This window comes from Heterodontus francisci, chromosome 8 (assembly GCF_036365525.1).
Source record: "Heterodontus francisci isolate sHetFra1 chromosome 8, sHetFra1.hap1, whole genome shotgun sequence".
NCBI classification, from domain to species: Eukaryota; Metazoa; Chordata; class Chondrichthyes; order Heterodontiformes; family Heterodontidae; genus Heterodontus; species Heterodontus francisci.
This window is the reverse complement of record NC_090378.1, coordinates 6,053,777-6,305,573: the sequence shown is the minus strand read 5'-3', so window position 1 is coordinate 6,305,573 and position 251,797 is coordinate 6,053,777. Positions and strand designations below refer to the sequence as shown.

General features: G+C 45.5%; 3 protein-coding genes across 5 annotated transcripts; 1 reads left to right on the top strand and 2 right to left on the bottom strand.

The window, feature by feature from the left end:
* Positions 1–20,667: 20,667 nt before the first annotated feature.
* On the top strand, positions 20,668–41,359 carry LOC137372470 (ankyrin repeat and SOCS box protein 17-like). Its single transcript, XM_068036329.1, has 3 exons — positions 20,668–21,174; positions 37,565–37,844; positions 41,045–41,359. Exons 1-3 carry the CDS (start codon positions 20,786–20,788, stop codon positions 41,249–41,251), a joined length of 876 nt encoding a protein of 291 aa, XP_067892430.1. The 5' UTR covers positions 20,668–20,785; the 3' UTR covers positions 41,252–41,359.
* A 1,033-nt stretch (positions 41,360–42,392) lies between these two features.
* On the bottom strand, positions 42,393–125,938 carry msh4 (mutS homolog 4). The gene is made up of 19 exons (XM_068038017.1): positions 125,929–125,938; positions 123,922–124,082; positions 118,895–119,005; positions 115,785–115,900; positions 112,074–112,247; positions 102,781–102,953; positions 96,097–96,164; positions 95,720–95,794; positions 93,998–94,062; positions 90,988–91,157; positions 80,585–80,721; positions 73,433–73,536; positions 72,557–72,681; positions 60,293–60,493; positions 53,397–53,515; positions 52,357–52,485; positions 47,713–47,887; positions 44,253–44,341; positions 42,393–42,587 (listed from the first exon to the last, which is right to left on the bottom strand). Exons 1-19 carry the CDS (start codon positions 125,936–125,938, stop codon positions 42,393–42,395), a joined length of 2,397 nt encoding a protein of 798 aa, XP_067894118.1.
* A 49,773-nt stretch (positions 125,939–175,711) lies between these two features.
* On the bottom strand, positions 175,712–227,587 carry rabggtb (Rab geranylgeranyltransferase subunit beta). Of its 3 annotated transcripts, XR_010975464.1 has the most exons (10): positions 223,285–223,607; positions 211,318–211,425; positions 205,753–205,950; positions 202,160–202,265; positions 194,971–195,023; positions 193,632–193,742; positions 191,575–191,700; positions 187,360–187,509; positions 178,340–178,634; positions 175,712–176,324 (listed from the first exon to the last, which is right to left on the bottom strand). XR_010975464.1 is itself a non-coding variant. In XM_068036585.1 (9 exons), exons 1-9 carry the CDS (start codon positions 227,496–227,498, stop codon positions 178,494–178,496), a joined length of 996 nt encoding a protein of 331 aa, XP_067892686.1. In that variant the 5' UTR covers positions 227,499–227,587; the 3' UTR covers positions 175,712–178,493. The 3 variants fall into 3 exon arrangements, 2 of the variants coding, with proteins under 2 accessions (XP_067892686.1, XP_067892685.1); XM_068036585.1 differs by lacking the exon at positions 223,285–223,607 and adding an exon at positions 227,496–227,587 and having other exon boundaries at positions 175,712–178,634; XM_068036584.1 differs by having other exon boundaries at positions 175,712–178,634.
* Positions 227,588–251,797: the final 24,210 nt, after the last annotated feature.

Here is a 251,797-nt window from a genome sequence, read left to right as displayed (position 1 = left end):
TGTACAATGTGTCCTTGGGGATCCTGCCATCTTCCATGCGGCTCACATGGCCAAGCCATCTCAAGCGCCGCTGGCTCAGTAGTGTGTATAAGCTGGGGATGTTGGCCGCCTCGAGGACTTCTGTGTTGGAGATACGGTCCTGCCACCTGATGCCAAGGATTCTCCGGAGGCAGCAAAGATGGAATGAATTGAGACGTCACTCTTGGCTGACATATTTAAGTACATAATAAATGAACAATGGTTAAAACATCATGTGATGCAGATATCAAAAATGGTATCTTCATAACAAGATTGATATTTGTTGCCACATCATTCAAAATAATGTTGTAAAATAATACAATATCAAAGCATATTATTTCATAAATATTGACTACAGCAGTACTGTCTTCATTTTGCAATTTTGGTTCATAACCGCACAGGGAATGAAGGCAGAAAAATCTGTAAGGCTATAGGGAAGGAGCAGAGGGATGAGACTAATTGGACAGCTCTTTCAAAGAGCCAGCACAGGCATGATGGGCTGCATGGCCTCCTTCTGTGCCCTATGATTCCATAAAAACAAACTTTTTGCTCAAACAAGTCTCGTGATCTTCGGTGATCAAAAAAATCATAGAATCTTTCTCCCACAGCCCTGCAATTTTATTTCCTTTTCAAGTTCAGTTCTCTTTTGAAAGTTATTATTGAATCTGCTTCCACCGCCCTTTCAGGCAGAACATTCCAGATTCCAACAACTCACTGCGTAAAAAAAACTGTTCCTCATGTTGCCTCTGGTTCTTTTGCCAATTAGCTTCAATCTCTGCCCTCTGATTACAAACCCTTCAAAAATAAGTAAAATGTAAAATCTCAGCTTGTTCATATTTTTTTATAATTAACCATAAATATAAAATATATTAAATATTGCATGTGGAGCATCTGGAATGCTCCAGTAAATCCTGTGGAGGTTCTGTTAATGCCCAAACATAGTCGCAAAGGAAATTAGCAGAAACTGTGTTTAATTCTGATGCTCAGATTGTGACAGTTTGTTTCAGAGCTTCATCTTCCATAAATGCATCTTACAACTCATCTCAGTCTAACAGAGCAGAATTCACTGATATTATTCCTACATTATAACAGTAACTGCTGTAAAACGCATTGGGGTATCCTGACACCAGGCAAGAGACGACAGAAATGAAAATCTTTCTTTCTTTCTGTCACCTTCAAAGGAAATTCCTCATCAAAGTTAAGAAGTTGAGTGCCTTCATGTAACTCTTTCACCTTCCTACCAATTCCAGAGTTTGTTTTTTCAGCAACTCCGCTAATTTTCCTCAATGTTTGCTCCACCTGAACTAGATTGCCTTTTTTCTTCATACTGCCATTGTTCAATTAGGTTCCTTGCTGTTTAATTTTTTCCTTTCCACCCCAAACTCTTTTGCTCTTTTATTCAACTGAGATTCATTATTGTACGAATGCTACAGAAACTCTTCACTCTGATCTATTGCAAAGCAAACTTTGGGAGGCAGAAATTACACAAAATTGGAGGACATTTGTCATGTTTTCCTGGTATAAAAATATCAAGGTAAATGTAGTGAACAGTTCTGGTCTCCATTTATTAGATAGAGATAGAGGTCATGAGGAAGGCGCAAAAGGATTTACGTTTGATACCAGAACTGAGAGGTTATAACTATCAGGTGAGACTGAACAGGCTGGAGCTCTTTTCTTGTGAAAAGAGAAGACTGAGGGGTGACCTGATAGAGGTCTTTAAAATTATGAAGGGATTTGAACGGGTAAACATAAAGATGATGTTTCCAGTTGTAGGTGAGTCCAGATGGAAGATAGTGACTAATAATAGGGAATTCAGGAGAAACGTCTTTACCCGGAGAATGTGGAACTCGCTACCACAGGGAGTGGTTGAGGTGAATAGTATAGATATATTTAAAGGGAAGCTGCATAAACACATGATGGAAAAGGTTATGCTGATAGGATGCGATGAAGAGGAGTGGGAGGAGGCTCATATAAAGCATAAACACTGTCAAGAATCCTTTGGGCCGAATGGCCTGTTTCTGTGCTGTGGAGTCGCTTTAACTCAACAACAACTTATATTTATAAAGCACCTTTAATGTCATAAATGTCTCAAGGCACTTCACAGGAGCGCTATAAAACAAAATATGACACCAAGACACAAAAGGAGAAATTAGGTCAGATGACCAAAAGCTTGGACAAAGCGGTAGGTTTTAAGGAGTGTTTTAAAGGAGGAAAATGAGGTGGAGAGGCAGAGAAGTGTAGGGAGGGTATTCCAGAGCTTGGGGCCCAGGCAACTGAAGGTGCGGCCACCAGTTGTGGAGCGATTAAATCAGGGATGCACAAGCAGCCAGAATTAGAGGAGTGCAGATGTCTTGGAGAGCTGGAGGAGATTACAGAGATGGGGAGGGGTGAGGTCATGGACGGATTTGAAAAGAAGGATGAGAATTTTAAAGTCAAGACAAATCTTGGGCAGGAACCAAAGCTCAGCGAGCACAGGGGTGGTAGGGGAACTGGACTTGGTGCCAATGGCAACTTACTGGCCGTCATTTTGAATTTCAAGTTTTCACATTTTTGGAAAGGAAAGACAGAATTTGTTGGCATTAAATAGCGCAGCAAAAACAAGAATTATAAATAAATATAACAAAGGAAATTTAAAGGATTTTCTCAAACCGGCTTTCAAAATTTGCACAAAATCACTTAATCTTCCATCACCTAAATGTTAAAAAACTCTCAGCAAGCCATTACAATTCACTTACTGCTCACAGGACACAACAATCCAGTCTGAAACATATATAGACTGAAGACAATCTACCCAAATCAGTTCTTAAAGCAGGTTGCAAAGGGAAAATGGAAATCTGACAGACATATTTCATACAATGAACATACACTATAGATTTTCGTTAAGAAAGGGTGACAGAACCAAGGCAGGGAGCTGGAGTTAAGATACAGACCAGGCATGATGTCATGAATGACCGGACAGGTTTGTGGGGCTGAATGGCCTCCTCCTCGTGTTCCTTCTTTCCGAATGCTGTAAAGCTGACCCCACATGCAAAATGTGAAATTGTCCATTTTAACAGGAAGAATAAAAATGTAGCATATTATCGAAATAGTGAGAGATTGCATTTATGTTCAGCATATGACTTCGTACGAACATACCATTTAGGAGTAGGCCACTCGGCCCCATGGAATAAAAGAGACACCAGCAGCATGGATGCAAAATTGGCTGAGTGACAGGAAACGGAGAGTACTGGTGAACAGTAGTTTTTCAGACTGGAGGAGGGTATACAGTGGGGCTCCCCAGGGGTCAGTGTTAGAACCACTTCTTTTCTTGATATTTATTAATGACCCAGATTTGGGTGTGCAGGGCACAATTTGAAAATGTACTGATGATACAAAACTTGGAAGTATTGTGAACTGTGAGGAGGATAGTGATAAACTTCAAGAGGACAAAGGCAGGGTGGTGGAATGAGCGGACACGTGGCAGATGAACTTTAATGCATGAACTGCGAAGTGATTCATCTTGGTAGGAAGGAGAAGAGACAATATAAAATAAAGGATAAAATTCTAAAGTGGGTGCACGAGCAGAGGGACCTGGGGGTAAATGTCTATAAATCATTGAAGGTGGCAGGACAGGTTGAGATATTGGTTAAAAAGGCATATGGGATGCTGGATTTTATAAATAGAGGCATAGAGTACAAAAGCAAGGAAGTTACGATGGAACCTTTATAAAACACTGGTTCGGCCTCAACTGGAATATTGGGCTGGATCTTGTTCTCATCCCCAGGGTGGGTTTCATGGTGGTTGGGAGGGGTGGGGGGAGGTGATGGGGCTGGAGAATTGGGGCACAATCACCCACCACGGAACCCGACACTGGAATTCCCGGTTCCGATCCTCCCGGGGTTGAGTTAAAGGCCTCTTTCCACCGCCGCTGGGATCTTACCAGTGATGGGGAGGCCTCCGTCATGCGGGTAGGACGCCAATTTGTGGCCCATTGAGGGCCCCTACTGGGAACCATTTCAACCCCCGGGGCCCCTTCCCCTGGGACCGAATGCCCAGCTCCCCCACCAACCCCCCAACCCCCTTTGCCGGGGCCTTCCGGACAGGCCCTGGTGACCCCACCACACCTACCTTTGCTCCGGGGTTCCAGCGCTGGGTCTGCATCTGAGGCGTCTGCAGTACTGGCAGAGGCCATCACTCCCGATGGCGCTGCTGATACTGCTGAGCTGATGGCCCTGTGATTGGCTGGAAGCTCTTGGCGGCGGAATCTCCGTCTGAATAAATCTTTAAAGGGACAGGGATCCCGCTTCCTTTAACTTTGACCCCAAAAGACCATAGAATCGCTCCGGGGCTCTGAACAAATGCAGAGTAGATGTTCCCCCCGACTTTTGGCCCTCGCCGGGAGCCCTGCCTCCAGCACAAAATCCAGCCCATTGGGTCCAATTCTGGGCCCCACACTATAGGAAGCATGTGAAGGCACTAGAGAGGGTGCAGAAAAGATTTACAAGAATGGTTCCAGGGATGAGGAATTTCAGTTACATGGACAAATTGGCGAAGTTCAGGCTGTTCTCCTTAGAGGAGGGAAGGCTGAGAGGAGATTTGATAGAGGTGTTCAAAATCATCAGGGATTTGGACAGAGTAGAGCAGGAAAGGATCTAGACCCAGAGGACTCCAATTTAAGGTGATTAGCAAAAGAATCAACAGCGACATGAGGAAAAACCTTTTTACTTGGCGAGTGTTTAGGATGTGGAATGCACTGTCTGAGAGTGTGGTGGAGGCAGGTTCAGTGTGTGTTTAGTATCTGGAATCCACTGTCTGAGAGTGTGGTGGAGGCAGGTTCAGTGAGTGTTTAGGATCTGGAATGCACTGCCTGAGAGTGTGGTGGAGGCAGGTTCAGTGAGTGTTTAGGGTCTGGAATGCACTGCCTGAGAGTGTGGTGGAGGCAGGTTCAGTGAGTGTTTAGGATCTGGAATGCACTGTCTGAGAGTGTGGTGGAGGCAGGTTCAGTGAGTGTTTAGGATCTGGAATGCACTGCCTGAGGGTGTGGTGGAGGCAGGTTCAGTGAGTGTTTAGGATCTGGAATGCACTGTCTGAGAGTGTGGTGGAGGCAGGTTCAGTGAGTGTTTAGGATCTGGAATGCACTGCCTGAGGGTGTGGTGGAGGCAGGTTCAGTGAGTGTTTAGGATCTGGAATGCACTGCCTGAGGGTGTGGTGGAGGCAGGTTCAGTGAGTGTTTAGGATCTGGAATGCACTGTCTGAGAGTGTGGTGGAGGCAGGTTCAGTGAGTGTTTAGGATCTGGAATGCACTGCCTGAGGGTGTGGTGGAGGCAGGTTCAGTGAGTGTTTAGGATCTGGAATGCACTGCCTGAGGGTGTGGTGGAGGCAGGTTCAGTGAGTGTTTAGGATCTGGAATGCACTGCCTGAGAGTGCGGTGGAGGCAGGTTCAATCATGGCTTTCAAAAGGGAATTGGATGATTATCTAAAGAGGTACAATTTGCCAGACGAGAGGGAAAAGGCAGGGGAGTGGGACTAGCTGAGTTCCTCTTGCAGAGAGCCAGAATGGACACAATGGGCCAAAGGGCCTCCTTCTGTGCTGTCACCATTCTATGATTCTTTGTATAAAGAAGAGAAAATATTGTGATTTGGGAAGTTTGTCCGATGTGCTGCTTAGAACTCGAAGTCAACTTAGTCCGAAGGATCTCACTGGAGGTGACTTTAACACAAAATCAAAAATGAAACCATTCAACGCAAAAACCGAAGCCAGAACACGCCGTAAACAACTGCACAATATTTCATGAGCTTCTGGGGGTCAGAACATGTGCAATAATGTTATATGCCAAAAGGTAGTTCAGGCAGCAGTTACACTGTAATGTCCAACAGTGGGGCTGCAACCAGCTCGTGACTTGTCACAGGGAGCAGAAAAGGAGAATCTGTGGTTGTGGCAAAACAATTCTCAAAGGAACTGACATGTTTTGGATTCTTCTACTTGATTATAGTCCCTTACCTGTGGGATCTGAAGCAAATGTTAAGAAAAGCATGTGAGCTACTTTCTGTGCTCGATAGACTGGGGAGTGAATCCATTAGATCTGTCCCTTCAGATACATACTAATCATGTCACTGATTTGTTTATGTTGTGCTTATGGACTTTGGCTAGACAAGTCATTGAGTCATATGTCTGCTGAGCATTGGTGACAGTACTTCAAAAGTAATCCATTAGTTGTAAAACACTTTGAACATCCCAGCGATATGACAAGACAGAAATGTGTTCCATTTCTGACAAAAGCTCCTGTAACATTAACCCTGTTTCTCTCTGCACAGATGCTGCCAGACCCACTGAATATTTCCAGAATTCTGGTTCTTATTTCAGATTTCCAGCAGCTACAGTATTTTGATTCTGTATATTCTAAATATGTAGTGTTTCTTTATTCTTGAAATTCTGGAAATATTCAGTGGGTCTGGCAGCATCTGTGCAGAGAGAAACAGGGTTAATGTTACAGGAGCTTTTGTCAGAAATGGAACACATTTCTGTCTTGTCATATCGCTGGGATGTTCAAAGTGTTTTACAACTAATGGATTACTTTTGAAGTACTGTCACCAATGCTCAGCAGACATATGACTCAATGACTTGTCTAGCCAAAGTCCATAAGCACAACATAAACAAATCAGTGACATGATTAGTATGTATCTGAAGGGACAGATCTAATGGATTCACTCCCCAGTCTATCGAGCACAGAAAGTAGCTCACATGCTTTTCTTTTTTTTTTATTTCCAAAATATACTTTATTCATAAAAATCTGTAAAAATTACATTGCCAAACAGTTTCAAACAGCACCAAAAAATACAAACATTGCAAGGGAGATCAGTTTCCTTCAATACTATCATGAGTTTTTTCACAACCCTTCCATTTCACAATTGTCATGCCAATTACAGTTTTACATTTACAGCAATTGAGAATATTAACGATACAGTTCGAGGGGTTTCCCATTGATCCAGCCCCTCAGTTCAGCTTGGTGGGGGGACCTTACACTGTGGTCTTTCCCCATTGAGCCTTTGCTGCGGCTGCCCCAAGCTTTAGTGCGTCCCTCAGCACGTAGTCCTGGACCTTGGAATGTGCCAGTCTGCAACATTCGGTGGTGGACAACTCTTTGCGCTGGAAGACCAGCATGTTTCGGGCAGACCAAAGGGCGTCTTTCACCGAATTGATAGTCCTCCAGCAGCAGTTGATGTTTGTCTCGGTGTGCGTCCCTGGGAACAGCCCGTAGAGCACAGACTCCTGTGTTACAGAGCTGCTTGGGATGAACCTTGACAAAAACCGCTGCATCTCTTTCCACACCTGCTTTGCGAAGACACATTCCAGGAGGAGGTGGGCGACCATCTCTTCCCCACCACAGCCACCGCGGGGGCATTGTGCGGAGGGGGCGAGACTTCGGGTGTGCATGAAGGATCTGACGGGAGGGCCCTTCTCACCACCAGCCAAGCTACGTCTTGGTGCTTGTTTGAGAGTTCTGGTGATGAGGCATTCCGCCAAATGACTTTGACGGTCTGCTCGGGGAACCATCCGACAGGATCCACCGTCTCCTTTTCCCATAGGGCCTTGAGGACATTCCGTGCAGACCACTGCCTGATGGACCGGTGGTCAAAGGTGTTTTCCCGCAGAAACTGCTAAACGAAGGATAGGTAGTACGGCACGGCCCAACTGCATGGAGCGTTCCGCGGCAATGTGACCAGGCCCATCCTTCGCAACACCGGGGACAGATAGAACCTCAGCACGTAGTGACACTTGGAGTTTGCGTACTGGAGATCTACACACAGCTTGATGCAGCCGCACACGAAGGTGGTCATCAGGATGAGGGCCACGTTGGGTACATTTTTCCCGCCCTTGTCCAGAGATTTGAACATCATGTCCCTCTGGACCCGGTCCATTTTAGACCCCCAGATGAAGCGGAAAATGGCTCGGGTGACCGCCACAGCGCAGGAGTGGGGTATGGGCCAGACCTGCACCACGTACAGCAACAACGTGAGCACCCTGCACCTGATGACCAGGTTCTTACCCACAATGGAGAGAGATCGCTGCCCCCACATGCCCAACTTTTGTCATACCTTGGCTACTCGCTCCTCCCAGGTTTTGTTGCATGCCCCGGCCCTTCTGAACCATATCCCCAACACCTTCAGGTAGTCTGACCTGACGGTGAAGGGGACAAAGGATCGGTCAGCCCAGTTCCCAAAGAACATGGCCTCGCTCTTGCCGTGGTTAACTTTGGCTCCCGAGGCCAGTTCGAACTGGTCGCAGATGCTTTTCTTAACATTTGCTTTCAGACATGTGGCAATAATTTAAGGACCTAAAGAATGTGCATTACTACAAGGAATGAGCAGATGCAATACATTTTGTAGTCAATGTTGTTAAAACCGCAAATATGCATTAACTGCACAACAAAGTATATCGATGAATGATTTCTTTTAATGAAAAGAACCTTCCAGAATTTTCTTGTGTAACCTTAAATAATATATTTCCATTTAGTTTCTTATTTTGCAATTGAATCAACAACAACTATGACACAGTAAAACATCCCAAGGCACTTCACAGAGTGATTATCAAACAAAATTTGACACCAAGTCACATAAGGAGATATGAGGACAAGTGGCCAAAGGCTTGGCCAAAGACATGGGTTTAAAGGAGCATCTTAAAGGAGGAAAGCGAGGTAGGGAGGCGGAGAGGTTTAGGGAGGGAATTCCAGAGCTTAGGGCCCAGGCAGCTGAAGGCACAGCCGCCAATGTTGGAGCGATGAAAATCGTGGATACACAAGAGGCCGGAATTGGAAGGAAAAAGAATAACTCACTGTATGTCAAGGATATGGTAGCATAATGGTTATGTTACTGGACAAGCAATTCTGACCTGGACTCATGATCCAGAGATGTGAATTCAACTCCCACCACAGCAACTGCAGAATTTAAATTCAGTTGATTAAATAAATCTGGAATTAAAAAGCTAGTCTCGGTAATCATAAACATGAAACTACTGGAATGTTGTGTCAAATCCATCTGGTTCACTGATGTCCTTTAGAGAAGGAAATCTGCTGTCCTTCCCCGCTCTGACCTATATGTGACTCCAGACGCACAGCCATGTCGTTGTTTCTTAACTGTCTTCTGAAATGGCCTGACAAGCCTTTCAATTGTCTCAAGGACAATAAATGTTGGCAAAGTCACAACGCGACCGGGTGGTGACAATCCACCTCCATAACCCCCATGTTCCTGTCGTGGAAAGGCATCATCACCCTCATCTACAAGCGGAAGGGGGAAAGGGCAGAAATCAGAAATTGGCGGCCCATCTCACTGCTTAATGCTGACTACAAGATTCTGTCCAAAGTCATAGCCAGTCGAATCAAGTCTGCTCTGGAGTTGGTGATTCACCCTGATCAGACCTGTACTGTACCTGGCAGGAAGATCTCTGATAGTCTCGCGCTACTCAGGTGTACAATCGCCATTGTACGGGAAAGGAGGGTGGACATCTGCCTCATCAGCCTGGACCAGGAGAAGGCTTTTGATAGGATATCGCACAGGAAACATTTGTTCACCCAGAGGATGGTTGGAATCTGGAACACACTGCCTGAAGAGGTGGTAGAGGCAGGAACCCTCACAACATTTAAGAAGTATTTAGATGAGCACTTGAAATGCCATAGCATACAAGGTTACGGGCCAAGTGTTGGAAAATGGGATTCGAATATTTAGGTGCTTGATGGCCGGCACAGACATGATGGGCCGAAGGGCCTGTTTCTGTGCTGTATAACTGTATGACTCTATGACCTACATGATGCACATGCTTTCCAAAATGGGGTTTGGGGAGGAAATCTGCAATTGGATCAAACTGCTCGACACAAACATCAGTAGCTCAGTCTCAATCAATGGGTGGGAATCATAAAGTTTCCTGATCCAATCTAGAGTCAGACAGGGCTGTCCTCTGTCCCCGGTCTTGTTTGTTTGCTGTATTGAACCCTTTGCTGAGTCTATTAGGAAGGATGCGAGCATAAGAGGGGTGACAATCCCAGGCAGAGGAGACACTCAGGTTAAAACCTCCCTGTACATGGATGATGTCGCCGTCTTCTGCTCAGACCCGCTGTCCATTCGCAGACTGATGAGCATCTGCGACCAGTTCGAACTGGCCTCGGAGCCAAAGTTAACCACGGCAAGAGCGAGGCCATGTTCTTTGGGAACTTGGCTGACCGATCCTTTGTCCCCTTCACCGTCAGGTCAGACTACCTGAAGGTGTTGGGGATATGGTTCGGAAGGGCCGGGGCGTGCACCAAAACCTGGGAGGAGCGAGTAGCCAAGGTACAACACAAGCTGAGCATGTGGGAGCAGCGATCTCTCTCCATTGTGGGTAAGAACCTGGTCATCAGGTGCGAGGCACTCACGTTGTTGCTGTACGTGGCGCAGGTCTGGCCCATACCCCACTCCTGCGCTGTGGCAGTCACCGGAGCCATTTTCCGCTTCATCTGGGGATCCAAAATGGACCGGGTCTGGAGGGACACGATGTTCAAACCTCTGGATAAGGACAGAAGAAATATACCCAATGTCGCCCTCATCCTGATGACTACCTTCGTGTGCAGCTGCATCAAGCTGTGTGTAGACCTCCCGTACGCAAACTCCAAGTGTCACTACGTGCTGAGGTTCTATCTGGTCCGGTGTTGTGAAGGATGGGCCTGGTTACATTGCCATGGAACGCTCCATCCAGTTGGACTGTGCCGTACCACCTATCCTTCGTGGATAGGTTTCTGCGGGAAAACACCTTTGACCACCGATCCATCAGGCAGTGGTCTGCACGGAATGTCCTAAAGGCCCTACGGGAAAAGGAGACGGTGGATCCTGTCGGATGGTTCCCCGAGCAAACTGCCAAAGTCATTTGGCAGAATGCCTCATCACCAGAACTTTCAAACAAGCACCAAGATGTAGCTTGGCTGGTGGTGAGAAGGGCCCTCCCCTCCCCAAAAGATCCTTCCTGCATGCCCAGAGTCTCACCCCCTCTACACGCTGCCGTGGCAGTGGCTGTGGTGGGGAAGAGACGGTCGCCCACCTCCTCCTGGAATGTGTCTTTGCAAAGCAGGTGTGGAAAGAGATGCAGTGGTTTTTGTCAAGGTTCATCCCAAGTAGTTCCGTAACACAGGAGTCTGTGCTCTACGGGCTGTTCCCAAGGACGCACACCGAGACAAACATCAACTGCTGCTGGAGGACTGTCAATTCTGTGAAAGACGCTCTTTGGTCTGCCTGAAACTTGCTGGTTTTCCAGCGCAAAGAGTTGTCCACGACCGAGTGTTGCAGACTGGCACATTCCAAGGTCCAGGACTACGTGCTGAGGGACGCACTAAAGCTTGGGGCAGCTGCGGCAAAGGCTCAATGGGGAAAGACCACTGTGTAAGGTCCCCCCACCAAGCTGAATTGAGGGGCTGGATCCATGGGAAACCCCTCGGGCTGTATCCAGAAAATATGGGTTTGCCGCAAAATGTACATGGCATGTAAAATGAAATGGAAGGGTTGTGAGGCAACTCACTCCTGTATTGAAGGAAACTGATCTCCTTTGCACTCTTTGTATCATTAACTTTGTGCTGTTTTGAATCGTTTTGTAATGCATTTTTAATAGATTTTTATGAATAAAGTATATTTTGTAGGAAACAAAACATCCACAGTCGCCTCTGACGCTGCTGCTCAGACATCTGTAGGTATGTCATGTGGGACATATAGATGTTGGACGTTCTATAGTGGCGGGTCTGCCTTGGGAGCTGCTGTGGCTTACGGCTGGTGGGTTCCATGTGGGCTGCACCTTCCTGCTGGTTTTGCCTGAGGCACATATGGCTCCTCACAACAAGCGGATCAATGAATACAGGGTATACCATCCCCTTCTCCAAGTTGCAATTAAACTTGGTTCCTTCACTACTTCAAAGGCACCACACAGGGCAAAGAATTATGCTGATTGGCACATCAGATGCTTTCAGGCATCAACTATGTGGTGTGGCATTGCATTGCCCATCTTAGCTTCCACTAAGAGTGGCACAGTATGACCACATTCAGATTATAGTAGTTGCATTGATTGGCCCACCAGCCAGATTACCTTTAAATGCCGACTATTTATGGCACCCTCCCCACACAAAGGGTTCCCCCTCCCACCTCCCTTCATGGCTGCAGAGTTGTGTCCCCAGTCATACCAGCACCCTCCCACCTCCCTAGGCCACTGCAGAGTTGTTCCCCCGATAATACAATCCCCTTCCCACCTCTGTACACACATGCATTCAGAATTGCAACGCTAACTTTCACAGGCTCCAAGCACTACAACTTCTGTCCCGCTGGCTTTTGTCAGTCGGGAACGGGAAGGCACGTGAGAGACGCCCGATCACCTGAGTATTCAAAAGTGTTTCCAAAGTGACAGTGGGATACATAATGCAGCAAGATAAGTACCGCTTTGCATATTTAAATTTGGTTCCCATGACCGAACGGTGGAGTGTCCGCCATGAGGCCTCGCTGCCGCTGGCAATATGGGGCCAGGCCTTCCCGGCGTGGGGAGCATAGTGGGCCTCTGTTGGAGGCATTTTCTGCCCCTCCCCCCACCCCCGCCGTGACCACCGATGTCAGAGGTCTGTAAAAATCCAGCACAATTAGTTTAAATTGCTTTCTGGGACATCCTACATGAATTGCATTGCTATGGAGATAGAAGATACAGGGGGTGTCTGTCGGCCTATTGATCTGTGTGCTTGCTGACACAGTCAGTCAGATGGCTTTTGAGACAAGGAGTTGGCTTTTGGAAAAGCAAGTTGGCTTTTGGAAAGCTTTTGGCTTTGGGAGCAGCTAGACTCAGGGGAAAAGAAGCCATCAGGAAACAGGGGTTTTCGTTTTTTGAGGCAGGCCTGCGCTTAAGCTGGGAAGTCCAGATTTAGGAGGTGATCTCATGCCTCGGAAGATAGCTGAGAAATTAAAGAAAATCGAAGTGAATTCCTAACAGCTGTGGTACACTTTGGATTGGTCCCAAGAGAAGTGAACAAACCACCAAGATCCTGTAAAGTATAGGGGACTGTTGGGGTGGAAGTAAAAGTCAAACGGGAGTGTTCTGCAAGATTTTAAGTTTAAAATATAAATGTCTCATGTAGTAGTGTTAATTTAGTAGTGTGTGGCTTTGTTTAACTTCTGTAAAGTTTTTGTTTAAAACATGAAATCTTGTGGCGTAATTCTTTCAGTAATAACTGGGAATTTGACTTTCTCTTTTTTGAAGTTAACAGACAGTACCGGAATCGTAACAATGTAGATTGAAGCAGTTCAAGAAGAAGAGCCACCAACACCTTCTCAAGCAGCAGACAGGGATGGGCAATAAATGCCAGCCTTGTCAGCAATGTCCACATCCCGAGAATTAATAAATCAATAACTAGAGTTAGCAAGCCTCCTACATACACAGAGTGCCTTGTCTTGGCCCAGGTGCTAAATGCTTGCCTTTGGGTCAGAAGGCAGTTCCACTCCAGACTGGCCCTTTCAGTGCACTGCTGAAATGGGTCCTACATTGTCTACTTCCATCTGCATGATCAGGTGAAAGGTGACGCTACAGATTGCATTGCAGCATTCGAAGAAGAGCTTGGGACTGCTTTTTCCACTTAGGGCACAATTGGGAAATTGCACCCAGAATATGTTTGAAATTTGTGCTGGTTAGATGCAGGTTAGTGCAAAGACACATTTGCACACTCACAAACGCAAAATCTTCCATTAACTAGCACAATCAGGTAGCATTATCAAACTTAATTATTTTTTTTAAAAAGAATCTTCAGTTAAAAAGTATTTAAAAGTGTTAACCTGGTGCAGTTTTATTAATATAGCTGAAAATGGGTTTATTAGGTGTCCAGACCTCAATCTGTGAGTGGCCAGATTTAAAATCAGTGAAAATGAATTCAAACAAAACTGTACTGAAACATTTAAGTGTTTAATTGCCATACCTTAGTCAGTATCTTAGTAAATTAAATATTTTTGATAAAGGTGAGACGAGGACAGTGTGATAAGAGACACCAGCAGAGGGAGATTATATAGTGTCAGTGGGGAGGAACCCTGACTCTGAAGCTTCCTGCACCCCCTCTGTGTGACCCCTATTCCTGCCAATCCCCAAGGGACTCAGACAGCAGGTTTACGGAATCCAGGAGCTGGTTGAACAATGACGGCGATGGCGCCTTGCCTTCCCCAAATGCTGCACGGCATAGAAAAGGCCCCATCAATAGACAGGAGGGGCAGCTGCACAAAAACTCCTGCGGTCAGTCAGAGTGCAATTGCAACATCTTGTGAATTTCAAACGCCATGTCGGCATATGGAGCAATCCAAAGAACTTTTACAAACCAATATTTGCAATGCAACAATAACAAATAATTTAGATTGCTATCAACCGTGTCCGGTTAATAATATCTTTATTTTCCCGGAATCGCTTTCTTGTTGAAGAAATAGTCCTGAAAGAGTTAATCACTCTGACGGTAAGCAGCCTCTGGTGTCACCCTGCAGCTGCACTCTGCGCATGGCCAACTCGCTTCCCTGCAACTTTGAGCAGGTCTGGTGGCTCCGGGATTTATGCTTCAAAGGGAAATGAGTTGGGAGACGGATTGAATGCAAAATTGTAACGGATTGGTTGCAGCAAAGTCCTTTTACATCTGCAATATGATTATTGCACATGGGTAGGAGAGAGAGTGCGGGGGAGAAGCTCCTACAAGCACACAGGAGAAACAGCAAGGAGACGCGAAGATGCAGTCTGCAGGTAGAGATGATTGAAAGAGAGCGCGTCCGGTCTTTGCTGCTCATCGAGAGGGAGATGGAAATGGTGAAGCGGACGCTCCGGGTCACCAGATCTATCGGTGGATACAGTGTGTACCCTGCACCTCCAACAGTTCACAAAATGCAACCAGCAGGCAGAGCCACTCAGGAGGAACGGCAAGGAGAGCAGGACAAAGACCCAAGTCATTGGAGAGTGAAGGATGAGGAGTGCCGACAGTGTGAGGAAGGATTGGACAAGAACCTTTGCAGATCTACAAGAGCCGAGGAGATTGCAGAAAAGCTTCGTGTTCCAGAAACATCAGAAATGGTCACATTTACTAAGGTGCCAAGTGAAAGGGTCAACAGAATGGAAACTCGGGGAAACTGTCCCCTCCGACATAGTGTGTGTGAGACCTCAACAGATAGTTTGAAAACTGAGAGTGAATCGGAGAGGCATGCCAGTGTCAAGGAATGGAAGGAGGGCAGGAGGTTTTGGAAAGCCAGGGAAGGGTCGCTGAGTAGCAGCAACAAAGCACATCTCACTCTGAACCCGCGGGCCTGTGAGGAGGAAAGAGTAGGCATGGAAGCAAAGCGGCCAACATTCAGAAGGGGAAAGTTTGTAGGTTCTCTGGTGTCTGCACAGGACGGGGTTCTGGTGCTTCTTAACTCCAGGAGTCTCCAGAAAGTGAGCACTGACTGGTGTAAATGGAGCGAGTACAAGACAAACTCTGGGCTTAAAGCAACACTGCTAGTCAGCAGAACTGATCCTCGTAAATCAGTTAGTGATGAACCTGGGATAGTTTGTTCTGAAGATAGGGAGGCAGAGTCAGGCACTGAATTCCAACTCAAGCAGTCTTTAGACTTTACTGCTAGATCCCTGGAATCCTTTGCCAGTGAGGGCAGAACATTTAATGGTCTTTGTGTTCCAGTCAATGCCCACCTTTCAGCCAGAGAGAAAGGACACAAGTTATTTCACGATGTCAATGATGTATCTCCCACTTTAACCAGGCAGCCAGCGCTGAGGTGCCCATTGATCAGGAGCCTCTCAGCTCCTTCCCACTCGCCCCAATTCTTGTCCCCTGCTTCTCGGTTCTGCTCTGCTGGAGAGCCGGGGCTGAATGATCTGGCCGAGTGTCCTGGGGATGTGGACAGGATCTGGGCCAGCCCAAGTGCCCCGAGGAGGAGCTCACAGTGGCGGCGCCAGCTGGCTGTCGATGTGCCAGTGGCCGCGTTCGGCCCCAAGGACAGCGGCCGAGTCCGGGTGGTGATGTCCAAGCGAGAGAAGGCTCGCCTTCTCCACCAGATGGTCCTGAGCTACAACCGGCCGGCTGACCTCAGCCAGCACCACAGGGAGATCCAGAGGCTTTTACAGGCCCAGACTGACGCTTTCATAGCGGCCCTGGGACAACAGAACCAACCCAGCTCCAGGATCTGAAATCAACCCCCACGCACCCACACCCCACGCAGACAGAATTAACGGGAGGAGGTATTCGGGGCTGGACCTCACGGCTCCGGTCCGCGGGGATGCTCTGCGGAATCCAGGAGCCGCTCAATTGGGGGCGACAATGGAGGTCCTGCCTTCCCATAATGCCGTGAGGCAGAGAAAACGCCTCATTTGGTCACAGTCCGGGCTGCGCTGCACCCTGGGAAATCAGGTCACCTGACCCCCCCCTCCCCCCAAGAGGCCAAGCCAAACGATGAGGTCATTCCGCGTGCTAACAAGATGGCGGACGAGCAGTGACAATCCTGGCGGCGGCCATGTTGAGGTCACCAGGCCAGCTGCACTGAGCCCTCCTCAGACACACTCTTTTCATATACTTTATTGTGGCAAAGAAATGGCCTTAAGAAACCAAGAATACCCACAAAGCAAAATACTGTGTATGCCGGAAATGTGAAATAAAAACAGAAAAAGTTGGAATTACTCAGCAGATCTGACAGCATCCCTGAAGAGAAACAGTTTTGTTTTTCTCTCAACAGATGCTGCCTGGCCTGCTAATTATTCCCAGCATTATCCTGCTTTTATTTCAATAATACATTAATCTAGCAAGGCATTCGCCAAACTGCATGCCCAAAGGTGTGAGATTTGTTTTACCAGTAGGTATGTTCCCTTTCCCTATACTCTGGACACCAGGGTGAACTGCCTTCAAACTAGATGGGCTGAATAGCCCCATTTCTGCTATCATGAAATTTGAGTCGTAACGACACAGTTGGAGGCCATTTGACCTACCGAGTCCATACCGGCTCTCTGTACAGTAATCCAGTAAACATTACACTGATTTTTCCCTGCAGCCCTGCAAGTGCCCATCCAATTTCCTTTTGAAATCATTGATCGTCTCCAATTCCACCACCCTCGTAGGTCGTGAGTTCCAGGTCATTACTACTCGCTGCATTAAAAAAGTTGCTCCTCACATCCCTCCGGCATCTCTTTCAAAAAAAACTAAAATCTCTGTCCCCCTTAGTCCTTGTACCATCAGCTAATGAGAACAACTTTCCTTTGTCTACCTTATCTAGCCTTGTCATAATCTTGTACACCTCTGGAAAATCTCCCCTCAATCTTCTTTGCTCCAGGGAGAACAACTTTAGGCTCTCCAACCTAACCTTGTAACTAAAATCCCTCACTCCTGGAACCATTCTGGTAAGTTTCCTCTGTACACTCTCAAGGACCCTCACATCCTTCCTAAATGATTCAGCATAACTTCCCTGCTTTTGTACTCAATACCTCTATTTACGAAGCCCAAGATTCCATATGCTTTGCTAACTACTCTCCACCGTCAATGATCCGTGCACATGAACTGCCAGGTCCCTCTGTCCCGCACATACTTTAGAACTGTACCATTAAGTCTATATTGCCTCTCCTGCCAAAATGCATCACCTCACACTAGTCAGTATTAAATTCTATCTGCCACTTGTCTGCCCATTTTGCTAGCCTACTATCTATGTCCTGTTGCAGTCAATTTGTATCATCCTCATTGTTTGCCACACCTCCAAGTTTGGTATCATCGTCAAATTTTGTAATTCCACTTTGTAGGATGGGAATAGAGGGATACAGTCCCCGGAAGTGCAGAAGGTTTTAGTTTAGACAGGCATCAATATCGGCGCAGGCTTGGAGGGCTGACTGGCTTGTTCCTGTGCTGTACTGTTCTTTGTATCTCAAGATCCAAGTCATTTATATACATCCAAAAAAAGCAGTGGTCCTAGCACTGACCCTTGGGGAACACCACTGTCCACCATCCTCCTTTCTGAAGAACAACCATTTACTATAAATCACTGTTTGCTGTCCTTAAGCCAATTTTTTTTATCTAAGCTGACATTGACCCTCCTATTCCAACCATGAGCCTCAATTTTGCAATCAGCCTTTTATGTGGTTCATTGTCAAACGCTTTCTTAAAACCATATAGACAACATTGCCTTCATCAACCTTCTCTATTACTTAATCAGAAAATTCAATTAGATTGGTCAAGCATGATCTGCCTTTTACAAATCCATGCTGGTCTCCTTAATTAACTCAAATCTCTCCTGTTGATTCTTCCCCTGATTATTGTTTCTAAAACCTTACTCACCATTGATGTTAAACTGACCAGCCTGCAGTTACTAGGAATGTCAAACTCTTTCTTGAATAAGGGTGACACATGTGCCACTCTCCAATCCTCTGGCATCTCCCCCATATCCAGGTAAGATAGGAAGATTGTGGCAAGCGCTTCCACTATCTCCGCCCCCACTTCCTTTAGCAACCTAGGATGTAAGCTATCCAGACCAGGACATATCCACTCTAAGCATAGCCAGCCTTACCAGTACATCCTGCGTATCAATTTTCACCCTGTCCATTATCTCTGCCATCTCTGCTTCGACCAATATGTTAGCATCCTCTTCCTTAGAAAATGCCACGACAAAGTGCTCATTAAGTAATGTATCATTGCCCTGTGTCCCTAAGCATATATCACGCTCTTTGTCTCGAACAGGAGCTGAGTGGCCCTTGCGGATACCAAACTGAGCGTCACTGAGCAGGTTATTGCTAAGCAAGTGCTGCTTGATGGCACTGTTGATGACACCTTCCATCACTTTACTGATGATTGAGAGTAGGCTGATGGGGCAGTAATTGGCCGGGTTAGACTTGTCCTGCTTTTTGTGTACAGGACATACCAGGGCAATTTTCCACATTGCAGGGTAGATGCCAGTGTTGTAGCTGTACTGGAACAGCTTGGCTAGGGGTGCGGCAAGTTCTGGAGCACAGGTCTTCAGTACTATTGCCGGAATATTGTCAGGGCCCATAGCTTTTGCAGTATCCAGTGCCTTCAGTCGTTTCTTGATATCACGCGGAGTGAATCGAATTGGCTGAAGACTGGCATCTGTGATGCTGGGGACTTCAGGAGGAGGCCGATGGATCATCAACTCGGCACTTCTGGCTGAAGATTGTTGCAAATGCTTCAGCCTTATCTTTCGCACTGATGTGCTGGGCTCCCCCATCATTGAGGATGGGGATATTTGTGGAACTCCTCCAGTTAGTTGTTTAATTGTCCACCACCATTCATGGCTGGATGTGGCAGGACTGCAGAGCTTAGATCTGATCCGTTGGTTATGGGATCGCTTAGCTCTGTCTATCGCATGCTGCTTACGCAGTTTGGCATGCAAGTAGTCCTGGGTTGCACCTTCACTAGGCTGACACCTCCTTTTGAGGTATGCCTGGTGCTGCTCCTGGCATGCCCTCCTGTGCTCTTCATTGAACCAGGGTTGGTCTCCTGGCTTGATGGTAATAGTAGAATGGGGGATATGCCGGGCCATGAGGTTACAGATTGTGGTTGAGTACAATTCTGCTGCTGCTGATGGCCCACAGCGCCTCATGGATGCTCAGTTTTGCATTGCTAGATCTGTTCGAAATCTATCCCATTTAGCACGGTGATAGTGCCACACAACACGATGGACGGTTTCCTCAATGTGGAGACGGGACTTCGTCTCCACAAGGACTGTGCGGTGGTCACTCCTACCAATACTGTCATGGATAGAAGCATCTGCGGCAGGCAGATTGGTGAGGACGAGGTCAAGTATCTTTTTCCCTCGTGTTGGTTCACCCACCACCTGCCGCAGACCCAGTCGAGCAGCTATGTCCTTTAGGACTCGGCCAGCTTGGTCAGTAGTGGTGACACCGAGCCACTCTTGGTGATGGTCATTGAAGTCCCCCACCGTTCCTTCACTGTCGCTGGGCCAAAATCCTGGAACTCCCTTCCTAACAGCACTGTGGGTGTACCTTCCCCACATGGACTACAGCGGTTCAAGAGGGCAGCTCACCACCTGCTCAAGGGCAATTAGGGATGGGGAATAAATGCTGGCCTCGCCAGTGATGCCCACATCCCATGAACGAATATAAAAAAAGACATATCTGCCCTTTCCAATATGGGTAAAATGGCCAAAAAGATTTAAAATAATTGTTGCAGCTCTAAAGTGAGAGGAACACACTGAAAGTAAAGGTTGACATTGGAAACCCAATCCAAGAAATTGTCTCTGCACCATGAAAAGATTATATAGAATTCACAGCACAGAAACAGACTCTTGGGACATACAGGTCCAAGCTGGTGTTTATGTTCCACACAAGCCTCCTCCCACCCCTCTTCATCTCACCCCATCAGCATATCCTTCCATTCCTTTCTCCCTCAATGTACTTAACTAACTTACCCTTTATATGCATCTATACTATTCACCTCAACTACTCCCTGTGGTAGTGAGTTTCACTCTCTGGGTAAAGACGTTTCTCCTGACTTCACTATTAGATTAGTGGAAATCTTGTAGTTAAGGCCCCTAGTTTTGGTCTCTCCCACAAGTGGAAACATCTCCCTGCTATTGAACCCCTTCATATGTTTGAGGCGCTTTACATTTTTAGGACATTTCGTGATGTCACCTGTTGAACGGTCAAAACCAATTTATGTAACAGAAGATGTCACAATTGGTTTGAGGCTTTTATGAAACAATAGGGACTGTTGCCTGCAGTGAGAGGAGACTTGGGGCTGAAACCCTACTTTGTGTGTGTGTGTCTTGGAGGGGCATGTCTGATGATGCTGAAAGGGGCTGTAAAGGGCTGGAGGTGCGACAGACTGTGTTTGGGGAGCTGCTGGAGAAAATAGCTGTGAAGAGGTTGCTGGGTCCTGTGTACCGCAACTGGGAGCCAGTCATTTACCACACTCTGTCGCACGTCCTCCGCCACATCGACACGCCGGGTTTTGATTCCCTCCTCTCCGAATACATTGCTTTCGTCCACCAGCCCTGCAACAAAAGGAGCTTCAGCTTCTATTTGGAGTTCACCGAGATCTGCATCAACACTATCCTGTACTGGCTGTTTGCCCGAAAGCTCAGTCCCGCGTTGGTGCAAAAACTATTGGAGAGAACTGTCAACTACCTGGGAGATAGAGGCAACCAGCTGGGATTGATCTGGAGGTAATTTACTGGGAAGTGCTGACAATCTTTTTGTAAACTTCCATCCAACAATCCATATCTGACGGTGCTTTTGTGTGTAGATCGTACATTGCCCTTATTTTTAAAAACTTGCATTTATGTTGCACATTTCACAAAATCACAGAGTGCTTAACAGCCAATGAAGTACTTTATTAAAGTGCAGTCACTGTTATAATGTAGGAAATGCAGCAGACAATTTGTGCACAGCAAGATCCCACAAACAGCAATGAGGTAAACTGACCCGATAATCTGACTTCAGTGGTGCTGGTTAAAGGGATAAATATTGGCCAGGGGAAGAACTGCCCTGCTCTTTCTCAAAATAGCAGCCAAGGGATCTTTTACACTACCTGGGAGGGCAGACAGGGCGCAGTTTAACATCCCATCCAAAAGAATGCCCCTCAGACAGTGCAGCACTCCTTCAATGACTGCACTGGAGCATCACCATCGATTTTTATGTTCAAGCCTCTACAATAGGACTTCAACCCACAATCTTCCAGCTGTGAAGCGAGAGTGCTGCTCACTGAGCCACAGTTGACAATGTCATAAAACAATCCAAATCTGGCCATGTTTTTGATGTTGATTGTGTATTAAATATATTTTACTGCATAATACATTTACAGTTAATTATTACACTCCTGTGAAGCACTTTGTTTTCCTGTGTTGAAGGAACTATATAAATGCAAGTTGCTCTTTTTATATTGATTACCTGAGTCTTACACAAAAAATAATTATTGGCTCGCGGTTTTATTTGTGGCTTCTTGGGTTTAGAACAGTGCAACAAAAGAAAACCCACTGGGACTATTCCAAACACAATTAAACCCCACAATGTGAGATTCAGCCTGCTATTTATTCTGCAGCTGAGAACATAGCTGTTGTTTTCACTTCCAGCCAGCCTGGCTCCAGCTGGAATACTTCTGCCCAATGGAAAGCTCTGCAGACATGTTCTTACAGGCCTAGACAGAGCATCCCTGCCCACAGCTAATACATTGAGAGTTCGGAAAGGAAGTCATGTACTCTGCGAGGGATCCTCCCCCCTCGTCTCCCCAGCACTGTTTAAATCAGCAGCAAAATCATACTTTGAAACAGCACAGAGGAGACGATTCAACCCATCATGCCTGTACTGGCTCTTTGAAAGAGCTATTGAATTTGTTCCTTCCCTGCTTTTTCCCTGTAGCTATAGTCATTTATGGCATAGAAGGAGGCCATTTGGCCTATCAAGTCCATGCTGGCTCTCCGCGGAGCAATCCAGTCAGTCTCACTCCTCCACTCGATCCTCGTAGCCCTGTAAGTTTATTTCCTTCAAGTGCCCATCCAATTTCCTTTTGAAATCATTGATTGTCTCCACTTCCACCTCCCCCGTGGGCAGTGAGTTCCAGATTATTACCCTTCGCATCCCCCCTGCATCACTTGCCCAAAACCTTCAATCTGTGTCCCCTAGTCCTTGTACCATGAGTTAATGAGAACAGTATTTCCTTGTCTGACTTATCTAAGCTTGTCATAATCTTGTACACTTCTCTTGAATGTCCCTTGATTTCCTTTGTTCTAAGGAGAACATATCCAGCTTTTCCAACCTAACCTTGTAATTAAAATCCCCACCCCTGGAACCATTCTGGTAAATCTCCTCTGCACACTCTCTAGGACCTGCACATCCTTCCTAAGGTTTGGTGACCAGAACTGGACACAATATGCTAGTTGGCGCATAACCAGAGCTTTATAAAGGTTCAGCATAACTTCCCTGCTTTTATACTCTATGCTTCTATTTATAAAGCCCAAGATCCCATATGCTTTACTAATCACTTTTTAAATATGTCCAGCCACCTTCAAAGATCGATGCACATGCACCCCCAGGTCCCTCTGTTCCTGCACACTCTTTACAGCTGCACCATTAAGTCTATATTGCATCACTCTATCTCTTCTGCCAAAATGCATCACCTCATACTTGTCTGTATTAAATTCCATTTGCCACTTGTCTGCCCATTCCTCTCGACTATCTATGTTCTATTGCAGGCGGTTCGTATCATCCTCACTGTTTGCCATTCCTCCAAATTTGCTATCATCGGCAAATTTTGAAATTCTACTCTGTATTCCAAGATCCAAGTCATTTTTATCTAACAAAAAAAGCAGTGGTCCCAGCACTGACCCTTGGGAAACACCACGGTCTACCATCCTCCAGTCTGAAAAACAACCATTTACCACGACTCGCTATTTTCTGTGCTTGAGCTGATTTTTTTTATCCAATTGGACACTAACCCTCCTATTCCATGAGCTTCAATTTTGTTAACCAGACTTTTATGTGGTACTTTATCAAACACTTTCTTAAAATCCATGTTGACAACATCTACCGCATTTCTTTCCTCAACCTTTTCTGTTAGTTCATCAAAAAATTCTATTAGATTAGTCAAGCATGATCTGCCTTTTACAAATCCATGTTGGCTATCCCTAATTAACTCAAGCCTCTCCAATTGCTTGTTGATTCTTTCCCTGATTATTGTTTCTAAAACCTTACCCACCACTGATGTTAAACTAACTTGCTTGTAGTTGCTAGGACTGTCCTTATACCCTTTCTTGAATAAGGGTGACACATTTGCCACTCTCCAATCCTCTGGCACATCCCCCATATCCAGGGAAGATTGGAAGATTATGGAAAGCCCTTCCGCTATCTCCACCCCCACCTCCTTTAGCAACCTGGGATGCATCCAGACCAGATGATTTATCTACCCTAAGCATAGCCAGCCTTTCCAGTACCTCCTCTCTCAATTTTTACCCTATCCATTGCCTCTAATCTCTTTCCTTTACCAATATTTTGTCAGATTCCTCTTCCTTAGTAAACGCCGATACAAAGTACATTAAGCATTCTAGCCTTGCCCTGGGCCTGTAAGCATATATTACCTTCTTTGTCCCTAATAGGCCCCAACCCACCTTTTACTACCCGCTTACTATTTACATAGAAGATTTTTTTAGTTCTCTTTTTATGTTGGCTGCCAATTTACTTCCATATTCTTTTTGCCAGTCTTCTTTTCCTCTTCACCTCCGCTCTCAACTTATTGTCTTTGGTCTGGTTTTTACTTGAAGAATTCACCTGACATGCATCACCTGACATGCATCATACACCCTCTTTTTCTGTTTCATCATATTCTCTAGCTCCCTCGTCATCCAAGGAGCCCAGTTTTTGGTTTCCCTATCTTTCGCCTTTGTTGGAATGTACCTAGCCTGTACCTGAAGCATCTCTTCCTTAAAGATAACCAATTTTTTTATTACAGTTTTTCCTGTCAGTCTTTGGTTCCATTTTATCCTGGCTAGTTCCCTTCTCATTGCATTGAAATTAGCCCCCTTCCAATCTAGCCATTCTACCTTATAGTGTTCCTTGCTTTTCTGCATTACGAGTCTAAACCTTATGATACTCTTACCCACGTGCTCCCTTAGACACTAGGTCCACTTGGCCCACCTCATTTCCCAAAACCAGATCCAGCAATGCCTCCTTTCCAGTTGGGTTGAGAACATGCTGATCAAGGAAGTTCTCCTGAACACATTCCAGAAATTCCTCCCCCTCCTTTCCCTTTACTCTTACATTATCCCAATCGATATTTGGATAATTAAAGTCCTCCAATATCACCACTCTATAGTTCTTGCACATCTCTATAATTTCCCTGCAGATTTCCTCCTGTCATGCAGACCCCCACCTGCCAAGAATGAAGCATATCAATTTTGTCATATGAACATTGATTTTAAACTGTTGTTGGAGTGAAGAAATGATTTATTTGAAGAACACCAGACACTGGGCTGGAAGGACATTTGTACACTGAGACGCTGCTTGTGGAGACAAAGGATTATTCCTTGCTCCAATTAACCCAAATGTATTTTGATCACCAGACATTGAAGGTGTAAAGAAGCGCATTCCGGGCCCTGCGAAGATGATACAATCCACAGAGCCAGGACTGGTTAAACCAGCTGGTCACATGACTAACTGGCTGGTCCAGGTTTTTTGAACTAGCCATAGGACAGTTTGAATTCAGAAGGCGGTGTGCAGCAGAAGCTGGAACAAGGAAGCCTCTCTCCTTCTCTCTCACTTTCTCCCAAGCCACCGGACCCACGGAAGACACGTAAACCTCAAGAGAAAAAAGATTCCTACATGGGAACAAGTTGTAGCGTGAACTGGGCCCCAACGAATTGCAAGACTTACCGGCAACCAAAAACTCCACATTGAACTTCAAGGACTGTAACTAGCAGATATTGCCTCAAACCTTTCCCCTTTATTCCTCCTATTTTTTTTATTTCGATCTGCATGTGTGTTTATCACGTATGCATGCTAGCATGGTCATGTTGCATATTCGTAGTCGTTAACCGGATTAGAGTTTAAGATTAATAAACTTGTACCTTTCTTGTTTAAATCTAAGGAAACCTATTTGATTTCTTTGCCTTACAATTAGAGCAGTGAACAAGGATTCAGTAAGGGGGAGCTAAAAACACGGTGTTTTAAAATTAAACCCTGTTACAGTTATTCCAGGCAAAGGCTGAGAGGGAACCCCTAGACCCCTTCTCACCTGGTCGTAACAGAAATTTGGGGGCTAGTGTCTGAGAGTTTACCCAGAGACAAATGAGATATTGGAAGTGGGAAGCCAAATTGATCCCAAACAAAACAGAAAAGATTTCAATACAGGTTTTCTTGCAGTTATGTGTGCTAGAATACTAACATGTCTGCTACTGAAGCTAGGGTGAAGTAACTTGGGATAAGTTAAAAGCACTGTCTATGGAGGAGTTGAGGAAAATGACTGAGCAATATCTGATCACTGTATGTGGCAAGGCTAGAAAGTCTGAACTCTTAAGACTAGTGGCCAACCATTTTTCCCTTGAATCTGAAGAAGCAGAAGCAGGGTTAGAAGTAGACTCCGACAGGGTATTGCTAGCAAAGATACAGTTGGAACAGAGGAAACTTGAATTTGAGGAAAGAGAAAAAGAGAGACAGGAGAGAGAGAAAGAAAGAGCCTTCCAGAAGGAGCATGAAGGATAAGGGCGAAAGGAGAGAGAGGAGAAAGAGAGAGAAGGAGAGAGAAAAAGAACCTTCCAGAAGGAATGCGAAGAAAGAGCGCTGAGACGACTTGAGTTAACTAGGAGGCGACGAGGATGGGGATGTAAAAGGGGTGGGGGAGTTACATTACTGGTTAAGGAGAATATCACAGTTGTGAGAGATGGTGCAGGAGGGAGGGGTTCAGATTTTTGGGACATTGGGACCGGTTCTGGGGGAGGTGGGACTATTACAAATTGGATGGTCTACACCTGGGCGGGACTGGAACCAATGTCCTAGGGGGTGCTTTTGCTAACGCTGTTGGGGAGGGTTTAAACTAATGTGGCAGGGGGATGGGAACCAAATGAGGAGGTCAGTGGACAGTAAGGAGGTAGTAACTAAAGCCTGTAAGGAACTAGATAATGAAGTCAGCGTGACTAAGGAAAAGAGTAGACAGGGAGCAGATGATGAACGCAAAGGGACTGGTGGTCTGAGGTGCATTTGTTTTAATGCAAGAAGTGTAGTAGGTAAGGCAGATGAACTTAGGGCCTGGATTAGTAGTTGGGAGTATGTTGTTATTGCTATTACTGAGACTTGGTTGAGGGAAGGGCATGATTGGCAACTAAATATCCCAGGATATCGATGCTTCCGGCGGGATAGAGAAAGAGGTAAAAGGGGTGGAGGAGTTGCAGTACTGGTCAAAGAGGATATCACAGCTGTGCTGAAGGAGGGCACTATGGAGGACTCGAGCAGTGAGGCAATATGGGCAGAACTCAGAAATAGGAAGGGTGCGGTAACAATGTTGGGGCTGTACTACAGGCCTCCCAACAGCGAGCGTGAGATAGAGGTACAAATATGTAAACAGATTATGGAAAGATGTAGGAGCAACAGGGTGGTGGTGATAGGAGATTTTAATTTTCCCAACATTGACTGGGATTCACTTAGTGTTAGAGTCCAGATGGCGCAGAATTTGTAAGGAGCATCCAGGAGGGTTTTCTAGAGCAGTATGTAAATAGTCCAATTCGGGAAGGGGCCATACTGGACCTGGTGTTGGGGAATGAGCCCGGCCAGGTGGTTGAAGTTTCAGTAGGGGACTACTTTGGGAATAGTGATCACAATTCCGTAAGTTTTAGAATACTCATGGACAAAGATGAGAGTGGTCCCAAAGGAAGAGTGCTAAATTGGGGGAAGGCCAACTATACCAAAATTCGGCAGGAGCTGGGGAATGTAGATTGGGAGCAGCTGTTTGAAGGTAAATCCACATTTGATATGTGGGAGGCTTTTAAAGAGAGGTTGATTAGCGTGCAGGAGAGACATGTTCCTGTGAAAATGAGGGACAGAAATGGCAAGATTAGGGAACCATGGATGACAGGTGAAATTGTGAGACTAGCTAAGAGGAAAAAGGAAGCATACATAAGGTCTAGGAGGCTGAAGAATGACGAAGCTTTGAAAGAATATCGGGAATGTAGGACCAATCTGAAACGAGGAATTAAGAGGGCCAAAAGAGGTCATGAAATATCTTTAGCAAACAGGGTTAAGGAAAATCCCAAAGCCTTTTATTCATATGTAAGGAGCAAGAGGGTAACTAGAGAAAGGATTGGCCCACTCAAGGACAAAGGAGGAAAGTTATGTGTGGAGTCAGAGAAAATGGGTGAGATTCTAAACGAGTACTTTGCATCGGTATTCACCGAGGAGAGGGACATGACGGATGTTGAGGTTAGGGACAGATGTTTGATTACTCTAGGTCAAGTCAGCATAAGGAGGGAGGAAGTTTTGGGTATTCTAAAAGGCATTAAGGTGGACAAGTCCCCAGGTCCGGATGGGATCTATCCCAGGTTACTGAGGGAAGCGAGAGAGGAAATAGCTGGGGCCTTAACAGATATCTTTGCAGCATCCTTAAACACGGGTGAGCCTGACGTCAGTGGTAGGGAAGCTGCTGGAGAAGATACTGAGGGATAGGATCTATTCCCATTTGGAAGAAAATGGGCTTATCAGTGATAGGCAACATGGTTTTGTGCAGGGAAGGTCATGTCTTACCAACTTAATAGAATTCTTTGAGGAAGTGATAAAGTTGATTGATGGGGGAAGGGCTGTAGATGTCATATACATGGACTTCAGTAAGGTGTTTGATAAGGTTCCCCATGGTAGGCTGATGGAGAAAGTGAAGTCGCATGGGGTCCAGGGTGTACTAGCTAGATGGATAAAGAACTGGCTGGGCAACAGGAGACAGAGAGTAGCAGTGGAAGGGAGTTTCTCAAAATGGAGACGTGTGACCAGTGGTGTTCCACAGGGATCCGTGCTGGGACCACTGTTGTTTGTGATATACATAAATGATTTGGAGGAAAGTATAGGTGGTCTGATTAGCAAGTTTGCAGACGACACTAAGATTGGTGGAGTAGCAGATAGTGAAGGGGACTGTCAGAGAATACAGCAGAATATAAATAGATTGGAGAGTTAGGTAGAAAAATGGCAGATGGAGTTCAATCAGGGCAAATGCAAGGTGATGCATTTTGGAAGATCCAATTCAAGAGTGAATTATACAGTAAATGGAAAAGTCCTGGGGAAAATTGATGTACAGAGAGACTTGGGTGTTCAGGTCCATTGTTCCCTGAAGGTGGCAACGCAGGTCAATAGAGTGGTCAAGAAGGCATACGGCATGCTTTCCTTCATCGGACGGGGTATTGAGTACAAGGGTTGGCAGGTCATGTTACAGTTGTATAAGACTTTGGTTCGGCCACATTTGGAATACTGCGTGCAGTTTTGGTCGCCACATTACCAAAAGGATGTAGATGCTTTGGAGAGGGTGCAGAGGAGGTTCACCAGGATGTTGCCTGGTATGGAGGGCGCTAGCTATGAAGAGAGGTTGAGCAGATTAGGATTATTTTCATTAGAAAGACGGAGGTTGAGGGGGGACCTGATTGAGGTGTACAAAATCATGAGAGGTATAGACAGGGTGGATAGCAAGAAGCTTTTTCCCAGAGTGGGGGATTCAATTACTAGGGGTCACGAGTTCAAAGTGCGAGGGGAAAAGTTTAGGGGGGATATGCGTGGAAAGTTCTTTACGCAGAGGGTGGTGGGTGCCTGGAACGCGTTGCCAGCGGAGGTGGTAGACGCGGGCACGATAGTGTCTTTTAAGATGTATCTGGACAGATACATGAATGGGCAGGAAGCAAAGAGATACAGACCCTAAGAAAATAGGCGACATGTTTAGATAGAGGATCTGGATCGGCGCAGGCTTGGAGGGCCGAAGGGCCTGTTCCTGTGCTGTAATTTTCTTTGTTCTTTTTGTTTGTACTGCGGGAGGACACCTTGGAGGGGTCATGCAGCGAGGCAATATGGGTGGAGCTCAGGAATAGGACGGATGCAGTCACGATGTTGGGGGTTTACTACATGCCTCCCAACAGCCAGCGGGAGGTAGAGGAGCAGATATGTAGATTTTGGAAAGATGTAAAAGCAACAGGGTTGTAGTGGTGGATGATTTTAACTTCCCTATATTAACTGGGTCTCACAGTGCTAGGCTCTTGGATGGGGCAGAATTTGTAAGGAGCATCCAGGAGGGATTCTTGAAACAATATGTAGATAGTCCAACTAGGGAAGGGGCCGTACTGGACCTGGTATTGGGGAATGAGCCCGGCCAGGTGGTCGAAGTCTCAGTAGGGGAGCATTTCGGGAACAGTGACCATAATTCCGTAAGTTTTAAGGTACTTGTGGATAAGGATAAGAGTAGTCCTCGGGTGAAGGTGCTAAATTGAGGGAAGGCTAATTATAACAATATTAGGCAAGAAACGAAGAATTTAGATTGGGGGCGGCTGTTTGAGAGTAAATCAACATCTGACATGTGGGAGTCTTTCAAACGTCAATTGATTAGAATCCAGGACCAGCATGTTCTTGTGAGGAAGAAGGATAAATTTGGCAAGTTTCGGGAACCTTGGATAATGAGGGATATTGTGAGCCTAGTCAAAAAGAAAAAGGGAGCATTCGTAAGGGCTAGAAGGCTGGGAAAAGACATAGTCCTTGAGGAATATAAAGAAAGTAGGAAGGAACTTAAGCAAGGAGTCAGGAGGGCTAAAATGGGTCATGAAAAGTCATTGGCAAACAGGATGAAGGAGAATCCCAAGGCTTTTTATACGTATATAAAGAGCAAAAGGGTAACCAGGGAAAGGGTTGGCCCACTCAAGAACAGAGAAGGGAATCTATGTGTGGAGCCAGAGGAAATGGGTGAGGTGCTAAATGAGTATTTTGCATCAGTATTCACCAAAGAGAAGGACTTGGTGGATGATGAGTCTAGGGAAGGGAGTGTACATAGTCTGGGTCATGTCGTTATCAAAAAGGAGGAGGTGTTGGGCGTCTTGAAAAGCATTCAGGTAGATAAGTCCCCAGGGCCTGATGGGATCTACCCCCAGAATACTGAGGGAGGCAAGGGAAGAAATTGCTGGGGCCTTGACAGAAATCTTTGTTTCCTCATTGGCTACAGGTGAGATCCCAGAGGAATGGAGAATAGCCAATGTTGTTCCTTTGTTTAAGATGGGTAGCAAGGATAATCCAGGAAATTATAGGCCGGTGAGCCTTACGTCAGTGGTAGGAAAATTATTAGAGAGGATTCTTCGGGACAGAATTTACTCCCACTTGGAAACAAATGAACATATTAGCGAGAGACAGCATGGTTTTGTGAAGGGGAGGTCGTGTCTCACTAACTTGATTGAGTTTTTTGAGTAAGTGATGAAGATGATTGATGAAGGAAGGGCAGTGGATGTTGTCTATTCGGACTTCAGTAAAGCCATTGACAAGGTCCCTCATGGCAGACTGGTACAAAAGGTGAAGTCACACGGGATCAGAGGTGAACTAGCAAGATGGATACAGAACTGACTCGGTCATAGAAGACAGAGGGTAGCAGTGGAAGGGTGCTTTTCTGAATGGAGGGCTATGAATAATGGTGTTCCGCAGGGATCAGTGCTGGGACCTTTGCTATTTGTAGTATATATAAATGATTTGGAGGAAAATGTAGCTAGTCTGATTAGTAAGTTTGCGGATGAGACAAAGGTTGGTGGAGTTGCGGATAGTGATGAGGATTGTCAGAGGAGGCAGGATATAGACCGGTTGGAGACTTGGGCAGATGGAATTTAATCCGGACAAATGTGAGGTAATGTATTTTGGAAGGTCTAATACAGCTGGGAAGTATACAGTAGATGGCAGAACCCTTAGGAGTATTGACAGGCAGAGACATCTGGGCGTACAGGTCCACAGGTCACTGAAAGTGGCAACGCAGGTGGATAAGGTAGTCAAGAAGGCATATGGCATGCTTGCCTTCATCGTTCGGGGCACAGAGTATAAAAATTGGCAAGTCATGCTGCAGCTGTACAGAACCTTAGTTAGGCCACACTTAGAATATTGCGTGCAATTCTGGTCGCCACACTACCAGAAGGACGTGGAGGCTTTTGAGAGGGTACAGAGGAGGTTTACCAGGATGTTGCCTGGTCTGGAGGGCATTAGCTATGAGGAGAGATTGGATAAACTCGGATTGTTTTCACTGGAACGACAGAGGTGGAGGGGCGACATGATAGAGGTTTACAAAGTTATGAGTGGCATGGACAGAGTGGATAGTCAGAAGCTTTTTCCCAGGATGGAAGAGTCAGTTACTAGTGGACATAGGTTTAAGGTGCGAGGGGCAAAGTTTAGAGGGGATGTGCAAGGCAAGTTTTTTTACACAGTGGGTGGTGAGTGCCTGGAACTTGCTGCCAGGGGAGGTGGTGGAAGCAGATACGATAGCGACATTTAAGAGACATTTTGACAAATACATGAATAGGAAGGGAATAGGAAGGGAATCGAGGGATATGGGCCCCGGAAGTGCAGAAAGTTTTACTTTAGACAGGCATCAAGATCGGCGCAGGCTTGGAGGGCCGAATGGCCTGTTCTTGTGCTGTACTGTTCTTTGACAGAGTAACCCCAGTGAAAGCATGGCCAACATGGAGGAGCGTAATTCAGGGCTGGGTACAGGACTGTTAAAACTCTCCCAACTGATCCCAAAATTAAATGAGGGAGACATGGAAGCATTTTTTGTGTCTTTTGAAAAACTGGCAAGGCAGTTAAAGTGGCCAGCTGAGGCTTGGACTCTGTTGTCACAGACCAAATTAGTAGGAAAAGCCCATGAAGTTTATGCCATGTTGCCAGATGAGAGTTCATCAGATTATGAACTGAGAAAAATGCTATCCCTGGGGCATATGACTTAGTGCTGGAAGCCTATCGCCAAAAGTTTCGAACCCTCAAGAAGCAAGCTGATCAAACTTACCTGGAGTTTACGAGAAATAAGCAGCTGGCTTTTGACCAGTGGCTGAGGGCTCTTAAAGTACAGCTCAGCTATGAAAATCTGAGAAGTAATTTTGTTAGAGGAATTTAATAACTCTCTCCCGCTCTCCATGAAGACAATTGTAGAGGAACAAAAGGCTCATGAAGCCCAGCAGGCAGCAGTCCAGGCCAATGAATTTGCTCTCATTTATAAGTCGGCTTCCCAGGGGAAAACCTTTCCTAATCACCCCCACAAATCCGAAAAGGACAGAGGGTGGGAAGGTGATAGAAGCCTAAGCAGTCCTGGGAGAGAAGGAAAAGCAGGAGACAGAGGAGGCCCTCCTCCAGCCAAAAAGGAAGGTGCTTTAAGTAGGAGTGAGACCCGGAGACCTGTGTGCTAAAGGCTGGCTCGGATCTGCAAATGAATGACCTGAGCGCAACTCGGCCCGAGTCCTTTCATTTTTTCCCGTGCCCGACCTGACCTGACTTGACCCGACCATCAGTTAACCAACCTTCCATTTTTCACTTTGTTACTTATCTGCACAAGCTTAAAAAAACTAATTTAACAACCTTCCTAGTCCAAAACGTACGTTAACATTGGACCCACTTACCAGAGGCGGTGATAGACCATGTCCGACCCGGCCAAACCTGACCAGAGCCTGAATGCCGGACCCAGAAGAGCGACCTGAACCCAACACGTCATCGGGACCCGTCGGGATCGGGTCGGGTAGCCATGCTCGACTGTGTGCTTCCATTGTAATAAAGCAGGGCATTTACAAGTTGACTGCTGGAAACTAAAGGGAAAACCTGTAGAGTTAATCAGGGCACACCCGCTCAGTGTGGAAGTGACCCTGATGGAAAGCACAGCAGAACAAGCTGTGGCTTTAACTGCAGTAAGAGTGAGAACCAGGAAGTCTGCTGCTGTAAGTGCAGGAAAATTTAACAGAATTCCTGAAGGTTATCAGGGTTTTGTGTCTGAAGGGAGAATAACCCCATACCCCTCAAGTGGGGTAAGCAAGCCCATAGTAATCCTCAGGGACACAGGGACAACTAGATCCCATATACAGGGTCAAGGCCTGACCTTTTCCCCAGAGAGTGCAGTAAACTCCAGAATGGTGGTGAATGGTATTGGAGTGCAGCGTATGCCTGTACCTTTACAGTGGATGCACTTGGAGTGCGACCTATTTTCTGGACTGGTGACCAGAGGGATTGTCCCTAGTTTGCCTGTGGATGGGGTTGACCTGTCCTAAGTAATGATCGGGCAGGGACGAAGGTGGTAGATTCCCCAGTAGTGAAGGAGAGACCGCAGGAGGTCAGAGAGACAGGGCAGTGGCAGGAGACGGTCCCCTGCAGTTTCCCTGGATGTGTAATGAGTGAGGCCATGATCAAACCAGCTTCCCCAGAGGAGACTGAATTGGCACTGCAGGCAGATGACCATGAGGTCTGTCTGAGACTTTGGAAAGTTAGAAGACCCAAGGAATGAGTTAAATGGATCTTCCCTAGCTAAGGCTCAGCGAGCTGACCCAGTACTGAGAGAGTTAGCACAGACTGCCCAATCTGAAAGTGAAGCAGAGGGAGTCCCTGATTGCTACTATTTAAAGAATGAGGTACTGATGAGGAAATGGAGTTCTCCTCACAGATCTGAGAGCAAGGAGTGGACAGTGGTTCACCAGTTAGTGGTGCTGCAGAGGTACCGGAGAAAAATATTAAGAATGGCCCATGAGATTGCAGTGGCTATACACGTCAGTAAATGAAAAGCCAAAGCCCGCATATGACAGCAGTTTAACTGGCCAAAACACCACAAAGATGTGGTGGAGTACTGTAGGAGTTGCCATGTATGTCAGATTGAGGGGATAATCCAACTTCCAGTGAAAACTGCACCCCTAAATCCTGTATCAGTGTTCAGAGGACCCTCCAGCAGAGGGCTGGTAAACTGTAAGGGACCCCTGCTGAGAACAAGAGGGGGCAGGCAGGCATAAGGCTGGCAACAGGTTAGAAAGGAACGGGGAAAAAGGGATAAAGAGGGCAGGTTAAAGGAAGTCTGGGAGAAATCCCAAATGGAAACCCCTACTGTTCAGTCAGCCAACCCTGAAATATTTGAAAAGTTAGACCCCACTTCCTCCTGTGTAAATGCAGGCATTAGAAGCACCCCAACAGAGTGGCTAACAACATTTACAGGAACTTGCAGAGACAAAGAAAGTCCTCAAGAGGGCAGAGAAACCTTGAAGGTGATGCCTCATCAAGTCGAAGTGCCACAGGGGCGTGCAGCAGAATCTGGATAAATACCTGCCAGCAGGAGTATCCCAGAGGACAAAGGGAAGATTAACAAAGAATCTGTCCCCACAATCAGGAAAAAAGAGAACCCTGAGGTGAAAAGCCCTTGCATGGCTCATCAAAGCACTGAAAGAGAGTTCAGAGTGGAACCGCCCACTGCCACAACCCCAAGCAGAACTCCAACGTAGGGCTAATTAAATCTAACGCCCCCACCCCTGCAGACCTCAACAAGAACAAAGACACCTTAGGCAGCCATAGAAATGTGCAAACTGAAAAAAAGAACTTCCTCAAAAACCACATGTTTACTGGGATGCCTAAAGGGCAGTTTAATGCAGCACTGCTACACAGAAAGGACAGGCTATAGCAATTATTAGGGTTCTGAATGAATGAGAGAGATGCATGTGTGTTTTCCTGTTCTTTTCTCTGTAGTCCCTTTTAATGAAATGTTCTTTTTAAAAATTGCATTTCATTCCACTGGGTGTGGAGGTGTCATGCAGACGCCCACCTGCCAGGAATGAGGCATATTAATTTTGTCATATGAACATTGATTTTAAACTGTTGCTGGAGTGAAGAAATTACTTGTTTGAAAATCACCAGACACTGGCCTGGAAAGACATTTGCATACTAAGAGACGCTGCTTGTGGAGACAAAGGACTATTCCCTGCTCCAATTAACCCAAATGGATTTTGATCACCAGACATTGAAGGTGTAAGGAAGTGCATTCCAGACCCCGCTAAGATGATACAATCCACAGAGCCAGGGCTGGTTAACCAGCTGGTCACATGACTAACTGGTTGGTCCAGGTTTTTTGAACTAGCCACAGGACAGTTTGAATTCAGAAGGCAGTGTGCAACAGAAGCTTGAACAAGGAAGCACCTCTCTCTCTCTCTCACTCGCTTTCTCCCAAGCCACTGGACCCACGGAAGACACGTAAACCTCAAGAGAGAAAAGATTCCTACATCGGAACAAGTTGAAGCGTGAACTGGGCCCCAACGAATTGCAAGACTTACCGGCAACCAAAAACTCCACATTGAACTTAAAGGACTGTAACTAGCAGATATTGCCTCAAACTTTTCCCCTTTATTCCTTCTACTTTTTCTGATTCTATCTGCATGTGTGTTTATCGCGTATGCATGCTAGCATGGTCATGTTGCATATTCATAGTTGTTAACTGGATTAGAGTTTCAGATTAATAAACTTCTATCTTTCTTGTTTAAATCTAAAGAGACCTGTTTTCTTTTCCTTACAATTCGAGCAATGAACAAGGATTCAGTAAGGGGGAGCTAAAAACACTTTTAAAATTAAACCCTGTTACGGTTAAACCAGGCAAAGGCTGAGAGGGAACCCCTATACCCCTTCTCACCTGGTTGTAACACTCCTCTATCCCTCTCTCACGATTTGGAGGCCTATAGAATACCCCCAGTATCATGATCATACCCTTTTTGCTTCTCAACTCAACCAAATAGATTGTGTCCATGTCCCCTCAAGGACATCCTCTCTTTCCAACACTACAATGTCTTCCCTCATCAGTATTGCCGACCCACCTCTCTTTTCCCTTCTCTATCTTTTCTGAACACTTTATATCCGTGCAATTTGTTTCCTTTAGATGTTTTATCCAATTTTCTTTCGAAAGTTTCCTTTTGAAAAATCTGCTTCCACTGCCCTTTCAGTATTGCATACCAGAATGGAATAACTCACTGCATAAAAAAGTTTTCTTCATGACTCCTCTGATTCTTTTGCCAATCACCTTAAAACTGTGTCCTCTGGTTCCTGGCTATTCTGCCATGGGAAACAGTTTCTCCTTATTTACTCTATCTAGCTTCCTCTTAAATGCACCTATGCTATTTCCCTCAACCACCCCTTCTGGTCGTGAGTTCCATATTCTCACCAATATCTGGGTAAGAGTTTCTCCTGAATTCCCTATTAGATTTATTAGTGACGATTTTATTTTAATGATCCCTAGTTCTGGTCTCCCACACAAGTGGAAACATCTTTGATAGAACCCTTCCTATGAAGCAGCATGACTAACTGTTACTGCTGCCAGTCATATCAACAATGGAGTTCTGCCTCACACATCTTTGTTGCTACATCTGTAATAAGCTCCTGGTCAGAAATTCAGATGAAGACCATAAATCAAACGTCCACAAGAAACCTAAATTGACGATGTTCCCTTTTTACATGGTTTTCACAAAGACAATAAATGGTGTGACTTTAAAAGCAAATGCAAGAACCATCATCAATTGTATTCAATTGTGCCTTGATCCTAAGCTCTGGAATTCCCACGCTAAACCTCTAACTCTCTGCCCCTCTAAGATGCTCCTTAAAAACCTACCTCTTTAACCAAGCTTTTGGTCACCAATCCTAATAGCTCCTTATATGGCTTAGTGTCCAATTTTTGTATGATAATCACTCCTGTAAAGTGCCTTGGGACATTTTGCTTTGTTAAAGGCACTTTAGAATACAAGTTGTTGTTGCTGCTGTTTATTATAAGCTCCTGGTCATATCTAATGCCTGCAACTCCGTATGTCTAAGTAAGGCAAAGAAGAAAACATGCATGACAAAATCATGCTGAAGATAATTCCCCTTTTTACACGGTTTTCAAAATAATAATAAATGGCATGACTTTAAATACAAGAACCATCATAACATTTACATTTCTAAAAGAATGTTAATTTGTGTATTAACGTCCTGTTGGGTCCTTTGCTTCGAACAACATGCGTCATTTTAAAGTGATAAATCATATAGTAAATTGTAGAAGCCAGTTTTAAAATGTCATTATTAAGTGGGTTTCTGAATTTCCTGTTTGCGTTTCAGAACCTTCACACCAGTGTACAATCCAAGCCCACTGAGCGGTGTGACCCCCTTACACTTTGTAGCTCAAAACAGGCAGTCAGATATTCTGAAGATTTTACTCCAGTATGGGATACTAGAGAGGGAGGACAGTCCCATGTCCACAATCCTCATCATCCTCTTCTACCCAACACCAGTAGCCAGGGTGCATGACCTTGAGTCAACACAAATAATAGAGGAGGCAAAACTGTGTCTCGGTTTATGCGTTAGAGTGACGTGTCACATACATATCGCACAGATTAAGGTACGTTCTGTTGGTGGCTATGCAAGATATACAAGGACTCATTTTTTTGTTTGGAGCTAACATGTTTGTTTTCTCACAGTCCAAAGGCCATATTTAATACACGGATCCATTGTGCTTCAAACCCCCGCTTGTGACAGCTGTGGAAGCTATAAGATTACAGCAATTTTAAAATTCTCAACTTTGTGTTCAAATACCTCTATCCCTGCACACCCTCCCCTCCCTGTCTCAGTAACTTCCTCCAGCCCAACAACCTTCCAAGATTTTTGCGCCACTAAAATTCTGGCCTCTCGCACATGATTAAGGGAAGGGGCAGGAGGTTTAAAGGGGATTTAAGGAAAAAAATGTTCACCCAGAGGGTGGTTGGAATCTGTAACACACTGCCTGAAGGGGTGGTAGAGGCAGGAACTCTCTCAACAGTTAAGTAATTAGATGGGCACTTGAAATGCCATAGCATACAAGGCTACGGGCCAAGTGCTGGAAAATGGGATTAAAATAGATAGGTGCTTGATGGGTGGCACAGACAAGATGGGCCGAAGGGCCTGTTTCTGTGCTGTATATCTCTAACTCTAACACTGATTTCCATCGCTCCATCATTGGCGGTTGTGCCTTCAGCTGCTGGGAATTCCCTCCCTAAACCTCTCTGTCTCTGTCCCCTCCTTTAAGATGTTGAATTGGCAGATAGCCAATCACCAAAATAAGGAAGCAGGAGGCAGTCACTGATCCACAACTGTTTTATTCACACTCCACAGTTCCATACACATACCAGCTCTCACTCTTCCCTTCTGGACTGACTCCCTGTCCAAAAGTAATTCCCTAACTGGCGAAAACCCAGCCCTTAAATACAAAGTGCAATGAGCATCACCTGCTCGCTATTAACTCTGAACTAAGCCCTGGTTAATTAAAGGGACCAGCATGTTCAACATTGTCATAAGACACTCATTAAAGCCCAACTCTTTGACCAAACTTTTGGTTGCTTGTCATTTTAATATCTCCTTATGTGGCTTGGTATGAAATTTTGTTTTGTAACGCTCTGGTCAAACACTTTGAAATGTTTAACTACATTAGAGGTACTATATAAATGCAAGTTGTTGTTGTTATACGTCCAATCGTTCCCTCCTGTGCACTGGGGGAATGATTAGTTCCCAGATGTAAAGAAGAGGGAATTACATTGCCCGGGGAGTTCTGGAGCTTCTCTCAAAAGTCAGGACGGGTGGGGGTGGCAGGTATCATATTGTAATTGTACAGAAATAAGGGAAAACAGACCCAACAGAATGTCCCATCTCATCTTTCTCTGGGGACACCACATGATCTGAGTTGAGGGAAGCCTGGCACTAGCCCTTCTCGTGACTCAAATTCCCAATCCAGACTGGATTGTTTTTATTTATTTTATTTTTTTATTTAGAGATACAGCACTCAAACAGGCCCTTCAGCCCACCAAGTCTGTGACGACCAACAACCACCCATTTACACTAATCCTACATTAATCCCATATTCCCTACCACATCCCCACCATTCTCCTACCACCTACCTACACTATGGACAATTTACAATGGCCAATTTACCTATCAACCTGCAAGTCTTTGGCTGTGGGAGGAAACCGGAGCACCCGGCAGAAACCCACGCGGTCACAGGGAGAACTTGCAAACTCCGCACAGGCAGTACCCAGAACTGAACCCGGGTCGCTGGAGCTGTGAGGGTGCAGTGCTAACCACTGCGCCACTCATTGGAGTCTGCTCTCCAGCGAGGAGAGAGAGAGAGTGGAATATCGGGGCTGCATTCTCCAAGCTTCAAAATAGGTGATATAAATTCACTGTCCTACTGATGTGTTTAGAAATCATGGAATGATACAGTAGTTAAGATGATCATTAGTTTGTTGTGCCTGTGCCAGTTCTGTCCAATTTAGTCCCACACTCCGGCTTTTCCCCATAGCCCTGCAAATTATTCCTCTTCAAGTACATGTCCAAATTTTGAAAGCTCCTACAGAATTTGATTCCACCACCCTTTAGGTAATGTGTTCCAGATCTTAACAAACCTCTCGGTTAAGAAATTTCTCCTCATTTCCCCTCTAGTTCTTTTGTCCAAATCATTGGCCTTTGGTTAATAATCCACATGCCAGAAAAGCAGCTTCTTCCTGCTTGCTCAATCAGAATCCCTCAACATTTTGAACACATCTATTAAATCTCCTCTTAACTGTCTCTGTTCGAAGGAGAACACCACCAGCTTCTCCAGTCTCTCCCATAAGAGAAGTCCCTCATCCTTGATAGCATTATCTGGGAAGTAAGACAGGGAGAAACAGAGGTACCTCTGTGGAGATAGGGAGAGAGAGAGAGGGGGAGACATTTTATTTGTTCTTGGGCTATGGGCATTGTGAACAAGGCCAGCATTTATTGTCAATCGCTAACTGCCTTTGACAAGATGGTGGTGAGCTGCCTTCTTAAATCGCCACATTCCTTGTGGTGGAGTACACCAAAAATGCTGTTAAGTAGGGAAAAACATTGAGAGGGAAACACAGGTGGAGAAAGAGAATGACATGTGGGTGTCAGGTGAGGACTGGGTTGGGGCTTTGCTGTGTTGCCACTCATGAGTGAACTAACATATGTAAAGTCTCGCAGGTTAAAACTGTCCTCTAGGCTAGATACCAGAGAACATCCAGTGTCTGTAGAGCCATTCCCCAGCAAAGATCAACAGCTTGCACTTATGTAGCACCTCTAACATAGTAAAACATCCCAAGCCACTTCACAGGAGTGCAAATCAGACAAAATTTGACACCAAGCTATTTAAGGAGATATTAGAGCAGACAACCAAAAGCTTGGTCAAACCAAAAGTGGAAGGCTTTAAGAAGCATCCTAAAGGAGGAGAAACAGGCAGAGAGGTTTAGGGAGTGAATTTCAGAGCTCAGGGCTCAGGCAGCTGAAGGCACGGCTACCAATAGTTAAAATTGGGGATCCTCAAGAGGCCAGAATTGGAGGAGCACAGAAAACTTAGAGGGTTTGGGACTGAAAGAGATCACAGAGAGGGCAAGGGTGAGGACATGGAAGGATTTGAAAACTAGAAAGAGAATTTTAAAATCAAGGCATTGTCTGACACCTTCAGGAGAGGAGGAGGAGGATATACTGGTGGGAAAAGATACCAGAAGGATCTAGGTTGTATAAGATGCAGATGTCAGTATAACTCATACTTCTTGTTGCTTCTGTTTGCAGGCGTATATTAGTTTTAGACGGCAACCTCTCATTTCTAACTGGTTCGATTACATTCCTGTGACAAGATATCAAGAGCCGTGCGAGCTCATTCACCTCTGCAGAATGTCTATTAGAAAGTGCTTGCTAACCAACGGTGGGCTGCCTAGAGGAATATCCTTGCTGCCACTCCCCAAATCACTTCAGAATTACTTGAACTTGGAAAGATAAAGGTGGAAAAATTTCCCTCCTCCCCACCTACCTCTCTCTTGGCTGCAAGCCTGTTTTAACAGATTGGGGACGGGGACAACAAAGAGAAGAAAAAAAACCCACCCTTCAGGAGAGAAAAAAGAACCGATTCATTATTACAACATTTACATCGCGTTCTATCACTTCACAACATGCAATAAACTCAGAATTTGCAGCAATTTTTGCAATTTTATTGTTTCCTTACCAACCCTTTAGAAAAGGCTTTCAAACCTTTCACAGAAACTACATTTATAGTTAAAATTCAAAAAGCAAATCATTTACAAACTTTAGATTTGTACCTCAGTCAAACTTCTGATAAAACACTGGCCCAGAATTTTATGGAGTGCGGCAGCCAGTGGCATGCGTCCAGTTCATTAGGACATTTCCCCTTAGCCCTCAGCTCAAATATAATTTGTGCCATAACTTGCTGGAAGTGTGAGCTAATAACGGCGCAGCGAGGGCAACAAGGCACCTGGGACCTTTGTGAATGATGGGACCTCCTTAACCAATGAGATTTAAGGATTTAGAAATTAAAAGAGGAAGGACTAAGAAATAGAGAGTATTAGTGTGAAATCAAGGGCAGAAAGAGAAATGTGGGGGCGGTGGGGTGGGGGGTGCGGTTGGATTAAGAGAGAGAAGGCAGAAAGGAAAGTAATAAAATTTTAAAAAATTAAAATTTATTTAGTAGTTTAAAAATCTCCAATAAGTTACTACCTGCAAGAATGAAACCCCAGAGTTTCAATTGTTCCACTTCTGAGCCAGAGAAATTGAAAAGCATGTCTGAAATATAAATCTTCTCATTACTTAAGTAACTAACTTTCTTTAGCGAGTTTAATGGGTAATTAATGCGCAAATCCAGCAACTTTGTGAAACTCACAGGGAGGTTGAGGGTAAGTTACCATTTTCATGAGGCTAACAGTGGAGTGGTGCAAACTGGCCAGCGATTTGTGACGATTCCCAACTCACCAGGTATTTCTTCCTCGCCACAAATCGCTGGGCGATTTACCCATTAATAACACCTTTATTTTGGAAGTAAAACCTGGGTCTTTTTTTTCAAATAGCAACTGTGCTTTCAAACATCATGTCATTAACAGCTCCATTACTGTTTGGAGGTAAATTGTTCTCAGAGGGAAGTATCTGTCCGTGGAGATTGCTGGGCTGCAAGGCAGTCTGCTTCATACCTTTTACGGAGGCCCATTAAATACATCCGTAAGCGATCTGGATCCAGGCAGGAGTTTCGTGCTGCCTGCACCAGTCTGGTGGCCAGATGATGCATCGCTCTTTGCTGCAGAGACTCGGCAGTGTTTCTCTGTTTACGCTGCAATTTAGCAATTAAACGAGTGAGTGAGACTTCTACCACTGAATCAACAACAACACCTGTGAGGTCTAATATCAATTCAAGAACATACCACGTTTTATGTCAGCTGTGGCTCAGGGGTTAACATTTGGTGATGGTGGTGCAATGGTTATGCCACTAGACTAGTAATCCAGAGACACAGGCTAATGCACTGGTGACATAGGTTTAAATCCCACCATGCCAGCTGGTGGAATTTAAATTCAATTAATTAACAACAATCTGGAATTCTAAGCTAGTGTCAGGAATGGTGCCATGAAACTATCATCAATTGTTGTAAAAACCCATCTGGCTCACTAATGTCCTTTGGGGAAGGAAATCTGCTGTCGTTACCTGGTCTGGCCTACATGTGACTCCACAGCAATGTGGTTGTTTCTTATCTGCCTCTGAAATGGCCTAGCAAGTCACTCAGTATCAAGGGCAATTAGGGAAGGGCAACAAATGCTGGCTTTGCCAGTGACACCCATATCCCATGAAAGAATATAGAAAAAAATTCTTACTTCTGAGTCAAAGGGTTGTGGATTTGACTCCCACTCCAGAGATTTGAACCCACAATCTGGGCTGATACTCCCAATGCAGTACTGAGGGAGTATTCCACTGTTGGAGGGGCATGTGTTTCAGATGAGACATTAAACTGAGGCCTTGCTTGCCCTCCCAGGTGGGCATAAAAGATCCCATGGCACTATCTGAAGAGCAGGGGAATTACCCCCAATGTCCTGGCCAATGTTTATCTCTCAACCAACATCAAACAGATTATCTAATCATTATCACACTGCTGTTTTGTGGGAGATTGCTGTGTACAAATTGGCTGCGGTATTTCCTACAACAGTGACTACACTTCAAAAAATACTTCATTGGTTGTAAAGCGCTTTGGGATGACCTGAGGATGTGAAAGGTGCTATATAAATGCAAGACTTCCTTCTCCTTCAAACTTCTCTCTTCCTTCAAATGGTCTCTGATGTCAGCGGATGTGGGACTGAGGGGAGGAAATTCGGATGCCCAAGACATTTGGTCTCCAGAATACCTAGAGTTGTCAATTCTCCAGATTGGTTGGAGCCTCCAGGAAAAAAAGATTAATCTCCAGGATACTGCTGTGAGCAACACCCAGGAGAAAATCAGAGGGGCATTAAAATTTTCTTTGAGCACTTTCATTTATTAGTTGTAAAATGGGAAATTAGTTGGAGATGGGAAAATTGACAGTATCAAGAATCATCTAATCCAATTACAAAGAGCTTGTGTGCTTTGCACTTAGATGTGGGAAGGCGACGCATCACAAGGATGGACATGTTGGACAACCAATGGTGGGAGTGTGCAAATAGGGTGTCACAAGGATGGACTTGTTGGACAGCCAATGATGGGAGTGTGGGGAGGGGGGGGTGTCACGGTAATGGGACATGTTGGGCAGCCGATGGTGGGAGTGTGAGGGATTGAGACAGTTGGAGGTGAGAGATCAGGCAATGAATACATCCAACCAGTGTTAGCAACTTCAAATAACACCACAGTATGATTTCTACAATATTGATTGTAATGCAAGTACTTTTAGAAAAGAACATGTGTATAAGTTCCCAATCTGCCATACTGTCTATTAAACAAACCTTACTCTGTAAGCCTGGTTTTAATCATGCTTACCCATATTTGACTGGTGATATGAGACGTGATTTCTTTCGCGTCGAGAACGATTGATGGAGGAAGAGATGAAACTTCAGCGGCTTTCAAACCTCATACAAAAGGAAAAAAAGCAAAGAAAAAGACATTAAGCAAGAGGAGAATCATATGGCTGATGGTCAAGGAAGCAGACTGACTAAAATGCTACAAGCAGTGTCTGATTTCGCAGAATATGAAGTAAACAAATTTAATGACTAAAGTATCTCTGGCTGTGAATTTAATTCCAAAAATGTCTTTGTTACCTTTACCACTGTGCTACCTCTTTATATTGGCTTTTGTTAACCTTTCCCCCATGTCCAAATAGGTGAACAGTTTTTAAAAAGTTAATTCTCAGGATGCGAGCGTCGTTGGCAAGGCCAAAATTTATTGTCCAACCCTAATTGCCCTTGAAAGATAGTGGTGAGCCGCTTTCTTAACCTGTTGTAGTCCATGTGGTAAAGGTGTTCCCACAGTACTGTTAAGGACGGGGTTGAAAATTTTGACCCACTGACAATGAAACAATGGTAATATATGTCCAAGTCCAAGTGTGTGACTTCAAGGGGATGGTGTACCCATGCATCTGCTGTCCTCGTCCTTTCAGACAGTAGAGGTCATGGGTTTGGGAGGTGCTGTCAAAGAAGTCCTGGCAGATTGCTGCAGCGTGTCCAGCAGCCACAGTCCACCTGTGGTGGAAGGAAAGGATGTTTAAGGTGTTGGATGGACTTTGGTTAGAGGTTTTGCAGCGATTCAAAGTCGTTAGCTTGGATCCTCAAGTCTTTGGGTCATTTTCTTTGCCTTTCTCCTCTCTTTTTAATTTATTCATTCTCAGGATGTGGGCATCACTGGTAAGGCCATCCCTAGTTGTTGCTGTACATGTTCACTTGGTGAGAGACAAGACACTATGTCTATATGGGTGTATTTTCCTGCTGCACGTTCCCGACATGCAGTCTTAGAAGGCCATTTGGCCCATCAAGTCCATGCTGGCTCTTCACAGAGCAATCCAGTCAATCCCACTCACCCACTCGATCCCCATAGCCCTGCAAGTTTATTTCTTTCAAGTGCCAATCCAACCAATTTCCTTTTGAAATCACTGATTGTCTCCGCTTCCACCACCCCTCGTGGGTAGCGAGTACCAGGTCACTACCACTTGCTGTGTGAAAGTTCTTCCTCACATTTCTCCTGCAAATCTTGCCCAAAACCTTCAATCTGTAGCCCCTAGTCCTTGTACCATCAGTTAATGGGAACAGTTTTTCCTTGTCTAACTTATCTAAGCCTGTCATAATCTCTATCAAATCTCCCCTCAATCTCCTTTGCTCTAGAGCAAACAACCCCAGCTTTACCTTGTAACTAAAATCTCCCGTCCCTGGAACCATTCTGGTAAATCTCCTCTGCACCCTCTTAAGGATCCTTCATAAAGTTTGGTGACCAGAAATGGATGCAGTACTCTCGTTGCGGTCTAACCAGAGCTTTATAAATGTTCAGCATAACTTTCCTGCTTTTATACTCTATGCCTTGGCCACTGGGAACATGAATCACATTGGGAAATCGCACAAACAAAAGCCTGTGATTCTCCATCCATTAATGCATGCAGATTGTTGGCTGCATGTATGCAGATAGACTAGGCTGTATTCTATTGAGAATAGAGGCTTAATGGGTGATCGAAGTAATGTTTATAAGATGATTAAAGGATTTCACAGAGGTAGATAGAAAGAAATTAATTCCTCTAGTGGTAGAGTTCAGAACAAGGGGGGCGTAACCTTAAAAATAGAGCTAGGCCATTCATGGGTAATGTCAGGAAGCACTCTTCAACCGCTGTCCCAAGTCAGATCAGCTACTTCCGTTCCAACTCACATTGCTGATACTCAAGCCTTCCCTTTTAAATTCATCATCCAACACAAAACATGAAATTCAGGTAATTTCCTCTGCTGCAGTAAAGGCTGTCACCATTTGTCTTGATTGTGATGACAAGACAAATGAGCTTTCTGTATACCTCAATATCAGATGATGTTATTCTTGGGGTAGGTTCAATGCCTATCAAGTATGCACATATTTTAGTCAAAAATGTAATTTTCATCAACTTTAAGTGCAATGTTTTGCTTTGAAGAACCTAATAAACACTCAGGGAATGCATAAACTTGGCTGTTATTTCCTTGAATTAGAAGAGATTGAGGGAAGATCTAATTGAGTTGTTTAAAATGTTACTAAGATTCAACACGGTAGATATAGAGAAACTACTTCCTGTGGTGAGGAAATCAAGAACGAGAGAGCACAATTTTAAAATTAGAGCTAGGCCCTTCAGGAGTGAAATCAGGAAGCACTTCTTCACACAAGGGGCTGAATTTTACATGCCCCTCGACGCCACGGGTCGCGGTGCGGGATCCGTTAAAATTCTGCGGGGAAAGGCCCATCTCGACCCGCGACGTCGAGAATGGCCCACCGCATATTACCGGCGGCAGGGCGATCTCAGTGCAGTCCCCCCACTGCCCGGTGGCGGGCCCTTAATCAGCGTATGCAAATTAACACTAGAGAGATGCAAATAAATTTACCTGCAGGCAGTGGCCGTCCCACACCGAATTTACAGCCGCCGTTCATACTCCGCATGCTTTCGGAACTCCACACGGAGTTCTGAGGCAAGGACCTGGTGGGGAGGGTGGAGGAATAAAATTTTCAGGGCGGGAGGGGTGGAGGAGCGAGGAAAACAATTTTGATTGGATGTGGGGATGGTGGGAAGGAGTTCAAGGGCAAAAATTTGAAGGTTGAGGGGGAAAGTTCGGTTAGGGAAAAAGGCAAGTGTTGGTCATTTCGGGCAATGAAATGACCATTGAGGGGGTTGGGGAAGGGCCTCCACATCTTCATTATTTCTTAATAAAAAATTACGCTTATGTACCTTTAAATATTGAAATTAATTGTAAGGGTTTAAAGCCTTTAAAAATGGCGCCTGCACCTTCACGGTGGCACCGGACGCCATTGCCGAGGACGGGGCAACTGCCACCTCTACATCATCGGGAACGGCCGCTCCGCCAGCTCTATTTAAATGAGCCCCCGTGTGTAATATCGCGGGAGCTCCTCAGTGGCACTTCCGTGTAGGAAGGCCGCTAAGTTCAAAGCACGCCACTGCAGACTGCGGCCGCGATTAAAATTCAGCCCAAAGGGTGGTGGAAATTTGGAATTCTCACCCGTATGAGGATGCTGGGTCAATTGAAACTTTCAAGACTGAGATTGATAGATTTTTTATTGGGTATTAAGGGATATGGAGCAAATGGAGTTGAGGTACAGATCAGCTACAATCTTAATAGGACAGCAGAGCAGGCTCAAGGGGCTGAATGCCCTCCTCCTGTTCCTGATGTACATATCAGCCATGATCTAACTGAATGCTGGAGCAAGCTGGAGGGGCTGAATGGCCTTCTCCTGTTCCAAGATTCTCATATCCAGCAGTGTAACTTACCATAGTTCTTCTCCTCGGTATAACCTTTGGAGAGAATGTATGTGTAGATGATCTTATTGTAGTTTCCAGGGTTGCTTCGATTGTGCTGAACTTCGAAGTGGTTGTTTTCCACGTTGGGATACAAAGCATCCAGCTGGCAGACTTCCAGGAAGTGAGTGGCAAACAGCGTGAATGCCTGAATTGAAAGAAAGCAAACAGTTTGTGCCAAATGACAAATATCAAAAAGCACCTCAACAAAGACATCCGGGGGTATATACATTTCCCTCTGCACATAACATCCTGAGTCAGCCATGTCTTAGTGAGTAGCACTCTTGCCTCTGAGACTGAAGGTTGTATATTCAAGTCCCACTCTAGTGATTCAAGCACATAATCTAGGCTAACACTTCCAGTGCACAGTGGGAGGTGTGTTCTTTCAGATAAGATGATTGAACTGAGGTCCCATCTGGCCCTCTCAGGTTGATGTAAAAGATCCTATGGCACTATTTTGAAGAAGAGCAGGGGAGTTCACCTCTGGTGTCCTGGCCAATATTCATCCCTCAAGCAACATTACTGGAACAGATAATCTGGTCCACTATCACACTGATTTTTTAGGAGTTTGCTATGCACAACTTGACTGCTGCGTTTCCTACATTACAACAGGGTCAACACTTCAAAAGTATTTCATTGGCATTTGGGATGTCGTGAAAGGTGCGATATAAATGCAAATCTTTTCTTTATGATGTTGGGAAACTGCTTTATCCTCACACTAGATTACTGCTAAGATAAACTACATAGAATTTACAGCACAGGAACAGACCATTCGGTCCAACTGGTCCATGCTGCTATTTATGCTCCATATGCGCCTTACTTCATCTCAGCAAATCCTTCTAAACCTTTCTTCCTTTATAGAACATAGAACATTACAGCACAGTACAGGCCCTTCGGCCCTCGATGTTGCGCCGACCTGTGAAACCATCTGACCTACACTATTCCATTTTCATCCATATGTCTATCCAATGACCACTTAAATGCCCTTAAAGTTGGCGAGTCTACTACTGTTGCAGGCAGGGCGTTCCACGCCCCTACTACTCTCTGAGTAAAGAAACTACCTCTGACATCTGTCCTATATCTATCACCCCTCAACTTAAAGCTATGTCCCCTCGTGTTTGCCATCACCATCCGAGGAAAAAGACTCTCACTATCCACCCTATCTAACCCTCTGATTATCTTATATGTCTCTATTAAGTCACCTCTCTTCCTCCTTCTTTCTAACGAAAACAACCTCAAGTCCCTCAGCCTTTCCTCGTAAGACCTTCCCTCCATACCAGGCAACATCCTAGTAAATCTCCTCTGCACCCTTTCCAAAGCTTCCACATCCTTCCTATAATGCGGTGACCAGAACTGCACGCAATACTCCAGGTGCGGCCACACCAGAGTTTTGTACAGCTGCAGCATGACCTCGTGGCTCCGAAACTCGATCCCCCTACTAATAAAAGCTAACACACCATATGCCTTCTTAACAGCCCTATTAACCTGGGTGGCAACTTTCAGGGATTTATGTACCTGGACACCAAGATCTCTCTGCTCATCTACACGCCCAAGAATCTTCCCATTAGCCCAGTACTCTGCATTCCTGTTACTCCTTCCAAAGTGAATCACCTCACACTTTTCCGCATTAAACTCCATTTGCCATCTCTCAGCCCAGCTCTGCAGCCTATCTATGTCCCTCTGTAACCTACAACATCCTTCGGCACTATCCACAACTCCACCGATCTTCGTGTCATCCGCAAATTTATTAACCCACCCTTCTACACCCTCATCCAGGTCATTTATAAAAATGACAAACAGCAGTGGCCCCAAAACAGATCCTTGCGGTACACCACTAGTAACTAAACTCCAGGATGAACATTTGCCATCAACCACCACCCTCTGTCTTCTTTCAGCTAGCCAATTTCTGATCCAAAGCTCCAAATCACCTTCAACCCCATACTTCCGTATTTTCTGCAATAGCCTACCATGGGGAACCTTATCAAATGCCTTACTGAAATCCATATACACCACATCCACTGCTTTACCCTCATCCACTTGTTTGGTCACCTTCTCGAAAAACTCAATAAGGTTTGTGAGGCACGACCTACCCGTCACAAAACCGTGCTGACTATCGCTAATGAACTTATTCTTTTCAAGATGATTATAAATCCTGTCTCTTATAACCTTTTCCAACATTTTACCCACAACCGAAGCAAGGCTCACAGGTCTATAATTACCAGGGCTGTCTCTACTCCCCTTCTTGAACAAGGGGACAACATTTGCTATCCTCCAGTCTTCCGGCACTATTCCTGTCGACAATGACGACATAAAGATCAAGGTCAAAGGCTCTGCAATCTCCTCCCTGGCTTCCCAGAGAATCCTAGGATAAATCCCATCTGGCCCAGGGGACTTAACTATTTTCACACTTTCCAAAATTGCTAACACCTCCTCCTTGTGAACCTCAATCCCATCTAGCCTAGTAGTCTGTATCTCAGTATTCTCCTCGACAACATTTTCTTTCTCTACTGTAAATACTGACGAAAAATATTCATTTAACGCTTCCCCTATCTCCTCTGATTCCACACACAACTTCCCACTACTATCCTTGATTGGCCCTAATCTAACTCTAGTCATTCTTTTATTCCTGATATACCTATAGAAAGCTTTGGGGTTTTCCTTGATCCTATCCGCCAATGACTTCTCGTGTCCTCTCCTCGCTCTTCTTAGCTCTCCCTTTAGATCCTTCCTGGCTAGCTTGTAACTCTCAAGCGCCCTAACTGAGCCTTCACGTCTCATCCTAACATAAGCCTCCTTCTTCTTCTTGACAAGCGCTTCAACTTCTTTAGTAAACCACGGCTCCCTCGCTCGACAACTTCCTCCCTGCCTGACAGGTACATACTTATCAAGGACACGCAGTAGCTGCTCCTTGAATAAGCTCCACATTTCGATTGTGCCCATCCCCTGCAGTTTCCTTCCCCATCCTACGCATCCCAAATCTTGCCTAATCGCATCATAATTTCCTTTCCCCCAGCTATAATTCTTGCCCTGCGGTATATACCTGTCCCTGCCCATCGCTAAGGTAAACCTAACCGAATTGTGATCACTATCACCAAAGTGCTCACCTACATCTAAATCTAACACCTGGCCGGGTTCATTACCCAGTACCAAATCCAATGTGGCATCGCCCCTGGTTGGCCTGTCTACATACTGTGTCAGAAAACCCTCCTGCACACACTGGACAAAAACTGACCCATCTAAAGTACTCGAACTATAGTATTTCCAGTCAATATTTGGAAAGTTAAAGTCCCCCATAACAACTACCCTGTTACTCTCGCTCCTGTCGAGAATCATCTTCGCTATCCTTTCCTCTACATCTCTGGAACTATTCGGAGGTCTATGGAAAACTCCCAACAGGGTGACCTCTCCTCTCCTGTTTCTAACCTCGGCCCATATTACCTCAGTAGACGAGTCCTCAAACGTCCTTTCTGCCGCCGTAATACTCTCCTTGATTAACAATGCCACACTCCCCCCTCTTTTACCATCTTCTCTGTTCTTACTGAAACATCTAAATCCCGGAACCTGCAACATCCATTCCTGTCCCTGCTCTACCCATGTCTCCGAAATGGCCACAACATCGAGATCCCAGGTACCAACCCATGCTGCAAGCTCACTCACCTTATTCCGGATGCTCCTGGCGTTGAAGTAGACACACTTTAAACCAAGTTCTTGCTTGCCAGCGCCCTCTTGCGTCCTTGTAACCTTATCCCTGACCTCACTACTCTCAACATCCTGTACACTGGAACTACAATTTAGGTTCTCATCCCCCTGCTGAATTAGTTTAAACCCCCCCGAAGAGCACTAGCAAATCTCCCCCCCAGGATATTGGTACCCCTCTGGTTCAGGTGAAGATCATCCTGTTTGTAGAGGTCCCACCTACCCCAGAAAGAGCCCCAATTATCCAGGAAACCAAAACCCTCCCTCCTGCACCATCCCTGCAGCCACGTGTTCAACTCCTCTCTCTCCCTATTCCTCGCTTCGCTAGCACGTGGCACGGGCAACAACCCAGAGATAACAACTCTGTTTGTTCTCGCTCTAAGCTTCCACCCTAGCTCCCTGAATTTCTGCCTTAAATCCCCATCTCTCTTCCTACCTATGTCGTTGGTGCCTATGTGGACCATATTTTCTGTTATTGCTTCAACTACGCCTTGTGCCAGTGAGTTCCACATTCTAACCACTTTTTGACGAAAAAGGTTTTTCCTGAATTCCCTATTGGGTTTATTAGTGACTATCCTATATTTTTGGCACCTAGTTCTGATTCCCCAGGCAAATGGAAACATTTTCTCTACATCTACCTTTCCTAATTTTAAGGTCCTCTGTCAGGTCACCCTTCAGACTTCTATCTTATAGAGAAAAGAGCTCTTCCCTGATCAGTCTTTCCTGATAGGTATAACTTCTCAGTTCTGCTATCATCCTTATAAGTTGTTTTTGTACATTTTCCAGTATAAAAGGATCATCCTACCAGTTCTACCCATTTCAAGTCTGCCTGTACTCATAGTAAAGTCTAACCATTTCTTTCTCAGATGCAAAAATCCTGAAGCTTGTTCACATAAAGACTTAAATGACCAAATCCTTTACCTTGAAACTGAGCAGAAATTCACAGACTGCATGACAGATGCCAATGCCTTCCTCTGTACTGGTTCCTCTACCCAATTCATCAATTATAATGAGAGATTTATCAGTGACATTGTGCATGATGTATGTTATCTGTAAGAAAAGGAAGAGAGGCATAATTAATCTTTTAATAAATCACCAAATGCAAAAATACACGACTCTTACCTATTGTCCGACACAATCTCAAATTCATTAAACTGAATATTGTACACAGATTCTGATGAACAGGAGGTTTCACAGAATTGGCCAGTCTGATTTCAGAAACAGAAACGAAAGAAAGACTTGCATTTTTATAGTGCCTTTCACAACCACTGGATGTCTCAAAGCGCTTTAAAGCCAATGAAGTACTTTTTGAAGTGTAGTCTACAGTAGTGTAACTACTGAGTCGAAGAGACTTAGTAGTTGGCAGGAAAAAAGACAGAGGCGCAAGGGGAGAGCCAACTGTGCAACAGCCCCAACAAACAAATTTCTCTGCAGCACCTGTGGAAGAGCCTGTCACTCCAGAATTGGCCTTTATAGCCACTCCAGGCGCTGCTTCACAAACCACTGACCACCTCCAGGCGCGTATCCATTGTCTCTCGAGATAAGGAGGCCCAAAAGAAGTCACTGTTGTAATGTAGGAAACGTGGTCACCAATTTGTGCACAGCAAGCTCCCACAAACAGCAATGTGATAATGACCAAATAATCTGTTTTAGTGATACTGATTGAGTGATAAATAATGGCCAGGACATCACTGTGAACACCTCTGGTCTTACTTGAAATACTGCCACGGGATATTTTATGTCCACCTGAGACAGCATTCAGTTTAACGTCTCATCTAAAAGAAGACACCTCTAACAGTGCAGCACTCCCTTAGCACCACACTGAAGTGTCAACTGGATTATGAGGTAAAATACAGACACTCTACCAACATTTCCAGATGATTTTAACACTTTATACATTAAGCATTAATTAACATAAACAGGTCATCTTCAAAAAAAGGATATTAAAAAGATTTCTGCACCTCTTTCATCTCCTTCATAAAGGTTGATGAGTTGGTTTCAATGTCATCATCTACGCCTATCCTGGTAAATATCTGATCAGCTATTCGAAACGAGGCATACTCGGCTGGAACGAAGGAACCTAATGGGGATGAAATGAGAAATTTATCTATCACTCGTCTGATTTTTCCATATTCCTCACAGCGAATATGCATTTACACTTTTTTTAAATTTAAGCATGTTTGTTACGTTTCTTTCAGAATTATGTGAATTACATAAAATTTACAGCACAGAAATAGGTCATTCAAACCAACTGGTCCAAACTGATGTTTATGCTCCACATGAGCCTATACTTATATTTATGGCCTCTAGTTTTGGTCTCTCCCACAAGTGGGCAAATTTTCTCTATGCATAATTCTATTAAACCCATTCGTAATTTTAAAGACCTCTATCAGATCTCCCCTCAGCCTTCTCTTTTCCACTGAGATTGACATCTATATTATTTAATGTATTTCTAGGATATTTCTTTGTCTGCTTTTGTAACCTGCTTTTAAACAAAAAGGTCCAACGAATCCTCTTGCAAAGTGAGATGACTGGAGGTCAGGAGAGGACAGGATGTGGTCTGTCAGTGATGCCCTCTTATCCCATGCTGGAATAGTATTCTAACACTTGATAGCTTGTTTTTTATATACGAAGAGCGAAGTATAAAAGAAGTGGGGAAAAAACTGGTCGGAAAAAACCCTTTTTTAAATTTAAGAATTTCAATCCCTTAATCATTCAATCATCCACTCTGAACAAAGAACAAAGAAAATTACAGCACAGGAACAGGCCCTTCGGCCCTCCAAGCCTGCGCCGATCCAGATCCTCTATCTAAACATGTCGCCTATTTTCTAAGAGTCTGTATCTCTTTACTTTCTGCCCATTCATGTATCTGTCTAGATACATCTTAAAAGACGCTATCGTGCCCGCGTCTATCACCTCCGCTGGCAACGCGTTCCAGGCACCCACCACCCTCTGCGTAAAGACCTTTCCACGCATATCCCCCCTAAACTTTTCCCCTTTCACTTTGAACTCGTGACCCCTAGTAATTGAATCCCCCACTCTGGGAAAAAGCTTCTTGCTATCCAACCTGTCTATACCTCTCATGATTTTGTACACCTCAATCAGGTCCCCCCTCAACCTCCGTCTTTCTAATGAAAATAATCCTAATCTACTCAACCTCTCTTCATAGCTAGCGCCCTCCATACCAGGCAACATCCAGGTGAACCTCCTCTGCACCCTCTCCAAAGCATCCACATCCTTTTGGTAATGTGGCGACCAGAACTGCACGCAGTATTCCAAATGTGGCCGAACCAAAGTCCTATACAACTGTAACATGACCTGCCAATTCTTGTACTCAATACCCCGTCCGATGAAGGAAAGCATGCCGTATGCCTTCTTGACCACTCTATTTACCTGCGTTGCCACCTTCAGGGAGCAATGGACCTGAACACCCAAATCTCTCTGTACATCAATTTTCCCCAGGACTTTTCCATTTACTGTATAGTTCACTCTGCATTTGAGTGACAACCCCCTCTGGCCAAGTACCAAAATTCTGACATACTCAGTATACCAGTCAATGCGACAACTATTTGCTAAATAACTTGCTAGGAACATCAGTCAACACACACTTCCACCCTGTGTGTACTTCATTTAATACTCTTCATTTTTGATATCTCAATTCATTTAACTCCAATTGATCACACTACAAATCTTGATACTGATGTAACAATAGCATTTGCATTTATATAGTGTCTTTAACATCATAAAACATTCCAAAGTGCTTCCAAAGTGCTTCACAGAAGTGCTATCAAACAAAATTTGACACTGAGTTACATAAGGAGGCTCAGAATATCATGGACTTCTATTAACAGGAATGGAGGGATACGGTCTCCGGAAGTGCAGAAGGTGCTAGTTTCGGCAGGCATCAAGATCGGCGCAGGCTTGGAGGGCCAAATGGCCTGTTCCTGTGCTGTACTGTTCTTTGTTCTTTGTAACAGTGGTTTCAGATTTTTCAAAATATATAATTTGATGGTTGGTAAACAGGAAGGATATATGAGGTCAGAAGAAAATAATTCTAATGATAGTTCATTATAATATATATTTAACTTCATACACAAGTAAATGTAGCCAGGATCCTGAAAGTTCAAATATAATTCTTTAGAAAATTATATTTATTATTTGTTTTTGGAATGTGGGTGACACTCGACTCCTGATAGCCCTGAGAAGCTATTGCGAAACCACTGCAATCCTTGTGGTAATGGGACTCTGATATGAATGCTGAAAATTGTGATTTTTAGAAGTTTAAGATGAAGTCCAGAAGGTCAGGTGACCTCACATCCACTCTGTGAAAGGACAAGACAGAAGTCTTGGTTAGCAGGGCAACAAAGAACACAGATCAAAGAAGAACAATGGGTTTCGCCCTCCCAGACTTTCGGGTTGTAAAACATGGGATCAGCGATCCCTATGATGCAAATGTACCAAGCAGCATATTAACACCTGGGAACAATGGGAGGCCCAGGTAGCTCCATGAAACCAGACTTCTGGACTTTTCATATTGGAACAGAACCATAAGCTATTGACATAAGTAAAAGCAAAATACTGCAGATGCTGGAAATCTGAAATAAAAACCAGAAATGCTGGAAATACTCAGCAGGTCTGGCAGCATCTGTGGAGAGAGAAGCAGAGTTAACGTTTCAGGTCAGTGACCCTTCATGAGAACTGGCAGAGGCTAGAAATGTAATAGGTTTTAAGCAAGTAAAGCAGGGGTGGTGCAAGAGATAACAAAAGAGGTGTTGATAGGACAAGATCACAGAGAATAACTGAGCAGAAGGTCATGGAGCAAAGGCAAACGGTAGGTTAATGGTGTGGTGAAAGACAAAGCGTTAGTACAGAGACGGTGTTAATTGATAGAAAATTGAACAGCCAGGCCCCACCCACAAACATGAAAAAAGCAGTGGATAGGCACAGTAGAAACAAACTAAAAAAAAATAAACACATAAAAAAGAAAAAAGAAAAAATAACTAAAAATAAAAATAAAAGGGGAGACCCTTATGTTCTGAAATTATTGAACTCAATGTTCAGTCTGGCAGGCCGTAGTGTGCCTAATCGGTAAATGAGGTGCTGGTCCTCAAGCTTGTATTGATGTTCACTGGAACACTGCAGCAATCCCAGGACAGAGATGTGAGCATGAGAGCAGGGGGGAGTGTTGAAATGGCCAGAAACCGGAAGCTTGGGGTCATGCTTTCAGGCTGAGTGGAGGTGTTCCACAAAGCAATTATCCAGTCTGCGTTTGGTCTCCCCAATCTAGAGGAGACCACATTGTGAGCAGCGAATACAGTATCCTAAATTGAAAGAAGTACAAGTAAATTGCTGCTTCACCTGAAAGGAGTGTTTGGAGCCTTGGATAGTGAAGAGAGAGGAAGTAAATGGGCAGGTATTACACCTCCTGCGATTGCAGGGGAAGGTGCCATGGGAAGGGGACGAGGTGGCGGGGGTAATGGAGAAGTGGACCAGGGTGTCACGGAATGCTGACAGGGATGGGGAGGGGAAGATGCGTTTGGTAGTGGCATCAAGCTGGACGTGGCAGAAATGGCGAAGGATGATCCTTTGGATGTGGAGGATGGTGGGGTGGAAAATGAGGACAAGGGGAACCCTGTCGAGGTTCTGGGAGGGAGGGGAAGGGGTGAGGGTAGAGGTGCAGGAAATGGGCCGGACACGGTTGAGGGCCCTGTCAACCACAATGGGGGGAATCCTTGGCTGAGGAAAAAGGAAGACATCAGAAGCACTGTCGTGGAAGGTAGCCTCATCAGAGCAGATGCGTCGGAGACAGAGAAACTGAGAGAATGGAAAGCAATTGACATTTGATTCCAGATAAATTTAAAGATTTTTTGAAGGCAGACAGGCTGTAAGAGAAGAAACTAGTGGTTGCGGCCTCAAGAGAGAGACAGGGCAATACCTGCTTTCAGAAGACTGATACAGCAGAAGGCTGCCAAGACTTGAACCTGTTTTGAAAGTTGAAGCTTGCCAAGAAGTAGAAGTTAAGCAGGATCACCTGGAATCACCATATTCATGGACATTCTCTTCGAAAGTGCTTGGAGCAGTGAGCAAAGAGGATACTGATTTTTGAAAACATCTGGGAGATCCAACCCATTGCAACTGGGAGCAGTTTGGATCTTTTAACCACAAAGGATGTTGCCATCTAAAAGGACTGTGTAACATATAAATGTGGTGTGAGATTTTCAAGTGTATGAATAAGCAAAAAAAATACCTTTCTTTGTCATTTGGGGTATCAGCTACTTACAAAGTACTATTTAGTTAATGGGGATATCTTTTAGCTGTTAAAGTCATAAAACGTGAAATCTTGTCGTGTGGTTCTTTGAATTACTCTGGGGGTTCATACCTTGCATTTTTCACATGAATGATCTGAGGTCATAACAGGCTCCCACAAGGGTGTTAATCCGGAAATCCCAGGATGTTGGCATAATAATGAAGAAGCAGCGATATATGTTCAATCAGGACAGTGCTCATAGGCTGTATCGCATGGAAAGCCTTTTATACACTTAATTCCTGTCACTCTACATTCCCCATCCATCACACTACACTCCCCATCCCCCACTCTACACTCCCCGTCCCCCACTCTACACTCCCCACTGGTCAATCTACACTGTCCACACATCACTCTACACTCCCTGCCCCACACTCTACACTCCCCGCCCATCACTCTACACTCCCCGCCCCACACTCTACACTCCATGCCCGTCACTCTACACTCCATGTCTGTCACTCTACAGTCCCCGCCCCCCCACTCTACACTCGCTGTCCGTCCTTCTACACTCTAGTCCCTCACTCTACACACACTGCCTGTCACTCTATACTCCCCGCCCCACACTCTACACTCCCCGACCATCACTCTACACACCGCCCATCACTCTACACTCCCCAACCCCCACTCTACACTCCCCATCCCCCACTCTACACTCCCCGACCATCACTCTACACTCCCCGACCATCACTCTACACTCCCCAACCATCACTCTACACTCCCCAACCATCACTCTACACTCCCCGCCCATCACTCTACACTCTTCACTGGTCACTCTACACTCCCTGCCCCACACTCTACATTCCCCACTCCGCACTCTACAGTCCCAGCCCGTCATTCTACACTCCATGTCCGTCACACTGCCTGTCACTCTACACCACACTACACTTCCTGCCCCCCACTCTACACTCCCCGCTCATCACTCTACACTCCCCGCCCCCCACTCTACACACACCGCCCCTCACTCTACACTCCCCGTCCCCGCACTACACTCCCCGTCCGTCACTCTGCACTCCCCGTCCGTCGCTCTACACTCTCCGTCTGTCAATCTAAACTCCTCGCCTGTCACACTGCACTTCTTGCCCCTCACTCTGCATCCCCTGCCCCTCACTCAACACTCCCTGCCTGTCACACTACACTCCCTGCCCCTCACTTTGCACTCCCTGCCATTCACTCTACACTCCCCGCCCATCACTCTACCCTCCCTGCCCCTCACTCTGCACTCCCTGCCCCTCACTCAACACTCACTGCCCATCACTCTACACTCCCCGCCCCTCTCTACACTCCCCATCCGTCGCGGTACACTCCCCATCCTGCACACTATACTCCCCGCCACCTACACTCCCCGCCCCCACTTTACACTCCCTGCCCCTATCTCTGCACTCCCTGCCCCTCACTCTACACTCCACACCCATCACTCTACCCTCCCTGCCCCTCACTCTACACTCCCCATCCCCCACTCTAACTCCCTGCCCCCACTCTACACTCCTCGCCCCTCACTCGACACTCCCTGTCCTCCCATCTACACTCCCTGTCCGTCACTCTACAATCCCCGCGCATCATTCTATACTCCCTGCTCCCCACTCTACACTCCCCACCCCTCAGCTCTACAATCCCTGCCCATCACTCTACACTCCCTGCCCCTCACCCTACACTCCCTGCCCCTCACTCTACACTCCCTGCCTCTCACTCTACACTCCCCACCCCTCACTCTACACTCCCCGCCCATCACACTACACTCCCCGCCCATCACACTACACTCCCCGTCCCCCACTCTACACTCCCTGCCTCTCACTCTACACACCAAGCCTCTCACTGTACACTCACAGCCCATCACTTTACACTCCCTGCCTGTCACTCTACACTCCCCACCCTTCACTCTACACTCACCGCCCATGACTTTACAATCCTCTCCCCTCACTCAGCACTCCCTGTCCTCCACTCTACACTCCCTGTCCGTCACTCTACACTCCCCGTCCATCATTCTACACTCCACGCTCCCCACTCTAAACTCCCCACACCTCTCTCTACAATCCCTGCCCATCACTCTACACTCCCTGCCCCTCACCCTACACTCCCTGCCCCTCACTCTACACGCCCCGCCCCTCATTCTACACTCCCCGCCCCTCACTCTACACTCCCTGCCCATCACTCTACACTCCCCGCCCCTGATTCTACACTCGTTGCCCATCACACTACACTCCCCGCCCATCACACTACACTCCCCACCCCTCACTCTACACTCACCGCCCATGACTTTACACTCCCTGCCCCTCACTCTACACACCCCCCGCCACTCTACACTCCACGCCCATTACTCTACACCACTCGCCCCTCACTCTATACTCCCCCCCCCCCACTCTACACTCCCAGTCCATCATCTACACTCCCAACCTGCCACATGACAACCCCCACCCATCACTCTACATTCCCTGCCTGTCACATTACAACCCCGCAACCCCTGCCCATCACTCTACTCTTTGCCATTGCTGCAATTCAAGCCTGTTTTGCACCTCCTGCCCACGTCCAATTTCACTCAGCTAAGCTCCCACTCACCAATTTGGGCGATAATCTGACACAGGGCAATTTGTTTAAGATAGGTTGACTTTCCACTCATATTGGGCCCTGTGACAATGATGAAGTTGTTCCCTTCAGAGATGTAGGTATTATTAGCAATAGGCTTCTCCATTGATATCTTTTCGAGAATAGGATGTCGCCCCTGCTTAACAGCCAAAGTGTCAGTGAACTCCGGACGAACTAGAACAGAACAAATAACAAATAATCATGAGAATAAGGCTGGATTTTGATATTAACTTTGTGAATTTCCTCAGGTCCAGCATAACCCCAGTTAAATATGTAAAAGAGTTTTCGCCCATCTTTCCCTGGCCAATCATAAGCACCCATGAGCAAACTGCCAGTGAATGTCACCAGGAAACAGCAATAGTATTTCTGTTCAAACTGTTACTACCCTCCTAATTATTAATTACTGAAAATTGCTACAGTCAGAGTAGGCATTCAAATTACATTGCCATGGTCCTGTAGTTTCTGGGAATATGCGGTTTGCCTTAAGGCTTGCAAAGGATCAGTATTGCTTTAAGAACCAGCAAGCCCCAGGAGTTATAGGAAGGTGCATTTTCGTCGCCTTAGAAACAGCCATTTGGAGATTGCGATTCAAAGGGTGCATTCTTGTTACCATAGATACAGCCATTGGGAGTGTGTATTAAGCAATAAATTTGTTACAATTCAATTTTGAACTGGCTTTTTAGTGGAAGACAGTTTGTTCTAAAAGAACTCAGACAGAGGGCACAGACAGCTGTGATGACAACACCTGGAAAAAGAGCTCTCAACCATTTAAACTGAAGGAAGAGAAATTTAGTCTGTTTAATTATTATATCTCAAAATCCTAAAAAAAACAAGCCAAAACAGAAATCTCTGGTCATTTAAACTGACGAAAGGGAAGTTAGACTGTGACAATCTTTTATCCCTCAAAAAAACTCTAAAGTCAGCTTGATTCCATTGAAAGAGTTTGCAAGTCATTAATTGTTGAAATTCACTGGAGAAGGAAAGCATCACCTACTGCTGAAGTTAGACTACGGACTGTTCCACTGTGGAAGAACCTTTTTTCCCGCATTGGACGACTGTGAGGACTTCAAGCAATATTCTGTGAGGACTTCAAGCAACATTGGACTGTAAATTTGCAAGGACTTTACTTTTTTCTATTTTAAATGTTGTTTAAATCTTCATAGTGTTCAAGAATTGAGTTCTTATTAAAGAGTTAATTTGTTGATTTAAAGACACCTGGTTTGGTTAGCCTCATTCGGGGGTTAATAGATGGTACAATTTGGCTGGGTCTTTTTTTAATTTGGAAAGTTTTAAATGATATGTTAGGCAATCTGTGGAGCGACGGGATTGAATTATCAGTGCGTTTCTCCCACCATAATCAGAATCGTAAATGTTGATTGGGGGCTTTGATCGTAACAACATCTAATCAATTGCTTGTCTGAGTATCATAACAGCACAGAAGGAGGTCATTTGGTCCATCATCCCTGTGCCGGCTCTTTAAAAGAGCTATACAATTAGTCACACTCTCCTGCTCTTTCCACAAAGCCCTGCAATCGTTCCCTCTTCAAATATTTATCCAATTCCCTTTGAAAGTCATTATTGAATCTGCTTCTTCCACCCTTTCAGGTAGCACATTCCAGATCGTAACAACTCAGTGCTTGAAAAAAATGCTCATCTGCCCTTTGGTTCTTTCACCAATTATCTTAAATGTATGATCTTTGGTTAACATAAACAGAATTGTCCCACTGTGAGAATAAATGTAAGCAGAGTAACTACTGGCTAGTTGTAAAATGGTGTTCTTGAAGCCCCTAATGCATTGTTGATTCAATGACCTTGTAGGGTAGAGGAACTAGCCAGTGCTGCACAAATCCTTGCAGATCAGCTGGTTCCAGGTTATGTTCCTTGACTTGAGGCAGCTGATTTCAGTCAGGTTAGAGGTCAATTGGATCTTTCAACAACACTATAGCACATTTAATGTACTAAAACATCTCAAGGCGCTTCAAAGGAGCATTATCTAACAGAATTTGACACCAAGCCACATAAAGAAATATCAGGACAGGTTGCCAAAAGCTTGGTCAAAGACATCTACAGAGGATAGCGAGGTAGAAAGGCAGATGGTTTAGGGAGGGAATTCCAGAGCTTAGGACCCAGGCAGCATGGCCAAGACTGTGATTCAAAAATCTTTATTAGGTCAGGTTATTTTTTTTTTAATTTGTTCATAGGATGTAGGCACCACTGACAAGGAATGCTCATCCTTAATCACCCTTGGGAAGGTGATGGTGAGCCACCTTCTTGAACTGCAGCAGTCCATGTGCTATAGGTACTGTTAACAACCTCAGTGAGACCGTTAATGATAAAACATGAGATATGAACTCCCAAGACCAATTTAAAGTATGCCACAACAACATTTCACATTTTAAGACTTTTACTGTAACAACTAAACTAAAAGAAATCCCCAATAACTAAATAGCAGTTTGTAAGTAGCTGATACCCCAAATTACAAAGAAAGATATTTTCTTTACTTATTAAAATACTTGAAAACCTCACACCACACTTATATGTTACACAGGTCCTCTTTGATGGTGAAATCTTTTCAGTTAAAAGTCCCAAACTCCCAGACCTTTCTCAAAGTCAATGTCGTCTTCGCTCACTTCTTCTGAGCACTTTCCACCTGGACTTCTGTGAATAAGGCAATTCCTGGTGATCCTGGAAAGGTTCTTCACTGCAAACTTCAACGTTCAAAACAGGTACAAGTCTTTGCAGCCTTTCGCTGTATCAGTCTGCTGACAGCAGGTGTTCCCGCTCTCTCTCTCCCTTGAGGCTGTCACCGCTGGTCTTTTCCGGTCTTCCTTACAGCCTGCCTGCCTTCTGAAAATCTGTTGAATTTATCCAGAATCAAAAGTCAATAGCCATATGTCTTTTGCAATATGCAAAGTCCACAAGTCAGCCGACATCAGAGCCACCCTGGCTTTTCACTGTTTCCAGGTGTTAGCAATGGCAATGCACATTTACATTCTCAGAGTCACTGACTCCTTGTTTACATCTGAAAGTCTGGTAGTGTGAAACCCATTGTTCTTCAGGTGTTATACCCCTGCAGTCTCTGCATTTCAAAAAGGTCTTTGATCTGGGTTCTTTGTTGTCCTGGTAACCAAGATCCCTGTCTTGTCTTCAAGCAGAACTGATATGAGATCACCTGATTTTTCTGACTCTATCTTAATTTACATTAAAAATCACAGTTTTTACAACATAATCATGCCAAAAGGTTCAGTGTTCATTACAGTACACCCACAGTTCTGTAGGAAGGGAGCGTCAGGATTTTGACCCAGCAACAATGAAGGGATGGCTGTATATTTCCAAGTCAGGATGGTGTGTGTGCGAGGAGCTTTTAGGTTGTGGTGTTTCCATTTGTCTGCTGCCCTTGTCCTTTTAGGCTGTAGAGTTCACAGGTTTGGGATGTGCTATCGAAGCCTTGGGAAATTGCTGCAGTACATCTTGTAGCAGTGTGTAGCCGCACTCATCCAGTCAAGTGGAAAGTATTCCATCACACTCCTGACTTGTGCCTTGTAGAGTCTGGAGGTGAGTTACTCACCACAGAATTCCGAACCTCTGACCAGTTCTTGTAGCCACCGTATTTATATGGCTAGTCCAGTTAAGCTTCTGGTCAATGGTGACCCACAGGAGGTTGATGGTGGGGGATTCAGTGACGGTAATGCCGTTGAATGTCAAGGGCAGGTAGTTAAGATTTTCTCTTGTTGGAGATGGTCATTGCCTGGTGAGAATATCACTTGCCACTTCGTAGCCCAAGTCTGAATGTTGTCCAGATCTTGCTGCATATGGAAACAGACTGCTTCATTATCTGAAGAGTTGCGAACGGAACTGAACACCATCAAGCACACCCAATTCTGACCTTATGATGGAGGGAAAGTCATTGATGAAGCAGCAGAAGATGGCTGGGCCTAGGACACTGCCCTGAAGAACTCCTGCAGCAATGTTCTGGGGGTGAGATGATTGGCCTCCAACAACCACAACCATCTTCCTTTGTGCTAGACATGACTCCAACCAGTGGAGAGTGTTCCCCTTGATTGGGTGTGCTTGTACACAAGGAACACAGAAAGTTAGCATGCATGTAGAGCAAGCAATTAGACAAATGGCAGGTTGGCCTTTATTGCAAGGAGATTGGAGTACAGGAAGAGAGAAGTCGTGCTGCAATTGTACAGGGTTTTGGTGAGACCAAATCTAGAGTACTGTGTGCAGTTTTGGTCTCCACATTTAAGAAAGGATATAGTTGCACTGGAGGCAGTACAGCTAAGGTTCACTAAATTGGTCCCTGGGATGAGGGGGTTGTCCTATGATGACAGGCTGAGTAAATTGGGCCCATATTCTCTGGAGTTTAGAAGAATGAGAGGCGCTCTCATTGAAATGCACAAGATTCTGAAGGGGCCGGATAGGGTAGACACTGAGAGATTGATTCCGTTGGTCGAGAAATCTAAAACACGGGGGCACAGTCTCAGGATAAGGGGCTGATCATTTAGGACTGAGATGAGGAGAAATTACTTCAAAGGGTTGTGAATCTTTGGAATTCTCTACTCCAGAGGGTAGTGGATGCTCCATCGGTTGAATACATTTAAGGTTGGGATAGACAGATTTTTGGTCTCTCAGGGAATCAAGGGATATAGCAAGCGGGTGGGAAAGTGGAGTTGAAGCCTAAGATCAGCCATTCAAGAAGTGGGGTGGGGGGGGCAGAAAACAGTTAACTATAGGCCAGTTAGCTTGACGTCTGTCATGGGGAAGGCGTTAGAATCGATCATTGAGGCTATAACTGGGCACTTAGAAAAACTCAAGGTAATCGGGAACAGTCAGCATGGTTTAGTGAAAGGGAAATCATGTTTAACCAATTTATTGGACTTCTTTGAAGGAGTAACATGCGCTGTGCATAAAGGGGAGCCAGTTGCTGTACTGTACTTGAATTTCTAGAAGGCATTTGACAAGGTGAGATGTGGAACAGCTAGTCAAGAGGAAGAAGGAAGCTTACTTAAGGTTGAGGAAGCAAGGATCAGACAGGGCTCCAGAGGGTTACAAGGTAGCCAGGAAGGAACTGAAGAATGGACTTAGGAGAGCTAGAAGGGGACATGAAAAAGTCTTGGCAGGTAGGATTAAGGAAAATCCCAAGGCGTTCTACACTTATGTGAGGAACAAGAGGATGGACAGAGTGAGGGTAGGGCCGATCAGGGATAGTGGAGGGAACTTGTGCCTGGAGTTGGAGGAGGTAGGGGAGGTCCTAAATGAATACTTTGCTTCAGTATTCACTAGTGAGAGGAACCTGGTTGTTTGTGAGGACAACGTGGAACAGGCTGATATGCTTGAACAGGTTGAGGTTAAGAGGGAGGATGTGCTGGAAATTTTGAATGATATGAGGACAGATAAGTCCCCGGGGCCAGACGGGATATATCCAAGGATATTACGGGAAGCGAGGGAAGAGATTGCCGCGCCTTTGGCAATGATCTTTGCATCTTCACTGTCCACTGGAGTAGTACCAGATGATTGGAGGGTGGCAAATGTTGTTCCCTTGTTCAAGAAAGGGAATAGGGATAACCCTGGGAATTATAGACCAGTCAGTCTTACGTCGGTAGTGGGCAAATTATTGGAGAGGATTCTGAGAGACAGGATTTATGATTACTTGGAAAAGCATGGTTTGATTAGAGACAGTCAGCATGGCTTTGTGAGGGGCAGGTCATGCCTCACAAGCCTTATTGAATTCTTTGAAGATGTGACAAAACACATTGATGAAGGAAGAGCAGTGGATGTGGTGTATATGGATTTTAGCAAGGCGTTTGATAAGGTTCCCCATGGTAGGCTCATTCAGAAAGTAAGGAGGCATGGGATACAGGGAACGTTGGCTGTCTGGATACAAAATTGGCTGGCCCATAGAAGTCAGAGGGTGGTAGTCGATGGAAAATATTCAGCATGGAGCTCGGTGACCAGTGGTGTTCCACAAGGATCTGTTCTGGTACCTCTGCTCTTTGTGATTTTTATAAATGACTTGGATGAGGAAGTGGAAGGCTGGGTTAGCAAGTTTGCCGATGACACGAAGGTTGCTGGAGTTGTGGATAGTGTGGAAGGCTGTTGTAGGTTGCAACGGGACATTGACAGGATGCAGAGCTGGGCTGAGAAGTGGCAGATGGAGTTCAACCTGGAAAAGTGTGAAGTGATTCATTTTGGAAGGTCGAATTTGAATGCGGAATACAGGCTTAAAGACAGGATTCTTGGTAGTGTGGAGGAACAGAGGGATCTTGGGGTACATGTCCATAGATCGCTCAAAGTTGCCACCCAAGTTGATAGGGTTGTTAAGAAGGCGTATGGTGTGTTGGCTTTCATTAACAGGGGGATTGAGTTTAAGAGCCGCGAGGTTATGCTGCAGCTCGATAAGGCCCTGGTTCGACCACACTTGGAATATTGTGTTCAGTTCTGGTCGCCTCATTATAGGAAGGATGTGGAAGCTTTAGAGAGGGTGCAGAGGAGATTTACCAGGATGCTGCCTGGACTGGAGGGCATGTCCTACGAAGAAAGATTGAGGGAGCTAGGGCTTTTCTCATTGGAGCGAAGAAGGATGAGAGGTGACTTGATAGAGGGGTACAAGATGATGAGAGGCACAGATAGAGTGGATAGTCAGAGACTTTTTCCCAGGGTGGAAAGGGCTATCACCAGGGGGCATAATTTTAAGGTGATTGGAGGAAGGTTTCGGGGAGATGTCAGAGGTAGGTTCTTTACACAGAGAGTGGTGGGTGCGTGGAATGCGCTGCCAGCGGTGGTAGTATAAGCAGATACATTAGAGGCATTTAAGCAACTCTTGGATAGGTACATGGATGATAGTAGAATGAAGGGTAGGTAGTTACTTAGATCTTAGAGTAGGTCAAAGGTTCGGCACAACATCGTGGGCTCATGGTGTAGGGGGTAACATATTAGCATGGATGGAAGATTGGCTGGCTGGCAGAAAACAGAGAGTATGCATAAATGGGTCCTTTTTTGATTGGAAGGATGTGACAAGTGGAGTCCCACAGGGGTCTGTGCTGGGGCCTCAACTTTTTACAATTTATATCAATGATTTAGACGAGGAGAGCGATGGCATGGTCGCTAAATTTGCAGATAACACAAAGATAGGTAGGAAAGTATGTTGTGAAGAGGACATAAGGAGGTTGCAGACCAATATAGACAGGTTGAGTGAGTGGGCAAAAATCTGGCAGATGGAGTATAATGTGGGAAAATGTGAAGTTGTTCATTTTGGCAGGAAGAATAGAAAAGCAGAGTATTACTTCATCGGGGAATGACTGCAGAATTCCGAGGTGCAGAGGGATCTAGGTATTCTAGTGCATGAGTCACAAAAGGTTAGTATGCAGGTACAGCAAGTAATAAAGAATGCTAATGGAATGCTATCCTTTATTATGAGAGGAATTGTAAATAAAAGTAAGGATGTTATGCTTCAGTTATACAGGGCATTGGTGAGACCACATCTCGAATACTGTGTGCAGTTTTTGGTCTCCTTATTTAAGGAAGGATGTGAATGCATTGGATGCGATACAGAGGAGGTTTACTAGATTGATACCTGGAATGAGCGGGTTGTCTTATGAGGAAAGGTTGGACAGACTGGGCATGTTTTCGTTAGAAGAGTGAGGGGAGATTTGATTGCAGTGTATAAGATCCTGAATAGTCTTGACAAGGTGAATGTGGAAAGCATGTTTCCTCTTGTGGGTGGGTCCAGAACTAGGGAGCACTGTTTGAAAATTAGGGGTCGCCCTCTTAGGACAGAGATGCAGAGAAATTTTTTCTCTCAGAGGATTGCGCGACTTTGGAATTGTCTGCATCAGAAGTTGGTGGAGGCAGGGGTATTGAATAATTTCAAGCCGGAGGTAGATAGATTCCTGTTAGGCAAGGGAATCAATGACTATCAGGGGTAGATGGGAGTGTGGAATTCGAGACAAAAACAAATCAGCCGTGATCTTATTAAATGGAGGAGCAGACTCGACAGGCTGAATTACCTACTTCTGCTCCTAATTTGTATGGTCGTATGATCGTATTGAATGGCGCAGCGGGCTCAATGGGCCATATAGTCTACTCCTGCTCCTATTTCTTGTGTTCTTGTGTATTCCCATTTATTTCAATTTTATTAGGGCTCCTTGATGCTACACTCAGTCAAATGCTGCATTGACGTCAAGTGCAGTCACACTCATCTCACCTCTGGAAATCAGTTTTTTTTGTCCAGGTTAGACCAAGGTTACAATGGGTTGCTGAAGACTTCCTAACAAGGGGTCCTGGTGGAAAACTGGTGAGCAGGTTATTGCTGAGGAAGTGCTTCGTGATTGCACTGTTGACGACACCTTCACTCATTCTGATAATGATTGAGAGTAAACTGATGAGGAGTTGGGTGGATAATTGGCCAAATTAGATTTGTCCTGCTTTTTGTATTCAGGACATGTCTGGGCAACTTTCCACATTGCTGGTTATATGCCAGTATTTTAAGTGTACTGGAACAGACTGGCTAGTGGTGTGGCTAGTTCTAGAGCACAGGTCTTGAGCATTACATCCAGGATGTTGTCGGGATCCATAGCCTATGCTGTATCCAGTGTGCTCAGCCATTTTTTGATATCAAGTGGAGCAAACTGAATTGGCTGAAGACTGGCATGTGATGGTGGGAGCCGAGATGGATCATCCACTTGGGTTATCAAGGGCTATATGGCAAAGTCAGGTGAATGGACCTGAGGAGCAGATACTGAATATAACTGAATGGTGCAGCAAGCTCAAAGGGCTGAATGACCTACATCTGTTCCTACTGTTTCAGGCCAGGAGTTGAGGTCCTACAACTGGCTTCAGCTTCTCAGAACTGAGGCAATAAACGACAGCCCCAGTTTCCACTCCTGATTGTTATGTAGCCGGTCTTGTTCACACAACATGTGTGAGTGTTAGAGAGACAAGTTAAGGCTTGACTGTGATGCCTTTCTGCAGTTTAATAGCTTGCTCAACTCAGTCTAGGCTCACGCAGGAAGAAAAGCCATTAGGACCAGGTACTGGAGGGTGCCTGACATGCATGGAATCATGCGGCATGAGCCAAACCTTCAAGAGGCAGAAAGTCTTCAGCAACCCAGCACATACAAGACAGCCAGCAAACAGGCCTGCAACTTTAAAACTCACCTTCCAAGAGGAAAGACAATTACACAGAATGTACAGCACAGAAACAGGCCATTCGGCCCATCTAGTCTGTGCCAGTGTTTATGCTCCACACCCTCCTCCCATTCCCTTCATTTCACCCTATGAGCATATCCTTCTATTCCTTTCTCCCTCATGTGTTTATCCAGCTTCCCCTTAAAAGCTCTGGTTAGGCCATAACTAGAGTATTGCATCCAGTTCTGGTCACCACACTTTAGAAAGAATGTGAGGGTACTTGAGAGGGTACAGAGGAGATTTCCCAGAATGGTTCCAGGGATGGGGGATTTTAGTTGCAAGGTTACGTTGGAGAAGCTGAGCTTGTTTTGTCTGGAGTAAAGGAGATTCAGGGGAGATTTGATAGAGATGGAGAAGTGCAGCGATAAAATACAGAAACTAAAGAGTTATGAAAAATTTTAATTTTTTATATATGGCATATTTGCTGTCTACAAAATGGAGGACAAGTCACATGACACAAACCACCTCCTGCACCAAAATACACATCCATGTCTACTAGAAATAAACCCAATTAACCCCGTCTACATGGAATTGAGACAGCTCTCACACAAGAATGTGAGCTATACACAAAATAAGCTAAAAAAAACACTCACAGACTCTACAGCTGGAATTTTACAGCCCCCCGCATGAGCAGGCTGGTGGTGGGGAGGCTATAAAATTGAGTGGAAGGCGGAGGGTGCCGTTCCCGACATCTTCCCGTCCCCGCTGAAATTTTATGCAGGGCGGCGGCGAGAAACGGCCTGCCCGCCCAGGCCAATCAAGGCCCTTAAGTGGCCAATTAACTGCCACTTAAGGGCATCCTCCCACTGCCACTATTATTCTATCAGTGGCGGCCAGGCGGCAAAGGCCCCCAGAATGTACCTGGCAACCATCTTGCAGGCTGGGGGGTCCTCCTGATGAGCCACCCTGTGCCCCATGGATGCCCCCACCCCAATGCCCAACTGTCCCCACTGTACAACACTCCCCCTCCTCCTAACAGACCCCCCTCCCATGCCTCGCTGGGACTCGCCTTCTGATTGTCCCCTTCTTTCCAGGGCCATCGTCCTGCTTGCTGCTGTTGGCTGGGTGTAGTCCCAGCAGTGACCACCACTCCCAGTGGTGCTGCTGGGACTGAGAGCTGCCAGCCCACTGATTGGCCAGCAGCTCCATTAGGCGGGACCTCCTGTCTCAGAGGTAGGAGTCCCGCCCAAGGCCAATTAAGGGCATGGGGAGAGAAAAATCCCACCTTGGCTCCCCAGGCTCGGTGGAAGTGGCTCGCCCCCAACATTTTGGCCGGTGAGCAGGGCCAACGTTATATTCGGGCTTACGTCTCCATCTACCTTCACCACAATAGAGTGTGAACAGCCCTCATATTATCAAAATGGGGCCATCAAAAGCCATTGTATGGTCCATCAGGAACTAAAAGCCAAAGTCACATGGGCAAAACTAACACTGAATGAGTTTACCTTTAAAAGTAATTGTTTTGAAGAACACAGGAGTCTTTCCAGTTCAGTCATCAACATCAGCCTGGTCTGTCTCCAGCCACATGGTTAACATCGAAAGCCATCTTGAATTTCAGCACAAGGCTGAGAGAGACAGAGACCAGTTCCAGCTAACATTTGAACCCTGCTGAGACAAGTTGAAAGCCAACTGCAGCATAGAAAAGAGAGTGCCTTTGAAACAACTCCTCCACCTGCGAAAACTGAACTAAGAATATCAGCACTGTCTTCAAACTGAAGTGAATCGCCAGAAGTCTTCAGCAACCCAGCACAAACAAGACAACCAGCAAACAGGCCTGCAACTTTAAAACTTACCTTCCGTGAGGATCCCACAGGTTTTCCTGAAACAACAGATTTTTACACCTTGAACACTTAACGCATCTTATCCTATCCCTTCCATCTATCTTGACTGTTCTTGTGAGAGTGAATGTGTGCATGGGTGGTATTGAGAGCATTTCAGGTGATTAATATTGTTCAATAAATAAATAATCTTCCGTTTTAAACCTATGAGAAAACCTGTCACTATTTGGCCAACAATACACAGGGGCTGAAATACTAATTTAAACAGAACACTGTATGTGGTCAGTTTTTTTAAATTCAATCGTTCTTGGGATGTGGGCGTCGCTGGCTCGGTCAGCATTTATTGCCCATCCCTAATTGGCCTTGAGAAGGTGGTGGTGAGTTGCCTTCTTGAACCGCTGCAGTCCTTGGGTGTGCGTACACCAACCGTGCAGTTAGGAAAGGAGTTCCAGGATTTTGACCCAGCAACAGTGAAGGAACAGTGATATAGTTCAATGTCAGGATGGTGTGTAGCTTGTTCCCATGCATCTTCTGCCCTTGTCCTTCTAGGTGGTAGAAGTTGTGGGTTTGGAAAGTGCTGTCGAAGGAGAATGCGAAGAAGAACTTTTTTACGCAGTGAGTGGTAATGACTTGGAACTCGCAGCCCAAACGGGTAGTGGAAGCTGAGACAATGATTTCAAAAGGAAATTGGATGGGCACTTGAAGGAAATAAACCTGCAGGGCTGCTGGGATCGAGCAGGGGAGTGGGACTGACTGGATTCGTGGAGAGCGGCCATGGACTTAATGGGCTGAATGGCCTCCTTCTATGCCATAAATGACTCTTTAAATCGATGATGTTTACCCCAAACATTCCCTGTGGTAGTGAGTTCCACATTCTCACCACTCTCTGGGTTACGACACTATTCCTCAATTTCATATTGGATTTATTAGTGACTATCTTATTTTTATGGTCCCTAGTTTTGATCTCCCCCTTCTTCTCTACATCTACTCAATCAAACACTTTCATAATTTTCAAGACCCCTATTAAGTCACCCTTCAGCCTCCTCTTTTCTGGTGAAAAGAGCCCAGTTTGTTTTGTTTTACTGAATCATAATTTCCCAATACATAACAAACAGACACAGAGTAGCTAATTGCTAGAAACTGAATTACAGTTGAATTTGTGCAAAATTGCTTACTTGTTCTAAAATTACAGTACATTCAGTTTGTTTCTCATACACTTATTTTAAACACTGCCAATTTCAACACAAACAACAGAAAAAGCCCTTGCCGTAGTCAGAAAGTGTGCAGGTGTGTGCGAAGGACAACAACATATCCAACATGGAGACTGCGTCAGACAGCTTGTACAGACAATGGATGTGTTTGTAGATCTCGCTCAGGAGTTTGCAAACCACCCTGGAGAAAAACAAAGAAAATGATTATATTTCAGGTTAAGGTTAGCAAAATAAAATATTCTTAGTTACTAGGTCATGAAAAATGAGCAGCAGAAAACACTGCCAAATACTAAACTAATGCTAATTTAAGTCAACGAGATTAATTAAACTGGCAACTCAATCAATATAAATGCTTATGTGTATGACATTAGATATCCATTAAAAAAAAGACTTGCAATGAGGACCTCAAGAAGTCCCACAGGACTTTATAGCACTGAAATATTTTATTTGTAAAGGAGGAAACACAGCAGCCAATTTGCATCAAGCAAGGTCCCACAATCAGCAATGTAATAACGACTAGACAGTCTATTTTTAGCTGTTGGTTGGGGGATAAATATTGGCCAGGACAATGTGGATAATTCCCATGCTCTTCTTTAAACTAGTGATGTGGGATCCTTTACAACCACCTGAGAGGCAGGCAGGGCCTCGGTTTAATGTCTCATCTGAAAGACAGCACCTCCGACAGTGCAGCACTGCCTCAGTACTGCAATGGAAATGTCAGCATGGATTTTGCGCTCAAGTCTCTGGAGTGAGATTCATTAACATCTGACTCAGAAGCAAGACTGTTACCCACTGAGTCACAACTAACACCGAATCACTACATTTCCTTCTTAGCATAATTTCATTCTTGGACTAATGACACTTGTTATGAGAATATGGCAGCTTTCTTGAAAGAACAAAAGTTCCCTTATGAATATTCCTAATCTCCTTACAAATAGGTCATGTGGTAAATCTCCCGCAAAGATTCTTGGCACCGTTCGTTCATTTTAATTAAGTCAGCTGTAGTGAAGTTATAATTGTTCTTCATCACGGTGACCTGCAAAGGAATTCACAAGTTATAATAGAAGCTTTCTGCTAACTCAGAAGCAAGTCAGGCCAGGATGTCCACATCAGTCATTGCAGGAGGCAAACAAGCTGCTTATAAAAAGCTAAGCAGACTTGTGGTCTGTTAAATGTCTAGACCCTGCTGCTCAATAGGCATGGTGTGTGGTTATATCCTAAATGTGCACCTTTGTAACCGTATGTTTCCCTCTCACTTTGCGAAACTCATCGGACTTGGTATAAAATTACTAATTTAATTGGAGGCGTATTTGAACAGGAAGCGAGCGAGGAAGGAAGAGACAAAGGAAAAAAAGAATTGCATTTATATAGCACCTGTCACAACCACAGGACATCCCAAAGTGCTTCACTACCAATAAAATATTTTTTCAAGTGTGGTCACTGTTGTAATATAGGAAAAGCAGCTGCAATTGATGCACAGGAACCTCCTGCTAACAGCAATGTGATAATCACCAGATAATCTGTTTTAGTGATGATGGTTGACGGATAAATATTGGCCAGGGCACCAGGGAGAACTCATTTGCTTTTATTCCAAATAATGCCTTGGAACCGTTTATGTCCTCCAGAGAAAACAAAACCTCAGCCTAACATCTCATCTAAAAGATGACACCTCTGGCAGTGCTCCCTCAGTACTTCTCCTCTGACAGTATAGTGCTCCCTCAGTACTGCCCCTCTGACAGTATAGTGCTCCCTCAGTACTAACCCTCTGACAGTGCAGACTCCCTCAATACTGCCTCTCTGACAGTGCTGCACTCCCTCAGTACTGCCTCTCCGACAATGCAGCACGCCCTCAGTACTGTCTCTCTGACAGTGCTGCACTCCCTCAGTACTGCCCCTCCAACAGTGCAGCACTACCTCAGTACTACCCCTCTGACAGTGCTGCACGTCCTCAGTACTGCCCCTCTGACAGTGCAGCACTCCATCAGTACTGGCCGACAGAAACAAAGAAAAATAGGAGCAGGAGTAGGCTATTCGGCTCTTCGAGTCTGCTCTGCCATTCAAAACGATCATGGCTGATCATCCAAACTCTGTTCCCGCTTTCTCCCCGTATCCCTTGATCCCTTTAGTCCTAAGAACTATATCTAACTCTTGCTTGAATATATTTAATGATTTGGCCTCAACTGCTTTCCATGGTAGAGAATTCCACAGATTCACCACTCTCTGGGTGAAGAAATCTTCCCTCATCTCAGTCCTAAATGGCTTACCCCGTACCCTTAGGCAGTGACCCCTGGTCCTGGACTCCTCCACCATCAGGAACATCCTTCCTGTATCTAGTCTGACCAGTCCTGTTAGAATTTTGTAGGTTTCTATGAGATCCCCTCTCATTCTTCTAAACTCTAGCAAATACATGCCTAATCGACCCAATCTCTCTTCATACGTCAGTCCTGCCATCCCAGGAAACAGTCTGGTGAACCTTCGCTGCACTCCCTCTATAGCAAGAACATCCTTCCTCAGATAAGGAGACCAAAACTGCACACAATATTCAAGGTCATGTATAATTGCAGCAAGACATCCCTGCTCCTATACTCGAATCCTCTTGCTATGAAGGCCAACATACCATTTGCCTTCTTAACTGCCTGCTGCACCTACATGTTTACTTTCAGCGACTGATTCACGAGGACACCCAGGTCTCGCTGCACATCACCCTTTCCCAATCGACTGCCGTTCAGATAATAATCTGCCTTTCTGTTTTTGCCACCAAAGTGGATAACCTCACATTAATCCACATTATACTGCATCTGCCATGTATTTGTCCACTCACTCAACCTGTCCAAATCACACTGGAGCTTCTCTGCATCCTTCTCACAGCTCACACTCCCACCCAGCTTTGCGAGATCTGCAAACTTGGATATATTACATTTAATTCCCTCATCTGTATCATTAATATATATTATGAATAGCTGGGGTCCCTGCAGTACCCCACTAGTCACTGCCTGCCACTCAGAAAAAGACCAGTTTATTCCTACTCTTTGTTTCCTGTCTGCCAACTAGTTCTCTATCCATGTCAGTACCTTACCCCCAATTCCATGTGTTTTAATTTTGCATGCTAATCTCTTACGTGGGACCTTATCGAAAGCCTTCTGAAAGTCCAAATACACCACATCCACTGGTTCTCCCTTATCTATTCTACTAGTTACATCCTCAAAAAATGTCAGTAGAGTTGTCAAGCATGATTTCCCTTTCAAAAATCCATTGTTTTCCAAGTGCTCTGCTATTACATCTTTTATAATGGTGTCTGGCATTTTCCCCACTACTGATGTCAGGCTAACCGGTCTATAATTCCCTGTTTTCTCTCTACCTCCTTTTTTAAATAGTGGGGTTACATTAGCTACCCTCCAATCCTTTGGAACTGTTCCAGAGTCTATAAAATTTTGAAAAATGGCCAGCAATGCATCTACTATTTCTAGGGCCACTTCCATAAGTACTCTGGGATGTAGATTATCAGGCCCTGGGGATTTATCGGCCTTCAATCCCGTCAATTTCCCTGACGACATTTCCCTACTAATACTGATTTCATACAGTTCCACCTTCCCACTAGACCCTATGTTCTCCAACAGTTCTGGGAGGTAATCTGTGTCCTCCTTTGTGAAGACAGAACCAAGGTATGTATTTAATTGGACTGTAATTTCTTTGTTCCCCATTATAAATTCCCGTTTCTGACTGTAAGGGACCCACATTTGTCTTCACTAATCTTTTTCTCTTCGCATATCTATAAAAGCTTTTACAGTCAGTTTTTATGTTCTCTGCAAACTTACTCTCATACTCTATTTTCCCCTTCTTATTCAATCCCTTTGTCCTCCTTTGCTGAATTCCAAACTGCTCCCAATCCTCAGGTTTGCTGCTTGTTCTGGCCTTTTTATATTTCTCCTCCTTAGATCTAATATTATCCCTAATTTCTTTTGTAAGCCACAGTTAAGCCACCCTTCCTGTTTTATTTTTGCTCCAGACTGGAATAAACAATTGTTGTAATTCATCCAAGTACTCTTTAAATGCTAGACATTGCCTATCCACTGTCAACCCTTTAAGTAATATTCCCCAGTCTATCATAGCCATCTCGGGCCTCATACCATCAGTTTCCTTTATTTAGATTCAAGATTATAGTCTCGGAATCAACTCTTTCACTCTCCACCTTAATGAAGACTTCTATCATGTTATGGTCGCTCTTCCCCAAGGGACCTCGCACAACAAGATTGTTAACTAATCCTTTCTCATTACACAATACCCCGTCTAGGATGGCCTGTTCTCTAGTTCAGCAGTGCAGCATCCCCTCAGTACTGTCCCTTCGACAGTGCAGCACTCCCTCAGTACAGACCCACTGACAGTGTAGCACTCCCTCAGTATTGCACTGGGAGTGTCAGGCCAGATTATATGCTCAAATCTCTGGCATTGGGCTTGAACCCACAACATTCTGACTCTGAAGTGAGAGTACTAACAGAGCCATGGCTAACAGAGATACTAGGGAGCTTATCGACTGAGATGGATACAGGAGCCTGACACTTTTCCTATGTGATCATCTTTCCCTGATAATGTGACAGCATGCAGCCAAAATGCTGAGGTGCATCATGTGCTGCTCTCCCGCATCGCCTCCAGCCCTCTCACTCAGCAGTGCACTTGTCTCAGCACCAGCACTGAAGGAAAAGTGTTCTTTTATCTCTGGCAGATTTCGTAGGAAGATACTTTTTAGATCATTTTTAAGTGGAAATGTATCTCTGTAACCTCCTCCGGCCCTACAACCCTCTGAGATCCCTATGTTCCTCCAATTCTGAACTCTTGCAAAGTCCCAAATTTCATTGTCCCACCATTGGTGGCCAGGTTTTCAGCTGCTGAGACCTTAAACTCTGGAATTCCCTGCCTAAACCTCTCTGCCTTCATACCTCCCCTGCCTCCTTTTAAGACATTCATTAAAACTTCCTTCTTTAAGATGCTCCTTACAATCTACTTCTTTGACTGAGCTTCTGGTCATATATCCTAATATATCCTTATGTGGCTTATTGTCAAATATTGTTTGATAATACTCCTATGAACTCAGAGCATGGAACGGTACATGGGATTGTGATATTAAAGCTATTACGGAAATGTAGTTGAGGGATGGGCAGGACTGTCAGTTCAATGTTCCGGGGTACCGATGCTTCCGGCGTGAGGTGGAGGTAAGAGAGGAGGGGGAGTTGCACTATTGATTAGGGAGGACATCACGGCAGTACTTAGAGAGGATATCCTGGGGGGGAACATCCAGAGAGGCCATATGCGGAGAATTTAAAAATAAGAAAGGGGTGATCACTTTGATGGGATTATACTATAGGCCCCCCAATAGTCAGAGGGAATTAGAGGAACATATATGTAGGGAAATCACAGACAAGTGCAGGAATCATAGGGTTGTAATAGTAGGTGATTTTAACTTCCCTAATATTGACTGGGACTGTCTTAGTGCGAAGGGATCAGATGGGGAAGAATTTGTTAAGTGTGTCCAGGATAGTTTTCTGAAGCAGTATGTGGATTGCCCTACTAGAGAAGGGGCTACATGCGATCTCCTCTTAGGAAATGAGGCTGGGCAGGTGGTTGATGTGTCGGGGGGGGGAGCACTTTGGGACCAGTGACCATAGCTCTATCAGCTTCAAGATAGTTATGGAAAAGGATAGGACTAGTCCTCAAGTTGAAGACCTAAATTGGGGGAAGGTTAATTTCGATGGCATCAGACAGGAACTCTCAAAAGTTGAATGGGAGAGGCTGTTTACAGGTAAAGGGACGTCTGACGTGGGAGGCTTTTAAAAGTGAGATAGGAAGAGTTCAGGACCGACATGTTCCTGTTAGGTGGAAGGGCAAGGCTGGCAAGTTTAGGGAACCTTGGTTGACGAGAGATATTGAGGGTCTGGTCAGGACAAAGAAGGAGGCATATGTCAGGTATAGGCAGCTGGGATCAAGCGAGTCCATCGAGGAGTATAAGGGATGTAGGAATACACTTAAGAAGGAAATTAGGAGGGCGAAAAGGGGCCATGAGATTTCCCTGGCAGATAAGATAAAGGGGAATCCTAAAAGATTCTATAAGTATATTAAGAGTAGAAGGGTAGCTAAACAGAGAGTAGGTCCCCTTAAGGATCAGTGTGGTAATCTATGTGTGGAGCCACGGGAAATGGACGATGTCCTAAATGAATACTTCTCATCTGTATTTACTGTGGAGAAGGTCATGGAAGCTAATGAGTTCAAGGGAGGGAACAGCGATATCCTGGAACATATAAACATTACAAAGGAAGAGGTGTTGGAGTTTTTGAAGGGCATTAAGGTGGATAAATCACCAGGTGTATCCTAGGATGCTGTGGGAAGCAAGGGAGGAGATTGCTGGGGCCCTGGCAGAGAATTGTGTATCATCGTTAGTCACGGGTGAGGTACCGGAAGACTGGAGGATAGTTAAGGTTGTGCCTTTATTTAAGAAGGGCAGCAGGGATAAACCAGGGAATTACAGGCCGGTGAGCCTTACATCAGTGGTGGGAAAGTTATTGGAAGGGATTCTGAGAGACAGGATTTATATGCATTTCGAAAGGCAAGGTCTGATTAGGGATAGTCAGCATGGCTTTGTGCGTGGGAAATCATGTCTCATGAATTTGAGTTTTTTGAGGAGGTGACCAAGAGGATTGATGAGGGCAGGGCGATGGACGTTGTCTACATGGACTTCAGCAAGGCCTTTGACAAGGTCCCGCATGGTAGGCTGGTCCGGAAGGTGCGAACACATGGGATCCAGGGTGAGCTAGCCAATTGGATACAAAATTGGCTTGGTGATAGGAGGCAGAGGGTGGTAGTGGAGGGTTGTTTTTGGTGTGCTGCAGGGATCAGTGCTGGACCCTCTGTTGTTTGTCATATATATTAATGACTTGGATGAAAATGTAGGGGGCATGATGAGTAAACTTGCAGATGACACCAAAATTGGTGGCATAGTGGACAGTGAAGAAGGTTGTCTAAGGTTACAACAGGATATAGATCAACTGGAAAAGTGGGCAAGGGATTGGCAAATGGAATTTGATGCAAACAAGTGTGAAGTGATGCATTTTGGGAAGTTAAACCAGGGCAGGACATATACAGTGAATGGCAGGGCCCTGGGGAGTGTTGTTGAGCAGAGTGACCTTGGGGTGCAAGTACATAGTTCCCTAAAAGTGGCAACACAGGTGGACAGGGTGGTGAAGAAGGCGTATGGCATGCTTGCCTTCATCGGCCGAGGCATTGAGTACAAAAGTTGGGACCTCATGTTACAGTTGTACATAACATTGGTTAGGCCGCACATGGATTACTGTGTGCAGTCCTGGTTACTGCACTACAGGAAAGATGTGATTAAGCTAGAGAGGGTGCAGAAAAGATTCACGAGGATGTTGCCTGGTTTGGAGGGCTTGAGTTATAAAGAGAGATTGGATAGGCGGGGTCTGTTTTCCCTGGAGCGAAGGAGGCTGAGAGGGGACATGATAGAGGTATATAAAATTATGAGAGGCATAGATAGGGTAGATAGCCAGAGTTTGTTTCTCCTGGTAGGGGTGACTAAAACTAGAGGGCATAGATTTAAGGTGAGAAGGAGGAGGTTTAAAGGGGATCAAAGAGGTAAATTTTTCACACAAAGAATAGTGGGTATCTGGAATGAGCTGCCAGAGGAGGTGGTGAAGGCAGGAACAGTAGCAACTTTTAAGAGGCATCTGGATAGGTACTTGAATGAGCAAGGCATAGAGGGATATGGAATTAATGTAGGCAGGTGGGATTAGTATATATAGGCAATATGGCCGGCATAGACGTGATGGGCCAAAGGGCCTGTTTCTATGCTGTACGACTCTATGAAACACCTTCAGACATTTTACTATGTCAGAGGTGCTATACAAATGCAAGCTGTTCTCGTTGTAAAGCGGAAGTACAGCCAAAATTTCCAACTACAATTATGTAAAAAATACCCACCGCTGAAAAAAATTCCTGATTGTCATTTCGAACCCTGTGGAACTTAATCATGTGTTAAAATATAGCAGCATACATAACAGAAGCTGCAGTGGATAACGCACCTTCATGAACTCTGAAGGCAGCTGTCCATTAGGGAATGAAGCCTCTTCACAACTCAGCTGAATGAAGAATCCTCGAGTGGTACTGAAGCTAGTTTTCAGAGGCAGGTTATATTTTTCTCCAAGCTGTTCTATCATTCCTACTCAGTTTAACATGAAATTGTAAAAAAGACTTAATAATAAACCTGCAGGAATTACTCAGCTATCATTTGCAGATTCATCAAACCCAATAAGATGCATTTAGCTTAGCTTAAAATCGAGTAAAAAAGGATTTTTAGTCTAAAGGAGATGGTGAAGTGTTCAAAGAGATCATTAATGACTTAACCTGTATTTTTTTACATCAAACTGTCATTTATATTTATTTTTAATCAGAATGGAGAGAATATACCACATGGAGAGGGAGAGACAGAAAGAAAAAGAGAAAGATAGGAGAGAAAGAGAGAGAAAGAGGGAGTGCCAAAAGAAAGGAGAAAGAGGAAAAGAGAGTCTTGCATTTCCGTAGCGCTTTCATGATGTCAGGACATTCCAAAGTGCTTTACAGCCAATGAAGTAAATTTAAAATGTAATCACTGATGTAATGCAGGAAACACAGCAGCCAATTTTCACACAGCAAGGTCCCACACACAGCAATGAGATAAATGGCCAGGTAGTCTGTTTTTTAAAGAGATGTTGGAGCAAATAGCATAGATTCATTTAAAAGAAGGATATGCTAATAGGGTGAGATGGGAGGAGGCTCGTGTGGAGCATAAACACCGGTATAGACCTGTTGGGCCAAATGGCCTGATTCTGTGCTGCAATTTCAATGTAATTCTACACAATTTATTTTTACCTCATCTGATCTAACAAGCGAGTTTTGTAAAACAAGCACAGACATATTCAAATCCCTGGCATTTAGCCAAATGCTAATGACTACTCTAGAGACATGTTGAAAAGTGCTAACAAGACCCTACAGTGGTTTGTGAAGCACCTTTACTGCTGTGTCACAATTCTCACAGGTTTCTGTTAGCACCTATCTAATGTAAATAGTTTATAGAACGACAAGTGTTCAGAAGACCAGAATGCTTATGTCTGGGGTCTAAAGCTGCAACTCCTCACAACCACATTTTCATGTCATACAAATTGGACCTAAAGATACTTAGCAGTTTTGAACAAATTTACACTATTATATTTATTACTGTTCTCATTTTCCCCTCTTCAAGACCTCTCCAGGATATATCACAGCCTGCTTGAAAGGATTGGGTTGATGATCGCTCAGTTCCTCAACACCATTCTGTAACTGGCCACATAAGACATAATGCAGATTAATCGTTTGAATTTCAACCTGCTGTTGCGAGGCCAAAAGAAAAGAACTCCCCCACAACTCCATATTTAAATCACTCCCATCAGGTTTCTACACTTGCCATCACACTGAAATAGCCCATATCAAAGTTACAAACGAAAGAAAAAAACTTACATTTATATAGCGCCTTTTACGACCACCAGACGTGCCAAAGCACTTTACAGCCAATGAAGTACTTTTTGAAGAGTAGCCACTGCTGCAATGCAGGAAACGCAGCAGCCAGTTTGTGCACAGCAAACTTCCACAAACAGCAATGTGACAATGACCAGATAAGCTGTTTTTGTGATGTTGATTGAAGGATAAATATTGGCCAGGATATTGGGGATAACTCCCCTGCTCTTCTTCAAAATAGCACCATGAGATCTTTAACATCCACCCAAACAGGCAGATGGGGTTCATCTCATCTTAAAGACAGCAGCTCCAACAGTGCAGTACTCACTCAGTGCTGCACTGGAGCTTCACCCTTGATTTTTGTGCTCAGGACCTTGAGTGGGATTTGAACGCAGAACCTTGTGACTCAGGTAAGAGTGCTACCAACTGAGCCACAATCAAGTAACAAATGACTGTGGCCGTGGTAAACCAGCCCTCCCCATTCTTCTTTGGCTCGTTGTCACTTTTCACTGAAAATGCTCCTGTGAAGTGCCTTGGGATGTTTTCCTACATTACAGATGCTAAATAAATGAAACTTGCTGTTGTTATGTGACATTTTTCACAAACCCAGCATGCCCCAAAGTACTTCACATCCAATGAGTGGTACTTTGCTACCAGTGAGCCAAGGCAGACACAGAGAGCAAGTTATACTGGGGTCGCGTTTCTGCTTTGTTTACAGCAGTAATATCAGCGCAATTTGTGCAAGATTGGCCGAACCAGTCCAAAAGACTGAAGAACTTTAAACGTAGGTGAGTTATGGCCAAAACCAACCTACTTTCCTGTATTCCACAATCTTTTCCTCTGGTTCAAGATTTAATTTGCCCAGATCAGGAGTTGCCCACAAAACTGGCCACGGCCCCAGGTCAAAATAGTGAGATTCCACCGATTGCGTGATTTCAAATTGTACTAATTTTCTTAGGTGCACAGGCACTAGTCGACACATTTTAGAAGCTTTCTCATATCAAACATACTTAATTTACTAAGAAACTGACTGGTGTACACCAACGAAACTATTAAGTAGCTCTGTATAGATTTAAAGTCACTTTCAGTGAATCTACAAAAGCAAAATACTGTGTATGCTGGAAATCTAAAATAAAAACAGAAAATGCTGGAGAGACTCAACAGGTCAGGCAGCATCTGTGGAGAGAAAAACAGAGTTAATGTTGCAGCTTTCTTCAAAACTGACAAAACGTCATCAAAACTGAAACGTTAACTCTGTTTCTTTCGCTGCTGATGCTTCAGTGAGTCTACATCAGGTGAAGAACTGGACACATTTAATGAATATGCTTATTTCTGTTGATTAAACCCATTTTCAGTTCTATTAATAATGGCTGTTTTGCAGTTGCAACGACAGAGAAACCGTCAGTGTTTGTTGTCATTAGTCCACTGAAACTGACAGCAACTTCAGGAGTCCACACGTGCAGAATAGCTGTGTTTGCTGGCAATGCAATGACTAGGTAGCGCAGTACTGGCACATACACAAATGCGGGCTCATCAACAGAAACTTCATGGTCTGCGACGTCTAAGGCAGCTGCCAGAATAAAGATGGCGTTGCTCAATTTGACATAAAAAATACAAATTGAACCCAAACCTCCTCACCTCTCAATAGCCACGATCGCCGCCTCCACACCCTGCCTGCAACAGCACCCTGCTCCCTCTCCCGATCGTCAATTCTGTTCCCGGCTCCCTCCTGTGCCCATCTTCAAGTTCTCCCTGTGACCGTGTGGGTCTCCGCCGGGCGCTCCGGTTTCCTCCCACAGCCAAAGACTTGCAGGTTGATAGGTAAATTGGCCATTGTAAATTGCCCGTAGTGTAGGTAGGTGGTAGGGGAATTGAGGGGATGTGGTAGGAATATGGGATTAATTTAGGATTAGTATAAATGGGTGGTTGATGGTCGGTACAGACTCGGTGGGTCGAAGGGCCTGTTTGAGTGCTGTATCTCTAAATAAATAAATAATAAAAAATCTTCTCACCACTCCATCCCACTGCCTCAGACTGCATGCTGCTCCAACCCGCTGCTCCCCACTGCTTGCCGCACCACCCCGCTGTTCTGTCCCGTGCCCGTCTGCACGCCATTACCTCCTGCCACTCGCTCCCCGCCTCGCCACCCAGAGAAGCAGCAGGGGGGAGGAGAGCGAGTGGGGTGCTCGTGGCGAGGCGGCAAGCGAGCAGCGGGAGGGAACAGCGAGCAGACGGGCGTGGGAGAGAGCGGTGGGATGATGCGGCGAACAGACAGCAAAAGCGAGCAGTTGGGAGCAGACTCAAGCAGGTGGACGCGGGCGGAAACAGAGGGAGGAAGCGGGGAAGGGAAGTGGCAATTGAGGCGCCGATTGCGGGAGGGAGCGGGTAGCATACGAACATACGAATTAGTAGCAGGAGTAAGCCATTCGGCCCTTGAACCTGCTCCGCCATCCAATAAGATCATGGCTGATCTGATTGTAACCTCAACTCCTCATTCCCACCTACCCCCAATAACCTTCCACCTCCTTGCTTATCAAGAATCTATCTATCTCTGCCTTAAAAATATTCAAAGACTCTGCTTCCACTGCCTTTTGAGGGACAGAGTTCCAAAGGCTCACAACTCTCTGAGAAAAAAATGTCTCCTCATCTCTGTCTTAAATGGGCGACCCCTTACTTTTAAACAGCGTCCCCTAGTTCTAGATTCTACCACGAGAGGAAACATCCTTTCCACATCCACCCTGTCAAGACCCCTCAGGATCTTATATGTTCCTATCAAGTCGCCTCTTACTCTCCTAAACTCCAGCGGATACAAGTCTAGCCTATCCAATCTTTCCTCATAAGACAACTCGCCCATTCCAGGTATTAGTCTAGTAAACATTTTCTGAACTGCTTCCAATGCATTTACATCATACTTTAAATAAGGAGACCAATGCTGTCCACAGTACTCCAGATGTGGTCTCATCAATGCCCTGTATAGCTGAAGCACAACCTCCCTACTTTGTATTCAATTTCCCTCGCAATAAATGACAACATTCTATTAGCTTTCCTAATTTCTTGTTGAACCTGCATACTAACCTTTTGTGATTCATGCAGATCCCTCTGCATCTCAGAGCCCTGCAATCTCTCACCATTTAGATAATACGCTTCCAATTTTCCAATCTAATGGAACCTTCCCCGAATCTAGGGAATTTTGGAAAATTAAAGCCAACGCAACAACTATCGTACCAGCCACTTCTTTTAGGACCCTAGGATGAAGTCCATCAGGACCTGGGGACTTGTCAGCCTACAGCTCCAACAATTTGCTCAGTGTCACTTCCCTGGTCATTACAATTTTCTTGAGTTCCTCCCTCCCTTTCATTTCCTGATTTACAGCTATTTCTGGGATGTTACTTGTATCCTCTATCGTTAAGACTGATGCAAAATGCCTGTTCAATTCATCTGCCATCTCCTTATTTTCCATTATAATTCCCCAGACTCACTTTCTATTGGACCAATGCTTACTTTGTTAACTCTTCTTTTTAAAATATCTATAGAAACTCTTACTATCTTTTTTTAATCTTTATAGCTAGCTTTCTCTTGTACACCAATTTTTCCCACCTTATCAATCTTTCAGTCATTCTTTGCTGTTCTTTATATTCTGTCCAATCGTCTGACCTGCTACCCATCTTTGTGCAATGATATGCTTTTTCTTTAAGTTTGATATATCTTTGACCTTTTTAGTTAACCATGGATGGTGGGTCCTCCCCTTGGACATTTTCATCCTCATTGGAATATATCTATTCTGAGTACTCTGAAATATCCCCTTAAACGTCTGCCACTGCATCTCTATTGACCTATCCCTTAACCTACTTTGCTAGTTCACCTTAGTTAGCTTTGCTTTCATGCTCTCATAATTACTCTTATTTAAGTTTAAATACTAGTCTTGGACCCATTCTTCTCTCCCTCAAACTGAATGTAAAATTCAATTATATTATGATTGTTGCTACCAAGGGGCGCCTTCACTATGAGATCAATTAATCCTACCTTGTTGCACAATATCAGGTCTAGTATAGCTTGCTCTCTGGATGGTTCCAGAGCATGCTGTTGTATGAAACTATCCCGAAAGCATTCAATGAACTCCCCATCTAGGCTACCTTTGTCCATCTGATTTTTCCAGTCTATATGTAGATTAAAACCCCCATGATTATCACCATACCTTTGCTGACAAGCTCCCATTATTTCTTCCTTTATACTCAGTCCTACCATGTGGTTACTGTTGGGAGGGGGCCTGTACACCACTCCCATGAGTGACTTCTCATCTCTACCCAAACCGCTGCTACATCTTGGTTTCCTGAACTTAGGTCATCCCTCTCTAATGTACTAATTCCAATTAATTAATTAGCAGAGCCGCCCCTCCACTGTTTCCTAGCTTCCTGTCCTTCCTAAATGTCATGTACCCTTCAATATTCAGATCCCAATCTACGTCATCCTGCACCCATATCTCTGTAATGGCTATCAAGTCATATTTATTTATTTCTATTTGCGCTATCAGTTCATCTGTTTTGTTTCAAATGCTACGTGCATTCAGATACAGAGCCTTTAGTTTTGTCCTTTTATTATTTTTGTAACATCTACTCTTGACTGCTGATTTACTCTTAGATTTGTACTCTCTCCCTTCCTGTCATGGTCTGTTTATCATTTCCCATATTACCTTTCTGTCTTGCCTTGTTTCTACTCTTTGATTTACCACATCTTCCCAAATTTGATCCGTTGCCCCCAATATTTGGTTTAAAACCCTCTCTACTTCTCTCATTATGTAGCTCGCTAGAACACCAGCCCCAGCACAGTTCAGGTGTAGACAGTCCCAATGGTACAGCCACTACTTTCCCCATTACTGCTGCCAGTATCCCACGAACTGGAACCCACATCTTCCACACCAGTCTTTAATCCTGAGATTATTACCTTTGAGGTTCTGCTTTTCACTTTGCTGCCTAGCTCCTCATACTGACTATGCGGAACCTCCTTCCTTGTCCTGCCTATGTCATTGGCATCTCCATGGACCACAATGACTGGATCCTCCCCCTCCCACTGTCAGTCCTTCTCCAGCCCTGAGGAGATGTCCCGAACCCTGGCACCGGGCAGGCAACAAAGCCTTCTGGACTCTCGCTCTTTGGTACAGAGAACAGTGTCAATTCCCCTGACTATACTGTTCCATACTACCACTATATTCCTTTTTGCTCCTCCACTTGAATGGCTTCCTGTACCACAGTGCCATGGTCAGTTAACGCATCCACCCTGCAGCCCCACCCCCACCCCCATCCAAACAAGCTGAAAAAACTTCAAACCTGTTGGACAATCGCAAAGGCTGAGGCTCCAGAACTCCTGCCCTCTGTGGCCCCTTATCTGCCTCAGCTGCAGTCTCACTCTCCTGTCCCTGACCACTGACCAAATCAGAAGGACCTATCCTAAGGGGTGTGACCACCTCCTAGTACAAAATGTCCAGGAAACTTTCCCCCTCCCTGATGTGTTGCAGTGTCTGCAGCTCAGGCTGCAGCTCAGTGACTCTGAGCCGAAGCTCCTCGAGCCAAAAACACTTACTGAATCACAGAATTGTTACAAAGCAGAAGGAGGACATTCAGCCCATCGTCTCTGCACCGGCTCTCTGAAAGAGCAACTCCCTCAGTTCAATTCTCCTGCCTTCTCCCCAATGTCCTACACATTCTTCCTTTTCATATAACTGTCTAATTCCCTTTTGATACTTCAATTGAACCTGCCTCCACCACATTCTCAGGCAGAGCATTCCAGACCTTAACCACTTGCTGCGTGAAAATGTTTTTCCTCATGTCACTTTTGCTTCTCTTACCAAATACTTTAAATCTGTGCCCTCTCGTTCTCGATCCTTTCACGAGTGGGAACAGTTTCTCTCGATCTACTCTGTCCTGACCCCTCATGATTTTGAATACCTCTATCAAATCATCTCTCAGCCTTCTCTTCTCCAAGGAAAACAGTCCTAACTTCTCCAATCTATCTTCATAACTGAAATTCCTCATCCCTGGAACCATTCTCGTGAATCTTTTCTGTAGTCTCTCCAATGCCCTCACATCTTTCCGAAAGTGCGGCGCCCAGAATTGGACACAATACTCCAGCTGAGCCTGAATTAGTGCCTTATACAAGTTCAACATAACTTCCTTGCTCTTGTACTCTCTGCCCCTATTAGTAAAGCCCAGGACACTGTATGCTTAATTAACCGCTCTCATAACCTGTCCTGCTACCTTTAATGACTTTTGCACATATACACCTAGGTCCCTCTGCTCCTGCACTCCCTTTAGAATTGTACCCTTTATTCTACATTGTCTCTCCATGGTCTTCCTACCAAAATGAATCACTTCACATTTCTCTGCATTGAACTTCATCTGCCACCTGTCTGCCCATTCCACCAACTTGTTGAACCTTTGGAGTTCTACACTATCCTCCGCACAGTTCACAATGCTTACAAGTTTTGTATCATCTGTAAACTTAGAAATTGTGCCCTGTACACCAAGGTCTAGGTCATTAATATATAAAAGGAAAAGCAAGGGTCCTAACACTGATCCCTAGGGAACTCCACTAAAAACCTTCCTCCAGCCCAAAGAACATCCATTAACCACTACTCTTTGTTCCCTGTCACTCAACCAATTTCGTATCCATGTTGCTACCGTCCCTTTTATTCCATGAGCTACAAGTTTGCTCACAAGTCTGTTGTGTGGCACTGTATCAAATGCCTTTTTTCAAGTCCATGTACACCACATCAACAGCATTGCCCTCATCAACCCTCTGTTACCTCCTCAAAAAACTCCAGCAAGTTAGTTAAACATGATTTTCCCTTAAGAAATCCATGTTGGCTTTCCTTAATTAACTCACATTTGTCCATGACAATGCCCTGGATCACATTTGCATCCAGGAGCTCCCACATGCTGCAGCTGTGACACATTACCTGTCCTGACATCCTTCATGTGTTTTAATTTACTACTTAATTATTTTATTCAATTATTTATTTTCCTTTTTTATATATTTTATTAACTTTACCATCAGTTCCTGTACTATTTTAAACCTTAGGAATAGAATAGACTATTCTACCAGATACTCAGCAAACAGCTACCTTCTTCCCCTGGAGTAGAGTAAGAACCAAATACGACAGGGTGAAAAAGTTAGAAAAAGCAAAGCAGCACCTCCTTCTCCAACTCCCTCAACTCACTGAACTCCCAGCACTCTGTTCAAGTTGCACTCAATGATGAATCACATGGAAATGCCTGTATTTAGACATTCTGAAACTAAAGAGTTTAGCTAATCCCCAGGTACAGAAAAGACAGTTCAAGCTAGTTTCCTTAATTAACTAACAACAGCTGCGCCCCAGCGGATAACTTGTACAATAAAAACAAGAAATGCGGGAACCACTCAGCAGGTCTGGCAGCGACTGTGAAAAGAGAAGCAAAGTTAACGTTTCGGGTCAGTGACCCTTCTTCGGAACTTGTATATCCCTGCTTAAGCCCCGGACGAAATTTAGAATTTAAACAGTAACTTTCAGTTTCAAACAAAATTAGATTTTTAGAAAGAGATCAAGATTCCCTCAACTCACCAAACTCCCAGCACTCTGTTCAAGTCGCACTCAGAGAAGCAGCGACTGAGGTGCTGATTCTGGGAGGGAGCGGGGAAGAGAAGCAGCGACTGAGGTGCTGATTCTGGGAGGGAGAGGGGTACTGTTGGAAGGGATGGATCTGGTGATCGCAGCTATTGAATGGTAAAGCAACTCTCAGACGTCAATCCAAATGATGTCTTTATGTGATGATGTTGATGTGCACATACCCATCCTGGCAAGCCGGAAAATGTTCGAATGCACTGATGATGTTGGCGATTACTCTGTGTTGTCAGGAGTCACTCCATGCAGAATAACATGGAAATCTAGAAGCTGCTGTCAGTCATTCTATACTTCTCCAGTGAGTGCGGTGTTCAGGTGCACCCAGAGTAAAATTCCTAAGTAATCACTAAATTGACAAAATCTTCCACTTTTAAGCTGTAGCCTCCCTGTAAAAACCCTTAAAAAGGGTTACACCGTGTTGAATGAGGTGTAACGGCATACGAGTTTCATAATCACTGCTAAACACCTGCACTGACCCTGAAAAGCTCATCTTATATCTGTAGAATGTCAAATTTCTCCATTGTAATAAACAAATTACACATAATGCGCAAGGGGAGAGCCAACTGTGCAACAGCCCCGACAAACAAATTTCTCTGCAGCACCTGTGGAAGAGCCTGTCACTCCAGAATTGGCCTTTATAGCCACTCCAGGCGCTGCTTCACAAACCACTGACCACCTCCAGGCGCGTATCCATTGTCTCTCGATATTTTAGCTTCGATCTTAATCTAATCATAATCACCATGAAAATTACAGATTCAATGGCTGTCTGAAAAATTAAATAATAAATTAAGTGATTCAGTGCTTTCAACTTCCTGGTTTGCTATCTGTAAGATTTCTTCAGTGTGATTGAATGCTTACCCTGCTTGATGACATAACTACTGCTGGACACCGGGAAATCCCCTTGACTTGGCTCCAGATTTAAACTGCCGTCAAGAAAGGGGAAAACCACGCCACAGAGACTGCTAGATGTCTGAGGGCAGTGTTCTTCGAGGGCTGCGGCAAGCACCATTGATTTGCCGCTGACTGCAAAATCCAGCCCAATAAAACTGCATCAGGTTACCACTCTTAAATACTTTTAACGGAAAGAAAAAATATATTCTATTATGCTGCTCTGCTGCACTGGTTTATGGAAAATTTAACATTTCTGATTATGCAAATGAATTTTAGCAGAAATTTCACCTGTAATCTAACTAGCACAATCGTCAAGGGGAAACTGTACCCCAGTTTAATAATGTAAACTTGTACATGAACTGTTTCATCTTCAATAACAGTCACGGAAATGTTACGATACGGAAACAGTACCTGCTACATCATCCACAATCTCTGCATATGTGCGCCGAGCAATATCAAGGAACTCATTGATATTTGGTCTGACAGCATAGCATTTCTGCGTTCTCATGTTCAAACAGCCTTTAATGTACCTGGTATCATCATTGATGACAGTTTTTATTTGCTCCAGAATGAGACTGAATCTGTAATTATCACAATGCAAAAATAAGTGTAATGAATAATTCAAATCAAGCATTTAAAAAGTAAGAAACATTAACCAAAGCAAGCTGTAAAAAATGCTCACCACTCAATAAACTTTATAAACTTAGGACAAAATACAAAAAATTTATGTTACGTCTTTATAAATCACTGGTTAGGACCCAACTAACTAATCCATTAGTTGTGGGATCGCTTAGTTCTGTTTATCATATGCTGCTTCCACAGTTTAGCATGCATGTAGCCCTGTGTTGTTGCTTCACCAGGTTGGCACCTCATTTCTAGATATGCCTGGTGCTGCTCCTGGCATGCCCTCCTGCCCTCCTCGCTGAAACAGGGTTGAACCCCTGGCTTGACGGTAACTGTAGAGAGAGACATGCCGGGCCATGTGGTTACTGACTGTGGTTGAATATAATTCTGCTGCTGCTGATGGCCCACAGCGCCTCATGCATGCCCAGTTCTGAGCTGCTAGATCTGTTTGAAATCTATCCCGTTTAGCACGGTTGTAGTACCACACAACACAATGGACAGTATCCTCTGTGTGAGGACGGGACTTCCTCTCCACAAGGACTGTGCAGTGGTCACTCCTACCTATACTGTCATGAACAGATCTGCGACAGGTAGACTGGTGACGACAAGGTCAAATAGCTTTTTCCCTCTCATTGTGTCCCTCACCATTTGCCACAGGTCCAGTCTGCCAGATATGTCCTTCAGGACTTGGACAGCTCAGTTAATAGTGGTGCTACCGTAGCTCTCGGTGATGGGCATTGAAGTCCACCACCCAGAGTACAATCTGTTCCCTTGTTACCCTCAGTGCTTCTTCCAAGTGGTACTGAACATGGAAGAGTACTGATTCATCAGGTGAGGGAGAGCAGTCGGTGGTAATCAGCAAGAGGCTTCCTTGCCCATGTTTGACCTGATGCCATGAGACTTCATGGGGTCTGGAAACAATGTTAAGGACTCCCAGGGCAACTCCCTCCTGATTGTATACCACTGTGCCGCCACCTTTGGTGGATCTGTACTGCCAGTGGGAGGGGAATGGTGACGGTGGAGTCTAGGAAATTGGCTGTAAGATATGATTCGGTGAGTATGACTACATCAGGCTGTTGCATGACTGGTCTGCAGGGCAGCTCTCCCAATTTTGGCACAAGCCCCGAGATATTAGTAAGGAGGACTTTGCAGGGTTGACTAGGCTGGGTGAGCTGTTGTCGTTTCCGGTGCCTTGGTCAATTCCAGGTAGTTCATCCATTTTTTTTTTATTTCCAAAATATACTTTATTCATAAAAATCTGTAAAAAATACATTACAAAACAGTTCCAAACAGCACCAAGTCAAACAATACAAAGAGTGGAAAGGAGATCAGTTTCCTTCAATACAGGAGTGAGTTGCCTCACAACCCTTCCATTTCATTTTACATGCCATATACATTTTACAGCAAACAAATATTTTCCGGATACAGTTCAAGGGGTTTTCCAGCCCCTCAGTTCAGCTTGGTGGGGGTATCTTACACAGTGGTCTTTCCCCACTGAGGCTTTGTTGCGGCTGCCCCAAGCTTTAGTGCGTCCCTCAGCACGTTGTCCTGGACCTTGGAATGTGCCAGTCTACAACATTCAGTCATAGACAACTCTTAGTGCTGGAAGACCAGCAAGTTTCGGGCAGACCACAGGGCGCCTTTCACCGAATTGATCGTCCTCCAGCAGCAGTTGATGTTTATCTCGGCGTGCGTCCCTGGGAACAGCCTGTAGAGCACAGACTCCTGTGTTACAGAGCTGCTTGGGATGAACGACAAAAACCACTGCATCTCTTTCCACACCTGCTTTGCAAAGACACATTCCAGAAGGTGGGCAACCGTCTCTTCCCCACCACAGCCACCTTGAGAGCATTGTGCAGAGGGGGTGAGACTTTGGGCATGCAGGAAGGATCTGACGTGGAGGGCTCTTCTCACCACCAGCCAAGCTACATCTTGGTGCTTGTTTGAAAGTTCTGGTGATGAGGCATTCCGCCAAATGACTTTGGCAGTCTGCTCGGGGAACCATCCGACAGGATCCGGTTTTATTCCTATTCGACTTTTCTGTAGCAGTTTGGTACAGCTGAGTGGTTTGCTAGGCCATTTCAGAGGGCAGTTAAGAGTCAATCACATGTAGGCCAGACCGGGTAAGGAAGGCAGATTTTCATCCCTAATAGTTATTATTGGGCCCAATGCTTACATGATATTTGGTTAAGTCAGTTGAACTAATTAAACCCAAATTGTTAAGGCAACTTTTACAGAATGATGTGTGATTGAAATAAGGTAAATTGCTGCTGCACAAAGTACCAAATCCTGCTGTGCTTGCTCTATCCTAGGGCAGAACCTGGCTACCCGACAGAACCCGATGACATGTTCCGATGAAGGGTCACTGACCCGAAACGTTAACTCTGCTTCTCTTTTCACAGATGCTGCCAGACCTGCTGAGTGGTTCCAGCATTTCTTGTTTTTATTCCTGACAATATGTGTTGGGTTCGGGTCGGGTCGGGTTGCACTGCCGGGTCCGGCATTCGGGCTCGGGTTGTATCGGGCCGGGTCGGACACGCCCTATCATCACCTCCGGTAACTGGCTCCAATGTTAATGTACTGTTTGGACTTGAAAGATTATTTAGGTACAGTTTTTTTAAGCTTATAAGCAACAAAGTGAAAAATGGAAGCTGGGTTAACTGATGGTCGGGTCGAGTCAGACGCAGGAAAAAGTGAAAGGATTTGGGCCGGGTCGGGCTCGGGGTCAGATGTGGTTCTGTCAGGCTCGGGTCGGGTTTCATTTGCAGGCCCAAGCCAGCCTTTACTCTTGGATTACCTGCTGTCTTCAAGTGAACTGCAATAAGCCTTTAGTAATGGTGTCTTGCACATTTTCAAAGTTCCCTGTAGAACAAAAGCAATGATCAAGAACATCTTTCAAAATTATTGTTCTGCATTTTCTATAAAAGATAACGGATTTTAATGAAGTGAAAATTTTACTCTTCAATTGCGATTCTTCCCTTGTTCACAACATCTATTATGTACCTGCTATAAAGTTACCCAGTTCCCAAGCTAATGCTTCTCTGTATTAGTGTTTGACATGATTGGCATTTCTCTTTGCTCTGTATTGGGAATATGCATCCCCACCCCCACCACTGTCTCTCCCTATTTAAAGTATTAAAGGGATTCAACAGAGTAGATATGGAGAAAATATTTCCTCTGGTGGGGAGTCAAAAACAAGGGGGACACAGTCTTAAAATTAGAGCTTGGCTGTTCAGGAGTGAAATCAAGAAGCACCGTCTCACCTTCAAAGGTGTTAGAAACCTGGGTCTCTACATTATGGATCAAATCCTTCATTGGCTGTGAAGTGCTTTGGGACATCCTGAGATCATGAAAGGCAATATAAATTTAAGTCTTTCTTCCTTTTGCAATATGCTGGTTAGGACAAAGTTCTGGAAATATTTTGTTGCCACAGAGGGTAATGAATTATCAGGAAAGGTGGCTGAGCATTGGCACACTTGGCTCATTTAAGAGAAAGCCAGGTGATGTCATAGGAAGATGGTGGAGTTGGTATTTTGGAAGGACTATAAGTAGTAAGGAAGCAGGATAGATGGCAGGAATACATTTGAGAAAGCGGCTTGGAGCCAACATGGGGTCAATAAGCGTTGGGTGATACTGATGCTGGCTTGAGTTTCAGGTGATGCAACAGTAAACTGAAATTGGTCTGATCATATTCACAGCATACTTATAGATTAAGGCAAGTAAGGGCAATCAGATGAGATTACGATTGGTACACAATCCAAAGGAGAGTCTAAAGTGAACGATACAAGGGAGACATGATATTGGAGCCACAGAACCTAGATCACAGGGTGAAACAATGACACAGCAGGAAGGAAGACAAAACAGAAACAGGAAGAAAGACAGAACTTTTGGGAGAGGATCAAAGGAAGAACACCAGAAGAGGCAAGGGTTAAGTATCTACCCAGGGGAGTGGGTGCTTCTATTCTGTACTAGTGAGAAAATGATTGTATTTACCTATTCCATATCAATAAAGACATCACACTGCCCATACAGGAACTCCCTCGAATGCTCACATTAAAAACAAATTGTATTTAATTGGTGCCTTTCACAACCATCAGACGTCTCAAAGCACTTTACAGCCAATGAAGTACTTTTTGAGGTGTAATCACTATTGCAATATAGGAAACGTGACAGCCAATTTGCAAACTGCAAATATCAATGTGATAATGTTGATGGAAGGATAAATACTGGTCAGGATAACTCTCATGCCCTTCTTCAAATAGTGCCACAGGATCTTTGACATTCACCTGAAGCCTCAGTTTAACATCTCACCTGAAAGGTGGTGCTGCCAACAGTGCAGAAATTCCTCAGTACTGCACTGGAGTATCAGCCTTGATTTTTGTGCTCAAGCCCTGGAGTGGAACTTGAACCTAGAACCATGTGATTCTAAGGTGAAAGTGCTACCAACTGAGCCACAGCTGACACCTAACGATTGCTTAAATTACACCCACTTCACGTGTACGCTTGCTGTATACCATACCTGCAGTGGTTCGACCAATTCCAATGTATGTTTCAGGTAAATTAAGTTTGTGATCTTGGATTCAGCTGCCTGTACCTGTTAAATAAACACAAGATATTCTGTAATCGCCATTACTTAGAAGCAATTAGAATGAACTAAAAATGCCTTGTTTAAATGAACACAAAATTGTAATCAATGCCTGTGAGATTTTTCTTTAAAACCAAAAAGAAAGAATTTATATTCAACGACTCTAGAGGGCAGCATGTCATGGCTCCATATTAGACATTAATATTAAAAACCTTTAAGGTATGTATGCATGATAATCTTTATTAAAACTATGCACATTTAGGGGGAAAAATCTCTCAGATAGTTTGGAGAAAGTAATATGGGAAACATACAGTGTCTTGCTTTGGAATCTGCACCAGAACAGACAGAAGCTGGTCTGTGTCCAAGAACCGTGAAATTACTGCAAAGATAAAGCACAAGGATACAGTTTATATATATTTAACGATGCATTAGTGGAACATAATCACAATGCTAACAAGTAACATAAAGCTCACAAATTAATATTGGGAGATCAGTCTCAGTGTAAACAACAGCAATCCAAAAGAGAAAAATGCTGTCCGTGAAAGAGAATAATTTACATAGAATTTAAAATTCTCATTCTCGTGTTCAAATTGCTCCATGGCTTCACCCCCGATCTCTGTAACTTCCTCCAGCCCTATGACCCTCTGAGTGTTTGTGCTCCTCCAACTTTGGCTTCTTGTCCATCCCCACTTCCTTTGTCCCACCACTGGCAGCCATGCCTTCAGCTGCCAAGGCACTCAGTTTTGGAATTCCCTTCCTAAACCACCCCACCTTCAAGATCCTCCTTAAAATCTACTTCGTGACCAAGCTTTGACCACCTGTCCTAATATATCCTTTGGTGACTCGGTGTGAAATTGCATTTGACAACTTTCCTGTGAAATTCCTCAAGTTTTTTAAACTCCTATAATAGGCGCTATATAAATACAACTTATTGTTGTCAGAATCAAGCATTTCCAGGTCAGGTATAGCACAGTTAGATGCAGAATAAAGCATACACACCCCACCATGTCACCATCAATACCCCTCAACTCAGGCCTCAGACGAGGTGAAGTATTTTTCCCATTTTCCATAGCTGTCGTCCTGTGCCCTCTTGAGTGCTAGAGCCAATTACAACCAGCTTTCTGCTGTGGACATGTGCCCATGAGAAACTGGCTCGAGAAAGCCCCGAGTTCATTTCATTATAGAGCTCTTACTGCCACTGAACAAGAGGAGACTTTCAGCACCCCCACAAGGGGCTGGACTGGAGCCCAGGTACCAATAGTGAAATGCCACTCTCTAACCCCCACAGCCACTCTCTAACCCCCACAGCGTCCAGAAAAAATACAAAGAAAATGTATCGCTGTTACTGGTTTGTGCCAAGCTCTTTAATGCTTCACTATGCTTGTTATTTTCTCAGAAAAACAGGGTATGCTAAAAATGTCATCTCTGTGGTTCCGCTTGAGTCAGCATACGGAAGCTGATCCCCCTCCAGCCACTAGCAGCCACAGCCATTTCAGGTGCAGCCTGAGCCATCTTGAGAAGAGTGCCCGCGCGTGCGTCCCCTGTGAGCACCGGAAGCAGCTGAACCAGTGCTATCCTGATGTTACACAGCCCTACTGGCTAATGTGACGGTTAATGGACCACGCAAGTCGATTATACGAATTTGTATGCTGCTCACCAAAGATCAGGCATTCATTTGCAAGCAGGGCCCAGCACTAGTGTTACTAAACAGCCAGGCACACAACTTGAAGGTAAGGTGATTTTTAAGAACTTCTGCTATTGCAAAGTCTCTGGAAGTACTGTGGAGTGTTGTTCGTGGATTTGGCAGGGAGTGTTGCTGCATCCTCACAGGGAAGGTAGAGTATTTGGTGACCTGTCCACACACAGGCCCGATGGGCTGAATGGCCTACTCCTGCTCCTACGTTCCTATCTGAAATGGGGGCTGCAGTGCAGTGCCTGAGTCTGCAGCACAACAGGGAGATGGTACAGAGTTTGCAGAGAGGGCAAGCTCTGTACATTGCTCCTTGACAGTGACAGGAGGCTGTCTGACAGGCCAGCCAGTACACCCAGCATCTCGGTGTATGCCCATCAGCATTCTCCTGTACATCGCCCCATTAAAATTCTCATCTGAGTTGTATGCAGTAGAACTCATTCGTGTCTTCACCCTCTGGTAAGCTGGCTGGCAAACAAACAATTCTTTACTCCTGGCCTGGCTGCATAGTAGCCTCCAAGGTATGTGCAGTGCCAGTATCTGAGCTGGTGGGTGTGAGTGCCGGATCAAGTGATGGGGTCTCTTAATCAGCACGGTGCTGTTGCTCCCTCTCTTCCTCCTTGGGCTGCTGTGACAGTGCAAGTCGCAGAAAATCAGAAGGGGAAGGATGGGTTGAGGGAAGAAGGGTGGGGTGGGAAGCATCATTTGGAGCTTGTGCAACATTCCAGACAGCAGGATAAGGGTGAGCTGAGAAATGAGAAGGGGCATAAGGTAGGAATGTAACATCATCCTCAATGCGCTCAGCGATGCTGGATGCCATGAGCTATGTCGCAGCCAGCTCCATGACACAAGGTTGAGATGCAGACGTCCTTGTCCCCTGCTGACTATGCTCTGCTCCCTTCTATTGTATGCCACCTTGTCCTGTGTTTGGGTGATGAGCCTGCCATGGCTGAATAGCTGGAGGTATGTGGAGCATCGAGAAGTGGGTACAAGGCCAATAGCATTGGTAGGTGCGTGACAGTGAGGTGGCATATCTTGATTTTAAAGGTAAGTCGAGTGCCTGTTGATGGGTGAGTGATGGGGGTGTGGTGCATTGAGCAGCGTGAAAGGCTGGTGGTGTGCTGGGTAGGAGATGTCACATGAAGATGCGTTCACTGACCTTGATCACCCGTGTGAGGTCATTAGACTTCTTGCAGCTCTGCTACCAAGTTCTCGGATCCAGATGCTGGGCACTGACCTCCCTGGCCACCTGACCCATTTCCTTCTGCATGTGATAACTAAGGGCCTCCAGGCTCCCCACAGAACCACAATGTCGCTCCACTTGTCCACCTCCATCAATAAGGTCCAGGAGGCTGAAGAAAGACGAAGCTTTGAAAGAATATCGGGAATGTAGGACCAATCTGAAACGAGGAATTAAGAGGGCTAAAAGGGGTCATGAAATATCTTTAGCAAACAGGGTTAAGGAAAATCCCAAAGCCTTTTATTCATATATAAGGAGCAAGAGGGTAACTAGAGAAAGGATTGGCCCACTCAAGGACAAAGGAGGAAAGTTATGCGTGGAGTCAGAGAAAATGGGTCAGATTCTAAATGAGTACTTTGCATCGGTATTCACCGAGGAGGGGGACATGACGGATGTTGAGGTTAGGGACAGATGTTTGATTACTCTAGGTCAAGTCGGCATAAGGAGGGAGGAAGTGTTGGGTATTCTAAAAGGCATTAAGGTGGACAAGTCCCCAGGTCCGGATGGGATCTATCCCAGGTTACTGAGGGAAGCGAGAGAGGAAATAGCTGGGGCCTTAACAGATATCTTTGCAGCATCCTTAAACACGGGTGAGGTCCCGGAGGACTGGAGAATTGCTAATGTTGTCCCCTTGTTTAAGAAGGGTAGCAGGGATAATCCAGGTAATTATAGACCGGTGAGCCTGACGTCAGTGGTAGGGAAGCTGCTGGAGAAGATACTGAGGGATAGGATCTATTCCCATTTGGAAGAAAATGGGCTTATCAGTGATAGGCAACATGGTTTTGTGCAGGGAAGGTCATGTCTTACCAACTTAATAGAATTCTTTGAGGAAGTGACAAAGTTGATTGATGAAGGAAGGGCTGTAGATGTCATTTACATGGACTTCAGTAAGGCGTTTGATTAGGTTCCCCATGGTAGGCTGATGGAGAAAGTGAAGTTGCATGGGGTCCAGGGTGTACTAGCTAGATGGATAAAGAACTGGCTGGGCAACAGGAGACAGAGAGTAGCAGTGGAAGGGAGTTTCTCAAAATGGAGACGTGTGACCAGTGGTGTTCCATAGGGATCCGTGCTGGGACCACTGTTGTTTGTGATACACATAAATGATTTGGAGGAAAGTATAGGTGGTCTGATTAGCAAGTTTGCAGACAACACTAAGATTGGTGGAGTAGCAGATAGTGAAGGGGACTGTCAGAGAATACAGTAGAATATAGATAGATTGGAGAGTTGGGCAGAGAAATGGCAGATGGAGTTCAATCAGGGCAAATGCGAGGTGATGCATTTTGGAAGATCCAATTCAAGAGTGAACTATACAGTAAATGGAAAAGTCCTGGGGAAAATTGATGTACAGAGAGATTTGGGTGTTCAGGTCCATTGTTCCCTGAAGGTGGCAACGCAGGTCAATAGAGTGGTCAAGAAGGCATACGGCATGCTTTCCTTCATCGGACTGTGTATTGAGTACAAGGGTTGGTCGGTCATGTTACAGTTGTATAGGACTTTGGTTCGGCCACATTTGGAATACTGCGTGCAATTCTGGTCGCCACATTACCAAAAGGATGTAGATGCTTTGGAGAGGGTGCAGAGGAGATTCACCAGGATGTTGCCTGGTATAGAGGGCGCTAGCTATGAAGAGAGGTTGAGTATATTAGGGTTATTTTCATTAGAAAGACGGAGGTTGAGGGGGGACCTGATTGAGGTGTACAAAATCATGAGAGGTATAGACAGGGTGGATAGCAAGAAGCTTTTTCCCAGAGTGGGGGATTCAATTACTAGGGGTCACGAGTTCAAAGTGAGAGGGGAAAAGTTTAGGGGGGATATGCGTGGAAAGTTCTTTACGCAGAGGGTGGTGGGTGCCTGGAACGCGTTGCCAGCGGAGGTGGTAGACGCGGGCACGATAGCGTCTTTTAAGATGTATCTAGACAGATACATGAATGGGCAGGAAGCAAAGAGATACAGACCCTTAGAAAATAGGCGACATGTTTAGATAGAGGATCTGGATCGGCACAGGCTTGGAGGGCCGAAGGGCCTGTTCCTGTGCTGTAATTTTCTTTGTTCTTTGCCTTTAAAAGGGACAGACTGCCCTTAAGAACAGAAGGCTGGCTGAACCATGTGTTATCAGCACCTTGCTGTTTGGCTCCTGCTAAACACAAAAGCAGCTGGCAGCGCGGGAGCCACTCAGTCTACTCTTAAGTAAATGAGCTTGCAGCCCCAAATTTGTGTGCTGCCCACCTCCACTGGAACCAGTGCGGGCAGGTCGTGAATTGCAACCCCTGGGCTCAATTAACCATTGTAACTATGCAATATTTAGCCCCCTAACTTTAGCAGCTGAACGGGTTGAGAACTCCACACATTTCAACTTACGTATTTCTATTACCGTGGGGGACAGCACTGCAACTAAGGTATCAACTAACTGTGGCTCAGTCAATAGCACTCTTGTCTCAGAATCAGGAGGTTGTCATCAAGTCCCACTCCAAAGACTAACTCTCAGCTGTCAGAAGTGCTATCTTTCAGTTGGGAACTTAAACCGATGTTCTCTCAGGTCAAAGATCCCTTGGCATTAGAATCATCGAACGGTTACAGCACAGAAGGAGGTCATTCAGCCTGTCTTGTCTGTGCTGAGTCGCTGCAAGAGCATCTCAGTTAGTCCTGTTACCCCACCTTTTCCCCGTTGCCCTGCATATTTCTTCTCTTCAGATAATTATTCAGTTCTCTTTTGAAGGCTCGATTGAATCTGCCTCCACCACACTCTCAGGCAGTGTATTCCAGATTCTAACCACTTGCTACGTAAAAACATTTTTTCCACACGTCACTGACAATTATAAATCTGTGTCCTCTGGTTCTGGACCCTTCTGCCAATGGGAACAGCTTCCCCCTATCTACTCTATCCAAGCCCTTTATGATTTTCTTTGAAGAAGAGCAGGGGATTTCTCCCGTACACCTAGCCTGGAAATAATTCATAAAATTACATAGAATTTATAGCATAGAAACAAGCCATGCAGCCCAACCCATCTATGTCAGTGTTTACACTCCACATGAGCCTCTTCTCACCCAACTTCATCTCACCTCATCAGAATATCCTTCCATACCTTTCTCCCTCTTGGGTTTATCCAGTCTTCTCCCTTAAATGCATCTATGCTAGTCTCCTCATCCTGGGGTAGAGAGTTCCACATTTTAATCTCTGGGTAAAGAATTCCCTCGTGTATTCATTTTTTTTATTCATTCATGGGATGTGGGCGTCACTGGCCAGGCCAGCATTTATTGCCCATCCCTAATTGACATAGAGAAGGAGCTGGTGAGCTGCCTTCTTGAACCGCTGCAGTTCATGTGGTGTAGGTCCACCCACAGTGCTGTTAGGAAGGGAGTTCCAGGATTTTGACCCAGCGACAGTGAAGGAACGGCGATATAGTTCCAAGTCAGGATGGTGTGTGACTTGGAGGGGAACTTGCAGGTGGCGGCGTTCCCATACATTTGCTGCCCTTGTCCTTCTAGTTGGTAGAGGTCGCGGGTTTGGAAGGTGCTGTCTCAGGAGCTTTGGTGCGTTGCTGCAGTGCATCTTGTAGATAGTACACACTGCTGCCACTGTGCATTGGTGGTGGAGGGAGTGAATGTTTGTAGATGGGGTGCCAATCAAGCGGGCTACTTTGTCCTGGATGGTGTCGAGCTTCTTGAGTGTTGTTGGAGCTGCACCCATCCAGGCAAGTGGAGAGTACTCCATCACACTCCTGACTTGTGCCTTGTAGACGGTGGACAGGCTTCCTAGCCTCTGACCTGCTCTTGTAGCCACGGTATTTATATGGCTACTCCAGTTCAGTTTCTGGTCAATGGTAGCCCCCAGAATGTTGAAAGTGGGGGATTCAGCAATGGTAATGCCATTGAATGTCAAGCGGAGATGGTTAGATTCTCTCTTGTTGGAGATGGTCATTGCCTGGCATTGTGACTCTCTTATATTTATGGCCCCTTGTTTTTCTCCCCCTCAAGTGGAAACATCTTCTCTCCATTTACTCTATCCAACGCTTCCATTATCTTATTGCAGTATACCTACTTTTAGCAGAAAACAAGCAGACTGACCTGACTGAAGGCTGAAGAAGAGATCCTCGTCCTCCAGTAATTCTTGGACGCAGTCCAATCTTGTGTTAATGGTCTCCACATCGACCAGGGGCTCCAAGATATTTGAGCGAAGTCTGCGACTCCCTCCGGCTGTCTTTGTGTAATTCAGGACGCCATACAATGTGTGATTATTTCTGCAACAAAAAAACAAATCCTTTTACTTTGGAAAGAAACAAGTCACGACTCAACAAAGCAAGTCTTAGAACAGGAGGAAGCCATTCAGCCCTTCGAGTCTGAGATTTTTCACCCAAGATTTAACTGTTCGCAGCAGCGTCCTGGAGATTATTCTTTAATTCCTGGAGACTCCAGGGCAATCCTGGGGGGGTTGACAACACTACTGTGGGTAGACAAAGGTAGGGCGGCTAAAGTTTCAGTTCCATGGCATTTCGTTAGAACCAGAAGGTGACACCGATGAAGAGCTTACAAAGAGGAACAGAGGGGCAAGCGGAAAACAAAAATCGAGAGGTGTGTGATGTGGTGGAGGACAGGAGATGATTAGATAACAGAAGCGATGGTGCTGCAAAACAAACAGAGCAATGTTGAGAGAAATTGGAGAAAATGTGTGCCAGACCCAGAGGAGGTGTCAATGGTTACAGAGGAATATCAGCGGAGAAGGGAAGCACAGAAAATGTGGAAAAGCAGAGAGGCTTCCATGTTCCAGTGTGTACGAACAGAAGGAGGCCAATCAGCTTCTTGATTCTGTTTCAGCATTCAAATTAATCATGGATCTGTAACATAACTCTAATTATCCACCTTGGCTCCATACCCTTAATGCCCTTGCCTAACAAAAAAATCCAATTCACCTCTAGCCTCAACAGCTTTTTCTGGAGGGGGCAGGGGGAAAAGTTCCAGATCTTCACTACCCTTTGTGTGAAGAGGTACTTCCTGACGTCACCTCTGCACAGCCTACATATAACTTTAAGGTTACACTCCACTGTTCGGGTAGGAGGAACAGCATACACCTCAGCACATCAAGCTGTGTGTAGATCCCCAGTACGCAAACTCCAAGTGTCACTACGTGCTGAGGTTCTATCTGTCCCCAGTGTTGCGAAGGATGGGCCTGGTCACATTGCCGCGGAACGCTCCATGCAGTTGGGCGGTGCCGTACCACCTATCCTTTGTGGAGCAGTTTCTGCGGCAAAACACTTTTGACCACCGGTCCATCAGGCAGTGGTCTGCACGGAATGTCCTCAAGGCCCTACGGGAAAAGGAAACGGTGGATCATGTCGGATGGTTCCCCGAGCAGACCGTCAAAGTCATTTGGCGGAATGCCTCATCACCAGAACTTTCAAACAAGCACCAAGACGTAGCTTGGCTGGTGGTGAGAAGGGCCCTCCCCGTCAGATCCTTCATGCACACCCGAAGTCTCGCCCCCTCCGCACAATGCCCCCGCGTTGGCTGTGGTGGGGAAGAGATGGTCGCCCACCTCCTCCTGGAATGTGCCTTTGCAAAGCAGGTGTGGAAAGAGATGCAGTGGTTTTTGTCAAGGTTCATCCCAAGCAGCTCTGTAACACAGGAGTCTGTGCTCTACGGGCTGTTCCCAGGGACGCACACCGAGACAAACATCAACTGCTGCTGGAGGACTATCAATTCGGTGAAAGACGCCCTTTGGTCTGCCCGAAACATGCTGGTCTTCCAGCGCAAAGAGTTGTCCACCACCGAATGTTGCAGACTGGCACATTCCAAGGTCCAGGACTACGTGCTGAGGGACGTACTAAAGCTTGGGGCAGCCGCAGCAAAGGCTCAATGGGGAAAGACCACAGTGTAAGGTTCCCCCACCAAGCTGGACTGAGAGGCTGGATCAATGGGAAACCCCTCGAACTGTATCGTTAATATTCTCAATTGCTGTAAATGTTAAACTGTAATTGACATGACAATTGTGAAACAGAAGGGTTGGGAAGAAACTCATGACAGTATTGAAGGAAACTGATCTCCCTTGCAATGTTTGTATTTTTTGGTGCTGTTTGGAAACTCTTTGGCAATGTAATTTTTACAGATTTTTATGAATAAAGTATATTTTGGAAATAAAAAAAAAACACCTCAGCACCTACCCAACGTCGCCCTCATTCTGATGACCACCTTCATGTGCGGTGCATCAAGCTGTGTGTAGACCTCCAGTACCCAAACTCCAAGTGTCCTCAGCACCTACAGGCAGTGGTCGCGATGGTGGTCCCACGGGCCATCGATCTGGTCAGGGTGTAATGATTGCCGTTCCTCTGGCCTGGGTATTCAGCTGCGGGAAGGTAACTTCACCATCTCCAAAGTCAAGGAGGTGGTGGGTGGTCGCCTCCTCGTAGCAGATGTAATGTACAAAAACGCTCCGCTCTGGTTGATCAATGTGTACGCCCCAGTGCAATGCAGCGAGCGGCTGACCGTCTTCCAGCAGCTCCCACTGCTGCTGGGAACGTCCAAGCCAGTCATCCTGGGCGGTGACTTCAACTGCATCATCGATGCGGCTGGACGATCTGGCAGAGACGACAGCAAACTGGACGCTACGTCCAGATTCCTAATAGAAACAGTTAAAGATGCCAAAATGCACGCCGTCTTCAGCAAACCTGCAGACGGAGCACCACGTAGATACACATGGTCAAAATCGGACGGGTCTGCCCATTCCAGGATTGACTTCCTGTTTGTGTCCCATGCTGTCACGGTCGGATCCACCGACGTCAAGCCAGTGCTCTTCTCCGACCACTGCCTCTTACTGGCTGACTGTCACATACAGGACGACCAGCGGCTTGGCAGAGGGACGTGGAAGCTCAATGCTACACTGCTGACCCCAGAGAACGTTGAGGAACTCAAAAAGGATTACAAAGGTTGGAGGACCGTGAAACGCCTCTTTGAGTCTCCAGTTCACTGGTGGGAACCGATCAAGAAGAATATCAAGAGGTTCTTTATCCATAAAGGTGTACAGAGGGCGAGAGAGAGACAGAGGGAAATGTCCCGACTCCAGAAAAGTATGCAAAATCTGCTCTGGCTGCAGTTGATGGGGGTCGAGGTCAAGGAGGATCTCCAAGAGGTGAAGAGCCAGCAGGCCTCGCTCTTTGCCACAGAGGCATCCAAGATCATCTTCCAGTCCAGAGTCCGCTCCATTGAGCAGGATGAGACGTGCTCGCGTTACTTCTTCCAAAAGGCACACAGAGAGAACTCTGTTATCAGCAGCCTGAAGGAAGAGGATGGCTCGGTGATGTCTTTGCAGTCCGACATACTAAGGATCAGCAAATCCTTTTATGCTGGGCTGTATGATGCGAAGCCCACAGACAGCAGAGCCTCCCAATCCTTCCTGTCATCTATCACAGAGGTCTTAGATGACAGCAGGAGGGAGAGACTGGACAAGCCGCAAACTCTGGACGAGCTGACAAAGGCCATCGAGTCCTTCGAGACAAGTAAAACTCCCGGAAGCGACGGCTTACCAGTTGAGTTGTACTCGGCCCTGTGGGACTGGGTCGGCCCGGACCTGCTGGAAGTATACGAGAGTATGCTCCTGGCCGGCAGCATGTCAGAATCCATGAGGAAAGGCATCATCACCCTCATTTACAAGCGGAAGGGGGAGAGGGCAGAAATCAGAAATTGGCGGCCCATCTCACTGCTTAATGCTGACTACAAGATTCTGTCCATATGTCATAGCCAGTCGAGTCAAGACTGCTCTGGAGTTGGTGATCCACCCCAATCAGACCTGTACTGTACCCAGCAGGAAGATCTCTGATAGTCTCGCGCTACTCAGGGATACGATCGTCTATGTACGGGACAGGAGGGTGGACACCTGCCTCATCAGCCTGGACCAGGAGAAGGCTTTTGACAGGATATCGCACACCTACATGATGGACGTGCTTTCCAAAATGGGGTTTGGGGAGGGAATCTGCAATTGGATCAAACTGCTCTACACAAACATCAGTAGCGCAGTCTCAATCAATAGGTGGGAATCGGAAAGTTTCCCGATCCAATCTGGAGTCAGACTGGGCTGTCCTCTCTCCCCGGTCTTGTTTATTTGCTGTATTGAACCCTTTGCTGAGTCTATTAGGAAGGATGCGAGCATAAGAGGGCTGACAATCCCAGGCAGTGGAGGCACTCAGTTGAAAACCTCACTGTACATGGATGACGTCGCCGTCTTCTGCTCGGATCCGCTGTCTGTGCGCAGACTGATGAGCAGCTGCGACCAGTTCGAACTGGCCTCAGGAGCCAAAGTTAATCACGGCAAGAGCGACACCATGTTCTTTGGGAACTGGGCTGACCAATCCTTTGTCCCCTTCACCTTCAGGTCAGACTAGCTGAAGGTGCTGGGGATACGGTTCCGAAGGGCTGGGGCGTGCATCAAAACCTGGGAGGAGCAAGTAGCCAAGGTACAACACAAGCTGAGAATGTGGGGGCAGCGATCTCTCTCCATTGTGGGTAAGAACCTGGTTATCAGGTACGAGGCGCACACATTGTTGCTGTACGTGGCGCAGGTCTGGCCCAAACCCACTCCTGCGATGTGGCGGTCACCCGAGCCATTTTCCGCTTCATCTGGGGATCCAAAATGGACCGGGTCCGGAGGGACACGATGTTCAAACCTCTGGATAAGGGCGGGAAAAATGTACCGAACGTGGCCCTCATCCTGATGACTACCTTCGTGTGCGGCTACATCAAGCTGTGCGTAGACCTCCGTACGCAAACTCCAAGTGTCACTACGTTCTGAGGTTCTATCTGTCCCTGGTGTTGCAAAGGATGGGCCTGGTCACATTGCCGCGGAACGCTCCATCCAGTTGGACCGTGCCGTACCACCTATCCTTCGTGGAGCAGTTTCTGCGGGAAAACACCTTTGACCACCGATCCATCAGGCAGTGGTCTGCACGGAATGTTCTCAAGACCCTATGGGAAAGGAGACGGTGGATCCTGTCGGATGGTTCCCCGAGCAGACCGCCAATGTCATTTCGTGGAATGCGTCATCACCAGAACTCTCAATCAAGCACCAAGATGTAGCTTGGCTGGTGATGAGAAGAGCCCTCCCCGTCAAATCCTTCCTACAACCCGAAGTCTCACCACCTCCGCACAATGCCCCCGCGGTGGCTGTGGTGGGGAGAGACAGTTGCCCACATCCTTCTGGAATGTGTCTTTGCAAAGCAGGTGTGGAAAGAGATGCAGTGGTTTTTGTCGAGATTCATCCCAAGCAGCTCGATAACACAGGAGTCTGTGCTCTACGGGCTGTTCCCAGGGGCGCACACCGAGACAAACATCAACTGCTGCTGGAGGACTATCAATTCGGTGAAAGACACTCTTTGGGATGCCCGAAACTTGCTGGTCTTCCAGCGCAAAGAGTTGTCCATGACCGAATGTTGCAGACTGGCACATTCCAAGGTCCAGGACTACGTGCTGAGGGACGCACTAAAGCTTGGGGCAGTCGCAGCAAAGGCTCAATGGGGAGCGACCACTGTATAAGGTCCCCCCACCAAGCTGAACTGAGGGGCTGGATCCATGGGAAACCCCTCGAACTGTATTGGGAAATTTTTCCGCCCCAGTACAATGCAGCGAGCGGCTCACCGTCTTCCAGCAGCTCCCACTGCTGCTGGCGACGTCCAAGCCGGTCATCCTAGGCGGTGACTTCAACTGCATCATCGATGCAGCTGGACGATCCGGCAGAGACGACAGCTAACTGGACGCTACGTCCAGATTCCTAATAGAAACTGTTAAAGATGCCAAACTGCACAACATCTTCAGCAAACCTGCAGACGGAGCGCCGCGTGGATACACATGTTCAAGAACGGAAGAGTCTGCCCATTCCAGGATTGACTTCCTGTTTGTGTCCCATGCTGTCACAGTCAAATTCACTGACATCAAGCTGGTGCTCTTCTCCGACCACTGCCTCTTACTGGCCGACTGTCACTTACAGGACGACCAGCGGGTTGGCAGAGGGATGTGGAAGCTCAATGCGACACTGCTGACCCCAGAGAACGTTGAGGAACTCAAAAGGGATTACAAAGCTTGGAGGACCGTGAAACGCCTCTTTGAGTCTCCAGTTCACTGGTGGGAGGCGATCAAGGAGAACATCAAGAGGTTCTTTATCTTCAAAGGTGTTCAGAGGGCGAGAGAGAGACAGAGGGAAATGTCCCGACTCCAGAAAAGCATGCAAAATCTGCTCTGGCTGCAGTCGATGGGGGTCGAGGTCAAGGAGGATCTCCAAGAGGTGAAGAGCCAGCAGGCCTCGCTCTTTGCCACAGAGGCTTCCAAGATCATCTTCCAGTCCAGAGTCCGCTCCATTGAGCAGGATGAGACGTGCTCGCGTTACTTCTTCCAAAAGCTACACAGAGAGAGCTCCGTGATCCGAAGCCTGGAGGAAGAGGATGGCTCGGTGACGTCTTCGCAGTCCGACATACTAAGGATCAGCAAATCCTTTTATGCTGGGCTGTATGACGCGAAGCCCACAGACAGCAGAACCTCGCAGTCCTTCCTGTCATCTATCACAGAGGTCTTAGATGACAACATGAGGGAGAGACTGGACAAGCCGCTAACTCTGGACGAGCTGACAAAGGCTGTCAAGTCCTTCAAGACGAGTAAAACTCCCGGATGCGATGGCTTACAGGTTGAATTGTATTCGGCCCTGTGGGACTGGGTCGGCCCGGACCTGCTGGAAGTATATGAGAGTATGCTCCTGGCCGGCAGCATGTCAGAATCCATGAGGAAAGGCATCATCACCCTCATTTACAAGCGGAAGGGGGAGAGGGCAGAAATCAGAAATTGGCGGCCCATCTCACTGCTTAATGCTGACGACAAGATTCTGTCAAAAGTCATAGCCAGTCGAGTCAAGTCTGCTCTGGAGTTGGTGATTCACCCTGATCAGACCTGTACTATAGCCGGCAAGAAGATCTCTGATAGTCTCGCGCTACTCAGGGAAATGATCGCCTATGTACGGGACAGGAGGGTGGACACCTGCCTCATCAGCCTGGACCAGGAGAAGGCTTTTGACAGGATATTGCACACCTACATGATGGACGCGCTTTCCAAAATGGGGTTTGGGGAGGGAATCTGCAATTGGATCAAACTGCTCTACACAAACATCAGTGGCTCAGTCTCAATCAATGGGTGGGAATCAGAAAGTTTCCCAATCCAATCTAGAGTCAGACAGGGCTGTCTTCTCTCCCGTCTTGTTTGTTTGCTGTATTGAACCCTTTGCTGAGTCTATTATGTCCGTTCACAGACTGATGAGCATCTGCGACCAGTTCGAACTGGCCTCGGAGCCAAAGTTAACCACGGCAAGAGCGAGGCCATGTTCTTTGGGTACTTGGCTGACCGATCCTTTGTCCACTTCACCGTCAGGTCAGACTACCTGAAGGTGTTGGGGATATGGTTCGGAAGGGCCGGGGCGTGCACCAAAACCTGGAAGGAGCGAGTAGCCAGGGTACAACATAAGCTGAGCATATGGGAGCAGTGATCTCTCTATTATAGGTGAGAACCTGGTCATCAGGTGCGAGGCGCTCACATTGTTGCTGTACGTGGCGCAGGTCTGGCCCATACCCCACTCCTGCGCTGTGGCGGTCACCCGAGCCATTTTCCGCTTCAACTGGGGATCCAAAATGGACCGGGTCTGGAGGGACACGATGTTCAAACCTCTGGATAAGGACAGAAGAAATGTACCCAACTTTGCCCTCATCCTGATGACTACCTTCGTGTGCAGCTGCATCAAGCTGTGTGGAGACCTCCAGTACCCAAACTCCAAGAGTCACTATGTGCTCAGGTTCTATCTGGTCTGGTGTTGCGAAGGATGGGCCTGGTTACATTGACATGGAAGGCTCAATGCAGTTGGACCGTGCCGTACCACCTATCCTTCGTGGATAGGTTTCTGCGGGAAAACACCTTTGACCACCGATCCATCAGGCAGTGGTCTGCACGGAATGTCCTAAAGGCCCCACGGGAAAAGGAGACGGTGGATCCTGTCGGATGGTTCCCCGAGCAGACTGCCAAAGTCATTTGGCGGAATGCCTCATCACCAGAACTTTCAAACAAGCACCAAGATGCAGCTTGGCTGGTGGTGAGAAGAGCCCTCCCCATCAGATCCTTCCTGCAACCCGAAGTCTCACCCCCTTCGCACAATGCCCTCGAGGTGGCTGTGGTGGGGAAGAGACGGTTGCCCGGTTGCCCACCTCCTTTGGGAATGTGTCTTTGCAAAGCAGGTGTGGAAAGAGATGCAGTGGTTTTTGTCAAGGTTCATCCCATGCAGCTCTGTAACACAGGAGTCCGTGCTCTACGGGCTGGTTCCAGGGACGCACACCGAGATAAACATCAACTGCTGCTGGAGGACCATCAATTCGGTGAAAGATGCCCTTTGGACTGCCCGAAAAATGCTGGTCTTCCAGTGCAAACAGTTGTCCACGACCGAATGTTGCAGACTGGCACATTCCAAGGTCCAGGACTACGTGCTGAGGGACACACTAAAGCTTGTGGCAGCCACAGCAAAGGCTCAATGGTGAAAGACCACTGTGTAAGGGCCCCCCACCAAGCTGAACGGAGGGGCTGGATCCATGGAAAACCCCTCGAACTGTATCGGGGAAATTTTTGTTCGCTTTAAAACGTTTATGGCCTCATAATTTAACCCTTTTAGTCCTGGTATCTGCGCTGCAGTCCTTCCGAGGTCAATATATCCTTCCTGAAGTGTGTGCCCAGAACTGAGCGCAGAACTCTGAATGGGTCTAACCAGAATTTTATATAACTGTAACATAACCTACACCCTTCTGTAAAGGTCAACATTCCATTTGCCTTTGAAATTATTTTTTGCACCTGTCCACTATCTTTTAGTGATTTATCTACTTGGAGCCCTAAATCTGTCTGCTCCTTCACATTTCCTAGCTTCTCACCATTTAGAAAATACTCTGATCTAACTATCTTAGCTCCAAGTGGATGACCTCACACTTTCATAAAGAGTAAATAAGGAGAAACTGTTTCCCCTGCCAGAAGGGAGGGTCAGTAACCAGACAGCACAGATTTAAGATAATTAACAAAAAAACTGGGAGGAAGGTTAAGGAGAATTTTAATTTTGCAATGAATTGTTGTGATCTGGAATGCATTGCCTGACTAGGCAGAGGAAGCAGATTCAATAGTAACTTTCAAAAGGAAACTGGATAAATACTTGAAGGGGGAAAAAATTACGGGGTCATGGAGAAAGAGCAGGGGAATGGGTACAACCAAATTGATTTTTCTCCGTCTAACTTCAACCTGGTTAAAATGAGTAGCTATTTTCACTGAAACCTGGAAGATTCCTCCCTCAAATAACTCGCTTCGTTGTATACCTGGGATCCCTGTTGTTAATGATCAGTTCAAGCTGCTGAGCTGAGGCCGAATCTATCATCGCTGTCTGTTCGCTCCCTTTGAAGATGACTTTAAGGGACTTTGGCGCGTAAACCGTATTCTGGATAAATTCAACATACTTCAGCAAGGCTGCAGCTGCTGCCAAACAGTAATACCTGCAAATGCAACAGTAAAACAAGTTCTTAGCTTTATCATGCCTCAATATTTCCCTTTGGTCCTTTTCATCCCAGCCCAGGTCTTTATAAGTTGCACGTAATTACATACAATTATCAGCACACAAAACAGGCCATTTGACCTAACCAGACCCATGCAAATATTTATGCTCCACTCAAGTTTCCTTCCATTCTTCATCATCTAACTCCATCAGCATATCCTTCTATTCCTTTCTCCCTCATGTGCTTTTCTAGTTTTCCTTTCCCTTAAATGCATCTATGCTATTCGACTCAACCATTCCCTGTGATAGTGAGTTCCACATTCTCACCACTCTCTGGGTAAAGGATTTTTTTCTGAATTCCCTATTGGATTTTTTGGTTATAAACTTATATTGATAGCCTCTAGTTTTCTCTTCCCCACAAATGAAAACGCTCTCTCTGCGTCTGCTCTATCAAAAGCTTTCATAATTTTAAAGACCTCTATTGTCACACCTCAGCCATCTCTTTTCAAGAAAAAAGTGACTCAGCCTGTTCATCCTTTCCTGATAGGTATAGCCTTGCAGTTTTGGTGTCATTTCTAAATCTTTTTTACATCCCCTCTTGTGTCTCCATATATTTTTTATAATATTGTCATGCATACAAGAAGCGTGGTGATGAAAAAATACAGACTAAAACTGGAGAGTTATAAAAATTGACTTTACCTTTTTAAAAAATAGACAATGCTGCTAAAAATGTCCGCCGAAGATAAACAAAGGTGGCCTTTCTATATATTCAAACTGTCTGACAGGGACAAAGAATACCTTCAAAGCTAAAAGGTGTCAATGACACCCATCCTAAAACATTCCTGAATTGAATGGGTTCTTCTGAAACAAAGAAGATCTGAAGTAGCCACATCCTGGGCCACTGTCAGCCACTGCAGGGAAGAAAATCCCTGTCTCCCAGCAGAGGAAAGATATAACAAACTTTTACCTTAAAAAGACAGCCCTAGAGGGAAAGAGAGAGAGACAGAGAGAGACACTCAGAATGAAACCTCACCGAGAAGCTTGTTTCCAGCTAAGGGGCTGAAAGAAATCCAGCAAGCCAGAAGGGAAGCACCTGCTGTAGAATTCTGCAGCTTTACTAATGCAACAGCGAATTAGAAGTGATCCATTGTCTTCAACTGAACTTTCAACCAAGAGAGAAACCTACAAACACCTCAGGCCTGCAACCAACGAGAACATGACTTCTGAGATAAATAATTGATCTTTTACTTTAAACTTACAGGAAAACCTGTCGCCTTCTATTTATTTGACAAATAAAACACAACGGGTTAAACCCTAATAACAAAAAACACTTGCTGCGGTCAGGTGGCACCCCTCACCACGTGGCCGTAACAATATGGTGACCAGACTGCATACAGTACTCCAAGTGAGGTCAAACCAAGGGCCAATACAAGTTTAGCATAACATCTCTACTTTTCAATTCTATCCTTTATCAACCTTAGTGCTTAATTTGGTTTTAACGGCCTTATTAACTTGTGTGGCTACTTTTACTGATTTACATATTTACACCCCAGATCACTTTGCTTCTCTACTTATTTAGATTATTTTCCAAGTAGTATGTGAATTCCATATTTTTCTTACCAAAATGTAAAACCTCACACTTATCTCTCTAGAAATAAACACACTTATCTATATTAAAATTAATTTGCCAATTAACATAGTAAAGAAAATCCCAAGGCGCTTCACAGGAGTGTTCAGTCAAAATTTGACATCAAGCTACGTAAGGAGATATTAAGTCAGGTAGCCAAAGCTTGGTGAAAGAGGTAGTGTGTAACTGTAACAAAAAGGGGAGACACAGATGATCTGCTTACAGACTTCTGTCAAGGCAGCTCTAAACAAGCAGCCAGATGGGAAACTAGGGTAATTCTTGCTCTGATTTGATTTCTTCTTCTTGGGAAAGTGAATCACCTCCAGTCAGCTGTTCCTCACAGAGCGACTGGAGTCAACGGACCCAGTGCTTGATGCAGCTGCTGACTGACAGAAGCACCCACCATTGGCATGAGTACCCCATTGGTTACAGCCAGGAAAGATTAGCCAAAGCTTACGCTCCTTATCACTATCCAGCGTAGACTTTGAATGAGGATCGGATCAGGCTCAGCTATGAAGCCCATGCAACTGAAAACCTGCCGATGGTCCTTGTTAATAACAGACACTTTGCTGGCGTGCCACGTGCTGCCAGTATCCATGGAACCATGGCCAGAATTTTACGGCCTCCCAACGAGCAGGCTGGTGGTAGGGGGTGCGTAAAATTGAGTGGGCATTCTCTACCCCCTCCCACCTCTGCTGCAATTTTATGCAGGGCAGCAGTGACGAGAAACGGCCCACCCGTCCCAGGCTAATCAAGGCCCTTAAGTGGCCAATTAACTGCCACTTAAGGGCCTCCTACCACTGCCGTGGATATTTTACCCTGGGGGTAGGGGGGTAGGGCGGACGGCAAAGGCCCCAAGAACCCCATTGGCGACCTTCTTGTGGGCTTGGAGGGGGGGAGCTGCCCCAAAGCCCCAACCGCCCCCACCGTACAACACTCCAAACCCCCAATCAACCCCCCTTTGCCTCACCAGGGCCCGACCAATTGTCCCCAGCAAGGCCCCAAAAAGTATCTGAGCTCCAAGGCCGTCCTTCACCTTGCTTGTAATGGCTGGGTGTGGTCCCAGGAGTGGCCACCGCTCCCAGTGGAGCTGTTGGGACTAAGAGCTACCAGCCTGCTGATTGGCCGGCAGTTCCATTAGGTGGGACTTCCTGCCTCAAGGAGGTGGAAGTCCCACTCAAAGCCAATTAAGGGCCTGGAGAGCGAGAAATCCCAGCATGGCTCCCCAAGTTCGATAGAGGCGGACTCACCCCCGACTTTGCAGCCAGTGGGCAGGGCCTCCTGCCCAACGTTAAATTCCGGTCAATATCTGCAGTGGAAAGCCAATGTCTTTGGGACAGGAGGGGAGTAAATCAACAAAAAAATTCTATACAACTCACGAAAGACTCTCGGCTTTCAGTCAGGGCATCATGGGTTGAAGCCCACTTCAGAAACTTGATCACATAATCCAGGCTGACTCTACCTGTGCAGTACTGAAGGACACTGCACAGTCAGAAGTGCCACCTTTCCAATCAGATGTTAAACCGAGGTCTCATTTGCCCTCTCAGGTGGGCATAAAAGATCCTGTGGCACTTTCTCAAAGACGAGCAGGGGAGTCCTACCGAATGTCTTTGTAAATAATTATCCCTGAATCAACATCACTAAGACCAATTTTGTGGCCATTATCTCGTTTCTGCTTGTGCGATCCTTCTGGGCATAAATTGGCTGCTGCAATTCCCTGCATTAGAACAGTGACTACTAAAAAAATACTTAATTGGCTGTAAAGCGCTTTGGGATATCCTAAGATCGTAGCACTACAGAAATGTAAGTTCTTTATTTTCTTTAGCAGTATCTATTAATAATATCTCGCTGTTAAACTGTTAGTGCTGAGTTTCAGGCCACATGCCTTTAATCCTAAACTTAATTCCATACTTCATCTGAATCTCCATTAGCACGGTGCTGAACTCAGGAGTACAAAGCTGCTCAATATATTCCAGTCCCTTTGTTTCATTAAAGTACTTTCTCTGAACAGTACTCAGAGCTACACTCTGTGGGAAAAAGAAAGAAAATGTTCAAGTGCTGGAGAGAATTCATCAGTCTTTTGTTTGCAACCTCACATATTGGCTTCCCTAGTTTACATCAAACTTAGCAATAACAAGTGTACTCACTGTTTCCACACAATCATCATGCATAATGATTCAATATCAATTGCATAATCAACTGCAGACTAACTGCAAACACAAGCTTTCCAGTACTTTAACTCCATCAGTTTTTTTTTTTGTTCAGTTTCTTCAATTAAAACTGGATATACAACCCAGATTAATGTTCATTATAAAATGTCAGATGGCTAACTTTCCCCTTAGCACCACCTCAGCTGCCCATCTTTGTAACTTCCTCCAGCCCAACAACCCTCCGAGATCTCTGCACTCTTCCAATTCTGACCTCCTGTGCATCCCTTTTTTTTTAATCAATCCACCATCAGCAGCCGTGACTTCAGCTGCCTAGGCCCTCACCTTGGGACATTTTTACAATGTTAAAGGTGCTATATAAATGAAAGTTGATATTGTTTGTTGCTGTAAAGGAGAGATGTACATAACATTCCTCGTCTGAGTCCTTTGCATGACCCAAGCACATTTCCAGCACTGGCCTACCCTCTGATAGGGCCTTACGTTAGGATCAGGGGTGGGGTTGCGTAGGCTCCTGGACCCCTGCATCAGGCCTCCTGGATAGCAGCAGCTAGCACCCCCTTAAGCCCTAGATAATCTGGGAGGAAGAACATAAGAAACAGGAGCAGCAGTTGGCCATACAGCCCATTAAGCCTGCTCTGCCATTCAATAAAATCATGGCTGATCTACCTCAATTCCAGTTTCCCACCCCATCCCCATTTCCCTTGATTCCCTTAGTGTCCAAAAATCTATCGAACTGTCTTGAATATAATCAATGAGCATCCACAGCTCTCTGGGGTAGAGAATTCCAGATTCATAACCCTCTGAGTGAAGTAATTTCTCCTCATCTCATATCTAAATGGCCAAAGCCTCACCATGAGACAGTGCCCCATAGTCTCTCAGGTAAGGGGTAACAGCCTTTCAGCATTTACCCCTTCAAGTCCTCTAAGAATTTTATATGTTTCAGTTGAGATCATCTCTCATTCTTCTGAACTCCAGAGAATACAAAATGTGGTGGGGAGGTGGTTAAAAAATACCTGCATCAATCTTCATTCTTCGGGCTTCTTCTAAGATCCCTGCAGTTCCACTCAGGATCATGTCACCAGCTACATTGTCAGGTTTCTTAGGGTGCCCTCCTAATGGGCACTCAATGGGCAGGCATGAGCAAAGTACACTGTAATGTCCACTAATCTTTCTGAACTGGAACTCGTTGATTAGATCTTTCAAAGAGCCGGCACTGGTATGATGGGCCGAATGGCCTGCTTCTGTGCTGCATGATTCTATGAATTTCACAGAGGTAAAGAGTGACATGTTACAGCCACATGCTGTGACGTGGGTGTTTCCCATTGTTCAACTCCGTGCCAGATCGCAGCAAGTGTATTTGTATTAAGAGCTTAGCCCCTTAATGTTTTATTTTCCAAATAACCAGACAGCGGCAAGTTTTCTTGTAGGCTTTAAAAACAGAAAGTCAATTGTTTATTGATTAATATGCCTTATCTCTAAACTTTCGCTACTGCATCCACTAGTATTCGCTCATGCGTGCAGACGCACACGAATAAGCAGATAAAGAAGGGAAAGAAGGTGGTTTTTAGTGGGGGGAGAAAGGTTACAATAAACTTGTTGAATTCTCTTGAGACTCAAGTTCTAGATAGTTGCAAGCCTGAAATAATTGTAGATTTCTCTCTTGACTGTAGGTTCTGTTGAAGATGGAGGGTCACTTCCAGCTCTCTCTGCTGTATAATGTAGATGTCAGATTTGTTCAGCAGAGCATGTGCTTTTTGCCTTGCTGGAATGCCAGCTGTTACAAGTAGCTTCCCCTTCTAGGTCATTCTCTCTCTCTCTAGCTGTCTTTTTTAAAGATAGAACTGTATCACTTCTCACCTCCTGTTAGGAAACATTCTGGTTTCTTCCCCATGGTGATTGCACTGCCTAGAATGTGGCCACCAAACGTCCTTTGTTTTAAAAGACATTCAATTCTGTAATCTTTTTAGGATAGGTGTAAGATGAGTTTCATTAACACCTTTTGGCTTTGAAGATTTGTCCTTTGTCTTTGTCAGACTGTTTGAACACACAAAAGGCTAATCCCCTTTTTCCTCAGTGGCCATTTTGGACCACTGTTCACTTTTTAAAATATAATTTCATTTTATAAAGACAAAGTCCGTTTTTTTCATAATCCTTCAGTTAGCCCTTGAATCGCACTTCCGATGAACGTGTCAGATGTGTAATATAACAACAACTTGCATTATTTTTACCTATTTTATTTATTGCACCTTTAACATTCTTACTGCTCTCTGAGTAAATACTTTTCTTCTGAATTCCCCATTTGATTTCTTGGTGACTGTCTTACATTGATGGTTTCTAGTTTTGCTCGTCCCACAAAAGAAAACACTCTCGCAATAAAACATTCCAAGGTGCGGTCAAAGAGATAGGCATTTTGGACCTTCTTAAAGGAGGATAGAGATGTGGAGGGGTGAGAAATGTCCTCATTCAGTGAAAAAGTAGCTATTAATTTTTCATTTCATAAATATCATGATATCAATATATAAATTATGAATATACATTATAAAACAGCACATCATAAGCAGGAGGTTCCCAATTCAGCTCTCACTCTGTGCTCAGTTGGTGCATTTCAGCCAAGTGCCAGCTGGATCACTACAATCAGACTCAGCACCCCTGAGATAGGGAGTGAGAAAAAATGACTGAAGGCACTGATGCCAATGGTGCTGCGAAGAAAGTAAGGGATGCCCTAGAGGCCAGAATTGTAGGAATTCAGAGATCTCAAAGGGTTGTAAGGCTATTATAACAATACCTATTATGTTGTCCAAATATCAAAACACAGATCAGAAATAGTGTTGACAGGCTCTGCATCATTCTTACTTTAAAGTTTTCTGTGATAAGAGTAAACAGTTTGGTCCCACTTCCTTTATCACAGGTGGTATTTGGCATTATGATTTCTAAAGGTGTTAAAATCTGCAACTTGGTAATAACCTGTGAAACAAGCACAATGCAAGAAATGTCCTCATTCAGTGAAAAAGTAGCTATTAATTTTTCATTTCATAAATATCAATATATCAATTATATAAATTATGAATATACATTATAAAACAGCGCATCATAAGCAGCAGGTTCCCAATTCAGCTCTTGATCTGTGTTCAGTTGGTGCATTTCAGCCAAGTGTCAGCTGGATCACTACAGTCAGACTCAGCACCCCCGAGATAGGGAGTGGAAAAAAATCTGGCAGGGTTCCTGCGACTGAATACTATCCAGTGAATCTAGCTGGAAAATGCATGTGTGGACATATGGAAAAGGATGGGACTTGCCCATGGCAACGATGATTCCAGAATTGTGAGGTTATGCCTGTTAGGAAAGGATGAACAGTCTGGGGCTCTTCACTCTTGAAAACAGAAGGCTAAAGGGTGACCTAACAGAGGTCTTTAAAATTATGAAAAGTTTTGATAGAATAGACTCAGAATGAGTGTTTCCAATTGTGGGGAACTGCAAACCTACAGGCTGTCAATATTCACGAATAAATCCAATAAGGAATTCAGAAGGAACTTCTTTATCCAGAGTGATTTGAATGTGGAAATCACCAGCACGGGGAGCAGTTGAGGTAACTAACATAGATGTATTTAAGGGGAAGCTAGATAAACATGAGGGAGATGGTAATAGAGGGTTATACTGATAAGAGTCATAGTCGTACAGCATAGAAACAGGCCCTTCGGCCCACCGCGTCCATGCCGACCATACTGCCTATCTATACTAATCCCACCTGCCTGCATTAATTCCATATCCCTCTATGCCTTGCTCATTCAAGTACCTGTCCAGATGCCTCTTAAATGTTGTTACTGTTCCTTCCTCCACCTCCTCCTCAGGCAACTCATTCCAGATTCCCACTATTCTTTGTGTGAAAAATTTACCTCTTTGATTCCCCTTTAAATCTCCTCCCTCTCACCTTAAAACTATGCCCTTTAATTTTAGTCACCCCTACCAAGGGAAACAAACTTTGGCTATCTACCCTATCTATGCCTCTCATAATTTTATATACCTGTATCACGTCCCCTCTCAGCCTCCTTCGCTCCAGGGAAAACAGACCCAGCCTATCCAATCTCTCTTTATAGCTCAAGCCCTCCAAACCAGGCAACATCCTTGTGAATCTTTTCTGTACCCTCTCTAGCTTAATCACATCTTTCCTGCAGTGTGGCGACCAGAACTCCACACAGTACTCCAAATGCGGCCTAACCAATGTAATGTACATCTGTAACATGACGTCCCAACTCTTGTACTCAATGCCTCGGCTGATGAAGGCAAGCATGCCATACGCCTTCTTCACCACCCTGTCTACCTCTGTTGCCACTTTCAGGGAACTATGTACTTGCACCCCAAGCTCACTCTGCTCAACAACACTCCCCAGGGCCCTGCCATTCACTGTATATGTCCTGCCCTGGTTTAACTTCCCAAAATGCATCACTTCGCACTTGTCTGCATTAAATTCCATTTGCCAATCCCTTGCCCACTTTCCGTTTTTCTATATCCTGTTGTAACCTTAGACAACCTTCTTCACTGTCCACTATACCACCAATTTTGGTGTCATCTGCAAACTTACTAATCATGCCCCCTACATTCACATCCAAGTCATTAATATATATGACAAACAACAGAGGGCCCAGCACCGATCCCTACGGCACACCACTGGTCACCGGCCTCCAATCTGAAAAACAACCCTCCACTACCACCCTCTGCCTCCTATCACCAAGCCAATTTTGTATCCAATTGGCTAGCTCACCCTGGATCCCATGTGTTCGAACCTTCTGGAGCAGCCTACCATGCGGGACCTTGTCAAAGGCCTTGCTAAAGTCCATGTAGACAACGTCCATCGCCCTGCCCTCATCAATCCTCTTGGTCACCTCCTCAAAAAACTCAAATTCGTGAGACATGATTTCCCACGCACAAAGCCATGCTTCCTATCCCTAATCAGACCTTGCCTTTCCAAATGCATATAAATCCTGTCTCTCAGAATCCCTTTCAATAACTTTCCCACCACTGATGTAAGGCCTGTAATTCCCTGGCTTATCCCTGCTGCCCTTCTTAAATAAAGGCACAACATTAGCTATCCTCCAGTCTTCCGATACCTCACCCATGGCTAACGATGATACAAAAATCTCTGCCAGGGCCCCAGCAATCTCCTCCCTTGTTCCCATAGCATCCTCGGATACACCTGGGGATTTATCCACCTTAATGCCCTTCAAAACCTCCAACACCTCTTCCTTTGTAATGTTTATATGTTCCAGGATATCGCTGTTCCCTCCCTTGAACTCATTAGCTTCCATGACCTTCTCCATGGTAAATACAGACATGAAGTATTCATTTAAGACCTCGCCCATTTCCCCTGGCTCCACACATAGATTACCACACTGATCCCTAAGGGGACCTACTCTCTCCCTAGCTACCCTTTTACTCTTAATATACTTATAGAATCTTTTAGGATTCTCCTTTATCTTATCTGCCAGGAAAATCTCATGGCCCCTTTTCGCCCTCCTAATTTCCTTAAGTGTATTCCTACATCCCTTATACTCCTCGAGGGACTCACTTGATTCCAGCTGCCTATACCTGACATATGCCTCCTTCTCTGTCCTGACCAGACCCTCAATATCCCTCGTCAACCAAGGTTCCCTAAACTTGCCAGCCTTGCCCTTCCACCTAACAGGAACATGTCGGTCCTGAACTCTTCCTCTCTCACTTTTAAAAGCCTCCCACGCCAGACGTCCCTTTACCTGTAAACAGCCTCTCCCATTCAACTTTTGAGAGTTCCTGTCTGATGCCATCAAAATTAGCCTTCCCCCAATTTAGGACTTTAACCTGAGGACCACTCCTATCCTTTTCCATAACTATCTTGAAGCTAATAGAGTTATGGTCACTGGTCCCAAAGTGCTCCCCCACTGACACATCAACAACCTGCCCAGCCTCATTTCCTAAGAGGAGGTCGAGTGTAGCCCCTTCTCTAGTAGGGCCATCCATATACTGCTTCAGAAAACTATCCTGGACACACTTAACAAATTCTTCCCCATCTGATCCCTTGGCACGAAGGCAGTCCCAGTCAATATTAGGGAAGTTAAAATCACCTACTATTACAACCCTATAATTCCTACACCTATCGGTGATTTCCCTACATATATGCTCCTCCAATTCCCTCTGACTATTGTGGGGTCTATAGTATAATCCCATCAAAGTGATCACCCCTTTCTTATTTCTAAGTTCTACCCATATGGTCTCGCTGGACATTCCCCCCAGGAAGTTAGATGAGAAAAAGTGGGAGGAGGCTCAAGTGTAGCCTAAATGCAGACATGGACTGAATGGACCAAATGGCCTGTTTCTGTGCTGTATATCCTATGTAATTCTATGTGATACCCTTCACAGTGGGACAGCCCCCTGAAGCTCATTATCGGGGACCACAAAGCCAGATGGGCACTTAGGTGAGATACCTGAGGATGGCCGGTGCCAAGGAAACCATTACCCCAGAGTCAGTAAGGCAAGAGCAGGTGTGGAGGAAGATCTGCCTGTTGCCTTGATCATACATTTCAGAATTTTAAAAAAAATCAAGAATAATTTTAGCATGTTTCTCAAGAACATATTTTACACACACAAAAAAAAACCTAAACTTAATATGCATTCCACAGTATCATGCACTGGCTGTGAATATTTAACAAATATATATTGTCTGCTGTATTAGTTGTTGCTTATCTGTAAGATTAGTTAAGCAAATACTGACTTAGTGGTTACTGACACTGAACTATGCAAGAGATTTGAGAGTTCAAATTATATCATGACAAGTTCTGGAACTGATTCAATACATCTGGTAATTCATGGACAAGCGCCAGAAAAAATTACCATGCACAGTTTATAAAAACTCAACTGCTTTATCAATGTCCTTCCCAGTCTGGCCTTTATGTGCTTTCAGGCATAGAATTATACAACACAGAAGGAGACTTTTTGACCCGTCATGTAAAGTCTGGCTCGGGTATAAAATTAAAACCCGACCTGGGCCTGGTCCTTTAATTACTTTTTGCGCCCAACCCGACCCGACATGAATATCGTTCATCCGTTCGGGCAGCAGGCTATTCTTGCAGATGGATTTGTGGGAAATCATGGGTAAGCCTGATCCCGTGACTTCCCAGAAGCAGCACTGACCAGCCCGACCTGAGCCAAGCCCGAACGCTGGACTCAGAATATAGACCCGACCAGAACCCGACACATATAGTCGGGTCTCATCAGGTTCAGGTCGGGTAGCCAGGTTTTACTGTCACGTCTATGCCGGCTCTTTGAAAGAGCTATCCAATTAGTCCTATTCACCAGCTCTTTCTCCATAGCCCTGCAAATTTTTCCTTTTCAAGTATTTATCCAATTCCCTTTTGTAGGTTGTGACTGAATCTAACTCCACTGTCCTTTCAGGCAGCGCATTCCAGATTATAACAAGTTGCTGTGCAAAAATAATTTCATCGCGTGCTCTGCTTCTTTCGCCAATTGCCTTAAAACTTGTGTCCCCTGGTTGATCTTCCTGCCAGTTTTGCCTTATTTACTCTATCAAAACCCCAGTTCCATTAATATAAAAGCATCATATAGTTGATCAGTGGAGGATGACATTTTTTTTGAAATGCGTGAGATTCTCCCAAGGTAGCGTATGTCACATTTATTGCCCATCATTTGTTGCCCTGAGTAGATAGTGAGCCTTCTTCTTGAACACAGTAGCAGCTGGATGGGAGACTGCAAGATGTCCCAGCACAGACACAATGGGCCAAATAGCCTCCTTCTTGTGCTGTAAATTTCTGTGATTCTATGTTAATGGTTGAGTAGTTTACTGAAAGCATGGGAAGTGCAGCAAATGAAGATTTTTTTGTTAAATTTATTACCTTAGTGTATGTAGTGTTGTCTGCAAACTGTGACAATATTAGCTCAGGGCTCTTCAGGTCAATGCTTGCCATTCCTATTTCACCCCGAGCAAGCCCACGGCCTTCTACTACAGCCACAATTACCGAAGCAACATGAGCTGAGACTGCAGAAGAAGAAGTAACTGTACAAAAGAAAATGTGTTAGGAATACCACGAATATAGCAGTGGAACATTACTGCACTGTCTATAATATTGCACTTTGAAACTTTTCATTAAAAAGTTATTACGTCTGTGAGTCCATGCAGAGATAACAAGCTCCGGACTAATGAAAAGCAAACTAAAATGGGAGAAATATCACTTTAAATGTGGGTTATTAATCTGACTGCAGTCTTATCTAAAAAGTGTCTTTGCATTAAAAAATTCCTTCTTTTCAGTGTTTCACCAGATGTTTAAATTAAGACTTGTATTGGATTATGATTTTGGGTGGAGGGTGAATATAATGTGATACACAATAAACCACAATTGTATAGGACAGGTTGGGTGGATCAGTTAGTCTCTTTCTTTCCTAATGCATTTATATAGCATCATTCACCATCTCAGGATGTTCCAAAGGACTTTACAATTTTGAAGTGTAGTCTTTGTTGCAATGTAGAAAACGCAGCAGCCAATTTACGCACAGCATAAGCAGCAATGAAATAAATGACCAGATAACGTTTTAAGTGTTGGTTGAGGGATAAATATTGGCCAGGACGACAAGGAGAACTCCCTTGCTTTTTCTTTGAATCATGCAGTGGGATCTTTTACTGCCCTTAGAGGGGCCTTCGTTTAACATCTCATCTGAAAAATATTGAAGTGCTCCCTCGATATGCACTCCAGTGTCAGCCTGAAGTTTGAGCTCAAGTTTCTGGAGTGGGACTTGTAGCCAAAGACTCAGAGGTCAGAGTGCGACCAAATGAGCCATGACTGACACTAGTTCTGCTAATGAGGAAAACCTACACTTTGCTGGTTCTTCTACAGCTTAAAACACTACTTTAATAAAAACTGTCCTCTGCTATACTAAGTATAATTTATACGTTATATGACGTTGGTAAGTAAACTAAATTGCTACTTGAAAATAACAAGTGAAGCTGTAAAAACATATACTATTTACCACGCATCCTGGGACATCGTGAACCACTCTATAAAGTCGACTGCTCTTACAACAGGAAAGTAAGCTCTGAAGAGGATGCAAAGAAGTTGCAAAAGGATACAGACTGGTTAAGTGGTTGGATAAGAAGGTGGCAAGATTGAGTATAATGTGGGGGAAATATGAAATTATCCATTTTGGTAGGAAGAATCAAAAAGACAATTTTTTTTTTAAGATGAGAGACTAGTACATGTTGGTATTCAGAGGGTTTTGATGGTCCTTATACATGAATCATAGAAAGTTAACATGCAGGTACAACAAGCAATTAGGAAGGCAAATGGTATATTGGTCTTTATTGCAAGGGGGTTAGAAGAGAAAAGAAAGGATGTCTTGCTGCAATTATATAGGGCTTTGGTGAAACCACACCTGGAATAATGTGTGCAGTTTTAGTCTTCTTACCTAAGCAAGAATGTACTCATCTGAGAGAAGGATGCAACCAAGGTTCACCAGATTGATTTCTGGGATGAGAGGGCTGTGCTAGGAGGAAAGACTGAATAGACAGGCCTATATTGTCTGGTGTTTAGAGATTGAGAGGTGATCTCATTGAAGTGTATAAAATTATTAGAGGGCTTGACAGGGTAGATGCTGAGAGGCTGTTTCCCCCTGGCTGGAGAGGCTAGGACACAGGGGGCTGGACTTTACAGATCGCCCGACGTGGGGGGTGGGGCCATGGCGGGGGGGAACCGGAAAATGCCTCCAGGAGAGGCCCGCCACGCTCCCCGACACTGGGAAGGCCCAGCCTCTTATTGCCATTGGTGGCAAGGCCTCGTGGCACCCCTCCCCCCCACCCACCCGCTGCATGGCGACTAGAGCCAAATTTAAACATGCAAAGCGCTACTTACCTTTCCGCATTATGCATCCCACTGTCACTTCGGAAAGACTTTTGAATATTCAGGTGAATGGGCGTCTCTCACGTGCCTTCCCATTTCCGACTGATAAAAGCCAGCGGGACAGAAGTTGCAGTGCTCGGAGCCTGTGAAGGTTAGTGTTGCGAGACAGGTCTCAATTCTGCATGCATGTGTAAGAGCTGGGAGGGGGATGGTATTACCAGGGGCACAACTCAGCATTGGTCAAAGGAGGTGGGATACTATTACCAGGGGCACAACTCTGCAGGCAAGAAGGGGGGGTAACGCATACCCTCCTTCCGTAAAGGGGGGCACATTGTGCCCTTGAATGTTTGTGTGAGTGAAGTGTTACAACCAGGTGAGGAAGGGGGTCTCATGGTCCCCTTTTGCCCCTTCTCTGATTTGACCGAATCAGGGTTTATCCTTGTTTAACAGTAATTGAACTTAGCACCTCAGTGAGTGAACTTAGCACCTCAGTGAGTGCTTGCTCCTGTTCCTCTAATATCGTTGCAAATGAACCAGACAGGTTTTCTTGAGTTTAAACAAGCAAGATGTAACTTTATTACCCTTATCACTCTAAACCGGTTACTAAAATATGCTACGCATCCATGCTCAGATTCATGAGACACACACACACATACAAATAGATTACAGAGGGAAACAGACTTGGGTGGTTGGAGTAGTCCGAAATAAATGGAATTTAAATACTGAATCGTAGTCCCAGAGTCCTGAGCTGAAATTGTAGCCCTGAAGTCCTCACTGGGCCACGTGCACGGTTGTAGGTTTGCTCTCAGGCTCCAGAAGGCAGAAGAGGGGGTTTTATCCTTGTCCCCTAGTTGCTGGCTGTGCTGGTCTGTAGGTTTGAGGCTTTAGTCGTTTCAGTCAAGCCTTCTCTGGATCTTTACTGTTCCCTTGATGGCTTCCAGTTAGTGTCTGCTTTCTGACTGACAAAGCTTAGCCTCTCCAAAGCTGCACAGTAATCACATGACATTCCCAAATCTCTTTGTTGCGTTAGTGAGGCCCTTCTGGAAAATTCTTTGAGATTCAAGGCACCATACCTTAAGCTGTTCAGTCACACTTGGAGGGGTTGGCTCTTTCAAAGTCAATGGATGTCGATGGCTCTTGACGACCGTGTTGACAAAGCAATTTTAGGTAATTTAATCAGCGAGCACCCCATTGTTCTGGCTAGGTTGAATCAGTTATGTTGTCTCCCGTCTAATCATTTGGTATTTCAAATACAAATGTTCATGGTTGCCCGGTTACTCTTTTTAAAAGAAGTTATTTGTAAGAATTTTCAGCAAAAGTCTCAGGCAAAGTTCCAATCGATGAAATTAATATTGCCCATTTGGCATGTGGGTTTTCATACCAGAAGGAACAACAAAACTCCAGGATCTCTTTGTATGGGGTGGGTGCCATAAATGGTAGGCATTTAAAGGTAATCTGGCTGGTGGGCCTATCGATGCAACTGCAACAATCTGAATGTAGTTATGCTGTGCCACTCTTAGTGAAGCTAAGATGGGCAACGCCATGCCATGCCACATAGTTGATGCATGAAAGCATCTGATGTACCAATCAACATCATTCTTTACCCTGTTCGCTGCCTCTGAAGGAATGAAGGAACCAAGTTTAATTGCAACTTGGAGATGGGTATGACACACTCTGTATTCGTTGATCCATTTGTCGTGAGCAGCCATATGCACCGCAGGCAGAACCAAGAGCAGGTGCAGCCAACGTGAAAGTCGTGAGCAGCAGCAGCCCACCACTATAGAACACCGCTACAAGACATACTTGCAGATGTCTGAGCACCAGTGTCAGAGGCAACTGCGGATGTCAAGAGAGGCGCTGGCACATCTCTGTGCCCTGCTGAACGATGACCTGCAGCCGATGGGCTTCAGCGGACATCCTATGCCTGTGACCCTCAAAGTGACAGCGGCTTTTAACTTCTACGCCTCTGCATCATTTCAGGGACCCACTGGCGACCTATGTGGGGTGACACAGTCAGCAGTGCACCACTGCATCAAGGACGTCACCGATGCCCTGTTCCAGAGGGCTGGTGACTATGTCGCTTCAAGACAGATACTGAGAGCCAGGCCCCGAGGGCCATCAGATTTGGCTCCATCGCGGGATTCCCACAGATGCAAGGGGTTATAGGCTGTGCCCATGTGACCATCAAGGCTCCCACTGGGCAACCAGCTGCATACCTAAACTGAAAGGACTTCCACTCGCTCAATGTGCAGCTAGTATGTGATCACAAGCGCTTTATGCAAATCTGTGCCTGCTTTCCAGGCAGCTGTCATGATACCTTCATCCTGCACCAGTCCCAGCTGCCACTGCTGTTCAATGAACTGGCTCACATCGAGGGGTGGCTTCTTGGAGTCAAGGGCTACCCTTTGCAGACATGGCTCCTGACGCCAGTGAGAAACCCCACCAGTGATGCAGAAGAGAGATACAACGCCTGCCATGGCACTAAAAGAGCCACCAGTAGGCAGGCGATCAGCATGCTGAAAATGCGCTTCTGCTGCCTGGACAGATCGGGTAGTGACCTGCAGTACAAACCGGAAAGGGTAGCTCTTATAGTTGCTGTTTACTGTGCTCTGCACAACTATGCACTAAATAGGTGGGAGGCCTTGCAGGATAAAGAGAGACATGAGCAGGACTCCTCCTCGGACCATGAGAACACAGAGGACTTGCAGCAGGAAAGGCGCATGGGAGGAGAGAGCATCCAGGTGCCACATGCAGGGCGAGCAGAAAGCAAGGGAAACACAACACCTTATTGATCAACGGTTCTCCACGCCATAAAGTCTACCATGTGCTCTGCAAGCTGCACAGCACCCTTGTTCACTTATTGTGCAGCAGTCCGCATCTGCAACATTTTTGTCTCCATTACTGGCAGCAGCATACTGAGCCATTGTCCATGTTACTGCATCCGTGATGACGCACATTCGTAATGCTGGCATGGCAATGATGTTACTTCATACATTGGCAGTTCTGAAAGGCCAATGATGTAATGGGAGGAGGTACGATCGGTACATGCTGGCAAATGTCATTGACGCAGTAAAAATGAAGGACATGTTAGTAAAGAACATTTAGTGATTTAACTTTTTACAGTGTAGTGTCACCCATGCAGACCCATTTGTGTCACGGTGTTTTTTTGAAACGTTTGTGGGTGCTCCTTCACGGTGCCACTTCTGCGCTAGCAGCTTGACTGGTGGTAGGCTCCTATCAGAATGCTGTTTGATGACTTCGGCAGTCATGCTCTGTGCGCACAACGCCCGGAGGACCCTGGCTGGCTGGGGGAATCCTGCATCAGGGCAGAGCTCTCCACAGACATCGTGACTGCTGGAGCTTGACTCATCGGCAGAGGGGCCGGTGTCCACAATAGAATCATCTTGAGGGGGGACCCCAGATATGGCGCGCAGGTTCGCCTCCTCCATCTCAAGACTCATTTGAGCCTCTAGGCTCTCCCATGTCCCTGGTCCCTCTCTCACCTTGCCACTGCTGCGTGGAACTAATGGCCACGCGAGGAATTGCAGGTCAGCGCGAATCAATGGAATCTGGCTCTCCAAGATGGCCGCAGTCCTCTCCATGGATGAAGCCATGCGCTCAAATGCCTGGGCCATGGCAGTTGTGATGGCCTGGATGGTCTCCCCCATCGTCCGCTCAAGGCTGCGCATGGCCTGTGGCATCTCCACCAGATGTTGCCATGACGGCTGCTGCTGCTCCAACATGCCCTATGCTATTGACAAGAGAGGGTCATCAGTAGCCTGGGGCTCAGCATGGGCCTGGCCACCCACAGCCTCCAAATGTCAGGGGCCTCAGCTGTCTCTACCTCAGTCAGCTGCTCGAGCGCATGTGCAGTGCTTTCACTAGCGCATTCCCACCAAGGTGAAAGTATCTGCGCTGGTGGAAGGTGCAGGGGTGTCATGGGACACTGCGTCCTCTGAGCATGGCTCTTCCTCAGAAGTGCGGGAGGAGTCCTGGGTCGTTGGGTTGGATTCAGAGCGTTGACCTGCAAGATACAATGTGAAGAGCACACTGTCAGTCTTTATGGTGCGCACGCAACAATTGTCTCAAACAATAAAATTTTCACACTGATCATTGTGTATATCAAATGGCTGTCTGTTCAACCAGGACCCCAATCTCAACGTCACCAACGGAACGGTCCACATGGATTTGCACGAGTTCCAGAGCCTCCTCCTCAGCCTGTATCAGTGGTCGCACATCTGGCACTCCTCCACCAGTCCTGTTTGCCTCCCGTGCACTATGGGCCCTCTTTGCCTGGAGGAGCAAGGAGGCAGAGATTAAGCATTGCAAAGCAACAACACGACACATGTCATAACAGGGGTGCTGGGCCCAAAGTTGGGAAAGGCTCAGCCTGCTCTACTGAGTGAGCCTGTCATATAGGTGTCATGCTCTGAGCAGCAGACAATGGTGAGTTCTTTCATACATGTATGTAACATCATTCCTCCCTGCCCGACCTCCCTGTCTTTGGCATGGCAGTGGCACACATGTGCCACTCTGTGTGGGGACACCCAGGTTCAGAGGAGCCATGAAACAAAGTGCCACTTGCCGAGGGCAAGAGATCGTTCACCCTGTTGCAGCACTGCACCCAGTCCCAGTGACTGGGCCCATGGCTACTAACCTCCTCTGCCATCTCCACCCAGGCTTGCTTGGTCAGGCAGGAGGGCCTCTTCTTACCATTGCTGGGGAAAAGGACCTCCCGCCTTGCCCGCACAGCCTGGAGGAGACTGAGCAGGGAGGCATCGCTGAACCGAGGGGTCACCCTGGATCACGCCTCTGCCTTCTTCTGAATGTTCAACGGACCTCGGTCTCAACAGGTTTCGCAACAATCTTCACTTCGCAGCTGCAGCAGCAAGGTTGTATTTCTGATTTGTAAGTAATGCAGGGCTGGCTGTCGTTTAATTAGGACGCCAGCACCTGCTTTCCTGTCCCTGGCGCCGATCACGGCAGCATCTACCCCACCCCTAAACGTCATTGGTGGGGGGGTGGTTGCAGCACAACCCGTGCACGTTAATGATCTGCCGTGCTGAATATCGCAGCGGCTCTGTGATGAGCAGTCCACCCATTTTTGGAGCTTGCCGTGATTGGCGGCGCCCTTATAAAATCCAGCCCAAGGTCTCAGAATAAGGGATCGACCTTGTAGGGCTAAGATAAAAAGACATTTATTCACTGAGAAGGTTGTGAATCCTTGGAATTCTCTACCCCACAGAGCTGTGGATGCTCAGTCTATAAGTATATTCAAATTGAGATCGATAGGATTTTTAGACACTAAAGAAATCAAGGGATAAGGGGAGAGGGTGGAAAAGTGGCGTTGATGTAGAAGTTCAGCCATGACCTTACTGAATGGCAGAGCAAGCTTCAGGGGCCGTCTGGTCTACTCCAGCTCCTATTTCTTATGTTCACATTCTATCTTTGAAACATGTACACTGAAATATATGTACTGTCTACTTCTTACTTCTTAGGCAGTTCCTTGGGATAGAGGGTGACCTGCTTCCACTGCCGCTCAATGGGTTCTGAGATGGCTGATAAGTGTAATGCATGATCTGCAGACTCTGCTACATGAGGGGCAGATGGTGCTTGAAGGGTTAAGTAGATGAGTAGCTTGGAGGTTTGTGTGCTCCCTCCAATGCCTCGACTTCGTCTCCGCATGTTCCCAGGTGTAAGATGCCTGCCCGAATGAGCTTTCTCCATCGAGGATGATCACGAGCCAGGGACTCCCAGGAGTTGACAAGAATGTCTGATCTCTTCAGGGATGCTTGGAGGAAATCTCTAAAGTGTTCCTGCTGTCCTCCTGGGAGTCTCCTGCCACAACCAAGTTCTGAGTCGAACAGCTGCTTCAGGAGTCTGGTGTCAGGCATGGGAACAACATGTCCCGCCCAACAGCTCAGGTTTTGGGAAATTAGTGCTCCAATGCTGTGCAGGTTGGCTTGAGAAAGGACACTGCTGTTGGGCCGCCTTTCTTGCCACTGGATCTGGAGGATCTTGCACAGGCACCTCTGGTTGTACTTCTCCAGTGCTTTGAGGTGTCTGCTGTAGGTTGTCTAAGTCCCTGAAGCAGATAGAAGTGCAGGGATCACGGCTTCCCAGTAAACAATGATCTCAGTCTCTGTAGGTAGGCAGTGGCGTAGTGGACTAGTAACCCAGAGACCCAGGGTATTTCTCTAGGGACATGGGTTCGAATCCCACCATAGCAGAAGGTGGAATTTGAATTTAATTAATAAATCTGGAATTAAAAGCTAGTCTAATGATGGCCATGAAACCATTGTCGATTTTTGTAAAAACCCATCTGGTTCACTAATGTCCTTCAGGGAAGGAAATCTGCTGTCCTTACCTGGTCTGTCCTACATGTGATTCCAGACCCACAGCAATGTGGTTAACTCTTACATGCCCTCTGAAATGGCCTAGCAAGTCACTCAGTTGTACCTAACCGCTACGAAGTCAATAAAAAGGAATTAAACCGGACGGGCCACCCGGCATCGACCTAGGCACCAGAAACGACAATGGCAAACCCAGCCCTGTCGACCCTGCAAAGTCCTCCTTACTAACAACTGGGGCTTGTGCTTAAGTTGGGAGAGCTGTCCCACAGACTAGTCAAGCAACAGCCTGACATAGGCATACTCACGGAATCATACCTTACAGACAATGACCCAGACACTGCCATCACCATCCCCGGTTATGTCCTGTCCCACTGGCAGGACAGACCCACCAGAGGTGGTGGCACAGTGGTATACAGTATGGAGGGAGTTGCCCTGGGAGTCCTCAACATCGACTCCGGACCCCATGAAGTCTCATGGCATCAGGTCAAACATGGGCAATGTAACCTCCTACTGATTACCACCTACCGCCCTCCCTCAGCTGATGACTCAGTACTCCTCCATGTTGAACACCACGGAGGAAGCACTGAGGGTGGCAAGGGCACAAAATGTACTCTGGGTGGGGGACTTCAATGACCATCACCAAGAGTGGCTCGGTAGCACCACTACTGACCCTGCAGGCCGGGTCCTAAAGGACACAACTGCTAGACTGGGTCTGTGGCAGGTGGTGAGGGAACCAACACGAGGGAAAAACATACTTGACCTCGTCCTCACCAATCTGCCTGCCTCAGATGCTTCTGTCCATGACAGTATTGGTAGGAGTGACCACCGCACAGTCTTTGTGGAGACGAAGTCCCGCCTTCACATTGAGGATACCGTCCATCGTGTTGTGTGGCACTACCACCATGCTAAATGCGATAGATTTTGAACAGATCTAGCAATGTAAAACTGGGCATCCATGAGGCGCTGTGGGCCATCAGCAGCAGCAGAATTGTACTCAACCACAATCTGTAACCTCATGGCCCGGCATATCCCCCATTCTACCATTACCATCAAGCCAGGAGACCAACCCTGGTTCAATGAAGAGTGCAGGAGGGCATGCCAGGAGCAGCACCAGGCATACCTCAAAATGAGGTGTCAACCTGGTGAAGCTACAACACAGGACTATCTGCGTACCAAACTGTGTAAGCAGCATGCGATAGGCAGAGCTAAGCGATCCCTTAACCAACGGATCAGATCTAAGCTCTGCAGTCCTGCCACATCCAGCCGTGAATGGTGGTGAACAATTAAACAACTAACTGGAGGAGGTGGCTCCACAAATATCCCCATCCTCAATGATGAGGGAGTCCAGCACATCAGTGCGAAAGATAAGGCTGAAGCATTTGCAACAATCTTCAGCCAGAAGTGCTGAGTTGATGATCCATCTCAGCCTCCTCGTGAAGTCCCCAACATCACAGATGCCAGACTTCCGCCAATTCGATTCACACCGCGTGATATCAAGAAACGAATGAAGGCACTGGATACTGCAGAGGCTGTGGACCCTGACAATATTCCGGCAATAGTACTGAAGACCTGTGCTCCAGAACTTGCCACGCCCCTAGCCAAGCTGTTCCAGTACAGCTACAACACTGGCATCTACCCTGCAATGTGGAAAATTGCCCAGGTATGTCCTGTACACAAAAAGCAGGACAAGTCCAAACCGGCCAATTACCGCCCCATCAGCCTACTCTCAATCATCAGTAAAGTAATGGAAGGTGTCATCAACAGTGCCATCAAGCAGTACTTGCTTAGCAATAACCTGCTCAGTGATGCTCAGTCTGGGTTCTGCCAGGGCCACTCAGCTCCTGACCTCATTACAACCTTGGTTCAAACATGGACAAAAGAGCTGAACTCAAGAGGTGAGGTGAGAGTGACTGCCCTTGACATCAAGGCAGCATTTGACCGAGTATGGCATCAAGGAGCCCTCACAAAACTGAGGTCAATGGGAATCAGGGGGAAAACCTTCTGCTGGCTGGAGTCATACTTAGCGCAAAGGAAGATGGCTGTGGTTGTTGGAGGTCAATCATCTCAGCTCCAGGACATCACTGCAGGAGTTCCTCAGGGTAGTGTCCTAGGCCCAACCATCTTCAGTTGCTTCATCAATGACCTACCTGCAATCATAAGGTCAGAAGTGGGGATGTTCGCTGATAATTGCACAATGTTCAGCACCATTTGTGACTCCTCAGATACTGAAGCAGTCCGTGTAGAAATGCAGCAAGACCTGGACAATATCCAGGCTTGGGCTGATAAGCGGCAAGTAACATTAGCGCCACACAAGTGCCAGGCAATGACCATCTCCAACAAGACAGAATCTAACCATCTCCCCTTGACATTCAACGGCATTACCATCGTTGAATCCTCCACTATCAACATCCTAGGGGCTACCATTGACCAGAAACTGAACTACAAGAGCAGGTCAGAGGCTAGGAATTCTGAGGCGAGTAACTCACCTCCTGACTCCCCAAAGCCTGTCCACCATCTACAAGGCACGTCAGGAGTGTGATGGAATACTCTCCACTTGCCTGGATGGGTGCAGCTCCAACATTCAAGAAGCTCGACACCATCCAGGACAAAGCAGCCCGCTTGATTGGCACCTCATCTACAAACATTCACTCCCTCCAGCACCGACGCACAGTGGCAGCAGTGTGTACCATCTACAAGATGCACTGCATCAATGCACCAAGGCTCCTTAGACAGCACTTTCCAAACCCGCGACCTCTACCAACTAGAAGGACAAGGACAGCAAATGCATGGGAACACCTGCAAGTTCCCCTCCAAGTCACACACCATCCTGACTTGGAACTATATCGCCGTTCCTTCACTGTCGCTGGGTCAAAATCCTGGAACTCCCTTCCTAATAGCACTGTGGGTATACCTACCCCAAATGGACTGCAGCGGTTCAAGAAGGCAGCTCACCACCACCTTCTCAAGGGCAATTAGGGATGGGCTATAAATTCTGGCCTAGCCAGCGACGCCCACATCCCAGAATGAATAGGATGGGCTATAAATTCTGGCCTAGCCAGCGACGCCCACATCCCTGAATGAATAATTTTAAAAAAAGTTTTGAGATCCTGATCCTCAAATACTCTCTTCCTCAGTCGGCCAAAGACTGAGCTAGCACATTGGAGGCAATGATGAACCTCATCATCTATGTCTGCCTTCACTGACTGTGTCATCCCACCAACCCTCTTCTCCATTTTCCTCCCTGCAATGCTACAACTCACCTCCAACAAACTACCCGCAGTCGTGGAGATAATCTTCAGAACAGACGGGAAACTGTTCAACCTATGCTGCCTTCAATCCAAAACAAAAATCACTCCAACCTCAGTCGTCGAGTTTTAGTATGCAGATGATGCTTGTGTGCACACAAGCTCCAGATCATTATCGACTCCTTCTCAGAAGCATATGAGAAAATGGATCTTTCACTTAATACTCAGAAAATGAAGGCCCTCTTGCAACCAGCTCCCACAACACATGTACTGTACACTACACAAATAACATAATATAGAATCATAGAACGATGCAGCACAGAATGAGGCCATTTGGCCCATCTTGCCTGTGCTGGCTCTTTGAAAGGGCTATCCAATTAGTCTCTCTTTCCTTCTTCTAGTATTTATCCAATTCCCTTTTGAAAGTTTTTACTGAATCTGCGTCCACTGCCCTTTCAGGCAGTGTACTCCAGACCACAACACACTGCATAAAATAAATTCTCCTCATCTCCCCTCCAGTTCTTTTGCCAGTCACCTTAAATCTGTATCCTCCGGTTACCGACCCTTCCACCACTGGAACCAGCTTCTCCTTATCTACTCTGACCCTTCTACCACTGGAACCAGCTTCTCCTTATCTACTCTATCAAAAACCTTCAAGATTTTGAACACCTCTATTAAATCTCCCCTTAACCTTCTCCGCTTTAAGGGGAATAATCCCAGTTTCTCCACAAAACTGAAGCTCCTCATCCCTCGCACCATTCTAGTAAATCTCCTCTGCACCCTCTCCAGGGCTTTTCCATCTTTTTACAACGATGTGTTGCAATTGAGAATAACCTCATTAAAAAAAATTACCTTCCACATGGTAGAGCATGGCTTTCCAACCCGAACCCGACGGGACCCGACGACCTGTCGGGTTCAGGTCAGGTTGCTCTTCCGGGTCCAGCATTCGGGCTTGGGTCGGGTCAGGCCGGGTCGGACACACTCTGACAGCCTTGCGTTACAATTGTGTTCGTGAAACACTGGAAACCGCAGATCTTTTGAAGTGTGCTTCCTACTCTGCTTAGTATTTCAACTTACTGTGTACTAACTAATAAACGGTTCTTGCATACATTGCAGCAGAACTCAGCCCCAGGCTCATAATTATCCCGTAAGCCCTTTCTTGCCCTTTCCTGATTCTAGGGGTGTTGAAGGTCTTTGAAATTTTAATCTTAATGAAATATTTACAATGTAATCAGTTTCTGCACTGTTATGTAATAAGATGTTTTTAATGAGTTATATTTTTCATTGACACAAATTTAACCTTTTTGTGTTTTCGTTTATCTCTTGGTTTTCCTTCACGCTTTGTATTCTTGGCGACAAAAGCAGCTTAACAGCTTCAATCTGCATGAATAGGAACTTGTCCCTTTTCGTTAATTACAGTTTTGAAATGAATTGACTGCATCCCGTTAGGAGTTGGCAAGACTTCTCGTGCCTGCCTCAAAACGTACTGTATTGAATAAAGAATGTAAAGTAAAGGAGGCTTGTAAGTTAAAATAAGAGATTTAAGGGTAAAGACAACGAATTATGCTCTGAATTTGGAATATATTTATTAAATGTCAGACCTGATAAATCGTTGCTTTTAGTTTAATGTGGCCTCAGTGTATATGGATAATTAATGAAATTAAGAAGCATTTTCTATATACAAAGCTGAGCATTAGTACTTAATAGTTGATATATAATTTCAAATATATTTTAATTTCTTAATTCATGTGACACCGCTAAATATGAAGCAGTCTTAAATCAGTTAATATTTTTGTTTGTAAAATCTGACCTACCGGATTAAAATATTAAATCAAGAAGGGACATTTCAAAGATTACTGGACTAGTAATCCAGAAGCCTCGACTCATGATCCAGTGATAGCCAAGGCGTCAAGGCGGGAAACACTCCGCAATAGTCTGCAGTGAACGATTCCATCATAGATCACAACCTCTTTAATATAGGAATGTATATTTTATAATAATTAATCACTCAGGACCTTCCTGGTCGCTGCATCTCAGCTGCTCACTGGATAAACTTGCAACAAGTATTTCAACCTGTAAAGCAGGAGTCTAGGTAATATATAATGATACGTTCTGAGCCTTCAGGCAATGCTGTTTTTATTTTAAGCAATACAGATACTGGTATAGTGCGGGACAACCTGTCTGGGCACAACTCCATGGGCATCTGTTTAACTAGTGACCAAACAATCACTAACTTCTATGGTAACAATCTTCGGCTCACCACCTTCGGTATGTGGCTCCAATCTTAATGTACTTTTTAAACAATCTTTCAGGTCCAGTCACAGTTTTTGTTGCTTATCTGCACAAGCTTAAAAAGTGAAAAACGGAAGCTAGGTTAACTCAACATTCTGGTGGTCGGGTCGGGCGCAGGAAAAAATGAAAGGAGTCGGGCCGGGTCGGATTTCATTTGCAGACTCGAGCAGGCCTTTACCAATTATAGGTGCAATAAAAATGTAAATAACATAAATATCATTCAATCATAGCTCCTGAATACGGAAAGCCAATTGGCAGCAAGTATTGATTCTCACAGGTATGCTACTAATGATGGCATAACACTTAATGTGATGTCACAAAGGACTCACCCACAAACAAAATGGGGGACTGCAAAACCAGACAAATAGTGAGTACCACAGCTATTTTAAAGAAAATAAAGACTCACATTTCTACAGCACTTTACACAACCTCAGGGCATCCCAAAGTGCTTTACAGCCAATGAGGTACTTTTGAGGTGTAATTACTGTCGTAATGTAGGAAATACGACAGGCAATTTGTGCACAGCAAGCTCCCACAAACAGTAATGAGATAATAACTAGATAATCTGTTTTAGTGATGTGAATTGGCCAGGACTGTGGGGAGAACTCCACTGCTCTTCTTCAAAACAGTACCATGGGATATTTTACATCCATCCAAGAGGGAAAATGGGGCCTTGCTTTAACATCTCATCTGAAAGACAGAACCTGTGACAGTGCAGCAGACACCCTCAGTAACTGCATGAGAATGTCAGCCTAGTTTATGCTCTCAAGGCTCTGCAGAGGACTTGAACCCACAAACTTCTGATTCAGAGGCAAGAGTGTCATCAACTGAGTTACAGCTGATATAAAGATACCAAACAGCTAACTACTAGCTTTCAAACTTCAGGCATTGCATTACAGTGGGGTTTGAATTACATTGGATGCTATTTTTGGCTCATAGGTTCATGTGTTCTCATTAAATTACTGTTTGTGCATTTATACTAAAAATGGTGCAGAGGAAATAGAGCCCTCCCAATGCTTTACAATTCTATCTATCTAAAAGCCTATAAAATACTATGATTCATATTAGCAATCAGGTTCAGCAAGATACACTTTCAAATCATTCTCTGCGCCTCAGATTTTCCTCAGAGGCATTGTGGTTTTGAATCAAAGCCAAGTTCATGACATGTAAGACTGTATGTTAATCTAAATCACAGAAACATACAGCACAGAAGGAGGCCATTTGACTGATCATGCCTCTGCCAGCTCTTTGAAAGAGCTATCCAATTAGTCCTACACCCCTGCTCTTTCCCCATAGTCCTGCAATTTTCTTCCCTTCAAGTACTTACCCAATTCCCTTTTGAAAGTTTCTGCTGAATTTGCTTCCATCATGCTTTCAGGCAGTGCATTCCAGGTCACAACAACTCACTACATAACACAAAATTCTTATCCCACCGCACCCACCCCCCCCACCCCCCCCCCCTACTTTGGCCAGTCAGTTTAAAGCCGAAGGGCCTGTACTGTGCTGTATAACTTTATGACTCTAAAACTGTGTCCTCTGGTTACCGACCCTCCTTTGAAACAGTTTCTTCCAATCTACTAGGCATAAAGAAGATGTTTCCAATTGTGCGGGGATTCCAAAGCTAGGGGCCATAAATATAAAAGCAAAATACTGCGAATGCTGGAAACTTGAAAACAGAAAATGCTGGAAATACTCATCAGATCTGGCAGCACCTGTGGAAAGAGAAACAGTTATGTTTCAGGTCAATAATCTTTCATCAGAACTGGAAAAAGTTAGAAATGCAATAGGTTTTAAGAAGGTGAAATGGGGGAGGGTAGAAAAAAAGCAAAAGGGAAAGTCTGTGATAGGGTGGATCTCAGGAGAGATTAAATGACAAAATAGTTTCCATACAGTCAGCATGGATTTGTTAAGGGAAAATTGTGTTTAACGAATTTTCTGGAGTTTTTTGAAGAGGTAACTGTCATGCACACAGAAAGTGTCATGATACAAATTATGGACTAAATCTGAAGAGTTATAAAAAACTGACTGTGTCTTTTAAAAATGACCTTTATTTTAAAAAAGTGAACAATGGTCCAAAATGGCCACCGAAGAAAAAAGGGATTGGCCTTTGTGGATTCAAACTGTCTGACAGGGACAAAGGAAAAATATTCAAACCTAAGAGGTGTCAACTGCATCTATCTTAAAACATTCCAGAATTGAATGTCTTCTTCTGAAACAAAGAAGGTGTGAAGTAGCCACTTCCTGGGCCATTGTGCATCGCCATGGGAAAGAGACCAGAGTGTCTCCTACCAGCAGGTGAGAAGTAACACAGATTTACCTTTAACAAAAACAGACTAGATAGAGGCTCCACAGAGAAAGAGAAAGAAAAAGCAGCATCCAGCAGGTTGTTTTCCAGCAAATCAGAAGGCACATGCCTTGCTGTCGAATCCTAACCTACACTAGACAGCACTGAACCAAAAGTGATCCACCATCTTCAGCTAAGATTTCAATCAAGAGAGAAACCTACAATCATCTCAGGCCTCCACCCAACGAGAACTCAATTTCCAAGAGGATTCAACAGGTTTATCATGACCTGCCCCCACTGAAAATCACTTTCCCCTTTTTCCCTCTGTCTGTCTCGTGTGTGTGTGTGAGTGCGTGAGCGAACGAATGCGTGAGCGGATATGATTATGACAATTTCAGGATAAGACGCGTTGATTAATAAACAATTGATTTTCTGTTTTTTAAACCTACAAGAAAATCTGTCACTGTCTATTTATTTGAAAAATAAAACAACAAGGGCTAAAACCTTAATAACAGAACTCATTTGCTGCGGTCAGGTGGGGAGTTGAACAATGGAAACCACCCATATCACACTAAGTGGCCGTAACATAACAACGAGGACTGATGAGGGTAATGCTGTTGATGTGGTGTACATGGACTTCCAAAAGGCATTTGATGAAGTGCCACACAACAGACTTGTGAGAAAAGTTACAGCTCATGGAATAAAAGGGACAGTAACAACATGGATACGAAATTCAGTGAGTGGTAGGAAAGAGAGAGTCGTGATTAATGGACGTTTTTTTGGACTGGAAGAAGGTTTGTAGTGGAATTCCCCAGGGGTAATCCCCTTGCTCTTCCTGATATACATTAATGACCTAGACCTTGGTGTACAGGGCACAAATACAAAATTTGCAGATGACACGAAACTTGGAAGGATTGTGAACTGTAAGGAAGATACTGCGGAACTTCAAAAGGATATAAACAAGTTGGTGGAATGGGCAAAGAAGTGGCAGATGAAGTTCAATGTGGAGAAGTGTAAAGTGATACATTTTGGTAGGAAGAACATGGAGACAATATAAAGGGTACAACTCTAAAGCAGGTCCAAGAGTAGAGGGACCTAGGTGTATATGTGTGTAAGTCATTGAAGGTGGCAGGACAGGTTGAAAGAGTAGTTAATAAAGCATACAGTATCGTAGGCTTTATTAATAGACTTGTATAAAACACTGGTTGGGCCTCAACTGGAGTACTGCGCCCAGTTCTGAGCGCCAGATTTAAGGAAGGATGTGAAGGCATTGGAGAATGCAGAAAAGATTCGAGAGAATGGTTCCAGGGATGAGGAACGTCATCTGCAAAGATAGAATGGAGAAGTAGGGACTGTTTTCCTTGGAGAAGAGAAGGCTGAGGGGAGATTTGATAGAGGTATTCAAAATCATGAGGGGTCTGGTCAGAGCAGATAGGGAAAAACTATTCCCACTTGTGAAAGGATCAAGAACGAGAGGGCACAGATTTAAGGTAATTGGCCAAAGAAGCTAAGGTAACATGAGTAAAAACTTTTTCATGCAGCGAGTGGTTAGGATCTGGAATGCATTACCAGAGAGTGTGGTGGAGGCAGGTTCAATCGGGGCATTCAAAACAGAATTAGATAGTTATCTGAAAAAGAAGAATGTGCAGGGTTATGGAGAGGTGGTGGGGGAATGGCACTAAGTGAACTGCTCACTCGGAGAGCTGGTGCAGACATGATGGGCTGAATGGTCTCCTTCTATGCTGTAACAATTCTGTGATGCTGAGTTGCTAATGCAGGGCCAAAGAGAGTGATAATGAGACAGGTAAATAAAGAAAAGATGTGTCTAGAAGAGGTGTGAATGGCAGAATGATGAACAGCTGTCGCACAAAAGTAAAACAAGAGAAAAACAAGAGGACCAAAGCATGCAACAAGAAAGAAAACAAATTGGGAGCAGAAGATTATGGTCTGAAGTTGTTGAACTCAAATGTTGAGTCCGGAAGGCTATAAAGTGCCTAACTGAAAGATGAGTTTCTATTCCTCGAGTTTGTACTGAGCTTCATTGGAACAATGCAGTAGGCTAAGGACAGAGAGGTCAGCGTCAGAGCAAGGTGGAGAATTAAAATGACAGGCGACCGGAAGCTCAGGGTCATGCTTATAGGCTGAACTGAGGTATTCCGCAAATCCACCCAATCTGTGTTTGGTCTCCCCGAAGTAGAGCAGACAGCATTGTGAGCAACAAATGCAGTGTATTAAATTGAAAGAAGTACACATAAATCGCAGTTTCACCTGGAAGGAGTGTTTGGGGCCTTGGACAGTGTGGAGAGAGGATGTAAAAGGGTAGGTGTAGCATCTGCTGCACTTGCATGGAAAGGTACTACGGAAAGGGCACAGGCTGTTAGGGTGGTGGGGGAGGGGGGGGAGGAACAGTCCCTTTGGAATGCTGAAAGGAGATAACTTTTTTTTTATTCTTTCATGGGATGTGGGCGTCGCAGGCCAGGCAGGCATTTATTTGCCCATCCCTAATTGCCCTTGAACTGAGTGGCTTGTTAGGCCAACATGTTTGGTGATGGCATTATACTAGAGGTGGCGGAAATGGTGGAAAAATCTGTTGAATACAGAGGCTGGTGGGGTGGAAGATGAGAACATGGGGTACCCTATCATGGCTCTGAGAGGGAGGGAAAGGGGTAAGAGCAGAAATGCAGAAAATGGGTCGGATACGGTCAAGGTGGCACGATGCCACCACCAACCACATCATCCAGTGTTAACTACACTGGGTGGGGGGGAGGGGATCCTTGGGTGAGGAAAAAGGAAGACATATCAGGACCACTGGTATTGAAGATTGCGGCATCAGAACAGATGCGACAGAGATGGGAAAACTGGGCGAATGGAATGGGAGTCCTTACATGAATCAGAAGTGTGAGGAAGTTTAGTCAAGGTAACTGTGGGAGTCAGTGTGCTTATAATGACTATCATTTGATAGCCTATCCCCAGAAATGGAAACACAGAAATCGAGGAAGGTAAGGGAAGAGTCAGAGATGGATCATGCGAAGATGAGAGAAGGGTGGAAATTTGAAGCAAAGTTGATGAAGTTTTCCAGTGCAGGGACACATCAGGAAATGGCACCCAATACAGTCATCAAAGTACCAGATAAAGAGGTGAGGGATAGTCCCAAGTAAGACTAGAATAAGGAATGTTCCACATATCCCACAAAAAGGCAGGCATAGCTAGGACCTATGCTAGTACCCAAAGCAAAACCTTTGATTTGGATGAAGTAAGTTGAGTTAAAGGAGAAGTGCTGCTGGATAGAGACTGGTTGGGCCTCCGTTCAAGGAAGAAGCAGAGAGCCCCAAGACCATCCTGGTGGGGGATGGAGGTGTAGAAAGACTCCCACAGCTACCTCGACCACACTTCCTCATACCCTGATTCCTGGAACCACTCCATTCCATCTCACAGGTTCTCTGTCTCCGTCGCAACTATTCTGATAAAACCTTCCATACCAGTGCTTCTGATAGGGCTTCCTTTTTCCTCAACCGAGGATTCCCCTCCACCACGGTTGACAGAGCCCTGGACCATGATGTCTGTCCCATTTCCCACACTTCTTTTCTCACCCCTTCTTCTCCCTCCCAGAGTTACAATAGTGTTCTCCTTGTCCTCACCTTCCATTCCACCAGCCTCCGTATTCAACAGATCATCCTCCACCATTTTCATCACCTCCAGCATGATGCCACCACCAACCACATCATCCACTTTCAGCATTCTGAAGGGACATTTTGCCTCCATGACACCCTGGTCCACTCTTCAATCACCCCAAACACTTTTCGCATGGCACCTTTCCATGCAAGCGCAGGAGATGCAACACCTGCCCTTTCACTTCCTTCATCCTCACCGTCCAAAGCCCCAAACATTCCTTCCAGGTGAAAATGCAATTTACGTATACTTCTTTCAATTTAGTATACTGTATTGGCCGCTCACAGTGCAGTCTGCTCTATACTGGGGAGATCAAACGCAGATTGGTGACTGCTATGCAGAACACCTCCATTCAGTTCACAAGCATGACTCTGAGCTTCTGGTGGCCTGTCATTTTAATTCTCTATCTTGCTCTGACGCTGACCTCCTCAGCCCTCTGCAGTGTTCCAATGAGGCTTAACGCAAGCTTGAGGAACAACACCTCATCTTTCCATTAGCCACTTTATAGCCTTCAGGACTCAACAATGAGTTCAACAATTTCAGACCATAATCTCTGCTCCTGTTTTATTTCCTTTTCTTGTTTTCACTTTTTTGCCAGAAATAAATAAATTCAATAGAGAATTCAGGAGAAATTTCTTCAACCAGGGAGTGGTGAGAATGTGGAACTCAATACCATGAAGAGTGGTTGAGGCCAATAGTATAGATGCATTTAAGGGAAAGCTCAATAAGCATTATGAGGGAAAAGGGAATTGAGCATTATGCTGATAGTTATAAGAGGAAGGACTGGAGAAAGGAATAGAACAATATACTGAAGGGTGAGATGAAGTAGGATGAGGGAAGGCCCACGTGGAGCATAAAAACTGGCACTAACTTGTTAGACTGAGTGATCTGTTTCTGTGCTGTAAGTTCTATCAAAAACGCTATCAAAAACTCTATTATCCAATGTACATTTTTGCTTTGATAACAATACAAATTTAGAAACACGCAAGTAACTACTGGAACTGAGAAAGAATATGCCCATATTGTTTTTGGATAAAAGACAAAAAATAAGATCATTATCAGTGAACCTGAATGACCGGTTTGGGGAGTACGAAGTTTGCAGGTGGGTCTTGTATTGCGACTGCTGCTGGTTGTGGACACGGGTGTCTTCCCTATTCTGGTATCATCAAAACCCTTCAGTGAAGAACTGCTCTGTGCCGAGGCAGCAGTAAACAGGCTTCTATTCCCTGCATTTGAACTTTTATCACCAAAGTATGATTCTGCCAAAACAAAAATGAAGGTGGGTTATAACAAAAATATCCACTAACAACTTAGATTTATATATTAGCTTTAATGTAAGTGAAATACTCAAAGGCACTTCACAGGAGCATTATCAGATAAAATTTGATACTGAGCCACATGAGAAGATATTGGAACTGGTTTGGTTTTAAGGACCATCTTAAAAGAGGTTAAGAAAGCCTATGGGATACTTGGCTTTGTGATAGGGGCATTGAGTACAAAAACAAGGAAGCCATGTTAAACTTTTACAAAGCACTGGTTAAGTCTTAGCTGGAATATTGTATCCCATACTGGGCACCACACTTTAGGAAGGATGTCATAGAGCAGACTTACTAAAATGGTACCAGGGATGAGGAACTTCAGTTATGTGGAGAGACTAGAGAAGCTGGGACTTTTCTTCGAGCAGAAAAGTTAGGGAGAGGTTTAATAGAGGTATTCAAAATTGCGGGGTGTTGATAGAACAAGTAGGCAGATACTAATTTATCTGGGAAGTGAGTCAATAACGAGAAGTCATAGCTTTAAAATAATTCACAAAAGAACTAGAGGGGAAATGAGAATAAATTTCTTCATAAAGAGGATTGTTAAGATCTGGAACACACTACCTGAGAGGCAGAATCCGATTCTATTGAAACCTTTCTAAGGGCAACTGGACACATACCTGAACAGGACTAATTTGAAGGGTTAGAGAGAAAAAGCTGGGGAGCAGAACTAAATTGGGCAGTTCTTTTAAAGAACTGGCCTATCATGCCGAATGACCTGCTTTTGTGCTGTATGATTTTATGCTTCTCTATGAATGAAGATGAAGAGAAGCTGAGAGGTTTAGGAAGGGAATTCCAGAGCTTAGGACTTAGATGGCTGAAGGCATGGCCACCAAATGTAAAGGGAGTGGAGGATGCATAGCTTACCAGAATTAGATTTATGAAACACTTAAGTAAAACAACCCAAGGTGTTCCATAAGGGAGTTATCAGACAAAATGTGACACCGAGCCACATATGATTATCAAGTGTGACCAAAAACTTGGTTTTAAGGAGTGTCTTAAAGTTGGAGAGAGAGGTGAAGAGGTTTAAGGAAGGAATTCCAGAGTTTAAGTTGTAGGCATCTGACGGTATGGTCGCTAACAGTGGAATGAACAAGTGGCCAGACAAAACTGGAGGAGTGCGAAGATCTGGGAGGGTCGCAGGGCTGGAGGAGGTTACAGAGATAGGGAGGGCTGAGGCAGTACAGGGATTGAAAACAAAGATAATTTTAAAATTGGAGGCACTGTCGGACTAGAAGCCAAAGACACGTTCCAGTTGGGTTGGGCGTTGGGGCAGTAAATGCTTCATCCTCTTCCAGCTGAGGGTGAGAGTGCGGGTAGTGTGGTATAACTGGCGTCCAGAAGACCCTAGGACATGAGGAAAGCACACCATGGGGGGGGATGGGGGCACCGCCCGCGGGTTCAATCAGACCCAGGGGATGCGCGCTCCCAAAAACAGCCTCTCAACTGGAGCGCGCACCGAGCCGTGGGCGGGAGCGCGCGGAAGTAGGTCACGTGAAGCAAAACGGGCGATGAAAGGTGTGTGGCACCGCACCGGGAGCGGACTCGGAGGCGCGGCCTTGCGGCGCTCCCTCTCACCTCTGGTGAGGCCGTTGTTGTCGCCGGAGCCGCCGCTGGGGGTGAAGCCGCTGGGAGCATGGCTCCGGGCCACCTCCGAGGCCGAAGCCGAGGCAGGCTTCCCGGTGGAGGAGCTGGAGCTTCGGCCTCCTCCGGCGCTGCGGGGAGTCTCCAGCAGCCCGAAGGCGTAGCGCGGAGGCCGGGCAGGCCCCGGTGGTGGGGTGGCGGCACCAGCCGCCGGCTCCTGAAACATCGGGCGGGAGAAACAGCGGCGGCAAAGATGGCGATGGCTTCGTGCTCGTTCTGCTGGCGACTGCGCAGGCGCGGCGCGGGGTTGAGCCACGTGACCACACCAGGCGCATGCGCATTGCTGAAACACGTGTTGTTCTTTCCAGTGGAATAATAGGTGGCATCTGAAGGGAGTTTATAGAGTGATTTCATATCTTTATTTTCAAAAAATGTTTACTCTTACAAATACAAAACTCTACCACAGGGAGTGGTTGAGGTGAATAGTATAGATGTATTTTAAGTGGGTTGGCATCCTTCCAGCTACAAAAGGTGACGGACATGCAGCAAACAATCCATTTAGGTGGGCTGTCTTCTCTTGGTGCACTTTTGTCAGGTGATGCTGTGAGTTGTTGTTTTTGATGTTGGCACCTGTTGCCAAGCTGCTGTAGCAACTGGTCATCGTGGTAGTGCACACCAGTCCATAGGATGTGACAGCATTTCCCTCTTTCGCTAGCTAGTGACTCCCAAGTGCAACAGTCAACATTTAGGGCCTTTATGTCACGCTTGCAAGCATCCTTGAAATGGAGCTTTGGGTGTCCCATTGGCCCCAGCTACTCACCATACAGAAAGTTCGTGGGTATGTGACCATCATTTCCAGCATCCGCAGTATTTTGCTTTTATTCCATCCTGTGGACGTGTCTGATCCACCGAAGCCGCCTCTGATTAGTGCCAACACACTTGAGAGCTCTGCCTTTGAGAGGACTGCCACATTTGTGATCTTGGCTGAGTTCAAGCTCTGTGGCTAGTTCATAAAACCCTGGACTAGCCAGTTAGTCATATGACCAGCTAGTTTAACCAGTTTGTGGATTGTATCACCTTAGCAGTCTGTGGAATGCACCTATTACACACAATACCTGGTGATCAAAGTCCATTTTAGGATAAGTGGATAAGGGAAGTAACCTCTCTTGTCCCTATTGGTATACAAATGTCCTCCATCCAAGTCCGGCAGCCCTTGTAATGGGCCTTTTTCCCAGCAACAATTTAAAATTTAATGTCCCTATGGTGAAATTAATATGCCTCATTCTTGGCAGCTGGGGGCCCAGCATGTCACTGTAATCTGTCAGTTGGTCAGAAGTGCCGTCTTTCAGATGAGATATTAAACGGAGACCCCCGTCTACCCAATCAAATGGATGTAAAAGACCCCTTGGAAATATTTTAAAGACAAGATGGGGAGTTCTCCTCTGTGTACTTCCCAATATTAATCCCTCAACCAATATCACTAAAATATACTATCTGGTCATCATTTCATTGCTGTTTGTGGGCCTTTTCTGTGTGCAAATTGGCTGCCATATTTCCTGCAATATAACACTGACTACACTCCAAAAGTATTTAAATGGCTGTAAAACACTTTGTGGAGTCATGAAAGGTACTAAAACTGTCAATCTTGGTCTTAAAATTCTAATTGACCAAGTATATCCCACCTTTTGTTTAAACTCCTTCATAGTCTTAGCCCTCCCTATCTCTGTTAACTCAACCAGCCCTACAATTGTCATTCCCCCCAAACATTTGTTCCTTTGACTCCAGTCCCTTATATCACACCCAGTGCTCACACCAACCACTTTGCCTCACCAATGGCAGCCACGCCTTCAGCCACCTAGACTGGGTTCAGGGCAGGAATAGTCGGGGTGGGGGGGGGGGGGTTCTTGGAGGGAGGATTAGCTTGGTGTGAAAGGGGAAGTAGCAGAGGATGATGCCAATCAGTGACAAAGCTGTCAATGAGCTCCTCACACTTCAAATCATAGAATGATACATCACTGTAGAGGGCTATTTGACCCATCATTCCGAAACCAGCTGTTTGAAAGAGTTAACCAAATAGTCCCACTCCCCCTGCACTTCTCTGTATTTCTATAAATTTTCCCCCTTCAAGTATTTATCCAATTCCCTTTTGAAAGTTAATACTGAATCTGCTTCTACTGCCCTTTCAGGAAGTGCATTCCAAATTGTAACTTGCTATGTAAAAATAAACCTCAAATCACCCCTGGTTCTTTTGCAAATTACCTTAAATCTGTGTCCTCTGGTTATCGACTGTTACAACCTCAGTGAGACTGTTAACGTTAAAATTAGAGATGAGCTCCCAGACCAATTTAGAGCATTGCACGACAAAATTTCACATTTTAAAATGTTATTATAACAACTAAACTAAAAGAAATCCCCAATTAACTAAATAGTACTTTGTAAGTAGCTGATACCCCAAATTAACAAAGAACAGTACAGCACAGGAACAGGCCATTTGGCCCTCCAAGCCTGTGCCGATCTTGATGCCTGCCTAAATTAAAACCTGCGCTTCCGGGGACCGTATCCCTCTATTCCCGTCCTATTCATATATTTGTCAAGATGTCTCTTAAACATTGCTATCGTACCTGCTTCCACCACCACCCCTGGCAGCAAGTTCCAGGCACTCACCACCCTCTGTACAAAGAACTTACCTCGCACATCCCCTCTAAACTTTGCCCCTTGCACCTTAAACCTATGTCCCCTAGTAACTGACTCTTCCACCCTGGGAAAAAGCTTCTGACTATCCACTCTGTCCATGCCGCTCATAACTTTGTAAACCTCTATCATGTCGCCCCTCCACCTCCGTCGTTCCAGTGAAAACATTCCGAGTTTATCCAACCTCTCCTCTTACAAAGAAAATTACTCATTAAAACATTTGAAAACCTCCCACCTCACTTATATATTACACAGTCCTCCTTGGTGGTGAAATCTTTGTGGTTAAAAGTCCCAAACTCCTCCCAGTTGCAATGGATTGGATCTCTTGGACCTGTCTCAAAGTAAATGTCCTCTTAGATTAGATTAGATTAGAGATACAGCACTGAAACAGGCCCTTCGGCCCACCGAGTCTGTGCCGAACATCAACCACCCATTTATACTAATCCTACACTAATCCCATATTCCTACCAAACATCCCCACCTGTCCCTATATTTCCCTACCACCTACCTATACTAGTGACAATTTATAATGGCCAATTTACCTATCAACCTGCAAGTCTTTTGGCTTGTGGGAGGAAACCGGAGCACCCGGAGAAAACCCACGCAGACACAGGAAGAACTTGCAAACTCCACACAGGCAGTACCCAGAATCGAACCCGGGTCCCTGGAGCTGTGAGGCTGCGGTGCTAACCACTGCGCCACTGTGTCGCCCCTTCTCTTCACTCACTTCTCCAAGCACTTTCGACCTAGAAGTCCATGAATAAGTTAATTCCAGCTGATCGTGTTGATATTTTCCTTCTCCGTGAACTTTGACTTTCAAAACAGGTTCAAGTCTTTGCAGCCTTTTGCTGTATCTTCTGAAAGCAGGTGTTCTCTCTCTTTCTCCCTTGAGGCTGCCACCACTGGTTGTCTTCCTTTCTTACAGCCTACTTTGAGGCTGCCACCACTGGTTTCCTTTCTTATAGCCTGTCTGCCATCAGAAAATCTGTTAAATTGATTTGGAATCAAAAGTCAATAGCTCATTGACCTTTTCCAATATGCAAAGTCCACAAGTCTGGCTTCAGCAGCACTACCCGGGCTTTCCATTATTTCCAGGTGTTAGCAGCTGCCATGAACACTTACACCCTCAGAATCACTGATTCCTTGTTAATGATCCAAGCGTCTGGGAGGATGAAACCCATTGTTCTTCAAGTGTTATACCCCTGCAGAATCTGTTTCCAAAAAAGTCTTTGATCTGTGTTCTCTGTTGTCCTGGTAATGAAGATTCCTACCTTGTCTTTAAGCAGAGTAGATATGAGGTCACTGACTTCTCTGACTCCATCTTAAACTTTTAAAAATCACAGTTTTTAAAACATAATCATGTTACAAAGTCCAGCATTCATAACACTGACCCTCCTGTCACTGGAAACACGTTCTCCTTATTCACTCTTATCAAAACCCTTCAAAATGTTGCATATCTCTATTAAATCTCTGCTAAACCTTCTCTGTTGTACGGAAAGCAACCCCAGCTTCTCCAGTATCTCCATGTAACTGCATCCCTGGTACCATCCTGGTGAATCTCCCTTAACCTTCTTTGCTCTAAGGAGAACCATGGCTTTTCGAGTTGTTCTGTTGCTGTTTCAAGTGGGCTGAAGGGGGAAGATAAGACAATTGATAATACAGAAAAGAAACCAGAGGTTATCTTTGCTCTCCAGGTTGATGCTAGAATATTGGATGGTTGATGTGACCCAGTTAGTATCTGATTGTTCCAGTGGCAATGGCAGCTCTCATTTCCAGTCTGGATTCTGCTGAGCCTGGCCCTGCTCTTTCCTATTCGACAAGCCAAGACAACATTTTAGGAGCAGAAGTGTTTTGAGATGGTTTTTGTTTTCCTAGCCAAAAGTCTAAATTCTTTCTGAAACTCTTTACAAACCACAATTACCAAATTCCTCAGGAATGCAGAAGTTCAAACATGCTAAGGAATCATTATTGGGGGTTCCAGTAATATAGCTGGAAATCTCTTTCTCTTTCAAACAGAGGCACATCAATGCACAGTTCCCAATTGGATTGATTCCCAACTGGCAGCTCTGATCCACTGGTAACAACTGTTCCATTCAGCAATATTTAATCCAACTTTCCTGTTTTTACAAATTTGTCCCAATATTGTATAATTGATTAGAACACAAGAACAAAGGAAATAGGATCAGGAGTAGGCACTACAGCCCCTCAAGCCTGCTCCACCATTCAATAAGGCTGTTCTTCTAACTCAACTCCACTTTGCCACACTATCCCCGTATCCCTTGATTCTCTTCATGTCCAAACATCTATCAAACGCAGTCTTCAATATTTTTTTTATTTGTTCATGGGATGTAGGCATTGCTGGCTAGGACAGTATTTATTGCCCATCTCTAATTGCCCATGAGAAGGTGATGGTGAGCTGACTTCTTGAATCGCTGCAGTCCATGTGGGGTAGGTATACCCACAGTGCTGTTTTTTTTTATTTATATGGCTACTCCAGTTTGTGGTCAATGGTAACCCCAGGAGGTTGATAGTGGGGGATTCAGCAATCATAATGCCATTGAATGTCAAGGGGAGATGGTTAAATTCTCTCTTGTTGGAGATGGTCATTGTCTGGCATTTGTGTGGCGGGAATGTTACTTGCCGCTTATCAACCCAAGCCTGGATATTGTCCTCGTCTTGCTGCATTTCTACACTGACTGCTTAGGTATCTGAGGAGTCACGAATGATACTGAGCATTGTGCAATCATCAGCGAACATCCCCACTTCTGACCTTATGATTGAAGGAATGTCATTGATGAAACAGCTGAAGATAGTTGGGCCTAGGACACTATCCTGAGTTTGTAGAATGTTGTTGTGACAGTTTCTTGGAGCAATACATTGTGGAACCGACTAGGAATAAAGCGATTTTAGATCTAGTATTGTGTAATGAGGCAGGGTTAATTAGTAATCTCATTGTAAAAAATCTACTGGAGAAGAGTGATCATAATACCATTGAATTCCATGTTAAGTTTGAAAGTGGCATGCTCCAATCACAAACAAGAATCTTAAACTTTATCAAAGCCAATTACATAGGTATGAGGGGAGAACTGGCTAAGATTGATTGAGTAAATAGACTAAAAGTTATGGTGGGAAACATTTAAAGAAACAATTCAAAATGTTCAACAAAAATATATTCTATTGAAATACGAAAGCTGAGCAAGAAAGACCCAAACATGTCTAACTCAGGAAGTTAAGGATAGTAATAGATTAAAAGAAGAGGCTTATAATGTTGCAAAGAACAGTACATACAAACATACGAATTAGGAGCAGACATAGGCCATTCGGCCCCTGAAGCCTGCTCCACCATTCAATAAGATCGTGGCCGATCTGTTTGTTTCGAATTCCACACTCCAATAATCTTTGATTCCCTTGCCTATCAAGAATCTATCTACCTCCGCCTTAAAAATATTCAATGATCCCGCCTCCACCACCTTCTGAGGCAGAGTGTTCCAAAGTCGCCCAACCGTCTGAGAGAAAAAATATTTCCTCGTCTCTGTCCTAAAAGGGTGATCCCTAATTTTAAAACAGTGTCCCCTAGTTCTGGACCCACCCACAAGAGGAAACATCCTTTCCACATCCACCTTGTCTAGACCGTTCAGGATCTTATATAATTCAATCAAGTCTCCCCTCACTCTTCTAAACTCCAGTGAAAACAAGCCCAGTCTGTCCAATCTTTCCTCATAAGACAAGCCGCTCATTCCAGGTATCAATCTAGTAAACCTCCTCTGAACCACCTCAACGCATTCACATCCTTCCTTTAATAAGGAGACCAAAACTGCACACAGTATTTGAGATGTGGTCTCACCAATGCCCTGTATAACCAATGCATAACATCCTTACTTTTATTTTCAATTCCTCTAGTAATAAAGGACAGCATTCCATTAGCATTCTTTATTACTTGCTGTACCTGCACACTTTTCTAGTAGTCTGAAGAGACCACGTCTGCTGACGAGGTCAAAGGCTTTGGTGAGATCAATGAAAGCAATGTAGAGGGGCATCTGTTGTTCACGGCATTTCTCCTGTATCTGACGAAGGGAGAACAGCATGTCAATAGTCGATCTCTCTGCACGAAAGCCACACTGTGCCTCAGGGTAGACGCGCTCGGCCAGCTTCTGGAGCCTGTTCAGAGCGACTCGAGCAAAGACTTTCCCCACTATGCTGAGCAGGGAGATTCCACGGTAGTTGTTGCAGTCACCGCGGTCACCTTTGTTTTTATAGAGGGTGATGATGTTGGCATCGCGCATGTCCTGGGGTACTGCTCCCTCGTCCCAGCACAGGCATAGCAGTTCATGTAGTGCTGAGAGTATAGCAGGCTTGGCACTCTTGATTATTTCAGGGGTAATGCTGTCCTTCCCAGGGGCTTTTCCGCTGGCTAGGGAATCAATGGCAACACTGAGTTCCGATTTGGTTGGCTGTATGTCCAGCTCATCCATGACTGGTAGAGGCTGGGCTGCATTGAGGGCAGTCTCAGTGACAGCATTCTCCCTGGAGTACAGTTCTAGGTAGTGCTCAACCCAGCGGTCCATCTGTTTGCGTTGGTCAGTGATTATGTCCCCCGATTTAGATTTGAGGGGGGTGATCTTCTTGATGGTTGGCCCAAGAGCTCTCTTCATGCCATCATACATTCCTCTGATGTTTCCGGTGTCTGAGGCCAGCTGAATATGACTGCATAGGTGTTGCCAGTAGTCGTTTGCGCAACGCCTAGCTGTTCTTTGTGCAGTACTTCTGGCTGCTTTAAGTGCTGCGGATGTTAAATCGCTGGGGGCTTTCTTGTAGTTCAAAAGTGCAATGCGCTTAGCGGCTATGACAGGTTCCAGCTCTTCATTATGAGATTGAAACCAGTCTGCATTTCTCTTCGCACTTTTGCCGTAGGTGGTCAAAGCTGACTCATAGATGCCGTCTCTGATGTGGGCCCACTTGGTCTCAGCATCCCCTGTGGGAGTGTTTTGAAGGGCTGTTACAAGTGAATTTAGAAATTTTTGTAACAGCTGTGGGTGAGAAATTCTGCTCGTGTTGATGCGCGGGTGGCCCTTCTGCTTGGAATGATGCAACTTCTTTGGTCTGAGTCTAACCTTGCTGCACACCAGGGAGTGGTCGGTGTCGCAGTCCGCACTGTGGAAGCTGCGTGTGATTTGAACACTGTTTAAGGCGGCTCGCCTTGTGACAATGAGGTCTAGCTGGTGCCAACGACGTGATCTTGGGTGCCTCCATGAAACCTGGTGACAGGGTTTAGTGTGAAAGAACGAGTTGGTGATGCAGAGGTTATGATAGGTACACAACTCAAGCAGTCTCTGCCCGTTCTCATTCATCCTTCCAACGCCATAGCGCCCAAGGCAGGAGGGCCATGAGTCATGGTCGGCCCCAACCCTGGCATTAAAGTCCCCCAGCAGGAATAGGTGTTCGGTGTTGGGGATGCTGCTAATGATGTTATGGAGTTGTTCATAGAACTGGTCTTTAGCTTCAGGTGCGGAACAGAGTGTTGGAGCATAGATGCTGAGTAGGTGTACTGGACCAGAGGTGGTGAGCAGTCGGATGGACAGTATGCGTTCCGAGCCATTTGAGGGAGGCTCTATCATGCTGAGCAAGGAGTTTCTGATGGCGAAGCCCACTCCATGCTGTCTTGGTTCTTCAGGATCCCTGCCCTGCCAGAAGAAGGTGTAGTCTTGCTCTGCTAGAGAGCCACTCGCGGGGAGGCGAGTCTCCTGAAGTGCTCACCAAAGCTACTAAGTATCATCACCTCATTCCATGACAATATGAAAGGCACAATTCAACATGGTGGCTCCTCATCAGAGCCCTTTCCTATCCTGAGTGGTGTGAAACAGGGCTGTGTTCTCGCACCCACACTTTTTGGGATTTTCTTCTCCCTGCTGCTTTCACATGCGTTCAAATCCTCTGAAGAAGGAATTTTCCTCCACACAAGATCAGGGGGCAGGTTGTTCAACCTTGCCCGTCTAAGAGCGAAGTCCAAAGTACGGAAAGTCCTCATCAGAGAACTCCTCTTTGCTGACGATGCTGCTTTAACATCTCACACTGAAGAATGCCTGCAGAGTCTCATCGACAGGTTTGCGTCTGCCTGCAATGAATTTGGCCTAACCATCAGCCTCAAGAAAACGAACATCATGGGGCAGGATGTCAGAAATGCTCCATCCATCAATATTGGCGACCACGCTCTGGAAGTGGTTCAAGAGTTCACCTACCTAGGCTCAACTATCACCAGTAACCTGTCTCTAGATGCAGAAATCAACAAGCGCATGGGTAAGGCTTCCACTGCTATGTTCAGACTGGCCAAGAGAGTGTGGGAAAATGGCGCACTGACACGGAACACAAAAGTCCGAGTGTATCAGGCCTGTGTCCTCAGTACCTTGCTCTACGGCAGCGAGGCCTGGACAACGTATGCCAGCCAAGAGCGACGTCTCAATTCATTCCATCTTCGCTGCCTTCGGAGAATACTTGGCATCAGGTGGCAGGACTATATCTCCAACACAGAAGTCCTTGAAGCGGCCAACATCCCCAGCTTATACACACTACTGAGTCAGCGGCGCTTGAGATGGCTTGGCCATGTGAGCCGCATGGAAGATGGCAGGATCCCCAAAGACACATTGTACAGCGAGCTCGCCACTGGTATCAGACCCACCGGCCGTCCATGTCTCCGTTATAAAGACGTCTGCAAACGCGACATGAAATCGTGTGACATTGATCACAAGTCGTGGGAGTCAGTTGCCAGCATTCGCCAGAGCTGGCGGGCAGCCATAAAGACAGGGCTAAATTGTGGCGAGTCGAAGAGACTTAGTAGTTGGCAGGAAAAAAGACAGAGGCGCAAGGGGAGAGCCAACTGTGCAACAGCCCCAACAAACAAATTTCTCTGCAGCACCTGTGGAAGAGCCTGTCACTCCAGAATTGGCCTTTATAGCCACTCCAGGCACTGCTTCACATACCACTGACCACCTCCAGGCGCGTATCCATTGTCTCTCGAGATAAGGAGGCCCAAAAGAAAGAAAAGAAAGAACCTGCACACTAATGTTTTGTGACTCCTGCACTCGAACACCTAGACCCCTCTACACCTCGGAATTCTGCAGACGTTCTCCATTTAAGTAATACTCTGCTTTTTTATTCTTCCTGCCAAAGTGAATCTGCCAGATTTTTGCCCACTGATTCAACCTATCTATATCGGTCTGCAACCTCCTTATGTCCTCTTCACAACATACCTTTCTGCCTATATTTGTGTCATCTGCAAATTTAGCTACCATGCTATCACTCCCCTCATCTAAGTCATTGATATAAATTGTAAAAGGTTGAGGCCCCAGCACAGACCCCTGCAGGACTCCACTCGTGACATCAAAGAACAAAGAAAATTACAGCACAGGAACAGGCCCTTCGGCCCTCCAAGCCTGCGCCGATCCAGATCCTCTATCTAAACATGTCGCCTATTTTCTAAGGGTCTGTATCTCTTTACTTTCTGCCCATTCATGTATCTGTCCAGATACATCTTAAAAGACGCTATCATGCCCGCGTCTACCACCTTCGCTGGCAACGCGTTCCAGGCACCCACCACCCTCTGCGTAAAGAACTTTCCACGCATATCCCCCCTAAACTTTTCCCCTCTCACTATGAACTCATGACCCCTAGTAATTGAATCCCCCACTCTGGGAAAAAGCTTCTTGCTATCCACCCTGTCTATACCTCTCATGATTTTGTACACCTCAATCAGGTCCCCCCTCAACCTCTGTCTTTCTAATGAAAATAACCCTAATATACTCAACCTCTCTTCATAGCTAGCGCCCTCCATACCAGGCAACATCCTGGTGAACCTCCTCTGCACCCTCTCCAAAGCATCTACATCCTTTTGGTAATGTGGCGACCAGAACTGCACACAGTATTCCAAATGTGGCCGAACCAAAGTCTTATACAACTGTAACATGACCTGCCAACTCTTGTACTCAATACCCCGTCCGATGAAGGAAAGCATGCCGTATGCCTTCTTGACCACTCTATTGACCTGCGTTGCCACCTTCAGGGAACAATGGACCTGAACACCCAAATCTCTCTGGACATCAATTTTCCCCAGGACTTTTCCATTTACTGTATAGTTCACTCTTGAATTGGATCTTCCAAAATGCATCACCTCGCATTTGCCCTGATTGAACTCCATCTGCCATTTCTCTGCCCAACTCTCCAATCTATCTATATTCTGCTGTATTCTCTCAGTATCTTCTCCAGCAGCTTCCCTACCACTGACGTCAGGCTCACCGGTCTATAATTACCTGGATTTTCCCTGCTACCCTTCTTAAACAAGGGGACAACATTAGCAATTCTCCAGTCCTCCGGGACCTCACCCGTGTCTAAGGATGTTGCAAAGATATCTGTTAAGGCCCCAGCTATTTCCTCTCTCGCTTCCCTCAGGAACCTGGGATAGATCCCATCCGGACCTGGGGTCTTGTCCACCTTAATGCCTTTTAGAATACCCAACAGTTCCTCCCTCCTTATGCCGACTTGACCTAGAGTAATCAAACATCTGTCCCTAACCTCAACATCCGTCATGTCCCTCTCCTCGGTGAATACCGATGCAAAGTACTCGTTTAGAATCTCACCCATTTTCTCTGACTCCACGCATAACTTTCCTCCTTTGTCCTTGAGTGGGCCAATCCTTTCTCTAGTTACCCTCTTGCTCCTTATATATGAATAAAAGGCTTTGGGATTTTCCTTAACCCTGTTTGCTAAAGATATTTCATGACCCCTTTTAGCCCTCTTAATTCCTCATTTCAGATTGGTCCTACATTCCCGATATTCTTTCAAAGCTTCGTCTTTCTTCAGCCTCCTAGACCTTATGTATGCTTCCTTTTTCCTCTTAGCTAGTCTCACAATTTCACCTGTCATCCATGGTTCCCTAATCTTGCCATTTCTACCCCTCATTTTCACAGGAACATGTCTCTCCTGCACGCTAATCAACCTCTCTTTAAAAGCCTCCCACATATCAAATGTGGATTTATCTTCAAACAGCTGCTCCCAATCTACATTTCCCAGCTCCTGCCGGATTTTGGTATAGTTGGCCTTCCCCCAATTTAGCACTCTTCCTTTAGGACCACTCTCATCTTTGTCTATGAGTATTCTAAAACTTACGGAATTGTGATCACTATTCCCAAAGTAGTCCCCTACTGAAACTTCAACCACCTGGCCGGGCTCATTCCCCAACACCAGATCCAGTATGGCCCCTTCCCGAGTTGGACTATTTACGTATTGCTCTAGCAAACCCTCCTGGATGCTCCTTACAAATTCTGCTCCATCTAGACTCTAACACTAAGTGAATCCCAGTCAATGTTGGGAAAATTAAAATCTCCTATCACCACCTCCCTGTTATTCCTACATCTTTCCATAATCTGTTTACATATTTGTACCTCTATCTCATGCTCGCTGTTGGGAGGCCTGTAGTACAGCCCCAACATTGTTACCGCACCCTTCCTATTTCTGAGTTCTGCCCATATTGCCTCACTGCTCGAGTCCTCCATAGTGCCCTCCTTCAGCACAGCTGTGATATCCTCTTTGACCAGTAATGCAACTCCTCCACCCCTTTTACCTCCCTCTCTATCCCGCCTGAAGCATCGATATCCTGGGATATTTAGTTGCCAATCATGCCCTTCCCTAATCCTGCCAATCAGAAGCAGTAGCAGTAGCAAGTCTGAGGATTGGGAATGTTTTAGAAACCAACAAAGGGCCACCAAAAAGTTGATAAAAAGGAAAAAAAATAGACTATGAGAGTAAACTAGCCAGAAATATAAAAACAGATTGCAAGAACTTTTATGTATATAAAAAGGAAGAGAGTAGCTAAAGTAAACGTTGTCCCTTAGAAGCAAAGACAAGAGAAATTATGGGGAATGAGGAAATGGCAGAGGCATTGAACAAATACTTTGTGACTGTCTTCACAGTAGAAGACACAAGTTGCATACCAGATATAGAGGGTAGCCTACGGGCTAATAGGAGCGAAGATATCAGCAGAGAAAAAGTATTGGAAAAACTTAAGGGATTAAAATCTGACAATTCCCCAGGACCTGATCACCTACATCCTCGGATTCTAAAAGAGATACCTGTAGAGATAGTGGATGTGCTAGCTATGGTTTTCCAAAATTCCTGAGATTCGGGAACAGTCCCATCAGATTGGAAGTTGGCAAATGTAACACCGTTTTTAAGAAAGGAGGGAGAGAGAAAACAGGGAACTCCAGGCCAGCTAGCCTAACATCAGTCATTGGGAAAATGCTGGAATCCATTAGGAACATAAGAACATAGGAGCAGGAGTAGGCTATTCAGCCCATCAAGCCTGCCCCGCCATTCAATATGATCAGGGCCGATCATCCACTTCAATGCCTTTTTCCCACACTAACCCCATATCCCCTTATTAGATTAGATTAGAGATACAGCACTGAAACAGGCCCTTCGGCCCATCGCGTCTGTGCCGACCATCAACCACCCAGTTATACTAATCCTACACTAATCCCATATTCCTGCCAAACATCCCCACCTGACCCTATATTCCCCTACCACCTACCTATACTAGTGACAATTTATAATGGCCAATTTACCTACCAACCTGCAAGTCTTTTGGCTTGTGGGAGGAAACCAGAGCACCCGGAGAAAACCCACGCAGACACAGGGAGAACTTGCAAACTCCACACAGGCAGTACCCAGAATCGAACCCGGGTCCCTGGAGCTGTGAGGCTGCGGTGCTAACCACTGCGCCACTGTGCCGCCCTTGTCATTTGTATTTAGAAATCTGTCAATCTCTGCTTTAAACATACTCAATGACTGAGCTTCCACAGTCCTCTGGGGTAGAAATTACAGATTCATCACCCTCTAAGTAAAGAAATTTCTCCTCATCTCTGTCCTAAGTGGCTTTCCCCTTATTTCAAAATTGTGTCCCCTGGTTCGAGACTCCCCAACCAGGGGAAGCATCTCACCCCCCGCACAGATAAACTTACCTCCCCCGCCACCTCCCCCCATCATCAGTGTGGCGCCTTGTTTCCCCGGACGGGGATCCGAAGGCGCAGCAGTGCTGGCTGCTAGGCCGAAGATCACAGCGGGACATCAGAATTAAGGGTAAGTACTTGTAAATGTTATAATTTTATTCATTTGCATATGCTGAATGTGGTGCCATCGCCGAGCACCTGGGGGGTGGGGGGGGGGCGGGTGGGGTGGGGGGTGCCGCCACAGTGCCCCACCACCACTGGGAGGATTGGGCCAGGACCCTGTCTATCCCTTTACGTATTTTGTAGGTTTCAATGAGATCACCTCTCATTCTTCGAAACTCTATGAATACAGTCCCAGTTTCCCCAATCTCTCTCATAGGACAGTCCTGCCATCCCAGGAACAAGTCTGGTGAACCTTTGCTGCACCCCCTCTATGGCAATAATATCATTCCTAAGGGGACCAAAACTGCACACAGTACTTCAGGTGCAGTCTAATCAAGGTTCTACATAATTGAAGCAACACTGCACTACTCTTATACTCAAATTCCCTTGTGATAAAGCCTAACATAACATTTGCCTTCTTAATTGCTTGCTGCACCTGCATGTTAGCTTTCAGTGACTTATTGAAAAGGACTCCCAGGTCCCTTTGTACATCTACACTTTCTAATCTCTTACCAATTAAGAAATACTCTGCACATCTATTCCTCCTGCCAAAGTGGATAACCTCACATTTTTCCACATTATATTCCATCTGCCAAGTTCTTGCCCACTCACTAAGTCTGTCCAAATCCCCTTGAAGCCACTTTGCATCTTCCTCACGACACACATTCCCACCTAGTTTTGTGTCATCCGTGAACTTGGAAATATTACATTTGGTCCCCACATCCAAATCATTGATATATATTGTAAACAGCTGGGGCCCAAGCACTGATCCCTGCGGTACCCACTAGTCACAGCCTGCCAACACGAGAATGACCCATTTGTTCCTACTCTCTGTTTTCTGCCTGTTAACCAATCCTTAATCCATACCAGTATATTACCTCCTATCCCATGTGCTTTAATTTTGTTAACCAACCTCCTGTGGGGGACTTTATCAAAGGCCTTTTGAAAATCCAAGTATGCCACATCCACCGACTCCCCTTTATCAATTCTGTTAGTAACATCCTCAAAAAACTTCAACAGGTTTGTCAAACATGATTTCCCATTCATAAATCCATGTTGACTGAGCCCAATCAGATCATTATTATCCAAGTGTCCATTTATCACATCCTTTAGAATGGATTCCAGCATTTTCCCAATGACTGATGTAAGGCTAACAGGTCTGTAGTTCCCTGTTTTCTCTCTCCCTCCCTTCTTAAATAGTGGGGTGACATTTGTGACCTTCCAATCTGCAGGAACCGCTCCAATATCTATAGGATTTTGTAAGGTGATCACCAATGCATCCACTATCTCCAGAAGGAAGTCTTGACTATACACTTAGAAAAGCAGAGTATGATTAGAACAAGTCAACATGGTTTTTACTACAGGGAAATAAAAACAAGAAATGCTGGAACCACTCAGCAGGTCTGGCAGCATCGGTGGAAAGAGAAGCAGAGTTAACGTTTTGGGTCAGTGACCCTTCTTCGGAACAAGCAAATATTAGAAATGTCAAAGGTTATAAGCAAGAGAGGCAGGGGTGGGGCAAGAGATAACAAAGGAGAAGGTGTAGACTGGACATAGCTGACCACATAGCTGACCAAAAGGTCATGGAGCAAAGGCAAACAATATGTTAATGGTGTGTTGAAAGACAAAGCATTAGTACAGATAGGGTGTTAACGGACTGAAGATTGAACAGCAGCAAGTACAAACATGAACAAAAACAGTGGGTAAGCAAACTGAACAAACTAAGATGAAATGAAATAAACAAAAAAAAATAGTAAAAAATGTAAAAAAGAAAAAATAACTAAAAATAGAAGTAAAATGGGGGGGCCCGTCATGCTCTGAAATTATTGAACTCAATGTTCAGTCCGGCAGGCTGTGGTGTGCCTAATTGGTAAATGAGATGCTGTTCCTCGAGCTTGCGTTGATGTTCACTGGAACACTGAAACAAGCCCAGGATAGAGATGTGAGCATGAGAGCAGGGTGGAGTGTTGAAATGGCAAGCAACCGGAAGCTCAGGGTCCTGCTTGCGGACTGAGCGGAGGTGTTCCGCAAAGTGGTCACCCAGTCTGCTCAACGCCAACTCACAGACACTTCTTCCTACCTCCCTCTGGACCATGACCCCACCACCGAACATCAAGTCACTGTCCAAAGGACAGTCACTGACCTCATCTCCTCTGGAGATCTTCCGTCTACAGCTTCCAACCTCATAGTCCCGCAACACCGGACAGCCCACTTCTACCTCCTTCCCAAAATCCACAAACGGGACTGTCCCGGCAGATCCATTGTGTCAGCCTGCTCCTGCCCCACTGAACTTATTTCTTCCTATCTTGACTCTATCTTTTCTCCGCTGGTCCAGTCTCTTCCTACCTACATCCGTGACTCTTCTGACGCCCTACGTCATTTTGACAATTTCCAGTTTCCTGGTCCCGACCGCCTCCTCTTCACTATGGACGTTCAATAATCCCCCACCAGGACAGTCTGAGGGCTCTCCGCTTCTTCCTGGAACAGAGGCCCAACCAGTCCCCATCCACCACCACCCTCCTGCACCTGGCTGAACTTGTTCTCACATTGAACAACTTCTCCTTCAACTCCACTCACTTCCTTCAAGTAAAAGGTGTCGCTATGGGTACCCGCATGGGTCCTAGTTATGCCTGTCTTTTTGTGGGATATGCCAAGCATTCTTTGTTCCGGTCCTACTCAGGCCCCCTCCCCCAACTCTTTTTCCGGTACATTGATGGCTGTATCGGTGCTGTTTCCTGCTCCCGCCCCGAACTGGAAAACTTTATCAACTTTGCTTCCAATTTCCACCCTTCTCTCACCTTTGCATGGTCCATCTCTGACACTTCCCTTCCCTTCCTCAATTTCTCTGTCTCCATCTCTGGGGATAGGTTGTCTACTAATATCCATTATAAGCCCACCGACTCCCACAGCTACCTGGACTACAGTTCTTCACACCCTACCTCCTGTAAGGACTCCATTCCATTCTCCCAGTTTCTCCGTCTCCGACGCATCTGCTCTGATGATGCTACCTTCCATGACGATGCTTCTGATATGACCTTTTTCCTCAACCGAGGATTCCCCTCCACTGTGGTTGACAGGGCCCTCAACCGTGTCCGGCCCATTTCCCGCACCTCTACCCTCATCCCTTCCCCTCCTCACCCAGAACCATGATAAGGTTCCCCTTGTCCTCACTTTCCACCCCATCAGCCTCCATATCCAAAAGGATCATCCTCCGCCATTTCCGCCACCTCCAGCGTGATGCCATTACCAAACACATCTTCCCCTCCCTTCCCCTGTCAGCACTCCAAAGGGATCGTTCCCTCCGCGACACCTTGGTCCACTCCTCCATTACCCCCATCACCTCATCCCCGTCCCATGGCACCTTCCCCTGCAATCGCAGGAGGTGTAATACCTGCCCTTTTAACTCCTCTCTCCTCACTATCCCAGGCCCCAAACACTCCTTTCAGGTGAAGCAGCAATTTACTCGTACCTCTTTCAATGTAGTATACTGTATTTGCTGCTCACAATGTGGTCTCCTCTACATTGGGGAGACCAAACGCAGACTGGGTGACCGCTTTGCGGAACACCTCCGCTCAGTCCGCAAGCAGGACCCTGAGCTTCCGGTTGCTGGTCATTTCAACACTCCCCCCTGCTCTCATATCTATCCTGGGCTTTCTGCAATGTTCCAGTGAACATCAACGCAAGCTCGAGGAGCAGAATCTCATTTACCGATTAGGCACACTACAGCCTGCCGGACTGAACATTGAGTTCAATAATTTCAGAGCATGACGGGCCCCCCATTTTACTTTTATTTTTAGTTATTTTTTCTTTTTTTACATTTTTTACTATTTTTTTTTTGTTTATTTTATTTCATCTTAGTTTGTTCAGTTTGCTTACCCACTGTTTTTTTTCATGTTTGTACTTGCTGCTGTTCAATCTTCAGTCCGTTAACACCCTATCTGTTTGTTGAAGAAATTTGATTGTCAAAGAAATTCTCCAGACTCAGACCTTGAGCATTAACAAATTTTATTGCATGATATCATGGGAAGCACACCTTTCCTAATCATGGTCCGGTGCTACTCCAAAGCGCTCCAGATCTCCGCGGATTTATATAGTACAACAGATGCCGAGCTGACAGTTTCCCAATTATTTACAAAACCACAAGATAAGCACAGGACGGCCTACGTGACTATACACCATGCAGAATCTGAGGTCAGCTTCGCATAAGGCTGTACATAACAAGCTATTATTTTCCTTAAGTCAATGCATACTCCAGATACCACATTCGCCCGTTGATAACGTCTGTGTGGGTTGCGGTTTTGCTTAGCAGGTTGCTGCAGACAAACGAGTCATTAAAGCAAAGAGCTGTAGACCCCAATGTCAGCAAAACTGCGACCACAATCCCTCCTTTTTGATCATAAGATCAGATAATCCTGGGGGATTATCCGGCGGTGGAGGCTCGGAATCAGAAGGGTAGTCCTCAGGGTCTGATTGGGGCACTGCCTTGTCATCCTTTCCTCAAGCAGTTTCTTATTCCCCTATCTCCCTGGGAACGTTAGGCTGAGCCACCCTCGGACAAGGGGCGTGAGTTTGCCTGGTCAGTATGTTTCACACACTAACTGTTCCTTAGGAATGTGTCATGTCTGGGTGATGAGATAAGAAGAGTGTTGCTGAAGCACAATGTCTCTCTCTGCTATTGCGCTATACCAGCTGCAAGGCCAAGTTGCCTCTGCAGCCCTGAAGTTATGAAGTCATTTCTGATAAGCTGTCCCTCCCTGCAGCACTGAAGCTAGCTTGTTAGCAATACATGATTGATTAATTATTTCATCTTAAATGTCCCCATAAAATTCTGTTCTTAAAATTCTGTTCTCACAGTCCCCCCTTTGATTCTTCAAAACACTTTTAAGAATCCTTCCCTTGATCCCACCTAGGTGCCTTTGATGGTCTCTATTTGTCAAGAAACAGCCTTCAACACCCGGAAGGGTCGCACTCAATACGTTGCCTGCTTGTGCCACAAGAGGGGCCTGCGGAAACTCTGTAAAGGCATAAGTTTTGCAGGGGCTTCAATTACTTGTTTACAACATAAAAGGTGGTACACTTGTACAATTACAATTTCATTTAAGCATCACTGTTACATAATCGATTGTACAAACATAATACAATTCCATTCTTAGAGTACATTGATCATTCATTAATTCATTTTAAGTATATATGAAATTACCCTTTTATGGCATAACTAATTGTCCCTCCTTTGACAGAGCAAGTTCGAACACTAATTGCTTTTCGGGTAGCTGTCCAACCTGTGTTCATACATCCTCTTACATCGCCTAATTAATTTCTAAAGTTGCCAAATTAAGTAGGTCACATATAACACCATGATACCCAAAACCACTATCAGGACATGGGAGATAATTCTAAACCAGGGGTGTATCTGCACGTCTGACCCTCAGTTCCATAAGTCCTCCTGCCATTTATCTCATCAATCTCATCTTGTAGCATCTTCGACTGTTGTTCCAGATTGTAGTACACTACAGCAATGACTTCTAGCTGCTGTCTCTCTTTACCCAAGTCTGTGGGAAATGGCTGAATAGTATATTCAAAGTCCCGGAGGTAATTTGTCAAATCCTCCTTAATACTTTCTGTCACAGTTATCGTTTCTGTCTTTTGTTTATGTATCTGTACCAACTCCATCTTCCCTACTCGGGTTGGTATTTGTGGGTTGAACCAAAATGTACTGTTGCTCACCGGACAAGTCCGTTTATGTCCATACTGGTACTCCTTCGCTGTGGTGGTTAAGCAATATCTCCCCTTTCCCATCTAGGCCACATGGGTTAGCTCTGACAATGCTTTCCTAGTCTCCATGGTGCAATTTACAGTGGCATTAAATCCACATTTTGATTCTGCCATTTTATTTATAGGATGAGGACATACAACCACCTGGTTTTCCAGACGACACTCAGACAATGGACAATGTTGTTCCAATTACCTCTTTTCCAATTTCCATAACATAGGGTAATATATCATAGTATTTTATGTAATCTTTTCCCCTCATCACCCCTATATTTTCTACTTTGTATAATTGCATCCCTAACTTATCTCAGAATTACAGGTATTCCCAACACTACTCCAATACTCATAGATCCTGTATTTACACACTCCTGACCTTTCCATACCTTAAGTTTTCTGAGTTGGCACCTGGTAATTTTATCATTTGTGTGACTAGCTAAGACCTCCAACTGGGTGTAATTGATCCAAACTGGCACCTGTCCTGCGTCAATTTGCCTCCAATCTGAGATATTCAATATTACTGGTACCAACTCAAGCTTTATATTATCATATACAATTTTATTAGTTTTTATTATCGCAAGTCCATTTTCTGGTCCTGCAGTTAAGGCAGGGCAAGGGAGACCAGTCACGTGACTGCTGGGTCGTAACCTTACTCGTTGGTAATTCGGATGTGGGGGTAACCGTGGGGGTTGGTGCTTTTTGTCTGTTTAATCTCACAACCTGGAATAGGAACTGTCCTTTTTTTTTTAGAACTTTAATATCTTGCGCTAGGGGGAGTTCGAGGATTGTCTGCACTCACTTTTGCTCTGTCTCATGCTTTCCCTGTGTTACTACTATTCCCAAATAAATTTTCCTTCATTATCTGTGCCTTTTTCAGCTTAACTTTCACTCTGACCTTCTGGAGGAAGGTGAAATATCGATCAATTATTATAAAATCCCTGGGAGAGACACGTCCAGGTGAACTGTTGTCCCTGGAACGTAAACGTAAAGAACCCAATGCTAATATCCAACACAGTAAACCACTTAGACTGTTTTGTTTTTTTTTATTTTCTAAAACTTTGATTGTCCTCTTAAATATCAGATAAATTTCCCTTTGAGTGCTTTAAATAACCACTCATATCAATTAAATTTTGTTTATTGATTCCAATTTCTTATGCCCAGACTTTGTTGTACTTTTTGTACGTTAAAGACAGAAGTGCTTGCAACTATCTCTCCTTCTCAAGCACTTTGTCTCATTGATAAAGATGCTGTGATATTTGATGTCTGCAATTAAATTCTTAAATTCTCAAAGCTGCTGGATCTCTTGCTGTGGCATCAGTTCTCACATGGCCTTGGAACCTGCCGTCACCTGCTTAAAAAAAAACACACAAAGAATCCATTGTGGCTCTGTCCCTGAGCCCAATGGGTTAATTTGTCCACTTATATCTGTCAATTTAGAAATTTAAAATTTAACAATGTCCAATATGTATAAATTTTACTCTCAGCAATGCAAAAAGCTGCAGCAGGGTTAAGTTCTTTGTTTGTCTCCAAGGGGGCGGAGCAAAACATTCTCAGCTGCGTCACTTTACGTAACCTTTCTTTTCTGATCGAAAAGAACTACTGTCCATTTTAAACTTTTTTTTCCAATCCTTTTGGTATCCTTAGGATTAGAAAACAACAAAATCATTCGTAACATTATCAACTTCAAAGGAAAACATCTCCTTCAGGAAAGACAGCATTTTAGATCAAACTGCAATTGTTTTCAAATTTTTAGCATCTTTTGTAAGAGGTTTCTAATGCCAGGATTTTTTTAATAACAAAGATGATTCCAAATTCCAATTCACTGCAATAAATATTTAAAAACCAAAACTGCCGATATTATATGAACGAATCTTGTGTCTGGAACTGAAGACTCCTCCAAAACCTGACATAATAAACTTGAAAGTTCATTGTGGCCACAAATGAAATTTCCAGTTTTTCAACTTAACAGGTCAATTAACCTTAACAGTATTAATTTAATTCAGACTTATTAACTTATAATACTTATTAACTGCACACAGAACAGAATAGCACGTGCTTATTTTAAAAGATAGGTAAATTACGTCATTTTTCTTGTTCTTCAGGCGCCTTTTCAAATGACTGTAATAAAACCAAAAACTAAAGAAAAAGTTATTTAACATTCTTATAACAAAAGATTTAACACCAGCTTTTTAAACAGACAGAATCTTTCCTATATCTCCTTTGTTTATCCATCCCACTCTTAAACCAATATCCAATTCCTGACATTTGCTCCTTAACAGTCAATAAAACATGTCTTTAATTTAAACTCCAGAAACTAGAACAGATTTTAAACTGGAACTCCAATTAAAGCAGGAGTTGTAAACTTCAAATTGGATTTCTACCAAACATCTTCAGACCTTCAAGGCTGAAGCTTATCTCTTAGAAAATTGTTCATTGCCTTTTCACAGTTGCAAAACCAACTTTTAAAATAATAAAACTTTAACTTAAAATATAATTCAAGTTTATATCCCATTCCTGGGTGCACAATCTTAAATCGAAATGAACACACTCAACAATCACTTTTCACACTCATTCAATTCCAAACAACTTAATAGACTCATGCTTTCAACATTAAAGCCAGACAACAAAGAGTTAACGACAGTCAGTTCTACGGAACACAATTTGTACAGAACACAAGCTGTACATCCCAGACATTCAATTCATTCGTGGACGCTTCCAACATTCACACATTCGAATGAAAGACACAGTAACTTGTCTTTTATGTCACTCTGCCATAAACTTTGTCAATGATTTTCTTCTTTCTTCAGGCTTAGGGGGCTGATGGCCTTTCGCAATTCTTTAAATTTATCTAAACACCGGAGCATGTAAGCATTATCCCACGAGGGGTCGCCGCACCCACTCTCAACACATGTCCTCCAGTAATCAATCTTTTCCAATTTAAAGGAGCCTCCATAAAGCCAGTTGCCGTGAATCACCCGTATAGATCGGAGATGAAAGGAATAACATATCAACTGTCACCTGTCTCCCTCCAAACAATATCGGCCGGTGACCCTGGTGGAACCAGAGGGTCTCCTACCTTCGTTTTACATTGCACGTATTTACCGTGGCGCTTCTGCGTCTTCCTCGAGGGGGCAAACGGACGTGGGCTGCCCTTCTCAGCGGGACATGGTTTACTTGTCCCCGGGGGCGGCCCTTCTTTCTTACGTTTAGAACTCATCGACCCCATCGTCAGTTCCGAAACGCGGATCTACGATCTGTGGAGAAATGAACAACAAACCAAAGAAAGACAAACTTGAAACAAAAACAAGAAATGCTGGAATCACTCAGCAGGTCTGGCAGCATCTGTGGAAAGAGAAGCAGAGTTAACGTTTCGGGTCAGTGAGCCTTCTTCGGAACGGAAAGACAAACTTGCGCTGGCGCCGTTGTCAATCCCTCATGGTCACCTTAATTGATTACTATTCCCGGCATTCTACGGCAGCGGTCTTTCTAGTTCCGTCTTGTCACAGCGTCTTTTCCTAACTTGGGATCAGCCTGTGGACTCAGGTCAGGATCATGCAGCCAGCCGGTTCTATACTTTAGGTTCGCTCAGGATCCCGTAATTAAGGGATCCTGCCGACTACGCCAGATTGTTGAAGAAATTTGATTGTCAAAGAAATTCTCCGGACTCAGACCTTGAGCATTAACAAATTTTATTGCATGATATCATGGGAAGCACACCTTTCCTAATCACGGTCCGCTGCCACTCCAAAGCGCTCCAGATCTCCGCGGATTTATATAGTACAACAGATGCCGAGCTGACAGTTTCCCAATTATTTACAAAACCACAAGATAAGCACAGGACGGCCTACGTGACTATACACCATGCAGAATCCGAGGTCAGCTTTGCATAAGGCTGTACATAACAAGCTATTATTTTCCTTAAGTCAATGCATACTCCAGATACCACATTCGCCTGTTAATAACGTCTGTGTGGGTTGCGGTTTTGCTTAGCAGGTTGCTGCAGACAAACGAGTCATTAAAGCAAAGAGCTGTAGACCCCAATGTCAGCAAAACTGATACCACACTGTACTAATGCTTTGTCTTTCAACACACCATTAACATATTGTTTGCCTTTGCTCCATGACCTTTTGGTCAGCTATGTGGTCAGCTATGTCCAATCTACACCTTCTCCTTTGTTATCTCTTGCCCCACCCCCGTCTCACTTGCTTATAACCTTTGACATTTCTAATATTTGCTAGTTCCGAAGAAGGGTCACTGACCCGAAATGTTAACTCTGCTTCTCTCTCCACAGATGCTGCCAGACCTGCTGAGTGGTTCCAGCATTTCTTGTTTTTATTTCAGATTTCCAGCATCCGCAGTATTTTGCTTTTATTTTACTAAAGGGAAATCCTGTTTGACAAATTTATTAGAGTATTTTGAGGGTGTAACTAGTAAGGTAGATAAAGAGGAACCAGTAGATACTTATTTTTATTATTTAGAGATACAGCACTGAAGCAGGCCCTTCAGCCCACGGAGTCTGTGCTGACCAACAACCACCCGTTTATACTAATCCTACATTAACCCCATATTCTCTACCACATCCCCACCATTCTCCTACCACCTACCTACACTAGGAGCAATTTACAATGGCCAATTTACCTATCAACCTGCAAATCTTTGGAGGTGGGAGGAAACCCACGCAGACACAGGGAGAACTTGCAAACTCCGCACAAGCAGTACCCAGAACTGAACACGGGTCGCTGGAGCTGTGAGGCTGCGGTGCTAACCACTGCGCTGCCCTGTTTATGTAGTTTACCTGGATTTCCAAAAGGCGTTCAATAAGGTGCCACACAAAGGTTAATAGGTAAGATAAGGGCTCATGGAGTTGGGAGTAATATATTAGCATGGATAGAGGATTGGTTAAAGGATGGGAAGCAAACACTGGGCATAAACAGGGCATTTCAAGTTGGCAGGCTGTAATTAGTGGAGTGCCGCAAGTATCATTGCTGGGGCCTCAGCTATTTACACTCTATATTGATGACTTAGATGAAGAGACAGAGAGTAATGTATCTAAGTTTGCTGATGATACAAAGCTTGGTGGAAGGGTAAGCAGTGGGGAGGACACAGAGAGACTGCAAAGAGATATAGACAGGTTAAGTGAGTGGGCAATAAGATGGCAGATGGAGTATAATGTAGGGAAATTATTCACTTTGGTCGTAATAGAAAAGCAGAATATTTTTTGAAGGTGTGAAACTTGTAAATGTTGATGTTCAGAGAGACTTGGGTGTGCTCATACAAGGAACACAGAAAGATAGCATGCAGGTACAGCAAGCAATTAGTAAGGCAAATTGCATGTTGGCCTTGATTGCAAGGGGATTGGGATACAGGAATAAAGATGTCTTGCTACAATTGTACAGGGTTTTGGTGAGACCATATCTGGAATATTGGGCTGGATTTTAAGGAGCCCTTGACGTCGGGATCCGTGGTGGTGGGGGAGGGGGGGGGGTGGTGGCCGAAGATGGCCCTGGATGAGGCCCAACACGGACCTTGACGCCAGCAGGACACGGCCCAATCCTCCGTACCATGGCAGCCCCCGCTTCCCCCCCCCCACCCCGATGCTCGGCGATTGGACCACAATCAGCATATGCAAATGAATAAAATGATTACATTTACAAGTACTTACCCTTAATTTTGATGTCCCGCTGTGATCTTCGGCCCGGCGGCCGGTACTCCTGTGCCACGCTGATGGGGGTTGCTGGGGGTGGGGGGTGGGGGGTGGGGGGGGGGGGGTTGGGTGAGAAGGTAAGTTTACCAGTACGGGGGCTGGGATGGGGAACGGAGTCAAATTAACGTCATGGGTGTAGGTGACATTGGACAGGGCTGTATTTAAACTTTGTGCAGTTTGGTTGGGGGGAAATTCAGATGGTAAATGTAAGTGATTTGGAGGGAAAGGGCAAATAGTTAATTTAATTGTTGTTGTTGTGGGGGGGGGGAAGATGGGCAAATGTAATGTAATTTTATTGAATATTTCTTTAAAAATTAAAATATGGCAGTAGGGCAAACTGCCCTTTAAAAATGGCGTCAGCACCTGGGCACAGGCAGTTGACACCATTGCCGGGAACTGGCAGTCCGCCCCCTCCGTGTGATTGCGGGGGAGGGGGGGGGGTGGTGGGCGGTGGTCGACGCGCCCCGACTATTTAAATGAGCCGCCGTGATGCTCTTTAGCATGCAGCCTGCCAATTTTGAAGCTTACAGTCAAGATCGGCGGCGAGTTTATATAATCCAGCCCATTGTGTGCAATTTGGGTCTCCATATTTAGGGAAGGATATACTTGCCTCGGAGGTTGTAAAGGTTCACTCAATTGGTTCCTGGGATGAGGGGGTTGTCCTACAATGAGAGACTGAGTAAATTGGGCCTATACACTCTGAAGTTTAGAAGAATGAGAGGCAATCTCTTTGAAACATACATGATTCTAAAGGGGCTTGATGGGGTAGGCTCTGAAAGATTATTTTTGCTGGTCGGAGAATCTCAAACACAGGGGGCACAGTCTCAGGATAAGGAGCCAATCATTTTGGACTGAGTTGAGCGGAAATTACTTCACTCAAAGAATTGTGAATCTTTGGAATTCTCTACTCCAGTGGGTTGTGGATGCTCCATCATTGAATACATTTAAGGCTGGGATAGATAGATTTTTGGTCTCTCAGGGAATCAATGGAAAGTGGGGTTGAATCCATAACAGTCTTCTACTCCTGCTCCTATTTCTTGTGTTCCCAAGCACGCTCTACTTACCACACGTCATGTCTACAATTAATCAGATACTAGATCCCAATGTTATCTACCAACAGAAATCTAATTTGCATTTGAATGAATCATAACTACTTCCACCATCTCCCTCGGGAGCCAGCTTCATAGATTGACCACTCCTCACGGAAATATTGTTTCTGCAAACAGTAAAATACTGTGCTGTGGAGTGGAGAAAGGTTGGCAACAGTGCGCTTAAATGATGTATAAAACAGGTTGCAATTTATATGCAATAAACACATCATTCAATGTGTGTGCCACTGCATGCCAAAGACTCAGTGGTTCGTTTACAGTTTATAGGAGCTACAAAATATAGTACGGATTTCAAATAAAGTTCACAATAATATCTAACTTTGGCAAAATTGAAAAGCTGCTTGGTTTACTTACTCAAATAGACAAACTTGATTGTGAAATTATGTTGAGAAGTTTTAGATGTGTTTATAAATTTGCCTGCAGCAATATTTCAGTTATTTTAAAAAATAAATGCAGACAGCACGATAAATCATTAATGCACGAATTCAAAGGAGGTATGCAAAGAAACAGTTTCCTGCTTTATTTAATCAAATTGAAGTGCTTCCTGACTGGACTCTGCAAGTCATGTGAAAAAAGCAAAAAGACAGACCTCAGGATATCCTCTAAAGCCACGTAAATACTTTAAGAGTAGTCACTGTTGTAATATATAGGAAGCTCCCACAAACTGCTATGAAAATAAATGACCAGATCATCTGTTTTTGGTAATGGTTGAAGGATAAATATCGGCCTGGACACCGGGGAGAACTTCCCACTCTTCCTCAAAACAGTGCCATGGGATCTTTTACGTCCATTTGAGTGTGCAGACTAGACCTCAGTTTAACATCTCATCTGAAAGATGGCACCTTCGACAGTCAGATACAGGCAAGGTACCAGAGAATTGGAGGTCTGCGAATGTCGTACCGTTGTTTAAAAAGGGTGCAAGGGATAGGCCAAATAATCATAGGCTGGTCAGTCTGAGCTTGGTGGTGGGCAAATTATTAGAATCAATTCTGAGAGGATAAACTGGCACTCAGAAAGGCATGGATTAATCAGGGATAGTCAGTATGGATTTGTTAAGGGAAGGAAGTGTCTTACTAACTTAATTGAATTTTTTGAGGCAGTAACAAGGAGGATTGTTGAGGGTAGGGCAGTGGATGTTGTCTACATGGATTTTAGTAAGGCATTTGACAAGGTCCCACATGACAGACTGGTCAGAAAAGTAAAAGCCCATGAGCTACAAGGAATTGTGGTGAGTTGTATCCAAAATTGGCTCAGTGACAGGAAACAAAGGGTAATAGTCGACAGATGCTTTTGCAAATGGAAAGCGGTTTCCAGTGGCGTTCCACAGGGCTGAGTGTTGGGTCTCTTATGGTATATATTAATGATTTGGACTTAAATGTGGGAGGCATGATTGGGAAATTGAAGATGACACAAAAATTGGCTGTGTAGTTGATAGTGAAGAGGATAGCCGTAGACTCCAGAACGATATCAATGGTTTGGCTGAGTGGGCGGAAAAGTGGCAAATGGAATTCAATCTGGAGAAGTGTGAGGTAATGCGTTTGGGAAGGGCAAACAAAGCGAGGGAATACACAATAAACGGGAGAATATTGAGAGGGATAGAGGAAGTGAGAGACCATGGAGTGCATGTCCACAGGTCCCTGAAGGTGGCAGGACAAGTAGATAGACTGGTGAAGGCAGCATATGGAATGCTTTCCTTTATTGGCCGAGGTATAGAATTCAAAAGCAGGGATGCAATGCTGGAACTGTATGAAAATGCTGGTTAGGCCACAGTTGGAGTATTGCATACAGTTCTGGTCACCACATTACAGGAAGGACATAGATGCTCTGGAGAATGTTGCCAGGGTCTGGCCTGCTGGTTGGAATGTACGTTCCCAGGCATGGCGATGGTGGTTTCTGGGACATTGTCTGCAAGGTATGATTCCGTGAGTATAACTATATCAGGCTGCTGCTTGACTAGTTTGTGGGACAGCTCTCCCAACTAAGACAACCTCCAGCTGTTAGTAAGGAAGACTTTACAGGGCCAAAAGGCTGGGTTTGCCATTGTTGTTTCCGGTGCCCAGGTCAATCCTGGGTGGTCGATGCTGGGTGATCTGGCTGGTTTCATTTCTTACTGACTTTATAGCAGTTAGATACAACTGAGTGGCTTGCTGGGCCATTTCAGAGGGTATCTGCAAATCAATTACGTTGCTGTGGGTCTGGAGTCACGTGCAGGCCAGACCAGGTAAGGACAGCAGATTTCCTTCCCGACAGGACATTAGTGAACAACAATCAACAATGGTTTCATGGTCATGAGACTAGTGAGGATTTGCAGCATTTTCTGTTTTTATTTCAGATTTACAGCATCTGCAGTACTTTATTTTTTGTATTAACATTGCAGGTGAATTGCCTTCTGAATGAAGTAACTGAGGAAAGAGATGCGGCTGTAAAAACACATTTTAATAGACACAGGATCAGAGTTCAGTTGAACGGTCATTGACCTGAAAAGTCGACTCTTTCTCCCGCCATAGATATTGCCTGACCTGCTGAGTATTGCCAGCATTTTCAGTTTTTAAATTTATGGTTACATGATAGTGTTCAACTCTATGTATTGCAGGTATGTGAGTGATGCTTTGTTTAAGCGCTAAGGCACAATATGGATGTTTTTAATTTTTGTATTTCCAAGATTAACAATTGAGATTAGATAGCCATCAAGAACAAATTCTGGGAGAGAGAAAATGAAAGCATGCACAAGTGAGCGAGACACACAATCAGTTCCTTCTTTGGGGGCCATGAAGAAAAATAACCTGGAATTTTACTTTAAAATGACTTCAATACAATACAGGAATACTCACAGACACAACAGGTGTGTGTTATTTAAACACATGGGTAAAATCAGCAAATATGCTCTTTCAGTGAGACATTTGCTAGTTTTAAATCTTCATAGTACTGCAACTAAATCATGACATACATATTCTTTACTTTGAAATAAATATATTGAACTAAAGTTGGGTTAAATTGGTCAAAAAAGACAAAACTAAAGCAGAATTCTTTACAGAGGTTATTGCAGGATTACACATCACACAAATAATTCAAATTTTTCAGTTTAATGCGATTACAAAAACGTTTCATGATCCCATATGCTTTTCCAGTTCCACTTAGTATTATTCATTATGAATATATATTTTTCCAGGAGATTACACAGATGGGCAGCACCATTCGAGTGTTTCAAAGCTGCAAAGGGAATGTGGACTTCAGAAGAGCTATTTGTAAAGTAAAAAAGAAATATGAACTTTTATTGGAGAGCATAGCATTATTTAATTTGCTTCAAGACACCAGTGGCCTGCAGAATGATTAAACTGCAAGCTCCCCCTCCTCTCCAGTGCTAATGCTACATCTACCTTAACTGTTGTCCCAGCTACTTCCTGGTGTGAGTTTCAGTTCATCCTCGGCCTATTTTCAGTTCCTTCCAAGAGCGTATTTCAGCTTCTTATATAAAAGCAAAATACTGCGGATGCTGGAAATCTGAAATAAAAACAAGAAATACTGGAAATACTCAGCAGGTCTGGCAGCATTTGTGGAGAGAGAAACAAAGTTAACGTTTCAGGTCAGTGACCCTTCTTCAGAACTATTAACATTATCAGAACTATCAAAACATTAACTCTGCTTCTCTCGCCACAGATGCTGCCAGACCTGCTGAGTATTTCCAGCATTTCCTGTATTTCAACTTCTTCCTGTTTTTGTCTCCAGTTTGACCTTCTAGCCCCTGATTCTCCCTGCAATGTTTCCTTTATCATCCTTTCAATTAGACTTTTTAAACTGTTCCCCATTATCTTTTCTCCCTACAGCAACTGCATTTCATCTTTTTTTACTGCCACATTCATATGGTCATTTGCTTGTCCAGAATCTCCTCACAATCACCACATCCAGGCACAGAAAAATAAAATTTGAGTTTTAATGAGAAGTTGCATTATAAACGTCATACGGTACCTCACTAGACTAGCTTTCATTACAAAGGTGCTACATGATCTCTGGGTAGTAGAGCTTTAACCATAATATCCAAAAAGACTACAACCTGAAATCATGTGTGCCTCCTGCCAATCTGTATTGTCAGTATTGAGAAATCTGTAGAGTAAAGCAACTCTCCAGTATCGGAAGCAGCAAAAAATGTATTTCAATTTTTTCCTCTGATGCAGTAATTTTTTAAAGATTTGTTTATAAATTAATAAAACATCTCCTTCACCCACTCCTCTCCAGATGTTTTGGAGAGCACTGAAAATTAACCACAGTTTGACAGCTAGGTTCACATCCCTAGTTTGATAGCAAATAAAGTAGCTTTGTGTTTTTATTTTAAACTGATTCTAACCAAAAGTCTCAAGGCAAAACCAGAACTTCACAAGAATGAACAAATATGCTTTTCTATAGCACCTCTCACAGCCTCAGGCCATCCTAAAGCACTTTACAGCCAATGAAGTACTTCTGAAGGATAGTAACTGTTGTAATGTCAGGAAACATGGCAACTAATCTACACACAGCAAGGTCCCATAAATAGCAATGTGATGATAACCACCAGCAGCTTTAGTGACAATTGGTTGATGAATAAATATTGGCCAGGACACTGGGGATAACTCCCCGTTCTACTTCGAACTGGTGACCATGGGATCTTTTACGTCCACCCAAGAGGGAAAACGGGGCCCTTTAATGTCTCGTCCGAAAGATAGCACCCCTAGATTATGTGCTTAAGTATCTGGATAGGGGCTTGAATCTTCAACCTTCTGACTTAAGCAGTGAGAGGGCTACGAATAAAGGCTGACTTAACACCTGAGGAATGAAAACTAATTTATTAGAATTTGGGCGTGAAGCAAACTAAAACAGGATGTACTGGAAAACAATCTGCAATTTACTTCCACAATCCTACAATTAATGTCTTTGGCCTTCATTTTGCATTAGGAGCCCCTAATTTCAGTGAAATTCCACAGCGATTTACATATCTGTATCTCAACCCAATCTTAGCGTAGTCCAGAGGCCACCCCTTCTCTATAGATAATTAAAGGTCAAAATTTAAGTATACATAAATATATATTTGTATATATGCATATATATCACATAAAACAATTTAAAATAGGAAAAAGGACGTCAGTGTGTGTAAGACAGCAAGTACATCACAATAAGACCATCTAGAAACAGCTGGTTGCAATGTCTAAAAGCACGTCATCAGTGAAGTGCATAATGCATCTCCCCCACCCCTCGCAGCAGTGATACACAATAGAAACCATACCTTTAGCGAACTGATTCCATGCAAGTTATAACCCACAAATTATTGCCAAACCCCGAGTGAGATCGTGGTTGTTGAAGTACCCTTTGTTAAATGTTGATCAGGCTCTGTCCATAATAACATTCAAACATCACCGAAAAGAGTCCTTCAATTCCATTTAGCATAGCAGCTCAGGCTGGATGCCGATTCTCCGCAGGGTCTCCTCCGGCATGCAAAATACTGGGTTCACTGGCTTGATCTGCTGGTCTCCCAGGAGGGACAGGCCTGCCACTCCAAACAAGGTGTGGAAGGGATCGACCTAGTAACAGAGAAAAAAAAAATTGAGAACCAAGACATCTCTCTTACAAAGAAACTATTATCTAACAATTATCCTTCTGTGTAAAGTTACTAATAAATCATTGTATTTTTCCACCCAAACAAAAAACACTCGAGCAGTCATTATTCAGTTCATAATAAATATATGTGAAAAAACTTGTGTTTAGATAACAGAGGAAGGAAAGTCAAAATTATGAAAGATTTTGAGAAGAGTTAAAAAAAAGAGAAACCGCTTCCAGTGGCAAGAGGATCAGAAACAAGAGGAAACAGATTTGAGAGAGTGATCGGGAATAGGCTATCTGAAAGGGTGGTGGAAGCAGATACAACTGTAACTTTCAAAAGAGAATTGGGTAAATACTTGAAAAGGAAAATTTTGCCGGATATGGGAAGAGCAGGGGAATAAGGGAATAACTGAATAACACTTTCAAAGAGCCAGCACAGGCACTAAGGGCCAAATGGCTTTATCTGATGAAGATACAGCAAAGGCTATGAACCCTGACAACATCCCAGCAATAGTACTGAAGACTTGTGCTCCAGAACTGGCTGCGCCCTAATGCAAGCTGTTCCACTACATGCTACAACCCTGGCATCTACCTGACAATGTGGAAAATTGTCCAGGTATGTCCTGTCCACAAAAAGACAAATTCAATCCGGCCAATTACCACCCAGTCTACTCTCAATCATCAGCAAAGTGATGGAAGGTGTCACAACAGTGCTATCAAGCGGCACTTACTCAGCAATAACCTGCTCACCGATGCTCAGTTTGGGTTCTGCCAGGCCACTCAGCTCCTGACCTCATTACAGCCTTGGTCCAAACATGGAACAAAAATCTGAATTCCAGAGGTGAGATGGGAGCGAATGCTCTTGACATCAAGGCAGCATTTGACTAGGTGTGGCATCAAGGAGCCCTAGCAAAATTGAAGATATTGGAAATCGGGGAAAACTCTCCACTGGAGTCATACCTCACAAAAATGATGGTTGTAGTTATTGGAGGTCAATTATCTTAGCTCCACCATATCACTGCAGGGGTTCCTCAGGGTAGTGTCCTAAGTATGCTTCAGCCGTTTCATTAATTGCCGGAATGTTGTCAGGGCCCATAGCCTGTGCAGTATTCAGTGTCTTCAGCCACTTCTTTGATATCGTGTGGAGTGAATCGGATTGACTGAAAAATGGCACCTGTGATGCTGGGGATGTCAAGAGGCGGCCGAGATGGATCACCCACTCGGCAATTCTGGCTGAAGATGGATGCGAATGCTTCAGCCTTGTCTTTTACACTGATGTGATGGACTCCCCCATCATTGAAGATAGGGATGTTTGTGGAGCCTCCTCCTCCTGTCAGTTCTTTAATTGTTCACCACCATTCCCTACTCGTTATGGCAGGACTGCAGAGCTTAGATCTGATCAGTTGGTTGTCGGGTCACTTAGCCCTGTCTGTTGCATGCTGCTTCCGCTGTTTGCCATGCAAGTAGTCCTGTGTTGCAGCTTTACCAGGTTGACACCTCATTTTTAGGTATGCCTGGTGCTGCTCTTGGCATGGTCTGCTGTACTCTTCATTGAACCAGGGTTGATTACCTGGCTTGATGGTAATGGTAGAATGGGGGATATGCTGGGCCATGAGGTTACAGAGTGTGGTTGAGTACAATTCTGCGGCTGCTGATGGCCCACAGCACCTCATGGATGCCCAGTTTTGCATTGCTAGATCTGTTCGAAATCTATCCCATTTAGCACGGTAGTGCCACACAATACAATGGAGGTATCCTCAATGTGAAGGCAGTACTTCGTTTCAAAGAACAAAGTACAGTACAGCACAGCACAGGAACAGGCCATTCGGCCCTCCAAGCCTGCGCCGATCTTGATGCCTGCCTAAACTAACACTTTCTGCACTTCCAGGGCCCATATCCCTCTATTCCCTTCCTATTCATGTATTTGTCAAGATGTCTCTTAAATGTCGCTATCGTATCTGCTTCCACCACCTCCCCTGGCAGCAAGTTCCAGGCACTCACCACCCACTGTGTAAAAAAACTTGCCTCGCACATCCCCTCTAAACTTTGCCCCTCGCACCTTAAACCTATGGCCCCTAGTAACTGACACTTCCACCCTGGGAAAAAGCTTCTGACTATCCACTCTGTCCATGTCGCTCATAACTTTGTAAACCTCTATCATGTCGCCCCTCCACCTCCGTCGTTCCAGTGAAAACAATCTGAGTTTTTCCAACCTCTCCTCATAGCGAATGCCCTCCAGACCAGGCAACATCCTGGTAAACCTCCTCTGTACCCTCTCCAAAACCTCCACGTCCTTCTGGTAGTGTGGCAACCAGAATTGCACGCAATATTTGAAGTGTGGCCTAACTCAGGTTCTGTACAGCTGCAACATGACTTGCCTATTTTTATACTCGATGCCCTGACCGATGAAGGCAAGCATGCCGTATGCCTTCCTGACTACCTTATCCACCTGCGTTGCCACTTTCAGTGACCTGTACGCCCATATCTCTCTGCCTGTCAATACTCCTAAGGGTTCTGCCATTTATTGTATACTTCCCACCTGCAATAGACCTTACAAAATGCATTACCTCACATTGTCTGGAATAAACTCCATCTGCCATTTCTCTGCCCAAGTCTCCAACCGATCTAGATCTTGCTGTATCCTCTAACAATCCTCATCATTATCCGCAACTCCAGCAACCTTTGTGTCGTCACAAACTTACTAATCAGACCAGCTACATTTTCCTCCAAATCATTTATATATACTACAAACAGCAAAGGTCCCAGCACTGATCCCTGCGGAACACCACTAGTCACATCCCTCCATTCACAAAAACACCCATCCACTGATACCCTCTGTCTTCTATGACCGAGCCAGTTCTGTATCCATCTTGCCAGCTCACCTCTGATCCCGTGTGACTTCACCTTTTGTACCAGTCTGCCATGCGGGATCTTGTCAAAGGCTTTACTAAAGTCCATATAGATAACATCCACTGCCCTTCCTTCATCAATCATCTTCGTCACTTCCTCAAAAAACTCAATTAAATTAGTAAGACACGACCTCCCCTTCACAAAACCATGTTGTCTCTCGCTAATAAGTTTGTTTGTTTCCAAATGGGAGTAAATCCTGTCCCGAATAATCCTCTCTAATAGTTTCCCTACCACTGACGTAAGGCTCACCGGCCTATAATTTCCTGGATTATACTTGCCACCCTTCTTAAACAAAGGAACAACATTGGCTATTCTCCAGTCCTCTGGGACCTCACCTGTAGCCAATGAGGATGCAAAGATTTCTGTCAAGGCCCCAGCAATTTCCTCCCTTGCCTCCCTCAGTATTCTAAGGTAGATACCATCAAGCCCTGGGGACTTATATATCTTAATGCTTTGCAAGACACCCAACACCTCCTCCTTTTTGATAATGAGATGACAGAGACTATCTGCACTCCCTTCCCTAGGCTCATCACCCACCATGTCCTTCTCTTTGGTGAATACTGATGCAAAGTACTCATTTCGCACCTCGCCCATTTCCTCTGGCTCCACACATAGATTCCCATCTCCGTCCTTGAGTGGGCCAACCCTTTCCCTGGTTATCCTCTTGCTCTTTATATACGTATAAAAAGCCTTGGGATTTTCCTTAATCCTGTTTGCCAATGAATTTTCATGACCCCTTTTAGCCCTCCTAACTCCTTGCTTAAGTTCCTTCCTACTGTCTTTATATTCCTCAAGGGATTCGTCTGTTCCTAGCCTTCCAGCCCTTGCAAATGCTTCCTTTTTCTTTTTGACTAGGCTCACAATATCCCGCTTTATCCAAGCTTCCCGAAACTTGCCAAACTTGTCTTTCTTCCTCACAGGAACATGCTGGTCCTGGATTCTAATCAGCTGACGTTTGAAAGACTCCCACATGTCAGATGTTGATTTACCTTCAAACAGCCGCCCCAATCTAAATTCTTCAGTACCTGCCTAATATTGTTATAATTAGCCTTCCCCCAATTTAGCACCTTCACCCGAGGACTACTCTTATCCTTATCCACAAGTACCTTAAAACTTATGGAATTATGGTCACTGCTCCCGAAATGCCCCCCCACTGAAACTTCGACCACCTGGCCGGGCTCATTCCCCAATACCATTTCCAGAAAGGCCCCATCCCTAGTTGGACTATCTACATACTGTTTCAAGAAGCCCTCCTGGATGCTCCTCACAAATTCTGCCCCATCCAAGCCCCTAGCACTAAGTGAGTCCCAGTCAATATAGGGGAAGTTAAAATCACCCACCACCACAACCCTGTTACCTTTACATCTTTCCAAAATCTGTCTACATATCTGCTCCTCTACCTCCCGCTGGCTGTTGGGAGGCCTGTAGTAAACCCCCAACATCGTGACTGCACCCTTCCTATTCCTGAGCTCCACCCATATTGCCTCGCTGCATGACCCCTCCGAGGTGTCCTCCCGCAGTACAGCTGTGATAATCTCCATAAGCAGTAATGCAACTCCCCCACCCCTTTTACATCCCCCTCTATACCGCCCGAAGCTTCTAAAGCCTGGAACATTTAGCTGCCAATCCTGCCCTTCCCTCAACCAAGTCTCTGTAATAGCATCATATTTCCCAGTACTAATCCAAGTTCTAATCCAAGCCAGAGCTGGCGGGCAGCCATAAAGACAGGGCTAAATTGTGGCGAGTCGAAGAGACTTAGTAGTTGGCAGGAAAAAAGACAGAGGCGCAAGGGGAGAGCCAACTGTGCAACAGCCCCAACAAACAAATTTCTCTGCAGCACCTGTGGAAGAGCCTGTCACTCCAGAATTGGCCTTTATAGCCACTCCAGGCGCTGCTTCACAAACCACTGACCACCTCCAGGCGCGTATCCATTGTCTCTCGAGATAAGGAGGCCCAAAAGAATCCAAGTTCTAAGTTCATCTGCCTTACCTGTTATACTTCCCGCATTGAAACAAATGCACTTCAGACCACCAGTCCTGCTGTGCTCAGCAACATCTCCCTGCCTGCTCTCCTCTTAGTCCTACTGGCCTTATTTACTATGTCCTCCTCATTTATTTAACTTGCTGTCCTACTGCTCTGGTTCCCACCCCCCGCCACACTAGTTTAAACACTCCCGAGTGACGCTAGCAAACCTTGCAGCCAGGATATTAGTGCCCTTCCAGTTTAGATGCAACCCGTCCTTCTTGTACAGGTCCCATCTGTCCCTGAAGAGATCCCAATGGTCCAGATATCTGAAGCCCTCCCTTCTACACCAGCTGCTCAGCCACGTGTTTCGCTGCACTATCTTCCTATTTCTCGCCTCACTGGCATGTGGCACAGGGAGTAATCCAGAGATTACAACCCTAGAGGTCCTGTTTTTTTAACTTACTACCTAACTCCCCCTGCAGGACCTCATCACTCTTCCTGCCTATCTCATTGGTACCGATGTGTACCACAACCTCTGGCTGTTCACCCTCCACAAGGACTGTGCGGTGGTCAGTCCTACCAATATGTCTTCAACAAATGCGGCAGGCAGATTGGTGAGGACAATGTCAAGTAGGTTTTTCCCCTCTTGTTGGTTCCCTCACCACCTGCCACGTACCCAGTCTAGCAGCTATGTCCTTTAGGAATAAAAAGAAGAAATGCTGGAACCACTCAGCAGGTCTGGCAGCATCTGTGGAAAGAGAAGCAGAGTTAACGCTTTGGGTCAGTGATCCTTCTTCGGAACAGTTCCGAAGAAGGGTCACTGACCCGAAACGTTAACTCTGCTTCTCTTTCCACAGATGCTGCCAGACCTGCTGAGTGGTTCCAGCATTTCTTATTTCCAGCATCCACAGTATTTTGCTTTTATGTCCTTGAGGACTTGGCCAGCTCCGTCAGTAGTGGTGCTACTGAGTCACGCTTGGTGATGGACATTGAAGTCCCCCACCCAGAGTACATTATGTGCCCTTGCTATGCTCAGTGCTTCCTCCAAGTGGTATTCAACATGGAGAAGCACTGATTCATCAGCCGAGGGGTGGGGCGGTAGGTGATAATCAGCAGGACGTTTCCGTACCCATGTTTGACTTGATGCCATGAGACTTCATGGGGTCCGGAGTCGATGTTGAGGATACCCATGGCAACCCCCTCTCGACTGTGCCACCACCTCTGGTGGGTCTGTCCTGCTGGTGGGACAGGACATACCCCGGACGGTGGTGTCAGAGACATTGTAAGGTATGATTCCGTGAGTATAACTGTCAGGCTATTGCTTGACGAGTCTGTGGGACAGCTCTCCTAATTCTGGTACAAGCCCCCAGATGTTAGTAAGGATGACTTTGCAGGGTCAACACGGCTGCATTTGCCACTGTTGCTTCCAGTGCCTAGGTCGATGCCGGATGGTCCGTCCACTTTCATTCCCTTTCTTAGGATTTTGTAGCAGTTTTGATACAACCGAGTGGCTTGCTCGGCCATTTCAGAGGACGTTTAAGAGTCAGCCACATTGCTGTGGGTCTGGAGTCACATGTAGGCCAGACCAGGTAAGGACAGCAGATTTCCTTCCCTAAACGACATTAGTGAACCAGATGGGCTTCTACAACAATCGACAATGGTTTCGTGATCACGATTAGACTAGCTTTCTAATTACAGATTTATTAATTGAATTCAAATTTCACCATCTGCCATACTGAAGACTTGTGCTCCAGAACTAGCTGTGCCCCTAGCCAAGCTGTCCAAGTACAGCTACAACACTGGCATCTGCCCAGCAATGTGCAAAATTGCCCAGGTATGTCCCGCACACCAAAGGCAGGACAAATCCAACCCGGCCAATTACTGCCCCATCAGTCTACTCTCGATCATCAGCAAAGTGAAGCAAGGGGATGCTATTAAGCGGCACTTGCTCAACAATAACCTCAAACAAGAGAGAATCTAACCATCTCCTCTTGATGTTCAATGGCATTACCATCACTGAATACCCCACTATCAACATCCCGGGATCACCATTGACCAAAAACAGAACTGAACCAGGCACATAAATACTGTGGCTACAAGAGCAGGTCAGAGGCTGGGAATTCTGCATCAAGTAACTCGCCTCCTGGCTCCCTAATGCCTGTCCACCATCTACAAGGCACAAGTCAGGAGTGTGATGGAATAATCTCCATTTGCCTGGATGGGTGCAGATCCAACAACACTCAAGAAGCTCGACACCAACCAGGACAAAGCAGCCTGCTCGATTGGCACCTCATCCACAAACATTCACTCCTTCCACTACCGACACATAGTGACAGCAGTGTGTACCATCTACAAGATGCACTGCAGCAATGCACCAAGGCTCCTTAGACAGTACCTTCCAAACCCACGACCTAGACCACCTACAAGGAGAAGGGCAGCAGATGCATGGGAGAACCACCACCTGCAAGATCCCCTCCAAGCCACACACCATCCTGACTTGGAACTATATCACTGTTCCTTCATGGTCGCTGGTTCAAAAAGCTGGAACTCCCTTCCTGGAACTTAGGAAGATAGGAACAGGAGTAGGCCATTCAGCCCCTTGAGCCCATCCCGCCATTCAATGAGATCATGGCTGATCTGCAGCCTAACTCCATATACCTGCCTTTGGCCCATAACCCTTAATATCTTTGCTTAACAAAAATCTATATCTCAGATTTAAAATTAACAACTGTTCTAGCTTCAACTGCTGTTTGTGGGAGAGAGTTCCAAACCTCTACCACCCTTTGCATGAAGAAGTGCTTCCTAACATCTCTCCTGAACGGTCTGGTCCTAATTTTTAGACTATGCCCCCTAGTTTTAGAATCTCCAACCAGTGGAAATAGTTTATCTTTATCTAGCCTGTCTTTTCCTGTTAATATCTTGAAGACTTCGATCAGATCGCCCCTTAACCTTCTAAATTCTAGCGAAAACAGGCCTAATTTGTGTAATCACTCCCCTGTAGTCCAGGTATCATTCTTGTAAACCTACGTTGCACTCCCTCCAAGGCCAATATATCCTTCCTCAGGTGAAGTGCCCAGAACTGCTCACAGTACTCCAAGTGGGGTCTAACCAGGGTTTTGTACAGCTGCAGCATAACTTCTGTGTCTTTATACTCCAATCCTCTAGATTGGCACAGTGGCACAAGGGCGGCGCAGTGGTTAGCACCGCAGCCTCACCGAGTCCAGCGACCCGGGTTCAATTCTGGGTACTGCCTGTGTGGAGTTTGCAAGTTCAGCCTGTGTTTGCGTGGGTTTTCTCCGGATGCTCCGGTTTCCTCCCACAGCCAAAAGACTTGCAGGTTGGTAGGTAAATTGGCCATTATAAATTGCCCCTAGTATAGGTAGGTGGTAGGGAAATATAGGGACAGGTAATATAGGGACAGGTGGGGATGTGATAGGAATATGGGATTAGTGTAGGATTAGTATAAATGGGTGGTTGATGGTCGGCACAGACTCGGTGGGCCGAAGGGCCTGTTTCAGTGCTGTATCTCTAAATAAAATAAATAAAAATATAAAGGCTAGCATTCCATTAGCCTTTTTGATTATTTTCTGCACTTGCTCGTGGCATTTTCGCTCCTCCATCATTGGGGATGGGGATATTTGTGGAGCCTCCTCCTCCTGTTTAATTGTTCACCAACATTCACAACTGGATGTGGCAGGACTGCAGAGCTTTGATGCAGCAGCACTTCCAATACATAAGCTTCTAATTCCAATACATGGACCATGGTACACAACTAAATGAGCCTTCTCCCCACCCCACCACCCCAAAAAATCCTAGATGCTGGGCACTTACTACGTCTCCAGGTCGGTCTGCAAACCCACCGGTCTCATCATCCTGACAGGCCAGGATAAAACAGCTCAATTTATCCTTGTCGATCCAGTGCAATCGCCCAATGATCTTCAAAGAGGCCAGCACCCACCATGAGTAACAAACATCTGGCAACTGTGGGGAGTCAGGAAGACACTGACATCAAGGAACGCAATGACAAAGCAGTTCCCTCATTCAGCTTACAAAACACACTCGTCACTTAAGCATTTTTAATAATCAAAATTCAGGTTAAAGATTACCACAGATTCCTATGGACTAGAAACAGGACAGAGGAGTTGAATTGAATGTCCTGCTTCTGTGCTGTATATTCTATGTGATTCTCTGTTGCCTGCTAATCTCAGTTCTTTTCATTTAGTTCTGTTTTTTTGAAGGTGTAGTTTACTTAGATTTTCAAAGGCATTCAATAAGGTGCCACACGAAAGGTTGTTGCTCAAGATAAGAGCTCATGGGGTTGAGGGTAATATATTACCATGGATTAGAGTGTCAAATAAATGGGTCATCTTCAGGCTGGCAGGCTGTTACTAGTGGAGTGCTATAGATTCAGTGCTTGGGCCTCAGCTATTTACAATCTATATTAATGATTTAGATGAGGGGTGGAATGCAATATGTCCAAGTTTGCTGACGATAGAAAGCTAGGTGGGAAAATAAGCTGTGAGGAAGACAAAAGAGACTACAAAAGGATATAGATTAGTTAAGTGAGTGGGCAAGAAGGTGGCAGATGGAGTATAATGTGGAGAAATGTGAAGTTATTCACTTTGGTAGGAAGGATAGAAGAACTGAATATTTTTTAAATGATAAGAAACTATTAAATGTTGGTGTTCAGAGGGATTTGGGTGTCCTTACACAAGAAACAAAGTTAAAGTACAGGTGTAACAGAGAAATAGGAAGGCAAATGTTATGTTGGCCTTTATTGTAAGGGGAAGAAGGGTCTGACCTGACGAAAGGTCACTGACCTGAAACATTAACTCTGCTTCTCTCTTCACAGATGCTGCCAGACCTGCTGAGTATTTCCAGCATTTCTTGTTTTTATTTATTGTAAGGGGATTGGGTACAAGAATAAGAAAGTCTTCCTGCAGCTGTACAGGGTTTTGGTGAGACACACATCTGGAGTAGTACTGTGTACAGTTTTGGTCTCCGTATCAAAGGATCGACATACTTGCCTTAGAGGGGGTGCACAGGTTCACTGGACTGATTCCTGGGCTGAGAGGATTGTTCTATGATGAGAGGCCAAATAAATTGGGCCTATACACTCTGGAGTTTAGAAGAATGAGAGGTGTTCATTGAAACATACAAGACTCTTCGAGGGTTTGACATGATAGATGCTGAGAGATTGTTTCCCCTAGCTGAACAGTCTAGAATGAAGGAGTATATTGCCCACCCCTATTAGACCCAAGATGGTGATGATGGACCTGCATTCCTTTGTTACAAATGAGTAGCTTACTAATTGGTGTGTGACTGGAGTCGCACGTAGCCCAAACTGGGCAAAGATGTCAGATTTCCTTAAAAAAAAAGGATATGTCGAAAGTGCTGCCTTTTGGATGGGACGTTAAACCGAGACCCCGTCTTCTCCCTCTTGGCACCATTTAGAAGAGTGTGGGAGTTCTCCCTGGTGCCAACATTTATCCCTCAACTAACATCACCAAAACAGATGATCTGAACACAAGAAATAGGAGAAGTAGACCATGTTGCCCACTGAACCTGCTCTGCCATTCAATACAATCACGGCTGATCTTGGGCTTCTTCCTGCCCACTCCCCATTTCCCTTGATTCCCTGCGAGACCAAATATCTATCTATCCCAGCCTTAAATGTATTCAATGATGGAGCATCCACAACCCTCTGGGGTACAGAATTCCAAAGATTCACAACCCTTTTGAGTGATTTCTCCTCATCTCAGTCCTGAATGACTGACCCCTTATCCTGAGACTGTGTCCCTGTGTCTGAGATTCCTTGACCAGTGGGAACAATCTCTCAGCTCCAACCCGATCAAGCCCTTTCAGAATTTTGTATGTCTCAATTAGATCACCTCTCATTCTTCTAAACTCCAGAGAATACAGACCGCAACATCGAGGGCCGAAGGGCCTGTACTGCGCTGTAATGTTCTAATTCTAATTTACTCAGCCTATCATAGGACAAACCCCTCATCCCAGAGACCAATTTAGTAAATCTTCATTGCACTGCCTCCAGTGCAAGTATATCCTTTCTTAAATGTGGAGACCAAAACTGCACACAGTATTCCAGGTGCAGTCTCACCAAAGCCCTGCACAATTTTAGTAAGACTTCTTTATTCCTGTACTCCAATCCCCTTGCAATAAAGGCCAACATGCCATTTGCCTTCCTAACAGCCTGCTGCACCTGCATGTTAACTTTGTGCATACCTTGTACGAGTACCCCCAAGTCTCTCTGAACATCAATACTTACCAGTTTCACACTTTTTAAAAAATATTCTGCTTTCCTATTATAACCAAAGTGAACAACTTCACACTTCCCTACATTATACTCCATTTGCCATCTTGTTGCCAACTTACTTAACCTGTCTATATCCTCCCCACAGCTTACCTTTCCACCGAGCTTTGTATCATCAGCAAACTTAGATACATTACTCTCTGCCTCTTCATCCAAGTCATTAATATAGAGTGTAAATAGCTGAGGTCCTAGCACTGATCCTTGCGGCACTCCACTATTCACTGCCTGCCAGCTTGAAAATGCCCCATTTATGTTCACTCTCTGTTTCATGTCTGTTAACCAAACTTCTATCCACGCTAATATATTACCCCCAACACCATGAGCCCTTACCTTGCCTATTAATCTTTTATGTGGCACATTATTGAATACCTTTTGAAAATCCAGGTATACTACATCCACTGGTTCCCCTTTATCTATCCTACTAGTTACATATTCAAAAAACTCTAATAAATTTGTCAAACAGGATCTCCCTTCAGTAAAACCATGCTGACTTGTTCTAATCAAACTATGCTTTTCCAAGTGCAATGTTAAGACTTCCTTCATAATAGTTTCCAGCATCTTCCCAATGACTGATGTTAGGCTAACTGGCCTATAGTTCCATTTAATCTCTACCTCCTTCCTTGAAAAGCAGCGTAACATTTATAGCCCGAGGATGTAGGCCATCTGGTCCTGGGGACTTGTCAGATTTTAGTCGCTCAAGTTTCTCCAATACTTTTTCTCGACTGATATCAATATTCTTAATTTTCTCACTCTTTTTAGACCCTAGGTTACTGCCTATTTCTGGTATGGAACTTGTATCTTCTACTGTGAAGACAGACACAAAATATTTGTTCAATGCCTCTACCATTTCCTCATTCCCCATGATTATTTCCCCTACTTTGCCTCTAAGGGACCAATGTCTACTTTAGCTACTCTCTTTTCATGTACTTATAAAAGCTCTTACGGGTCTTTTTTTATATTGCTGGCTTGTTTACTTTCATTTTATTTTTTCCCCTTTTTCTCAACGTTTTGGTGGCCCTTTGCTGGTTTCTGAGACACTCCCAATCCTCAGACTTGCTACTATTTTTTGCAACATTATAAGGCTCTTCTTTTAGTCTAATACTCTCCTTAACCTCTTGAGTGAGCCACGGATGGGTCTTTCTGGACGAGTTTTTGTTTTTTTGAACAGAATGTACTTTAGTTGAACCCTTTGAATTGCTTCTTTAAATGTTTCCCACTGCTCATTTACTGCCATATCTTCCAGTCTATTTACCCAATTAACCTTAGCTAATACTCCCCTCAGACCTTCGTAATTGGCTTTGTCTAAGTTTAAGATTCTTGTTTGTGATTGAAATGTGTCACTTTCAAAATTAACATGAAATTCAATGGTATTATGATCATTATTTCCCAGTGGTCATACATTATCTTATTGCTTATTGTGGGATTTTGCTGTGTGAAAATCGGCTGCAGCATTTCCCACATTACAACAGTGACTACACTGCGGAAGTATTTCATTGGCTGTAAAGCACTTTGTGAAATCCTAAAGTTGTGAAAGGTGCTACAGAAATGCAAGTCCTTTCTTTTATTGAATAAATGGATAGAATGAAGTGTTTTGCATACGATAACCAATAGGGAATTTTTTTTCTGTCGTAAGGTTTTGCTAGAAAAAAAAAATCAGTTATGAGTAACTTTGAATCATGTTTAAAATAAAAATGTTTCTCTTTTTTTCTAAATACCTTTTCAGGTCGTCCATTGAGGCCCCCAGATGGTAACTGCCGCTCACACAGCCACCAGCCCAGTAAGTCAGCATTAACTTGGTGCAAATGGCCCGTTATAGCCAGAAATCCTGTGCAGCAATAGATCTAGAAAAGAGGAGAAAACAGCCCATTTGCTAAAACTCATGCCTCGGAGGAAACGCTTCAGCAATTTGCCATAGAAAGAATGCAACCTGCAATATTTTTACAGCACAACCAATACCTGCTTAACTATTTCCCTTTTAACATCTAGGATTATATGGCACTTTGTTCAGAAATACACATTTTATGCGCACACACACATTTACTTAAATGGCAAACGTCCATGATTTGTCCAAATCATTCAATCTGTGTCCCCTAGTCCTTGTACCATTAGCTATTGGGAACAGTTTTTCCTTGTCTAACTTATCTAAACCTGTCATAATCTTGTACACCTCTGTCAAATCTCCTCTCAATCTCCTTTGTTCCAGGGAGAATAACCCCAGCTTTCCCAACCTAACCTTATAACTAAAATCCCCCATGTCTGGAAACATTCTGGTAAATCTCCTCTGCACCCTCTCAAGGACCCTCATATCCTTCCTAAAGTAGGAAGACAAAAACTGGACACAATACTCCAGTTGGACCAAACCAGAGATTTATAAAGGTTCAGCATAACCTCCCTGCTTTTGTACTCAATGCCTCTATTTAGGAAGCTCAAGATCCCATATGCTTTACTAATCACTCCCTCAATATGTCCAGCCACCTTCAAAGATCGATGCACATCCACCCCCAGGTCCCTCTGTTCCTGCACACTCGTTAGAACTGTGCAATTAAGTATACATTCCTTCTGCCAAAATGCATCAACTCATACTTGTCAGTATTAAATTCCATCTGCCACCTGTTGGAGGTGGTGCACATCATCCTCAATGTTTGCCACACCTCCAAGTGTGGTACCATTGACAAATTTTAAGATTCTACTCTGTAATCCAAGATCCAAGTCATTCATATCTAGTTAAAAAGGCAGTGGTCCTTGCACTGACCCTTGGGGAACACCACTGTCTACCATCCTCCAGTCTGAAAAACAACCATTTAGTACAACTTGACCCTTTATCAGAACTGGGAAAAGTTAGAAACGTAATCGATTTTAAGTAGGTGAAATGGGGGAGGGTGGAAAAAGAACAAAAGGGAAGATCTGAAACAAAAACAGAAAGTGCTGGAAATACTCAGCAGGTCAGGCAGCATCTATGGAGAAAGAAACAGAGTTAATGTTTCAGGTCCATGTGACCTGTTCATTATTCTGCCATTCACACCTCTGGTGAACACATCTTTTGTCTCTTGTCCCATTATTACTCTCTTTGGCTCTGCCCCACCAACTCTTTTGTCATTTAACATCTCCCATCTATCACCATATCACAGACCTTCTCTTTTGTTCTTTTTCTGATGAAGGGTCATTGTCCTGAAATGTTAACTCTGTTTTTCCACAAATGCAGCCTGACCTATTTCCAGTATTTTGATTTTTATTAATGTTGAAAAACCTGATTGTCCAAGTGCTGATATTTCTGCTAAGGTTGATGTTTAGTTTAGAGATACAGCACTGAAACAGGCCATTCAGCCCACCGAGTCTGTGCCGCCCATCAACCACCCATTTATACTAACCCTATACTAATTCCATATACCACATCCCCACCTGTCCCTATATTTCCCTACCACCTACCTATACTAGGGGCAATTTATAATGGCCAATTTACCTATCAACCTGCAAGTCTTTGGCATGTGGGAGGAAACCGGAGCACCCGGAGGAAACCCACGCAGACACAGGGAGAACTTGCAAACTCCACACAGGCAGTACCCAGAATTGAACCCGGGTCACTGGAGCTGTGAGGCTGCGGTGCTAACCACTGCGCCACTGTGCCGCCCATAGGCTAAGGCTAAGGTTCTTTTCTTTACTGTATAATCCAGCATTTTTCTTTTTATATCAGATTTCAAATGCTTAATAGTTTGAAACCCATTAATACTTCACAGCTAAATTTCAATTATACTGCAAACAAATGCTGACTTGCCTGTCCAGCGTGAGATTCAGAACCTGGCCTGCATCCAAATCCTCCGTCAAAGTTCATACAGGATAAAACAAATTCTGCTGCTGAATCTAGATTGATGGCATCAAGTCTTCCCTGCAAAACAACCCAACACAAGCATTATGAACCAGCTACACAATAGGATCAGTTAATGAAGGGTATTAAAAAGCACAAACAAGCAGCTGCACCAGCCCAAATAACACTGTACACTTCCTTTTCTCTCACCAACTCTGTACAAAGTTTCCCCTCCTCCCCAGCTCTTCTGAAGACACTTAATTTATGCTGAGATACAACCTCATGACCATCAGCACCACCCCTAATGGTCAGCCTCCACATGGGAGCTTAAACAGTGCTAGTGTGGCTCAGTCAGTAACACTCTCATCTCTGAGGCAGAGGGTCATCCCACTCTACAGACATAAGCACGTAATGAAAACTAACGCTCCCACTGCCCCGTTGAGGGGCATTGCTGCACATTCCGAGGTGCTGTCCTTCAGATAAGGCCCCATTTGCCCTCTCAGGTGGACAATACTTTCCCATTGTTCTGGTCAACACTGTCCATCAACATCACTGAAATAAATAATCACATTGCTGCTGGTTGAACATGACTGTGCATGCAAATTGGCTGCCACATTTCCTACTTTTAACAGTGAATACAATTCAAAAGCGGCTGTGAAGCACTTTGGGACCTCCTGAGACAAGAAAGGTGTTATAAGACTGAAAATCTTTAATTTCCTTTGTTAAACAGTGAAAATTGACTATTGTGGGAATTAACACCAGATCCAATCTTGTTTCGCTCGACATTTGTGCACCTGCACTAACCAGCAAACCTCAATGAATAGCAAGTAGAAACACAGCTGACTTTATGTTAGGCAAGGGAAGCAAGGGATTATGCATCAAGGGTGGGTAAACTGAGTGAAGGTGCACATCAGCCATGATCTAAGTGAATGACAGAACAGGCTCAAGGCACTGAATAAACCTACTCTTGTTCATAAGTAGCCCCGAGGTACTCGGGCAGACTGTCGCACCCCTACCACCGCTCAAGTAGAGACGACCTATATCAACGCACACCAGGAATCTAGCCCAGGACCTTCCAGATGGCACAGCAAGTACGACACCATACAGTGCACGTACACACCCAATCACCAGGAGCCACATCAGCATTCTTATCTGGATGGCGCATTGTGTTTCCACTGGTCGCCCTTTTAAACAGAGGTGAAACAACATGCATTTGGTGGCTATTCGCAATCTTTATAATCACAGACCAGTTAATTATACAATTACACCGTCACACAATAAATCAGGTACTGCAAGTTAACATTCTTACCAAAAGTGCTAGCGTTGCTACAGCACAGAAGGAGAACCTGGTGTCTATTTCACCTAGAACAGAAGAGATTTTTCAGTCGTACAAAGCAATGCATTCATACTGCACACTCCTTTGAAGACAGTAGTAGAAAAATAAAGGCTCACAACTGAAGAGTTCTCCCCAACTCTCCAAATTTCAACAACCTCCCGATTTGCCCTTACAGGAGACATATGATAAGGATTCGCACTGTGAAATCTGAAGAGATCAGTGCTGAAAGGGTCAACAGGCTGTTTCAAATCCTTTGTACACAGCGAGAAGGATTAAATTTGTATTTCAGCAGTGCGTATTGTTGAAGATTAGCAACACTGTTCACTGGATGCCACCTCTTTAGGTTATCCAAGTTCATAAAATCAATACTGATAAAAGGAGGCCATTTTTCCCATCTAAATATGCAGACTGACCAGAGCACTGCACAGTTAAATTAAAATGTACAGCTCATACAAACACCTCAGCTTTAGAATCTAACTTGAATAAAATAAGATCACGTGCGAGTCCCCAACTGCAGACGTCTTTTTAGGACAACAGTCACTGGTGTCTGACTTGATTGTAATTCTATATGCACAGAGAATTTACAGCACAAAAGCAGGCCATTTGGCCCAACTGGGGTATGCCATTAGTATGCTCCACACAAATCACCTCTCACCGTCATCTCACCCATCAGCATATCCTTCTATTCCTTTCTCCCTCAAGCTTTTATCTAACTTCACCTTAAACATACTATTGACCTCAATCATTCAATGTGATAGTGATTTCCACATTCTCATCACTCTCTAGGTAAAGAAGTTTCTCCTAAATTCTCTATTGGATTTATTAGTGCCTATTGAATATTTATGGCCCCTAGTTCTGGTCATCCTAACAAGTGGAAACATCTTGTCTACGTCACCCATTTCAAACCCTTTCATAATTTTAACCACCCAAACACTGACACTGTTTTAGATCTATGCTCATTTAGTTTGGATTCTGGGAGACTGAGATGAAGGGCTGATCTTATGAGGATAGACAGAGCAGGTTGGGCCTATATGCATAGGAGTTTAGAAGATGAGAGGTGATCTTATTGAAATATATAAGATGCTGAGGGGGCTTGACAGGGTAGATGCTGCGAGGATGTTTCCCTTCATGGGGGAATCTAGAACTAGGGAGCACAGTTTCAAATTAAGGAGCCTCCCATTTAATACTGAGATGAGAACAATGTTTTTTCTCTCGGGAAGTCTTTAGTCTGGAATTCTCTTCCCCAGAGAGCAATGGAGGCTGGATCATTAAATATATTCAAAGTCGAGTTAGGTTTTTGATCTACAAGGGGGTCAAAGGTAATGGGGGGCATGCAGGAAAGTGAAGCTAAGGCCACATCAAATCAGCCGTGATCTTATCGAATGGCAGAACAGGCTCGAGGGGCTGGATGGCCGACTCTTGCTCCTAATTTGTGTGTTGTGAGTTGGGCTCCAGTTGTACTACGAAATCTGACTCACGTACCCCGTTACCAGCAATTTTGATCTAGATGCAGTTTCTATCAATGGGATATTAGGGCTGTATCTGAACACGCAACAACATTAATTCTGTAGTGCATTGGATCTTACCACTGGCAGAATTCAAACTAAATCTAGCAGTGGCGACAAGTGAATGCATTATTAAATAGCCCATTAGAAATATGCAAATTGCTAGGCTTAAAAAGATCAAGGCACATCGAATTCACCTTCTACCCCAGTCACATGATATAGTAATGGCATCATTAACCAATCACAGTGATCAATTTCTATCAAAGACTCTATAACTGACCCAGACATGAGGTGGGGTAAACCCCCAGTGGGGGAGAACTTTGGGAACAATAGGGTCATCTGTTCCTCCCAAGCTCACTCCACTCACCACACTTCATGTCTCCAATTACTCAGATACTGGAGAACAAAATGTTATTTTCTGGGGGAAATCTCTCTAATTTACATTTGAATGAATCAATAGTAACAGCTTCCACCATCTCCCTAGAGAACCTGCTCCACAGATTGACCACTCGCTCCCTGAAATATTATTTCCCCAGATGAGTTTTGAATTCCCCCTTCAAGCTCAGGCCGTGTTCTCTTGTTCTACTGTTCTGGACAAGGTGAGACAGCTGATCATGGCCCACATTGCCCAGTTCCATAAAAATCATACAGAAAGCAATCATAATTAACAATTACAAATTGCTATGATTAACAGAAACTCATGTTCAACAACCACTGCACTGGATGAATAAAACGATCACTGACCCAACTACATACAAGCAGCATGGACAAAAACACCGTATTTATATTAGCAGTCTTCAGTTTCATGTGCATTGCTTCTTTCTAATCAGCTGCAAGTAAACAGTTTTTTCTAATATACTCAAACTTCTAGCAATAAAAACACAAAAATTTGCAGTGGGAGCACACTGATACACCAGCTGGCCTCATATGTCTAAATATTTAAAGTGTCGGTGACTGGGACATAAGAACATTGGATTAGGCTACACAGCCTGTTGAGCCTGCTCTGCCATTCGACGATGATCTACCTCAACTCCACCTTCCCACACTATTCCCATAGCCCCGACTCCCCCAATACCCAAATATCGACTGTACCAAATGTACCAAACTTCTGAGCGTCCACAGCTCTCTGGGGTAGAGAATTCCAAAGATTCACAACCGAGTTGAGAAATTACTCCTCACCTCAGTCCTAAATGGCCTACCCCTTATTCTGAGACTATGACCCAAGCTCAAGATTCTCCAACCGGGGAAAAATATGCTCAGCATCTACCCTGCCAAACCCTGTAAGAATTTTATAGTTTCATTGAGATCACCTCTCATCTTTCTAAATTCCAAAGAGGCCCATCCTACTTAGTGTCTCCTCATAGGATAGTCTCTTCATCCCAGGAATCAATCTACTGAATCTTCCAAGCACCCTTTCTAAGGCAAATACATTCTTTCCTTATGTAAGACGACCAAAACTATACATTTGAACATACGAATTCGGAACAGTAGGCATTCAATTCAGCCCCTCGAGCCTGCTCCGCCATTTGATAAGATCATGGCTGATCTGATTGTGGCCTCAATTCTACTTTCCTGTCTTCCTGCTATAGCCTTTGACTCCCTTGTCAATCAAGAATCTATGTAACTCAGCCTTAAAAATATTTAATGACCCCGCCTCCACTGCAGAGAATTCCACAGACTAACAACCCTCAGAGAAAATATTTCTCATCTCCATCTTAAATGGGAGACCCCTTATTTTTAAACCGTGTCCCCTGGTTCTAGTCTCTCTCACAAGGGGAAACATCCTCTCTAGCATTCACCCTGTGAAGTACCCTCAAGGTCTTATATGTTTCAATAAGATCTCCTTTCATTCTTCTAAATCCCAAAGGATACAGGCCCAACCCTTCTAAGCTTTCCTCATAAAATAACCCCTTCATCCCAGGAATCAGTGAACTTTTTCTGAACTGCTTCTAAAGCAATGATATCCCTTCTGAAGTAAGGAGACCAAAACTGGAGAGTTTTGTAGAGTGTCCAGATGTGGTCTCACCAATGCCCTGTACAACTGTAGCAAAGCTCCTTAATTTTATATTCCATTCCCCTTTCAATAAAGGGACCAGATGCTTTTACATACAGTACATTTACTCTTTGCTTTAACAATGGTCTGGTTCTGGGGAATGAGGTGGGCAAGTGAATCAAGTATCAGTCAGGGAACATTTAGGCAACGGTGATCATAGTATCATAAGGTTTAGGTTAGCCATGGAAAAGGACATGGAGCAATATAGAATAAAAACACTAAACTGGAGGAGGGCCAATTTCAGTGGGCTGAGATCTGGCCCAGGTAAATTGCAATCAAAGACAGCCAGGCAAAACTACAATGGAATAATGGGCTGTCTTTAAAGAGGAGATAATTTGGGTACAGTCGAACTACATTCCCATGAAGGGGAAAGGTAGGACAAACAAAGCCAGAGCTTCCTGGATGATGTGAGTGAGAGAGAGAAAGAGAAAGAGAAAGAGAAAAAGAGAAAGAGAAAGAGGGAAAGAGAGAGAGAAAGAGAAAGAGAAAGAGAGAGAGAGAGCACGAGAGCGAGAAAGATGAACAGAAAAAGTGGGTGTATGACATTTATCAGATGGATAATACAAGTGAGAACCAGGCTGAATATAGAAAGTTCAAAGTGGAAGTGAAAGAGAAAATAAGGGAAGCGAGAGCGTATAGGAACAGACTGGCAAGGCAATCCAAAAGTCTTCCAAAAGCAAAAAAATAGTAAAAGGGTAGTAAGAGGAGGGGTGGGGCTGATTAGGGATCAAAAAGGGGATTTATGCATCAAGGCAGAGGGTATGGCTGAGGTACTAAATGAGTACTTTGCATGACTTTACCAAGGAAGATGATGCTGCCAAAGTCAAAGTGAACAAGGAGGTAGTTGAGATACTGAAATAAAAACAAAGTGCTGGAAATACTCAGCAGGTCTGGCAGCATCTGCAGAGAGAGAAGCAGAGTTAACGTTTTAGGTCTGGCACCCTTCATCAGAACTACATATTATAGTTAAGATACTGGATGGGCTAAAAATTGATAGAGGAAGTATTGGAAAAGCTGATAGTACTTAAAGTTGATAAGGCACCAGGATTGGACGGGTTGCATCCGAGGATACTGAGGGAAGAGAGGAAATTGCGAGGTACTGGCCATAATCTTCCAATCCTCTTTTGATACAGGCGTAGTGCCAGAGGACTGGAGAATTATCAATCCTGGTTCAAGAAAAGGTGTAAGGCTAAATCCAGCAACTGCAGGCCAGTCAGTTTAACCTTGGTGGTCGGAAAGCTTTTGGAGACGATAATCCAGGACAAAATTAACAATTACTTGGACGAGTGCAGATTAGTTAAGGAAAGCCAGCACGAATTTGCTAAAGGCAAATCGTGTTTTGATGAGGTGTTGAATATGGACTTCCGAAAGGCATTTCATAAAGTGCCACATAATAAGATTTGCCAGCAAAGTCAAAGTCCATGGAACAAAACAGACAGTGACAGCATGGATATGAAGTTGGCTGAGTGACAGAAAATAGAGATTAGTGGTGAACGGTTGTTTTTTTTAGACTGGAGGAAGGTATATAGTGGGAGTCCCCAGGTCTCGGTACTAGGAACACTGCTTTTCTTGATCTATATATTAATGACCTCGATTTGAATGCGCAGAACACAATTTCAAAATTTGTAGGAGGACACAGACAGGTTGGTGGAATGGGCAAACATGTGGCAGATGAAATAGAATGCAGAAAAGTGTGAAGTGATACATTTTGATAGGAAGAACGAGGAGAGGCAATATAAAATAAACAGCACAATTCTAAAAGGGGTGCAGATACAAAGGGATCTTGGGGGCTATACGTGCACAAATCATTGAAGGTGGCAAGGCAGGTTGAAAAAGTCTTTAAAAGGAATACAGGATCCTCAGATTGATTAAATAGAGGCATACAAAAGTAAGGAAGTTATGGTGAACCTTTATAAAACACTGGTTTGACCTTAACTGGAGTATTGTGTCCAATTCTGGGTGCTGCACTTTAGGAAAGATGTGAAGGCTTTATTTAGAGAGGGTGCAGAAAAGTTTTGTGAGAATGTTTCCAGAGATGAGGGACTTCAGTTACATGGACAGATTGGAGAAGTTGGGGTTGTTCTTCTTAGAGAAGGTTGAAAGGAGATTTGACAGAGGCATTCAAAAACAATGAGAGGTCTAGACAGAGTAGAGAGAGAGAAATTGTTTCTTTTGGCGGAGGTTCGAGAACCAGAGGACACCGATATAAGGTGATTGACAAAAGAAGCAATGGTGACATGAGGAAGAACTGGTTTTTTTTTTAATGTAGCAAGTGGTTAGGATCTGGAATGTATTGCCTGATTGTGTGGCGGAGGCAGATTCAATCAGGAACTGAATAATTATCTGAAGAGAAAAAAAAAATTGCAGGACTAGAGAGAAAGAGCAGAGAAGTGGAACTAACTGAGTTGTTCTTGCAGAGAGCTGACACGGACAAGACAGGCTGAAGGGCCCCATTCTATGCTGTAACATAGAAAATAGGAGCAGGAGTAGGCCATTCAAAAAAGATCATGGCTGATTGTCTAATTCAGTACCCTGTTCCTGCTTTTTCCCCATATTCCTTAATCCCTTTCGCATTCTATGATTCAATTATAAAAACGTTAGTTCTGGGTTTTGACCTTTGGAACAGACAAAGTGAGTCCGTTCTTAATGAATCCCAGAGGTTGGTTCTTTTAATATTAACAGCTGCTTTTATCTTGTACTCTGGGCTTTGGAAAGTGGTCACAATGTTTACCAGTAGACAATGCAGCCAATCTCCCTGAAAATCCCCCATGCCATGCAGCTCACATCTGCAGACAGACCAACACAATTTAGTCCGTGCCGTGGCTTCAAGACAGGCCAAAATTTTCATTTATTTATTCATTCCCAGGATGGTTAGGTCAGTATTTATTGTCCATCACTAGCTGTCCTGAGAAGGTGTTGGTGATGGGCCTGGAGTCACATATAGGGCCAGGCCAAGTAAAGACAGCAGATTTCCTTCCCTAATGGACATCAGTGAACCAGCCTGGGTTTTACGATAGCTTCACGGGCACTCTTACGGAGACCAGATTTTTATTTCTATCTTATATTAAAACTGAAATTAAATTCTCAAACTGGCATGATGAAATTTGAAAACACACTCTCTGTGCTAATCAAACCAAACATTACTGAATTAGGAAGACCAGCGAGAGATAAAAGAAAACCCACAGTGCTTCCCGACTTCCAGCTTCAAAAAAAACTACATCATCACTGAATCAGTGAGAACCACAGTCTGCGAGATAGTGACTGGCAAACATCTAAGTTAATGAGTGCTTCTGGCAACAGAACTCAGAACATTCTTTCAATTCTCACAGGCCTTATTGATCTAAGCAGTCACATGGGGTCAGTCTGTGTGGAGAAATCAGCAGTTATCACACGATGATACGGCAACATAACGGGATCGCACAGCAAGCTACAGCATTGGGCCAAATTGCTGGTTTCTATGAAGTAAATACCATGTAAGTTGATTTATTCCCACATTAATTCCAGTAACCAGTAACTATGCAGACACACCAAAAACATTCTTAAATGCGGTCTTAGTTAAGAATAATACATTTTACATAAAATGAATGCGACAGGAGAAATTTACCCCACTTGTCACCGGCAAAGGAACCATCTTCTTGTTGGAGGCCTTTAACATATTCAACAACTTTATCGACGTCAATGATATGAAGACTATCATAGAGAGAAAGGATCTAAATGAAAAGAAGCATATCATAACAACAGCGGCATTTATATAGTACCTTTAACGCAACAAAACTTCCAAAGGCACTTCACAGAAGGATAATCAGAAAACAATTGTCACCGAGATACATCACGGGCACAGATAGCCGAAATCTGGGTCAGAGGGGTAGGTTTTAGCAAGTTTATCAATGGAAGAGAGCTTGGGGCTGAGGCAGCTGGAGGTACTTCACAGAAACAGAAAGGAACATACGCTCCACCTTTCTGAGATAAGCAAGTTGTCACAGTTCGTCAGAGGCAAGTTTTCATGAGGCTTTTAAGTTAGAGTAACCAGCAGAGCAGTGGAGAGGTTTCTGTGGTTGTGGGGGGGTGGGGGTGTTAAAAGAGTTCCAAGGCAGGGTTGAGATAGCTAACAGCACTGTGACTAAAGTAGAGCAGAGGGAGATTACACATAGAAGGCCAGAATCAAACAGCATGCAAGGGGAGAGAAGATTTCTGCGGGCTGTAGAGGTAGGATGGGTGGCTGGCAGGAGTGGGGAAGGAGGTTATGGGAAGAATTGAAGTTTAGGCTGTGGACTTTAAATATGACAGATGGACCCAGGAAGAGAGAAACCGTCTAGACAAGCGAGGACTACAGTGATGGGAAGCTAGCAGTCATAGGCTGGGAAGCCCAAAATAAAACAGAGATGACAGCAAAACACTGCACATGCTGGAAATCTGAAATAAAAATGTAAAATGCTGAGATGCTCAGCAGGTCAGGCTGCATCTGTGGTGAAAGAGTTAATGTTTCAAGTTTCACCACAACTGCTCTGACCCTGTTTCAGTCTCAAATGTTGCCAGAGCAGCTGAGCATTTCCAGCATTTTATGTTTCTATTACAGTAGAATTCATTTTTTAAAAATATAGATCAGTGTTTATAGCATTAGCCACATAACTACACCATCTGCATTATTTCTGAAAGTCTTGGCCTTTTGCAACATCATCATGTGAAGTCTGCACCATTTCACTTATGCTGCCTCCCGTGTGTTTCAGAGAAACAAAGAATCTCACATGATTTGCTAGTCCAGTCATTTAAGATTCTCTTTCATGTTTTACTCACCTGCTCGACACAGTAACTCACTTGCTGAAGTGAGTCACTAAACAGAGTGAATCACAAACAGGTTATCCCTGAAGTCTTCCAGCATTTTCAGGATTCCCCCAAACACAACCTGCAGCTATTTTTAAAGACATTTTTAAACTCTTTTGGGGATTGGAGTGGAACTTCAACTCTCTGCCTGTTTTTTCAGCATTCAACCTTTGAACACTACTCCGCCATCTGCCACGCCCAAACTAAGCCAGATTGGCTCGGCAACTTTTAGTCATCCAAGGCACTCACCTGAAATAGGCATTACGGTCTGTAACTATGAAAATCTGGGTGTTGCGTCGGTTGTAGGACCCTGAATGATGGGGTAAATAGAGAGAAACTATTCCCTCTGGTGGGGGGAGTCCGCAGCAAGGAGGCACAATCTTAAAATTAGAGCTAGGCTGTTCAGGAGTGATGTCAGGAATCACTTCCGCACACAAAGAGTAGTGGAAATCTGGAATACTCTTCCCCAAAAAGCTGTTGAGGATGGGGGCTCAATTGTAAATTTCAAAACTGAGATTGATAGATTTTCATTAGGCAAGGGTATTAAGGGATACGGTACCAAGATAGAGTTAGGATATAGATCATCCGTGATCTCACTGAATAGTGGGACAAGTCTGAGGTCTAAATGGCATATACCTGTTCCTATGAATGTGCAATTCAGGTACAAATAGAAGCTCTGCCTGGGTATGGAATGACCTTGCACATGATCCATAAAGGGGCATCTCACAGATATCCAGGAAATAACAGAAATTACAGCACAGAAACAGACCATTCAGTCTAACTGGTCTGTGTCAGTGTTGATGCTCTGCACGAGCCTCCTTCCATTGCTCTTGATCTCACCCTACCTGTAATCATATCCTTCTATTCTTTTCTCCCTCATGGGTTTACCTGGCTTCCCATCAAATGTATCTATACTATTCAACTCAACCCTGTGGTAGTGAGTTCCACATTTTCACCACTCTCTGGGTAAAGAAATTTCTCCTGAACTCCCTATTGGTTTATTACTGACTGTCCTTTATGTATGGCTCCTAGTTATATTAGTTTTTACCAATGTGGAACCACAAGAAGCAAGACCTCTCCTGCTGGGCCTACTTTCAAAATCAGCCCGCTACCCTCATTCAGCCTCCTCTCCCTCCCTCCCCACCGCCGCCCCCCCCAACCAACCTGATGTAGGAGCCATCCTGCCCAAGAGGCAAGGCACCCATATGGCACCCACAGCTCACTGGCAGCATTTAAACTTAGCCTGGTGTACAGAACCATTGATCTGCCCATTTTAGCACAAGTCAAATTTGTCGGCAACAATAGTCAATTTTAAATAAGCGCAAAAAATTACTTTCCCACAGGAAGCCCTTAAAACAATTCAAAGCTAGTCCATACTAAGGGTTTTCCTCATATGAGGTGTGATGGGTCAGTAGTGGGAGGTGTGGGGGAAGGATTGCGGCAACTAGAGAGAGAAAAAGTCAGCACAGGGCAGCAGGAAAGAAAGTAGTGAGAAGATACAGCCAGTGGGTGCAGTGGGGCCATTAGCAAGGACTAGACATTTACAGGCATGAGAGAGTGACAGTGAAGAACAACATCTGCCTTGTAGTCAAAGAAGGGAGGACTAAACAGTAACCAAGTATAATGAATAGACAAAAGTTAAAGCGTGATATAGACAAGCAACGGCAGAACAGCATTGTACAGTAAGTGTGACACTTAAAATTACAGAGATAGGGTAAACAGAGATGATGTTTTCAATTGTAGTCAATAAGATAGTCAGTAATAAATCCAATAGGGAATTCAAAAGAAACTTCTTTATTCAGAGAGGAGCGAACGTAGAACTTGCTACCACAAGGAGTAGTTGAAACAAATAGCAGAGATACATTTAAGGGGAAGCTGGATAAACACAATGGATAAAAGATATGTTGATAGAGTAAGATCAAGAGGGGTGGAAGGAGACTTGTGTTAAGTATAATCTCCAGCATTGATCTCTTGGGCCGAATGGCCTGTTCATTTTTTAAAAATTCTTTAATGGGCCGTGAGTGTCGCCCATCCCTAATTGCTTTTGAGAAGGTGGTGGTAAGCTGCCTTCTTGAACTACTACAGTCCATGTTGTGCAAGTACAGCTGCAGTGCTGTTAGGAAGGTAGCTCTGTAAGTGAATGGCATAACAAAGAACCACATATTTTATATATTATTTTAAAAACTATAAACCCTTTTCAACGAAATTAGATTCCTAATGCGACACAAAGATCACAAGGAAAGCAAGACTTCTGCTACATTGCAGTAATAGTTATCAATTGGGTGACTGGCTGATTGTAATGCACGCCATGTCAATCAATTTAGATCAGTTACAACTCAGCAAAAAGGTTACTTTTCTCTGAGCACACAGACTTACCTGCACAGCGCTCAGGGTATAGAGAAGGTGAGGATCATGACCTATACTGGCTCCGACTCCCCCACAGTCATGCTGACACGACTTAACAAACTGCAGGATTTCCTCTTTGTTCATGCGATGCAGTTGCCTCATCAGGTCCATAACCGTCAGACCCCAATAGATTCCACTCATCCTCAAATACTCGGACATGCAGTACTCCTAATATCGACGCCAGAGAGAACATTAATGGTCAGTCTGCAAGTCCAATGGCTTTATTCAGACAGTAAGTTAACACTCAGAAAACAGATACTTAATGTGCCCTCATCTGAACTGACCATAAAGTCATGAAAGACTTAGACCAGAAAAGGGAGTCTCACTATGAAATGTGTTTAATATAACAAGGTTACTGATTTCCATTGAAGCATGGAATGTGTAAAACATCACAGAAGCCCATGTGCCAAAAACATAATTTTGACTTAATCAGTCATTTAGCCAAACGTCCTGATTATAGGGAGCAGCAGCCATGGTATATTTTTTTAATTAAATCATTCACGAGATGCGGGTATTTCTGACAAGGCTGGCATTTATTACCCATCCCGAATTTCCCCTTGAAAAGGTGGTGATGGGCCTATTTCTTGAACTGCTGCAGTCCATGTGGTGAAAGGGCTCCCGCAGTGCTGTTCAGTAGGGAATTGCAGGATTTCGATCCAGCAATGCTGAATGAATGGTTGATATATGTCCAAATTGGGATGTTGTTGTGACTTACACAGGGAACTCGGAGGCAGTAGAGGTTGCAGGTTAAGTAAGGCCATGCCCATTTCGCTCTGTGTAAATCAAATTGATTCTTGGAATGAAATTCCCAAAACTCTGGTTATGATCCTGGAATCCCACGTAAGAAAAATAGAATATGCCTTATTCATTCAGGGAGGGGCCCTGACCAGCCCAGGGGCCAGTGCTAAGGGAAGGGCTCTGCTGGGCAAGGGGCACAAGAACACGAAATAGGAGCAGAAGTAGACCATATGGCCCATCCAACCTGCTCTGCCATTCAATACGATCATGCTTAATCACAGAATAATACAGTGCAGAAGAAGCCCTTCGGCCCATCGAGTCTGCACCGATGCATTAAAACACCTGACCTGTCTACCTAATCCCATTTGCCAGCACTTGGCCCATAGCCTTGAATGTTATGACGTGCCAAGTGCTCATCCAGGTACTTTGTAAAGGATGTGAGGCAACCTGCATCTACCACCCTCCCAGGAAGGGCATTCCAGACCGTCACCACCCTCTGGGTAAAAAAGTTCTTCCTCAAGTCCCCCTTAAACCTCCCACCCCTCACCTTAAACTTGTGACCCCTCGTAACTGACCCTTCAACTAAGGGGAACGGCTGCTCCCTATCCACCCTGTCCATGCCCCTCATAATCTTGTACACCTCGATCAGGTCACCCCTCAGTCTTCTCTGCTCCAGCGAAAACAACCCAAGCCTATCCAACCTCTCTTCATCTTAGGCTGATCTTAGGCTTCAATTCCACTTTTCTGCCCACTCCCCATAACCCTCGATTCCCTGCGAGACCAAAAATCTATCTACCCCAGCCTCAGATGTATTCAAAGGTGGAGCATCCACAACCCTCTGGACTAGAGAATTCCAAAGACTCAATTTTTTGGGTGTAGTAATTTCCCCTCATCTCAGTCGTGAATGATCGGCACCTTATCCTAAGACAGTGTCCCGCATTCTAGATTCCCTGACCAGCGGAACCAATCTCTCAGCTTCTACTTTATTAAGCCCTTTCAGAATCTTGCATGTGTCAATTAGATCGCCTCTCATTCTTCTAAACTCCAGAGAATATAGGCCCAATTTACTCAGCCTCTCATCATAGGGCAACCCCTTCATCCCAGGCACCAATTTAGTAAATCTTCCCTGCACTGTCTCCAGTGCAAGTATATCCTTTCTTAAATGTGACCAAAACTGTACTCAGCATTCCAGGTGCGGTCTCACCAAAGCCCTGTACAATTTTAGTAAGACTTCTTTATTCCTGTACTCTAATCCCCTTGCAATAAAGGCCAACATGCCATTTGCCTTCCTAATAGCCTACTGCACCTGCATGTTAACTTTGGGCGTTCCTTGTACGAGTAATCCAAAAGTCTCTCCGAGCATCAACACTTAGCAGTTTCACACCTTTTAAAAAATATTCTGCTTTTCTATTTTTACAACCGAAGTGAACAACTTCACACTTCCCTACATTATACTCCATTTGCCATCTTGTTGCCCACTCACTTAACCTGTCTATATCTCTTTGCAGCCTCTCTACATCCTCCCTACATCCTCCCTGCAGCTTTCTTTTCCACCGAGCTTTGTACCACCAGCAAACTTAGATGCATTACTCTCTGTCTCCTCAACCAAGTCATTAATATAGAGTGTAAATAGCTGAGGCCCCAGCACTGATCCTTGCAGCACCCCACCATTCACTGCCTGCCAACTTGAAAATGCCCCATTTATGCCCACTCTCTGCTTGCCGTCTGTTAACCAATCCTCTATCCACACTAATATTACCCCCAACACCATGAGCCCTTAACTTGCCTATTAATCTTTTATGTGGCACATTATCGAACGCCTTTTGAAAATCCAGGTATATTACATCTACTGGCTCCCCCTATCTACCCTAGTAGTTACATCCTCAAAAAACTCTGATAAATTTGTGAAGCAGGATCTCCCTTTAGTAAAACCATGCTGACTTGTTCTAATCATACTGTGCTTTTCCACGTGCAATGTTAAGACATCTTTAATAATAGTTTCCAGCATCTTCCCAATGACTGATATTAGGCTAACTGGCCTGTCGTTCTCTGTTTTCTCTCTACCTCCTTTCTTCAAGAGCAGTGTAACATTTGCCAACATCCAATCTGACGGGACCATTCCTGAATCTAAGGAATTCTGGAAAATCACAGTCAGCGCATCCACTATCCATTGCAGCTATCTCTTTTAGAACGTGAGGATGTAGGACATCTGGTCCTGGGGACTTGTCTGATTTTAGTCCCTCAAGTTTCTCCAATGGTTTTTTCTTGGCTGATATCAATATCCTTAATTTCCTCACTCTTTTTAGCCTCTCGGTTATTGCCTATTTCTGGTATGAAACTTGTGTCTTCTACTGTGAAGACAGACACAAAATATTTGTTCAATGCCTTTGCCATTTCCTCATTCCCCATGATGATTTCTCCTGTTTCTGCCTCTAAGGGATTAACGTCTGCTTTAGCTACTCTCTTTTTATGTACTTATGAAAGCTCTTACAATCTTTTTATATTGCTGGCTAGTTTACTCTCATTCTATTTTTGCCCTCATCAACTTTTGGTGACCCTTTACTGGTTTCTAAAACACTCCAAATCCTCAGACTTGCAACTATTTTTTGCAACATTGTAAGCCTCTTTTTGTCCAATACTCTCCTTAACTTCCTGAGTGAGTCACGGATGGGTCTTTCTTGAAGAGTTTTGTTTTTGAATGGAATGTACTTTTGTTGAACCCTTTGAATTGTTTCTTTAAATGTTTCCCACTGTTCATTTACCGCCTTACCTTCCAGTCTATTTACCCAATTAACCTTAGCCAGTACTCCCCTGATACCTTTGAAATTGGCTTTAAGTTTAAGATTCTTGTTTGTGATTGAAATGTTTCACATTCTAACTAAACATGAAATTTAATGGTATTATGATCACTATTTCACAGTGGATCTTTTACTACGACATTGCTAATTAATCCTGTATCATTACACAATACGAGATCGAAGACAGCTTCAGCCATAGTCGGTTCTCCAACGTATTGTTCCAAGAAACTGTCACAAAAACATTCTACAAATTCATCTTCCAGACCACTGTTGCCAATTTGATTGTCCTAGTCTACATGCAGATTAAAGTCCCCCACAATTCATACCTGGGGCACAGATTTAAGGTGATTGGTAGAAGGATTAGAGGGGACACGAGGAAAAACTTTTTCATCCAGAGGGTGGTGGGTGTCTGGAATTCACTGCCAGGAATGGTGGTGGAGGCAGAAACCCTCAATTCTTCTAAAACGTACCTGGACATGCACCTGGAGTGCTGTAACCGGCAAGGCTATGGACCAGGTGCTGGAAGGTGGAATTAGATTGGGCAGCTAGTTTTTCAGCCGGCATGGACATGACAGGCTGAATGGCCTCCTTCTGTGCTGTAATTTCTCTATGGTTTTGATAGTTCTACATTACGTTTTGTTTTTTTACACGCTCCAGTAATTTCCCATTTAATGTTCTGTCCAATAATATAACTATTGTAAAGGAGCCTGTAAACTACTCCCACCATAGTCTAAGGATACGGGGTAAACCTTTCAGGACTGAGATGAGGAGAAATTACTTCACCCAGAGAGTGGTGAACCTGTGGAATTCGCTACCACAGAAAGCAGTTGAGGCCAAAACATTGTATGTTTTCAAGAAGGAGTTAGATATAGCTCTTGGATCAAAGGGTATGGGGGGAAAGCCGGAACAGGTTACTGAGTTAGATGATCAGCCATGATCATAATAAATGGCGGAGCAGGCTCGAAGGGCCGAATGGCCTACTCCTGCTCCTATTTTCTATGTGTTTTCTGACTCCTGCCATTCCTAATTTCCACCCAAACTGATTCTATTTCATGATTTTCTGAGGCCAGATCCCTTCTTATTAATGTCCTTATGTTGTCCTTTACTATCAGGGCTACCCCTCCTCCTTTGCCATTCTGTCTGTCACTCTGAAATATTGTGTACCCTGAAATATTCATTTCCCAACCTTGATCTCCTTGTAACCATGTCTCGACAATGGCAATTAGATCTAGATCATTTACTTCTATTCGTGCCACTAGCTGATATCTCATGACAGATGATTCGTGCATTCAGATAAAGGAACTTTCATTTCATTTTTTTACCTCTATTCCCTGCAATTACCATATTTGCCGACGTACAATTTTTGTTAAATGGTGTGTCCCTTCCTATCCCATTCTGTTAGCAGTTACCCTGACCTCTCTCTTTGGATTTCTAAATTTTCCCTTACCCAAACTGTCCCCCCCCGCTCCGTTAGTTTAAAGCCATGTCCACAGCCCTAGTTATGCGATTTGCCAGGAGACTGGTCCCAGCCCAGTTCAAGTGAAGCCCACCCCAACGGAATAGCTCCCTCTTCTGTGAGTACTGAGGGGCAGGGCCAAGGCAGCGGTCCCACCGGCCGGGTAGCAGGGCCGAGGGAGGGGGTCCCACCAGCCGGGTGACAGGGCCGAGGGGTGGTGCGATCAATTGAAAATGTCAAAACAGATAGATAGATTTTTACAAAAACAAAATATTCGAGTGGATGCTGGAAATCTGAAAGCCAGAGAGAAAATGCTGGAAATACTCAGCAAGTCAGGCAGCATCTGTTGAGAGACTAATTGTTTCAGATCGATGACCTTTCTTTTGAACTGTTCAATCGATTTTTGCTCAGCTATCACTAGAGTCAAGGCAGGTGGGTGGAATGAGTTAAGATACAGATCAGCTATGATCTAATTGAATAAGAGAATTGGTTCAAGGAGCTAAATGCCCTCCTCCTGGTCCGACAGGATTTTTTTGTACCTACATAATCATCCTTCTTTGATCCATATGAGGCAATATAATCGGAATGTTTATCCAGTAACAGAACAGTGGGAGCATCGGATTTGATAACCACATCTTTCACTGGGGTACCCTGAAACAAATTAGGAAAATAATTAACCAGAGATGTAAAGATCAGAAAAGACTGCAACATGCACACAGTAAGCAATTCAGCACCTGAAAAGGGAAGAGACAGGCTAGCATCCTGGTTGCATGTTACATCAGCCAAAGTGATTGCAGAGGTACTGTAGCTCAGCTTGGTGTCTGGGTTAGGAAATGGGATAGGACACTGGGATGTGAGAGGAGCAATGAAATGAAAACAGGCTCACACTTGCTGCAGCCTGTCTTCTTCTATGGAGGTCTGGTGAAATCAATGCTAAATAGTTTGCCTAGATGCAAGCATCATGTTACATGATTCTTCTCTGAAGGAATCAGATGGAATCTGTATTTACAGGCTGTAAATAAACAGACAGCTTATTTAAACAAAGCTGGCAAAGGAACAGTATAAAAGCAAGTTCCACAATTTTATCAAGACCTCTCGCCTGAGACAGAAAAAAGACAAAAAGACAGAAGTGCAAGGAGAGAGCCAACTATGTAACAGCCCCGACAACCAATTTTATCTGTAGCACCTGTGGCAGAGTCTGTCACTCTAGAATTGGCCTTTATAGCCACTCCAGGTGCTGCTTCACAAACCACTGACCACCTCTAGGCACTTACCCATTGTCTCTCGAGACAAGGAGGCCAAAGAAGAAAGATAGCCTGAGGCATTTCGTTCCCACTCATGCCCAACTATGTGGCCAGATCTCACATTACAGCTACATCATAAACTTTACACTGAATTTATGCTTCTGTTCTGCTTGTTCGCCCTCAAACCCCTCCACACCCCTTCCCTCTCCCTCCATGAAATCGCAGAGTTTACTTGTTAGGGCCCCTGCTCAGGAATAGGAGCTAGCAACCCCACTGCCTTGTGGGTATCTCAGGAGAGACCAAGGCTAAGGGAGTAAACCCTAACAGAAAACCTGAAGCGGAACCCCTAAGGCGGTGTCACCTTTGGCATGTTTCCGGCAGTTTCGGCAGCCATACCAGTGCCAAACGACGTGCTCTGCACTCCTTAGGACCCCACTAGGAAGGCCGAAAGGAGGGGTTTTGACGCTTGGGCAACTTACAACTTCCATACATTCCGCCCAGGCATGCACCATGGAGAGGTCACTCCACAGTCGCCTCACAGCAATCAAAACTACACGGAAGGCAGCAGTTACGGGTTATAAGTCCAGCTCAATTGGCGTAGAGATTGGACGCCACAGGTTGCCTTTGTTGGTGGGAGAGGTCATCACATCTCACTGGACAGCTACTGCCCGCCTCAAACCAGGCAGCCCCCAGTCAGAAAGGTTCTGTCCCGCCACAGTCCACCTGCTTCAATGGGTGCTTGGAGCTCAGGGTCATTGCCCATCAAGTGGACTGCAACACTGCACCAAACAGCATGACAAAAAAAAGGTACCAGCCCTTCGTTTTGCAAGTTGGAACGTCAGAACTGTGTGTGCTGGCCTGTCGGAAGATCTGAGACAAATCAACAACTCTTGGAAGACTGCCATCATCAACAACAAGCTCAGTAGACTCAATGTGAACATTGCAGCACTTCAGGAGACACGCCTCCCTGCGAGCGGATCTCTAAGAGAGCAAGACCACACCTTCTACTGGCAGGGTAGGGATCCTGAAAAACCAAGACAGCATGGAGTGGGCTCCGCCATCAGAAACTCTTTGCTCGCATGATAGACCCACTTACAAATGGCTCGGAACGCATACTGTCCATCCAACTGCTCACCGCCTCAGGCCCAGTACACCTACTCAGCATCCTTGCTCCAACACTCTGCTCCCCACCTGAAGTTAAAGACCAGTTCTACGAGGAACTCCATAATATCATTAGTAGCATTCCTAATACCAAACATCTGTTCCTGCTGGGGGACTTTAAGGCCAGGGTTGGGGCTGACCATGACTCATGGCCCTCCCTCCCGACTTGGGCGCTATGGCATTGGAAGGATGAATGAGAATGGACAGAGACTGCTTGAGTTGTGTACCTATCACAACCTCTGCATCACCAACTCGTTCTTTCATACTAAACCCCGTCACCAGGTTTCATGGAGACACCCAAGATCACGTCATTGGCACCAGCTGGACCTCATTGTCACAAGGCAAGACTCTATAAACAGTGTCCAAATCACACGCAGCTTCCACAGTGAGGACTGCGACACCGACCACTTCCTGGTGTGTAGCAAAGTTAGACTCAAACCAAAGAAACTACATCACTCCAAGCAGAAGGGCTGCCCGCGCATCAACACGAACAGAATTTCTTATCCACAGCTGTTACATAAGTTTCTAAATTCACCTGAAAAAGCCCTTCAAAACACTCCTGCAGAGGATGCAGAGATGAAGTGGGCCCACATCAGAGACGCCATCTTTGACTCAGCAATGACCAGCTTTGGCAAACGTGAGATGCAGAACGCAGACTGGTTTCAATCTCACTTTGAAGAGTTGGAACCTGTCATAGCTGCTAAGCACACTGCACTGTTGAACTACAAGAAATCCCCCAGCGAGTTACATAGAAACAAAGCAAATAGGAAGAGTAGGCCATTCGGCCCTTCGAGCCTGCTCCGCCATTCAGGATCATGGCTGATCATCCAACTCAGTAACCGGTTCCTGCTTTCGCCCCTTTGATCCCTTTAGATCCAAGGACAATATCTAACTCCTTTTTGAAATCATACAATGTTTTGACCTCAACTGCTTTCTGTGGTAGCGAATTCCACAGACTCACCACTCTCTGGGTGAAGAAATTTCTCATCTCAGTCCTGAAAGGTTTACCCTGTATCCTTAGACTATGACCCCTGGTTCTGGACTCCTCCACCATCGGGAACATGCTTCCTGCATCTACACTGTCAAGTCCTGTTAGAATTTTATAGGTTTCTATGAGATTTCCCCTCACACTTCTGAACTCCAGCGAATATAATCCTAACCAACTCAATCTCTCCTCATACGTCAGTCCCACCATCCCAGGAATCAGTCTGGTAAACCTTCGCTGCACTCCCTCTATAACAAGAACATCCTTCCTCAGATAAGGAGACCAAAACTGCACACAATATTCCAGGTGTGGCCTCACCAAGGCCCTGTATAATTGCAGCAAAGACATCCCTGCTCCCATACTCAAATCCTCTCGCTATGAAGGCCAACATACCATTTGCCTTTTTTACCGCCTGTTGGACCTGCATGCTTACCTTCAGTGACTGGTTACGAGAACCCTCAGGTCCCGTTGCATGTTCCCCTCTCTCAGTTTATAGCCATTCAGATAATAATCTGCCTTCCTGTTTTTGCTACCAAAGTGGATAACCTCACATTTATCCACATTATACTGCATCTGCCATGCATTTGCCCACTCACTCAACTTGTCCAAATCACCCTGAAGCCTCTCTGCATCCTCCTCACAACTCACCCTCCCATCCCATTTTGTGTCATCTGCAAATTTGGAGATATTACATTTAGTTCCCTCATCTAAATCATTAATATATATTGTGAATAGCTGGGGTCCTAGCACCAATCCCTGCGGTACCCCACTAGTCACTGCCTGCCATTCGGAAAAAGACCCATTTATCCCTATTCTTTGTTTCCTGTCTGCCAACCAATTTTCTATCCATCGCAATACACTACCCCCAATCCCATGCGCCTTAATTTTACACGCTAATCTCTTATGTGGGACTTTGTCGAAAACCTTCTGAAAGTCCAAATAAACCAGATCCACTGGCTCCCCCTCATCACCTCTACTAGTTACATCCTCGAAGAATTCTAGATTTGTCAAACATGAATTCCCTTTCGTAAATCCATGCTGATTCTGCTCGATTCTACCACTGTTCTCCAAGTGCTCTGCTATAAAATCTTTGATAATGGACTCTAGAATTTTCCCCACTACCGAAGTCAGGCTGACTGGTCTATAATTCCCTGCTTTCTCTTTACCTCCCTTTTTAAATAGTGGGGTTACATTAGCTACCCCCAATCTGTAGGAACTGTTCCAGAGTCTATAGAATCTTGGAAGATGGCCAGCAATGCATCCGCTATTTCTAGGGCCACTTCCTTAAGTACTCTGGGATGCAGACCATCAGGCCCTGGGGATTTATCGGCCTTCAATCCCATCAATTTCCCCAACACCATTTCTTGACTAATACCGATTTCCTTGAGTTCCTCTCTCTCACTAAGCCCTGTGTTCCCCAACATTTCTGGTATGATATTTGTGTCCTCCTTTGTGAAGACAGAACCAAAGTATGCATTTAGTTGGTCAGCCATTTCTTTGTTCCCCATAATAAATTCCCCTATTTCTGACTGTAAGGAACCTACACTTGTCCTCACTAATCTTTTTCTCTTCACATACCAATAGAAACTTTTAGTCAGTTTTTATGTTCCCCGCAAGCTTGCTCTCGTACTCTATTTTCCCCTTCTTAATCAATCCCTTGGTCCTCCTTTGCTGAATTCTAAACTGCTCCCAATCCTCAGGTCTGTTGTTTTTTCTGGCAAATTTATATGCCTCTTCCTTGGATCTAATGCGCTCTCTAATTTCCCTTGTAAGACATGGTTTGGCTACCTTTCCCGTTTTACTTTTGCGCCAGACAGGGATAAACAATTGTTGCTGTTCATCCATGCACTCTTTAAATGTTTGCCATTGCCTATCCACTGTCATCCCCTTAAATAACGTTTCCCAATCCGTCATAGCCAACTCTCGCCTCATACCTACGTAGTTTCCTTTACTAAGATTCAGGACCCTAGTCTCAGAATCAACTACGTCACTCTCCATCTTGATGAAGAATTTTATCATATTATGGTTGCTCATCCCCAAGGGGTTTCACATCACTAGATTGTCAATTATTCCTCTCATGACACAATACCCATTCTAGGGTGGCCTGTTCTCCAGTTGGTTCCTCAACCTCTCGGTCCAGAAAACCATCCCATATACACTTTAAGAATTCCTCCTCTACGGTATTGACTAATTTGATTTGCCCAATCTATATGCAGATTAAAGTCACCCATAATTACAGATGTTCCTTTATTGCACGTGCCTCTAATTTCCGATTTAATGCCATACCCAACATCACCACTACAGGTTGGGGGTCTATATACAACCCCCACTAATGTTTTTTGCCCCTTAGTGTTTCTCAGCTCTACCCATACAGATTGACATCCGTAGCACGTAAAGTAGCCAGAAGCGCTGCACAAAGAACAACCAGGCACTGTGCAAATGACTACTGGCAACACCTATGCAGTCGTATTCAGCTGGCCTCCAACACCGGAAACATCAGAGGAATGTATGATGGCATTAAGAGAGCTTTTGAGCCAACCGTCAAGATCACCCCCCCACCCCTCCAAGTCTAAATCAGGGGAAACGATCACTGACCAATACAAACAAATGGACCGCTGGATGGTGCACTACCTAGAACTGTACTCCAGGGAAAATGTTGTCACTGAGACCGCCCTCAATGCAGCCCAGTCTCTGCCAGTCATGGATGAGCTGGACGTAAAGCCAACAAAATCGGAACTCAGTGATGCCATTGATTCTCTAGCCAGTGGAAAAGCCCCTGGGAAGGACAGTATTGCCCCTGAAATAATCAAGAGTGCCAAGCCTGCTATACTCTCAGCACTCCATGAACTGCTTTTCCTGTGCTGGGATGAGGAAGCAGTACCACAGGACATGGCGATGCCAATATCACCCTCTATAAGAACAAGGGTGACCGCGGTGACTGCAACAACTACCGCGGAATATCCCTGCTCAGCATAGTGGGGAAAGTCTTTGCTCGAATCATTTTAAACAGACTCCAGAAGCTGGAGTCTACCCTGAGGCACAGTGCGGCTTTCGAGCAGAGATCCACCATTCACACGCTGTTCTCCCTTCACCAGCTACAGGAGAAATGCCGCGAACAGATGCCCCTCTACGTTGCTTTCCTAGATCTCGCCAAAGCCTTTGACCTAGTCAGCAGACGTGGTCACTTTCAACTACTAGCAAAGATCGGATGTCCACCAAAGCTACTAAGTATCATCACCTCATTCCATGACAATATGAAAGGCACAATTCAGCATAGCGGTGCCTCATCAGACCCCTTTCCTATCCTGAGTGGCGTGAAACAGGGCTGTGTTCTCGCACCTACACTGTTTGGGATCTTCTTCTCACTGCTGTTCTCACATGCGTTCAAGTCTTCTGAAGAAGGAATTTTCCTCCACACAAGATCAGGTGGCAGGTTGTTCAACCTTGCCCTTCTGAGAGCGAAGACCAAAGTACAGAAACTCCTCATCAGGGAACTCCTCTTTGCTGACGATGCTGCATTAACATCCCACACAGAAGAGTGCCTGCAGAGACTCATCGACAGGATTGCGGCTGCCTGCACCGAATTTGGCCTAACCATCAGCCTCAAGAAAACAAACATCATGGGACAGGACGTCAGAAATGCTCCAACCGTCAATATTGGCGGCCACGCTCTGAAAGTGGTTCAAGAGTTCACCTACCTAGGCTCAACTATCACCAGTAACCTGTCACTTGATGCAGAAATCAACAAGCGCGTGGGAAAGGCTTCCACTGCTATGTCCAGACTGTAAACAGGATGTGGGAAAATAGTGCACTGACACGGAACACAAAAGTCCGACTGTTTCAAGCCTGTGTCCTCAGTACCTTGCTCTACGGCAGTGAGGCCTGGACAACATATGTCAGCCAAGAGCGACGTCTCAACTCATTCCATCCTCTTTGCCTCTGGAGAATCCTCGGCATCAGGTGGCAGGACCGTATCTCCAACGCAGAAGTCCTCGAGGCGGCCAACATCCCCAGCACATACACCCTACTGAGTCAGCGGCACTTGAGATGGCTTGGCCATGTGAGTCACTTGGAAGAAGGCAGGATCCCCAAGGACACATTGTACAGCGAGCTCATCACTGGTATCAGACCCACCGGCCGGCCATGTCTCCGCTTTGAAGACGTCTGCAAACGCGACATGAAGTCCTGTGACATTAACTACAAGTCATGAGAGTCAGTTGCCAGTGATCGCCAGAGCTGGTGGACAGCTATAAAGGCGGAGCTAAAGAATGGGGAGTCGAAGAGACTTAGCAGTTGGCAGGAAAAAGTGCAAGGAGAGAGCAAACTGTGTAACAGCCCAGACAACCAATTTTATCTGCAGGGCCTGTGGAAGAGTCTGTGACTCTAGAATTGGCCTTTATAGCTACTCCACAAACCACTGACCACCTCTAGGTGCTTACCCATGGTCTCTCGAGACAAGGAGGCCAAAGAAAATGATGATTCTACTTGTTCTATTCCTGGAATACCGAGAGTTTGATTGAGGATTTTGAAAGGAATTAATTAAACTTTTTCCACTGGTGAGTGTGTTTAGGACAAGGACAAACCTTAAATCAAAGCCAGGCCATTCAGTTTACTGTCTCATCCAAAAACCGGCAGTACCATCACTGTCAGCCTGGATTCTGTGCTCATATGCCGGAAGTGGAGCTTAATCACATAAACTACGTCAAATTTACAGCACTGAAACAGACCATTCAGCCTAAATGTTCTATGCTGGGGTTTATGCTCCACATGAACCTCCTCCCACCCTATCAGCATATCCTTCTATTCCCTTCTTCCTCATGTGTTTATCCAACTTCCCCTTAAATGCATCTCCACTATTTACCTCAACCACTCCCTGTGGTAGCGAGGTGAGGTGAGAGTGACTGCCCTTGACATTAAGGCAGCATTTGACCGAATATGGCATCAAGGAGCCCTGGCAAAACTGGCGTCAATGGGAATCAGGGAGACAACTCTCCACCGGTTGAAGTCATACTTGGCACAAACGATGGTGGTTGAGATTGTTGGAGGTCAATCATCACAATCCCAGAACAGTACTGCAGGAGTTCTTCAGGGTCGTGTCCTAGACCCAAACATCTTCAGCTGTTTCATCAATGACCTCCCCTCCATCATAAGGTCAGAAGTGGGAATGTTCACTGATGATTGCACAATGTTCAGCATCATTCGCAACTCCTCAGATACTGAAGCAGCCCGTGTCCATATGCAGCAAGACCTGGACAACATTCAGGCTTGGACCAATAAGTGGCAAGAAACATTTGCGCCACACAAGTGCCAGGCAATGACCATCACCCCTTGATGTTCAATGGCATTACCATCACTGAATCCCCCACTATCAACATCCTGGGGGTTACCACTGACCAGAAACTGAACTGGACCAGCCACATAAATACTGTGGCTACAAGAGCAGGTCAGATCCTGGGAATTCTGCGGCGAGTAACTCACCTCCTGTCTCCTCAAAGCCTGTCTATCATCTACAAGGCACAAGTCAGGAGTACAATGGAATACTTTCCACTTGCCTGGATGGGTGCAGCTCCAACAACACTCAAGGGGCTCAACACCACCCAGGACAAAGCAGCTCACTTGACTGGCACCCCATCCACCACCATAAACATTCTCTCCCTTCACCACTGACGCACATCTATAACATGCACTGCAGCAATGCACCAAGTCTCCTTCGAAAGCACCTTCCAAACCCATGACCTCTCCCTTCTAGAAGGACAAGGGCAGCAGATACATGGGAACACCACCCACAAGTTCCCCTTCAAGCCACACACCAACCTAACTTGGAACTACATCGCCGTTCCTTCACTGTCGCTGGGTCAAAATCCTAGAATTCCCTTCCTAACAGCAATGTTGGTGTACTTACACCACAAGGTCCGCAGCAGTTTAAGGCGGCAGCTCACCGCCACCTTAAGGGCAATTAGAGACGGGCAACAAATGCTGGCCTAGCCAGCGACGCCCATATCCCATGAACAAACAATAAAATAAATCCTCACCACTCTCTGGGTTAAGAACGTAAGAAATAGGAGTAGGCGATACACTACCTCGAGCCTACCCCACCAGTTAACTTTAAAGACCTCTATCTGGTCGCCCCAGCCTGCTCAGTCGTCCTGACTCACAGGACAGTGCTACCAACTGAGCCAAGTCTGACACCTAAAAAATAAATGGGGTCATCAACATCACGATGAGAGTTGACACTAGTTAATAAAGATTGCAGTCATACACTTATACACAGACTTCTAAAGTACAGACCACTTCTCTCTCTGTGAAACCTGCGACTTTCAAACTGATTTAGGCAGCTCAATCTGAGGCACAGATCCTTTCCACCAGCCACAAAGCAAGTGCCATAGAGGCTCTCAGGCAACTAGAGTCCCACAGAAATACATACCAGCCAGAGGGACCATTGTATCAATACGACCCATTGGGCATAGCAACCAGGGAGCATGGAGTTATGTGCTTTAGAGGGGGAGGGGAGAAGGGTTCAGTGTGTCAACACAAACAGAGTCCTTCCCCTCAGGGTGATATTGCCCTTCACAGGGGCACTGCAACCTTACCCCCACACACATCCTTTCCTTCTCCCCAATCCTTATCTGTCCTGTCTCTACAGCCCCCCACTCAAGCCAATCCAAGACCACTCAGATCAAAAGGGATAAACTACAAAAATCCTGCATTATTAAATGTTTAGCCAATCCGAGACACTATGCAATGCTTCCCAATTAACAGCTTAGACTTCCTATTATGTTTTCGCCAACTCTGCAATCGCACTGCAGCCAAAATGTCTTCTTTCTGAGCTCATGGCCTTTTCTCTCCAACAGAACCTTCCAAACCTGGGATCTGTACCATTCAGAAGGACAAGGGCAGCAGGTAACATGAATACAATCTGCAAGTTCCCATCCATGGAACACCTGGAAATATATTGGCTGCTCCTTCATCATCGCTGAGTCAAAATCCTGGAACTGCCAAGCCGATATTAAGGGAAGCTGACAGTATCCCTCCAGCTCCCCTATTTCGACTGGTTAGGGCGTCTAGGACTAGGGGTATAGTGTAAAATTAGAGCAAGATCTTTCAGGAGTGAAATGAGGAAACACTTCTACACACAAAGGGTGGTAAAAGTTTGACCTCTCTTCCTGAAATGGCAGTTGGTGCTAGATCAATCATTAATTTTAAATCTGAGATTGATAGATTTTCATTAATAAAAGGTATTAAGGAATATGGGACAAACGGCCATGGAGTGAGGTCGCAGATCCGCAATGATCTCACTGAATGACTGGACAGGCTCGAGGGACTGAATGGACTTGCTCCTGTTTATCAGTGAGCACCTTCATCACACATACTGCAGAGGTTCAAGAAGACAGCTCACCACCACCACCTTCTCAAGGAGCAACTCGGGATGAGCAATAAATGCTGGCTTTGTCAGCAATGCCCCATATCCCAGAAATCAATAACAAACAGCCGCTATGACCCTGAATCCAAGACCTTCCTAACTGCTGTTCTTGGCGATGAAAAAATATTCAATACAGACAAGTTCATTGTCTTTCGTCACCAGCATCTTATCAAAACCTCAGGGTGTCCCAACTTACTCTGCAGCTAACAAATTATTTCTTTGAAGTATAGTCACTGTTTTGTAGACAAACATGGCTCTTAATTTGCACAAAGCAAGATCCCATAAACAGCGTGATTTTATTTAAGTGATTTTGACTGAGGAATAGAAATTGGCGAGATGATCAGGAAGAACACCACTGCTCTTCAAAACAGAGCCATGGAGTCCTTGATACTCACCCAAGGGGGGCACACGGGCCCGCAGTTTAATGTCTCATCTGAAAGACAGCGCCTCTGACAGTGCGGCACTCCCCCGGTACTGCCCCTCCGACAGTGCGGCGCTCCCCCGGTACTGCCCCTCCGACAGTGCGGCGCTCCCCCGGTACTGCCCCTCCGACAGCGCGGCGCTCCCCCGGTACTGCCCCTCCGACAGCGCGGCGCTCCCCCGGTACTGCCCCTCCGACAGCGCGGCGCTCCCCCGGTACTGCCCCTCCGACAGCGCGGCGCTCCCCCGGTACTGCCCCTCCGACAGCGCGGCGCTCCCCCGGTACTGCCCCTCCGACAGCGCGGCGCTCCCCCGGTACTGCCCCTCCGACAGCGCGGCGCTCCCCCGGTACTGCCCCTCCGACAGCGAGGCGCTCCCCCGGTACTGCCCCTCCGACAGCGAGGCGCTCCCCCGGTACTGCCCCTCCGACAGCGAGGCGCTCCCCCGGTACTGCCCCTCCGACAGCGAGGCGCTCCCCCGGTACTGCCCCTCCTACAGCGCGGCGCTCCTCCGGTACTGCCCCTCCGACAGCGCAGCGATCCCCCGGTACTGACCCTCCGACAGCGCGGCGATCCCCCGGTACTGCCCCTCCTACAGCGCGGCGCTCCTCCGGTACTGCCCCTCCGACAGCGCAGCGATCCCCCGGTACTGACCCTCCGACAGCGCGGCGATCCCCCGGTACTGCCCCTCCGACAGCGCGGCGATCCCCCGGTACTGACCCTCCGACAGCGCGGCGATCCCCCGGTACTGACCCTCCGACAGCGCGGCGATCCCCCGGTACTGACCCTCCGACAGCGCGGCGCTCCCCCGGTACTGACCCTCCGACAGCGCGGCGCTCCCCCGGTACTGACCCTCCGACAGCGCGGCGCTCCCCCGGTACTGCCCCTCCGACAGTGCGACGCTCCCCCGGTACTGCCCCTCCGACAGTGCGGCGCTCCCCCGGTACTGCCCCTCCGACAGCGCGGCGATCCCCTGGTACTGACCCTCCGACAGCGCGGCGATCCCCCGGTATTGACCCTCCGACAGCGCGGCGATCCCCCGGTACTGACCCTCCGACAGCGCGGCGATCCCCCGGTACTGACCCTCCGACAGCGCGGCGCTCCCCCGGTACTGACCCTCCGACAGCGCGGCGCTCCCCCGGTACTGACCCTCCGACAGCGCGGCGCTCCCCCGGTACTGCCCCTCCGACAGTGCGGCGCTCCCCCGGTACTGCCCCTCCGACAGTGCGGCGCTCCCCCGGTACTGCCCCTCCGACAGTGCGGCGCTCCCCCGGTACTGACCCTCCGACAGTGCGGCGCTCCCCCGGTACTGCCCTTCCGACAGTGCGGCGCTCCCCCGGTACTGACCCTCCGACAGTGCGGCGCTCCCCCGGTACTGCCCTTCCGACAGTGCGGCGCTCCCCCGGGGATGGATATGTCTGTGTTTCCGAGGGAGGGCGAGGGGGTGGAGATGGGGCACTTGCGTAACGGGGGAGGGGGAGGGGAACAAACCCTCAACTCCCAACGCCAGCAGAAACAAAGGTGTCTCAACACATCCACATCCAAGCCACCTATTTGGCCCATCCCATTCTGCCATCCCTCACCTTCCCTCAACTCACCTCTTTCCCACTTTTGCCCCTCTCCTTACTCCCATATCCCAGCTCCTAAGCCCCATATTCCCCCTCTCCTCTTACCCCCATAACTCCCCTCTCCCCACCCCATATCATCCCCCTCCCGACCCCATATCCCCCCTCTCCTCTTACCCCATTTCCCTCCTCTGACCCCACACCCCCCCCCTCCTCTGACCCCACACCCCCCCCTCCTCTGACCCCACACCCCCCCCTCCTCTGACCCCACACCCCCCCCTCCTCTGACCCCACACCCCCCCCTCCTCTGACCCCACACCCCCCCCTCCTCTGACCCCACACCCCCCTCTCCTCTGACCCCACACCCCCCTCTCCTCTGACCCCACACCCCCCTCTCCTCTGACCCCACACCCCCCTCTCCTCTGACCCCACACCCCCCTCTCCTCTGACCCCACACCCCCCTCTCCTCTGACCCCACACCCCCCTCTCCTCTGACCCCACACCCCCCTCTCCTCTGACCCCACACCCCCCTCTCCTCTGACCCCACACCCCCCTCTCCTCTGACCCCACACCCCCCTCTCCTCTGACCCCACACCCCCCTCTCCTCTGACCCCACATCCCCCTCTCCTCTTACCCCACATCCCCCTCTCCTCTAACCCCATATCCCCCTCTCCTCTTACCCCATATCCCCCTCTCCTCTTACCCCATATCCCCCTCTCCTCTTACCCCATATCACCTCTCCTCTAACCCCATATCCCCTCTCCTCTTACCCCATATCCCCCTCTCCTCTTACCCCATATCCCCCTCTCCTCTTACCCCATATCCCCTTTCCTCTAACCCCATATCCCCTCTCCTCTTACCCCATATCCCCCTCTCCTCTTACCCCATATCCCCCTCTCCTCTTACCCCATATCCCCCTCTCCTCTTACCCCATATCCCCCTCTCCTCTTACCCCATATCCCCCTCTCCTCTTACCCCATATCCCCCTCTCCTCTTACCCCATATCCCCCTCTCCTCTTACCCCATATCCCCCTCTCCTCTTACCCCATATCCCCCTCTCCTCTTACCCCATATCCCCCTCTCCTCTTACCCCATATCCCCCTCTCCTCTTACCCCATATCCCCCTCTCCTCTTACCCCATATCCCCCTCTCCTCTTACCCCATATCCCCCTCTCCTCTTACCCCATATCCCCTCTCCTCTTACCCCATATCCCCCTCTCCTCTAACCCCATATCCCCCTCTCCTCTTACCCCATATCCCCCTCTCCTCTTACCCCATATCCCCCTCTCCTCTTACCCCATATCCCCCTCTCCTCTTACCCCATATCCCCCTCTCCTCTAACCCCATATCCCCCTCTCCTCTTACCCCATATCCCCCTCTCCTCTTACCCCATATCCCCCTCTCCTCTAACCCCATATCCCCCTCTCCTCTTACCCCATATCCCCTCTCCTCTTACCCCATATCCCCCTCTCCTCTTACCCCATATCCCCCTCTCCTCTTACCCCATATCCCCCTCTCCTCTTACCCCATATCCCCCTCTCCTCTTACCCCATATCCCCTCTCCTCTTACCCCATATCCCCCTCTCCTCTAACCCCATATCCCCCTCTCCTCTTACCCCATATCCCCTCTCCTCTTACCCCATATCCCCCTCTCCTCTTACCCCATATCCCCCTCTCCTCTAACCCCATATCCCCCCTCCTCTGACCCCACACCCCCCCCTCCTCTGACCCCACACCCCCCCCTCCTCTGACCCCACACCCCCCTCTCCTCTGACCCCACACCCCCCTCTCCTCTGACCCCACACCCCCCTCTCCTCTGACCCCACACCCCCCTCTCCTCTGACCCCACACCCCCCTCTCCTCTGACCCCACACCCCCCTCTCCTCTGACCCCACACCCCCCTCTCCTCTGACCCCACACCCCCCTCTCCTCTGACCCCACACCCCCCTCTCCTCTGACCCCACACCCCCCTCTCCTCTGACCCCACACCCCCCTCTCCTCTGACCCCACACCCCCCTCTCCTCTGACCCCACACCCCCCTCTCCTCTGACCCCACATCCCCCTCTCCTCTTACCCCACATCCCCCTCTCCTCTTACCCCACATCCCCCTCTCCTCTTACCTCACATCCCCCTCTCCTCTTACCTCACATCCCCCTCTCCTCTTACCCCATATCCCCCTCTCCTCTTACCCCATATCCCCCTCTCCTCTTACCCCATATCCCCCTCTCCTCTTACCTCATATCCCCTCTCCTCTAACCCCATATCCCCTCTCCTCTAACCCCATATCCCCTCTCCTCTAACCCCATATCCCCTCTCCTCTTACCCCATATCCCCCTCTCCTCTTACCCCATATCCCCCTCTCCTCTTACCCCATATCCCCTCTCCTCTAACCCCATATCCCCTCTCCTCTTACCCCATATCCCCCTCTCCTCTTACCCCATATCCCCCTCTCCTCTTACCCCATATCCCCCTCTCCTCTTACCCCATATCCCCTCTCCTCTAACCCCATATCCCCTCTCCTCTTACCCCATATCCCCCTCTCCTCTTACCCCATATCCCCCTCTCCTCTTACCCCATATCCCCTCTCCTCTAACCCCATATCCCCTCTCCTCTTACCCCATATCCCCCTCTCCTCTTACCCCATATCCCCCTCTCCTCTTACCCCATATCCCCCTCTCCTCTAACCCCATATCCCCCTCTCCTCTTACCCCATATCCCCCTCTCCTCTTACCCCATATCCCCCTCTCCTCTTACCCCATATCCCCCTCTCCTCTTACCCCATATCACCTCTCCTCTAACCCCATATCCCCTCTCCTCTTACCCCATATCCCCCTCTCCTCTTACCCCATATCCCCCTCTCCTCTTACCCCATATCCCCTTTCCTCTAACCCCATATCCCCTCTCCTCTTACCCCATATCCCCCTCTCCTCTTACCCCATATCCCCCTCTCCTCTTACCCCATATCCCCCTCTCCTCTTACCCCATATCCCCCTCTCCTCTTACCCCATATCCCCCTCTCCTCTTACCCCATATCCCCCTCTCCTCTTACCCCATATCCCCCTCTCCTCTTACCCCATATCCCCCTCTCCTCTTACCCCATATCCCCCTCTCCTCTTACCCCATATCCCCTCTCCTCTTACCCCATATCCCCCTCTCCTCTAACCCCATATCCCCCTCTCCTCTTACCCCATATCCCCCTCTCCTCTTACCCCATATCCCCCTCTCCTCTTACCCCATATCCCCCTCTCCTCTTACCCCATATCCCCCTCTCCTCTAACCCCATATCCCCCTCTCCTCTTACCCCATATCCCCCTCTCCTCTAACCCCATATCCCCCTCTCCTCTTACCCCATATCCCCTCTCCTCTTACCCCATATCCCCCTCTCCTCTTACCCCATATCCCCCTCTCCTCTTACCCCATATCCCCCTCTCCTCTTACCCCATATCCCCCTCTCCTCTTACCCCATATCCCCCTCTCCTCTTACCCCATATCCCCTCTCCTCTTACCCCATATCCCCCTCTCCTCTTACCCCATATCCCCCTCTCCTCTTACCCCATATCCCCTCTCCTCTTACCCCATATCCCCCTCTCCTCTTACCCCATATCCCCCTCTCCTCTTACCCCATATCCCCCTCTCCTCTAACCCCATATCCCCCTCTCCTCTTACCCCATATCCCCTCTCCTCTAACCCCATATCCCCCTCTCCTCTAACCCCATATCCCCCTCTCCTCTAACCCCACATCCCTCTCTCCTCCGTCCCGTTCCCTCGCTCCTGTCTCCCTCCCTCCCTCTCTCTTTCCCACTTCACCATTCCCTATCCGATCCCCAATTCGACTCCTTTCCCTCACCCACCCCGGTACTCGCAGCCCCTCCCGCGGTTCCAGAACATTCCTCCCTCCCGGGTACCTGGACCGCGCGCCCGCATTACCATTCCGTCCGGCTCCGGCAGCTGCCCCGCACTCAGGACCGCAGCAGCAGCTGGCCACCGCCTGCCCGGCCGCACCTGCCCCGCACTCAGGACCTCGCCACCGCCCCGCAGAGCTGCCCATGGCGCTGCCTGAATCCTGTCGCAGTGCGCATGCGTGATAGCTGACTCTCTCGCCACTTCCCCCTCGTGGCAGCAGAGCAGCATTGCAAGGCGAGTCGCTGTGTCTGATTAGCTTCGCCCGCTCATATTGCTGTCGGAATTATACTGCAGAGCTGTGAAATCACCAAGCACAGGTTAGAACTGAGTTTATAATGAAAAGAAGAAAGACTTGCATTTATATGCCGTATTTCACCACCTCTGCAGACCCCAAAGCAGCAAAATGTCATGTGCATAATACAATTAAAAATCAGAATGCATATTCATAGGGGAAGTGAAAAAGCAAATAAGAGAAGCAAAGAGCGAGCATGAGAAGAGACTGGTAGCTAATATAAAAAGGATTCCAAAAGTTTAATATAGGCATATGAATAGTAACATTGTGGTAATAGGAGAAGTGGGGATGATTAGGGCGGCACAGTGGCGCAATGGTTAGCACCGCAGCCTCACAACTCCAGCGACCCGGGTTCAATTCTGGGTACTGCATGTGTGGAGTTTGCAAGTTCTCCCTGTGTCTGCGTGGGTTTTCTCCGGGTGCTCCGGTTTCCTCCTACAAGCCAAAAGACTTGCAGATTGGTAGGTGGTAGGGAAATATCGGGACAGGTGTGGTAGGAATATGGGAATAGTGTAGGATTAGTATAAATGGGTGGTTGATGGTCGGCGCAGACTCGGTGGGCCGAAGGGCCTGTTTCAGTGCTGTGTCACTAACTAACTAAAAGAGGATTTATGCATGGAGGCAGAGGGCATGGCTGAGGTATTAAATAATACATTGCATCTGTCTTTATCAAGGAAGAAACTGCTACCTTAGGATGAGATGCATCCAAGGGTCCTGAGGCATGCAAGGGAGGAAATTGTGGAGGTACTGGACATAATCTTCCATCGTCCTCCTTAGATAGGGGGATGGTGCCAGAGGACTGGAGAATTGCAAATGTTACAACCTTGTTCAAAAAAAGGTTTATCCTGGTAAGGATAAACCCAGCAACTACACCTCAGTCAGTTTAATATGGGTGGTGGGAAAATATTAACAGTCACTTGGATAAGAGAGGATAAATTAGGGCAAATAGGGAAAGACAGCAGGGATTTGTTAAAAGCAAATCAATTTTCCGATGAAGGGTCACTGACCCGAAACGTTAACTCTGCTTCTCTTTTCACAGATGCTGCCAGACCTGCTGAGTGGTTCCAGCATTTCTTGTTTTTAACTAACTCGGTTGAGTTTTTTGATGAGGTAACAGAAATGTTTGATGAGAGTAATGCAGCTGCTGGGTGTATATGGAGTTCCAAAAGGCATTTGAGGAGGTTCTCCATCCAGGCTTTTCAGCAAAGTTAAAGCCCATGGAATAAAACAGACAATAGAAGCATGAATACAAAATTGGCTGAGTGACAGGACACAGTGGTGAACGGTTGTTTTTCAGACTGGAGGAAGATATATAATGGTGATCCCCAGGGTTCAGTACCCCTGCTTTTCTTCATCTATATTAATGACCTAGACTTGGGCGCACAGGGCACAATTTCAAAATTTGCAGATGACACAAAACTTGGAAGTATTGTGAACTGTGAGGAGGATAATGATAGACTTTAAGAGGACAGAGACAGGCTGGTGGAACAGGCAGACAAGTGGCAAATGGAATTTGATGCAGAGATGTATGAAGTGATTAATTTTCTAGCAAGAACGAGGAGAGGCAATATAAAGGAAAGGGTACAATTTTAAAGGAGTTGCCGGAGCAGAGGGACCTTGGGGTATATGTGCACAAATCATTGTAGGTGGCAGGGCTGGTGGAGAAAGTGGTTAAAAAGGCAAATGGGATCCCAGGCTTTGTAAATAGAGGCACAGAGTACAAAAGGAAGGAAGTTATGATAAAACTGTATAAAACTCTGGTTCGGCCTCAACTGGAGTATTGTGTCCAATTCTGGGCACCACACTTTATAAAGGATGTGTAGGCTTTCGAGAGAGTACAGAAAAGATTCATGAGAATGGTTGCAGGGATGAGGGACTACAGTTATGTGAAAAGATTGGAGAAGCTGGGGCTGCTCTCCTTATAGAAAATAAGATTAAGAAGACATTTGATAGAGGTGTTCAAAATCATGAGTAGTCTGGATGAAGTAGATAGGGAGAAACTGTTCCCATTGGCAGAAGGGTCGAGAACCAGAGGACACTGATTTAAGGTGATTGTCAAAAGAAACAACAGTGACATGAGGAATGGGAATCCTGCAGTGTGTAACTCACCTGCTGACTCCCTAAAGCCTGTCCACCATCTACAAAGCAGAAGTCAGGAGTGTGATAGAATATGCTCCACTTGCCTGGATGAGTCCAACAAAACTCAGGAAGCTCAGTACCATCCAGGACAAAGCAGCCCGCTTGATTGTCACCCCATCCACCACCTTCAACATTCACTCCCTCCACCACCAACACACAGTGGCAGCAGTGTGTACCATCTACAAGATGCACTGCAGCAACTCACCAAGGCTCCTTCGAAAAGTACCTTCCAAACCCACAACCTCTATCTACTGGAAGGACAAGGACAGCAGATGCATGGGAACACCACCACCTGCAAGTTCCCCTCCAAGTCACACACCATCCCGACTTGGAACTATATCGCCGTTCCTTCACTGTCGCTGGGTCAAAATCCTGGAACTCCCTTCCTAACAGCACTGTGGGTGTACCTACCCCACATGGACTGCAGCGGTTCAAGAAGGCAGCTCACCACCACCTTCTCAAGGGCAATTAGGGATGGGCAATAAATGCTGGCCTGGCCAGCGATGCCCACATCCCATGAATCAAAAAAAAACTTTTTTACACAGTGAGTGTTTAGGATCTGGAATGCGCTGCCTGAGAGTGTGGTGGAGGCAGATTCAGTCGTGGCTTTCAAAAGGGAATTGGATAATTATGTGAAGAAGAAAAAATTGCCAGGCTACGAGAAGCAGTGGGGGAGTGGGACTGAGTAGCTTTTACAGAGAGCTGGCATGAAAACAATGGGCCGAATGGCCAGCTTCTGTGCTCTAACCATTCTATTATGCTATGATTCACAGTGGTTTATAGCCAATGCAGTTACGTTTGTTAAAAATTCAGTCACTGTTTAAGGAAACCAGTTTTCTTTTATTCATTCATGGAATGTGGGCAGAACAGTTGCAGGAAAAGGTTACAGGAAATTTTCCTTCACGTGTAGTGACCCGAGTAATGGTTAAATAAGTTCCATTGTCAGAGGTAAAATTGACAGCACAGACCGATAGCCGAATATCTGAAACTTTCTTTGGGGATTTGGATAATCGGAAGGAAATGTTCAGTAAGTCTTCTCTGATCAAGGCTCAGCAAGCCGATCCGGAGTTAAATAAAGTGGCACAATCGGCTCTAATGGAAACTGAGGCAAAGGGAGTTCCGGAAGGCTACGATATTAAAATTGGGATTCAGATGAGGAATTGGAGACCTCTTCACAGACCTGTGGATGAAGAACGGACAGTTGTTCACCAGATACTGGGAATGCCCAAGTGTCGCCAGGAAATATTAAGGATAGCCCGTGAAAATCCTATAGCAGGACATGTGGGGATCCAGAAGATCCAATCACGTATAGGTCAACATTTTTACTGGCCAGGTCTTTCCAAGGATGTGGTGAAGTTTTGGTGAAAACGTGCCATATGTGCCAGATTGTGGGAAAACTGGAACCTGCCATAAAACCGGCATGTCTAATTCCCATACCAGTTTTGGGGGAACTACTTAGTAGGATGTTGGTAGACTGTGTAGGACCTTTACCGAAGACAACAACAGGACACCAATATATACTCAAAGAACAAAGATAATTACAGCACAGGAACAGGCCCTTCGGCCCTCCAAGCCTGCGCCGATCCAGATCCTCTCTCTAAACATGTCGCCTAATTTCTAAGGTTCTGTATCTCTTTGCTTCCTGCCCATTCATGTATCTGTCTAGATACATCTTAAAAGACTCCATCGTGCCCGCATCTACCACCTCTGCTGGCAATGCGTTCCAGGTGCCCACCACCCTCTGCGTAAAGAACTTTCCACGCATATCCCCCCTAAACTTTTCCCCTTTCACTTTGAACTCGTGTCCTCTAGTAATTGAAACCCCCACTCTGGGAAAAAGCCTCTTGCTATCCACCCTGTCTATACCTCTCATGATTTTGTACACCTCAATCAGGTCCCCCCTCAACCTCCGTCTTTCTAATGAAAATAATCCTAATCTACTCAACCTCTCCTCATAGCTGGCGCCCTCCATACCAGGCAACATCCTGGTGAACCTCCTCTGCACCCTCTCCAAAGCATCCACATCCTTTTGATAATGTGGCGACCAGAACTGTACGCAGTATTCCAAATGTGGCCGAACCAAAGTCCTATACAACTGTAACATGACCTGCCAACTCTTGTACTCAATGCCCCGTCCGATGAAGGAAAGCATGCCGTATGCCTTCTTGACCACTCTATTTACCTGTGTTGCCACCTTCAGGGAACAGTGGACCTGAACACCCAAATCTCTCTGGACATCAATTTTCCCCAGGACTTTTCCATTTACTGTATAGTTCACTCTTGAATTGGATCTTCCAAAATGCATCACCTCGCATTTGCCCTGATTGAACTCCATCTGCCATTTCTCTGCCCAACTCTCCAATCTATCTATATTCTGCTGTATTCTCTGACAGTCCCCTTCACTATCTGCTACTCCACCAATCTTAGTGTCGTCTGCAAACTTGCTAATCAGTCCACCTATACTTTCCTCCAAATCATTAATGTATATCACAAACAACAGTGGTCCCAGCACGGATCCCTGTGGAACACCACTGGTCACACGTCTCCATTTTGAGAAACTCCCTTCTACTGCTACTCTCTGTCTCCTGTTGCCCAGCCAGTTCTTTATCCATCTCGCTAGTACACCTTGGACCCCAAGCGCCTTCACTTTCTCCATCAGCCTGCCATGGGGAACCTTATCAAACGCCTTACTGAAGTCCATGTATATGACATCGACAGCCCTTCCCTCATCAATCAACTTTGTCACTTCCTCAAAGAATTCTATTAAGTTGGTAAGACATGACCTTCCCTGCACAAAACCATGTTGCCTATCACTGATGAGCCCATTTTCTTCCAAATGGGAATAGATCCTATCCCTCAGTATCTTCTCCAGCAGCTTCCCTACCACTGACGTCAGGCTCACTGGTCTATAATTACCTGGATTATCCCTGCTACCCTTCTTAAACAAGGGGACAACATTAGCAATTCTCCAGTCCTCCGGGACCTCACCCGTGTTTAAGGATGCTGCAAAGATATCTTTTAAGGCCCCAGCTATTTCCTCTCTTGCTTCCCTCAGTAACCTGGGATAGATCCCATCCGGACCTGGGGACTTGTCCACCTTAATGCCCTTTAGAATACCCAACACTTCCTCCCTCCTTATGCCGACTTGACCTAGAGTAATCAAACATCTGTTCCTAACCTCAACATCCGTCATGTCCCTCTCCTCGGTGAATACCGATGCAAAGTACTCGTTTAGAATCTCACCCATTTTCTCTGAGTCCAAGCATAACATTCCTCCTTTGTCCTTTAGTGGGCCAATCCTTTCTCTAGTTACCCTCTTTCTCCTTATATATGAATAAAAGGCTTTGGGATTTTCCTTAACCCTGTTTGCTAAAGATATTTCATGACCCCTTTTAGCCCTCTTAATTCCTCGTTTCAGATTGGTCCTACATTCCCGATATTCTTTCAAAGCTTCGTCTTTCATCAGCCGCCTAGACCTTATGTATGCTTCCTTTTTCCTCTTAGCTAGTCTCACAATTTCACCTGTCATCCATGGTTCCCTAATCTTGCCATTTCTATCCCTCATTTTCACAGGAACATGTCTCTCCTGCACGCTAATCAACCTCTCTTTAAAAGCCTCCCACATATCACATGTGGATTTACCTTCAAACAGCTGCTCCCAATCTACATTTCCCAGCTCCTGCCGAATTTTGGTATAGTTGGCCTTCCCCCAATTTAGCACTCTTCCTTTAGGACCACTCTCGTCTTTGTCCATGAGTATTTTAAAGCTTATGGAATTGTGATCACTATTCCCAAAGTAGTCCCCTAATGAAACTTCAACAACCTGGCCGGGCTCATTCCCCAACACCAGGTCCAGTATGGCCCCTTCCCGAGTTGGACTATTTACATACTGCTCTAGAAAACCCTCCTGGATGCTCCTTACAAATTCTGCTCCATCTGGACCTCTAACACTAAGCGAATCCCAGTCAATGTTGGGAAAATTAAAATCTCCTATCACCACCACCCTGTTGCTCCTACATCTTTCCATAATCTGTTTACATATTTGTACCTCTATCTCACGCTCGCTGTTGGGAGGCCTGTAGTACAGCCCCAACATTGTTACCGCACCCTTCCTATTTCTGAGTTCTGTCCATATTGCCTCACTGCTCGAGTCCTCCATAGTGCCCTCCTTCAGCACAGCTGTGATATCCTCTTTGACCAGTAATGCAACTCCTCCACCCCTTTTACCTCCCTCTCTATCCCGCCTGAAGCATCGATATCCTGGGATATTTAGTTGCCAATCATGCCCTTCCCTCAACCAAGTCTCAGTAATAGCAATAACATCATACTCCCAGGTACTAATCCAAGCCCTAAGTTCATCTGCCTTACCTACTACACTTCTTGCATTAAAACAAATGCACCTCAGACCACCAGTCCCTTTATATTCATCATCTGCTCCCTGCCTGCTCTTCCCCTTAGTCACACTGACTTCATTATCTAGTTCCTTACAGGCTTTTGTTACTACCTCCTTACTGTCAACTGACCTCAATTGGTTCCCATCCCCCTGCCACATTAGTTTAAACCCTCCCCAACAGCGTTAGCAAAAGCACCTCCAAGGACATTGGTTCCAGTCCGGCCCAGGTGTAGACCGTCCAATTTGTAATAGTCCCACCTCCCCCAGAACCGGTCCCAATGTCCCAAAAATCTGAACCCCTCCTTCCTGCACCATCTCTCAAGCCACGCATTTATCCTGACTATTCTTTCATTTTTACTCTGACTATCACGTGGCACTGGTAGTAATCCTGAGATTACTACCTTTGAGGTCCTACTTTTTAACTTGGCTCCTAACTCCCTAAACTCTGCTTGTAGGACCTCATCCCGTTTTTTACCTATATCATTAGTGCCTATGTGCACAATGACAACTGGCTGTTCACCCTCCCCCTTTAGAATGTTCTGCAGCCGATCTGAGACATCCCTGACCCGTGCACCTGGGAGGCAACATACCATTCGGGAGCCTCGTTTTCGACCACAGAACCGCCTATCTACTCCCCTTACAATCGAATCCCCTACGACTATAGCCCTTCCACTCTTTTTCCCACCCTTCTGAACAGCAGAGCCAGCCACGGTGCCATGGACCTGGCTACTGCTGCCTTCCCCTGGTGAGCCATCTCCCTCAACAGTATCCAAAACGGTATACTTGTTTTGGAGGGAGATGACCGCAGGGGACTCCTGCGCTGCCTTCCTGCTCTTTCTCTGCCTTTTGGTCACCCATTCCCTTTCTCCCTCAGCAATCCTAATCTGCGGTGTGACCAATTCACTAAACGTGCTATCCACGACCTCCTCAGCATCGCGCATGCTCCAAAGTGAGTCCATCCGCAGCTCGAGAGCCGTCATGCGGTCTAACAAGAGCTGCAGTTGGACACACTTCCTGCACGTGAAGGAGTCAGGGACATCAGCCATGTCCCTGAGCTCCCACATTGAGCAAGAGGAGCATGACACGGGTCTGAGATCTCCTGCCATTTTTAATCTTAAGCTTAACTTAGTTAAATGAAAAAGGAACGAAAAGTTTTTACCAATCACAATAAAACCAGAGAAATCGAAAATGCCTTACCTTATAAAACTCCCCACCGAGTCCTTTTTTTTTTGGTTAGAGGAGGAGGGCGGGTGGGAGACACGACAAGTGTGGTGTCTCAGGTTCAGAAACCGCTCAAATATATAGTGTTTTACTTACCCAGCAGCCCCCTGGCCTCCGCCGAAAAACAAAAGGAAATTAAATTTACTTTCAAACCAACCTTCCCAGCTGCTCACTCGCTCACACTCTGCTCCCGAAAAAGCTGCTGCAATGAAAGGAAAGTTATTTTAAACCGCCCAAATATATAGTGTTTTACTTACCCAGCAGCCCCCTGGCCTCCGCCGAAAAACAAAAGGAAATTAAATTTACTTTCAAACCGACCTTCCCAGCTGCTCACTCGCTCACACTCTGCTCCCGAAAAAGCTGCTGCATGGATATGGCTATTCGGTTCCCAGAGGCCATTCCCTTGAGAACAATTTCTGCTGGGGTACTGGTAGAGAAGTTAACCCAGTTCTTCACTAGATATGGATTACCCATTGAGATTCAGTCAGATCAAGATTCCAATTTTATGTCTAAAACTTTTCAGGAAGTTATGAATAATTTGGGTATAACACAGTTAAAGTCTTCAGCATATCACCCACAGATACAAGGGGGCTTTAGAAAGGTACCATCAGACCCTCAAAATGATGATCAGGGCAGACTGTCATGAATATCCTCATGATTAGGATAAAGGGCTAGAATTTCATTTGTTTGCCACTCGGGATTCACCCAATGGGTTTACTGGTTTTAGTCCTTTGAATTAGTTTATGGACATGAGATAAGAGGTCCTCTAAAATTAATTAGAGAAAGGATTTTAGAACAGAGGGATGAATCCTCTGTGTTGGATTATGTATCCATGTTCCGGGAACGGCTCACGAGAGCCTGCAAAGTGGCTCAGGAACACCTGAAAGCTTCCCAAACAACCATGAAGAAATGGGCAGACAAGCATGTCAAGACCCAAACATTTCAACCAGGGGATGAGGTGTTAGTATCACTGCCTTTACAGAGTGAAGCACTGAAAGCACGGTTCAGTGGTCCATATGGAGAAGTCAAAAGAATTGGTAAAGTAAATTATTTGATTGACACCCCAGATTGCCGGAGAAAGAATCAGCTGTGTTATGTCAATATGTAAAAGCAATATTATCGCTGGGAGGAGGATAAGTGAACACAGGTATGTCAGGGAGTGGGGACAGTGAAGGATGATAGGGATAGTGAGGATGAGGCTGAAGGAGGCCTAGACAATTCTCAAATTGAACCTCCTACTATCCAGTTAGCTAATACTGAATTGTTAGGGAAATTGGACACTACACTTTCATATTTAGATGCAGAACAATGAGAAGACCTAACAAGCTGCTCACAGCATTTAAAAGAGTCTGGAGGGATAAACCAGGATGTGCAACCTTAGCCACACATGACGTGGATGTAGGGGAATCCTTTCCTATAAAACAGCATCCTTATCACTTAAGTCCAGAGAAACAGTCGCAGGTAAAAGCAGAAATTCAATACAAGTCGGAAAACCACCTAATTGAACCCAAAGCAGCTGGCGTTCCCCTTTGTGACAATACCTAAGCCTGATGGTTCAACTAGATTTTGCATAGACTACAGAAAGGTTAATGCAGCAACAAAGGCTGACTGCTACCCAATTCCTCACTTGGAAGACTGTATTGACAGAGTTGGCAGTGCCACATTTCTTACCAAAATAGATTTGTTAAAGGGATACTGGAAGCTTCCTTTAACACCCCGAGCTAAGGAAATATCGGCTTTTGTCACACCAGACTGTCTTTTCCAGTGCCGAGTGATGCCATTCAGGCTAAAACATACCCCAGCTACTTTTCAAAGACTAATGAACCGAGTGGTATCCAGTGTTCCTAACTGTGTAGTTTACCTTGATGATGTGCTGGCATACAGTGCCACTTGGAAGGACCACTTGAAACAACTAGAAGCTCTGTTTAGAAAATTACGGTCAGCTGATTTATTGATAAACCTTGCCAAAAGTGAATTTGCAAAAGCGAGAGTAACCTACCTTGGGCATGTAGAGGGCAAGGACGAGTGTTGCCAAGAACAGCAAAAGTACAAGCATTGGTGGCATTCCTACCCCTAGGACTAAGCGAGAAATAATGACGTTTTTGGGGTTGTGTGGTTTCTACTGCAGGTTTGTACCAAAATTTAGCACTATAGCTGCTGCACTGACAGATATGCTACAAAAGAAAACCAAGCTAGTGTTGTCAGGAGAGTGCCAAGCATCTTTTGAGAGGCCGAAAGCCATTTTGATTAATGAACCAGTGTTGGCTGCTCCAAATTTCACAAAGCCCTTCAAGGTAGCAATTGATGCCAGTGACCTCGGGGTTGGTGTAGTCCTGTTACAAGACGATGAATTGGGAATAGAAAGGCCAGTAGGATACTTTTCCAAAAATCTAAATCAACACCAAAAAAGATATTCAACCGTGGAAAATGAAATCCTGGGTTTATTATTAGCTCTTAAGCATTTTGAAGTCTATGTCCACCACGACTACAGAGAGACACTGGTATATACTGGTCATAACCCCCTAGCCTTTGTGGAAAAATTCAAAAACAGTAATGCCAGACTATTCCGATGGAGTTTACTATTACAACCTTATCACTCAAAGATTATCCACATTGTCGGAATACATAATGTCATTGCGGATGTGTTTGTCTAGAATCTAACTTTGCTTTGAGTTATCTAAGTGCAAAGATGGTACAAAGCCGAACTGTATTAGCTACAAGTAAAGAATGAATGAGAACGAGTGTGTAAATGTGTTTTAATATTTTTCATCTCTGTTTTTTTCACTCTTTGTAATGAAATGCATTTAAAAATGGCGTTTCATTCCTCCAAGACTGGAGGTGTTATGAAAGTGCTTCCATTTGTTTCAATATTTTTATTTTTTGAGGACTTGTGTTAAAACTGAAAAAGTTCCATGAAATGTGCTTTTTTTTTTTACCAAGTTCACTGAAAGGGCACTTGAAATGTTGTTTGAAAACCACCTGTGATTTGGGCTCAGTAAACAACAGAACTCTTGGTGACTTGGGGGAAAATGGTTATAGTGACGACACATGTCAAGGTTTATGGAGATCAGGAGTTTGGGGCTGGACATTGTTTTCAGTTTAGTTGGGGTATGAACCATTTGATGACTATTGTAGGGTATTCCCAAGTGCAGAGGCACCTGCAGTAAATATCATACTGTTTAAATATTATTTGAGTAACCAGTAACATATAATATTAGTGAACAGTGAGGAGGTTGCAAAGCACCATAGGGCTCAGTGAACTTGACCACGTTCCACAGGAGCTGAGTAATCCAATCTCACACAAAAGGCTAATTAAAGTGAAAAGAAGAAGATGGCTCGGTAACGTCTTCGCAGTCCGACATACTAAGGATCAGCGAATCCTTTTATGCTGGGCTGTAGGACGCGAAGCCCACAGACAGCAGAGCCTCCCAGTCCTTCCTGTCATCTATCACAGAGGTGTTAGATGACAGCAGGAGGGAGAGACTGGACAAGCCGCTAACTCTGGACGAGCTGACAAAGGCCGTCGAGTCCTTCGAGACAAGTAAAACTCCCGGAAGCGACAGCTTACCGGTTGAGTTGTATTCGGCCCTGTGGGACTGGGTCGGCCCGGACCTGCTGGAAGTATACGAGAGTATGCTCCTGGCCGGCATCATGTCAGAATCCATGAGGAAAGGCATCATCACCCTCATTTACAAGCAGAAGGGGGAGAGGGCAGAAATCAGAAATTGGCGGCCCATCTCACTGCTTAATGTTGATTAGAAGATTCTGTCCAAAGTCATAGCCAGTCGAGTCAAGTCTGCTCTGGAGTTGGTGATTCACCCCGATCAGACCTGTACTGTACCCGGCAGGAAGATCTCTGATAGTCTCGCGCTACTCAGGGATACGATCGCCTACGTACGGGACAGGAGGGTGGACACCTGCCTCATCAGCCTGGACCAGGAGAAGGCTTTTGACAGGATATCGCACACCTACATGATGGACGTGCTTTCCAAAATGGGGTTTGGGGAGGGAATCTGCAATTGGATCAAACTGCTCTACACAAACATCAGTAGCGCAGTCTCAATCAATGGGTGGGAATCTGAAAGTTTCCCGATCAAATCTGGAGTCAGACAGGGCTGTCCTCTGTCCCCGGTCTTGTTTGTTTGCTGTATTGAACCCTTTGCTGAGTCTATTAGGAATGATGCGAGCATAGGAGGGGTGACAATCCCAGGGAGTGGAGGCACTCAGGTTAAAACCTCCCTGTACATGGATGACGTCGCCGTCTTCTGCTCGGATCCGCTGTCCGTGCGCAGACTAATGAGCATCTGCGACCAGTTCGAACTGGCCTCGGGAGCCAAAGTTAACCACGGCAAGAGCGAGGCATGTTCTTTGGCAACTGGGCTGACCGATCCTTTGTCCCCTTCACCATCAGGTCGGATTACCTGAAGGTGCTGGGGATATGGTTCGGAGGGGCCGGGGCGTGCACCAAAACATGGGAGGAGCGAGTAGCCAAGGTACAACACAAGCTGAGCATGTGGGGGCAGCGATCTCTCTCCATTGTGGGTAAGAACCTGGTCATCAGGTGCGAGGCGCTCACGTTGTTGCTCTACGTGGCGCAGGTCTGGCCCATACCCCACTCCTGCGCTGTGGCAGTCACCCGAGCCATTTTCCGCTTCGTCTAGGGATCTAAAATGGACCGGGTCCGGAGGGACACGATGTTCAAATCTCTGGACAAGGGCGGGAAAAATGTACCCAACGTGGCCCTCATCCTGATGACCACCTTCGTGTGTGGCTGCATCAAGCTGTGTGTAGATCCCCAGTACGCAAACTCCAAGTGTCACTACGTGCTGAGGTTCTATCTGTCCCCGGTGTTGCGAAGGATGGGCCTGGTCACATTGCCGCGGAACGCTCCATGCAGTTGGGCGGTGCCGTACCACCTATCCTTCGTGGAGCAGTTTCTGCGGGAAAACACTTTTGACCACCGGTCCATCAGGCAGTGGTCTGCACGGAATGTCCTCAAGGCCCTACAGGAAAAGGAAACGGTGGATCCTGTCGGATGGTTCCCCGAGCAGACCGTCAAAGTCATTTGGCGGAATGCCTCATCACCAGAACTTTCAAACAAGCACCAAGACGTAGCTTGGCTGATGGTGAGAAGGGCCCTCCCCGTCAGATCCTTCATGCATACCCGAAGTCTCGCCCCCTCCGCACAGTGCCCCCGCGTTGGCTGTGGTGGGGAAGAGACGGTCGCCCACCTCCTCCTGGAATGTGCCTTTGCAAAGCAGGTGTGGAAAGAGATGCAGTGGTTTTTGTCAAGGTTCATCCCAAGCAGCTCTGTAACACAGGGGTCTGTGCTCTATGGGCTGTTCCCAGGGACGCACACCAAGACAAACATCAACTGCTGCTGGAGGACTATCAATTCGGTGAAAGACGCCCTTTGGTCTGCCCGAAACTTGCTGGTCTTCCAGCGCAAAGAGTTGTCCACCGCCGAATGTTGCAGACTGGCACATTCCAAGGTCCAGGACTACGTGCTGAGGGACGCACTAAAGCTTGGGACAGCCGCAGCAAAGGCTCAATGGGGAAAGACCACAGTGTAAGGTTCCCCCACCAAGCTGGACTGAGGGGCTGGATCAATGGGAAACCCCTCGAACTGTATCGTTAATATTCTCAATTGCTGTAAATGTAAAACTGTAATTGACATGACAATTGTGAAACGGAAAGGTTGGGAAGAAACGCATGACAGTATTGAAGGAAACTGATCTCCCTTGCAATGTTTGTATTTTTTGGTGCTGTTTGGAAACTGTTTGGCAATGTAATTTTTACAGATTTTTATGAATAAAGTATATTTTGGAAATAAAAAAAAAATTAAAATGAAAAGCAGACGCCCTTGTGGAATGCTGACAAAGGTGCGAGCCTGTAACGAGGTGAAAACATCATTAGTAATCCCCTATCTGTGTATGGGCCGGTCATGCAGCCCCTCTATGCCTAGTAACCGCTTCTATTGGCTCTAATAATCAATGTATATAATCGATAATCATTGTGATTGGACCATGTCTGACCGGGATGGGCTGAGTAACTGTTTGAAAATGTATAAGTATGGATGATTTTCCTTTGTTCAGTGGAGAGGCATCTGGACAGACCAGTGACCTGCTCCCCGCTGGCGTAACTAAATAAACTGTTTGACATTGGAGCAGACCTGAGTGTCGAGTGATTCTTCTAGATTCATTCCCGCTAACAATGACAGTTGGTGTTTTCCTGCCAAGGAAAAAAGAAATCACCCAGCTCACCTCTTTCTCTACCTCTTTGATGAAATCTTGCAAAGATCCAGTGTGAGACAGCTAAAATCCAGTGGTGCTGCATAGCTCCTGAGAAGCTGAAAAAATCCTGCAATTCAAGTGTGTGCTGGCAGAAAAACCCTGGATAGCCTACTAGAATAATTCTCGACATCTCCAGAACAGACTGCTTCTGAAATGATCCCAGTGACCCATTCTGTATACCTGGATGCCAGACCAAATCTTTATTTTTTCATCAAGTATTTGGCCAAAGTAGTCTCTTTTTTTGTAATAGACCTCTGCAGAGAGAATTTCTATATTTTTTCCAGTGTGTGTTTGAGTGTAATTGGAGAATTTAAAAAGGGAATTTTCATATTTCAATCTGTGTGTTAATGATTTGCTTTGTTACTGGGTAAGTTTTGTTTCATAGTAAACTAACAATTTTGTTGTTTATGAAAGAAACCTGGTTGGTGTATTTTATTCTGGGATTAAAAGTAGAGTGTATGATTGGCTGTACTGGTAACCAGGTAAACATTTGGATATATCATGTGACCTGTAGAGAAATGGAACTAGAAAAGACAGTGCACTCCTCCCACTTCAATCGTAATAGGATATAAGACAATATCCTACATAAACCCAACATACAAGGGGACCGGAAAGCCCGTGACATTGCAGCCTACAACCCTAGATTCTGAAGTCTTCATTTATGAGGGAAGGCCTTGAAAGGAAGTTCCTGAGGGGACGTGGTAGAGATATTTAAATGCAGAGCCCGTCTTCAAAATAAACTGTGACAGCAGAATGGTGAGACATGGATGCAGACAGGTTCGTGAACAGCAAATTTATGAGTGACATTAGAGAGCTCCAGGATAGGGTGACACATTTAATAGACTCTGATAGGTTAATGGAGGTTAAAAGCTCGAGAATCATTTACGAGACAGTGCATGCAGAAATGGAGGGGGACACAGCTGTTCTACTCAAAACTTGGTCACAGAAACGCTTTAGAGATGTTTCAAAGCATCCCTGAAAAGATCAGACATCCCTGCCGACTCACGGGAGTCCCTGGCTTGTGATCGTCCTTGATGGAGAAAGCTCATTTGGGAAGGCATCTTACACCTCGAGGGACTTGGGTCAAGGACAGGTGGAGGAAAAGCCAACATGTCGGAGGGAGCGCACAAACCTCCAAACTACTCATCTACCTGACCCTTCAAGCACCACCAGCCCCTCATGTGGCAGAGTCTGAGTCTGCAGATCACACATTGGATTCATCAGCCATCTCAGAACCCATTGAACCGCAATGGAGGCAAGTCACCCTCGATCTCGAGGGACTGCCTAAAAAAGGTGGGAGGGGAGGGAAATGGATGTTTCAATCTAGATAAATCAGCTAAGTTGGGCCAAATAGCCTTCTTTATCTATTCCCATATTGTATAGTGAACGGGAAGAGTGCATTCAGCCCCTTGAGCCTTTCCATCATTCAATTAGATCATGGCTGATCTGTATCTCAATTCTGTTTACCCACCTTGGCTCCATAATCCTTGATCCCTTTACCCAACAAAAATCTTATCAATCTCAGTTTTGAAATTTAGGCAGCCTCAACAGCTTTTGGGGGGAGACAGTTCCAGATTTCCACTCCCCTCTGGGTGAACAAGTGCTTCCTGACCTCACCCCTGAATGGCCTGGCTCTATGTTTAAGGTTCTGCCCCCTTGTTCTGGACTCCACACCACCCCCCCCAGAGGAAATAGTTTCTCTCTATCAACCCGATCAACTCCTTTAATAATTTTATACACCTCAATTAGACCACCCCTTAATCTTCTAAACTCATGGGAATACAGGCCTAGTCTGTGCAACCTGGCCTCCTAATGTAACCCTTTTAGCCCCAGTATCATTCTGGTGAATCTACCTTATTGAGGTACGGTGCCAAGTAGTGAACGTGATGCACCCAATGGGGTCTAACCAGAGCTTTGTACGACTGTAACATATTTTCCACCCCTTTCTATTCCAGACGCCTTCAGATAAAGGCCAAAAATAGGCCTTCTTGATTATTTTTGGACTAGCGAATAGTAATCTTCAGTCTATTGATCAGAATTATTGAATTCTGATCTCAAGTGCAGCATTATCTCACAAAATCCGAAGGAGGTTTGTTAATTTTTGCTGTAAAGACTTCAAGAGCAGACACAGTTGGTGCATTCTGATCACTGGCCACCAGAAGTCAGTGCTGCACTCTGTAAATGTCTGGTTGGTTATTGTATGAGCTGATATCCTGTAAAGATTCAGAGTTTTTTCCCCATGTGTTTCTGGTGAATTTACTGTTTACACACAGCTATATCCATTGGAATTTCATTTATGGACATAGCTATTAGCTTATTCCAGAACAAAAAAATTGTATTTATATAGCACCTTTAACATAGGTGTTTCACAGGAGCAATTCTTCTTCTTCGGCCTCCTTATCTCGAGAGACAATGGATACGCGCCTGGAGGTGGTCAGTGGTTTGTGAAGCAGCGCCTGGAGTGGCTATAAAGGCCAATTCTAGAGTGACAGACTCTTCCACAGGTGCTGCAGATAAAATTGGTTGTCGGGGCTGTTACACAGTTGGCTCTCCCCTTGCACTTCTGTCTTTTTTCCTGCCAACTGCTAAGTCTCTTCGACTCGCTACACTTTAGCCCCGCCTTTATGGCTGCCCGCCAGCTCTGGCGATCACTGGCAACTGACTCCCACGACTTGTGGTCAATGTCACAGGACTTCATATCGCGTTTGCAGACGCCTTTACAGCGGAGACATGGACGGCCGATGGGTCTGATACCAGTGGCGAGCTCGCTGTACATTGTGTCTTTGGGGATCCTGCCATCTTCCATGCGGCTGACATGGCCAAGCCATCTCAAGTGCCGCAGACTCAGTAGGGTGTATGTGCTGGGGATGTTGGCCGCCTCGAGGACTTCTGCGTTGGAGATACGGTCCTGCCACCTGATGCCGAGGATTCTCCAGAGGCAAAGAGGATGGAATGAATTGAGACGTCGCTCTTGGCTGACATACGTTGTCCAGGCCTCGCTGCCGTAGAGCAAGGTACTGAGGACACAGGCTTGAAACACTCGGAATTTTGTGCTCTGTGTCAGTGCGCCATTTTCCCACACTCTCTTGGCCAGTCTGGACATAGCAGTGGAAGCCTTTCCCATGCGCTTGTTGATTTCTGCATCTAGAGACAGGTTACTGGTGATAGTTGAGCCTAGGTAGGTGAACTGCTGAACCACTTCCAGAGCGTGGTCACCAATATTGATGGATGGAGCATTTCTGACGTCCTGTCCCATGTTGTTTGTTTTCTTGAGGCTGATGGTTAGGCCAAATTCATTGCAGGCAGCCGCAAACCTGTCGATGAGACTCTGCAGGCACTCTTCTGTGTGGGATGTTAATGCAGCATCATTAGCAAAGATCAGGGGGCAGGTTGTTCAACCTTGCCCGTCTAAGAGCGAAGTCCAAAGTCCTCATCAGGGAACTCCTCTTTGCTGACGATGCTGCTTTAACATCTCACACTGAAGAGTGCCTGCAGAGTCTCATCGACAGGATTGCGGCTGCCTGCAATGAATTTGGCCTAACCATCAGCCTCAAGAAAACGAACATCATGGGGCAGGACGTCAGAAATGCTCCATCCATCAATATTGGCGACCACGCTCTGGAAGTGGTTCAAGAGTTCACCTACCTAGGCTCAACTATCACCAGTAACCTGTCTCTCGATGCAGAAATCAACAAGCGCATGGGAAAGGCTTCCACTGCTATGTCCAGACTGGCCAAGAGAGTGTGGGAAAATGGCACACTGGCACGGAACACAAAAGTCCGAGTGTATCAGGCCTGTGTCCTCAGTACCTTGCTCTATGGCAGCGAGGCCTGGACAACGTATGTCAGCCAAGAGCGACATCTCAATTCATTCCATCTTCGCTGCCTCCGGAGAATATTTGGCATCAGGTGGCAGGACCATATCTCCAACACAGAAGTCCTCGAGGCGGCCAACATCCCCAGCTTGTACAAACTACTGAGTCAGCGGCGCTTGAGATGGCTTGGCCGCGTGAGCCGCAAGGAAGATGGCAGGATCCCCAAAGACCCATTGTACAGCGAGCTCGCCACTGGTATCAGACCCATCGGCTGTCCATGTCTCCGCTTTAAAGACGTCAGCAAACGCGACATGAAATCCTGTGACATTGATCACAAGTCGTGGGAGTCAGTTGCCAGCGTTCGCCAGAGCTGGCGGGCAGCCATAAAGACTGGGCTAAAATGTGGCGAGTCGAAGAGACTTAGTAGTTGGCAGGAAAAAAGACAGAGGCGCAAGGGGAGAGCCAACTGTGCAACAGCCCCGACAAACAAATTTCTCTGCAGCACCTGTGGAAGAGCCTGTCACTCTAGAATTGGCCTTTATAGCCACTCCAGGCGCTGCTTCACAAACCACTGACCACCTCCAGGCGCGTTCCATTGTCTCTCGAGATAAGGAGGCCAAAGAAGAAGAAGATTAGCAAAGAGGAGTTCTCTGATGAGGACTTTCCGTACTTTGGTCTTCGCTCTTCGATGGGCAAGGTTGAACAATCTGCCATCTGATCTTGTGTGGAGGAAAATTCCTTCTTCTGAAGACTTGAACGCATGTGAGAACAGCAGGGAGAAGATGATCCCAAACAGTGTAGGTGCGAGAACACAGCCCTGTTTCACGCCACTCAGGATAGGGAAGGGGTCTGATGAGGCGCCGCTATGCTGAATTGTGCCTTTCATATCGTCATGGAATGAGGTGATGATACTTAGTAGCTTTGGTGGACATTCGATCTTTTCTAGTAGTCTGAAGAGACCACGTCTGCTGACGAGGTCAAAGGCTTTGGTGAGATCAATGTAAGCAACGTAGAGGGGCATCTGTTGTTCACGGCATTTCTCCTGTATCTGGCGAAGGGAGAACAGCATGTCAATGGTGGATCTCTCTGCTCGAACGCTAAACTGTGCCTCAGGGTACACATGCTCAGCCAGCTTCTGTAGCCTGTTCAGAGCGACTCGAGCAAAGGCTTTCCCCATTATGCTGAGCAGGGAGATTCCACGGTAGTTGTTGCAGTCACCGCGGTCACCCTTGTTCTTATAGAGGGTGATGATATTGGCATCGCGCATGTCCTGTGATACTGCTCCCTCATCCCAGCACAGGCAAAGCAGTTCATGGAGTGCTGAGAGTATAGCAGGCTTGGCACTCTTGATTATTTCAGGGGTAATGCCGTCCTTCCCAGGAGCTTTTTCACTGGCTCGAGAATCAATGGCATCACTGAGTTCCGATTTTGTTGGCTGTTCGTCCAGCTCATCCATGACTGGCAGAAACTGGGCTGCATTGAGGGCAGTCTCAGTGACAACATTTTCCCTGGAATACAGTTCTAGGTAGTGCTCCACCCAGCGGTCCATTTGTTTGCATCGGTCAGTGATCGTTTCCCCTTGAGGGGGTACGATCTTCTTGATGGTTGGCTCAAAAGCTCTCTTAATGCCATCATACATTCCTCTGATGTTTCCGGTGTCGGAGGCCAGCTGAATACGACTGCTTCGGTGTTGCCAGTAGTCATTTGCACAGCGCCTGGCTGTTCTTTGTGCAGTGCTTCTGGCTGCTTTAAGTGCTACGGATGTTAACTCGCTGGGGTCTTGTACTTCAGCAGTGCAGTGCGCTTAGCGGTTATGACAGATTCCAGCTCTTCAAAGTGAGATTGAAACCATCACGTTTGCCATCGGGGGTCATTGCTGAGTCATAGATGGCGTCTCTGATGTGGGCCCACTTGGTCACTGCATCCCCTGTAGGAGTGTTTTGAAGGGCTTTTTCAGGTGAATTTAGAAACTTATGTAACAGCTGTGGATAAGAAATTCTGTTCGTGTTGATGCACGGGCGGCCCTTCTGCTTGGAGTGATGCAGCTTCTTTGGTTTGAATCTAACTTTGCTGCACACCAGGGAGTGGTCGGTGTCGCAGTCTGCTCTGTGGAAGCTGCGTGTGATTTGAACGCTGTTCGTAGAGGCTCGCCTTGTGACGATGAGGTCCAGCTGGTGCCAACGGCGTGACCTTGGGTGTCTCCATGAAGCCTGGTGACAGGGTTTAGTATGAAAGAACGAGTTGGTGATGCAGAGGTTGTGATAGGTACACAACTCCAGCAGTCTCTGTCCATTCTCATTCATCCTTCCAATGCCATAGCGCCCAAGGCAGGAGGGCCATGAGTCATGGTCGGCCCCAACCCTGGCATTAAAGTCCCCCAGCAGGAACAGGTGTTCGGTATTGGGGATGCTACTAATGATGTTATGGAGTTCCTCGTAGAACTGGTCTTTAACTTCAGGTGGGGAGCAGAGTGTTGGAACAAAATTTGACACTTCGTCACATAAGACGATATTAGGTCAGGTGACAAAAAGCTCAATCAAAGAGGTTGTTTTTAAGTAATGTCTTAAAGGAAGAGAGAGATGTAGAAAGGCGGAGAGGTTTAGGGAGGATTTCCAGAGCTTAGGGCCCTGGCAACTGAAGGCATGGCCACCAATAGCAGAGCGATTAAAATCGGAGATGCACAAGAGGCCTGAATTGGAGGGATTTGAAAACAAGTTTGAGAATTTAAAATAGAGATGTTGGTGAACTGGCAGTTAAAGTAGGTCAGTGAGGTTAGGTAAATAAAAGCAAAATACTGCAGATGCTGGAAATCTGAAATAAAAACAGCAAGTGCTGGAAATACTCAGCAGGCCTGGCTGGTCCTATGGAGAGAGAAGCAGAGTTAACATTTCAGGTCAGTGACCTTTCATCAGAACTGAAACGTGAACTCTGTTTCTCTCTCCACAAATGCTACCAGACCTGCTGAGTATTTCCAGCATTTTCCGTTTTTATTTCAGCGAGGTTAGGTGATGGGTGAATAGGGTTTGGTGCAAATTAAAATACAGGCAGCAGAGTTTTGAATGAGCTCATGTTTATGGAAGATGGAAGGTGGCAGACCGACCAGTTAGCAGTCAAGTCTAGAGGTAACAAAAACACAGATGGATGCTTCAGCAGCAGGTAAGTTGAGGCAAGCACCTTCCAAACCCGTGACCTCTACCACCTAGAAGGACAAGGGCAGCAGACGCATGGGAACATCACCACCTGCTAGTTCCCCTCCAAGCCACACACCATCCTGACTTGGAACTATATCGCCGTTCCTTCACTGTCGCTGGGTCAAAATCCTGGAACTCCCTTCCCAACAGCACTGTGGGTGTACCTACCCCACATGGACTGCAGCGGTTGAAGAAGGCAGCTCACCACCACCTTCTCAAGGGCAATTAGGGATGGACAATAAATGCTGGCCTGGCCAGTGACGCCCACATTCCATAAATGAATTTTAAAAAATACCAAGGAGCATAGAATTCTGGGGGAGATAGATAGCATGAGAGTAGGGAACAGTAAGTTATTAGGTGGGGTCAGAGTAAGGGAGAAAATAATAAAGTCTGAATCAGGGTTAATGTGCATGTCTGTGAATGCACGGAGTGTAGTTAATAAGACTGGTGAGGTATAGGATGGGCAATAAATGTTGTGTTGTGGTGTGCCCCTTGCTGGAATAGCCTGCCTGCACGCAAGAGTTGTTGAGAATTGTTGTAAGGATAAAACAGAAGGAAGACTTAGGAAAAGTAGGCCATTCAGCCCCTCGAGCCTGTTCCGCCATTCAATAAGATCATCGCTGGTCTGTCCCTATATCCCTTAATACCTTTGGCTAATAAAAATCTATCAATCTCAGATTTAAAATCAAAAATTGATCTGGCATTAATTGCCATTTGTGAAAGAGAGTTCCAAACTTCTACCACCTGTTGTGTTTTTTTCATTCTTTCATGAGATGTGGACGTCATGGACAGGCCAGCATTTGTTGTCCATCCCTAATTGCTTCCTTGACCTGAGCGGCTTGCTCGGCCATTTCAGAGGGCAGTTAAGAGTCAACCACATTGCTGTGGGTCTGGAGTCACATGTAGGCCAGACCAGTAAGGACGGCAGATTTCCTTCCCTAAAGGACATTAGTGAACTAGGTGGGTTTTTTCAACAATTGATGATAGTTTCATGGCATCATTATTGAGACTAACTTTTAATTCCATATTTTTATTAATGATATTAATTAATTGAATTTAAATTCCACCAACTACCATGGTGGGATTTGAACCTGTGACCCCAGGGCATTAGCCTGGGTTTCTGGATTACTAGTCCAGTGACATTACCAGTACACCACCATCTCCCTATTTCCTAATTTCACTCTTGAAAGGCCATGCTCTGGTTTTAAGGCAATATTCCCTTGTCTGAGATTCCCCAACCAGTGGAAATTGTTTCTATCTACTCTTTGTTTTGCTTAATATCCTGAAAACTTTAATCAAATCTCCCCTTAACTTTCTAAATTCCAGGAAATACAACCCTAGATGGTGTAATCTCTTCTCGTAATTTAACCCTTGGAGACCAGGTATCATTCTGGTGAATCTAGGCTGCACTCCCTCCAAGGCCAATATATCCTTCCTAAGGTGTGAACACAATATTCCAGGTGTGGCCTAATTGAGATGTGAAATAAAAAGGGGAAATATTGTGAAAGCATAGCAGTGCTGTCATTTTCCATAAAGGAAACAATGGGTAACAGTTCAAGTGCAAATTGGGAAATGAATGAGTCTTTTTATAACATTGAACAAAATAAAAGGGAAGGAGAAAAATTAACAGGAAACGGTCAAGAGTTCCATAAGAACAAAGGAACTAGGAGCAGAGGCGGCCATTCGGCCCCTAGATCCTACTCCACCATTGAATATCATAGCTGATCTTCTACCTCAGCACCACTTTCCCCATATCCCTCGATTCCCTCAGCATTCATAAATCTATTCATCTCTGTCTAGAATTTCACTCGACGACTGAGCTTCCACAGCTCTCAGGGGGAGAGAATTCCAAAGATTCATAACTCTCTGCATGAAGACATTTCTCCCCATTTCAGTCCTAAATGGCTGACCCTTATCCTGAGACTAGGACCCCGTGTTCTAGACTCTCAGCATCTACCCTGGCAAGCCCCTTCAGAATCTGACATGCTTCAATGAGATCACCTCGTATTCTTCTGCACTCCAAGAATGTAGGCCCATTCTACTCAATCTCACCTCACAGGACAACCCTCTCATCCCAGTAAGGCTTTCCCCACTTTATAAAGAGGATAGAGAGGCACTGGAGAATGTGCAAAGAAAAAGATTTGCGACGATGATACCAGAACTGAGAGGATACATCATGAAAGACTGAGGGGATGACCTGATAGAGGTTTTTAAAATGATGAAAGGGTTTGATAGAGTAGACATAGAGAAAATGTTTCTACTTGTTGAGGAGACCAAGAGTATGGGCCATAAATATAAGACAGTTAGTAATAAATCCAATAGGGAATTCAGGAGAAACTTCTTAACCCAGAGTGAGAATGTGGAACTCACTACCACAGGGAGTGATTGAGGTGAATAGTATTGATACATTTAAGAGGAAGCTGGATAAACACATGAGGAAGAATGGAATAGAAGGATATGTTGGCAGAGTGAGATGAAGAGGGTGGGATGAGGCTCGTGTGGAGCATAAACACCAGCATGGAGAAGGTGGGATGAATGGCCTGTTTCTGTGCTGTGAATATTTTGCAATTCTATGTAAAGTCGGACCTTGCGGGTGAAGAACATGGGCAAGGTAGCAGCCTGCCGGACTGAACATTGGGTTCAATAATTTCAGAGCATGACGGGCCCCCTATTTTACTTTTATTCTTAGTTAATTTTTTCTTTTTCCTTAAAAAAAAAATGTTTTTTGTGTTTATTTTATTTTATTTCATCTTAGTTTGTTCAGTTTGCTTACCCACTGTTTTTTTAATGTTTGTTCTTGCGGCTGTTCAATTTTCAGTCCATTAACACCCTATCTGTACTAATGCTTTGTCTTTCAACACACTATTAACATATTGTTTGCCTTTGCTCCACGACCTTCTGGTCAGCTATTCTGTGACCTTGTCCTACCTACACCTTCTCCTTTGTTATCTCTTGCCCCACCCCCGCTTTACTTGCTTATAAC

Bases quoted from the DNA above. Each gene is read 5' to 3' on its own strand.
- msh4 (XM_068038017.1), bottom strand. The intron at 119,006-123,921 runs GTAATAAATTTA...CTTGTTTCACAG, and splicing joins ACAACACTACATACACTAAG to GTTATTACCAAGTTGCAGAT. The intron at 53,516-60,292 runs GTGAGTGGGAGC...CATCCCCATTAG, and splicing joins TCAGATTATCGCCCAAATTG to GTTCCTTCGTTCCAGCCGAG.
- rabggtb (XM_068036584.1), bottom strand. From the start codon at position 223,566: ATGGGCCAAATAGGTGGCTTGGATGTGGATGTGTTGAGACACCTTTGT. The intron at 195,024-202,159 runs GTAAATTTCTCC...CTTCTGTTCTAG, and splicing joins CTTTGCCGGTGACAAGTGGG to GTGAAATAGACACCAGGTTC. The intron at 178,635-187,359 runs GTAAGTGCCCAG...CTCTGTTACTAG, and splicing joins CAGACCGACCTGGAGACGTA to GTCGATCCCTTCCACACCTT.
- LOC137372470 (XM_068036329.1), top strand. From the start codon at position 20,786: ATGTCTGATGATGCTGAAAGGGGCTGTAAAGGGCTGGAGGTGCGACAG. The intron at 21,175-37,564 runs GTAATTTACTGG...TTTGCGTTTCAG, and splicing joins CAGCTGGGATTGATCTGGAG to AACCTTCACACCAGTGTACA. The intron at 37,845-41,044 runs GTACGTTCTGTT...TTCTGTTTGCAG, and splicing joins TACATATCGCACAGATTAAG to GCGTATATTAGTTTTAGACG.